Source organism: Lepidochelys kempii, chromosome 1, assembly GCF_965140265.1.
Source record: "Lepidochelys kempii isolate rLepKem1 chromosome 1, rLepKem1.hap2, whole genome shotgun sequence".
In the NCBI taxonomy this organism is placed as follows: Eukaryota; Metazoa; Chordata; order Testudines; family Cheloniidae; genus Lepidochelys; species Lepidochelys kempii.
The window spans coordinates 155,423,003-155,638,374 of NC_133256.1; the positions used below are offsets into that span (position 1 = coordinate 155,423,003).

Here is a 215,372-nt window from a genome sequence, read left to right on the forward strand (position 1 = left end):
AGTGGATTTCATGGCCCACTGAAAACTGGACTCAAACCAACCATTTCATAAAGACCACTAACCAGCCATAAGATTGTAACAGCTTTTGGTCGCTACAAACCAGGGCTGGCTTCTAACCATTTGTGTAGCAGTGAGAAGTAACATCCTTATCAGTTCCCTGAGCCATCAAGAGCCTCTCCATTTTTCAGACACAGCCAGAGACAATATTACATCTATTAATATGATGAAACTTTATTCAGAAATCAAAGAGCAAGACCAGGAGAGTCCCTGTGAATTTGCTTCCTCCTCTCTTTTGTCTGATGCTCCCAGACTTTGTTACTTTGATGGCAAACTGCGAGGTTCACCTATTTTACCTAGCTTTTTAGAAGCTGTGTGTGGAGAGGTGGAATACAGGTTGTGGGAAGGGAAAAAAATTATTCTGATGGAGGAGGCTTTTTTTTTTGAGGGCGGCAAATGTGAGTTCTGCAGAATCCTATCAAAGTCACTCATGTGTAGAACAAAGCAGCTAAGGGCTTTGGAACTTCTGCAGACTATAACTTGTGGCTAGAATTTGTGATTTCACATCATTCCTATATCCTTTTAACGTGATCCCTTTGTCAGTCTTGAACACCAGACTGATATCTGAAATATTCTCCTTTATAGTGACCTTTCAGAGCCAGATTGCAGTCTGTGCTATGAGAATTTAAAGCTGCCCTAAATGGGCAACTGGGAATTCCTACAGCATGGAGAAATCTCAGCAAGCATAGGGCTACCACCACAACCCCCTTCCTTCCCAGCATAGGGGCACATTACCTGAGGAAAGAAGCAAGCATGCACATAGTATGCTATATTCTGGGGATAACCAGCTGGCATGACAACCTTCTACAAGGCTATCACAAACCACAGCAATTCTGAACAGCCGTGAGATTGTTGTAGATTATGTCAGAGGCCAAACAGCCTCCAGGATTGAGGGGAGGGCAGAAAGGTGGCATAAGTCACCTTTACTCCTCCATCCCACAGATGGCCCAAGCTCTGCTACAGTGTATCTGAAGACTGAGCCCACACTCTGTGGCTGGCCTTTCACTTTGCGTGACCTAGTCATGTTTGGCAGCATGCAGCATGAGAAATAGCAGTGCATCACTTTCGAAGCATCAAAGGAAATGCAGCAGATAATCCTACAAGGCTCTCATTTGCTGAGAAGATGAACTATGCAACAGGTAAAATGAATAAGCAGCAGCTGCCAAAGCCCTGTCCAAAGCCTGGAAATCCCCAGAAATTTACCTTCAGATTAGAGTTAATTTCATATGGTTCTGTGACTTTAGAAACAAAAACCAACGAAGTGATTTAAGATTAGGAAGAGCTACATCTTTATGGAGTCTGGCCAGTGTCTTTGTCGACTGAGACACATTTGGGAAAAATCTCATTGAATGAGCTGCAGTGAATGACCTTTCATTCCATTTACAGGTTTGGTATGCTTAAGAGAAGGCTGGGAGTATTGCCAAGTTTCAGTATGGACTGCTGAATCATCAGCACAATCTGTCAGAGAAGCCAGATCTGGAGTTCTATTTGCACGTTCACCTGCGAGTGCCCTGAAAGCCAGATATCAAGGTAAGAGGATTGTGTTGGTTGAGACAGGTATAACCCACACACCTTCTGGGTGTGGTGTTCTGTCCCATCTTGTGGCACCGAGACCACTTAGAGAGAAAGATTAAGGAGTCTACTCTGCAGCCTTAGCTAACAGTCATTTGGCTTTTAGCTCATGCAATAGAGGTTCATTCACTAAGCTCCCGAGATTGCAGGTTCAATACCGCCCACCGAGAATCCAGGTCTATCAGCGTTACACAGGCAAAGGGTGTTTGCCATGAAAACCCATCATTTTTTCAGCTTCTTTTCACTGGAGAGTAGAAGTTTGGCATGTCTCTCCTAACTTTAGTGTCATGGTTTACAGGAGTAGGTCACTATGTAAAAGAGTTTGTCTGTTTGTTTTTTTTAAGTTCAGGCAACAAGCATCAGACAACTCTACTTTCTCTTAAAAGCCAAATAACTCAAGAAAATCCTAAAGGGACTAATTAATAACCCACAAACCCTAAAATGATGCCTGGCAATTCCCTTCTTGGTTCTCTTAGTCCAACTACTAGGGTTTCTGGTTAACCCTTTTGAAAGTGTCTGTGTCTTATAGAGTAGAAGTTTGTTCAGTTTCACCACCACACTGCACTGAAGAATCTCACTGTAAACCAGCAATACTCTCATTGCTCGGTGGTGTGGTAGACTTGGGGAGCCGAGAGGAAGAGTTGGCAAAGATATCAGCCCTCTTAAGGGTGGTGTGTGCCCACCGTTCATTATTCGAGTTCAGTTTGGAGGTTCTATTAGATCCACAGCTGACTGTAGATCAGGACTTTGTAACCAGGGAGGCACAACACAAAGATGGCTCATGATATGGCCGCCCTTCCCAGGTCCTCCCATCCCAGCACCCTACCAGTATCCAACAAGCGCCACCAACCGAACCCACCCAGTACTCCCAAGCCAACTCTCATTTCTCACCCAGGCCCTAATCCCCCTGTCCTCTGCAGCCAAAGCATTTGGGTGCATTGCTGCAAAAAGTCACAGCTAGATTTCGGGTTCTGGGTGAAAAACCACTGTTTTAGATAAGGTATCAAAATGTGACTCAAACTCATATATCACACTAGGAGCACACTATACCAGCTCTCTATGATCTGCTGACCCACCATCCAATGGCTGCTTATTGATTTCTGGGTCAAACATGGCCTGGAACATATCTACCTAAAGAATTATTTTTCTTCCTGTTACTCTGACAGTTCTATTCAGCAAAAGTTCTCAGGTGGAGTTCCCCTGTGTTAATTGAAGGGAAGGTTGCTGATAGGCTGTTCTTATATCTACTTCAGACTAGGAAAATAGATTGTATGTTTTAAAATAAATGATTTTCCTATGGTCAACATGGGCATGAAGAGCCCATGGCTTTGGAATTCCCCCCCTCCCCCCGTAAGAAATAATCTGAATCTATCGATCTCCAGGCCATAATACAAGGCCCATGTGTTTTTTCAGGCATTTGGGAAAGCTGTGGGTTTGCATGTTTAATTGTCAAGCTGGCTGATTCAGTTTTATTGCAGGGTTGGGCTAATTTGATTGGCTTCTAGAATTGCAATTTTTATATGGTGCAATATTTTAATTGCTGTGAAAGTTGCCTGGGGCTGTTGGAAAGTGCTTTTCCATGTTCTAAATCAAAACAAAGTATCTCTTCAGCAGTTTAGGTTGGTAACAAGACCTGACTGGCCTTTATAACTGTTTAGGGAATTACTCTTCACTGAAAACCCCACCACATTTTGGTAGTTTTTCAAACATGGTATTGCAGGGATCCACATGGCTAGCACCTCCTGGTGACCACTTCTTTGGCCACACAATGGCCTAGCCCTGTAGCCAGGTCACATTTAAGTTCAGTCCTCTTCCCGCATAAGGAGAGGCCAACTAACAAACTTGAACAAACAGCAAAACAAATGACCCTCCTGCCCTTCTCAGGCCGTGCTGAAGTTCCCTGCTCCCAGGCACTGCCACATTCTATCTTTGCTCTTTTGGCTGAGCCCTACAGCCCAGGGCTTTTCCCCAGAGGCTCTTCTTAGCAGCTTTCTTCATTAGCTTCCCTCCTTAGGCACTGCCAGCTTCTGCCAAGGATCTCCCTGCTTCGCACAGCTTTCACCTCAGGGTCACCCCCAGGAATCTCACCTGCTCTCTACTGTTCTGTCCAGCCTGACTTCACCAGGCCCTATGTAGGAAGCTAGGGTGGCTTCCCTCCGAACCAGAGGGTAAAGAGCCAGCCTCTCAGCCTGAGTGGGCAGGGCCAGGCCAAGTTCACGCCAATCCCCGGAAGGGGAGGCGTTGGACAGGAAGTACAAAGGGCGGGTCCCTTAGTCCAGGGAGAGCAGACCAGGGAGGGAGACAGACACAGGCTGCTCCCTCCAGACCCTGCTGCTGACCCAGGAGAAACCTGACCTGGAGGAAGGACTGTGGTGACCAGGACTGCCAGCCGCCAAGGGGCCAGGCTGTAACCTGGGCCAGCGTGAACCTGACACAGAGTGGGGAGCTGGAGCTACCAGCAGCTGAATACCCGGACGAGCTGGAGGGACCGGAGAGGCCCGCTTGAGTGACCGGGTAGGAAGTAGCCCGGGGCAGAACTGCACAGCGTAGTGGGTGTATTTGGTCAGCGGGGAGCGGATGGTCCCCCGCTGACCCAGCAGCGGGACCTTCGCCTTCCGCCACTGTCAGGGCCCTGGGCTGGAACGCAGTGGAGTTGGGTGGGCCTCCGTTCCCCTACCCCAGCCAACCTGCCTTGGGTAGCAGAATCCCGAATGCCGCAGACTCGGGTCGGCGCGCCCCCGTGCCCGAGGGGCCGAAAGGTGTGACTAAGGGCCCCCAGTGGGACAGTAGCTCTGCATCGCCCCCTCGGAACCTGTCACACCCTATTTCCTCCCCTGGGGAGTTCTCCTATCTGCTGAGTCATCTTCTCCTGAACGAGCTCTCCTCTCTCTGTAGTGCCCCCTGACACTTTCATAGCTGAGGGTACTAATGTTAATTAAGCCGCCCACTGCAGGATCAGCTGGGGGCTAACTGCTAGCTCACAGGCAAGACTGAGCCTGACTCCCCTTAAAGGGCCAGCAAGCCGGTGATAGTGTCTAATACTCGCCTCACTTGAGACACTAAAAGATCCAAATAGGGTTGGCCAGGCATCCAGTTTTCGACCGGAATGCCTGGTCAAAAAGGGACCCTGGTGGCTCTGGTCAGCACTGCTGAACGGGCTGTTAAAAGTCCGGTTAACAATGCAGCGGGGGCCCAGGCTCTGTGCAGCTCCCCAGAAGCAGCAGCCAGGTCCGGCCCCTAGGCACAGAGGTGATCATGGAAGCTCCACATTCTGCCCCCAGCACCGGCTCTGCAGCTCCATTGGCCGGGAACAGCAGCCAATGGGAGTTATGGGGGTGGTGACTGCGGGCGAGGAGCTGCTTGGCTACCCCTGCACCTAGGAGCTGGGCTAGACATGCCGGCTGCTTCTGGGAGCTGCAGGGAGCCTGCCTTACACCATTGCCTGGGAACTGCCTGAGGTAAGCGCCAACCAGCCGGATCCTGCACCCCAAGTCACCTCCTGCCCTCAACCCCCTGCCTTAGACTGGAACCCCCTCCTGCACCCAAACTCCCTCCCAGAGCCCACACCCCTTCCTGCACTCCAACCCCCCGCTCCAACCCCCCAAGCCCCTCATCCCTGGCCCCACCCCAGAGCCCACACTCCCACCCAGAGCCTGCACTCCCTCCTACACCCCAACCCCCTGCCTCAAGCTCACTCCTGCACTCCAAACCCCTTGGCCCAAGCCTAGAGCACCCTTCTGCACCCCAAACCCCTCATTCCCAGCCGGAGCCCTCACCCCCTCCCTCATCCAACCCAATGCCCCAGCACAGTGAAAATGAGTGAGGGTGGGGGAGAGTGAGTGACAGAGGGAGAGGGGCTGGAGTGAGGTGGAGGCAGGGCCTAAGGAGGGATGGGGCAATGGTAGGGCCTCAGAACGGGCGGGGCAAGGGTCTTCAGTTTTGTGCAATTAGAAAGTTGGCAATCCTACATCCAAGGCTGGCCCTCAAGGGAGTTGTAGAATTTCATCCATCCCACACCCTGCTGAAAATGCAGTCCTTCATTTTACATATGTTTAATGTTATGAACTAATGAACAGATAGAATAGATTGAACCACAGCAATAGTGAGTGGATGGAATAGGAAACTTATTCCCTTCATCCTCCTTTGGATAAATTCCCCTGGACAACAGAAATCATTCACCATTCCCTCTGTGTCCCTGTTCTTTGTACAGGGAAAACCACCCCAGCTAATGGAGTGAAAGGATTCACGGTGACTAGGACACTGCAAAAATGAACAGGTAAACTTTACCGCAGTGCAACTCATCGGGTGGTGCACATGACTGCCACAAGAGCAGAGAATAATGTCAAGACCAGACTATGTCTATGTACACATTGGCTAACTTACTTCAATTAACATACCCCAGATGGGCCTGCATAGGAACACAAGATCCAAAATCACCTCAAACTGTGGGGAAGTTCAGATCCGAAGCCAAAAGTCACGACTGACACCCAACGCTAAAAGATTAATCCAGCTGAGAGTCTAATCTGGGTATCAATTTGAATCTGGATAAAAACATTATAGCATGGGATGATTTATTGGATATAACAAAAATGTAATGTTAGCTATGCTAACTAAGCAACAATCCTGGAGTATCAGAGCCAAGATTATTCCCATATCATAATTCTACTTTTCTCTGTTTTTTTGTACTATATAGAGAATATGTCTTCTGGATACTCTCCTACTCACTGCTGTACTTTTTCCCTGGTGGTAAGTATACTACAATATGCATCCACTAGTTAGTGAAGAGGCTTGCATGTGTTAATCAAACTGCAGATTAGTGTAACAATCTAAAAACCAGAAGATGGAGACTCCTACATTTCATAATATTAAAAATAATTTTCTCACTCTTTATAATCACTCATTCTACATCTGTTTGCTTATTGAAATTGTTCTCCTTCATTGCACATGCCCTGCCATGGTAGTATAGGGTTGGGTTGCTGATGAGTGCTTGGCATTAAGCTGTTTAGAAAGCAGGCATTACACATGCCAGGGGTATAACACCAAAGAGGTTACCCTAGGAAAACTATATATTATGATCACGGTAAAATAATGAGTCCTGGGAGTTTTCTGTTAAAGACCTTAAGTCCCAAGTCTTTGCCCAGTTGGAGTCAGGCCTTCTAGAAGTTTGTTACAGTGCTTTTGAACATAATGGAACAGAAGAGCAGGATAGGACTACAGCATATGGCTAAATCTTTGGCTCCTTTGCTAAAAGCACCATTCTCATTAAATTTAGTGGAATTTATGTATATGATTCTCCATGTGGCAAGAAGAAAATATAATTCCTGCCATCCAAATGGGTACCACTTGAATGGAAGAATGTGTTGTTAAACTTGTCAACCTTTGAAGTTTGACAATGAAGTGAGCTGTAGCTCAGGAAAGCTTATGCTCAAATTTGTTAGTGTCTAAGGTGCCACGAGTCCTCCTTTTTCTTTTTGTCAACCTTTAAGACATTTCCATGGTTAATTAAATCTTTGGCTCACCTTTCTTTTTAAAATGGGGAAGTACACATTCAATCCTTCTGACTGTGCCACTGGGACGGCTCTGCCACACATCCTCTTTGGTATTTAAGATTAACATGTGTTTGTAGGGAATTATGAGGTTTATTCCACCACAGCATCAGTTTTCTGCTTAATCTTTATAAATGCCCAGATAAATAAGGGAAGAACTTCCTCATTGCACTATTTCTAATAGAGGAGTGGATTTCTGCTTAGTTCTTTGCTGCAGGCATATTTGTTTAACAATACAAAGGATTAGTCAGACATATACCATCTCAGAACCTATTGAACCAGAAAGGGATGGTCATTTGCTTCACTGTTCTGGAACCTTCTCCCCAGGTGCCTACAACATGTCTGGCTGTCTCCTACTAGGTTTTTTCCAAAATGTTGATAAAACCCATATTTTGAGCCTAAATTCCCTGACAGTCTCTCTTAAACAAACCTCAATGCTTTTAAAGTCTCATTTCTAAAACTTCATTATTTTTTATAAACTACATTGTAGTATGTTTTCCCCTATATTATGAAGTAGTCAAACAAATTAATAATTTGTCAAAATAAACAAAGTACATTTTGGGACAAGTTCTTTAATTATTTTTGAAATGTTTGTTTGCTTATTCACTAATTTGCAAAATTAGTGAATACAGCATAGGTCTCCTAGTTGTTAAAGAGCTAGCAAGACTCTGTTCAAAGAGGAAATTATTATATGGGAAATATACTTCAATCTCTGCGATCACTCAATAGCAGACCTAAAAGTGGCAGTTCTTCAACAAAAAAACTTCAGACTACAACAGAACTGGAATTAATTTTCAAACTGGACACCATCAGATTAGGCCTGAATAAAGACTGGGAGTGGTTGGGTCATTACAAAACCTAAACCTAATTTCCCCCCTACTGTTACTCACACCTTCTTGTCAACTGTCTGAAATGGGCCACTCTCATTACCACTTCAAAAGTTAATTTTCCTCCCTTGGTATCCTGCTGTCAATTGAATTGTCTTATCAGACTCACCTCACACTTAGTAAGGCAACTCCCATCTTTTCATGTATTTATACCTGCTCCTGTATTTTCAACTCCATGCATCTGATGAAGTGGGTTCTAATCCACGAAAGCGTATGCCCAAATAAATTTGTTAGGCTCTAAGGTGCCACAGGTACTCCTTGTTGTTTTTGCTGATACAGACTAACATGGCTACCACTCTGAAACATGGGAAATATAGTTCATCACAAGCTTGTACAGTGAAACACATTTAAGAATATTCTTCACAGGATTCCAGCTAGTAACAGATTACTACAGTTTACAATGGCAAGAACATTTATGACAAGTTCTATATAAGTGATAAACACAAAATATACCCAGAGATCAACTTTTGCTGTGATTTAGGCACTAGTCTGGGACTTGGGATACCTAGGTCCAACTTACTGCTCCACCACATATTTCCTATCTGACCTTGAGCAAGTGAGTTGGGCCCCGATCCACAATGGTATGTAGGCTCCTAAACTTCCATTGATTTAAATGGAAGTTAGGAGCCTCAATGTCTTTGTGGATCTGGGCCTTAGTCTCTCAATGCCTGACTCTCCATCTAAGAAATGGGTATAACATTTTCCAAACTCACAGGGGTGTTGTGAGGATAAATGCACTAAAGATTGAGGCTCTCAGATACTGTTGGTAATGTGGACCATATAAGTGCCATAGATTAATAGATTTACAGGAGATCCATCAATGCTAGCGGCTATTAATAGCTACTGTTTTCAAGATGTGTATAGGTGTTGGTACATTGATCTCTCCACTACAGTTATTGACAATTTAGAGCCAAATTCTGAGAGGTGCTGACCAATGGGAGTTGCGGGTGCTCAGCACAATTTATCCCTTGACAATATAAATTTATCTTTTTACACTCAGCATTTTTTTTTTATTTTACAGCTGTTCCCCACACAACCTTGTGCCACGCAGTCAGCGGAGACACCGTTATTTTGCCATGTGCCATTAAGACTTCTGAAAAGCTGAACATTTCCAATTATTCTATATACTGGCAGATAAATACATCAGTGGTAGTGCATTTGTTTTACAATGGGAAGGACTTGCTGAAAGATCAGTCCAGAAGATACCTCAACAGAACTAGGCTGTTTTTGGATCAGCTGGAGCGTGGTAACTTTTCTCTAATGCTCTCTGGAGTTGAGCCTGCTGATGAAGAGGTGTATACCTGCATCTCGAGAAACAAAGTGACCAAAACTAAGGACAAGTATAAAGTTAAACTCAACGTCTCATGTAAGACCTTTAGAAGTTGATTTCAAAGGGAGGGAGTTCAGGTGGGAGATCCTCCACTGAGCTTATTGTACCTGGTGGAGACTCACATTGCTGACACTAGACATGATAAATTTAAAAAACGGTAAAGTTCCACTGATTTTCACCTCTCCACTTCCTCATTTAAGTACAACAAGGAGACGGGCAAAGGGGAGGAATGAGAATCTTTGGGAAGCCTCAAGACTCAAATATCAGCAGAGGATCCAAGACCTGCGAAGCCAAATCCCTCTGACATTCCCCTCTTTAAATGAAACACATCTTAGGGAGAGTGCCTCCCAAGTTTTTATGTTTACATATTCTGCTGGGTGCATCCTTTCCCTACACCTACATTAATAGAAGGTGTGGGAGACTCCAGTCCATTATCCCATGCATCAACAGCTTAACCCATACGAGTTTGTTCCAAAACCCAAGGAATTCAAAGGAAAGACTTCTTGTAATTTTAATAGGGTCAGGCCTTTCAGAGCAAAGACACAAAATTAACTACCTTTGCACCTGTGACTTGTCCTTGAATGCTGGGATGCAAAGAGAAAATCTGATGTACAAAGAGCTGAACAGAGTCCAACTTACCCTGTAACTCATGGGATTCAGAGACTAGAATATGCAATAAAGGTCTCTCTCTCTTTTTTTTTTTTTTTCCCTCCTATGTGAAAATAAATTATTCAGTCATTATAACAAATGGCTGGATAATTGTGACTGCTTAATCTGCACAAGGTTTTTAACTATCCAATAGTACATTTTTTTCCCTTTTAAATATAAATGAATAATTTTTTATTTTTTGTTTTTTCCAGCTCCAGATAATCAATCTTTGGAAAGAAATGTTTCCCCTTCGGGTAAGTGAAAATCCTGAACTTGCCTTGAATTAGGCTAGATCATTAGCAGGGCTAGTTTGTTTTATTCTCTAATTGGTATGACTTGTTATAAGCACTGGTAAATAGAAGAAAGTCCTATAGATTTTTGGCTTTTGCTGTCACTGGCAACTCTCCTTACTGGTCCCTGCAAACTACAGAAGAAAGGAGTATGTACACTCACTGTCAGAAAGGACTCCCACTTAAATCCTTGATAGGACTATTTTAGATTGATTTTTTTGCGTGCCAGTATTGATAAAACATTAACCACTATTAAGGGCCAGAGACTGCTCTTTTTAATGTGAGAGAAGAACAAATCTATCAACTTGGCAGCCATAAGTAAGGCTAAGATTTTGTCACGGTTATTTTTAGTAAAAGTCAGGGACAGGTCACAGGCAATAAACAAAAATTCACAGAAGCCTGTGACCTGTCTCTGACTTTTACTAAAAATAACTTACAAAATGGGGAGTGGGGGGGTCCAACACTCACTGTTACTGCAGCTCCAGGGTCCATCCCCCCAGTGGCTGGGAGCTGTGGGGGTCCCCCACCACCTGTGGCGGCTGGGAGCTCAGGGCCAGTGGTTGGGAGCTGCGGGATCCCCCATGCCCATGGTGGCTGGGAGCTGCAGGGGACCCCACCACCTATGGCAGCTGAGAGATCTGGGGCCCCTGCTGGTTGACAGCTCCAGCCCTGCAGCCCGGTGGCTGAAGCAGAAAATGTCACAGTGGTCTCTGGAAGTCACAGAGACATAATCGTAGCATTAGCCATAAGGCTCTTAGGATTAACAAGAGTTTCTTCTGTAAGTTCTCTTGGTATAGATGAATAGTCAAATCAAAAGATCTGAGAAGGCACTTGAATAACACAGTAATAGGTGACCTAGAAATACATAAGGTAGATGGATTTGCATAAACCCTTACAAGGAAGATTCAAAAGGCTCTTGTCCCAGTGCAGTTCTGCAAGTAAAATACAGCTGTTGAATTCTAAGCATATTCACATCATATAATTAACCCCACCGAGGTCACTTGTAGAGACTTCTGGGCTCAGTGAGTTATGCGCAATGAATATGAGCTATGCAGAGAAATTGTTATTACAAGAGGATAACCCTTTGACTCGTGTGTGTCTCTCTCTCCGCTGCCTAAAACCTCAAAGCTAAGGAGGGATCTCAGGCTTTGGAGTTAGGGAGAGGTTGTGGGGTAAATAATATAGTATAATATATTATTTGAATTCAGATGTATTACTATTACCTAAACATTATACCAATCTGATTATTTGCCCCTCATTGGTAAATTCTCTATTTCCAGTCCTGATGATAGCTTAAATTAGCTTTCCAGAGTTTTAATTTGCATTATCAACGCCCTTACACTTTGTGTATGCTGTAAAACATTCTTAATGACTCATTTTACATACTTTAGATCAAAGACACGGTTGATTCCAGAAGAATTAACCCTGAACAAATTAACCCACCCACAACATGACATTTCTCTAGGGTCTGAAAAAGAGGCAGCACTAAACTCTCTCAAACAACCAAAAGGAAAGAAAAGTATTTTGTGAATTTAAGTTATGGAGTTTGCAGTAGATGATTTTTTCTTTTTAGACGTTCTCAGCATTGTACATTACTTGTAAGAAAGAGCTTTAGAATTACAGGAAATCTCCCCCCCCTACTTTTAAAAGTTCCAAATGGTGCAAAATGCAGCAGCCTTCCTCCTTAGCAACTCCAGCCTGACTCATAGGCCTTTCAAAGCACACAGGATTAATTTCAAAACAGTAGTTTTCATCTTTAAGACCATTCATGACAATGGACTAAGTCACCCCACAAAAAGACCTAAGGCAGCCAAGACTTCTCTTGCCAGTTACATTCCAAAGGAATGATCAACTGATCAGGAGTCAACCTTGTGAAAACTAGGGGCAGAGTTTTCATGGCAACAGTGAGGCCTTGTCTACACTACAGACTTTTGTCAACGCAAGTTATGCTGACATACAGCCCTGCTTTAATTAAACTGCTGTTGCATAGCCGCACTATGCTCCTTGTGTCAGCAGAGCACATCCACACCAGCAGCTCTTGCATTGACAGAGAGAGCAGTGCATTGTGGGTAGCTATTCCACTGTTCAACTGGCCACAGGGTGCTTTGGGAAGGGTTTGCAATGCCTCATGGGGCAGGTCCTGCATCATCACATGATGCAGGTATCTCAATCCCATCGTTCAGTGTAGACACTGTGTTCTACATGGACACTTTGTCACTCTAACTTTCCCACAAAAAGCTTTATGACTCGTCTAGGTGGTCTTATTTTGTTGGCAAAACAGGAGAGTTTTGCTGCCAAAAGTAGCAATGCAGTGCATATACCTCCACTGTTTTGTCAACAAAAGCTTCCTTTTGCTGACGAAACTGGGCAGAGTAAGTAGACAAGGCCTAAGATTACAGAAAAGAGGAGAAGAGAGGGAAGAGTTGGCGTTCACCCTCAGTCACCTACATTTGAAGGAGGAATATATATATTACTCAAATTTTCTGGCAACTTTTTAAATTAAAAGTGGTTTTTCAACTGAACAAATTTTGATTAAAAAATTCAAATTTTGTAAAAATTGTGTAGGTTCTCATAAAATACTCACCTTTTGGTTGCAACAAACCTGAAATTTCAACAAAAAAATAGACAAAGGAAAAATATTTGCTTTTGTCATAAATTTTCATGGGGAAACTATTTCCTCAATGGCTCTAACAGTTATATCTCCAGCAACCACCCATGGAAGAGGGAAGAACAGTCAATTTGTTGGACGTTGTCTTCCATTAGTTCTCTTGTTGGAACGCGCTGAGAGAGAGAGAGAGAGAGAGAGCACAAGCTCAGTTAAATGTCTACCTTTTGGTTTAGCTATTAAAGCGCTTCAGCAGCTATTTGCTGTTCTGTAAATAAACAAATACTTTTTTCACTTTTTTTTTCTTTTTTAAAACCTCAGAGATTCTCTTTGTCCTGGGGGTGACTGTACTAGCACATTGGGGCTCAAAGAGAGAACTCTTCTGGGCCAACAGCAGGGAGCTTCAAGCTGGTCCCGGCCCAGAAAACCCTTGTATCTTATTCTACCTCAAGGATTTATTGAGGACCACCAGAGGTTAAACAGTTGTTTACCTGACAGAACACAATTCTCCTTCTGGGGAAAGGATGAGAGAAAGAACAAACTACATGGTGACAGCTGTTAGTCATGTTGCTTAATATACTGCTGGAAAGCACCCACCTACTACAGTGATCAGGGCAGGAGAACGAACCTACACCAAGTACAATAAAATAGAACCTGGTCTTCACAGAGAAGGACTCTGGCCCATATAATGGTTGGGGAAATGTCTCCATAGGCTGAACTGTTTAATAATTATTGCAGTTTAAGGAATGTAAATAAAAGATCCTGGCCTGGGACCCTAGGAGGTCTCTGGTATATCTTCTTTTGTCACTATTGTGGTTTTGCCAAGGGTCTAAACAATATCATCACCACAGCAGTAGAGAGTATCTCATTATTTGTTTGGTCTCCAGTGTCTCTCTTGTGAAGGGAAATATTTCAGATCTGTTACAATCCCCTATGCTATCTCTTTACTGGGGTGAACTCAGAAACCTGCAAGAAATGTTTCAAATAATTCAAAATGCAAAAGATAAGAGTGTAAGTGATTTAAAAAGAAATCCTATAATACATTGATATCAAACATAGCTGTACAACTCAATGGAAATTTGAAGTTCATTCACTGCCACGTTCAACAAAGGTGTTAACATTTGTTTACATTTTAGGGGAGAAGTTACCAGAGGTGAAAGTAAGCCGGTACGCCCCGGTACAGCGTACTGGTAAGAGCCAGTGCACCATACTGGGACCAACTTTCCCAGAGGGCAATTTAAAGTGCTGGGGTAGCGGCGCTGGCAGGGCTGCGGCGGGGATTTAAAGGGCCCCAGAGCTCCAGCCACCGCTACCGCCCCGGGCCTTTAAATCCCCACCAGAGCCCTACTGCTGAAGCCCTGGGGTAGCGGTGGTGGCAGGGCTCTGGTGGGGATTTAAAGGGCCCTGGAGCTCCAGCCACCGCTACCGCCCCGGGCCTTTAAATCCCCACCGGAGCGCTACTGCTGAAGCCCTGGGGTAGTGGCGGCAGGGCTCCAGAGTGGATTTAAAGGGCTGAGGTGGTAGCAGCGGATGGAGCCCGGCCGCTGCTACCCCAGAGCTTGGGAAGCAGGGCTCGGGGCTTCGGCAGCCGCTACCACAGCAGAGCCCCAGACCCTTTAAAGCTCTGCCAGAGCCCCAGGGTAGCGGTGGCAGCCGGGAGCTTCCAGGGCTCCTCAGTGATTTAAAGGACCTGGGGCTCTGCTGCAGTAGCAGCAGCTGGAGTCCTTGGCCCTTTAAATTGCCCCCAAGCCCTGGGGCTCCCAGCCGCTGGTAGCTCGGGGATGATTTAAAGGGCCCCGGGCTCCCAGCCGCCACTATCGCAGCTGGAGCCCTGGCCCTTTAAATCTTGATTTAAAGGGCCCAGGGATTTAAGGCCCTGCCTCTTCTGGTTGAGGCCACGCCCCCTGCTCAGGACTCCAGCGTACCAGTAAGTCCTCTAACTTACTTTCACCCCTGGAAGCTACCCTTCATTTTAAAAAATGACTTGTTCTGTCTAGAATGACTGAAGCCATAACTAGTAGACTGCCAGAAGCTGGATAGGAATAGGAAAGTGTAGTTGACTTCATTTCTGAGGTGATACAGAAAACGGAAGGGAAAAGATAGGAAATACGTGTAATGGGCAACATGGGAAGGTGATTGCTAATTGTTTACAGATGTTTTCTCCTCTTTCAGGTCAAGCTCAGGATTTACCAAATTGTCCTGGGGATGCAAAAGCCCTGGATATTCTAGCACTCTGTTCTCACTTCCTGATGGTGTTGGTGGTTTGGACCTTGTAACTGTGAAATCAGGGCTTTAGTCTGCAAACTTCTCCTGGCAAGTGACTCTTGAAGCACAACACCCATCTATAAGGGTTGCACAACGACTATTCCAGAAGCCACAAACAACAAGGCATCACCACTTGAAAACTGGCCTTATATTAGGCACCTATTACCATAGTTTGGTGCTCAAATAAGCAACCTTATTTTTCAGAGGCACTGGCCCTCTGCAGGTCCAAGTGACTTCAGTCAGAGGTAACGAGCTTGCTTTGTCATCTATCTTCAAGAGCCGAGCTTTAGGCCTCCACATTTGAAAATTCTAGCCATACAATTTTCTTGTGTGTTTTTTGACGACAATTTTGAATCCAACTAAGGTTCACAGTGTTATTAGAACTGTCCTTAATATGATCTTTCACATAAGATTGCATGTGCTTTACAAAAAGGAGAAGTAAAAGAAGGAGAAAGCGTAGCTGTATTATACGTCAGAGAAAAACTGGAAGTTGTGGGGGTGGCTGCCTTTGTGAAAATCAAGGGTGGAAACATTGTGACAGGAAACTGGAGGCTGTGAACTACGATGCCCCTTTTTCACTCTGATGCATCAACTACGTCATCAGTACAAAGAAACGATCCATTCAATCAGCCCAAGGAGAAGTTGTTGGCAAAGGATGTTAAAAAAAGCAAACGATTCCAGAGGAAGAGTGCTGCCGACTACAAATAAACCAAAGACTCTAAAAGGCTCTAGGCTGTGTTTATCACTCTGCATTCCATTATTTGTTTAAAGTGTCCACGGTTTAAGGAACTAAAACTATTATCCATGTCTATGGGGATTGCATTGCCTTACTCCTTAAAATGCAGATATACCTGAAGATGTAGTCTTGCACTTTTTAAAGTTGAAAGTAGCTTCCAACTGATAAGATAAAGAAAGGACAGTATTTCTTTGACAGCCTAGTGCCATTGCAACTGCACTACTGTGTAGCTGTGAACAGGCTAAGGAATCTCTCACCCGGGCTGGAAGGGAGAGTGTGAAAGTGCCAGTCAGGATATGTCTACACAGCAATGTAAGCGTGGGCTCCTGGCTCAAGCCTAAGCCCCCCTTGTGTCCACATACTAATTGTGTTAACCCAGGGCTCGAACCTAGGGTCCCAGAAGCCTGCAGGGCTGGAGGGTCTGAGCAAGTGTTAAGCTGGGACCTAAGGTCAGAGCCCTATTGCTTTCCTGTGTGTACAAGACCCCAGCTTGACTTGGGTCCTGGAAGTCCTCTGGATGTGTCCCAGAGTTCCTTGGGGCAACTTCCTTAGTCATCTCTGTGCCGACGATGTGTGGTGCAGTCTATTTCAAACATATGCCACGCTTCCCTTTGTAAAAGGCAGCCAGTCAGATCAGCGTTAATCCATCATCATCTGAACACTGGTCTTTGAGCACACTATCAGAGAACCTGCAGCATAAGTGCTGACTGTGAGGGTGCTGTGGGGCTCAAGCACCCCCCCACCCTAATATGGGGTGCTCAGCACCTACAGAGATGGATTAATCTTTTGTGGGCCCTGGCGCCTGAACCAAGGCTCTGCCCTGAGGCCACACCACCACTCAGCTTCTCCCTCCGAGGCCCCATGTGGCCTCTTCCACTTGAGGTCCCGCCCATGCTCCACCCCAAGACCCCAGAGAGGGCAGGTGGGAGGTTTGGGAGCAGAACAGGCACTAAACAGCTGCCCTGCAGGGAGGGGGAGTGGTAGAGCTCCCAGCTCAGCATGGCCTGGGGAGGGATGACCCCTAACACTCTGGCCGCTCCCCCTCCCTGTCGGGCAGCCGTTTAGTCCCTGCTCCGCTTTGTGGTTCCCACTGGCTGGGCAGCATGCACTGTCAGGGTGGTGAGTAGGAGCCAGCCCGAAAACCTTCCCGCAGCCTCCTGCGATGGTGGCTTCAGCAACAGCTCTTATGTAGCGCTTGCCCAGAGCAGAAGCAAAGCTGACAGGTGGGAGGTGGCTCCTCGCTGCCAGGATGTTGGGGGTCATCCCTCCCCTGGCCATGCTGAGCCGGGAGCTCTGCTGTTTCCCCACCCTGCAGGGCAGCCCCACGCTCCCAGACCCCTCCTGCCCTTTGAGCTGCATGTGTAGGAGTGCCCAGGCAGCATGCATGGGAGAGGGTGGGAGCTCAAAACTTCCCCACAGCCTCCTGGGCATCTCTTATCCCTGCCACCAAGGATGCAGCAGGAGCAGGGATAAAGTATCCCAGGGGGAGGTGCTGGAGCACACTGCACCGCAAGCCCTGGGGAGGCACATCATTGCTCGGCAGCCAGCAGCAGCCAGGTGGGGGGTGGGAGGGGGTGTTTTTCTTCTGAAACCTACATTTTATGTCAAACTTCAAAACAGACAAAAATAAATAAAAAATGAACCAAACAAAAACACTTTCACTGAATATCCCAATTTAAAAAATTAAGAATGGCAAAGTTTCATTTCAATAGTTTGACAGTCCTGAAGAATGATGTCCTGATTATCCTCAGAATTGGTGCACATGGGCATTTTCCTGCCCATATGATTCAGCCTAGAGGTGGAGAGCCCCAGTCTCAGATCAATGGTAGTTCAGTATAAAGCCTCCTCAAACTGCAGTCATTCTACTGAGACAGCCATCAGAGAAACTAGTTTTGCAGTTTCTGTACTCGTTATGGGCACCTGAGTCCCATCAATAGCACCCTCACAGTAGGAAACAGGATGGGCAGTAGAGTTTTCCACAGTGCAACACATTCATAGGGCGGGAGGGAGGGGCGCTAGACACTCTGGGATAGGATTACTTTGACTCAGACCTGTGCACTGCAGTGTGGATGCCCGAGCCTAGGTTTGAGCACAGGTCAGAAAATCCTTAACCTAGGGTTAAAATGCAGTGTAGATGCTCAAACCCAGGGTTCTCTGACATGGGTCAGATGACTCAAGTCCCACTAACCCTAGGCTTACATTGCTGTGTAGATATACAGTAACTTTTGAGCATCCCTGAAGTAGGGGAAAGTGGCTTATAAGCGGCAGGATGTTTTAAGTATACACAAGTATTTTTTGCTACAGCTGAAGTCACTCCACTCTCCTTCATAAATAAGGCACCCAACTGGTTGTATTTGCTGGGAAGGAAATGGAATAAAATAGGAAGCCTGGAGCTCAATCCTGCATCCACTGAAAGGAATGATACCATTGACTTCAGTGAGTGAAAAATCAGACCCCTGCTGTAGGGAAAAGCAGATGAAACTCCAGGCATTCTGAGTCACTGCTAAGGTTAGGCTGAGCTGGAATTTATACCCCACTGGTTGAAAAGCAGACAGCTATAGCTGATAGATGTATTTAACAACAAAAAGTATTTGTTATGTAAGTGTATGTATTTTGATTGTCTGCCTGTATTCCAGTCTTCTTATGTTGCCTGACATCTAAGATTGTAAACTCTTCAAAACATAGCCTCGCACCTTGTAGGAAAGGCTGGAATACAAATAAACTATTACTCAATCACATGCCATACCAACACTTCTCTGCTGACCCCATCACCTTCCACAGAATTGAAGCTTTTTGAGAAGTTTCTGGCTGTGAACAAAAACTGGAACTAACATAGGACTATCTTCACAAGTCTGGTTAGCTACACAAGCCATAGCTCTGAGAGGTGTGAGCGGCCTCCCTTCATCACAACAGAGTGTTAATTCTAAAATCCCATGACAATTAAAAGGCCATTTTTTAAAAAAAGCAGTCCATATATGCAAAAATACATACATTTCCAAGTGCAAGTAGCATGATTTTACATATACATGAGTTATCTGGGCAAGCAAATGAGCAGACCAAAATAGCTGTTTACCTATAAAAACTAGCATGCAATCACAATAGCTTCACAAGCAAAAGCAGGCACAAACTACAAGGTCATTTTGGATGCTTAAATGAACTCTTTTCTTTATTCAACTTTCCCCAAAATGTCAACACTGTTAATTGCTTATCTAATGGTAATATGACATTAACAGACAGCTGTTTTGTTGGAGAAGTTTGGGAATATATATAGGTAGAAACTGAATAGAGCACCATCCTTCCTCATCTGGCCCCACGGTGAGCTACCTGTACTCTCAGAACAGGTGTAATGACAGAGAACAGACCATTCTGTGCCTCAAGCCTCCCAAACCTTCCGCAAGAACTAGAGAGAGAGAGAGAGAGAGAGAGCTTTTAAAACTCTAAAATGGACTGAAACAATTTATCCATTTAAAAACTCAGTATCTTAATTTTGCTGACCTGAAGTTCACCAGTGGCACGGACCTCCATCTGATACTGGGAGACCATACTCAGATAAATTAACCTGTCAGATTAAGTAAATCTCCAGGCAACCACTGTGAATTTCTATATAAGTAGTTGCATGGAGACAGGAGCGCAGTTTTTATTCTTCCTGCTTATTAATTTTAGTTGCAGTAAGATACAAGTAAACAGAGCAGAAGTTTTATTGAAACAAATTGTTCATTTTTTCAGCTTGTATATTATTAAAGTTTAAAGACCTCCCTTTTGTAACTAACTGATTACATGCTTTCAGAGAGTTCAAGTAGTCTTATCTTGATATGCGAGGAGTGACACTTGCCACCAGCATCAAAGGAATGCCATTATACAGCAATGTGTGGGAATTTCACCAGTTTCAGAGAGCCAGAGCATAGACAGTGTTCCCTCTTTTTCAGTCACCAGTCAAACCAAGTGAGTGGACAACTATTAAAAACAGACAAACAAGATTTTTATAAACAAAATTCAAGAAGCAGAGCAATGTGCAGCGAGCATATTCTCTAAATCTACCCTCATTCCATTTGCTTTTGTTTGGGGGGTGTCCTAAGGCTATCTCCATTTCTTCCTACTTCATACCTTGTCAAATACAAAGGGAAGGGTAAACACCTTTAAAATCCCTCCTGGCCAGAGGAAAAACCCTTTCACCTCTAAAGGGTTAAGAAGCTAGGATAACCTCACTGGCACCTGACCAAAATGACCAATGAGGAGACAAGATACTTTCAAAGCTGGAGGGGGGGAGAAACAAAGGCTATCTCGGTATGTGTGTTGTTTTGCTGGGAACAGAAAAGGAATGGACTCTTAGAACTTAGTAACAGGTTTCAGAGTAACAGCCGTGTTAGTCTGTATTCGCAAAAAGAAAAGGAGGACTTGTGGCACCTTAGAGACTAACCAATTTATTTGAGCATGAGCTTTCGTGAGCTACAGCTCACTTCATCAGATGCATACTGTGGAAACTGCAGCAGACTTTGTATACACACAGAGAATATGAAACAATACCTCCTCCCACCCCACTGTCCTGCTGGTAATATCAGGACAGTGGGGTGGGAGGAGGTATTGTTTCATATTCTCTGTGTGTATACAAAGTCTGCTGCAGTTTCCACGGTATGCATCCGATGAAGTGAGCTGTAGCTCACGAAAGCTCATGCTCAAATAAATTGGTTAGTCTCTAAGGTGCCACAAGTACTCCTTTTCTTTTTAGAATTTAGTAAGTAATCTAGCTAGATATGCCTTAGATTCTGATTTCCTCAAATGGCTGAGAAAATAAGCTGTGCTGAATGGAATGTATATTCCTGTTTTTGTGTCTTTTTGTAACTTAAGGTTTTGCCTAGAGGGATTCTCTATATTTTGAATCTGATTACCCTGTAAGGTATTTACCATCCTGATTTTACAGAGGTGATTGTTTTACTTTTTTCTTCTATTAAAGTTCATCTTTTAAGAACCTGATTGCTTTTTCATTGTTCTTAAGATCCAAGGGTTTGGGTCTGTGTTCACCTATGCAAATTGGTGAGGATTTTTATCAAGCCTTCCCCAGGAAAGGGGGTGTAGGGCTTGGTAGGATTTTGAGGGGAAAGACGTTTCCAAGCGGGTTCTTTCCCTGTTATATATTTGTTAGATGTTTGGTGGTGGCAGTGATAAAGTACAAGGGCAAAAGGTAAAATAGTTTGTACCTTGGGGAAGTTTTAACCTAAGCGGGTAAAAATAAACTTAAGGGGTCTTTCATGCAGGTCCCCACATCTGTACCCTAGAGTTCAGAGTGGGGAAGGAACCTTGACATACCTCTTCCACACACAGAGGTTCTTTTAACAGACCACACCCTTCTAGAAAAAGACGACTAAACGTAACTTCCTTAGTTCTTCAGAGAATTGACATTGACCTATAAAAGACATGACCTTCTCCTCAGATGCTACAAGCCCGGGAAGAGGGAAAGGCGAGGAATCAAATGTAAGACCCCTCTCCAACCTCATTACAAACAAAACCCTACAATGATACTCAGACTGAGGCTCAAGAGCTGCAAGTGGCTCTTGAATGTGTCTCTTGCTGTTCTTTATAGCACATAGTAAAACAATGTGTGATTTAATTATTAATCAAACTAAGTTATTAACCAATCATGATGCTTTCAGTATATTATTAACCAATTGTAGTTGATAAAATAATAATACTTGGTCAGTCAAAAACTAAATATTTCCCATCATATTGTTTAAATATGAATATATAGTACTATAGTAAATGAAACAATGCAGTCGCACTACTCTGGCTCTTTTGGGTAATGTGGATTCCTAATTTGGCTCCTGAACCACTGAAGGTCTGAGTATCACTGCCCTACAACTAGGCTGCAAATGCATTCTTTAAGGAGGAATCGGGCTTCAATTTGTTTTTTCTTTAACTAAGTGGAAAGCAATGTTTACTATTTTACCTTATTGTTTCAGTGCCCCAAACGTCAATATCCAAATAAAAACATTATAAGGGAAAGCAACAGCTAGACTACAAAAAGAAAAGGAGTCCTTGTGGCACCTTAGAGACTAACCAATTTATTTGAGCATCAGCTTTTGTGAGCTACAGCTCACTTCATCGGTTGCATCATGATACATCCGATGAAGTGAGCTGTAGCTCACGAAAGCTCATGCTCAAATAAATTGGTTAGTCTCTAAGGTGGCACAAGTCCTCCTGTTCTTTTTGCGAAGACAGACTAACACGGCTGCTGCTCTGAAGCTAGACTACAGCAGCTTTTCAGTTGAAGGAAACCTCCGTCCCATAAGACTGTTCAGAAGGTGCCCCCTGCTGGCAGCTAACATGTCTGAAGATTGTCTCATTGTTTCTATACTAGCAGGAAAGCAAAGCTTTCGTCCTGACCCATAATTTCATCCTTAGAAATAAGCACAGTTTCCAGCTGTTGGGAGTGAGACAGGGCCAAAGCTTCAAACTGCAGAGAAACTGGTATCACAAGCTCAGGCCACAGTGGATTTTTTTTAACGAGAGAACCCAAGACTACATGTTTACACGGAACACTTTGCAGCTCAGACCTTGCATATACATGCATCACAGTGAATAATGTTGCACCTCCTCCCCACCCACTCTCCCAAAAAGTGTAACGGAAGCATGTGGCAAGAGGATCAGTTAACCATAGTCCCTATCCATCAAACATATTTAGATACGTGAGCTGCTGGAGAAGCCATGCTAATACTGGACTAAACTGTTCATTTCAGTGATATAAATCAGCTCTCAAAATATTTTGTCCGCAGACTGAAAACAACATTGTCTATGGACAAATTATTGTGTGTGTAAATGTGTGCCTGCCGGAAGAGGAGCAGGGAGAAGGGGGAAGACTTGATAAACACACCTCTGAGTTCTGATGATAGTCACGTGCTCAAGTGTACTTACCATGCACCTTTGACCACCTCAGCTGCACGGTGCCCACCTCTGGAAGAAAGGTTTCAGAGTAGCAGCCGTGTTAGTCTGTATTCGCAAAAAGAAAAGGAGGACTTGTGGCACCTTAGAGACTAACCAATTTATTTGAGCATGAGCTTTCGTGAGCTACAGCTCACTTCATCGGATGTGAGCTGTAGCTCACGAAAGCTCATGCTCAAATAAACTGGTTAGTCTCTAAGGTGCCACAAGTACTCCTTTCCTCTCTGGAAGAAAGAATAAGCTTCTAGGCATCTTCAAACAGCCACCATTTTGCAGAGAGAGGGGAAAAAACCAATCCTGCCAGAGAGGCGTTTCCTTCTTCCTATTAATCCCCCACCCACAACACATGGACTTTCCCTCCAAAATTACACTTGGGTAAAAGCCAGGGTAATAGTAAAGTCCTGCAATAGCAGCAGGTTTAAAATCTCATCTCACAAGAACCAGAAAGGGTTTTGTACTGTACTCATCACTGTGCAATCTTGAGTGCCTCACAAGTAAATAAAAGATTCATTCTTTCGTCTTTGGTTCTTTCTCCCTTACCTCTCCTTGGTGCTGAAGGGATGTTTTAAAATGCATTTCTTGCTGAGGGCAAGCATAGTGACAAGTCTTGTCTTTGTGAAGGCAGTGAAGCTAATTTTCCTCCTTATCTCCACACTGAAGGCACTTCCACAACTGTGCGCCAGTCCTGAACAAAGCTCTGTCCCCAGCACTCATGACTCCCTCTCCTTTTGCAGGTGGCTCCCTTATTCATAAGGAGCACAGTTGTCATTAAAAGGTCTTGTTGACTTACAGCTGGGTTCCCAAGTAAGAGTCCCAAGCTCATGAAAACTAAGAAAATTAGGACAGTGACCTTGATCCATTGTTAAATGGGCTCCAGTACAGAAACAAGAACTCCAGGGTGAGGTGTTCTCTTCCACTGCTGCTGCTTACCAGGTACACTGTTGCATTCCACACTAGCTGGAGTTTTAAGGGCTTGTATGTTTATTCCCAGGCATAGGGCATTGCAGCAATCCAACTTGGAGGTCCCAAAGCCATGGATCACCATGACTAGGACTGCAACTGTCCAAAGAGGGCATAGTTGAAAGAAAAGAGTGACTTCCAGAAATCCTATTTGGGTAGCTACATTCAGTGAATTAACCAGGACTGAAGAGCTGTACATTGGCTTGATCTGTGGCCTCGTTCTGCAATGACTGGTGGTGCTATAGGGCTAGCTATTTCTTCAAAATATCTCCCTTTCTCAAAAAGATCACCTCTGTCTAGCCCGGAGAAACGGAAGCTTTATTCCAACAGAAAGGAAAGAGTCCTGAATCTGCACTACAGCTACCTCCAACGGAGCTGCAGGTATGAAAAACCTTAAGGTACAACAGCCTTCTTGTGGTAAGACAAGAAGCTAAAGAGAAACCTCCACCTACATCCCTGGGAGATGTAGTGCCATAGAAGAGGTACACACACAGTCCTGTAGAAGACAGCGCAACAGCTGTCACTGACTGTAGGAGTTCTCACTAATCCTAGGAGTTCACTGCCCCTTCTACAGGCAAAGTATTGGAAGTTTTGCAGTGCTGTTTATAGACTATTCTTTTTTAATTCCTGCACATGTAAGGAAGGCACACATTTAAGAACATGCTTAAAAAGTTCCTTTTATACAGCCCCTTCTTCTAGAGCTTTCCCACTGACTCAACATTTAAAGATAGTTAGAACATTTCATACCCTCAATAAGGTTCAAACCCTGCCTTCTCCCCACTAAGATAACCCCATATCTGTAAAAATAAGTTGATCCATAAATAAATTTACAAGAGAAACATCTGGAAGCAGCCTTTATTTGTAGTCAGCTACATGAACACAATGTCTTCCACTTCTATTCTTGCTCCTTTGATAACTGACGATTTCCTACATTTTCTACACGCACAAACCCAGCATTGTAACAAATCATGAGCAACATGAAGTTTCCTAACCTCCACCCAAGCACACTTAATAATATAATCTGTATGTAGCTCTTGTTTTTAGCTTCCTGAGAATCTCCATAAGAGAGGATACTATTGAAGCTCACAATTTTGACTATTAAGGTGATCAGCGTGAATAGTGCATATGCTTGTGGTGCAATTTCAAAACCTCAGCTCACGCCAGAGATGTACTTGACAAAAATGTTTTGTATTTTTAAAAAAATGCTCTAATAGAGAAAATCTCTCTTCCATAAAAGTACTTTTCTTTTCACATCTGCATTGATTAAACAAGGTTAAGAACATAGTTTTTCAAACTGAACCGTCTTTTTTACAAAGGAAAAGCATCTTCTTAAATCCCCACTGCTCTCCAGTCAAGGGTACAGATAGTATTTATGATACCTCAATGCAATATCACACAATAAACCTTAAATCAGACCGCATCAGAATCTAAATGAAGCTCATTAGTTTAAATTTACAAGAACCACCTTTAACTGAAACACCCACTACGATACATATATTCCCTGGAGCATACCTCATACATGACATTTTTGTTAACTTTATGTACATTGTTTTACTGTAGTATTAAAACCACACACAGAAAATTTCTGTAGCCACATCAAAACCAGTTTAGTTTTCTTAACAGGGACAGCAGGCCTAAAGTCTAAATAAGAATAGCACCAATAAGCAGAACAATGTATATTCATATCATTACATCTCAGAGTAAACAAATTAGCAGAGTATGTGCTGGCAAAAATATTCTCAAAATCCATGTTGTAACCTTTTAGGATCATTGTCATAATAGGACAAAAGAATTGGTACTCTTGAAAAACAACTTCATGTACAGGTCTTAAAATTCCTGTTGATTAAAAAACACAGGGCAAATGTATTTGGAACATGGTTCTTGTCTGTGAAAAGCAGGTGCCCATGGGGCACAAAGTTCTGTTAAGTCAGCATCATTTTTCTGTGAATAGAGTGAAAGACAGACAACTTGGAGCTGAAAGAGAATAGAACGCTATGCTGGCCTATAAAGGGAAAAGTTAATGAGGCAGGAAGAAAAAGAAAAATAAGAAGTGAACAGACAACATTTAGGAAAGAGATGGAAATGCTGAAGGTTGTTGGACTCTATGAATCAGTAAAGGCTCCTTCAAATGCAAATATTCTATGATTAAAAGAGATGCGGGAAAAAGGTAAAAGAAAATAACTAGACAACATTTAATTAATTTATACCTCATTCTTCTTCCATTTGATTGTATTTCGATGAAGTTGCTCTGTTAGTCTGGAAAGGGGAAGGTGGTAACCGCACTGGAGTCAGCCTGTTGCCCATTGCTAGGCAAGTAACTACGTTCATGTGGAAGAGATCTTTAAAACGTACAAGGCACTGTAGCTGATACTTTCCCCTTGTTTCAAGCCCTCTTTTAGCTATGAAAGGCCTATTGTGCAGTTAAATAAGGAGAGATTCTTCAAAATGCTAGGGCATTAACAATAAGGTGTGTCCTGCTGTTGACACACAGATTTATTCATATTTGGAAAAAGCCCAACTTTTAAAACAGAAAAAAAGCCATGAAAGGAATATGGAAAGGAGGGCTATGCAACACAGTATTTTTAATTAATGGTGAGTTAACCACGGGGCATAGAAATGACTGTTTCCACTGGCTACATCAGAGCTGATCCTGACTTTTACCTCACGGACATAGGAAATGACTGTATACGCAGCAAACTATTGCAGCCTTGCTTGAAACACACAGATAAGTGTGTCTCTATTGTTCAGTCCTCTTAAATTTCTCTGTTCCCAGATCCCAGCAATTTCTCAATGCCAAAGTTCAGACTGACACACCCAGAAAACTAAATACAATAGCTGTTTCAATGCAAGGCAGCTAGACTAGCCAGGAATGCATTTTAACATAGCTTTCCTCTCAAAGAACAGCAGTCAGCAGTAACTTCACTCCCCACATCTGAATGGCAGTCAATCCCATAGCAGCTGTATCTACTCCTCGCAATAGCAATTGAACTGGTGCATTTCAACCACACTATGCAGCCTCTGAAACAGAACTGTGAAATCTACAAAGCAATCCAGCCCTATGCTCAGTCCATTGCTCCAAATATTCTGACTCCACAGTATTCATGTCATTTGGTTTTCATGTGTGTCCCTAGTGTTTTTCAAAGGGATGGAGGGTATTTTTGCTGGAATAGTATGCTGGCTGGTCTCAGAACATTCTCACACAACCCGCACCAATTGTCAAAGTCCAAAAAATTATTTAGGTTACAGGATGCATGACCTTTACTCAAAGAGCCAGTCAACAGACCCTTTTGTTAGGATGTGCTTGGAAATCAATGCATTTATGTACCAAACGTTTTTGCAATCTCTGAACAGAGCTGGGAATCAGACTGTCAACTTTATGTCTGTGGTTTATAAAAGTGCTAATGGGGCAAGCAGGGGAAATATGTTTCTATTGATGCATGATATTTCTGGTATTGTACATTTAATTTCCTAAAGCTTACTATTATTATTATTACAGTATCCACTTCATTTGCCTGTTAATTTCAGCACACCCTTTACCATGGCCCCAATACCATCAAAGATGTGATGTAATTCCGTTTCACACATAAATGCTGGGGTAGTAACCATCTTGTTATTCACGTCTACATGAGCTTCGTGGAAGAGAGTTAAGGAAAACACAGCCAACCTAGTATTTGCAGATGCTGTCTGCAGAATGAAACATCACCACCTACATCTTCAATAAATATCTTCCCCAACCCCCAAGTAATGTAAAGGTGGTCACAGTTGTAGCCTCAGAATGGAGATGTTCTACTTATTTTTTCAGAAATACCAGTATTGTATCAATGGGGAAAAGAGTATTAATGATTACATGAGAAGATGGGAAACTCCTTGCTTAGAAGTTAATGCTTCAGGGTAAAGATGTCTTGGTCACAGCTTTAGACTTTTGGAAAAAGAAAGAAATGAATTTCAAACAAAACTGACTAGTTATGGGGTCCTTTTCCATTGATAGATTGTACTTGTAGGCCATTATATATAGCACTTCTGACTTAACCGCTGCACTGGTTGTGCCAGAGGAATTTTCAGGCAACAACTGAGCACCATGTGTAAGGATTCAGCCACACAATTAACTTGATAAATCAATGGGAATAATGCTGCCTAATCCACATGTATCATACTACAGTATAGTCCTACCAGACTATCAACAGTTAAGCATCAACTCTGTGTATTTTTGCAACTGTGCTGACTTATACATTAAGAATAGTCATGTCCCTCAACACTTGATCACGGATTATTAATTGGAAAGGATATAGTTACTTCTTTTACACAGTGTTTTCCTCCCAGTGCTTTAATGGCTATTGCAGTTCCGGCATAAGGCCATTTCCCACCTTCCTCTTCTTCATGTCCCACAGTAACTTCAGCACCAGGAAGTACTTTTGCAGCCAACACTGGTGAAATGCAGCACAGGCTGCAAGAAAAATAAGAAAGGTTACTCCAGTGAGACTACTTCTTAAAAGAATGAATTATAATTATGAAACTTCAAATGCACATATATGTAAAGATCATAAAGTCAAACATGAAAAAGTAATTTCTTTCCAGCTACGTCAGGCTTTTCCTGGCAAGCAAGGTAAACTTTTTCTTAGCTTCTCTTTCTTCCTACCATCATGAAAGAAGATTTTTTTTTTTAAATGAACCACTAATAAATGCAAGGCTGAATACATTTTTTCTAGCTCAAAGACTAACATCCACCCACTTACCTAGCATTTGTTTTATCTCTGCTCTCACAGAAATTATCAACTACACAACAGCACTTTCAATTGCTCCTCTAAATGTACCATACCCAATGCTCCTAGAATGTACATACCCAATGGGTTTCCCAGCTTTGTGGAACTCCTTTAGGACACGTTCAACCTCTCCATTCACTTTGCAATCCTTCCCATCCACAGCAAAGGTGGAACTGCCACGACAAGAAGCTTTCGTTAACACCTCAATATAATGCTATGACTTTATATGTGGACACTCAGAGCAGCTCTCAATGGACATCAATAATGGAAAGTGGATACTAACGCTTCACTGCGTCAAGTAACAAATTATAAACTACAAATCTTAGCTTTAACTAAGTACTAAGTGTTCTAACATTTTGCGGAAACAGTATAGCAATGCTACCAGATTTTCAGATCATTACCAGAACAGAACAAATAATTTCTTATGACGACACAGCAAGGAACATCCTAGAAGAAGCCATTTCATAGAATCATAGAACCACACGATTAGAAGCAGTGGTGAGCTGGAACCGGTTTGCAACGGTTCGCTAGAACCGGTTGTTAAATTTAGAAGTCCTTTTAGAACCGGTTGTCCCTCACGGAACAACTGGTTCTAAAAGGGCTTCTAAATTTAACCGGCCAAAAGTGGCGCCTTAGGTGCCAACTCCACAGGTGCTCCAGCCCTGGAGCACCCAAGGGGAAAATTTGGCGGGTGCAGAGCACCCACCAGCCACTCCCCACCCCCGGCCCCAGCTCACCTCACCTGAACGTGCCTCCTAGGGGTGGGAGAGTCCCTCTGGCTCCTAGGGGTGGGAGAGTGGAGCTGTGGGGGGGAGCAGGGGGAGCGGCCGCTCCCCCCACTGATCACATCAAAAGTGGTGTGTTAGGTGCTGACTCCATGGGTGCTCCGGGGCTGGAGCACCCACTGGGAAAATTGGTGCGTGCAGAGCACCCACCAGCAGCGTCCCGCTCCCGACCCAGGCTCACCTCCGCTCCGCCTCTACCTCCTCCCCTGAACGTGCCGCTCCGCTCTGCTTCTCCGCCCCCCACCCCAGGCTTCCCGCGAATCAGCTGTTCGCGCGGAAAGCCAGGGCAGGCTGAGAAGCAAGCAGCAGCTTCCTGCTCAGGCCCAGGGAGGCAGAGCGGAGGTAAGCTCAAGGGAGGGGGGGAGGAACGGACGGATGAGGAGTGCCGCCCGCGGGAACGTGCGTGCGCGCAGGCGAACCGCTCCCCACCGCCACCCTTGGCCTGAGCAGGAAGCCGCGGCCTGCTTCTCAGCCCTCCCCAGCTTCCTGCCGAACAGCTGATTCGCGGGAAGCCGGGGCGGGGGAGGGGGCGGAGAAGCAGAGCGGGGCGGTGGTTTCAGGGAAGGAGGTAGAGGCGGAGCGGAGGTGAGCCTGGGTCGGGAGCGGGACGCTGCTGGTGGGTGCTCTGCACGCACCAATTTTCCCAGTGGGTGCTCCAGCCCCGGAGCACCCATGGAGTCAGCACCTAACACACCACTTTTGATGTGATCAGTGGGGGGAGCGGCCGCTCCCCCTGCTCCCCCCCACAGCTCCACTCTCCCACCCCTAGGAGCCAGAGGGACCTGCCGGATGCTTCCTGGGAGCTGCCCCAGATAAGCACCGCCGGGACCCACCTCACCCCCCAGCAGGTGCCTCTGGCTCTTAGGGGTGGGGTGGGCACCCACTACGGTGGCCCACGAGACTCTCCTGCCCGGTTCTGGGGGCAGTCAGGGGACAGGGGTCCGGGACAGGGGTCCTGGGGGGGGGTGGACGTCAAGGAACGTGGGGGGGGGGTGGATGGGACAGGAGTCCCGGGGGTTGGACAAGGACCCCCTCGTGGGGTGAGGAGGGAACCCGTTGTTAAGATTTTGGCAGCTCATCACTGGTTAGAAGGGACCACAAGGATCATCTAGTCTAACCCCCTGCCAAGATGCAGGATTTGTTGTGTCTAAACCATCCAAAACAGATGGTTAAAAAAAAATACACTCAAATTTCTCAAAAGAATCAAAGAGAATAAGAAGACTAATTGGTCACAAGACACATGGGGTTTCACTTGGCTAATCCATGAACTTTTTGAAAGGAAATTATTTAGTGATTAGTTTAATACTATCCCAACACTTTCTATATAGACTGAGGCAGAAAGAAGTAAGAGAAAGATACTGAAAATGATCTAAAATTAAAAGTTTTATAAACTTCACTACTTCCCTCTATTATGCCCCCAAAACCACCACCACACCACCACAGAGAAAGGAAAGGTTTTTTTTTAATGTGGCGTGTAAGCACTAGAACTGCTGCCTAGTTTTGGTGGGAAATTTTTCAGTGTGGAATTTTCAGATTACAAAATGGCACACTAACAATAACAAGAATCATGTAGGGAAACCCCCGCACACCCATCCATGTGCAGCACTGAAAATGTTATACTATGGAAATCCCCAAACAATTTGAAAGAAGTCTTCCTTAGCTCCAATGGCTCTCAACCTTTCCCAACTACTGTACCTCTTTCAGGAGTCCGAGTTGTCTTGCGTACCCTCAAATTTCTCCTCACTTAAAAACTACTTTCTTACAAAATCAGACATAAAAATACAGAAATGTCACAGCACACTAGTACTGAAAAATCGCTTACTTTCTCATTTTTACCATATAATTATAACTAGGGCTGTCAAGTGATTAAAAAATTAAGCGGGATCAATCGCACTGTTAAACAATAATCGAGTACCATTTATTTAAAGATTTTTGGATGTTTTCTACATTTTTAAATATATTGATTTCAATTACAACACAGAATACAAAGTGTACAGTGCTCAATTTATATTAGTATTTTTTATTACAAATATTTGCACTGTAAAAAACAAAATAAGTAGTATTTTTCATTTCACCTAATACAAGTACTGTAGTGCAATATCTTTATCATCAAAGTTGAACTTACAAATATAGAACTATGTACAAAAAAATTGTATTCAAAAATAAAAAATTGTAAAATTTTAGAGCCTGCAAAAGTCCACTCAGTCCTACTTCTTGTTCAGCCAATCACTTAGACAAACAAGTTTGTTTACATTTGCAGGAGATAATGCTGCCGGCTTCTTGTTTACAATGTCACCGGAAAGTGAGAACAGGCGTTCGCATGGCACTGTTGTAGCTGGCGTTGCAAGGTATTTACATGCCAGATGCGCTAAAGATTCGTATGTCCTTTCATGCTTCAACCACCATTCCAGAGGACATGCATCCATGCTGATGACGATTTCTGCTCAATAACAATCCAGAGCAGTGGGGACTGATGCATGTTCATTTTCATTATCTGAGTCAGATGCCACCAGCAGCAGGTTGATTTTCTTTTTTGGTGGTTCAGTTCTGTAGTTTCCGCATCGGAGTGTTGCTCTTTTAAGACTTCTGAAAGCATGCTCCACGCCTCGTCATTCTCACATTTTGGAAGGCACTTCAGATTCTTAAACCTTGGGTCGAGTGCTGTAGCTATCTTTAGAAATCTCACATTGGTACCTTCTTTGCATTTTGTCAAATCTGCAGTGAAAGTGTTCTTAAAATGAACAACATGTGCTGGGTCATCATCCGAGACTGCTATAACATGAACTATATGGCAGAATGTGGGTAAAACAGAGCAGGGGACATACAATTCTCCCCCAAAGAGTTCAGTTACAAATTTAGTTAATGCATCATTTTTTTAACGAGCTTCATCAGCATGTCCTCTGGAAAGGTGGCCGAAGCATGAAGGGGTATATGTATGTTTAGCATATCTGTCACGTAAATAGCTTGCAATGACAGGGGGACAGTGTGGCACAGTAAGTAAGGCATTGGACTGAGAATCCAGAAACCTTGGTTCTGTTCTCAACTCTGCTACTGGCCTGCTGGGTGACCTTAGCTAAGGGGCATGGCTACACTTGCAGATGTAGAGCCCTTTGAGTTAAACCAGTCTTCGGAGAGAGCAGTAGGGAAAGCGCTGCAGTCTGTCCACATTGACAGCTTCAAGCGCACTGTTGTGGCGGCACTTGCAGTGGCATTGGGTGTGGTGCATTATGGGCAGCTATCCCAGCATACAAGTGACTGCAACGTGCTTTTCAAATGGGGGAAGTGGAGTGTGACAGGGATTGCGTTGTGGGGGAAGAGAAAGAGGGAGTTTTTGGGAGGCTGAGAGCATGTCAGCATGCTGTCTTGTAAGTTCAGACAGCAGCAGATCCCCCCTCCCGGCCCCTCTCTCTCTCTCTCACACACAGCATTCCATAGTAATGGTTGCCTTGTCTCGGAGCAGATAAGCATGCCGGCTGTCAGAAATGGAGCTTTCAAAGGGCATATCTGCATTCCTACAGTGATTCAAAAACAATGAGAAGAGTGGCCACTTGACTTAAGGGGATTATGGGACATTTCCGGAGGCCAGTCAGAACGCAGTAATGCAACATCTCGTTCACACTGACACCCAGGCGTTGTAGCCAAGGCACAGCAAACGTTATTCCACTCGCCGAGGTGGAGTACCAGGAGCGCTCTACGTACCTTGCCAATGTGGACGGGTAGTAAGCTAGGGGGCCCGGGACTGCTTTAATGCACTCTAACTCACAAATGTAGCCAAGCCCTCAGTCACTTCATTGTGTTGTTTTTGCGGGCTCCAGTGGTGCAAAGGGTTAGCGCACCTTACTTATAGAGCAGTGCTGCATGGAGTGATGCTGAGGTTGTGAGTTCAAGCCTCATCTGGAGCACCAGTTGTTTTTTTCTTGGGAGGGTTGTGAAACACTGGAATGGGTTACCTAGGGAGGTGGTGGAATCTCCTTCCTTAGAGGTTTTTAAGGTCAGGCTTGACAAAGCCCTGGCTGGGATGATTTAGTTGGGGATTGGTCCTACTTTGAGCAGGAGGTTGGACTAGACCTCCGGAGGTCCCTTCCAACCATGAAATTCTGTGATTCTATGACACCTACAAAAGTGCCATGCAAATGCCTATTCTCACTTTCTGGTGACATTGTAAATAAGAAGAGGGCAGCATGATCGCCTGTAAATGTAAACAAATGTGTTTGTCTTAGTGATTGGTTGAACAAGAAGTAGGACTGAGTGGACTTGTAGGCTCTGAAGTTTGACACTGTTTAGTTTTTGAGTGCAGTTATGTAACAAAAGAAAATTTACATTTGTAAATTGTACTTTCACAACAAAGAGATTGCACTACAGTACTTGTATGAGGTGAACTGAAAAATACTATTTCTTTTGTTTATCATTTTTACAGTGCAAATATTTATAATCAAAAATAATATACTCTTGGATTTCAATTACAACACAGAATAAAATATATATGAAAATGTAGCTAAACATCCAAAATATTTAATAAATTTCAATTGGTATTCTATTTAACAGTGTGATTTAAACTGCGATTAATCGCGATTAATTTTTAAAATTATTATAACATAAATCAATTAGGAACATAAATATCGTACTTTCATTTCAGTGCATAGTACATAGAGCAGTACAAATAAGTTATTTTCTGTATGAAATTTTAGTTTGTACCAACTTTACTAGTGTTTTTTATGTAGCCTGTTGTAAAACTAGGCAAATTTCTAGATTAGTTGATGTACCCCCTGGAAGACCTATGCATATCCCTGGTTGAGAACCACTGGGGTAGACTATGTAAATTAACATATTTTACAAAAAGGCCACTAACTGTTTCCTATTATTACTGTCTGAGTTATGCATAAAGGATTTCTGTATCACTTTACTTAACTTGGCACTCACAGGTTTTTAGCAGCTCCGAATCCACCAGGGAATATCACAGCATCATGGTCCTTTGTACTAAGTTTAGCCAGGTCTGTGATTTTACCACGAGCAACCCTTGCTGATTCCACTAAAACGTTTCTTGAAGAACAAGAAATAAAGCAATAAGAGGAACGAAGCCAGTGCATACAAGTGCGGTGAAACTGTGTAAGAAAAGGGTGTTATTTTTGAAGAGTTGAAAATAATGACCCTGAATAACTACAGCTACAGCTGCTTCTGAAACAGAACTGGAATATACAGTACCCATGAGCCAAGACAAAGTCACAAGACAAAGAATCTAAGGTTTTCTCACATACAAAATATTAGTAGGCATGAAGTTAAACACTTTGGGAAAATTGCTACTAGTAAATATTTAGCACAGGGCATAACTCCTGCAGCACGTCCCTGTGGCACAAGCTCAAGAAGCAGGAGCCATCTTGTGCAAATTAAATGTAGCTCTTACCTTGATTCAGCCTCAGTTGGTTGTCCTTTGCTGTGGTCAATAACATGCATCTGAGGAATATCTGGGGCATACATCTGAACTTCAGCTCCCCCACGACTCAGGTGAACCAAAATACTACACAATAGGTAAAAATATGATGAAAGCCTTAGAAGAGAGGGAGTCTTAAGGAGCCAGTTAGAGAAGGTTTTTATCTGGCTCTGACTCCTACCAGAAATATATTATGTTTTGGAAAACAGTACTGACAAAGTAGCATAAAAAATGACCGCAAAGTGTCAGTTTTAGAGAACATATAGGGCAGGGGTCCCCAAACCGTGGGGTGCGCCCCCCCTAAGGGGGCGTGGAGGAACATTTGAGGGAGTGACCGCAGCAGGACCTGGGCCAACGCCCACAGGGAGTGGGAGGGAGCACCACCCCAGCCCAGCTCCACCTCTAGCCACAGCTCCTCGCCCATTCCCAGTTCTGTCCCCAGCTCTGCCTTCAGCCCACATGTTCCTCTGCTGACCCAACTGTGTGTGGGGAGGGGGGGGGGCACACAGACAGACAGATTCCATTACTGGTAAGGGGAGGGCTGCGACAGGAAAAGTTTGGGCACCAGTGGTATAGGGCATTTATTATAGTCTGTAAAGGGGGGAAGTGAGGTGGAAGACTAGATGAGCTTCAGTTGTTACCTTAAACCCCTTTGATTGCCATGTTATTTACTCTTGTTATAGAAATCAGTACAGTCTTCCTTCAGAACTGTAAGAGGAGTCCAAATGTCTCACGAAAGGGCATTAAGATCAATGTCCCATTATCTGATATACAGTGTGATAGGTTAAACTCAATGTGAATATTAACAATCCTGGCACTGGAACTTGGCCCAGAAAGGTGATTATGAAATAAGTGAAGTCTGTGGTCTTGCTTCCTAAGCTGCAAACGCTAGAGCAGCAGCTAGCGTTGCTTGGGAGAGAAGGATTGTTGACCAATAGCTCGTTGCTCTGGCTTAGCATGTGGTGGTGATGGAGTCTGCCCACTTCTCCTCATCTGGAAGCATCCAGTATGAGAACTTAAGGACCATAAAGCTGAGACAAAATGGTGGATTTTCATGGGGTATGGAAAGAATCAACCCTGGGAGAAAACCACACACCATCAAGGCTCTTCCAGGGTAGTACCGACACCCCTGGGAAACTGGAAATTAATTAAATAGAATAAAATGCTCTAATCATGTGAAGAATACTTTTCTGGACTCTGCAATAATGCAAAGCTGCTTACGCTGAGGCCTCATGGATTTCCGTACCATCATACACACCACATCCAGACAAGACCTGCAAAGAGAAAATCAAACACAATATTTCAGACAAAATATGTATTTTTCTGCATCGGTCTTCACTGCAGAAGATGTGGGGGAGATTCCCACACCCATCCATTCTTTTCAGGTGATAAATCTGAGAAAGTTACCCAAACTGAGATGTCAATACGGGAGATTTCGGAACAAACTGATAAATTAAAGTGTCACTGGGTCCAAATGGTATTCAACGAAGAGTTCTGTAGGAACTCAGATATGAAATTGCGGAACTACTAACTGTGGTAAGTAATCTATAGCTTCAATCTGTACAAGATGACTGGAGGGTAGCTAATGTAAGGCCCATTTTTTAAAAAGGCTCCAGAGGTAATCCTCGCAATTAGAGACTGATAAACCTAACTTCAGCACCAGGCAAATTGCTTGAAATGACAGTAAAGAACAAAATTATCAGACACATGGATAAACACAATATGTTGGAGAAGAGTCTTTTGTAAAAAGAAGTCATGCATCACCAATCTGTTAGAATTCTTTGAGGGTATCAACAAGTATATGGACAAAGGTGTCCCAATCAATACGGTGAGTAAACTTTCAGAAAGCCTTTGACAAGGTCATCACCAAAGGCTCTTAAGCGAACTAAGCAGTCGTGGGATAAGAGGAAAGGTCCTATCATGGAGCAGTAACTGGCTAAAAGATAGTTTTCAGAGTAGCAGCAGTGTTAGTCTGTATCCGCAAAAAGAAAAGGAGTACTTGTGGCACCTTAGAGACTAACCAATTTATTTGAGCATAAGCTTTTGTGAGCTACAGCTCACTTCATCAGATGCATTCAGTGGAAAATACAGTGGGGAGATTTATATACACGGAGAACATGAAACAATGGGTGTTACAATACACACTGTAACAAGAGTGATCAGGAAAGGTGAGCTATCACCAGCGGGGGGGGGGGGGGTAGGGCGGAGGACCTTTTGTAGTGATAATCAAGGTGGGCCATTTCCAGCAATTGATAAGAACATCTGAGGAACGGCGGTGGCGGTGGCGGCTCAGGCAGAGACAAACACCTACAAGATCTCTATCAAGCATTCTTACAACTACAATACCCACCTGCTGAAGTGAAGAAACAGACTGACAGAGCCAGAAGAGTACCCAGAAACTACCTACTAGAGGACAGGCCCAACAAAGAAAATAACAGAACGCCACTAGCCATCCCCTTCAGCCCCCAACTAAAACCTCTCCAACACATCATCAAGGATCTACAAGCTATCCTGAAGGACGACCCATCACTCTCACAGATCCTGGGAGACAGACCAGTCCTTGCTTACAGACTGCCCCCTCAACCTGAAGCAAATACTCACCAGCAACCACAAGCCACACAACAAAAACACTAACCAGGAACCTATCCTTGCAACAAAGCCCGTTGCCAACTCTGTCCACGTAGCTATTCGGGGGACACCATCATAGGGCCTAATCACATCAGCCACACTATCAGAGGCTCGTTCACCTGCACATCCACCAATGTGATATATGCCATCACGTGCCAGCAATGCCCCTCTGCCATTTACATTGGTCAAACTGGACAGTCTCTACGTAAAAGAATAAATGGACACAAATCAGACGTCAAGAATTATAACATTCAAAAACCAGTTGGAGAACACTTCAATCTCTTTGGTCACTCGATTACAGACCTAAAAGTGGCAATTCTTCAACAAAAAAACTTCAAAAACAGACTCCAACGAGAGACTGCTGAATTGGAATTAATTTGCAAACTGGATACAATTAACTTAGGCTTGAATAAAGGCTGGGAGTGGATGGGTCATTACACAAAGTAAAACTATTTCCCCATGTTTATTCCCCCCCGGCTGTTCCTCAGACGTTCTTGTCAACTGCTGGAAATGGCCCACTTTGATTATCACTAAAAACGGTTCCCCCCGCCCCACCGGTAATAGCTCACCTTACCTGATCACTCTGGTTACAGTGTGTATGGTAACACCCATTGTTTCATGTTCTCTGTGTATATAAATCTCCCCACTGTATTTTCCACTGAATGCATCCGATGAAGTGAGCTGTAGCTCATGAAAGCTTATGCTCAAATAAATTGGTTAGTCTCTAAGGTGCCACAAGTACTCCTGTTCTTTTGGCTAAAAGATAGAAAACAAAGCGTAGGAATAAATGGTTGGTTTTCACAATGGAGAGAGGGAAGTAGAAGGGACCCCCAGAACCTGTACTGTGACCAGTGCAGTTCAGTATATTCATAAACAATCTAAGAAAAGGGCGAACAGTGTGGTGGCAAAATTTGGAGATGATTCAACATTACCCGAGAATCTTGGGCCAAGATAGTTAAGTTCAAAGCTGACTGTAAAGATTACAAAGAGATCTGACAAAACTGGGTGACCGGGCAACAAAATGGCAGATGAAATTCAGTGTTGAAAAGTGCAAAGTAACACATACTGGGAAAAATAATCACAACTATACGTACAGAACAATGGGGTCTAAATTAGCTGTTACCATTCAAGAAAGAGATGGATAGTTCTCTGAAAATTTTCACTCAATGTGCAGCGGCAGTTAAATAAATGAACAATGTTAGATATCACTACGAAAGGGGTAGATAATAACACAGAAAATATCATATTGCCACTATATAAATCCATGCTATGCTCACATGCTAAATATCGCATGCAATTCTGGTAACATGATCTCAGAAAAGATGTATTAGAATTGGAAAAGGTGCAGAGAAGGGCAACAAAGATGACTAGAGATATGCAACAGCTTTCATATGAGGAGAGATTAATAAGACTGGGACTGTTCAGCTTAGAAAAGAGACAACTAAGAGGGGCTATGAGAGAGGTCTATAAAACCATGACTGGTGTGGAGAAAGTGAACAGGAAAGTATTACTTACTCCTTCACATAACACAAGAACTAGGGACCTGATTAAATTAATAAGAAGCAGGTTTAAAAACAAAACAAGGAAGTTCTTTTTAACACAACACACGGTCAACCTGTGCAACTCATTGCCCAGGATGCTGTGAAGGCTAAAAGTACAACTGAATTAAAAAAAGAATTAGATCTATTCATGGAGGATATGTCCAGCAATGGCTACTAGCCAAGGTGGTCCGGGACGCAACCCCATGCTCTCAAGGTCCCTAAATTGCCAAAGACCAGATGCTGGGACTGGATGACGGGATGGATCACTTAAAATTGCCCAGTTCTGTTCATTCCCTCTGGGGCACCTGGCATTGGCCACTGTCAGAAGACAGGATACTGGGCTGGATGGACCTTTGGTCTGACCCACTATGGCCGCTCTTATATTCTTAAGCATTATGCCCTGTGTTAATACAGCAGTACCCGGAGTGGGTATCCTAACAGGGGAGAGGCAGAACATTTCAGCTCCAGGACTCTGCTTGGTGGGCGGCCAGTCTCCAACTAGCATTACCCTCTCCACGCTCTTAAAAGCCAAGTAATCTGTACTAATGGCACAAAGATTCCCGCTGGATCGCCACCCGCTGCAGAGCGGGATCTAACGAGGCAACTAACCCCGCGCACCCGGCACCCGCCCTAGCCCAGGCCAAGCAGAGGACACCGGGACAGAAGCAGGCAGCGAGAGGGTCACCTTGGGCTTATCAGCCGCCCGGGGGGCGGGGGGCGGTAAGGCGGCTCCCCGCCCAGCCCCCCAGCATGGGCTGCGCTGCCCAGCCCGCCCGGAGCCCAGGGCCACCCCGCCGCAGCTGGCGCTAAGCCCTGCTACGGGGCCCAGCTCGACCCCGGCCCGCCCCGCCTCGCCTCCCTGGCTGCCGGGAGCCCCCCGCCGTCCCGCCCGCGGCCGGGCCGCACCCACCACGGCCACCCGGGCCCCGCGCAGGCGGCGGGCGGAGCCGTGGAGCGAGGCTCGCCCGCTCGGGGCCGCCCGCAGCAGCAGCCGCGCCGCCAGCATGGCCGGGCTCAGGGGAGGCGCGGGCTGGAGTCGCCGCAGGGGCCCGGGCGCCGGGCGGGTGCAGCAGCGAGCCCCAGGGCGCGGCCGGCCGGGCCTTGCAGCCGCACAGCGCCGGCTAGAGGCGGGAGGTCCCCGCCCGCTGCTGCGGAGCCTGCTGCTCCGCCGGGGCCGGGCTTCGCCCTCTGCCTGCTCCGTGCTGGGCGTCTCAGGGCACCCGCAGAGCGCTCTGGGCGGGCGGGCCGGCCACAGGCACTCGTGCCTCGCCCCCATCCTCTCCTCAGCCCGCCCCCGCGGCCCCCTGCTTGGTGTCTCCGCTGGGGCCCGCCGGGAGCCCCACTAGCACCTGCAGGACTGCGAGCTCAGCCCGGGTAGCGTGACCAGGCAGCCAGGGTGAAAAATCCGGACGGGGGCGGGGGGTAATAGGAGCCTATACAAGAAAAAGACCCCCAAATCGGGACTGTCCCTATAAAATCGGGACGTCTAGTCACCCCAATCCCGGGTAGCAAGTGCTAGATGCCCAGCAGTAGTTGCAGGATCAGACCCTCAGATCACTGACCATCCCGACCTGCCTTTGCAAAAAGCACTGTATAAATTTAAATGAATTTTAATAATTATTCACATTGAAACTTGGTGCTAACCATTCAGACCCCTCCTTCAAAAATGCCCACAACCAAGACACATTTTCATGGGATTTACGATTAAGCTCAAATTTGGGGTGCTAGGTCTCATAGTTGCTGTTTTCCTTGAAGCCACAGCTCCTGAAATCATATACCTACAGAACCCCAGCTTTTTGTTGGGTGTTTGTTTTTTTAAAACAGAGGTTTCTTGCCTTCTTGGTTGCAGAGAAAAGCTTGAAAACATTAGCTGACTGTTCCTGCATTGTTCAAAGATTAGAAGACAAAAATCCAAAAATACCTTATTTCTTTTTTAAATCTCACAATTTTTGAATACTCAGGTTTTGGTAAAATTGTTAGTTCACTATTACAGCTAAAATAAACCCAGGCAGCAGAAGCCCAGTAGTAGGGTAAATGTGGCACAGAAGTGATGTGCAGCAAGAAGCAAAGATCAACACACAGACCAGAGATGTTAGGCCAAATATGTTCAACATGCCCCTTATGCAGAGGCTCAGGACCCCCTTCACTGCAGCTTCTCTTGTACAAAATATTCTTTTTTCCCTCTGAAACCAGAAGACCGTCTGTACATTTTGTGGAAAGTCCCTTAAAAATATTCCATGGATATTTTGTTTCTTATGCAGAGAGAAGAAATGCCACAGAGATGCTGCCAAAACCCTTACAACTCTCCCCCCCCCCTCAATTCCTGCTCCTTGAAGTCCAACCTACTGACTTAAAGATAATAATTCTGTACTTATATCTTCCGTAACACCTCTCATCAAAGCACTTTACATAGGAGATCAGAAGAGGGAAACAGGAAGAAAAAACACAAACTTGCACCAGCTTAAAGCTATTTTAGACCCTTAAACATTTTATTTCAGTTTAAGTAGATATGGGTTTAGCTTAAATCTGTTTTTTACAGGATTAAGATAAAATATACATTCAAAATTAAATAAGCACAGCTACAAAGATAGTTGCATGGATCTAACTAAATTGGGTTAAAACTACACCTTTAAACTGGTGCAAGTGTGTGTAGACAAAGTCTGATCCTGCAAAATGTAGGCAAGTGGGTAGCCACATTGACTTCAATAGCACTTGTGCATACAGTTGAGCATACACTAGTCTTCACAGGTTCAAGGCCTAAATCCTTTATAGTTGTCTGCCCACATTCAAAATCACATAAACTGGGCTAAACAGGAGGAAATATTAGGCCTAATGTTGAGCTTACCAGACTCATTCTGTTCAGCTTTCAGTATCACTCTTATTACCATGCTATATGAGCACTTCACAAAAGGTTACTGGACAACTTAAGCAGGACAAATATGTTTATTTTGATAGCTCTGTCTTAGCTCAATTGAGGAATAAAGGAATGGATGACTGCACCACCCCCTACGCAGGGAGTGGTTGGTGCAGAAGCTGGCTTTACACCTGATGAAAGTACTCCAGGCACTTCCACAGAGAAATCTGGTTTCATTGTGTTGCCTGTGCTGTATAGTTGCACAAAAATACTGCACTTATAAATGTAAATGTTTTTGGCATGGGTAATACAAAAGCATAGCTCTCCCTCCACAGATGTAATCCTTTGTATTACCTTTTCCAAACTTTCAAAACTAGCATCCAAGAACTGCCGGCACACAAATTTAGGGGCAAGATCAAGGCTACCTTAATAACAATGTGGCTAATATTATATACAATTGTGGCTTATAATCCTTACACACACACACTTAGATACTATTGAGATAACCGAGGTGGCCTTACAGTGCTAAGATCCATTTCCAGTAGCTGCTGTGCAGACCCATGGTAAACAGTTCCTGTCCTGAAGAGCACACAGTCTAGAGACAAGACACACAAGAAACCGTAAGCAATGGGGCAGCAATTATGGGGTAATGTCAGCCTATGTAACCATATGCTGATACTGCTACCATGTAGAACTTTGTTCTCAATCATGTAAGATTTCATTATTTTAACAGTCCCTATCCACCTATAATCCTTTTAGCTCTCCTAACATTTGCTCTTTCCTCATTTATTTGGTTTCTCCCTTCTATGCAGCCTGTTCTCAACACCAGGGGAGAGGCCCCTAAAACCAGCATTTGATTTGAGAAAATAAGGGTTTTTTTAAAAAAGGAGAAACAATCCAGAGTGCCACGACTGGTATGTGTCCCCGGCTCTTTTGCTCCTTTAATACTTTTTATCTTTTTTGACATCTTGCAACACAGGCAAGACATGGAGACACCAAAATAAACAAATAAAAAGAGGCAATAAAAGCAGCAACAGCAAAAAGATTTTTTGATGCTAAACAATCATGTAGGAAGAATGTAAAACACTACCACCGTGGCCAGTGAAGTGACTAGAAATGACTTATATCCTGGATAATAGTGGAAGGAAGCAGTAATTCGCAAGAATAAGCATGGAAAAACAGTTTTACACTGGTATATTTATTTACTTGGATCACCAGAGTATACAATAATATTTATTTTATACAGTTGAGTCATACAAACTGATTTTTTGTATATCTAAACATTTTTGATGCACATTTTCTCTGTAACAGTTTTCAGTAACTTTTTGCCAAGTGTTGAGAGAAAGAGAGAGGAAAGCAAACCCACCAAAACAGAATTTAATAGAAGATCACTTGTGATTGAAACCAGTCGTAATCTGTGAGATATTCTTCACTAATAGAGATCTTTTAATATATTGCATGGGAGACATGCATGTTTTTTCCATACCCAGAATATCAAAAAAGTAATTCACTGGTGCTCATGTTAACTCACATTTAAAGCAACTGGGAGACCCAAACCTGCAAAATCTGACATCCTAATGAACCCTGGTTGTACTGTTTAAAAAAAACCAACCAAACAAAAAAAACAGCTGTCATGTTAAAAAGAAAAGAGAAACAAACATTCAGATATTTACTGTTCTTCTGATTTGGTTACATAGTGGTATAAGTTGCATTCAACAGGCTGGAAATTTCTGGACATAAATCTTTACTGCAATACCTTGATCATTAACCAATTAAATTCCTTGCAGATGCTGTACTGCACAGAATCTTTGCTCACACTATGGTGAAACATTTATCTCAAATATTTTTCCTTTTTTTGGGTAATATTCAGCTTAAAGTTTGGATAATTTTAAAATTTAGCAAATTATTATTATTTTATTAAATGCAACTGGGATAACATTTTAAAATGAGTTGAGGTCAATATGCAACCCTCCAAATATTTAATGAAAAATGACACACAAAAATGACTAAAAAAAGAGTTTAATCCAGGGGCACAGAAATATTGTGACAGCAAAGGCTTCAGAGAGTGATTTGCAATGCCTAAAATGCCTGTATATTTATACAAATTTTATCAAAAACAAACACACTAACAATATGTTTACTTGTGCTTTTATCTTTTTTGACAGATGAACACAAGTATCTTGTTTGAGTTCGGATACAAATCTAACTGATCACCTTTGTCCTTGCTCCCTCAGTTACGGGAAGAGGGAGGCCACAAGCCATGTTTTAGGGACTCTATGGACTACACTTTAGCTATCCTAAATCGAACCAGATTCTGTACCTTTGCAGATTACTCCAAGCCTATATCACAACATATACAAAATAAGCCACTATGAGGGCCACTTAATCTCAGTGAATTCCACTGGTGCAAGTGATTGCTTCTGTAGGTCCCCAAAAAACAAAAAGGAATAGGAAAATTAAGGGAAAATACGTTGTCCTTATGATTGCGTGGTTGCCTCTTCCATAAGATAATCACTGTTAGAGTCCTCCAACTCCTCTTCACTCACTGATGTTTCTGCAGGACGTTTCATGCCCCGTTGTTGTGAAATGGCCAAAGCATATTTAATATTATAGCGATTCCACTCACAGCTGTAAAAACAAGTCACCAGAATACAAAAACATTAAAAGCTAGGTTCTGCTTCATCTAAGTACATCACACAAATTTTCCCTCTCAGCATTCAATAGCCTTAAGCTTTTGTACAAGATTATGGTTTAAGTTTTAAAAATATTTAAAGGACAGCAATACGTACAGTTTAGAAACATCTTCAAAGTGACGTTGGATGCTCTTCTGAAGGAACTGAATCATGGGCAGCAGCTTCCCTGACCTACAAAGGAGAAAGCAAGCAACTAACTGTGTAGCCTGTATTTATACATGGATTTCTAGAATCCTTTTTCAACATTATTCTTCAAATAAAAAAAACGGTTATATTGTTAGCTCATTTTTACATATCAATGTTCTAAATCTAAAATGTCACTGAATAAAAGCAAGTGACCTTGTAACTTTGTGCTGTGTCCACCAATAAACCTGTGTACAATTTTAGCTCAGTACAACATATGTATGCAATTTATTACTCATGTTGCTTCAGCTGAGTTAGTCAAATGCTTCTCCCTCCCCAGCACCAATGTAGAAATCAGCCCCAGAAACTGTTCCATTCTGAGGTCAAATGACAACTTTTCAGAGTTGATTCTGTTTGCTATAATGAAGAAGAAGTTGACTCAAGGTATAAATTCCAGGAAAGCAAGGCAGGAAGTTGGACTTCACAAACTATCCACTGCTACTTTGTAACAAAACAAAAGAAAGAATCAATCTTCTTTTCCATTTCAGATTCATTAAATGATGGCATGATGTGTGAATAACTACTCATTCTTCACCCCACATCAGCAAGAAAAGGAATACATAATTGCTTCTTCCTCTGGTCTACGGTGACTCCCAAATAGTAGTTGGGAAGAGCTGTCAGATTTTTAATTTGCCCAGTGTCCTCATTCCAATTGCCCAAAAACTCTAAAAGAATGCTGAGCTGAAACACTCGTATCTTGTCTAATTGCCTGAAAGGAACTAGGCAGGAATGCAGAATACAGAAATCATTACACTGCTTTCCAAAAAACTAGGGCTGTCAAGTGATTAAAAAAATTAATCCCCATTAAGCACGAGATTAAAAAAATGTAACTCGATTAGCCATAGTTTTAATTGCACAATAATAATAGAATACCATTTTTAAAAATATTTTTGTAGGTTCTCTATATTTTCAAATATAGGCTAGGGCAGGGGTTCTCAAACTGGGGGTTGGGACCCCTCAGGGGGTCACGAGTTTATTACATGGGGGGGTCACGAGCTGTCAGCCTCCACCCCAAACCTCGCTTTGCCTCCAGCATTTATAATGGTGTTAAATATATTAAAAAGTGTTTAATATATTTAACATTATAAACATTATAACAATGTTTATAATGTTAAATATAAAATTAATATAAACATAAAATTATAACATTATACGGGGGGTCGCACTCAGAGGCTTGCTATGTGAAAGGGGTCACCAGTACAAAAGTTTGAGAACCACTGAGATAGGGGCTAAGGGCTTCAGCCCCACCCACCCCCCATGCCTCCCTCCCCATCCAGAGGTATGCGATTAATGTGTTAATTTTGTTTTCAGTTAATCACAGGTGTTAACTGTGATTGACAGCCTACTAAAAACATAAGCAAAGTCTACAAAGTCAGCATAATTAGGTATGAAGCACTGCCCAATTGGATGTCAATTACATGAAATGTAAATAATTGTTTAAGAACAGTGTTCCCACAAGTCTTCTTACAGCTCTTTATAGCTTTATGCATTTAGCACCTAAAGCTAGAAGTTCAAACAAAGTTCTACCTACAATCTAGGAGAGCCTCCTCTGCAACTTTACTGTAGGATTCATGTTGTGTCTCCCAAATACTCACATTTCAACATACATTGGTCATTGGGAAGTCATAATAATCAAGTAACAGGTTTCAGAGTAACAGCCGTGTTAGTCTGTATTCGCAAAAAGAAAAGGAGTACTTGTGGCACCTTAGAGACTAACCAATTTATTTGAGCATAAGCTTTCGTGAGCTACAGCTCACTTCATTGGATGCATACTGTAGAAAATACAGAAGATGTTTTTATACACACAAACTATGAAAAAATGGGTGTTTATCACTACAACAGGTTTTCTCTCCCCCCGCTCCCCGCTCTCCTGCTGGTAATAGCTTATATAGCTTATCTAAAGTGATCATTCTCCTTACAATGTGTATGTTAATCAAGGTGGGCCATTTCCAGCACAAATCCAGGGTTTAACAAGAACGTCGGGGGGGGGGGGGGGAAGGGGGGGGGAAGGAGGGAGAATAATAAAAAAGGGGAAATAGGTTACTTTTTTATAATGACTCAACCATTCCCAGTCTCTATTCAAGCCTAAGTTAATTGTATCCAATTTGCAAATTAATTCCAATTCAGCAGTCTCTCGTTGGAGTCTGTTTTTGAAGTTGACTATCCTTCAACAAAAAAACTTCGAATAAATTGGTTAGTCTCTAAGGTGCCACAAGTACTCCTTTTCTTTTTGCGAATACAGACTAACACGGCTATTACTCTGAAACCTGTCATTGTAAGGAGAGTGATCACTTTAGATAAGCTATTACCAGCAGGAGAGTAGGGTGGGGGGAGAGAAAACCTTTTGTAGTGATAAACACCCATTTTTTCATGGTTTGTTTGTATAAAAACATCTTCTGCATTTTCCACAGTATGCATCCGATGAAGTGAGCTGTAGCTCACGAGAGCTTATGCTCAAATAAATTGGTTAGTCTCTAAGTTGCCACAAGTACTCCTTTTCTTTTTTTAATAATCAAGTAACTTTAATTGGGCTGTATGTTTCAATACAGAATCTCAAAGATAGTTGCTGGAAGCCTCTTAACTGTCTCTCAAATATTTTAAACTTTAGCCTAAAATGTCAAATTTTCTGTGTTTTGATTTTCAAGTCCACTCACCTTGTTTTTAACTTCTGTCCATGTAGCATCAGCAACCGCTGAGCCCAAGTAAGATAGAATTCCAAGTGACGAGATGTCTCAAAGGCAGAGGCTAGAAACTCCAGCACCTTTTCCACATACAGCTCTGGGAGCGATGAACAGACAACGTCAACTGTTTTTAAAAAACAAAAACAACAAAAAAACCCCATCAAGCTTTCAACTGGAATTATGGGGTGTGAGGAAAGGGAAGGAAAATTGAGGAGACGCCCTTTCAGAGACTATCCCAGTTCTACTATTCTGCATCACTGCACAGGAGGTAATCTGCCATATTGTGATTATCACTCGCCAGTCCTTCAGAAAGTAAGTTACTCCCCTCTGAATCTTCCAACCTCCACACCACTTAAAAGCAAGATCCTCCTATCTACCACTAAAACAGGGTCTGCCATGACATTTATTTCCTATTAAAACTTCAACTACCTTCACTCCACCCTTTCCCTCTCTCTGCACATCCAAGCTCTGGCAAAATCTTGCTGCTTCTCACTTTATAGTAACTGCCATAGCAGATCAGATCAGACCAGTGCTCCATCTCATTGAGTGTTCCTGTTCCCAACATTGGCCAGTATAGGATGCTTCAGAGGAAGGTACTAAAATAACCCTCCCACAAAAGAAGTTTCTTCGTAACCTTTGTCTGTCAGTAGATGACAATGCCCTGAAGCATGAGGATTTATAACTAAGGCTATGCTTCTGTCATGGAGGTTGCGGCTTCCATGATTTTAAGAGATGTCAGAGTTCTTTGGCTTCAGCCCCGGGTGGCAGGCCTTGGGCTTCGTTACTGGTTTACTGTGTGTGCATTTCCATGATTCATTATTTCCTGCATCCTGTCCATGACTTTAATAAAAAGACCCATGCCAAAATTGTAGCCTTATTTATAACCCTTCCAAATAAAAATCCAATCTAATGTAACTCTGAATTTTCTCATCATCCTTATAAATGTCTAATCCCCTTTTTGAATTCCCCACAAGCCCCTGGACTCTCTGATACGTCACTGCAGTGAGTTCCATGGCTTAAGTATAACAATTCTAAAATCCTACCATTCCTCTCAGTCCCTATTGCCAAAACCCTGGTTCACAGCATGGTTCTCCCCCACCTAGATTGGATTCTCTCCAGCCTTCCCGACTCTCCCCTCTATCCAACATAAAACAGATATAATAGCCTTCTTCTTCTACCACCACCACATTCCTCCCTACTACCTCCTTCCCTGAATTCCTTTTCTATCTTATAAAAAGGAAAGGAGTACTTGTGGCACCGTAGAGACTAACCAATTTATTTGAGCATAAGCTTTCGTGAGCTACAGCTCAATTCATCGGATACATCTATCTTATGTATCTTATGCACCTTTCTACCTAAAATTCCAACTCCTTATCCTCAGCCCTAAGGCTTTGCCTCCTGACTACTTTTCTGATCACCACCCACCCCGCCTTGCTCACCCGTGTCGCTTCCTCCCATTCTTGCCTTTCTGCCTTTTTCTATGCTGCTCCTCACACCTGGAACAGTATTACTTTCTGGATGTGCCAAGCATCCACTCTCCTACACCAACGCAAAAAATCTGCATCATTTGACCACTGACTTCTGTACTCTACAGTCTTCTTCCTTCCTTGCCACACCTCATTCTCTACATAAAAATATCAGCACATAAGCTATATTTACTTTATGACATTTTTATTTGACAACGTTCAGTCTCCTGTTCCTATGTTTATGAAGTTACATTTTAAGCTTTTTGGTTCAGGAAAATTATGCCCCCAAATAAGTGATGATTAATTAGCAGTATGTATGCACTGTAATGTATAGTAGTGAAATGTGCCTTTTTTATTATATACAATAAGAAAAATGACTTCTATAGCCATTTCTATTCAAATATCTTAAAGTACTTTGTGATCCAGGAATTAAGGCACAAATGAGCCCTGTGAGGTGAACATTATCCCCATTTTACAGATATAAACCTGAGGAAAAGAGAGGACTTACTTGTGCAAGGTCAAAAAGGAGAGTGGCAGAGAGGAAATAGAAACCAGATTTCTTGACTTTCAGTCTTACCTTCAGCTGCAAGACTCTCTCCCCCTTCCTCTTTTGACACATCAGTACTGAGGTAGAAATGACTAGTATCCCGAATTAACACAGCCTTCCATAAACATGCAGTAGGCTTGCTGTATTGTAAAATGTTTGGTAATAAAAGGAAGTTTAAGGGCTACACTCTGCCCTCAGACTTCAGCTCAAAGGGGGTTACACAACTGGATTTCAAATTAGGTTAATTACACTTTATGGAAGCCCTGCTTACCTTCATTACATGGTACAGTCTCTATGACCTCCTGAATTAATTTCTTCTCATTCAGCCGGAAGGCCATGACAATGGCCATGGTGTACTCCTTCTGACTCAGCACTTTGCGCACACTGCTAGGTGTGATGTCAATGTCCAACTCAAATGGATCAAAGATTAGTCCGGAGTCTAGTGAGTAGATGAGAAGGCCTTCTGTGGTGGTCGCTGCCCAGCTTCGCCCTAAAAGAGAAGTGGCACTTGATATTTAAACACAACGCACTTGTTTTTTTCTGGGGAGCGGTGATGAACATGAAGACTGTTTCCCATGCTTGCTTAAAGTGATTTGGGAAAAGGACGTCTCTCAATACTATAGATGGTTTTACTGATCAAACACCGTCTGTGAAAGGTGCCAGCTTCACAGCACGATGAACTTAAATCTTCTGGTTATCCAGAACACAGGAACAACGAAGGCAACAATAAGCCCAATACACAGCACTGTAATGTGTTCTGGAGGGATCGCTACTACGAACAAGAAATCAGCCCCTCTTCAGAGAATGCCAATAAGGGGGCCAATAAGTGACAATATTAATAACAGTGGTTTCTGCGAGGTGTTTTCTGTGCCTGGAATGAGGCCACCAACTCATTTCACATAAGCCCCTGGAGAGTCACTGAATGACAATGTCTTTATGTCACCCTAAATCTGGGGTGAATTTGAACTAATGACTCAGAAATTAGAGGCTCACATCTACCAGTTCTCACCCACTGCTCAGTCCTTCTGTATGTGTGTGTGTGTGTGTGCGTGTGGAGGGTGTGTGGGGGGGAGAAACGGGACTCAACATTACTGATAAACTACATTTACAGTTAACACCCACCAGTAGGAGAGAAACGGAGGCATGTCACTCTTATCTCTGGTTTAAAGTGCCGAGAACTCATGTCACCTGAAACAAGAAATGAGAAGCAAGTCATCAACACACCAAACTAAATATTCACACTGGATCTGAACCCTCACCCTGGAGTTACTGTTGGTGAATCAGCAGAAACACATCTGACAAAGGAACACTGAACCATTGTGTGACAGATTCAGGATTGGTGGTATGGCGAGCATGATAGATATTGGTAAGGTGATAGATACCAACAGATCACTTAAAAAAAATCCTGAGGTATCAGATTTCCTTTCAGCTCATAGGTTACTTTGCTATTTTCCTTATCATCCTGTTGTTCTGATCTCAAACATGAGCAATACCAATGTGCCATGTTCCTACTTTGGACATGATGTTCATCACACACTCAAATGTAATCAGTCATCTTGTATTACAATAGCCTCCAGAGGCCTCAGATGAGAACGGGGCCCTGTTGTGCTCCACACACGGAGACAGTCCCTGCCCCGAAGAGCTTCCAGGCACAAGACAAAGTGTAAGAGGAGAAACAGATGGAGGAAAATGACTTGCCCGAAGTCATAAAGCAGGTCACTGGCTGAGCCAGGAACTGAACTCCAGTCTGAGTGCCAGCCTTGTGCTCTACTCACTAGGCCACAGTGCGTCTGTTTCCTATAACCTCTATGAGAAAGTATTCAACAACAGGTCACTGATCATTACATCTGCACAATGTTTTCAAACTAGCTTTGTAACAATTTTGGCAGGGTGGTGGATATGTCTAATAGCACCACCCCTTGTCCATCCCACACTGACCCAGGGTTGAAGGGATTGTTTTTATCCCATGGAGCCAAGGGCAAAAAGCAGTGTTACTAACAGTGGGATTAAGAACTGAATTTACCTCTCTTTACACCTGGAAGAGCAATGGCAACACCATCCTCATCCCCAACCCCATCATCAATCAGCGCCATGCTGCCAAATTCAGTCATTTTCCTACGATCCAAGTACTCCTGAAAAATATTCATATTCCATTTGTAAAATTGCTTCTCCTCTCCAACCGAACATGTTTCCTTATATCTGAAGAATACACATATAGCAGAGGTCCCCAAACTGTGGGGTGTTCCCCGCTAGGGAGGGAGCAGAGGAACACTCGGGGGGCACGGCTAGGCCCCGGAGTAGGGGGCAAACATGGGTATGGAGGGGGGCACGATGTAAAAAGTTTGGGGTCTTCTGATGTAGAGAGAGAGTTCTGAACAGGATTAACTGAGTAATTCACAAACATTTAATGGGTTAGCCCAGTCACCTAATGGTTATTGTTTTGTACTTTCATCCAAGAGTCTCCTTTGACTCCTGGAAGAAACTGAAGCTTACAATACTGTGGGGTCCATGCTCAGCCATTGATGAAGGAAGGAGTGCCCCTCAGTTTACCTTACAACAACCTCTACTTGATTTAGGAGTGTTCATAAATGGGTTTCAAAGAAAGTCCAGGTCAGACCTCCTCAGAGAGTGGCCATGACAATTCAAGGTGAGGAGAATGAGAAGTTGAGATCTAAGAGCTCCTAGCAAGATGGGAAGAGTGATGGAAGAGACTGCAATACTGCAGTTACTTTTAAATTAACTGAAAACTTTTGCATTTGGCAATCCTGTCAGATTACATTCATAAGTCGAAGTTTTGTGCCAGGCCCTCCCTCCCATGCTGCATCCATTCTTTGGCACAAATATGTTGTTCACAAATAAAATTATTCAGTACAAGATTGTCAGTAATTTTAAAATCTCTCCCTCTTGAAATGCAATGTAATTGCAAGTTGACTTTACTATCATTATTGTCAAGAAATTTGCACTTTCAAGACCCAAGCACTTTGGCTCCTTTTGAGTTTCTTGTAGTCCAGTAGTTACGCAATTTTACTCGCTCTTTTGGTGGTTTCACCTGTGACTGTCTCCTACTCAGTACCAACAAAATGAACTCTCACTTAAGTAATAAAATATTCCTAATGCAAACCTCATTTATCAGACACTATACCAAAAACAATCACAGTCTTAAAAAAAATAAACAAAAACTGAGATAGTCACTTACTTCCATTGCATCTAAGGAAAGATTACATGAGATTTCAAATTTCTTCATAAGAATCTGTTCCTTCACATGATAAATACAGACAAACTTTGATAATCCTCCTGCCAGAATAGACTGGCCATCAGCTGAATAACACAGAGTAGTGAAAGATCTGAAAAAATATATAATGCATAATTTCACTCCTACTTCTGAGCTTTGAGCAAACATCAATACAATGAATCAAAATTGCTATTGAATAAAAGAAAACCTTTTCTAGTTTAATCTTCCACAGTCATTAATTTAATATGTTTAATGTACAGAATAGTTTTGACATGACTGAGTACTTCTCAAATTCTTTATTGTGAATTATCACAATGTAGATTTCAACAGATTTGTTGGCGTACCTCCCTACCTCACAGGGTGTTGTGAGGATTATTTAATGTTTGTACTACTCCACTTGTAATACAGCCATGTCACGTCAACAGCAAAACAATTCTCGCAGGCTTTTCCATCAAGCACACTTTTCTTTCCTCTCAGACATGCAATTTTGCAATCCCTCTGGGCTTGAACCTCCCTTAGAGGGAAGACAAACCAGCCTCGGCTTAACACCCCATCAGTACCATACACTCCTGCAACCAGGCTTTACAGGATGGATGTGCATTAACATAAGTGAGCAGTAAGCCACATATGAGACAAATATCCACTACAAAAGGTTTACTTTCTTCCCAAAGGTCTTCATACCTGTCTTATCTGCAATTAAAATGATTCAGAAGAGCCAGAAAAAAATTACTATTAAATGATGAGCTCTATTTCGAAGACAGCAACTGACTGGTGTTCACAACTGAAAGTTATATAATTTTCAAAGAGTTATTGCCTCAATTTTTTGGGGTGAGGGGATAAAAGGAAAGATTTCTTAACAAAGGCATTCCATACCAGCTGTGCTCATTGTTTGAGAGATTTTTTTTAAAGTTGATTGTTAATAATGCATTTATAAAAATTTATACTGCTGGATAATAAAACCAGCAGGATATCTCAGATTACATCTTCTGAAATGAATCACCTACATATCAGCTACTCACAAAACTGTAACTGTGTATGCCTTTTACTGTCACTGATAAATGATGCACAGCATGACATGAAAGACTGAATATGGTATAAATGAATCAAGTTTAGGAGAAAGAACAGATGCTCAGGATTTGATGTATGAGTGACTCTGAGCTGTGATGAAGGTACCAAAAAAAAAAAAAAGGTCTAGAATGAATGGACAGCACACTTGAGTCAGAAAATATTCAAGTTATTTAAACAATCTCAGAATCAAGATATTCAGATGTCGGCTAAATTCTGAAACCCTCACAAAAAGGGTTGCATTTCTTGTCATTGCTACATGAACATTTTACATACTTTGACTTAGCAGCTTGTTTGGCTGTTATTTTGTCCAACTCTTTTCTTCCCATCTGAAGGTCATGTCTTCCTTCAATTGATCCTGTCTGCACTGCATTTTCATGATCCCAGAAAGTTATCTGTCCATCCAGGGTAGCAACCGCAAGCTCATTGCCATCAGGGCGGAAAGCAACAACAAGAACTGCAGAGAATTTGGTTGATGAATAAAAATGTACTTCAGTCTTAACACATTTTTTCTGGACTCTACTAAGCAAGATGGAGAATAAGAGGGTACACATTCCCATTTTTATAACAAAACACAATGTTAAGATGACGAAAACCCAGGTAGCTAGCACCAAAGGCTTTTTGAGCTATTGACAGTTTCCAAATACTATGAAACAGCAGCAATGAAAACTACAGGCTGAAACTGGCAAATAAAATGCTTACTCCTGAAGGAATTCTGTACCAAAAAATTCTGTTCACAGTATTTTAAAATGCTGAAAATTGTATTTGTCAATAAATAAGTGTGGAGGCTCCAGCAAGGCAGTGGGGAGCACAGACCACTGGCTGCACAAAGGTGGGAGATCACCTTGCAGGACCCCCCCGCAGACATGCACTCGGCAGTGAGGCTGCACCTGACCCAGCACAAGGGCCAGACCCGCCCCAGAGGTCTGTGTCCGGTGGGGGAGGGGTTGGGCTGCAGGGTGATCTTCCACTTTGTGCAGCCAGTGGTCTGTGCTTCCTACTGCCACACTGGAGTCTCCACATTTATTTATTGACAAATAAAATTTGCAGAATTTTAAAATATTGTGAGCAGAATTTTTAATTTTTTGGTGCAAAATTCCCTCAGGAGTAGCAGGTGAAGCAGCTCACCAGGGTTAGCAGCCCCTGCACCAGGCACACCAGGTGTGGGCAGGCAGGCTCAACCCAGGCTTCAATGCAATGGATCAAAGTATGGAGGGGCTTAGTGTGGGGGAGATCAAGGTGGGGCAATCTGGGTGCGGGGGATCTGGATGCACAGGGCTCATTGGGGGGTTCCGGGTGCAGGGCCAATGGGACTCTGCAGGTAGGTCCAGGTGAAATTAGTTGGGGCTCCGCGTGGGTCCGGGTGCTAGAGGAAAGGGAGTTTCAGTATAGCTGGTTGAGGTTCAGTGGAGTAGGGATCCAGGTGCAGGGGGGATGGGGCTTATAGGGGTGGGGGTTCAAGTGCATGGAGAAGTCTGGGTGCAGGGTGGTGGGGCTCAACTGGGGGTGGTCTGGATGCAGGGGTGGGGCGAGGTTCCAGATGCACGCGGGTTGGGCAGATTGGGGAGCAGCTCCCCATACAGTGACTCCTTCCCCCCACAGCTGAGGAGAGATGGGGGCAGGAAGTGGCGGGGAGGGTGTGCAGAGCCAGAGGTTTCTGGGGGTGTCTGACCCAGCCACTCCGTGCAAGGGAAGTGCACTCCTTATCCACCCCAGCCCAGTAAAGACTAGCAGCTGAGCCCAGCTCAGGGTAGGAGCCATGGGCTGGGTGCCAGGACTCAGCAGGGGGCTCTGGGTGTGGAGGGTGAGGCTCAGCGTGTGTGTGTGTGGGGGGGGGCAGGTCTGAGCATGGGGGCATCTGGATACACAGGGATTGCCGGATGGACTGACTTGGCACCCGGTGGGGTGTCCCCAGCCTCCACCCCGGCAGTTACCTCTCCGCTGGCTGCTTCAGGTGCCCAAAACAACACACCCATGCTGCTAGGGAGGGGTGCATGACCGATCTTGCATCTTCCCTTTGCTTCCCCATCAGAAAGTCATTTTTCTGCGGGGAAGCAAAGAAATCTGCACAGGACATGAATTCTGCGTGCGCACAGTGGCACAGAATTACCCCAGGAATAAATGTTGACCGACTGACCTCATCAACTACAGATATTCTCAATATATTTTTGATGGAACAATACCTAAGTTCATACATAACTGCCTCTATATGACAGATTAAACAGAATGAAATGAAATTTACCATCTGAGTTCAGTGTTAGTGTCTCCTTGGTTCTCCAGCTATCAAACATATCCCAGAGTCTGACCGTTTTATCCCAAGAGGCACTAGCTAAGATACTTTTCATTGGGTTAAAACACAGACTACTGATGGGACCTTCATGGCCTGATAAGACCTAATGGAGTAAGAAAAAAATAATATGGAATAATTAAATGAAACTGAGTTCAACATATAAACATGTGGCAAAAACTGTGATTATGTCTACTAGCTGTGGATACCCTTACTACATATATTTAGGAGTATATTATTTTTTCAATGCAAGGGATGTTATGCACATACATTCCTGTGTACAGAGATGGGAAAGGACTTCCTTTGGATCTTAAAGAACAGGAAATAGAAACTAGGTAACAGAATTCCGTAATACTTGCGATTTTGTTTCCTCTGGTGAAAGACGATCAACTTAGAATTCAGAAATATAATGGATTTTTTTTTAAATGTATAACTAACTAGCCAGAGGAATTGACAAGTAGATCATCTCTCTGGAGATTAAGGCTGGCCTGCTTCTGAAACCATTTCACCATTTGCTGTTTTCCGAATCAAAGTCCCTGTTGCAATTCTGATTGAAAGGTAAGCAATAAAAATATAAAAAATACTCTACGAGCACATCTGTGGTTTCACATTTACATTCATTCCAATTAGGAAAGGAAATTCATTTCACTTTCTTTTTTTAAACCCGCAGCTGCAGAAACAGGTGTCTGAAAAAGAGGCAATACTGGAATACAGGACTTCCATTCACTTCTCTCCCAACAAAATTCATCTGCTATCATTACTGACTTACGCTCAGTAAGCTACTCCGCAGTCAGTCAACTGGTTTTTTTCACCTAGTTTGCTTTCACATTAGTGTGGATGTTTAAGGCGTGGCCATACCTTTGTCCAGTAAGCAAGTGAAAGGCATGGAGGTGGTGACCATGCCCCTTCACAGTCATGTCTTTCCATAAGTAACACACCTCTGAGAAGAATCCAGAATTTTTAAGCCACAGTGGGGAATTTAACCTTAAACTTTTTCATGAAAACCACAAGCTTCTTCCCTTCTATTGCTCCCAGCCTGCTGTGAGCAGAGTATGGTCCAGTTCTGCACTGTAGCAAGAATGTCCTCAGGCTGTATTTTAGTCTTGAGATTCTTCCTACAACTTCTACGTCATACTGAAGTGGACAACACAGGCTGAGTTCTTGTCCAAAGAGGTGATGGTGGGCATGGAGAGGAAAGAGGTTCTCAACTGCTAGTGTTGTGTTCAGTCTAACCATTCTGCAAGGTACCACACTTTAATGTAGTCAGTCTATCAGCCCTCTTTCTGGCTGTATACATCTTCCCTCTTTCCCTTCAATAAGAAGTCATTTATGCACTAGCTGTGCTCACTCAACAGCCAGAAAAGTTCAGTAGGCTTTTCCTAGTTTGCTCTTACAGTCAGCCACTCAAGAATGCTGAAAACTAACCCTTTCCCCACAGACACAAATGTAGCATGGTCCAGAGATACCAAGTTATAGATTGCCGGGGGGGAGAGAGAGAGAAAAGGCTAATGTGGCTTTATACATATAGCTGCATCTCCTCCACAACACATAACCCTCAGACAGGGTTAACTAACCTAAAAGATACTTAACATAACCAGAGTGCTTTCTATGTTAATTGTGAGTGATCTAGAACAATCTCAGTTCCTTACATCTAACAGTCTGCCACTCTGCATTGACCAGACAAATATGTCAAACGAGTCCTGGGAACCAGCTGAAATAATCTCACCGCTGGAGTCCACCGCTAAGCAAGAGAACTGGGCTGGTCGTGGAGAAGTGAAGGTGCGGAAATTGCGGTATCTGTTGTAAACAATATGCAAACATGATTTAAAAATATATATCTTTGTATAGGTCTAAACAATTAAAAAGCATTAAGATCATCATAGAATCACAGAATATCAGGGTTGGAAGGGACCTCAGGAGGTCATCTAGTCCAACCCCCTGCTCAAAGCAGGAGCAGTCCCCAATTTTTGCCCCAGATCCCTAAATGGCCCCCTCAAGGATTGAACTGACAACCTTGGGTTTAGCAGGCCAATACTCAAACCACTGAGCTATCCCTCCTCCCAAAAATTATGTTACAAAAATTAAAGTATTTCACATTTTAATATTTTATATATTTTTAAAAATAGCATTTTAAACCAAGACGTGTAAGAATTTAAATCTGGAATATACTTTGCAAAGTTACTACATACAGAAATTAAAATAGACATCCAAAAAAAGACATTTTTGCTCAACCAGTGGAGTTACGTATGACTTGTTCACTATGAATGAGTTCAAGACTGGCTCAGGGACTCCTGTCCAGCAAAAGCTGGACAATTTGTGAAGATGATATTTTTTAATCTCCAAAAAATATTCATGTTCATCTTTGAAGATGCTTGTTCTTTTTTTTTTTTTAATATACACACACCTATCCTGTGAATGATGGAGTAGCTTGCATGTGTCCCTGTACACATACCTTCTGCTGAATGATTGGCAACAGCTATGCCCATATGTTTTATTAGTTTCCTTTACTGAGTGAACTAGTGGAGATGTTCCTTTAGACACATGTCTTTATCAGTTAACTGATTTTTGAAGCCAGAGATTATGGATTCTCTTACTGAACTGTTAGCCTCTAGGTAACAATTGTGGTGGCCAAATCACTGCACCTAGATCCAGTCTCAGACAGAGTCTCTTATGCACAGAAGGGTGCTTTGAGGCACAAGGATAAAGGAACAACAGCCCACAATTGTGTAGTGTTGGCATAGCCTATGGAAATAATAGTTTTCTTTGTATCCAAAGATGCTTGATGATGCAAAAAATAGACTAATCAAGTTTTAAAAAACCATCAGAAATGATCCATTCCAGATGCAGAATGAGGATCTAAAACAATTCAATACTGCACCTCTCCATCAACCACCAGGCGTGCTGGCTAGCTAATTCAGACTCCCTACCCTACTGCTTCACAATATCTGTTTTCACTTATTAGTCAAAATCTGATAAACTCACTTTAAACCTATAAAACAGCACTAAGATTTGAAGAGTGAGAAGGTTTTATGACTGCTGGGGACTGTGGTTGGCAGTATATTGCATTTAGAGACTAGGAATGAAAACACAAGATCCTGATAATCTTTGGACAAAACTGAGTGACGCACTGAGGCTTAAAGAGGATTTACCTGTGAAGATCAAAGGCTCGCACTGTTCCATCCAGGGAAGCACTCAGAATGACATAACCGGTGGAGGTAAAAGTTACAGCAGAGATGCTGCTGGTATGCTCCATAAAAGTGACAAAGCAAAAGCTGCTACTGGTGTTCCAAACTTTCACCTGCAAAAGAAGTAAGAAAAGCCCTCTAAGAATTCCTGTATCATAAACTCACACCCCAATGAATCATAGAATATCAGGGTTGGAAGGGACCTCAGGAGGTCATCTAGTCCAACCCCCTGCTCAAAGCAGGACCAATCCCCAATTAAATCATCCCAGCCAGGCCTTTGTCAAGCCTGATCTTAAAAACCTCAAAAGGAAGGAGATTCCACCACCTCCCTAGGTAACGCATTCCAGTGTTTCACCACACTCCTAGTGAAAAAGGTTTTCCTAATATCCAACCTACATCCCCCCCACTGCAACTTGACACCATTACTCCTTGTTTTGTCATCTGCTACCACTGAGAACAGTCTAGAGCCATCCTCTTTGGAACCCCCTTTCAGGTAGTTGAAAGCAGCTATCAAATCCCCCCTCATTCTTCTCTTCCGCAGACTAAACAATCCCAGTTCCCTCAGCCTCTCCTCATAAGTCATGTGCTCCAGCCCCCTAATCATTTTTGTTGCCCTCCGCTGGACTCTAATTTTTCCACATCCTTCTTGTAGAATGCTCCAGCATAGCTTCATTATTTCATTCTGAAAGCCCAATTCTGCATGCCTTACTCACTCAGACAGCACTCCCAATTCAGCCAGTGGGAGTTCTGTTTGGGAGGGAACAATGCAGGATCAGGCCTTTTATTTGTAAAATCTCAGTGAAACACATGCAAGGTGAACATCTGATTAAAGCTGGTTGAAAATTTTCCATTGGAATGATTTTCGGACAGAGAATTCACTTTACACAAAAACTAAATTTTCCACAGATTTCAATTTTGCAAGAAAATTTCAATTTTCTGTTGGAAAACTGTTCCCAGCTCCATGGCTTCCCTGTTCCCCAACAGGGTGAGAGTTACCCTGGAGCTGGGGCTCCTAGGCCAGGGAAGCCCAGCTCTGCAGGCAGCGTAAGATACTTTTTGAAAAGATCAAATCGTCGTTTTGACTTTTTCTAAGGAAAATTTCAGAACTTCCATTCTGTGGGAAATTTGATTTTTCATTATGTTTCAGAATTAATTTTCTCATTTTTCAAGTTTTGTAATTTCCCACAGAATATGAATTCCCATTTCCAGTCAGTTCTAAATTTGATTGGCAGCAGTGGGGCTATTTTTCTTTCCCAGCCCCAAATTTCAGAGTGGGAGAAAAATGTCTATATTTCAGATATATAAACTGTTAAGTCTCCAGACCATAATTAGAAAAGACAATGGCCCCTTTCAAAATCCAAAGCCTGGCTCTCTCTCTCTAATCTACAGCTTCAATACAAGTCTCAACTACGAGACACTTTCATTTTTCTTGTAAACAGCAACTATCTGCAGTGGTACATCTGAGAAAATTTTGTTTAGGAATCATATCTTTTTATAAAACTTATTTTGGATTTATTCTGAGACTGGTAAACCCCAACTGTTAGAATGGCATGGTGGATGTTTCACAATTTTGGATAATTGAGGGTCGTCTATACTAATACACCATTAATCTACCATCTCTGCTAGTGTGTTAATGTGGACAGGTATTAGGGACACTACTATCAAGCCCACACTTTGGCCTACTTTTTTCTTTATGCTGCATTGCATCTGCAACTGTTCCAAATCAAATTCTTAACTGCTAGAAACTGTAAGTAATGCAAGCACATCCCAAAGAACATCCCTACAATAACAAACCAGAATGTAGAGGCAGTGGGAAAGTAAATTGCTCCTAGCTTCCAAAACATATTTACAGGCATTGTGGCCAAAAACATTATTTTTAAAATTATGAAAAAGGATTTGTCAGTTACAGTAACAGTGCTCTCTATAGTGTATTCAGACTTGTACCACTTGCTATACTTTTGTGAGCCAAGAGTTTTTAATAACTGACTGACTTACTTTCCCATCATCCCCTCCAGTAACTAAGTATTGCCCATCTGGAGAATATGCCAATGAGACCATACTGTTGAAATGGCCCTGCTGCTTCAGCACGTAAGACTCACTTTGCCATTCCCACACCAGCAGCTGACCCAGACCTGTAAACATAATAGAGGAGAGGATAGATATGTAATTCCGACTCAGTGATGGGGCCCATCATATACAGGCTACATACCATACTTGCATACAACATCCTTCCCATTTATAAAAAAATCATGTGCATACAGATAGCCTGTGTTATGTATGCATCCACCCTAAGAGAATGCACAGTGGTTGATTTCAAGATCAAGGTGACAGACTTTCTGCAAACGTCAGCAGTTGTTACTTTGACTTAGCATTCTTATTGCTTTGCCAAGCCAATACTGCTACTGTCACTGGCAGAAGACAGATGTGTCCTGATGAGCAGCCAAAAAAAGATGGAGGAAAACCATTAAAAAAAAATTACTAGAAAGAGAAAAAATAAAATAAAAATAAAAACACACAAGCTTGAAATTGGTCTTTCCTGTGAAATATTTTTTTTTAATCTTGCCTTTTTTAAGTGAATCAAAACTATATCTCAACATTACTGAAACACAGGAGAGCTAATGTCTACCAAAAGCAGCCAAACTAAGGTTTTTATTGGTCTGGCCAAGAAGTTACTGCATGGAATATCAAATGGCTTTCACTCAATTCCATGGACTCGAGAAGGGTTCTAAGAGAGAGACATCTGTTGAGAGTGGGGAAGGGTTCAGCTTGCATGGCGGTTGGTTATGGACTAGACTTGCAGCTCAGAGTTGGAGGAGGTTAGCTGGTGCATCCATCCAGCCATAACTTATAGAAAAGGAAGACATTTATATCGGTGAAGAGAGATGCACACAGGAAGAAAGGTAACCCAGAATAAAGGTAAAATATAACCTGTGCTCAGGCTGGTGCCACAATATACTCCCTTTAGAAGGAGGATAGTCTTAGCAGTCAGGAACTGGACTAGGAATCAAGACATTTAGGTTCTATTCCAAGATCTGCCACAGATTTCATGACAACCACTTAATCTACGTGTTTCAGTTTTCTCATCTGTGAAATATTATTTCCCTACATCAGAGGGATTTTATAAGCCCAAAATCATTAATCTATGTGACATACTCTGATAGTATGGTGATGGGCCTATAAAACAACAAATAAAACTTTAAAATGTAGGGGTCCTGCCTGACTCACTCACACCTGCAGACCTGCAACATATTGCCTTAGAAAGGCAACCCTTGAACTACAAACCTGAACATCCAAAAGCAATCCAGTCACCAGTGCAGTTGATAGAAATAGTCGCAATCCTCTGGTCTGAAATACTAAGTGAAAAATGCCAAGAAATACGTAAATTGAGGATTAAAGGAACAATGTAATTTGAGAAACTGGGTTTTGATTTCCTCTATTCAAACAAGTCCTTTGATTTTCACATTCCTATGAAATCAGAAATAATGAACACATATCCTCTAATAAATCTAAAGGAAACCAGCAAAAATACACTGCCTAGTCAGCATTGGAATAAGTTGTGCCAGCCCAGGCTTTTGGATCAAGGACATATGGAGACACTTTCACAGTAATGCAAAAGATGTAATGAGAATTTCACATTTAACTCTATGTTAAACTGAAAATGCACCACATATTTTGATCATGAGAGCCAAAGTTCCCATTAGCACAAGAGGACAAATTCTACTGTAGTCACTGGAGTTGGGTCCACTTATACTAGTGGCAAATTTGATCCTAAGAGTCAAGGAAGCAGTAGCTAGATGTGTTCTCTGACCCCACTCAATATACAGGACACAGCCAACTATGTCCCAATACATGCCCATCACTGTGCTAATTGAATGGCATCAGAAAGCCATAGGTATTGTAGTCCCAGTAATACAATTCCACAGACTGAGCTAGCAGGAACACACAGTATTTCTTCCTTCACAATATTTGTGCACATCACTCTCATCTCTCAATTCTTTCCCACTTAATGTCTGCACAACATTCTGAAGAAGTAAAATGATGTACAAGTGTTAAGTATTATTTCAAGATTAGAGTGTAAATGTATTTCAATACAAAATGACCTACAATTGAATCAATACACTCTTCCTAATCCCATCCAATTTTTTTTTTTTTAAAACGAGTGTCGATTTGAAGTGATTTGTACAGAAATTTTTGTGTGGTTTTTAAAATTGTTAAATGTATTTCACCACAGACAAAAACCACTGCCACAGTGCTTAAATGCTGATCAGTTTTACAAATTTCCACCATTTCAATTCAATAAACTTCAATTTATCAAAGGATAGATAGCCTGGAGCTAGCTGTGGAGCTGTAATTTCTTCGGATACTTTTCAGACTTCTTATGGGATAGAAGGAACAAAAAATATAGTCCAGGGTAAAGAGAGTATAAATTTGTATTTTAAAAAAGCAACTATGAACTCGAGCAAGGAGCTACTTTGTGGTACAAGATTAAAATTTGCCATATTCTAGAAAGATCTACTTTGTTGTAAATGGACAATGTGCGTTCATTCTTTACACATCCCCTTTTTAAGTTTAACACGCCATGCTACATAGCAACCATCAAAATATAATAATAATATTCATCTGCTATATCTTTTTTGTCTTAAAAGCACTTTAGAAATGTTATTTATTAATACCCTTGTGGGGTAAGTAATATTCTCATTTTATACAAGCAAAAACTGACCTAGCTGTTCAGTGACTTGGCCAAAACCATAAAGAGGGTGTGTCAAGGCTTGGATTAGAAATCAGAGGAGTTCCTGGTTCAAATCATGCCCCTCTCTAATAAAGCAATGAAGTGGAATTAAATAGTTTTATTTAATCTGTCAGACATTAATGCTCCTATTCAAATCAGTGTGGCTTCATAATTCCAACTCATGACTGAAATGCCAATTACAACACCCAGTGGACTGTTCAAGACTTTCACACCATGACATTCTTCCTTCAGCATTAGACACAATGACCCACTCTATGGCTTGTACAATTAAACTAACCTTAAGGAATGGATGAGGTTGAACTCTGGAAGCTCATGTAGGTGAAAAATTCCAGAAGCAAAACCAGTGACTAGAAGGTGCGTTTTCTTGTGATAAGCTGCAGATGTCAGGTTATTAAAATCTCCTTCTTTGTTGAAAAAGTACCTATATGCCAAAGAAAATAAACCAAAAAAGCAATGTGAAGATGACTGACAGGTGTACTTTTGCAATGACAATTCAAGATAAGGCAAGTATGTTGGAGGTGGTACCACAACAAACAAACTAAAACACAGCAGTTCTCCAAGTTGCTTATGATTTACATTTTGCTTTATTCCTCTAGCTGAACCACTCCTCCCACCATGGACACTAATTTACAGCTGTTACACTAACATAATTTAGCAGACATTGCACACGACTATACACAATGAAAGACACTTAAGGTTAACCTCAGAGGAATTAAACTGTGGATTTTCTTTTGGTCACCTAACACCAACATCTGTGGTTTCTATAAAATAAGTGGTTATTATCCCTGTATTCTTTAAGATGATTCTAAATGAGTAACTAAAGCACTGGAATCATAAATACTGCACTCTTGGTACTGAGGTTTATATTTTGTAGCTGTAGCTCTTACGGTGTTGTATTTGATGGCATTCTCAGGGTCAAATAAATGTATGTGTGAATGTTATCCAACAATTGCATATTCCATTTAAAGTTTCCTTATACTCTAAGACTATGTACTCAATAAATAAAATGTCTCATTTGGAAATGTGGCACTCCTTCAGAAAGGTAACCCAAACTGCTGATGTCATCTTAAAGATACCTATCTTCTATAGAAGTTAACGTCACAGAGCCACAATTCAGTATTTTGATGTCAACCCATCTTTTCTCACAGAAATATAGCTCCACAGTAGCAGAAACTAAGCATCTATCAGTGCCGCTGCAGATGGCGTGCCCTGGACCTCATTACATTTCCTACGTTTTTAACTTTTGATAGTAATCTTTTGTGTCATCAAAAAACAAGAACATTGATTTAATCCTTGGCAGATGGAGGAAAATCTTCTATTTACTCACCAACTGCATAAATCACTATTCACATGCTCAGGGTACGACAGAAATGTGTTTTATTGAAGGCAATTATAATAGGGTTTAATGACTGAAAGCTGGATAGCGTTGTCCACTAGCTTCAAGTAAGACAAGGTATATTAATATAAAGTGAGCAGAGCCCATTGCAATGAATCCCCACTATGCCTGTTATATCTACCTATATATATCCCTGTTATCGTTGAAAGATCACCTACTTTGCAGCACGTGAATATTTCACTTTGTCTCTCCTTTCTTGTTCATTTGTAGTGGCTTTGCCATGAATCTCCTCACCCTTGTGCTGTTCAATAAACTCTTCACCCAGGTCTTTCATTGATTCATTCTTATCTTCAGCTCTGTCCTTGGGAGGCCTGGGCTTCAGACCATCCAGGCCTGTATCACACTGCCACACACACAGAGCCCCGTCCTGGCTAATTGTGTACAGCTGGAGTATAAACACACACACATCTATCATGACCATCATACAGCCCTATGGTTCCATAATCTGCTGAATTAAACAGCATACCAGCCCTCCAAAAACTGGATTAGGGAGTCGCAATACTTACTCGATAATTAAGGTTGTAACCAGCTTCCACTATAAAGCATTATTTTAGGGCCCCTACACATTTGGCTTAGAAAATTCATTTATCATGAAAATTGTAAGATTTACTCTGAAGACAGAGGAAAACGTTTCGACAAAGTCTAAAGACAATTTGGCAAATCATGTTTGAATTACAGGACATTAAATAGCCTAACAGGTATTTTCCACCAGTAATTTCTATGAACACTTCATTAGAATACCAATGCAATAGAAATTCAGTATGGTTATCTACAGATGGAAAAATGCTGGGCCAATTTTAATGTGAATATTCAAATAAGCAGTGGGCTTGCTTACATACATCTAGACTATTCTCTTCAAAGAAGCAGGCTACGATTGCATCTTTATGCCCTCCCAGAGAGTAATAGATCAGGTTAACCCATCGCTCAGCTCCAAACACCCATGTTGACATGTCCTTGCTACCAACTGCAAAACACCTATAAAGAAAATAAAGGGGAAGTTAGATCAGAGCATGGGTTCACAAATTTTTGCACTGTGTGGACCCCATTTTAACAGAGAGGTACAGATATTCAATAGGTGATTCGTACTGGACAGATGTTCACACTACAACTGATAGTCTTAGCAGGGATGCCAAGCATTGAATAGGCAGAGACAGCCAACTACACTCACTCCGTAAGGATCATTCCCCCTCTGAGGAGATGGAGACCCATTTTAAAGGGACAGTTGTACCCTACTGCTGCCCAAAATGTGGCTATATTCTATGGATATGTACTCAGGCAGCTTTTAAAAAAAACCAAAAAAAACCCAAACCATTAATTGTGAATAAATTTAAGAACATACACTGAGAAATTGAGAAATCAAAGGGAGCCTTCAAAGCCAATGAAAGACTTGAGAATTTGGAGACTGGACTACAGTGCACAAACACAAATGAAATTTCTATTGGAGCAAAATTTCAGGATCCAACATATATACTATCCTTAATAATGAACACCAAATTAACAATAAAGTGGGATTTGCAAGAACATCTTGCAATAAAGAGCAATAAAGTGGGATTTGCAAGGGAGCAAGGAGCACAAGTCCCATTGACTTTTGTAACTACTTACTTTGAATCATCAGTCCAGTCAATACATGTTGTTTCATCATAGGGACCATAGTAAGTTTTGTCCAGAACAAAGGCATTAAATTCTCGCTTCTTCCCAGGGGCATGGTACATAAGAGCAACATTGTCCTTTGTAATCACAAATTTCCTATCACACAGAAAATGAAGAGCAAAATTATACAGAAAACCGAAGGAGCAACCAGTCCTTCCATGCCAGAAACAAGAAAAATACAACAAAACAAAATAATATTAGAAAGGGATATTTCTTGTGTGATGAAAGGATAAATATGTACTATTGCTACACTGGTAAAGACAAAGTCCTGTCATGTAAAATACATCACCTGCGTATACAGCACCCCCCACTCCAGTAAATGTGTGTATATGTATAAATAGAGTTTGTGTATTACTTCCAGAAAGAAATTTTTTCATTAAAATCAATTAAGATTGCTCAAGGAAAACAAAGTGTTAAAAGCAAGGAAATGTCCGTAGTTAAGATATCATTTTTCAACATACCTTTACCCTCAGCTTTTGATCACTTAGAGGGGCAGAGTCTGCCCCTATATAAATAAGTCTCATACATCTCCAACATCACTCAAGATCCTACAATGCAAAACCTTGACTTCAACCTCCGCAGCGTCACTATGTGCATCTCTTAGGTACCTGTGCACCAATGAACTTGAATTTTCCCATGGGGAAGTGCATTATGAAGTCAGAGTAAAGTTTCCTTGACTGGCCTAACTGTTTTTAATTAACTACAGCTTTCATTACCTACACTTTAAAGTTGTTGTTTTTTAAGTTCCTGTTTACCTGCCATCTGGGGAAAAGCAGACACAGTGCACTGGCTTCTGAAAATGGAATTGATGTATTACAGATTTACTGATCAAATTGACAAGCAAGGCAGCTCCCTCTGTAAGGAAGGAAGGAAGGAAAAGGATTACTGAAACAGCTCGACACTCTGAAGAAACTAGGTATATAGATTTATTTCTTTTTAAGCCAGACATCTTTTTTTTGGGGGGGGGGGGAGGTGTCGTACACGCTTCTCAATATAACACCATTTTAAAATATTAACATAGTAAAACTGAACAAAATTAAAGAAGCCACATTATGGTTCAACAACAACTTTGAAAATTCTGAGGAAGAAATTTATGTTTTCAGAATTAAGTTTTAGTCAAATGTGGCTAGTTATGGGTAAATATTATCATGTTTAATAAAGTGGACTCTCTTCTGCAAACTGTAGTTCTCTGACACACCTTTAGGAATAAAAAAAACCCCAAATACCTTCATCAACTAATATGGCAAGACTTCCATCTGGAGAGAGCCCCACACATGTGATATTGTGCCGTGTTGCCAATGGTAATGTTTCTGACTTATTACTAGAGGAAAAGAAAACCAATAAAACAACATTAACCACAGCAGCATAACAGTGCTCTAATGACTTCATAATATACTAACGCTTTTCATTTTCAGAGGACTAGGCCTTGATTTCTAGTGCAGGGTCAGCATGGGCTGGGAGTGGTACAGAAACAGGGTGCATAAACCCTGAAATTACTTCACGCTGCTCAACAATAACCCCTGTAGATGAATAAGAAGTGGCACTGAATGGCATGCTGCCAAGTGCTCTGCAGCATGATGGCCACAATGAAGACTTTTAAAGATAGGAAGGTTAAAAGTAGAGATCAGGGACACCAAGACCCCCATTTCCCACAGAGTAAAAAAAAAAGCACAACAGAACTGCACAGGGATACCATACCACATCAAATGCACATTGATACTATTGATTGTCTTTACTCATTGTTTTATAATACTTTCATTTGTACAGCTACTCTTCTCATCGATCCACACATATGAATAGAGCCCTGCAAATGTGTGAATATTCACATCCGTGGATCCAAATTTTACAACAGAGCCCTGCAAATCTGCAGATATTCGCTTTATATCCAGACCATGTTTGCAGATCAGACGCAGATACAAATTTTGTATCCGCATAGGGCTCTACACATGAAATATGCATTCTCTGATATCTCCTGGCAGCCTATTCTATAGGCTTGACTTTTTTTTTTTTTAAACTACTGTAAGAGAGTGGTGGTGTTTGAGAATGCTAATCATTCCAGAAACCTCTGTATCAGGCAGATTGTTCCCCCTCCTCTCACCAAGATACTTTTTATTTGAGAAGACTACTATACACACTTTTATTTTGGAAGCCTGCAGTGCCTGTGCACTAAGCAAAATCTTCTACCTCCTTGTCAGTGATTAACTTGCCACACACTAAGTCTGTTCTATTCAGGTTCTCATACTATCACCTGCTGAGCTCCTTATACAGCCCTCATCTGTGTGCCTCCCAGTCTTTAATGAATTTTATAACACCACACGGAAATAGAGAAAACTATTTTACAGAGGCACAAGTTGATTTCGTGACTTGCTCAAAGATGCAGATCAGTGGTTGAGCCAAGAACTGAACACAGGTCCCCCAAATCTTAGTCCAGAACCCTACCCTGTCCACTAGACTAGGACAGCTTTCCTACCATTTATCCCATGCCCATCGCTATAGTCATATCCAAATATTTCACTATCCAGCATCGCCAGCCCCAGTTCTGTGCCAACCTTTCAGGAGCTAAAATGAAGATATGTGATTTATACATAGTCCAACTGGACTATTGCATCAGTTAGCAGGAGAGGCACTGTGCAAGCCCGGGTCACTTACTTTTTCAGGTCAAAGACGGTGACTCTGTTCCCGATGGGGCTGATGACGCAGTTACCATCTGCGGTGAAATGCAGGTTCCCACGCCGATAAACAGTGCCCAGCAAGTTAGAGAACTTGGGAGAGAAAGGAGAGGGTGCTCTTACTGGGGGCTCAACAGGAAGGCGCATTCCAGGGAAGGGATGCTTAAAGATCAGGGTGGGGTGGTTACAATCCCCAAAGGGGGAGCTCAATGTGCTGGAGGAGCAGGCAGGGGTTCAGAGAGGTAAAGAAGGAACAGTCATTAAGCGCTCAGAGCAAGTGCGTGGGGAGCACTGGGGCAAACCAGGGAAGAATGCATGGGGGGGGGCACAGTGTAGAGCGATCCTTGCAACAAGGGATGGGCTGTTCCCAGGGACTCCAGGTGTGTGTGTGTGTGTGTGTGTGTGTGCGGGGGCGGGGGGTGCTCTGCAGGGAACACGGTAGGAGGTGTGGGGGGGGCAGTATAGGGAGAATTCATGGGGAGATGCCACGGATTCAGGGTGTTTGAGGGGGCAGCTTTGGGGCTCTGCAAGGAGCACAGGGTGGGATGTGTATGGGGGGCAGTGAAGGGGGATCCCAGCGACTCAGGATATGTGTGTGTGTGGGGGGGTGCTTAGGGCTCTGCAGGGGGCACGGGGGGTGCGTAGGAGGGGCAGGGCGAGGGATCCAGGGGGGGTTCCCAGGGCAGGATATGGGGGGAGGACTCTGGGGCACGGTCCCAGGCTGCGGGGGGGGGGTGTGCAGGGGCGGCTCAGGGGCAGGGCCCAGAGAGCACCACCCGGGGGGGGGAGGGGGGCTCCGGCTGTGCCGGTGACACGCGCGCCAGCCCCTTACCCTGTAAGCGAACTTCATCCCCGCGGCGGGGCTCGCGCTGGCGCCAGCGGCTCCGCGTCTCCCTGCAGGCCGAAAGCGCGTGCGGCCCCTCGCGCCGCAGGCTCCCTCACTTCCGGGTCACTCAAGGGAGGCGGCCCACCCCACAAGCGCCCCCTGGCGTCCGGGAGGGGCAAAAAGCCACCGCAGCTCCAGGGAGCAGCCCTACGCATGCGCCTCCGGGCGTGCGCGCAGCAGTGGAGGGTGGGGGCTGGTCGCTGCTCCAGCCAGGGTGGCTCCGCCTCTTAGGAACGGGGAGGCGCTGACCTGGGGGGGTGCGGGCGGGGGGGGAGCTTGCGCGCGCGTGCGAATCTTGCGCTGTAGGGTTCGCGCGGTACTGTGCCCCCGCCCCCCTCTTAGCGGGGGAGAGAGCCGAAAAGCAGGGTAAAGAGGATTCAGCACCCCGGCCAGGCAGCGGGGCACGAGGACGGGCCTGCTCCGGCGCTGAAGCGATCTCAGACCCCTTCGCCCTTGTCTTGGAGAACTCCGGGAGGACGGGGGGGGGTTGCAGAGGGCTGGAGAAGGGGAAGAGTAGAGTAGTTACTTTAAAAGGGTAATAAAGAGGATCTGGGCAATTAAATAGATAAACTGATGATTTGTTGCGGTATTTTTCCGGCTAACACACACAGAGGTTCACAGGGCAATGCGGAGCAGCTGGCACGGATGGATCAACGACAAATCATGCCAACGCATCCTAATGTCTTTTAACATGGCTCCTGGTCTAGTAGATGTGTATGTGCAGTTGTGCTCCCGTCAGTGGCACAGATCGCTACGGTGGGGGACACGTGTCAGCCCCACTCTGTTCCATGGGAGGGGTTTGCTCAGCACGCCCCAAGACCATATCTACACTAGGAAATGTCTTAACCTGTTTTCTTAGTCTAGATATGATCAAAGACAAAACTAAGGCCGTGCTCCCACCAGAGTTCAAATTATGCACCAGAAGAGACAATATACATCAAAGCACCAAGGAAAAGAATAAAAATTTCCCTGACAGTCTACTCCCTATGTTCATGGTAAGGAAACCCAGTGTAGAGAGGATCTTGTTTTCCAAAGCCTATCTGCCCAAATCCATGACAGAGAACACCAGCACCTTAGTGGAAATGAAGTCCACTCCAGCCAACACACTAGCTTTCTCAGTACTCTTGCATCCCAGCTGAGCTTTCCAGAACCTTGTGGCACTAATGGCAAGAGACTGCATTCCCCCCTCACCTCATGGTTTAAAGCAGGGGTTCTCAGACTTTTCTTCTGGTGACCCCTTTCACACAGCATGCCTCTAAGTGCGACCCCCCCCTTATAAAAATATATATTTAAATATATTTAATATATTAATTTTTTTATTATAAAAATTTACTATTTTATATTTAAATATAAAAATATTTAAAGTGTTTTTAATGTAACACCATTATAAATGCTGGAGGCAAAGCAGGGTTTGCGGTGGAGGCTGACAGTACATGGGACCCCCCATGTAATAACCTTGCAACGCCCCTGAGGGGTCCCAACTCCCGGTTTGAGAACTTCTGGTTTAAAGTGATTTGAAGTAAAAGCATGTTCAAAAGTATGGTAGAGACCTTCACCATACTAAAAGCGAGATCTCTTTCTGATGACTGACCATGGTACCCCCAGGCAAAACAGAGATGGACTTGTCTCACCATATGAAAACTCTGCTGGCTCAGGAAATCTACAAGTATTCCTAAAGCAGGATTAAATTAAAGCAATACAGCAATTGCCTGGTCCCTCCTATATACATCACTGTGCTCACCTTTGAGTCTGTACCTTATCCACCCCTCCCACAGAGAACAGGTTACCTGGCCACTGGCCGGTTGGGGAGAGAGGCTGTATCTTTTAAAGTCTTCTCTCCTTCCTTAAGTGATGGTGAAGGTCCCATGGAGCAAATGGCATCAGGCCTGTTCTGTAGTGACTACACATTGCAGTAAAAGGGGCTCTAAATGAGCGCCAAAAGACTAGCATTTCAGTACTAGCAGTGGAGTTACCTGAAACATGAGAAGCAGCAGCCCAGATTCCAGACTTGGGTTTCCACCTTGCAAAAGCAATAACTGATTGGAGTCCCATGTATGGAGAAGCCTATTCTCCAGTGCTTTGTTTCTGTAACAGTTATGCTTCAAATACCTCCCATTTAACTAAGACTTCCTTAAAGGAAAAATATTAATCTACTTCAACCCAATCAGAGGAAGTATACATTCTGAATAGAAATAGTCATAAATGGATTTATAATTACTTTGCTATTTAAAGTGCAAAAGTGTGAGAAATCACAACAGAGAATCTGGATTTCTTTTTAAAACATGTATATTTTTAGAATTATAATGCTTACATTTTCATTAAACAATCTTAATACAATTTGTGTTTAGTCTAACAATATATATACACATTACAGAACAATGTGAAAATGATTTAATAGTAAACCAAGAAAACGGAATTAATCATAATACCCGCAGTGTCAAAGTCACTAACTTGTCACCTTTTCCAGTCAAAGAATCCCAGCAGCCATCCATACTAAATGATACTTTGGGTTTTATCTGGATTAAAATAGTCTAAGTATAAATTCCACAAAGAAAGGGCATTCCTTCACAGAAAGAAGATGGAATAAAGACAAGGCTTTGTACTAGCACATCTAATTATATTTTAGCAACCTTGGTCTAAGTAAAATATTTAGATTAATACATGATGTTTACTCATTCTCCAATTTCTTTTCCATTCCCTTTCAAAGAGGATGGTTTTATTTCTTCACTTACTTTCACATAACCTGAGTTTAAAAACAAAAGAAAAAATGAGGAATAGTTTATCAGGAGATCCTATCCTCATTTCTCTTTTATATGTTTATTTTTATTGACAAATATTTAGTATGGGATATTTTCCTGTGTAGAGTGCCTTGACAATGGGACTTTATACAACTGCAGGTAGAAAGTTACAATCTCACGTTAAAGTGTAACAATTTCCATATTAGCAGGAGGAAACGATGAGAGTTATAATCTTTCCAGTCACACAAAACTGTGACATTCACAAAAATTATACCTCTTTTTTACATTTGATAGTATTTACAATGTTTGACAGATAAGTATATATAGCTTATCTGTATCTTCAGTTACACACATTGTCACTTTGCTTCACAATTATTCTACATCTGCAAATTTTCCTAAGTAGAAAACCAACCTACTTCATCCATCCTATATGCAGAAGTCTTGCCTCTAAGTAGTAATAATTAGACTTAGCCTTTGTGGTAGTTTTTGTGATGAAAGTTGATTGTTTAGATGTCACATTTATACTGAAACATTTTCCTGTTTTAAAACAATGGCACACAAAATACCAACCACTTAAATGCAAATAAAGTTTTTACCTGGGAACTCAATTAGAAACCAAGTAGCTTACATTATCAGAATGCATTTTTGAACTCTAACAGTCACTCTTGCTTCAGTAGAGGTCAGTGCAGGATGGCAATTCAGGTTGATTTTGTAGTGTAGGGGAGATCCCAGTGTATACAGACTGTATAACTTGTTTTCCCTCAGTGAGAAGCAAAAATTAGGACAGCTGACTGTTCACTCAGGTTGTTTTTGTTGATCCCTCCTCCACGTTTTTGATTCTTATATATGCAATAGACTGTAGCTACTCAGAAAACTACAAAAGAAGTTCATGATGCTAAAGAAAGGAAAAATCAGCAGAGCAACTACCACTTTAAGGTTGTAGTTCACGTGGCAAATTGAATGAGTTTTATTAATTTTAAATTCAATTCATTGTAGATCAAATATTTTTGGCAGATTTATGGAAAACCTTTAAGTTAGTTACTTACCTTCTCCTAGCTAAAGAACAAAAAATCCCAATAAACTGATGATTGCATCATCCAAGTCTGAGTGAATTTCAAAGCATAAGAAAAGGAGTCACGAACAAGTAAAAAAACCCTGAACACTGCAAGATAAAAAAAATCAGACTGAAGATAGTTTAAATATTTGGATTTTTCTTTGTTCTGTGTTCCTCTATACTTAAATATTAAGAACCTACGGAAACAACTGCAGAGGATTCCTATTATTCCTTTAAGATTCGCATTGTACAGGTTTTTCACCAAGAGGCCACATATCTGCTGGAATCGTGTATCAGTTTACACTGATTTTTTTTCCCCTCCCAAAGACTTTACCAGTGAATTTCAGTGAAATACATATATACAAAAATACAGAGCTTTTGAGAACTGGAAAAGGTTTAAAACACCACACTTATTTACAAGCTGTGACTTTCACACCAATAAAAACACACATTTATTTTCTCCTTGATTTTTGGTGCAACTTATACACAGACATCAGTTAGTTTAGACTTTTGTTTAAATAATCAACCATATATACAATAAAATTTACAACTGAAAAATAATCAGTTGGTAGGGTATGACTGCAGTTTGCTGGACCAGAAGAGGTTCAATTCTAGGACCTTAATCCTTCCCCGTAATGAGAATGGAAAGAGTAAAGTAATCTTTAAGTGACATTTACTTTCAGAAAACTAGGATTAAGGTGCAAAAATATATATTGCTCCAGAGTCCATAACAGTAAACACTAATTAGGGCCAGGGAGTCAGAAGGAACAGACTTTGGTTTTTAAAAAATGAGCTAGTATTTAATAAAAAAAGTTACCTAGCTGGTCTAATGCTACTTGCTTCTCATTACTTAAATATCTCTGGGGGAAAATGATGATCCCATGAACATTTATTCCAAACTTAACCACTTACATGCCATGCTATTGTTCATATCAAGGGCCACGCCTTTTAAAAGGTCTGACTTAAATGAATGTCTTGGTATGATTCAAAAGGGCTTATATGGGCAAATAATTCATATGTCCCAAGGCACTGAAGAGGTTAAGCAAGTCTTCAGGAAAAATATATATATAATTTTTAAACTCTTCTAGATGCTGTGGGATTCAGAATCACTCACCCTATTCTTTAGAAATCTAGAAAGCTACCCTGGTCCAGGAAACCAGACAGTCGTGTGACTAGAAAGGCACACATTTGAGTCTTTAATAGCCACATTGCAAGGCTTACTGTATGTCAACCTGAAACATTTGTGTGAACAGAAATCTGACTACTTTAAAAGAAAACAGCAGATCTGGAGGATACTCCAGTAACATAAATAACAGACCAACTGCAGCAAGCATCTTGACTTTACCAGCAGGATGCGATTGAAGGGAAAAAACAGAAAATCATTTTACACAAAACATACTAAAGTAGCAATATAAACTAGTTGACAACCTCCACTGTATATTTAAATTGATCAAATTGTTTGATGCTTCCATGGCCAATCAGCGTTGAGTTGCCATAGGTCTGATTTAAATCAGAATGTTACAATGGAGAATAATCAGGTTATGATCTATTAAAGTGCATTCATATCAAGTCTCTAATGGTTTTTGTTTTCCTTGTTTATTTATATTTAGTCATCATGTGATATTGACTTCCAGAACATGGTCATCCTTGGTGGGAATGACAAGGATTTGCATGCTCATGCTGGAGTTGAAGACCTGACCAGGTGAAAAGGATTGTAGACGGGGCATTGGCAGACCTTTATGTTCCCCGCTGGCTGCCGAATGCAAACTGCCTCTACTCTTTATGCTACTGTTGTCAGCCTGATCATCCATATTCTTGTCCACAGAGAGGTTATCATTTTCAATCCAACTGTCTGTTAAAAAAAACACAACCAACCATTCTATGAAATGAATTAATAAAGTAACTTAATTAAAATGTTGTGGTTTGACTGCACTGCAGCACTGGCATTACTACTCATTGGTGAGGACAAAACAAAGACTTGAGCATCCTAGCAACAATCATGACCGCTTGTCACCCTCTCTGGCCATACAGGCTATATAGATTTTATTTTAGGTTTTTCACTATTGCCATCACGGGTGCAGCTTCACTATTGTGAAAAAAATGGTGGAAGTGCTAGATTACAGAAGGCTCCAGAAGGCCCTGGTGTTTTAACTAGAAAGTTCTACACCTCCTCAGAGCTGGTCTATATGCCAGGGACTGCCAGTAACTTGTCTACACTAATGCTTCACCCACTGGGAGAAATTTCAGAAAAAGGCTAATTCAGATAAGAGTGAATGTAAGTGTTTTCCATGTGCCTGTAGTCTGCTTGCAAGCCAACATCCTAGGATTTCAACATTCAAGTACCGTTATAGAATCATAGGACTGGAAGGGACCTCGATAAATCATCTAGTTCAGTCCCCTGCACTCATGGCAGGACAAAGTATTATCTAGACAAATAATACCCTGACAGGTGTTTGTCTAACCTGCTCTTAAAAATCTCCATGGATTGCAATCCAACAACCTCGCTAGGCAATTTATTCCAGTGCACCTGGACAGTCAGGAAGTTTTCCCTAATGTCCAACCTAAACCACCCTTGCTGCAATTTAAGCCCATTGTTTCTTGTCATATCCTCAGAGATTAAGAACAATTTTTCTCCCTCCTCTTTGTAACAACCTTTTATGCACTTGAAAACTTATGTCTTCTCTCAGTCTTCTCTTCTCCACTCCACACTAAACAAACCTAATTTTTCCTCATAGGTTTTGTTTTCTAGACCTTTAATCATATTTGTTGCTTTTCTCTGGACTTTCCAATTTGTCCACATTTTTCCTGAAATGTGGCGCCCAGAACTGGACACAATATTACAGTTGAGACCTAATCAGAAGAGCGGAAGAATTACTTCTCATGTCTTGCTTACAACACTCCTGCTAATATATCCCAGAATGAGGTTTGCTTTTTTTGCAATAGTGTTACACTGTTAACTCATATTTAGCTTATGATCCACTATGATCCATAGTGCCCATTCTGCAGTCCTACATCCTAGGCAGTCATTTACGTACGTACGCGTAACTTATTGTTCCTTCCTAGAGTAGAGTAGTTTGCATTTGTCCTTATTGAATTTCATCCTATTTACTTCAGACTAGGGCTGTCGATTATTCAGTTAACTCATGCAATTAACTCAAAAAAAAATAATTGTGATTTAAAAAATTAATCACATTTCTAGTCATGCTGTTAAACAATAGAATACCAATTGAAATGTATTAAATATTTTAGATGTTTTTCTACATCAATTATATTGATTTCAATTACAACACAGAATACAAAGTGTATGGTGCTCACTTTATATTTTTATTACAAATATTTGCACTGTAAAAATAAAGTAGTATTTTTCAAATCACCTCACACAAGTACTGTAGTGCAATCTGTTGTGAAAGTGCAATTTACAAATGTAGATTTTTTTTGTTACATAACTGCACTCAAAAACAAAACAATGTAAAACTTTAGAGCCTACAAGTGCACTCAGAAAAAAGAAAAGGAGTACTTGTGGCACCTTAGAGACTAACCAATTTATTTGAGCATGAGCTTTCGTGAGCTACAGCTCACTTCATCGGATGCATACCGTGGAAACTGCAGCAGACTTTATATACACACAGATCATGAAACAATACCTCCTCCCACCCCACTGTCCTGCGGGTAATAGCTTATCTAAGTTGATCATCAAGTTGGGCCATTTCCAGCACAAATCCAGGTTTTCTCACCCTCCACCCCCATACACACACAAACTCACTCTCCTGCTGGTAATAGCCCATCCAAAGTGACAACTCTCTACACAATGTGCATGATAATCAAGGTGGGCCATTTCCTGCACAAATCCAGGTTCTCTCACCCCCCTCCAGAAAACACACACTCACTATCCTGCTGGTAATAGCTCATCCAAAGTGACCACTCTCCCTACAAATGTGCATGATAATCAAGGTGGGCCATTTCCAGCACAAATCCAGGTTCTCTCACCCCCCCACCCCCATACACACACAAACTCACTCTCCTGCTGGCAATAGCTCATCCAAACTGACCACTCTCCAAGTTTAAATCCAAGTTTAACCAGAACGTCCGGGGGAGGGGGGGTAGGAAAAAACAAGGGGAAATAGGCTACCTTGCATAATGACTTAGCCACTCCCAGTCTCTATTTAAGCCTAAATTAATAGTATCCAATTTGCAAATGAATTCCAGTTCAGCAGTTTCTCGCTGGAGTCTGGATTTGAAGTTTTTTTGTTTTAAGATAGCGACCTTCATGTCTGTGATTGCGTGACCAGAGAGATTGAAGTGTTCTCCAACTGGTTTATGAATGTTATAGTTCTTGACATCTGATTTGTGTCCATTTATTCTTTTACGTAGAGACTGTCCAGTTTGACCAATGTACATGGCAGAGGGGCATTGCTGGCACGTGATGGCATATATCACATTGGTGGATGTGCAGGTGAACGAGCCTCTGATAGTGTGGCTGATGTTATTAGGCCCTGTGATGGTGTCCCCCGAATAGATGTGGGCACAGTTGGCAACGGGTTTTGTTGCAAGGATAAGTTCCTGGGTTAGTGGTTCTGTTGTGTGGTATGTGGTTGTTGGTGAGTATTTGCTTCAGGTTGCGGGGCTGTCTGTAAGCAAGGACTGGCTTATCTCCCAAGATTTGTGAGAGTGTTGGGTCATCCTTTAGGATAGGTTGTAGATCCTTAATAATGCGTTGGAGGGGTTTTAGTTGGGGGCTGAAGGTGACGACGGCTAGTGGCGGCCTAATAACATCAGCCACACTATCAGAGGCTCGTTCACCTGCACATCCACCAATGTGATATATGCCATCACGTGCCAGCAATGCCCCTCTGCCATTTACATTGGTCAAACTGGACAGTCTCTACGTAAAAGAATAAATGGACACAAATCAGATGTCAAGAACTATAACATTCATAAACCAGTTGGAGAACACTTCAATCTCTCTGGTCACGCAATCACAGACATGAAGGTCGCTATCTTAAAACAAAAAAACTTCAAATCCAGACTCCAGCGAGAAACTGCTGAATTGGAATTCATTTGCAAATTGGATACTATTAATTTAGGCTTAAATAGAGACTGGGAGTGCCTAAGTCATTATGCAAGGTAGCCTATTTCCCCTTGTTTTTTCCTACCCTCCCACCCCCGGACGTTCTGGTTAAACTTGGATTTAAACTTGGAGAGTGGTCAGTTTGGATGAGCTATTGCCAGCAGGAGAGTGAGTTTGTGTGTGTATGGGGGTGAGAGAACCTGGATTTGTGCAGGAAATGGCCCACCTTGATTATCATGCACATTGTGTAGAGAGTTGTCACTTTGGATGGGCTATTACCAGCAGGAGAGTGAGTTTGTGTGTGTGGGGGGGTGGAGGGTGAGAAAACCTGGATTTGTGCTGGAAATGGCCCAACTTGATGATCACTTTAGATAAGCTATTACCCGCAGGACAGTGGGGTGGGAGGAGGTATTGTTTTATGATCTCTGTGTGTATATAAAGTCTGCTGCAGTTTCCACGGTATGCATCCGATGAAGTGAGCTGTAGCTCACGAAAGCTCATGCTCAAATAAATTGGTTAGTCTCGAAGGTGCCACAAGTACTCCTTTTCTTTTTGTGAATACAGACTAACATGGCTGTTACTCTGAAACCTGTCAAGTGCACTCAGTTCTACTTCTTGTTCAGCCGATCGCTAAGAAACAAATTTGTTTACATTTACTGGAGTTAATGCTGCCTGCTTCTTATTTACTATGTCAACTGAAAGCGAACACAGGCGTTTGCATGGAACTTTTGTAGCTAGCATTCCAAGGTACTTTACATGCCAGATATGCTAAACATTTGTATGCCCCTTCATGCTTCGGCCACCATTTCAGAGGACAAACTTCCTGGCTGATGACGCTCATTAAAAAAGTAATGCGTTTATTAAATTTGTGACTGAACTCCTTGGGGGAAAATTTGTCTCCTGCTCTGTGGTTTTACCCACATTCTGCCACATTTCATGTTACAGCAGTCTCGGACAATGACCCAGTATATGTTGTTCGTTTTAAGAATGCTTTCACTGAAGATGTGACAAAATGCAAAGGTGGTACCAATGTGAGATTTCTAAAGATAGCTACAGCACTCGCCCCAAGGTTTAAGAATCTGAAGTGCCCTCCAAAATCTGAGAGGGATGAGGTGTGGAGCATGCTTTCAAAGTCTTAAAAGAGCAGCACTCTGATGCGGAAACTACAGAACCCGAACCACCAAAAAAGAAAATCAACTTTCTGCTGGTGGCATCTGACTCAGATGATGAAAATGAACATGCGTCCGTCCACACTGCTTTGGATTGTTATTGAGCAGAACCCATCATCAGCATGGACACATGTCCTCTGGAATGGTGGTTGAAGCATGAAGGGACATATGAAACTTTAGCACATCTGACACAAATATCTTGCAACGCTGGCTACAATAGTGCCACTTGAACACCTGTTCTCACTTTCAGGTGAGATTGTAAACAAGAAGTGGGCAGCATTATCTCTGATAAATGTACACAAACTTCTTTGAGCGATTGGCTGAGCAAGAAAGAGGACTGAGTGGACTCGTAGGCTCTAAAATTTTATATTGGTTTTATTTTTGAATGCAGCGTTTTTTGTACTTAATTCTATATTTGTAAGTTCAACTTTCACGATAAAGATTGCACTTCAGTACTTGTATTAGGTGAACTGAAAAAATACTATTTCTTTTGTTTTTTACAGTGCACATATTTGTAATAAAAAATCAATATAAAGTGAGCACTGTACACTTTGTATTCTGTGTTGTAATTTAAATCATAATTGAAAAAGTAGAAAACATCCAAAAATCTTTAAATAAATGGTATTCTATTATTGCTTAACAGCGGAAGTATGATTTTTTTTTTTTTTAATAGCTTGACAGCCCAACTTCAGACCATTTCTCCAGTTTGTCCAGATCATTTTGAATTTAATCCCATCCTCCTAGCTTGTTATTGTCTGCAAACTTTATAAGCATACTCTCTATGTTATTATCTAAATCACTGATGAAGATATTGAACAGAACCACACCCAGAACTGATCCTTCCAGGCCCCACTCGATATGCCCTTCCAACTTGACTGTCAATCACTGATAACTACTCTCTGGGAACAGTTTTCCAACCAGTTATGAACCCACCTTATAGTAGTTCCATATAGGTTGTATTTCCCTCATTTCTTTATGAGAAGGTCATGCGAGACAGTAACAAAAGCCTTACTAAAGTCAAGATATACTAGGTCTATTGCTTCCCCCCTTTCCACAAGGCTTGTTACCCTGTCAAAAAAAAGCTATTAGGTTTGACACTTTGTTCTTGACAAATCCATGCTGACTGTTACTTATCACCTTATCTTCTAGGTGTTTGCAAATTGATTGCTTAAAGTTATTTGCTCCATTATTTTCCCAGGGACTGAAGTTAAGCTGACTGGTCTGTAATTCCTGCGTTGTCCTTATTTCCCCTTTTATAGATGGGCACTATATTTGCCATTTTCCAGTCCTCTGGAATCTCTCCTGTCTTCCATGACTTTTCAAAGATCATCGCTAATGGCTCAGGTATCTCCTCAGTCAGCTCCTTGAGTATTCTAGGATGTATTTCATCAGACCCTGGTGACTCGAAGACATCTAACTTATCTAAGTAATTCTTAACTTATTCTTTCCCTATTTTAGACTCAGTGAATGCCAGTAAAATGATCAATGTTAGACATAAGAATGGCCATACTCGGTCAGACCAAAGGTCCATTTAGCACAATACCCTGTCTTCAGACTGTGGCCAATGCCAGGTGCTTCAGAGGGAATGAACAGAACAGGTAATCATCAAGTGATCCATCCTGTCGCCCATTCCCAGCTTCTGGCAAACAGAGGCTAGTAGTGATTGGACGTCCCTAACCTTTTTGGTGAAAACCAAAACAAAAAAAGTCATTTAGCACTTCTGCCATTTCCACATTTTCTGTTATCGTTCCCCCATCCCCCCCACTGAGTAATAGGCCTACCCTGTCTTTGGTCTTCCTCTTGCTTCTAATGTTTTTGTAGAATGTTTTCTTGTTACCCTTTAAGTCTCTAGCTAGTTTGATCTCATTTTGTGCATTGGCCTAATTTTGTCCCTACATACTTGTGTTTTTTATATTCCTCCTTTGTAATTTGACCTAGTTTCTACTTTTTGTAGGACTCTTGAATTTCAGATTAAAAATCTCCTGGTTAATCCAGTGTGGTTTCTTGCCATACTTCCTATCTTTCCTATGCAGTGAGATAGTTTGCTTGTGTCCTTAATAGTGTCTCTGAAAAACTGCCAACTCTCTTGAACGGTTTTTCTCCCTAGACTTGCTTCCCATGGCATCTTACCTACTAACTCCCTGAGTTTGTTAATTTGTAATGATGATGCATTTTAACTCCATGATAGTCAACGCCTAAAATATTGAACAATCTTAAAGGTTACATAAAATTAAAAAAAAAACCACAATATTTTCTGGTTAGTGTTCCTTGTTACAGACTAAAGCTATACTCAGAATTTAAAGTTTGAAGTAATCTCTCACTTTTATTCTCATTAAATCAGTGCCCTGTTTTGAAAATGACAAACAGCTGTCAATGAAAAGTAACAAAAACAATGAATCTGGAACAGAATTACATCAAGAATGGGTTTCATTACTTTGAGCTTTGTTCTGCTTTAAAAACAGGACAGCCAAAGAAATAGAGTGCCATTTCTATAAACCAGGTTTTCTATGTGGTCACATATTCAAGACAGCCTTACCAGCATCAAGTTGCATGGAGTGAGCAGAATGATGAGGGAGGTATTTAAATAGTTTGACATCAGGAAAGGGGAGGTATCCAGCAAAAAGTGGCATCACTTCCATGTGCACTTTGTGAGTTGCTTGAGCTGCTACAGGCATAGATATTACCCCTGAGCTTTTTCCACAGACTGCCCAGTTACTACTGTTGTCAACAACTGAAAAAGAGTAGAGAGAAAATGCTATGAAATGAAAAAATTTCTGAAAAGAAATTAGTTATGCTTCTACATACATTTAAAGTATTTTTGTTTTGTTTTGCAGCAGTGCCCAGGGACCCCATAGCCCTATTGTGCCAATGACCATACTGAGTAAGATAGTCCTATCCCAAACAGCTTGCAATTTAAATAGACACAGGGTAGGGGAAAGGGATCTCTCATAAAAGCAGAGTGATTTTTCACCAGAGTCATATTAGTTCTACGATATCTGCTTTTGTTTCCGGTTCCCTCTTTCCCGCCCACCCCTCCCTAAACAGGGTAGGGATTTTGCTTGGTTTACTTTATTTTTATTTACATTCAATGTATTATAGGTATGGATAAGATTGTGTCGTGGTAAAATTAGGCAAGATTCATGGAACAGTCATGGCAAAAATGAACAAAATCATGGTGTGGTCATAAAAAATGTGTAATATTTAACAAAATATTACTGTGTAACATTTACATGAGACAAGCAACATTGATGCAATAGCTTTCGCTTGTTGACATTGTAAACTATTTCGAGATTCTATATGCATATTGTGAAATCATTTTTCAAACAAAAAAACTACAGAACAAAAATAACATTCTTTTTCAAGACCCTATTTCACACTGTTGCAATTCTGACATAACAAGTTATACATAGACAGATTGCTATTCTTTATGCAGTGTCTGTTGTCCCCAAGCACATTTTTTATAAGATGAGATGGCGTTTTTGGGGTCTATGCTGTTGACTGGTACTGCTAAGCAGAGCTGGAAATCTGGCCATCATGCTTCTCCAGAACTAGAAACGTCCTCATTCTTCAATTCTTGCACTGCTCTGCAGTAAGCCCAATATTCTCTCTAGGCTGGAACGTTGTCATCAAACAATGGCATATTTTCAAATACTGTGGTCTCATGAATGTCAACATGTTTTGTTTGATTTGGCTCCAATACACTGCATGTACTGAAGAAAGTGGCAGCAGATTGGCAAAAGCAGGAGGTTGAGTCAGTGTCCAAGTAGGACCATTTTTTTGAGCTTTCCAAGAGTGCCGTTTTTGCTGTTGGTGGTCAGCAAGTTTCAGAGCAACTCTCTGCCCACATCACAAGATCACACATGTCATTTGAGACTTGATGAGCGCAAACTGTGGGCTTTCATAGCTGTAAGCGTGTTTATGATTCGGGGTGCAAACTCTTTTACAGCCTGGAGTTCTTCAATAACTGCTGTGGATAGGCAAAGATCCACAATCTCTTTAACACTTCAACTACTGCTACAACCATTCTCCTCACTAAAAAAATTAAACAATCTTTAGTGTGTTCCATGTGATAAAGGCTACACTGAACCAGCTGTTCCATCTGTTTATTACTGAGGTCGGTGGGATGGAAGGACTTTTCCCTATTTCCATTAGAAATATACGGAACCAGGCTTTTCTGGCAGGGCAGGTAGTGAAAGTATGTTTTACAGCCACAACTAAATAATTTAGTCTCAAAAGTATCTTCCTCCATAGAGCATCCACAAGGTTAAGCAAACATGCCATACACATAAGGTGTACAGAATTTAAAAACAAAGGTTTCAAACCTCGATCCCAAGCTTTCCCCATGTATGTGGCATTATCAGTCACAAATGCAGAGATGCGATCAAATGGTATTGCAAAGTTTTCATTTTCCCATATTGCATTGCTGACTGTTTTAAAATTGACTGCTTCCAAAACTTCACACTAACAAAAATATATCCAGCTTGTGATTACCTGCATCTGAAGTACTTGCATTTTCACTGCTTGTTGGGATGGGGATGGCAAGAATGTTAAACACATACCTGTCTTCAGCACTGGTAGTTTCATCTGCTCAGTGACAATTCCTTTACAGGTGTGCAACTTTTCCTTTAATTCTTCAGTGTAACAGTCAAACTCTTTGGGTAGCTAAAACTTTCTAAGTTGATCTGCGCTTGGTAGAACACCTACTTTGCTCTCTAAAAAACATCAGTTTTGGATTGTCAAGGGCAGGCAGGGGGATATTTGCAGCAGAGAAGTCTTCTGTTAATTTGAACATTTCATTTCTCTCAAATCTGCTTCTCACTCTTGGTATTAAAGAACAGTAAGTTTTCTGCTTTTTAAAAATTTTTATCTTCAACCACTTTTAATGCCTCATTTGTGCTGATAAGTTGTACTTTCAAGATGCTTATCACAGCTACCCTCTCAAAATCAACAGGTACATCGAATGATGTATAAAACATCTTGCCTCCATTTTCATGGAAAGTTTTAGGGTACTGCTCTGCTCAGCACTTAGTCTTATTTCAAATAAAGTGGCAAAATTAAGAAAACAGCAGCAAACAAAAATGAACAAAGTGCTGTAAACCCCTACTTTTAGGAGATGTGTGACTTTTGTGTTGTCCATGTTACCCAGGGCCCTGGTTAGACTCCCTGGGCCAAGCAGAAATTAAGGAGTGGGCCCGCAGAGAAGGCAGGTGTGGCAGAGTCATCACTAGGCAGGAAGGCCTTGAGACTCATTGACCTACATGTGCTGGATAGAGAGCTGCAGGCCCCCCTGTGGTGGCTGAGAGCTGTGCCCAGGGCCTGCCCACAGCAGCTGAGAGCTCCAGGCCCCACTCCCAGCAGCGGCAGAGAACTGTGTGTGTGGGGGGGGGGCGGCGGCGGCGCACTACCCCAGGGCTGAAGTTGAAGAGGATAGTGTCACAGAGGTCTCTGAAAGTCATGGAATCTGATCTCAGTGACAAAAATCTTATCCTTAATTACAGTTCAGGGAAGGAAGGAAACTAGAAGTGCATGGGAACAGATGGAGTGAGACTGAAGTGAGAAAATTGCATTAGGGGAGCTTTAAATATCTATTCCTGTAGCCAGCCAGCCAGCCAGCCCCCCCCCCCCCCCCCCCCCCCAGACCAGCATTGCTGGAAACACAGGAGGAAGCCGGAACAGGGCACTTAACATATATTCCAGCACAGCCTTTGAAGCTGTGAAAAGCACAGGTGTGCTGCTACAATGTGCCTCTGGGAACAGATACAACGATTAAGCTCACAGCAGGCAGAGGCCCTGTGACAGACATGGCTCTTAGCCCCTACTAAATAGGGTGATGCACACACACCAACATCCTAGGTGGGAAAATATTTACCCTGATAAAAGAAATGTCCAGTAGTCGAAACTTATTGTTTCTCTCCTTTGCAAGTGTAAACTACTCTTGCGAAAGCTGGCGTCACCCAGACAGACCAACCTCAATTTGGCATAAGAAAGGAGAAAGAGAATAAAGGAGTACAGAGGTATAAGTAGGGGACCTACAGCACCATGATTTTTGAGTGCTTTTCACTATTTATCTGCTGGTCAGATAAGTGACAGCCTCCCAAGTCTTCTGCAGCTAAGAGGGTCCCTAAGCCTTGTCCCTTATTCGTCTTTCCGCGGAATTGAGTGACCGATCCTGACTTGGCGCCGCTGGAATCGAGAGATGCAAGGAGGGTAAGAAGCACCCACACCTGATCTCCTATCTTTAGTGTACACATATTTTGAAATAGAGCTCTATACTTTGTTTTCTTTCTTTGGGATTGTGGCTTCAGTTTTGTAACTTGTTTGTGTGTGTAACATCTCTACATTTAAATAAGTAGGCACTAGCAATTTTGTAACCACATGATTAGAATCTAGCTTAATAAATTTTGGTAACCATTTATGCATAAGCCTGACTTGTTTTCTCTGGCTTACTGTAAAGCAGCCGACACAATTAAAGAACCTCAGCGGTTTTGGCTCTAAAGCCTGGCCATTAGGTGAGAGTACTAAGAGCCTAGCGTTGAGTTGTGCCGCCTCCACGGGGCAAACTCTTGGGGCACCTGTCAGTCAATCCTGGCTGCCCGCTGCGAAGGAGCTCTGAGCACTAGCAGTTAAAGTCACGGGTGTGGAGAGGCTCTTAGTGCTGCCATTGGGGCACCTGTCAGTCAGTATTGACTGCCCGCTGCGAAGGAGCTCTGAGCTCTAGCAGTTAAAGTCACGGGTGGTTAGGACCTTGGGGCATCCGTCAGCCTAGCCCGGGCTGCCCGCCGCGAAGGGACAGTGCGTCCTAGCGGTTAAAGTCACGGATGGTATAAACGGGCATAGCTGGCACCTCACCAAACATCCTTGGCCGTCGGCTAACAATTCCCTACGTTGTTGCCTACTCAAGGCTCAAGCAAATATCTGCCCATACTGAAACAATTTTTGAAAAGTAAATTATGCTCTAACCTGTTTTTATGTTAGTTTTTATTTTAAGACAGATAAATGACAAACGTTTTAATATCCAACCTTGTCTACAAGACTGCATTATGATCATTAGAAAGGGTGGCAGATATCAGTATCAAGACAGAAGCAAAACCAATAATGAGAATTGCATTAATTTCTCAAAAATTACAGGAGAAAAAATAGTCATTATTCCTACCTTCATACATAAGTTTCGTCGTGCAGTACCCATCTGATTCCGTTAATGCTTCATCTTTATCCACATCTAAGAGGTCAGAGAGTCGGGTGATTGACACCTCCAAAGAGCAGAGTGAGCCTGTTTTACAATACTCTGCCCCCAACGGTGGAAAAATCTGAGCTCTCACATTATACAATGTCTGGCATGAGGAAAAAATAATGATCTGTAAGTACTGAATCAATTATATAAACATGTTTTTTATATATAAATTCAAACTGACCAGATACTATATAAGTTACAAGCTCATACTTAACTTCCATGCCATACTACAACCCGTATTACAAGACTGAGAGATTGTCTTCACGTATAAACCTACAGCAGCTGCTGTAGCGCTTTAATGAATACGCTACGCCGCCAAAGGGACAGCTTCTGTTGGTGTAGTTAATCCACCTTCTCGGGAAGCAGTAGTTATGTCTGTGGGAGAAGCTCTCCTGTCGACATAGCACTGTCTACACGGGAGGGTGGGGGAGAAGTGGGGATTGAGCAGTATAACTGTCGTTCAGGGGTGTTCTGCTTCAGGATTTTTCACACCCCTGAGCAATGCAGTTATACCGCTATAGGTCCATATTGTAAACCTGCCCTCAATTACAAGTAGTGATCATTTGTTATACTACTAATTTTAGACACAATCTGAAGAAAAAAGGAATTTCACCATTCTTGCTGTCAAGATCTTCTAATAGTCCAAACATATTCAAAGAGGCAAGTATAAGTTAATTACTACAAAACTACTGGTGCCGAACAGTTTAATGGAAATATGCTGTTATGGTCATTACCAATTTTTAGGGAACAAAAATTAACAGAGGAGGGTTGGGCTGATCCAAGAGACCAGTGAAATCTAGTTACATCTGAAAGTGGGTAGGCAAAACACACTCCCCTGAAGCTTTGCTTAAAGCCAGTTTACAGAAGCAGCTAAAGACCTAACGTAACATTCAGACAGAGTCAGCAACGCCTACTTTACTGGTTTAAACCCAAGAAAGGTTCAAATGGGGGACTGTTTGTCAGTTTTGCTCACTGGGCAAGGAGAGGCCAACACAAAGATTGCTGCTAATACTATTTAACTTTGAGTTATATCCAGTCAAGCTTTCTAATTGATGAAGAAGGCAATGAATTTGTATTGTGAAGAGAAAGAGGAAGCACTTAAGATAAAGGCCAAAAGAAACCCAAACTATTCCATCAGAAAAGCTCACAAATGAAGTCACAAGAAAAGGTGAGATTTTTCAAACATCTTTCTTTAAATAGCAAGCCAAAAAGAATTTTTGACCATGGCATTTTGATTGATGCAGGCCTCATCAAGCTAGCAGGAAGAAAGCAGCTCAGTACAGTCTTCTCAGTCGAATACCCTTGGTGACATGAAGCCATTGTGCAGGGCAGGAGGGAAGGAGAAAGTCAAATTCTTCAGAAAAGATGTTGTTAATGATAGCTAAATGATCTCATTTTTCATCTTTGTGGCTCATCATCATCTCTAGTCTTGAGCTGTGAAATGGATGCTGACATCATTTTATGTCTTTTAAAAAGAAGCAACAGAAAAGATGGTTCCTTACCTGTTCTGTAACTGTTGTCCTTTGAGATACGTTGCACACATCCATTCCATTTCAGGTGTGCACACAACCAGTGCACTAAAGCCAGAGATTCCCCCCCCCACCCCCAGCGCTACCCGTTGGGGCAGCACACAACCCACTGCATGCTTGTGCTGACAGCCAATGGTATAAAGGGCAGAGCCACTCTGACCATCCCTTAAGTTCCTTCACACCAGAATCCAGTATGCTGAGACTCCAGTGTAGAGGGGAAGAAGGGTGAGTCGTAGAATGGAAACATGCAACACATCTCAAACAGTTAAGGAACAAGTTAGTAACAATTTTTGTTTCAAGTGATTGCATGTGTCCATTCCTTTTCGGGAGACAGAAATGGTTCAGAATGGAGGAGGGTTTCGGAGTCTATCTGAACAAGGATTGCAACACAACTTTCCCAAACCTATCATGATCTCTTGAGGTTTGGGAGACAGCATAAAGCTCAGTTAAAGTATGTACCAATGACCAAGCTGAATCCCTCCAAGTGTCACCGATGGGCATCTGACACAGGAATGCAGCTAAGCTAATGCTGCTTGTGCTCTTGGAGCTAAAATTCTCTCAGGTGGAACAACCTTGGTAATGTCATAGCAGTATGCAGGATGAGATCCAGAAGATATTCTCCGCACAGAGAAAGGTTGCCCCTTCATTGTATCAGCAAAGGAAATGAACAGCTATGGGGACATTACTGCTTTAGTCCTGCCCAGGTAACTGGCAAACACCCTGTGGCAGTCCAAAGCATGGAGCTTTTTTCTTCATCCTTATGAGACTGAGGCTTCAGAATAAAGGTTAAGTAGATAGGAGATACAAAAAATGAACAAACAGCCCTAGGTTCAAAAGGTGGACCCATTAATGCTGACAAAACTACATTTAGATCTTATGGAGGCATGGGGTTTCATAGGTGGAAAGAGTCTGATTTTTTTTTTTTTTTTTAAGAAATTGGAAAGTTATTGAGTTGAAAAACACAGATTTAATCCTCTATAGGAAGAAGGAATGCCACCAAGAGAACTCTCAGGGAGCTGATGGAAGAGCCATTTTTCCTTTAGGTAAAGTAAGTATTTCAGAATAAGCTGAGGAGAGGACTTTGTAGAAGTAACCATCCTGCTGCTGGGACCACAGAGAAAAACATCTCCACTTCATCACGTAAGCGTATCTGGAGGATGGCTTTCCGCTGTTTAGAGAATATTCTGAACCTCTAGGGAACATGCAGTTTCCTCAAGCATTAGCCACGGAGCATCAACCGGTCATGTGAAGACTGGGAAGCAGCATCTGGCCGTGGTCCTGTAAAATATTCATGTCTTGAGGGAGAGTCATGGGATCCCGACTGTAAAGACTCAGTAGGTTGAGAACCAATGTTGTCAAGGCCAGGCTGAAGCCATCAGGATTAGAGTAGTGTGATCCTGTCTGAGCTTGATCATCACCTTTGGAATCAGAGGAATAGGGAAGACATGTAAACAGCAGCATGTCCTTACACAACAAAAAAGGCAGAGGGCTACAGCTACACAACAAGCTAGGGGTGAGTCCTCTGCTCAGGTACACATAGCAATGCTAGCTGTCATCAAGCTAGTGAGGGGTTAAACAGCGATGTGGCCATGGTAGCACAGGTAGTGGCAATGGAGGCAAGACTTAGCTGCATTTTCACTGCTATTTATAGTCAAGCTAGCTTAAGAGAGCTAGCATGACTGTGTATGCAAGCAGGGGAAATCACACACCTACTTTGTACTGTAGACATAGCTTGAGATAGAGCCTGGACTGTCACCTGCTCTAGAATGTAACAGAACACTTCCTCTTCAGTTACATAGTGAAGAGATCTTTCTCTTACTTTTCCCAAGCTTGAAAAATGGATTTTGCAATGTGTGTTTTGATGGACCATCTGTAATTCCTGTTAACTGTTCTGTTGAGATGATCTGCCACATGGTTCTGAACACCTTGGAAGTGTTAAGCATTGAGTATGACAACATTTCTCATACAAAGATCCCAGATATCTACAGCCTCTTGCAAAGGCAATCTGACTTGGCACCTGTCGCCTGTTCAAGTAGAACCTAGCAGCAGCATTTTCCATGAGCTTGCACAGTGTATCCTTTGATTTGTAGAAGGAAAACAACACACCAGGTGAATTGCTTTCATCTCTCAAACATTTATGTGTCAAGAGAATTCCTGATCTGACCAAAGCCCCTCCGGGTCTGGAGGTCCCCCAAGTGAGGGATAAGGCATCCATGACCAGAGTCCTAGAGGGTGGAGTCAGGGGAAAAGAGACCCCTTTGCATACATTGGCAGGGTCCATCCACCAATCTAGCAATGACAAGAGACATTTGCAGGTATCTGAGTCAATATGTCCAGCAGGGGATGAGATGGATGGTATACAGACTTCAAACACCCCCACATGCTTCCGAGTGGAAGTATAGCATGCTGAGCCAAGTACCTGCCAGCTGCCACATGCCCTAGAAGTCCCATCAATTCCTTACTGTTGTACAAGGATGGACCTTGAGGTCCTTGCACAGGTTAGTATTGCCTGAACTCTGGCTTGGTGACTGGATGACGGAGTAGAGACCTGCTCCTATAAACTCGATCCTCTACACGGACAGCAATACTAACTTGCCCTCTTTGATCAAGAGGCCTAAGCAATTAAAGGAGGACTGGATCTTTTTGATGCTAACCTCTACTTGTTTGCCTGGATCTTTCCTGAACTAGCCAATCATCCAGGTATGGAAACACTTGGCCACCTGCCCGCCTGAGATGTGTCACCACCACTTCCCTATATGTTGTGAAGACTTGAGAGGCTGAAGACAGACTGAAGGGGATGACAGAATTGATAATGAACTTATCACAACAAACCCTTAAAAACCTCTTGTGGCTCTGGTGAATGGCCACATGAAAGTAAGTGTCCTTTAAGGGCTTGTCTACACAAAGGATAGTTTGCAGTAAACTGGGATGTGGGCACTAGCCTGCTGCAGACTAATTATGCAGATTCTGCTGACATGCAAACATTCGTATAAACAACCTAAATTATGGGCAACACACCAATTGTTGGGATCTAGGTACAGGATAATACAGGCTAGTAACCATGCAAAACCTTCATTATGTATTTGTTTAGGTTCCACAAAACTAGATTAGGTCTGTGGCCTCCCTTGGATTTTGGGATAACAAAGCATTGGGAAGAGAATCTCTTGCCCTGATGTTGAGGGTCTTCTTCTATGGCCGCTGGCTGTAAATAATATTTTATTTTTTGAATGACAACAGTCTTGTGCGATTGGTCCCTGAAGAGAGATGAGGGAGGAGGACTGGGAGGACAGAGAAACTGCAGACATCTCTCACTTCTATGGTGCTTAGCAACCAGTTATTGGTTGTAACAAACATCCAAGCACCTAGGAAGTTTGAAAGTCTGCAAAAGGGAGGACAGGAGATATTAAGACACTGACAAGGTGGTACTTTGGCCTTGCCTTTGGAGTCAAATAAGACTATTTAGATGTCACAGGTTGTCTCAATGAAGTTGAAGCAAAAGGAGGTCGTCTCCTTCTTTGGAGCCTATGGTGTGTTCATTTGCTCATTCTGCCTTGTTGGGTAGAAAAAGATGTCTGTGCAGAGTCTGAAACTGCTTCCTCTGGGATACAAGTCACCAGAAACCTAAAAGGGTAGAGCCACAGCATTTTGTACATCTTCCCAGAAGACAAGTTACAGCCCTCAAAAGGAAGATCCTCAGTCATCTACTGGACTTCTGTTAGTATCCCAGATGACTGTAGCTAAGAAAAGTGATGCACTGTGACTGTAAATGCCATCACTCTTGTCACAGAATCTGCATCAGCCAAGGCCACCTGAAGTGAGGTTCTGGCTACCAGATTCAGTAATCCTTGCCTGATCCTGACTAGGCCAAGTGAAAGTAAGTTTGTACATAAAAATTTAGCCATACCACCCCATACTAGTCAGATTTATTAGCCAGAGCAGTGCTTAAATCCCAGGGACTTAGGCATGCCCTGGTTCTGAGGCAAAGCAAAAATTCAAAATAGCAATAAAAAAGGAAAAAAACAAGTACCATTAACTATACAAACTATTTACAAAAAGTTTAGAAAAGTTTTTTGTGAGAAAAGGAAAAGTTGTGAGATGAGAGACACACTCGCTACTGACCACAGGTATCAGAGTAACAGCCGTGTTAGTCTGTATTCGCAAAAAGAAAAGGAGTACTTGTGGCACCTTAGAGACTAAATAGTCTAAGGTGCCACAAGTACTCCTTTTCTTTTGACCACAGGTAGTGAGAAGGAACTGACGGAATGGTAGGAGCAGCTCTGCCCTTTATGCCATCAGCTAGTAGCATGTGGAGGTTGCATGCTCCTACCAGTGTGGGTAAAAATTCTCCAGCTCCAGTGCACTGGGCATGCAAACACCTGAAGTGGAATGGACATGTGCAATCAAATAAATTATAGTTAACAGAGACCTATCCCTGGACTTCCCATCACCCAAACAGATTCTTCCTTCCCCCCGTTAAGTCTAAGGTACACAATATGTAGATAAAAATACTTACAAAATAATTTTCCACTTGGAATTCATAAGTGTACGGCTTCAAGGAAAATGACTGCTCTTCAGAGGTATCTGGAGAGAAGCTAACCGAAAACTGGCACTGCAAAGAGGGGGGAAGTTCTTTTGTCCACTTCAATTCCCATACAAAGAATACTGACTGCTTACTGTATATGTGCTGAAAGAAAATTATTCATCCATAGTATGAACTCATGTCTTAATATCAGGAGCTTTCTATACTGCTAGTCTAATGAACACACAGTCTTGTTATATACACTACTACCAGACCTTTTATTATATTTATACATGCATCAATCCATGAAATAACCATTTTACAGTTCTCACAATCTAAAATCCCCAGACATGTACTGGCCCAGATTGTTACAATGAGAAGGGAAAAGTTTCATTGCCAGAATCAGTATTTCAGGCATGACACTTTTTTTTGGGAAGAGTAAATATAAAAAAGTTTATTTATTTATTAAGTTTGCTGCTCAGGAAAATACACACAAAAAAGAGTCTCTTAAAACCAGGTAAAAAGCAGATTGATGCCTATTACAGACCACTGTTTTGTCATCGTATCTCAATCCTAGTTTGCAGCTCCGAGCTACTCCACTTTTTGGCCATTCTTGACCACAGAATGCCAAAACCACCAAACTATGTGGTAGCTTTTTGCAAGAGGAACAAGAAGGGATTTGGAGACCAACAAGAAGGTTATTCACCCTGTGCAGTAACTGTGGTTCTTCAGGTGCTCCACAGTAGGTGCGGCAGTACCTCATGCACCTGGGATCAGAGATCATTAGCAGTGCCCACTGGACTGCACATGTGCACCTCCCTATCTCACACCATGAGCAGCATGTATATATAGCGCTGTGCTGTCCAACCGCCACCTAGCTCCTTCTCTACCCCAGAATTTATCTTTCAGCTCTGAAGCAGAGGGGAGGAGGGCGGGTAGTAGAGCATCAAAGGGACACTCATCTTGAAGAACTTCAGTTACTGCACACTTCTTCGAGTGATGTCCCTATGGGTGCCTCCACTGTAGGTGACTATAAAGTAGTGCCCCTAGTTGGAAGGCTGGGGCTTTGGAGTGGCAATCGATCTGGATGATACGACAGTGTGTCCTAGTACAGTATCACATGCTGAGTCATACGTAATAGAGGATGCCTATGTGGCTGCTTTGCAAATGTCAGCAATCGGCACACTGAGAAAGGCAATTGAGGGGGAGAGAGAGGGTGGAATGTGCTTGAGTTCCAGGAGGAAGTTGTCAATTGTATAGTTGGTAGGACAGGTGTGTACACTGCAAGATCTAGTTGAAAAGGCATTGCTTAGACATGTCTGCACCTTTCATTCTTTTGGCTGTTCATAGGAATAAATGTTGCAATTATCTGTAAGGTTTAGTTCTGTCCAGGTCAAAGGCTAATGCTCATCTGACATCCAAGGGTGTGTAATGCCGCCTCCTGCTGGTTGCTGTGTTTAACGTCTTGGTGCTGAGGGAGAGGTGCATTCTCTTGAGCAGCCAGCAGACGGAGTAGAGTTCTTGCTTGGTGCCATGGGTTTGCTCAAAGCCGAAGGTGTAGGTGCCAAGAGCTTGGCCGGTGCTAAAATGGACATCACCAATGCAGATGGCTTCATTGAGGTCATGATGCCCGAAGTTGATCTGGTCCGGCAGTTGGCACTGTTATTGATGGTCTCATGTTGCAGTCTCCGGTGCTAAGAGACAGTGCTAATGTCTGAAGGTCTGCCCATTTAGGGTCTTTAGACCTCTGTTTAGCTGTGGTACTGGAGGTACTCTGATGGCCCTGGAGCTATGTCTCATCCCCGAAGATGTTGAGGCTACTGACCTTGCAGGGCATAGAGGTGGCGGTGTTTCAGAGGGTGATGAGGAAGCCCATTCCTTCCCATCAGCATGAGAAAGGGAAGATTTTCTCTTAGGACGTGGAGAATGAGGGTCGGTGGACGACCTAGCGGGGGAAGTGTCCAGGCCAGGGTCTGATGCTGGATGCAATGACCTCGCCATGAGAAGTTGCAGCCAAATGTCCCAGTTTTTTCTGGCCCTGGCAGTCAGGCTGTGGCAATGGATAGACTTCTGTGGGACGTGTCCCTCTCCCAGGCAGTGGCTGCTCTGTGGATGACCGTGGTTACTGGAAAGGTGTCCCACAGGAAACTCATCTCTTAAACCAGGGAGATCCGGGCCTAAGAGTGAGGGAGAAAACTTCCCCGTCGAGAAAAGCAGGGAGCAGGAAAACTAAGTCCTAAGCTACAAACTAACAGGGAGGATAAGAGGAAGGAATTAATTTTTTTAAGGGAGCTGGCAAGGAAGGAAAGAACTACTACACTAAAACTAACAGGTAAGGCACTATTTAATAGCTCAAAGGATAGGCAGGTATCTCTGCAGATTCCATCCCAGACCAAAGGTCTAAGAAAGAACTCAGGGGTGGTTGGAGTGCAAAGTGCTATATATACACGCAGCTCATGGCATGAGATGGGAAGGTCTGTGTGTGCAGTTCAATAGGCACTGCTAACGAAGATCTCCGATCCCAGGTGCAGGGGCTGTTGCCGTACCTAGAGTGGAGCACCCTTAGAGACATCATTCAAAGAAAAAACTAATAATTTGTGACCCGCATTAGGATTTCATCTTGAGTCTGCAGATATGAAAGTCTATTGCAGTGAGTGACCTAGCTCCCAAAATACCCTTTAGTAGAAGGTCACCCTGATCTGTTTTTCAGAGATTGCAAAGACCTGAATATTTGCATTTGGGTGTGTCAGTCTTGTTATATTATCTCTTACGAAAGCCATTCACCGAGATTCTAAGCATTTCAGCAATATAAGTGTCAATTTTTTCAATTTTGTGCCTTGGTACACTCATCTTATTCCGTACATCTAAAAGGTAACGAGCCACCAAGGAGAATCTTACCTGTTGGGATTCTGGCTTCAGAGGTACCAGCTGTAGATCTATGCAGTTACCAAATTTTTTTAGGTTATTGTCTGAAAGCTGGAAACAGAGTTCCGACAAATTCTGAACACAAACCTGTATATATTTCCTGAAAATTAAGCATTGAACATACAATAATATACGTTGTATATTGATATCAGTTTCACTGCAAGCTCATAGAAAACTTTATTAAAAACATTTCATCCTCGCTACAGAGTTTCTCTAATTGTGACACTCAGGCAAGAACAGTAAAAATGACTGGCATATTATTTCTTTTCCTCTCTGCTTAATTGCTAATCTGAGTCTGCAGAAGTAGGTCTATGGTACAGTTATTTTTTATAAGTAGTTTTGCCTTTACTGAGTTCTAACATGGAGACCAAAAGATGGAGAAAATTAGCCTATGACTATATGATTAAAATATACCACCAATAATGTATTTGTTGTTCTGCTGATGGAGTGTGAAAGGGAGAATGGGTGAATCCAAAAATGAGCATTTCATAAGTGGCAAAACTCACCACCCACTTACAAAAAATAAAAACTTATGTTGAAAGTTTACATACAGAACATCAACTTCTACAAACATTTTCTAAGAGGAAAGAGATTATAAATATTTAAAGACTACATTACCGTTTGCCAGCTGACAGTAAGGAATGCTTGGCATTAAAAGGTACACTGAATGTTAATGCAATAATGGTGGAGTAAATTGACCAGGGACAATCAATGGTTACCTGGAGAAAAGAAAGAAATAGAATTCTTATTCATGCATAATGGCTTTATTTTCCAATTCCAAATACTTAAACATTTCCCAGAAACTTTGTCTTGACCAGTCAAACCTAATGCATCCAAAAGGGGGGAAAAATTGATTTATCAAACAACTAAGCTTGTTAAGGTGGGAAGAGGATTTTTCGTGCGCACGCACACACACAGCTTGGTGTCTCCCTGACGTCAACTCCTAAGCTGACTTATCCATGGGATCTGCCTCTTCAGAGCACTTTCTTTAAGGGCTGGCAAATATTAAGGGAGAACAATGCTGCCACCAGGGGCATCTTACTGCAATAACCACATAGATTTTGTCAGTCTCAAAATAAATTACTAATGGAACAAACCTATTAACTTCATAACATAATGTAAGGGATGATTAATCTGCATTCTGAACTTCAGCACAGAGCTTCAAAAAAGTTCCTCCTGAACTGAATGCAGATTTTCCCTTAACGTGTATACACACTAAGTGAAATAACTTTTCATATATGCATATGTTCATAATCTTTATGAACACCAAACGCCCCCCCCCCACCATTAGTTTCCAAATGGAACCAATCCGCAGTTTCTTTTAACAATAGTTAAGCATGTGAGAAGTAAGAGTGCCAGTACATTGTGCAGACCATTTTAGTTATAAACATAGGGCAATAAAATCAGTAACATGGGACAGAGCGCTCAAATTAAGTCCCAGCTGTATAAGGAAGTGTTGTTACTGGTTTAATCAGAACATTCTTTTCTCTTAATACTGAAGCAGTGTACCAGAATGGTGCAGGGATACTCTGCATACATAAATTACATCTTTTTGATGGATCAGAAGAGAGGCTTTGATCATTGGAGTCATTAAAGATCCCAGGCACTTAAAACAGAAGTAGGGGTGTTAACTATGGTCTGTTGGCCGAATTCCAACTTGGGTTGTTGGCACAGAATGTCAAACCTCAGAGAAGGCTAGTATTTGGTGAAGGGAGACTCATCCACCTATAAAGTTCTGTGTATTTTTGTACGTACCTTAAAAATTCTGCACACATACATTTGCATCTATTTCACACAGTCTGACGTGCTTTCATATCCTTTAAGCTAGAAGGTGTTCTGTGCAAGTAGGTTATTCTCACTCATAATTTTGGTCAATTTAAACACTTGTGGTCAAAAAATTAACTTTTTTGGTCATCTTACTTTTTGGTCAACTGTAGCCATGCAGTTGTCCGTTTTCTGCTTCTCTTTGCTTTTCCTGTGCAGTTCTTTATTTACCAGATTTTCACTTTCCACTGAAGCTGTTGGGGTTGATGGCAAATAGATAACTTCTAGGTCAAATTCAATCACATGATATGCAGGAGCCACTGGCAAGGTGATGCTTGTGATCTTTTCAGAAGACTGGATCAGTAACGATGATTCTGAGACTTTTTCTACAATTGTGTAGAATATGAAGTAATTTTAGAAATATTCCTCCCCTCCACAACCTCCATTTTTCATCTCTAGCTATCAAGTCATGAGATCATATCCTGAAAGGCTAGAAATGTCTTCTTTGATCAAGAAGGAGCCCTAAAAGGCTTGGTACCTATAGTGTCTATAACTCACACCTCCCTGTCAGTGAGGACTGCAGCCATACAACTCATTGTAGAACTCCAAGAACTCCACACTGGCTTCCTTAATGAAGTCTCTGGCTACAAATACATTATGAAGCTTAGGCTGGCAGAGCCTCCCTAGTATAGAGTCTTCACTTACAGAACTAGCTTTTCTGTCCATGTAGGAACACCACTTTCCCGAATGATGTTAGCTACATCAACAGAATCATTCTTCCATCAACATGGCTGTGTCTATACCTGGTGTTTGTCAGCAGAGCTATGTTGGTCAGGCATGTGGGTTTTTTCACATCCCTGACCAATGCAGCTTTGCCAACATAACTTTCAAGTGTAGATCAAGTCAAAGACCCAATATCATGAAGAACCTTACCCTTCATTATTTCCATTAATTTCCAGTGTTTCCCTAATTCTTCTTGAAGGGCTACTGGCTACCTTCCTTGGTAGTCCATTCCAATATTTAAGGAAATTCTTGACAGAGCAATTTAATGACTAGTCTGAATCTTATCAATGTTCCTTCAGTCCTCACCTGCTCCATTACCCAATCCTTTTTTACCACTAGTCCCCGTGACTCCTCATATCCTATTACTTCATTCCTTTCATTTTACACAAGCTTCATTACTGATAACACAAGACTATGTATAATGAAGATTTAACCAGCATTCGTGACATATCTTAAAAATTTTCACATAGGATGCCTACATTTATCCTATTTTTAATCTCTCCTTATTCAACTATTGAGTCTTTGCTTCTTGCTTTTACATATAAACTGAAGAATAGGATTGAGATGCACTAGCAGAGCTTTGGGAGAAGCTGGGATATGATTAAATTAAACATTGGCTAGAGAGGCAAATAATTCTTCACTTTCCTGCGCACTAACCATTGCTTTATAAAAAACATATCCTACCTTCTTAATTATTACATAATTTTCATAGAATCATAGACTTTAAGGTCAGAAGGGACCATTATGATTGTCTAGTCTGACCTCCTGCGCAACGCAGGTCACGGAATCTCACCCACCAACTCCTGTAACAAACCCCTAACTTATGTCTGAGCTATTGAAGTCCTCAGCTTGTGGTTTAAAGACTTCAAGGTGAAGAGAATCCTCCAGCAAGTGACTCGTGCCCCACGCTGCAGAGGATGGCAAAAAACCACCAGGGCCTCTACCAATCTGCCCTGAGGGAAAATTCCTTCCCAACCCCAAATATGGCAATCAGCTAAACCCTGACCATGTGGGCAAGACCCACCAGCCAGACACTCAGGAAAGAATTCTCTGCAGTAACTCAGATCCCACCCCATCTAACATCTCATCACAGGTCATTAGGCATATCTACCGCTAATAGTCGAAGATCAATTAATTGCCAAAATTAGGCTATCCCATCATATCATCTCCTCCATAAACTTATCAAGCCTTGTCTTGAAGCCAGATATGTCATTTGCCCCCCCACTGCTTCCCTTGGAAGGCTGTTCCAGAACTTCACTCCTCTGATGGTTAGAAACCTTCGTCTAATTTCTAGTCTAAACTTCCTGATGGCCAGTTTATAGCCATTTGTTCTTGTGTCCACATTGGTACTGAGCTTAAATAATTCTTCTCCCTCTGTGGTATTTATGCTTCTGATATATTTATAGATAGCAATCATATCTCTTCTCAGCCTTCTTTTGGTTAGGCTAAACAAGCCAAGCTCTTTGAGTCTCCTTTCATAAGACAGGTTTTCCATTCCTCGGATCATCCTAGTAGCCCTTCTCTGTACCTGTTCCAGTTTGAATTCATCCTTCTTAAACATGGGACACCAGAACTGCACACAATATTCCAGATGAGGTCTCACCAGTGTCTTGTATAACAGTACAAGCTTAAGTACCTCCTTATCTCTACTGGAATTACCTCGCCTGATGCATCCCAAAACCGCATTAGCTTTTTTGATAGCCATATCACATTGGTGGCTCAGTCATTCTGTGATCAACCAATACTCCGAGGTCCTTCTCCTCCTCTGTTACTGCCAAGTGATGCGTCCCCAGTTTATAACAAAAATTCTTGTTATTAATCCCTAAATGCATGACCTTGCACTTTTCACTATTAAATTTCATCTTATTACTATTACTCCAGTTTACAAGGTCATCCAGAGCTTCCTGTATGATATCCTGGTTCTTCTCTGTATTGGCAATACCTCCCAGCTTTGTGTCATCCACAAACTTTATTAGCACATTCCCACTTTTTGTGCCAAGGTCAATAATAAAAAGCTTAAATGAGATTGGTCCCAAAACCGATCCCTGAGGAACTCCACTCGTAACCTCCTTCTAGTCTGACAGTTCACCTTTCAGTGTGACCCACTGTAGTCTCCCCTTTATCCAGTTCCTTATCCACCTTTCAATTTTCATATTGATCTCCATCTGTGACATTATGAGTATAATACAATATCTCATTGAAAGGTGACAGGGCCAGAAAGAGTTTAACTCACAAACTGACCTGATCCATGGCTGAACTTTAGAGACTGGTTAGGAAGATAAGTAAATGAACAGAGCTTTGAAATGCAAGCCTGCATTGTTAGAGATAGAAGAGTAGATGTTTGTTCAGGTCTTGTGATGTAAGTCTATTGCTATAGCTTTGATTCAAAGATAAAAGGAGTATTAGTATTTAGGAAGATACTTGACTGAAATAGCATTATTGTCTATGTCTCTTTGAAGGTTGTGATAACCTGTGTCTGAACTGTTTAATGGATAAATTATCCTGTGCTAATTGCCATGATGTTTGGAAGAAGGAAAGTCAAGCCTATTGTTTTCTCAGGCCAAAAGGCTGCTGGAAATTTATAAAAACCTTGGGACACAATCCTTCATCTCAGATCTGCTTTGGGTTTCAAGAGGGGGAAACCTTAAGCCATAAGGATTGAGATCCCCAATCACTGACTGGGGTCACCCTGAATATGGACATTGGACTATAACCTATGGACTATTTCTAAAAGGACTTTTGGCAACTACAAGCTCATCTCTGCTATGTATCTGAACCTCAAGAATTGAATTCAAGTCTGTATGTATTTTGATCTTTTAATCAACACTCTTCTTTTTTAATAAATTTTAGTTTAGTTAATAAGAATTGACTATAGCGTGTATTTGGAGTAAGATCTAAGATATTATTTGACCTGGGTCTGGGACTTGGTCCTTTGGGGTCAGGAGAACCTTTTATTTTATATGATTTTCAGAATTCATCATCATATGTTCGACATGTGTGTCTGGATGGAGGCCTGAGGCTGGGTACTTTAAGGGAAATGCATTATTTGGACTTCTGAGTAACCAGTGAGGTACTATAGAAGCTGTTTTATGCTGGCTTGGTAAATGTAAGTATTGGAATATCCACCAGCGTTTGGGGTTTGTTTGCCCCATTCTGTTTGCAGTTCACCCTGATTGAGTAACCTCAGCTGGCTCCTACAGACAGCACCATCTTTTCCAATTTAGCTAATAATTCTCCATGTGGAACCGTATCAAATGCCTTACTGAAATCAAGGTAAATTAGATCTACTGCGTTCCCTTTCTCTAAAAAAGGTTAGCTTCTCAAAGAAGGAGATCAGGTTGGTTTGACACAATCTACCTTTTACTATGGTACAAAGCCTCTGTACAGGTAATGTCCCACAATGGCAACACAAAAGTAGTCTAATTCACTCTAATCCTCAACCATTCCTTCCTCCCTACATGGACCTTGACCCATAAAAAGCAGTATTTCCAGGACTAATCTGGTTGACTGAAAGTTCATACTTTTCTTGAGGCAATCAAATGCAATGAGAACTCAACCACGGATTCATGTGTGCAGGAGGCTTAAGTAGTCAACTGTCTGTTTATACAAAATATGCAAATTCAAAGCTAGACAGGGTGGTACAGAGAACTCTAACTGGACTTCATTACAGGTCCTGTAAGGTGTTCCCAGGATCTCCTTCCTTGCAATAGGTGAAAGTGTTGCTAAGGTTTCCTCTGTTGCGTGGTGCCACTTGCAAATATACTACACTGATTTAAAAGTTGCTTATGAGACAAGTTAATTTCCTAGTGAAGGGCACACAGACAGTAAATTAATCTTTCCCAGAATATATCTATTCTTTGTTATTGAGATAAGACCTATACCTGAAGTCACTAAATCTAACTGGTCACATGTACAGTTTCCAAAACAGTTGTAGAAAAAGGCCAGGACTTACAGAAGTTTTTGTGCTCTGAAATGCTGAGTTACCAGTTCCCAATTCATGGTTACTGACAACAATGGTGTCAAACGTTCTAACATCTTATAGACCACTCTGCTGCTATACAATAAATATTTACATTATGCTTATAGGATTTCTGCATTTTCACAGACTGATGGCAGATAATTGATTTTGGCTATGCTGCTTACCCCTGGTATTGGAATAGATCAATGCTTTGCTCTCTGGATGGTAGAGGAAAGGCATGGCATCAGCATTACTGAGCTGCAGAGTATCTCCACTCTTCATGGTATAATGGCCAGTAGTCACTGTGAACTTCACCCTCTGAGGAATACCAGCCAAAAGGCTGTCTGAAGAAAAAGAAAGCAAACAGTGCCAGTGTATGCCAGCATTCTAGTTATTAAATGGTTACAATTAGCTGCTAATGTTTGCTAGGAGTATACAAATAAACATTCATAGCTCATTTTTCACACAAGTGCATGTTAACATCAACTTGAACATTTTACTTTTTGGTGCTCAATTATGGAGTAGTTTTCTAAGAAATTGTCCAAGAAATAGGGAGAGTTTCAGCCATTCAATTTTGGGAAATTTTCACTGTTGCCCTTCACCTGAAGTCAAAGCATTCTCAATCAATGAGGTGCAGCTGTGGAACAAGCTTCCAGAGGCAGTCGACTAATTCAAAGTCTGACCACCTTTAGGACTCTGAGACAGCTTTCCCATATTAACCAGAATGATACAGAATATGTGAAGATGTATGAAGAAGGGGGAAAATGTGTGTTCTAGAGATACAGCCCAAGCACAGTCTTTTCTACTAAGGAAGGGGGGAACAGTAGAAGACTTCAGGAAGCCTAGAGGACCTCACCAGTAAAATCTAGTTTACCAGGATCATTCTTAAGCATGGTGATGGGTCCCATAGAAAGCTCTTAGATTAGTGATTCTCCTTCCACTGAATTCAAAGGAAAGACTCCTATTCATTTTAAAGGGAGTTAGAGCAGAGCCTCTTTGGTAGGTGAGAGTGCAAAGTAAAGGGATTTTGCTAAATTACCAAAGCCAATACAGTGTCACAAAACTAGTAAGAAATTCACAATGGTGCAGTCAAATCACTATCTATTCTCCCCATCAACGTGTCCAGTGATGCAAGATCAAACCCCACTTGATCCTTCAAAAGGATACAGACACCTATATGCACTCCAACTAAGCCAGATTCTGAAATTCGCAATCAAATACTAGTTGTCATGTCACTTGACAAGTGGGATTGATAGCGTTCAGACTCACTAAAGCCTAAAGACTCATATGTTCTCAATAGAAGCAGTTTTAAAAGGAAGCTGCAAAAGACAGAGCAAAGTAACTCGTTTAGATGAAATGAGAAGTAACAAACATGTCATGTATGAGAAAGTAACATGGACAATCAACACATTCTTAGTGTTACAAGTTTACTTACCAGTCAATGGCTCCACTTTTAGCTGGGGCTCCTGAGAGTACACATCATATTGCACAACTGGGTAAATGTGAGGAAGGACAAAGTGCACTTTACGCACTGACGTGCACAGCTGCCTGAGAGTATATGTCCCAGGTTCTTTGGCCTTTGAAAAATAAAAAATGAAACTGAAGAGTGGATTTTCAATCTAGCAATTATTTTTACATTTCTCAAGAAAACCCTTTGTTTTCTCCACTGAACTTCTGACAAATAAGGGACAAATACATCTCAGCCCATTTCTAACTGGTATGCTTTTATCTGTACAACTAGGTGAATAAAAAGAATTAAGAGGGGAAAAAAATTCATGAAATTGCCCAAGCACTCCGAATTCAATTTTCGTAAGTGTCTGGTAAAAATGTTTATCCCAAAGGACCCCACCTAATAATGGCAGGGGGGGTGAGGAGGGGAAGCAGGAATGTTGTCCATTTGATTCAAGAACAAATGGAAGTGCTGTCAATTCAAATACTCTGTTACCCTAAGTACCTAGCATAGCAACCTACTCTGGTGAGGATTTATATTTCATATATATATATATATATATATATATATATATATATATATATATATATATATATATATAGACATACATACACACACATGTGAACTGAGGGCTACATACATTAAAATATAATAAATATGCTCATCTACGATATTATGGATTTTACCAGGTAGTCACGAACAGCAGAGTGACTTTTTGGCTAGCATTCATAAAACCCCAAACTGTGCAACGAATAACCTTCAAATCAATATAAGCCTATAATGTTTTCACACTTTCTTCCACATTGTGTGGACACCTATTAATGAATATATTTTAATCCCATATTCTCCCACAACACTACTTTAAGGCTAGCTATGATAGGATAGCACCATTGTAAAAAATAATAAAATGGTACACCTGTAGGTGTGCTTCTAGAAGATGCATTAGTTCTATCCCTGGTGAAGGACAATGTGTTAGTCACTGCTGATAAACAAGATTTGAAGTTTGGGAGTGGTTCCCCCTGCTCCCCTTTTTGTCACTTCTTACTGCACAGCATTGAAAGTGCTATAAATCTTTGTTAATGACATAGGCTGCTCTCACAGCAGAATTAGAATTTTTTGGGTGCTTGAAATGAACTTTAGTTTTAATCAAACTAGCACAGTTATAGTCCATTGACCAAACAACTGAAATGATACAGCTGTTTATCCTGTTAAAAGCATGGAGGGCATTTGAACACCCGAACAACATCATGCTAACAGAAGGAAAATGCTGACCTTTAAGACATCTAGTATTTTGAATTTTTCACAAGGTAGAGCAGATTTTTTTAAAAAAAATCCTCCTAATTTTCTTAAGCATAATGTACAGATTTGTGTTGTGTGCGCCATATCACATCACATCTGATGTGGAATTAACCCATAATACACAAACCCTATGCAGCCTGAAGCATTTGGTTTTTGTCTCACAGCGAATACTCAAATTCAAAATTTTTCAGTTGTAAGTTAGTGGTACTGCACCTGCCCCAAAATTATAACCTTAAAGCCTCACCATCTGAGTGTTTTCTCGCCACTTTTTCCAGCTTGTAACTGGACAAAAGCATTAGTGCACATTATGCGCTAATGTCATGGGAGATTTCATGTAATGTAAACCTAGGAGTCATAGGAGAGGGGATCCAAAGAATGTAGAAAACATTTTCTGACCTGCTATAAAACTTTAGAATGAATACATTTAAAGAGGTTCAGTTTGGAGTATGGCTAAGAGAGACTGCTGCAAATTTAGTATGAAGCAAGTGCTATGCTCAGTTTAAAAACCTGCAAACGAAGCAGAGTGCATATACATCCCATATGGAGGGGGGCATTTTCTTTCCCCTTTATTGTTCCCTCAGTGCCGTTGTTAGGCTGGTCTACACTTAAATTTTTGATCGGCACAGGTATGTTGCTTCCCCTGACTAACGTAACTGGGCTGACCTAAGCCCCAGTGTAGACGCAACTCAGCAGACAGAAGACTGTTTCCATCAACCTAGTGACCACAGCTCAGAGAGATGATTCCCTACAACGATGGAAAAAAAGCCTTCCAGTGCCATAGGGAGTACCTACATTATGGCACTACAGTAGTACAGCTATGCTTAGTGTAGACATGGCCTTCATCATACACAAGTGAGAAAGGTTTCTCTAATCCCTTCATTTAAATCCCTTGTCCTGTTATGTTATCGAACAGGAGTAAGGGATCGAATATGAAGCCATCATCCTACAGCAGCGTGCTCAATTTTTTTTTTTTTTTTATAAACATTCCACCTCTAATTAATATATTTTCAAGGAAAATACCACCAAGTGGTATCTAAGTTACTTGATACTGTCAGTTCTAGAAATTTAAATCCTGTTCTTCGGAAAAGAGGATAGGTGCTGGGTGCTACACTCAGCATGAAGGAATCTAACAGCACAATTTTCCCTCTTGCTGTTCTCCTTCACTACAGGAAGAGAATTAGGAAGTTAACTGTCCCTCCTATAATATTGGCCACCAGAAATGTACATAGTATGAGATACAAAGAATAGTTCAAGTAGTAAATTGTATCTTCATTTATATTCCATCTTTCTTCTTCCACAGTTTAGTAGATTGCTTCCTCATCCATGAAGCCAAAAACACTGTGCACACTAATCTCCTCCAGCCTTCTCCCACTCGGGTTCTTCAGACTTGGATCCAATTTTATATGAAACTGCATCTGCAGCCACCTAGCCCTCTGAAATCTCCAAATCGCATTGCACTGCCTTTATTACTAAATATGTCTTGTCACTTACTCACAAGAGGTATTCAAAAACCTAAAAATTAGATCAGTAGGTAGTGTACAGATCACATGGTTGCCAGCTCTCAATTCAAGCACCTGCTGCACCAACTTGCATCTCCAGCAGATAAGTGCTACCTATACAGGCTCACAGTGCCAGCCTGCCCCGGTATGAGCACATCTCTCGTGCTTGCTGTCTCAATGCTGCAGAGACTGAAAAACTAAAGCACAGACTGCCCTTAGCCTGTAGGCTAAATAGAAAAGTTACATGTTGAGATGGTGACAGAATGAGAGAAGGGGATGGAAAAGTGAAAGATTAATTTGAGTCTCAGGAGTAGTGGAGTAACACACAGATCATTATGAGAACATTGGAAAAAACCTCCATGACCAGCACTGTTAAACCTTCAATTTTTAAAATAATCTATAGTTTTGCTTTTGTTCAGTTCTGTATAAGGTTGCAAAGTTAACTACTAAAACCTTAGGAAATGCCAACATTAATTCGAGGCAGTGTATAATTACAAAAATCATACTGTTTTATCCACAGGACCTTCGCCTCACTCAGTATACAGGACGGGCAGCGCTCAGGAAATGAGGCAAAAATTCAATATTTCTTTATACTCAATGCATTGCCCCATGCTTTATTTACTGCACACCATCGAGACACTGCACTGAAGATAGAATTATTCATTTCCTCGTGGTTTATCTACAATGTGCTCATCACTGTAGTATCCAAGTTTAAGAACACCCCTCTCTGGAGGTCTGAAGATTTTTGTTTTATTTATTTTTTTTTAAAACATACAGACAGGGAACTGAAGCACAACATGATTAAGGCAAAAAATTTTTTGCAAGAGGCTGCATTCTGAAATACGCATTTTTCAGAATATTTTAAATGCTATATAGACATACCAAATTATTCCTCACAACACCCTGTCAGGCAGGTCAGTAACTATTATTCCCATTTTACAGGTGAGGACACTGACTTTCTAAGTGATTTGCTTAAGGCCACACAGTAAGTCAGTGGCAGAGCCAGGATTAGAACTCAGGACCTCCTAACCCCATCACTCATTCCTTCAGTCCGTACTACCTTACTACTAGAGGTATGAAGCGTCACAGCTCTCAAGTTATGCCTACATTGCAATTAAAAAATGGTGTCTGGCACATGCTGGCTGACTTGGGCTCAGGCTAAGGGACTGTTTAATTGCAGTGTACATGCAAATAAACAGCCCTGCAAGCCAGAGTCAGCTGGCACTTTTTAATTGCAGTGTAGACACACTCTCAGTGATTTCAGCTGCAACTGAGTTACTTCGCACTTCTGAAAATCAGGCCCCAGAGGTTTCAAGTAGGGCATCCAGAAAATAAAGCACACACAACTAGTGACCATCTTTAAGAATTTTGGTTTAAAGTGACTTGCCCAGCATCATATAAAAAAAATCTGTGGCAGAGACAGGAATACAACCAGTTTTCCTGGCAATATTCAATTGGCTTAACCAGAGCCATCTCTTGTGTAGCGCAAATTGGGGTGAACGCTCTGGGCCCTGCGCTTTGGGGGGCCCTGCGCTTTGGGGGGCCCTGCGCTTTGGGGGGCCCTGCGCTTTGGGGGGCCCTGCGCTTTGGGGGGCCCTGCAGGCCAGTGTGATTGGCTGGCGTGGTCAGTCCCGGAAGAGACGAATTCGTCACTTCTGCCCCGGGCCCTGCACTCCCCTAGGGACGGCCCTGGGCGTACCTGTATATTTCTCTTCTTGCAGCTCTCTCCTTCAATAACTACATACCTTCCATCTTCTGCAATGAAGGAGACGGAGATCCTTTGAGGAAAAGAGTATGTGGTAACATAGCTAAAGAATGTCATACTCACAGGGAAGAATTAAAGTTACACAAGCAACCTTAATTCTGACATTTCTTAAGAGCAAGTGGTTGACTTTGCAATCTTAACCTCTTTTTGTATGCAATGATTACTATAGCTGCTATCACACCACACTCTGGAAGTAAGCGACCACCAACGTGATTATGTATCGCTACAGCTAAATCTGGCAGATACGGACACTGGAAAAAAGATTACCTGTAATAGAACACAATAAGAAAAACACCTCCCCACCTGGAACCTTTTATGCATTACTCTGAGCAAGTCTGACTATGAAACAAGAGAATCTTACCTTTTCTAGAACATGATGGACAATGAACATTGCAGTTTGGGACAGATGTAATACTCATCTGAATTCTAGATGTTAGATGTTAGATAAGGGTTTTATTTTTATGAAAGTGATAACTGGATAAATAAAAAGGACTTAAAATGAGTTTGGTGGGATCACTCTAGTCTCTCATTTCTGCACACCAGAGAACCAACCACACACTTTAGCAGAGTTAGCAGCCTCTCTTCATGATCGGCCAAGGTCTGCAATAACAGGGGTGAGCCAGGAAGAGTTAAGCTGCATTGGCAAAGCTGTGGCAGGGGAGCAACACTGGATAGCACTAGCCATCATTATGCCCTTCTCTAGTTAGTGCTTTTAAATCTTCTCTTTCATGAATGCTATGCTGACTCAATTGTAAAAAACATACCTGAGTTCTGAATGTTATTGTATTGACCCCTGGTTCCAGTATAATGTTGCTACATTTTAACATGTGAGCCCCATCCTCTAGAGTCACCCCTGAGGGCATTTCCAGAGAAGAGCTGCTCTCCTGCCTTCGCAGTAGCATGTGCACATTTTTGCAGATTATTCCCGTTGTGTTCAAAGAGTTATCCGAAGGGCTCCTTTCGTACATTTCATATAACTCCAGTGCTGGCAAGTTGTTTCTTGACAAAGGGAAACCGGCAACCTCATTCGGGAAGCTGATAATACCGTTGGAAGTTTTGTGTTTAGTGAGCCATTCAGCTGTTTTCCGGTAACTATTTTTCTCAATGCTGAAGTGGACATTGATGGCAATCTGATCCACTTCAACTGGGATGGGCATTTGGCTCAGCAAAGTCAGCTCAATAGACAGTGTTCCACCCACATGGATAACAGCATTTGGAGGGTCAAAATGTAGAGTTTTCAACTGTGCAAAGGAATACATAGACAGTATAACCTTTTGACCTGGAAGTACAGACAAGAACAAGGTATTTTATTCCACTCTGCTTTTGGTAATGCAAGGTTAGCCTTTACAGTAATCCATTTTTTAAAAAAGTGTAGACATTTTAAAAACTATGTTCCCCCCCAATACCAAAGAGACAAAACACTATCTTCCTCTTAAACTAAACGGAATAAAAAATTTTAAATTCTTGACGCCTAAAAACAAATGTTTTTTAAAGTTACAACTTTAGTTCTGCCTCAAATACAGTTGTAGTGAGAAAATCTGACAAAGGAACTGTTCGTGTCAATAGCTTTTAAGCCGTATAGTACACCTAAACTGAAGAAAAAAACAACTCCACACCCCTGACGAGTATGAGTCTCAGCTGACTCAGGCTTGCTATATAGGACTAAAAATAGCAGTGTAGACATTCCCACTTGGATTGGAGCCCAGGCTCTGGAACCCAGTGAGGGGAGTGGATCTCAGAGCACTTTTTTTGGACAGTGTAGATGTACCCATAGCAAGATCTATTATTCATTCAACCTCTTCAGAATCACTTACTCATGTAGCAAACATTTCCCAATCTAAGCAGCACAGTATCATAAGACTAATGCTGGGCTATTATTCTTTATGCTCCTGTACACCTGAACAGTTAATTTAACATGACAGAATATTCCAGAGGACATACCACCGTAGCAAACGTAAACTCATGATAGTCATGATCAGAGTGGTGCCTGGAGCCACTCTCTGCACCAGGTCAGGTTCCCCTCACTCTTACATAATTGCTAGATGCCAGAAAACAACCGGTGACAGGCACTTAAAATATATATATATATATATATATATATATATTTCAGCTAGGAAGCAGGCCTAGCATGACACATCAATGGTATTTCCAAGGTGTCTTCACTGTTGTAATCTAAGCAGAATATCAAGAAATATGTACATAAAGATGAGCAAAAAGAAAAGGAGTACTTGTGGCACCTTAGAGACTAACCAATTTATTTGAGCATAAGCTTTTGTGAGCTACAGCTCACTTCATCGGATGCATACTGTGGAAAGTGTAGAAGATCTTTTATACACACAAAGCATGAAAAAATACCTCCTCCCCATAGCTTATCTAAAGTGATCACTCTCCTTACAATGTGAATGATAATCAAGTTGGGCCATCTCCAGCCCAAATCCAAGTTCTCTCACACACACCTCCCCACCCACACACACACAAACCCACTCTCCTGCTGGCCTAATAACATCAGCCACACTATCAGAGGCTCGTTCACCTGCACATCCACCAATGTGATATACGCCATCATGTGCCAGCAATGCCCCTCTGCCATGTACATTGGTCAAACTGGGCAGTCTCTACGTAAAAGAATAAATGGACACAAATCAGATGTCAAGAATTATAACATTCAAAAACCAGTTGGGGAACACTTCAATCTCCCTGGTCACGTGATTACAGACATGAAAGTTGCAATTCTTCAACAAAAATACTTCAAATCCAGACTCCAGCGAGAAACTGTTGAATTGGAATTCATTTGCAAATTGGATACAATTAACTTAGGCTTGAATAGAGACTGGGAGTGGCTAAGTCATTATGCAAGGTAACCTATTTCCCCTTGTTTTTTTCCTAAACACCCCTCCTCCCCCAGATGTTCTTGTTAAACCCTGAATTTGTGCTGGAAATGGCCCACCTTGATTATCATACACATTGTAAGGAGAGTGGTCACTTTAGATAAGCTATGGGGAGGAGGTATTTTTTCATGCTTTGTGTGTATAAAAGATCTTCTACACTTTCCACAGTATGCATCCGATGAAGTGAGCTGTAGCTCACGAAAGCTTATGCTCAAATAAATTGGTTAGTCTCTAAGGTGCCACAAGTACTCCTTTTCTTTTTGCGAATACAGACTAACACGGCTGTTACTCTGAAAGATGAGCAGTATATCTTCAGAAAAAGTTTCCCCGAAGTGTGCTCGGAGTTTAAATCATAGTAAATGCTTCTGAGGACAAAGTACAGGCTGGAGTAGAGAGGAGAAAATCAAATATTTATCAAGGCAGTCAGAAGAAAAGCCATTAGCCAGAGGGGAGCACAAGGCTGACACTAGAGAAGGCAGGACAACAGTCTGCAGAGCATGATTTCAGAGCTACAGGGAGTGGGCTCCAAAGGCAGAAAGGTAAATCAGGGGGTGTAAGATGGTCAGAGATGAACTGTGAGCTGCCCTGGTAGCGGCAACAGGGAAGTAGAAAGGTGAGGAAAAACTAAAGAACCTTTCTGGTATTCAACTGAACATGTTAATTAGTGCATCATCCATTATTGCCAATAATGCATGAACTAAGAAGTGCTTCCAAAAGTCTCTCAGCCCAATACCATTTGTAATACCATTACAAAAAGTGGACAGACCAGAATTTAGATAGTGTTATTATGAGTTATAAAACTAAACAGAAACATACATTATAGTAAAGTATCCACTGCCTGACAGTACAACAAGCCTGTAAAAGCCAGGAAATTCAGAGTTACAGATGCTATCAGGCTCTATCCTCTACTCTCAGAGCTGCACCTAATTCCATAGAAGCAGAAACTGAGGGCTCAAAACTTGGCTCTCTTAAAATGGTTATAAAATCCCATAGAATTGGTAATCATCTTGTTTATTACTATATTTTTGTTTACAAGTAACATCCCCAGTGACTCCAGATCACACCACCTTTGGGCTTGTCTATACTACAGTTACAACATGGTTCCAATTTGTGGTATAGACGAAACCCCTCCCTGATGGACCTGCAACCTTGTTGTGGTGGTGAGGCTTGCGTGGGCTAAAGACCCTCAGAGCTATATTATTCAGAGCTTTTATACTCCTGGTAGTGTCCCCCTTAACAAGCAGGTCTGAGGTGAGGCTCCTGACTAACTGTGGTCCAAACATCAAAAGACCTCAACAGTTGATCGGGTGCATACAGAGGACCTTCTAGTACTCTGCAGCTGTGAAGGTGGATGAGGGCTGCAAGAGGAGAGAGGCCCCTGGCTGTCTTGGATCTCCTTGCCACTGGGTCAGGGTTTTCCTCCTGTAAAGTTTTGTGTGGTTACCGCCTGTGCACCAGTTTCCCCACAGCTTCCCGTGGGGATCAACAAGCGTCTCATGACTCTTTGGCTCAAGCTTAGTAACAATCAATATGCCATGGTCATCAGCGCATACGCCCCAACACTCAATGATGAGGAAGACAATAAGCAGCAGTTTTACAGAACTCCTGATGCAGTCCTCACAACCACACCTAAGGCCAACAAACTCATCCTCTTGGGAGATGTCAATGCTAGAGACAGATGGGATTCCCAACTCTAGAGAGGCACAATAGGCAAAGAAGGGGTGGGAAATGTAAACCCCAATGGTGGTATTCTTCTTAGCAAATGTGTGGCGCATGACCTGCTCATCACGAATACCATCTTTAGGCAGAGTAACAAATTTAAGACCACCTGGAAACATCTTCGGTCCAAACACTGGCACCTCCTTGACTATGTTATAGTCAGAGTCCGAGACTATACCGACATCCATACAACATGAACAAGGAGAAATGCCCACCACTGTTGGACAGACCATCAATTAGTAAGATCAGTCACATACCTGCAACTCGCTCCACCACACCACAAACACCCAAAGACTAAGCGAAAGCGGTACAACGTCAAAGCACTTCAAGGCCAAGACAGCTGTGAGATGTTCCAGCAACATCTGTCTGAGAAACTCTCTAACCTGCCCGACATCACTGACATCCAAGAGCACTGGGATCAACTTAAAAACACCATTCACAATACATGTGCTGAAACCAGAGAACATTCCACTCATCGGCACCAAGACTGGTCTGACAAAAACAATGAGGAAATCCTAGCATTAATTCAACAAAAAAGAAATGCATTTTGTAACTGGCAAAATGATTCCTCTAACAAATGAAAACATGAGACCTATCACCTGCTTAAAGCCACAGTAGGCTATATGACCTCAAAAACAAGTGGTGGAAAGAGAAGGCCTCAGATCCAGGATTTCGTAGACCAGGATGACAGGAGAAGCTTCTTTCAAGCAACAAAAGCTATATATTTGCCAAGCCCCAAAGGCCCAACCCGCTTACATTCTCAGGATTCCTTCACCTTCCTTAAGGACAATGCAGCTATTAAACAACACTGGAAGGAGCACTTTTGAGAGCCTACTAATCCACGGTCTCTGAAGACACAATCGAGTTTATTCCAGAATGCTGAGCAATGGAACACCTTGCAATCGCCCATCTTTTGAGGAAGTCTGGCAGGCCATCACTTAGACAAAAAAAATCACAAGGCACCAGGCCCAGACCGCATCCCAGCTGAGGTTTTTAAAACTGGTGGAACAATGCTCCAGCACAAACTTTGCCAACTCCTCAACAAAATCTTGACCTGCGAAGAAATTCCACCTGACTAAGAATGCCAACATTGTTACAATATTCAAGAAAGGGAAGAAATCTTTGTGCGGGAACTACAGAGGTATTGCTCTCCTCTCCATCACAGGGAAGGTTCTTGCCCAGATCCTACCAAACTGCCTCCTCCCACTTGCCAAGGAACTCCTCCCCAAATCACAGTGTGACTTCAGGTCACCTGGAGGCAAAATAGACACGATCTTCATGGTACGACAGATTCAGGAGAAGTGCAGAGAGCAACACCAGATCGTGCAGAGAGCAACACCAGCAATGTTCACGACATTCATCGATCTAACCAAGGCCTTTGACTATCAATCGTGATGCCCTACGGAAGATGCTATGTAGGTTTGGCCGTCCACAGAAATTCATTTCCGTCATCTGACTGCTCCATGATGGGATGACTGTCACCATTTTGTGCAACAGCTCAGAGACCAAACCATTCACCATTTGCACTGGTGTCAAGCAGGGCTATGTCATTGCTTCAGCACTCTACTCCATTTACCTTACCGTGATTCTGATTCCCATTCACGACTGCTGTCCTGACGGAATCAGGATTGAGAAGTTGGCGATCCATACAATACTCAAATCTTCAATGTCTCCAAACAAAATCTAAGGTCATGAGAATTGGCATCACTGACCTACAGTAGGCAGATGATTGCATCATTCTTTCACACACCAAGGCCAACCTGCAAAGTGCCTTAAATCTTTTTTGCAGATGCCTATCACAGCCTGGGTCTCTCTCAACATTGGAAAAACCAAGGTACTCTACCAACCCTCACCTGCACAAACTACTCTTCGTACTCCACAAATCCGATCAGCGGAGAACCCCTGGAAAATGTGGACCATTTTCTGTGTCTTGGCAGCCACCTCTCCCAAACAGCCAGCATTGACACAAAAATTGAATACAGAATCCGCTTTGCCAGCACAACTTTTGGAAGACTACTCAAACAAGTCTTCAATGATAGGGATTTACAGGTACCAAGGTCTTGATTTACAAGGCAGTTGTCATCCGCACCCTTCTCTATGGGTGAGAGACCTGGATAATCTACAGATGTCGTTATCTCAAGCGGCTGGAGTGGTTCCAGCAGCGCTGCTTCAGGAGGATTCTCAGGATTAGCTGGGAAGACCTACATACTAACATCAGTGTTCTCTCTGCAGCCAACATCAGCAGCATAGAAGTGCAGGTCATGAAACACTAGCTCCGCTGGGCTGGCCACTGTGTATGTATGCCTGACACTTGCCTCTTGAAGTAAGTACTCTTCTCTCAGTTAAGTCAGGGAAGAAATGCTCGCGGAGGGCAGCAGAAGCGTTTCTAATACATACTGAAAGTACGTCTTAAAAAGGGAGGCATCAACCCAACAAACTGTGAGGACTTGGCACGGAACAGAACAAAGTGACGCCACACCATACACCAAGACACAGCTCACTTTGAGGAGAACAGATGTGCTCATGAGACAGAGAAGCGACAAAGGAGGAAAGAAAGGGCATAACAGTCCAGTCAACAACTATGTCTCCTACAAGATTACACCGGTCACTTCTGTGGGAAAAATCTACAGGGCAAGAATTGGGCTCCTCAGCCACTTAAAAACCTCACCAATGAACCCCTTTGACAGACATCATCCTCGTTTCGAGGGATAGCCAAAGATGATAGTTAGGTTCTGTTTATGTTGCAACCAAGCAAAGGCCATTGGGCATTAGCAGACTTAAAGAATACTTAGGTCACATCTACGTGCAACTACCGCTTAAAGCAACCGGAACCATGTTACCACCAGACAGTTTCATATTGGTTTCTGCCCTTCTGGGGACAAACTTGTGCAGGAGCATGCGTGACTACTGAAACAAGCTGAAACTCAGGGGATGAGAAGGTGAACAACAATATGCAGAAAAAGAAAGGGATATATATTAATAGACCACAAAAAGCAGAAAACATCTGAAAAAACAAAGACCTTACCACACTAACAATCTTCATAGCTATACTTCACTACTAGTGGAGCTTCACTAGCTGAAGCAGTGCTGGGAGTTGTAGCGAAGAGACGGGGACAGACAACACTGATAAAAATGCCCATGCCCGGTCTACATTACATCTTATATCACTAATACCAATGCTCCAGTAGCTAATTTTATAGATACAAGATATGCTAGTGTAGATGCAGCCATAAAAAAAACGGACTACTATAGCAGAACTGGAGAAAAAAAATCACTCAAAAAGTACCCCCAAAAACACACACGTCCCTAAAAACTTTTGAGGGGCTTGAGGTGAGAGGTGGAAAAAGTTCCCGATTTGTCAGATAAAAGTGAAATTAAATCAAATAAAATAATTGAATACATGGGGGTTGTGGTCCAGAAGTTACACACAGAGCAGTGAGCTCTGATCAGAAAAACTTACTATCTCCTTTTGAAAAGAAAGATTAAAGATCTGATCAGCTGAAATAAGATGGTCAAATATTTAAATCTAGTCTCACCTTTGCCCTCTGTTTCCTGGTTGGCAAAATTTAAAATTTCTTCGCAGAAGTGTTGTCGCTCATCTTCTGTTAAGTGATCATCACTGGCTAAAAGACTGCTTGTTTGAAGATAGCTGACATACCACGTTAAGGAACTGAGGGGAAAGAACTACAATCCATTTCAGAAACACTTTGGTGGGGAAAAAAATTTGATGAATTTTTGAGTTACTGCTTTTCTACTCTCCAGACACTGGATAAGCTGCTTTAGCATCAACAGACATTCCCATTAGAAAATAAAGCAATGGAAGGGTTCACTATCATTAAAGCCCACTACAGAAGCATCTTTTTATTTTACTGCAGATCTAATAAAGTTATCCACCACACGTAGTCTGTTTTTTATGTAGCAAAATGCAGTGTCTCAAACACATAACTGACTGGAGGAAAATTCACTCTCTTTACTAACCACAGAGGAATGAACTCTATGGCCAAAATATTGATGCATTACATTACACTGTGATAAAAATTAAATTTTAAATAAGCTCTAGCATTTGATTAAATTATAATTTATTGGTGTGTACCATACATTTAATGCACAGAACTCTGCTCTGAGAATCCGCCAAATGTGATAGTAGCACTTACCATAACTAATCATAAGAAAGGAATTTATATTCTCTTGGAGTTCTTGGGGTACAGGGACTTGCTGCAGTACAGTAGTCACTAAGACTACATAATCATTAGCTCAACAGCATTTTTGTAAGAGCACATTTTGAAACATACACAATAAAAATTTCAAGTGCTCAAGTGACTTGGGAGCCTAGGACCCATTATTAGAGGAGACCTCAGCAGTTAGGACCCTAAATCTAACTGAAAATCAGTTGGACTTAGCCTCCACTATGTTAATGTGTAGGCAGAAACTGTATATAGTGTGATGTTTATTGGACCAAAAATAAGTAACATTATACAAACTTTAGGGCTAACATACCCTTTGCTACAAGTGCAAACAGAAAATGTGTACACTAGATTTGTTAGTCTAATATAATGGATCACATTATCTATGCTTTGTCAACTCTGTCTCAAGGACTCCGATGTTGGAATGCAAAACAGGGAAACATAAGAAAAACCTGTATAAAGAGATCAAAGACATTGAATGGATTGTAGAAAAGTCAACAACAGACTAATCTCATTGGCTACTGACTGGACTCTCTCCAGCCTCTCAACAGATTTAGGTCAGAAAATATACATGTCAACAGTACTCCAATCTGAACTTTCCAGATTTCTTTATTTTAGAAGATACTTTTCAATTTGCCCAAGGTGTTTCTGACATTCTGCTAACTGCTTTCTTGTATGTGTGATAAGCAATGCCCAGCCCTCAGCAAGGTAAGTTCTTAGTGCTCCTTGAAGATAGACCTCTGCCTTCTGTGGATCCCTCTTCCTCCTGGAAAATAAAGAACAAATAGTTCGTACCTGATCTAGGTGAAACAGAATGCCATGGACACATATATCCCAAACTTCTAGCAAGTTAACGACACTGAAAAAGCAGCCACTTTTTTGAGATATACTCATTGAATATGCACTTGATAAAGTATTGTAATGGATGATCACGATATTGATTTTGCCAACACCGTATACTGGGGGATTGCTTATGCATTTCACCCAAAGCCAAAAATTATTTTTAGTTAGAAATACTATACAGTAACTACACAAAGCATTCAAACACAAATCTGTCTTGAAAAACAAAGGAACCAAAGTCAAGGTTCTCCCCCTGCCAGCCCACTGGGGTTCATTAGTGTGATGCAGATGTCTCATTTTTATAATTAAAAATACGCTTATTCAACAAGTTCTAAGTATACTAAAACTGGGGGGAGGGAAGAATGGGGGAGATAGGGATCATATAGAACTATTTTGTAATTAAATGGTCTCTCTCGTGTCCTTCAGGCCAAAACCTGAGTGAATTCAGACCTTCCAGCCATAGTATGAGGGTCATGATTAGCTATGATGCATCAACAAGAGAAACACGTTCCAGTATAACGGGGCCAAACACCAAACCAAAATACCGCCCTACTCTGAAACTCCCTGAAATGTAAAACTGGGAAGCATTAATGAAATCTCTTCAGCGGAGCTTAACTGCACATTGGTTTACCTTCCAGTGTGATTTAATGTTGAGCATATTGCAATTAATAATAAAAACTTACATTAACACATATAGTAAGTGTTGGAAATCACATTAGAAAACATGCCTGAAAGCTTTTTAGCCTAGAGTAGGTGCAAGGGATACAGCTATCATCAGCCAGTTAATAAAAACAAAAGCAAGGAGGGCTCAGAGCCAAAAACTCACTCCTAACTGCTTACTCAGCACATCTGAATATTTATCTTTATTATTCCCCCACTCTTCCCTCACCCCCCAAAAAAGGAGGAGGGGGGAGAAATCACCTACTCACTGCTTTCGGGGCCTTTGATATTAAATCCAGCAGCATAAGTTTATTCTAGCCGTCGGATTGCCTGACTATTATTTTGGGTACCGTGGTTTGGCATGACAGATTATTAGTGTATCTTGTTAATTTTCTGTATTATGTATTTTATTGCTGAAAGAAAACCAATTTAGAATACTTGTATTAATAGCACCTGGACTATTAAAAATATTCTGTTAAATGCTTCTTTCAGAATACAGTTAATTTCCCTTACAGACTGTGTCCAAGCTTTTCAACACTATGGTATTTTTAGAAGACATTCTTAAAAAATTCATTTACATATAAAACTCTGCCAAGTCCTTTCCAACGAGTTTAGCCGAGCGGATTCTTCCAATATTTGTGTACATTTCAATGGTGGCATGGGACAGATCCTGTTTAAAGGTAAAGAAACAAGAATTTAACGAGTGCAAAACTTGGAACAGAAAAGAATTCATTCTTAAACCAAAAACCCCAATGAACAGTTCAAAGTGAACATAATTATTTGTTGATTTTTGTATAACATTTTGTTTAGTAGTTGTACACATAAGATGCTTCACAAGGGAAATGCCACACAATTATGCTAGTTTATTTGAGGGACAATCATCTTAAAATAAAAATGTCTTGAAACGACTTAACAATTACTACTACAACTGAAAGAAATTGGAGAAAGATGGGGGGGGTGCGCAGCGCAGATCTTCAACACCTGGTAACACTTTGCGTCTAAGTAGCCATCACTGTTTCCCCTGTATAATCAGTAACCCTCTACGTCGGTATTACACAGAGCAATAGAGGAAAGAAAAACATCTTTTAAAAATAGGACGAGATTTTAATACCACAAAAAATGACAGGGATTAAGGGCAGATGTAGTTGTACAAGATGTACTTGAAACTACTTTCTAACTCATTTTTAAAGTGACTACATTTCTAGGTGACCGTATTCTGTTACCCTCTAGATCTTTGTGCATCCTGTTCACATTTATAAGATCATTAAAAGTTTGTAAAAGAGCCTTGTCATTTGGGGTTCTAATCATACATATTATGCAGCACTACTTGGAAATGTGTGCATGTACTGCTGGAGTGAGAGAGATCACGTAACTGGTCCTATTCTGAAAGAAGTTTAATCTGAATGAAAGAGGAACCTCAATCAACAGGTGCAATTCCCAAACAAAGAACTAAGAGTTATAGTTGTACATGGATATATTTTAAGACATTTATACAGTTAAATAAATTGTTTGAGGCACTCTGCTGGAAGACAAGCAACCCAGAGTTAAGGTTCCACAACCAACCTTGAGCCCCATTCCCTGCACAGCCAAAACCTGCAGGTCAGTCTCCTTAGCCCCCGTCCCTTTCCCCAGCTAAATTTTCAAAATGGCTAAAGACCCCTCTCCCCCCGAAACACATTAACCAGAAAACCACCACATATATCACATGTTGGCAACCCCAACTCCTTCAGGCTTCTCCTCCACTCTGGGCCACAGATACCAACATTTTGTATCATTCTATCCATATACAGGCTAGAAACACAACCCTCCCTTCCAGCTATGTTCAGCAACATTTCACCTCCCACAGAGAGTCTAAAGAGTCTTTCCCATTCAACATTGCACAATTAAGATCTTCCTAGTCAAGTCTCTATATATAGACTAAAACCCCGCCTTTCTCTCAGTAACATCTCAAGATGGTTTTAGCCCACCCTACAGATGGGGTTCTCAAACTTCATTGCACCGTGACCCGTTTCTGACAACAAAATTACTACACAACCTCAGCAGGGGGCGTCCAATGCCCGAGCCCACCCAAGCCCCACTGCCCTGGGCAGGGGAGGAGAGGAGCTGAAGCCCAAGCCTGTAACCCCAGATGGTGGGGCTTGGACCTTGGCCCTGGGACCCAGCAAGTCTAATGTCAGCTCTGACGACTCCATTAAAACATTTTGAGAACTGCTGAGACAGACCAAACATATCCCTACATCGTCAACCATAGATATACTGGCTATAGACACCTCAGTTATATACACACAAAAGATAGGAGCCAACGTGTGTGTAGTAGATTTTACACTTGATATGAAGAGTTTCTAAAATTGTTGTGACTTGTTAATCTCTGTTAATTAGGACACTCTCCAGAATCCGAGAAAGTAGATCGTGGAGTTGTAGCTCAGCATTTTCTGACTTTCAAAATTAAAAAACCCATAACGTTGCTTAAAATATATGTGACTATTTCCAAATTTTTCAACATCTATAATTCTTAGGTTTAGTCAGAAATTTCCTTACTTTTCTAATTTTGATTAGATAGATATCTTGATATTTTTGTGTTGTCAGTAAACAGAAATGTCTTGTTATAAAAATATGAATGTGTTTTAATTTCAAATTATTGATGCAACTGAGGTTGGAAGTATATACACTTTTACAGTGTGCACTAATTCCTTATTTGAATTTCTAATGCATACAAGTTCTGTGTAGCCAGAAGAACAAAGGAATTTCACTAATGTAACTTCCAAGCTCTGCAGGCATTTATTTAGCTTACAATTTCTTAAATTCTGCAAGATCTCAGAGCTTAGTAGAGACCTTTACAAAGCTCTCAGAAGTTCAGTTCAAATTTTTGCATCGTCATTCCACAAATTTACTAGTTTACTAATTTGCATTAGTTCTTACTGAGAAATAATGTAAGACATCAAATTTGAAGTGTTTAGACCAAACCTTTTTTGAGATACTTTAAAAATTGTGCCCTTTTTCAATTTCGTAAAAAAGTCACATTTTAAAAGTGACTTGTTCAATTTCCCTCAACCTCTTCCATACCAAATGTCAATGGCCTAACAGAATGTACAAGTTTCAGGCACAAGGGAGCTTTTCCATAAAAAAAAATTGGGTGATGTGAAGTCAGACTTAATACAAAGTAGCTTACAAATATAACTACAGAATTATTACTGGTTTCAGAGTAGCAACCGTGTTAGTCTGTATCCGCAAAAAGAAAAGGAGGACTTGTGGCACCTTAGAGACTAACAAATGTATTTGAGCACAAGCTTTCATGAGCTACAGCTCACTTCATCTGATGTCATTGGTGTCAGCTCTGCCTAGCCTGCTTGATGGCCCCGTAAGGGCCATCAGCTATACAACTGACCCTTTGAGAGAAGGCAGACACGCCTTGGGACTCAGCAAGGTATGCAGGGACATGCCTATGGACAGAACTCTGAGGTGTTTCCATGCCATGTGATGCACAGCTTGTCTTTGGAACAAGAAAGACCGACCACATGACAAGAGAACATAAAAAGCTGCTGCAGCTCCTCCATCTTGTCTTCAATCCTGCTTCTTACCTCTGGAGGGACTTTGCTACACTGGAGCTTTGAACAAAGGACTGAATGACCCATCCCAACAGTGGATGTACTCCAGAGACTTGATTTGAACCTGCAGTTTATTCTATCACTGCTGCAAGCCTGAACCAAGAACTTTGCCATTACTGTATGTAATTGATTGCATTTAACCAATTCTAGCTCTCATCTATATTTCCTTCCTTTTATGAATAAACCTTTAGATTTCAGATTCTAAAGGATTGGCAACAGCGTGATTTGTGGGTAAGATCTGATTTGTATATTGACCTGGGTCTGGGGCTTGATCCTTTGGGATCGAGAGAACCTTTTTTCTTTTACTGGGGTATTGGTTTTCATAACCATTTATCTCCATAACGAGTGGCACTGGTGGAGATACTGGGAAACTGGAGTGTCCAAGGAAATTGCTTGTGTGACTTGTGGTTAGCCAGTGGGTGAGACCAAAGTCTGCTCTGTTTGGCTCGTTTGGTTTGCCTTAGAAGTGGAAAAACCCCAACCTTGGACTGTAACTGCCCTGCTTTAAGTGAGCTACAGCTCACGGAAGAATTATTACTGTGGCTTCATAATAGAGAAAAGGAGATACCAAGTTACAAAACAAGTTATGATTCTTTAACACACAACTAAGGTCTTTATCATTCAACAAGATATGCTATCTCCAACCCTTACACCTATGCTGAGGGTCATCAGCTTCAATGGGACTAACATTATACGCAGGAAAAAAAATCCCATTGCAGATCACCACTTAAGAAAACTTCCTGAAAAGCTGGATGCAAACATCAAACTGTTTCCTGAACAGATCTAACTTATCGATCGTATAATCTAAGTTCAGAATAATATATAGTTTCTGAAAGTATGGCCAATTTTTTTTTAGAACCTATAAAGTTACAAATCCATTTACATCCCCATAGTAATAGGTAGGCAAGTTAAACCAAAATTTAAAAACCTGGTGCCTAATGTTAGGCTCCCAACTACATACCGTGGCCCTAACTAAATGACAGTGTGCACATTTGAATGTCAGACTGCATAAGTGCCACAATACAGATTTGAGACGTTAACATTAGGTACCCAAGGCTTGAAAATGATGGCCTTAACCATTCCATGAATATACATATGTTCATCATTTTCAATATGTATATTTACTACAGTGTAAACACTTATATGCCATACTTACTAAGTAGTGTTTTTCAAAAGCTTCCACAGATGATAAGGCCTCCTTGAGTTTCTTATAAGGGCTTTGTGTGGTGTTAGCTTCAAAATAAAATGAACGAGATACTGACTTACAAACAGATTTTTGTTTTAACACGCAATAATCAAATGTAGAGAGAACATTATTTTTATATTATGTGCTATATTTAAAGATAGTCCAGAATATTTAGGTAACGTAATCTTATTTTTACAAATTACAAATTAAAATATCTAGTTAACAGGATTTGTTTTACTGACCGCTACATTTGCTGCTCCAGTCAAAATTCAAATGACATTACAGCAGTTAAGAAAACTTCCCTACACTGTTCTAAAAATAGTGTTCTAGATCACATTCACCAAAATCTGTCAGAACATAAAATTATATTTAGATACTCCCCTGTATCTTAGCAAAGTTAAGACTTCTCATACTTACCCATTATAGGATTTATAAAAAAACAGTATGAGAAGCTTCTGTAGTTTATATTAGAGAGACAAAATAGGTGATGTAATGTCTTCTATTAGACCAACTTCTGTTGGTGAAAGAGCTAAGTTTTTGATCTTACATAGAGCTCTTCTTCAGGTCTGTACTTTATATGGTATTTTAGTCTCTCAAATGACTTTAAAGTGTTGCATTCTACTAGAAAAGTCTGAAATACTGGAACTTAAAAAAAGTTGTTTGATTTAACCTCTTTTTGTTTGGCTTTGTATTGGTAGTATTTGTATGTGTAGAGGCTTGTAGGGGCGTTGTGCTGGGAGAGAAGCTGAGCCCTGATTAGGGGGTGGGGCTTCACTGACTAGGGGTCCTATAAAGGTAGCAGCCAGTCAGGCAGCAGCACAGACAGCTGCAGCAGCACAGGAGCTAGCAAACAGAGCTGTAAACAGGGGAGTTTGAAAGGGGAGTTTGTCTTGTGGTGCTTGTGTGGGGTTTGGTTTTGCTGTGGGTGGTGGTGTTTTGGTGTGGTTTGTGTTTCCCAGATTAACAGGATTTAGGTGGGAAGGCTATGACAGATTCAGAGGTGGCAGTGGGAGTGACCCATGTAGCAGATGACACAATGAAGATGACTGGATGTGGAAGCTGTGGTATGTACATGATCCTGGAGGGGGCACCTGGTAAGAGTTTTGTCTGCATGAAATGCCGTCTGATAGAGCTGATGGAGGAAAAGATTAGAGGTTTGGAGATGCAGGTGGAAAGTCTGGTAGAGTTTAGGAAGGGGTTTGAGCAGATTATGGAGCAAAGACATGAGGTATCTGAAGGGAAAAGCTCAGACTTGCAGATGGAAGCAGGACTAGGGAATTCTGAGGGGAGACTGGGTGAGGAAAGTGGTCAGTGGAAGCATGTGACTAAAAGAACTAGGCAGAGGAAAAGACGGGCTAGTGAAGGAGAAATAGAGCTTCAGAATAGGTTTGCAGAGTTGGAAAATGAAGAAGGGGCTCAGCAGGTAGTCACTGAAGGTGACAGGGCAAGGAAGAAGAGAAGAGCGGTTAGTCCTATAGGAAAAGGGGAAGAGTTAATGGAGATTACACCAAATATGAGCCCCAGGAGGATACAGGATGGGTTAAAAAGGATTACAAGGGAGAATGGGAATGGAAAAAACTTGCAGCCAGAGGGAACAGGGGATAGACTGGAGAATAGCACCGTCACTAGGAAAAGGCAGGTCTATGTGATTGGGGACTCTTTATTGAGAAGAATAGATAGGCCTGTAACCAGAGCTGATCCAGAAAATAGGAGGGTGTGCTGTCTTCCAGGTGCTAAGATACGGGATGTAGACCTGAGGTTAAAAAGGATTCTAAAGGGAGCGGGAAAGAATCCCCTAATTATCCTTCATGTGGGAACAAATGATACGGCTAGATTCTCACTGGAAAGTATTAAGGGAGACTATGTTAGGCTGGGGAGGACGCTTAAGGAAATTGAGGCTCAGGTGATCTTTAGTGGGATTCTGCCTGTTCCTAGAGAAGGGCAACAAAGGTGTGACAAGATTATGACTATCAATAGATGGCTTAGGCAGTGGTGCTATAAGGAGGGCTTTGGGATGTATGGCCATTGGGAGGCATTCATGGATAGAGGACAGTTCTCTCGGGATGGACTTCATCTGAGTAGGGAAGGAAATAGACTTCTAGGATGGAGGCTGGCACAACTGATTAAGAGAGCTTTAAACTAGGAATTTGGGGGAGATGGTTGGGAGATGTCCAGGTAATCTCCACGCCAGAATTTAGCATAGAGTGGAAAGAAAATGAAGTAAGAGTGGATACAGCTGTAGGTAGGAGGAAGGGCAGTGTAGATACAAGTCTAATAGGTTATACTGGTAGTAAAATAACCGTGCCTAATAGGGTACAGAATGTGAGTGAGGCCAAACAGCAAAAATTAAGATGTTTGTACACTAATGCAAGGAGCCTAGGTAACAAAATGGAGGAACTAGAGTTACTGGTGCAGGAAGTGAAACCAGATATTATAGGTATAACAGAGACCTGGTGGAATAGTAGTCATGACTGGGCTACAGGTATTGAAGGGTATGTGCTGTTTAGGAAAGACCGAAATAAAGGTAAAGGTGGTGGAGTAGCACTGTATATCAATGATGAGATAGAATGTAAAGAAATAAGAAGCGATGAAATGGATATGACTGAGTCTGTCTGGGCAATAATTAAATTGGGGAAGAAAACTATTAGAGCCTCCCCTGGGATAGTGCTTGGGGTGTGCTATAGACCGCCGGGATCTAATTTGGATATGGATAGAGCCCTTTTTAATGTTTTTAATAAAGTAAATACTAATGGAAACTGTGTGATCATGGGAGACTTTAACTTCCCAGATATAGACTGGAGGATGAGTGCTAGTAATAATAATAGGGCTCAGATTTTCCTAGATGCGATAGCTGATGGATTCCTTCAACAAGTAGTTGCTGAACCGACTAGAGGGGATGCCATTTTAGATTTGGTCTTGGCGAGTAATGAGGATCTCATAGAGGAAATGGTTGTAGGGGATAATCTTGGCTCAAGTGATCATGAGCTAATTCAGTTCAAACTGAATGGAAGGATTAACAAAAATAAATCTGCAACTAGGGTTTTTGATTTCAAAAGGGCTGACTTTCAAAAATTAAGGAAATTAGTTAGGGAAGTGGATTGGACTGAAGAATTTATGGGTTTAAAGGTAGAGGAGGCCTGGGATTATTTTAAATTAAAGCTGCAGAAGCTATCGGAAGCCTGCATCCCAAGAAAGGGGAAAAAATTCATAGGCAGGAGTTGTAGACCAAGCTGGATGAGCAAGCATCTTAGAGAGGTAATTAAGAAAAAGCAGAAAGCATATAGGGAGTGGAAGAAGGGAGGGATCAGTAAGGAAAGCTACCTTATTGAGGTCAGAATATGTAGGGATAAAGTGAGACAGGCTAAAAGTCAAGTAGAGTTGGACCTTGCAAAGGGAATTAAAACCAATAGTAAAAGGTTCTATAGTCATATAAATAGGAAGAAAACAAAGAAAGAAGAAGTGGGACCGCTAAAAACTGAGGATGGAGTGGAGGTCAAGGATAATCTAGGCATGGCCCAATATCTAAACAAATACTTTGCCTCAGTCTTTAATAAGACTAAAGAGGATCTTAGGGATAATGGTAGCATGATAAATGGGAATGAGGATATGGAGGTAGACATCACCATATCTGAGGTAGAAGCGAAACTCAAACAGCTTAATGGGGCTAAATCGGGGGGCCCAGATAATCTTCATCCAAGAATATTAAAAGAATTGGCACAAGAAATTGCAAGCCCATTAGCAAGAATTTTTAATGAATCTGTAAATTCAGGGGTTGTACCATATGATTGGAGAATTGCTAACATAGTTCCTATTTTTAAGAAAGGGAAAAAAAGTGATCCAAGTAATTATAGGCCTGTTAGTTTGACATCTGTAGTATGCAAGGTCTTGGAAAAAATTTTGAAGGAGAAGGTAGTTAAGGACATTGAAGTCAATGGTAAATGGGACAAAATACAACATGGTTTTACAAAAGGTAGATCGTGCCAAACCAACCTGATTTCCTTCTTTGAGAGAGTAACAGATGTTTTAGATAAAGGAAACGCAGTGGATCTAATTTATTTAGATTTTAGTAAGGCGTTTGATACTGTGCCACATGGGGAATTATTAGTTAAATTGGATAAGATGGGCATCAATAGGAAAATTGAAAGGTGGATAGGGAATTGGTTAAAGGGGAGACTACAACGGGTCCTACTGAAAGGTGAACTGTCAAGTTGGAGGGAGGTTACCAGTGGAGTTCCTCAAGGATCAGTTTTGGGACCAATCTTATTTAATCTTTTTATTACTGACCTGGGCACAAAAAGTGGGAGTGTGCTAATAAAGTTTGCAGATGATACAAAGCTGGGAGGTATTGCTAATTTAGAGAAGGACAGGGATACCCTACAGGAGGATCTGGATGACCTTGTAAACTGGAGTAATAGGAATAGGATGAAATTTAATAGTGAGAAGTGTAAGGTCATGCATTTAGGGATTAATAACAAGAATTTTAGTTATAAGCTAGGGACGCATCAACTAGAAGTAACGGAGGAGGAAAAGGACCTTGGAGTATTGGTTGATCATAGGTTGACTATGAGCTGCCAATGTGATATGGCTGTGAAAAAAGCTAATGTCGTCTTGGGATGCATCAGGAGAGGTATTTCCAGTAGGGATAAGGAGGTTTTAGTACCGTTATATAAGGCACTGGTGAGACCTCACCTGGAATACTGTGTGCAGTTCTGGTCTCCCATGTTTAAGAAGGATGAATTCAAACTGGAACAGGTACAGAGAAGGGCTACTAGGATGATCCGAGGAATGGAAAACTTGTCTTATGAAAGGAGACTCAGGGAGCTTGGCTTGTTTAGCCTAACTAAAAGAAGGTTGAGGGGAGATATGATTGCTCTCTATAAATATATCAGAGGGATAAATACCAGAGAGGGAGAGGAATTATTTAAACTCAGTACCAATGTGGACACAAGAACAAATGGATATAAACTGGCCACTAGGAAATTTAGATTAGAAATTAGACGAAGGTTTCTAACCATCAGAGGAGTGAAGTTTTGGAATAGCCTTCCGAGGGAAGTAGTGGGGGCAAAAGATCTATCTTGCTTTAAGATTAAACTCGATAAGTTTATGGAGGAGATGGTATGATGGGATAACATGGTTTTGGTAATTAAATATTCATGGTAAATAGGCCCAATGGCCTGTGATGGGTTTTTAGATGGGGTAAGATCCAAGTTACCCGGGAAAGAATTTTCTGTAGTATCTGGCTGATGAATCTTGCCCATATGCTCAAGGTTTAGCTGATCGCCATATTTGGGGTCGGGAAGGAATTTTCCTCCAGGGCAGATTGGAAGGCCCTGGAGGTTTTTCGCCTTCCTCTGTAGCATGGGGCATGGGTCACTTGCTGGAGGATTCTCTGCTCCTTGAGGTCTTCAAACTACAATTTGAGGACTTCAATAGCACAGATATAGGTGTGAGGTCTTTTTTAGGAGTGGTGGGTGAAGTTCTGTGGCCTGCATTGTGCAGGAGGTCAGACTAGATGATCATAATGGTCCCTTCTGACCTAAATATCTATGAATCTATGTCACTCCAAACACTTGGTGAGGAGAAAAAAAGCTACCAACTGCAGCAAGTCAACAATTATAAGAGGGAAAACTCGCTTTTAATGGAATTGCAGTAGACTGCATATTGTTGGATTCCCTTTCACTCATTATCCCACCTGCAAAAGTAGAATTACATCTCAGCATCTGGCAAACAATACAAATATACTAATTGTACTAGGAGATATTTAACATCTGGAATTTTTTCAATGAATTGTTTAGAGATTCAGCCTGATACAGAAACAGAAAGCCAACTAAATCTATGTGGTTCTGACTAATACAGTACAGTTATGTCACTTTATAGCCCTAGTTACATACAGGGTATACAATATCAGATTAGGATTCGTCTGTTTCATTCTCAAACTGACTTAATTTTAAAGCTTGTTGTAGGAGCAGTAATAGAAGTAATGTATAATTCAGAACCAAGAGTGGTCAGAAATGTCTGCTGTGGCACCTCATAATGTTGATAAAGAGAATATATACTGTGAAAGCCACAATCCACAATAAAGGGTTATAATTACAATTTAAAAAAAAAAAATTGAAAGAAACCACACACTATACCACTCTTAAAGAACATATGCTCCCCCTTTTCCCCCTCTCCCCCAAAGTATCACATGTACATTTATCTACTTACAGAATATAATTTAATTCTCCCCATCTAAAGAGCTAATCTAAGAGGGAAGCCACCACATATTTAAACAGATTGCAAGGTATTACATAAAGTACATATGAGTTTTGGTAGTACCTGTTTCAGGGCGCTCTGCTCCCAAGCCTGCTAACAGATCAACCGTTCTATTAAGATCTTCAGAATTTGGTCCCTTTTCAGACACAAGTCCACACAGGTAACCAAGGGACTTTAGCTATGGAAATAAATACAAGCAATAAATGTGTTCCAAAAAGTTACGAATATCAGTATAAAAAACCTTGCTAACAAATGTCTTCTACATCATGACTCCCAACAGATCAGTACAGGATATTTGGATAAATACTGTTGTCATATTACACCACTTATAAAGCCTTCATTAAAATGGTCTCCTCCTTAAAATGGGACAGACAGGAGAGCCTTCTAAAAGTGGCTGAGCATATTACTTGAAAAGCTGAAAGGAATCTTATCAAAGACTAAATTATATTTATGAGTCAACAACTTTTGGTATTAAAGACATTAAAAATGTAAACACTTAGCACTTTTATTTTTATACAACACCTGAAATATTGATACTTATTAAACCCAGAGGCTTGGGGAGGGGGGATTGGGTTTTTTTTAAATGTATAGAAAACAACTTTGATTGGTCTGGCAGTTACTAACAGTCAGGTGCATTTAAAATACCAGGTTCATAATATTATAATTAGTGTCTTGTGTTTCAGTAAAAAAAATTAAACCACACAACTGTATGAAGTCCAGAGCCTCCAATGTACAGATTGGGTAGATGTACAGGCTGAAAACTCATAACACATCTAATTATTTATATAATGCTGTATGTGAAGTGAAACATTTCTTCCTGAATAGAGATGATCAGCAGGGCTGCCTTTAACCAACACAGTGCTGTTAAAGATGTAGGTGAATAGTTACCAATCATTATGGGACTGAATTGGGGGTAGTTTGCTATATTCTGTGTCAAAGGATGCTGTCTGACTGAAGGTCAACCCTGGTGATTATTTTCTGATGTGAAGAATTAGATTGTCATTTTAGCATAACAGAGGTTACTGATCAACAAGTTATCCAACCTATTTTACAATAGGGTCTCATTACTTGTCTTGCCCCCCTGAAGTAGTAAATTTCACACTGTATGGGACTAATTTTCTTTTAATAGTTCTAAATGGACTTTTCGTAATCCCACCTCATTTTCTGTTTTGCCATTGATTCTGGTCCTCTTCACTCCATACCTCTACCTACACTGCAATCCTTCTACAGACTAACCTCTCCCTGCCCATTGTGTTTCTCAACGTTCTCCCTCCCCATTTATCATATCCACTCCACCTGTACTCCAACAATTATCTCCTCAACCCTATTTCAAAGCCAAGTGCATCCCCCAAAAGTTTTAATATAAACAGTTATACATTGTAACAATGATTTGTAAATAGCTTAATGTACCTATCACCTCCTTGACTATTTTGCTTGTATGTTTTTCAATTTTACCATGACTTTAGTCTTGCCTTTTTAGGATATAAGCTCTTTTGGGCATGAACTGTCTTCCTATGTTTATACAGCATGTACAACAATGGAGCCCTAATCCTGATGGGGGGTTTTAGGAGGTACCACACTATAAACGAAGTAAAAATAGTAATTAATAAAAAGAAAATGTGAGAAAGTTCCCAGCAACTTGGGAAAGTAGCAGATAAGTGGGCTGTTGAAGCTAACATTGTCAACAACGGTGAGGGTCAATTATTTCTACTGTAATTATAGAACATCCATAACTTCTATATTGTAACCAGATTTCTACAAAATCCATAATATGCTGGAATAAATAAGAAGTTTGGGGAAAAATCAAAATATAAATAAAAAGTTTGGAGGGGGAAAGGCTCTCATTCAGCTCAGGGTTTGTCTTCTTGCAACACATTCACAGTAACCTCCTCCTTTCAGCTGACAGATTTCATGGGTTCATTTCAAAGCTAAATCAGCACCACTACAGATCAGCTAGAGCAGTCATTGCTTAGAAACATGAAGCACTTCTCTTTCTCTCTCTACATCAAAGACCTGAGCATGGTGCTTAAGTATTCCCAGCCCTTGCCTCCCAATGAAGAAATAGAAAAAAACGTAAACCTGATTATGCCAAGTAGCACGACACAGTACTACCAGGTTAGTCTACAGATCGGTGTATTAAAGAACTTCTAGATTTACAATAAAACATGTCCCAGTTTGTCACAGAGCCATGGCACATTTCAAGTGATATCTCCATAACTGAAATGTAACAGCTTGATTACCTTTTCAGTGGCGTAGCTCCATAAGCCAACTGTGTGGGAAACATTGGCATCTACTTGTGCTCGGTCACAGCAGCCTTCTATTCTTTGTAGGACCTCTAAACAGCTCAAAAATACCCAACAATCCAAAGCTCCAGGAGGAACAGAGACCTGAAGATGAACAGTAAAGGTAATTGAGAAATGAATAATTGCTTGATCATATTAGGACATAGCTTGAGAGACTGGGGAAGAGGTGCACTGCATGGGAAGTAGCTTCCATTTAAGGAGATTCAGAAGACTGAGGGCTAGTGTACACTACCACAACATTGGCGCCGCTGTAGTGTGTCTGAAGACACGCTATGCCAATGGAAGAGTGCTCTCCTGTCAGCATAATTACTCCACCTCAACTAGAGGTGGAAGCTATGCCGTCAGGAGAGATCTCCTGCCAATATAGCGCTGTGCAGACACTGCTTTAAGCTGATGAAACTTACGTTGCTCCGGGGGGGGGGGGGTGAGAGAGGGAGGATGGGGTTCACACCCTGAGTGACGTAAGTTACATCAGCTTAAATTGTAGTGTAGATGAGGCCTAGGTTTGCTCAATTTGGAAAGGAATAAGAGAAAATCTGAAAAAAGCATATTAAACAACAAATGGTATGAATACATTGGGAACTCCTACTTATTCTGTGTTAGGATACATGACCAATATGACTCAAATTCTAAGGCATCAAATTTAAGGTGGAGAAGAGGAACTGTTTTTTAGTGCAACTAATAATCATCTCATGAAATTTTCACTACCATGGTATCTTAGAAACAATCAGAAGGATTAGTTTTGACTAAGAATAGTATCTGCAGTTACAACAGCAAGGATAAGACTAATAAGAAATGAATCATAAGCTCAAGTCAGGAAGACATTTTCCCATGACGACGTAGTACTGTTCCTGAAAACAGATATATGATGAGTGTACTAATACTTAACTTTGGTCATCTGATATACATTGGGGATGGTCAAAATTTATCCCCCCAGCATATCTGATAAAGCCATGGTACAACATTAAGATATAGTAGTAGATTCTCTCTCTCACACACGCACGCTGTTCTGAAGTGAGCTGCTGGCCCACATATCAAGAAGATAGCCTTCCTGCCCTATTCCCCACACAACTATACATTTGTTACCACATAAGTTAATTATTGGTTATAGATCATGACATTGGTAATGAATTCAGGAAAGAAGCATATGAATGACTATCAGCTTCATAGTAAATTTATATTAGTTTTTCAGATCAGGCCCAGAACATTTTAACAATACAAGACATCATAATACTACCTCCAAAAAACAAACCTTTATGCAGTCTCCATCTGTATGGCTACTCAGCAAAGAAAAACCCATGACTGCCCCATGCCAGCTGACTTGGGCCCACATGGCTCAGGCTGCAGGACTGTTTCACCGCTGTGAAAATGTTTGGACTCTGGTTCAACTCCCTGCTCTGAGACCCTCCCACCACACAGGTCACGATCCTCACAGGTAGATATTTATTTTAAAACATAGTAATATATATGTAATATTGCTATAATATCACCATTGGAAACATTTTTACACCATTATACTGATCGTACACTAGCAGTGCTAATTGTGTCAGCGGTGACTGACAACTGGACAGAAACCTCTACTATTAAACAAGAGATGTGACTTACATAATGAATTGTGTTACACAAACTCACTTCTAGTAGCTTAAGCTCCTGCACACAGTTGTGAAGCAGCTCTAGTGCTCGCTGGGACACCTCCCACGGTCTCTGCAGGAAGATCAGCAGCGTGCACTGGCGAGAAAACAAGTAACTGCGCAAGTCTAAGAGAGTGGCTTCTTGATTCTGAATTAGCTCTCGTTTCTCCATATCTATTGGTTTACGGAGAATCAATCCATTCCAGCTCCGCACTGGTTGACAGAAAAACGTCAACCAGTTTGCTCCATCTAAGTAAACAAATATACAGTTAACGTCCAAACCCATTACTTTAAAGGCTTTTTTTTTTTTTAAACCCCCACAACAACCTTAGTGCCAAACTAACTCAAATACCTATATAAGCAGCCACATCTCCCATTACTTACTCTAGATACTTAAAAGTAGGCAGCCAATTTTCAAAATGCTGACTAAATACCTGACAGCTATAAGCAATAAGACAATTGGTTTACAATGCATTTCTGGATGATTAAAGTAAATCAAGTGAAATTACAGATAGAAAGCTGAGCAACTTTAGCTGCCTGAGCATCCATTAATTACACCTCACCATGATAGGTGTCCCCCTTGTTTTAGTCATATCTGCCTTTATCCCACTAATTCATGATAAGTTATTTGTTAAGTGTTCCATACATCTTTCTATTTTTACATCTACACTCAGTCATATCTGAACATCTTATGCTGTATTATGAAATATAACATCTTACTTATACAAAATAATTGATTTCACATTACTTGACACTTTTCGAAAGGTATGTGTCCCATGTTACTGACAAACTGAAATGAACTCAAGTCTCATGCTGCTTGTAGAAAACAATTTATATTAAATATACAAGGAAAGAATTGTATACATATGCATTAACTGGGCATGGCATAATTCTAGTGTCTAGAATTTCTTACTGAATCTAATTTGAAAACCACCTTTTAGCCAATGTCTAAAGTAGCCTGTAATCATGCATGTTGTTAAAAAAAATAGCGTTAGATTCAACGGGAAGCCTTCAAAATCGCATGCAAGAAGATTTGATTATTAATGACTCAACAACAAGCTTTGGGAAGAAGCAGCAGCACCAGGGCCAAATCAAGACATAGGTACTTTAGACCCATGGCTAGGGCCCCAGTTCTTGGAGTCACATGAGACCAGAATCTCAGCTTTCATTATGTTTCTAGACCTCACTGATGCAAAGAAAAGCTTGAACACATGCCCAGAGTATAACTGTTGCCTGTCTGAACCTGGAGAGAGCATGAAACAATAGCTCCAAGTATCATGAAGTGTCTCATGCATCTTAATTGAAATCTGCTGCCCCCCCAGGAAAGGGTGTCGCAGAACCATATAGGAAGGTTGAGCCTAGGGCCCCTGTTTTACTTTAATTTGGTCCTGAGCAGAACAGGGAGTGGAACCAACTAATCTGCTGCATGCATTCACTTGTTGATTTAAAGCACTTACCACCAGCACCAAAGTTAACAACATATTGAGAGAACAAGGCATCAAGTTCATCATATTGCACCAAGGCATCTTCAAACTGCTGCAGCATTTCAAAGACAAAGGCCAGCTCTTCCTTTTAACACACAGGCAAAGAAAGGTACAAGTTATCAAAACGTGTTGCAGCCAATATTGTGGATTTTAAAAATTAACTATGAAAAGGACTCACTAGCCCAAAAGGACTTCTCCAAACTTGTCTCTGAGGGTTTGAATACCCAGGACAATGTAATGTTACAATTAATTATACTGCTATAACTCCCACATGGACACCCTCATAAGAGGGTCTTTTTCCAGGTTAACCTGTACTGCTTCCAAAGCTAAACAGGAACAAGCTAAACTATAGTAAGCCTGTCCACATGGGAAGTTATAGTGGTATAATTATACTGGTAATTTTTTCTGTACAGACAAGCCCTGACTCACTATAATAAAATATTCAGAACAAGCCTTAACTCTCAGGAACCTCATAAAAAACTCACCTCTTCCAGAAACCACTGCTGATGTACTTATAATTTATACATTCTATTTGTATAATGGAGACACTAGTTGCAGCTCCACAATTAAAGTTCGGTTTTACACTTAAAGCAGGGATTCAAAATCTGTTATGTATGAAAAATTCCACTTATTCTCCCCCAAACAACAGCATTTACTCCATAGAATAAATTTTCTGGGAATTTACAAGTAAATCTGTTAATGAGTTTCAGAGTTAAAATTAGTTAAACAGGTCCTTTAAGAAATTTAGCACTTGGTGTCACCCTTTTTTCCACCCTGAATAGGATTAACCAAATAATGCAAAAGCTTTGAACATCAGCTTATGCCCTGAATGACTACAAATAAGGTCTTTAGTATTTGTGGTTTCAGATTAAACTGAATTTTAAGACATTTATTTTTCTTCTCTTCCCCACTTCTCATCCCCACAGTCATCATAAGCAGAGTTAAGGCTTTACCATGTTGAGAATTTTTTTTTTTTTAAACCTTAACTGATAATTTACTGTGTTCAACACACTTGAGTTTGGGATAATTGCAACAGCATCCCCGTAATGTATTTTGCCCTAAATTACTGATAACTACTCTGACCCTTAACTGCACCTTAATGAGACTTCTCCTGTCCAACCATCTAGTTTTGTGTTACATAATGAGCCGGGGGGAGGGAAAGAGAAGTCTCAAGAGGTGGTGGGACCAATCTTACATAATGCAAAAATTCAAAACTATATGGCATCACACGTGGGAAATACGTTCTAGTCTATGTTTTAAGAGAAATATTCTAATCAAATCAATCCCTAATGTTATCATTTGAATGTGCAGTTTTTTCTGTAAGTGTTTAAATGTTTGTTAGAACAAATCAGATACATTTAAGAGTCATCCAGATCTGGAAATTCAAAACATCTGAAAACAGGATTCTCTCCAGAGAATTACATGATTTCATTTTAAAAAATAACTAAAGTCATTTATACTCTGATAACATTCTAAGCAAAAGAAAGTTTAGTAATATGTACAGCACATTGATATAATATTTTAACTAGAAGGGTTCATTTGCACAGCCATAATATACTTTAATGTTAAAGACACTTTTACACAAAGGCAATGGAACTAATAAAATGCAAATCTGTGCTCACAACTAACCCATAGCCTTTCTGCTGTCCAAGGTCCGAAGACACAGAAGCCTGAACAGATCTTACAGGTGAACACAGCACCACAAAAACATTGCAGGCAAGAATAGTGACAAGTTGCCATAATACTAGCCTCCGTATCTTTTTAAAAGGAGAGTCTGATCGAAAAAAATACAGCCAAGAAGAATACTTTCAACGAAACAAAGGACTAAAAAGTTGTTTAAAAATGTCATCTAAGTCTGTACCTGCACCATGAAATACTCGCAAAAACTCCACCCTGGCTCAGTCCTCTTCTCCCTCAAAGTTCTCATGTCATCTTCAAACTTGCCTAGATTTTTGGTAAAAGACATGAGAAGCAGCGTCCTGAGTTTTGTCAGGAAAGCGTTCCAGGATTCCTGAGAACGGGAAGAGTCTTTCAAGGGGTCAGACAGTACCACACATCTGTAAAGATATCGGTGGAAATTATTTTGTGGGTCTAAAAAGTAACATCCAGACATAAAATAAACTTATAATAGCCCCTACAATTACATACTATAAAAAATGTCAAATGGAAAGAGCAAGGAAACTCAGATTTCCATTCAACATCAATTCAAGACTTCTTATTAAATGGTATGAGCTAAGGACAGAGAGTCAATGGAGGTAACAAATAATAGCCTTAAAATGACAATGTATATTGAATAGCCTTAAGCATACTGTAGATAGAAAGGAAGCATTCATTAGACTGGGAGGGGGAGGAGGAGGAGGGGTTAGGCGGGAGGGTCCTGATACCTGTCAGGAATAGTCTAGTTATTACATAGTCCTGCCTTGGCAGGGGAGTGCAATAGACGACGTATCGAGGTCCCTTCCAGTCCTACACTTCTATGATTTTATGATAGGTTTGGAAAGAGAAATTCAAGTCTGGGTTCCACAACACAGGAGAGTTTACACAATGAGTATATTCTATTTTTTCAAAATCAATAAAAATAGGTTTTAGAAATCCAAAAACACAAAAAAGCTCTCCTTGGAAGATAGCTAGCAGAGCAATAACTAGACTTATTCCTAGAAAGGACTATGTAACAGAATCACATCTATCAGGTCACATCTAGACCATCTCTCATGGGCCAAGGCAGAATTATTCCCACAGTAGATTCTGTAGGGCTTCATTTTATTTCAAATGTTCCGCATGGTAGGACTCCCACAGCTTCACTCATAATTTGTGAAACAGTTATTTGAGAACTCATGATCAGGACAGGCTGATAACCAGCATATTTTTCTTTGTTTAAAATTTCATGCTGTGATTTACTAATATTCAGAAAAGGAATAAACCTTTGTGGAGGCAGGGAAATCCCCTTTCCAATTCAAATAGAGATCCCAGTTACTGAAAGCTACCAGAAACTATTCTGCTGTAGAATTTTTAATCCAAGCCAGACAATTAGAAATTGAACACCCTCAGCTACATTTAATTCAGATTTGCCAAAAAAAAAAAAAAATTTAATAAGCTGATATCATCCAAATACAAACAAGATGCTGACAACATGCAGCATGTTCACATTGTCATCTTAGATTAACATACGAGGAGTGCTAGGATTCACACCTTTAGTTTCAAAGGATCACCTCGTCATTCACTCTTTACACAAGGTGATGACTCTTCCAATTAGTCAAAAAGTAAATTATTCAGAAGCGATCCAGTGCAGTGTTTTGGGGAGGTGTAAAAAAAAAAAAAAAATACAATAAAGGTCTGCATTAAAAATTGATTTGAAACTGATTACTCCATTTCCCCGATCTCTCTTCCCTTCCAAGGCAGGAAACGGTTGTGATAATGCTGTACACACTTTTCACTGTATTTTTCTTGAAGTAACAGCTTCAAAAATTGGATTTAATGTAGTACAACAGAGGAGAAAAGCAGATTAAACACTGGTAGAAAAGAACAGTCTAAGGCCTTGTCTACTCTACACAGTTGTTGACAAAAGTCTGCTTTCGTGAACAAAACAGTGGAGGTGTACACACTGAAATGCTCCTCCCGCCGATGTAACTCCCTTGCTATGCCAACATATTAAAAACACCTTAACGAGCAGCACAGAGCTTTTTGCGATGTAATTAGAGCTACGCAACATCAGTGTAGACACCTCACTTGATTATGTTGCCCTAACTCAGTTCCAGGAGGTGTCCCACATTGCCCATCATGACCACTCTGGTCAGCAGTTTGAACTCTGCTGCCCTGAAGGTACACAGGTATGCGGCCCCTCCCCCCTTCAAAGGCCCAGGAATTTTTGAAATTCCTTTTCCTGTTAGCTTGGCCTACACAGTTCACACAGCATCTTCCCAGCTGACTGTGCCAGCTTTACGCAGCAGACGTGCTCACATGGGGAGCACACCCGGCAGTGTTTGATCGCACAAGTATATGGGGAGAGGAAACTGCAGTCGCAGCTTCGCACCAGCCATAGGAATTTCGATATCTACAGGCTGATTGCTAGTGGCTTGCAGAAGAAGGGGCACAAAAGGGATGCGCAGCAGTGTAGTGCTAAAGTCAAGGAGATGAGGCAGGGGTACCAGAAGGCAAGGGAGGACAACCATAGTTCTGGTGCAGCACTGAAGACATGCCGCTTCTATAAGGAGCTGCACACTATGCTCGGCAGCAACCCCACCTCCATCATCAAGAGCCCCCTGGACACTGTGGGGGACTGGAGACAGCAGCCAGCAGACTCAACCCCAATGAGAAAGTGGTGGACAAGGAGGTGGAGCTAGAGAATGAGGTGGAGCACATGGCAGAGTCATCCAGTGACACAGTGAGTCAGGACTCTTCCACTCCAGAGGGGTCTAGCCAGTCCCAGAACTCCAGCTCTGGCACGCAGGATGCAGGAGAGGGGTGCTCTGGTAAGTGTTCATTTTGATTTGATACTGCACGGTGAGATGAGACTGAGCTCATATATACTTTGTTATACTGTTGAAGAGGGATATGGGGCAGAAATTAACAGAGACTGTCCATCTTTGCAGTGAGGTCATGGCAGAAAAGTTTCTTAATGTACACGGGGATGTCTCTGGAATCCCCCAGAATGATTTCTAGGAAACTTTCCTGTAGGTATTCTGCAATCCTCTGAAGAAGGTTCCTTGGGAGAACTGCCTTGTTTCAACCTCCGCTGTAGGAAACTTCGCAGTGCCCCCTGGCAATTATTTCTGCAGGGACCAGAGTGGCACACAGGCGAGCATCATACAGAGATGGTCTGAAGCCACACGCATGCAGGAGATGCACCCGTGCATTTTGGGTTACCTTTTAGGAGTGAGATATCTGGTTCAATTACCCTAGCTTGTGGAAAAGAGTACCAATATTCAGACCAGGCTCCCTAGTCGCTTAGAGCAACATTGAAACACACTGGCTATAGGTATGACTATTTGCTTCTTGCAATTAACATTTCAGCAGGCACTACAGGGGTAATTCAGGGAAGCAAGTAAACACTGCCTGGCCGAATGCATCACATACAGACATTACTGGGAATCATTATTAAAATGTTCCTTCAAAGCCTCCTTGATTCTAATAGCCTCCCACTGCGCCCCTCTAATTGCTGTGGTCTTTGGCTGTTCAAAATCAGCAGTCAGACAATCAGCCTCAGCAGCCCACCCTTGGGGAAACTTTTCCCCCTTCAATCTGCAAATATTATGGAGAGTTCAGCAGACCACAATGGCCTTTGGAATATTTTCCTCATTAGGGTCTAATCTACCAAAAAGACAGCGCCAGTGACCTTTTAATCAGACAAATGCACATCAACGGTCATTCTGCACCTGCTGAAGCTATTGAAGCGCCCTCTGCTGCTGTCTAGGTTCCTGGTGTAAGGCTTTATGAGCCACAGGAGCAAGGGGTAGGTGGAGTCTCCAAGGATCACTATAGGCATTTACACATTCCCTGGTGGAATGTTCTGGTCTGTAAAGAAAGTCCCAGTGTGCAGCTTTCTACACAGTCTAGTGTTCCAAAAGATGTGTGTATCATGCACCTTCCCTGACCACTCTGCACTGATAACAGTCAAATGGTCGCAGTGATCCACCAGTGCCTGCAAGACAATGGGAGAAGTAGCCCTTTCGGTTGATATACTCTGTCACGATATGGTCTGTGGCCAAAATTGGGATATGAGTTCCATAGATCACCCCTCTGCAATTACGGAATCCCATTGCCTCAAAGTCATCAATTATTTGTCGGGGACATTACTGAGAATCAGAGTCCTTCACAGCAAGAGGCGATTAATGGCCCTGCACACTTGCATCACCGCAGCCACCACAGTGAACTTTCCAACTCCAAACTGGTTTGCAACTGACTGGTAGCAGTCTGGAGTTGCCAGCTTCCACACAGCGATCGCCACTCACTTTTCCACAGTGAGGGCAGCTCTCATTCTGGTGTCTTGGCACCACAGTGTTGGGACACATTCCGCACACAGTTCCAGGAAGGTGGCTTTACGCATACAAAAGTTCTGCAGCCACTGCTCGTCATCTCATACATTCCCCATGATGTGATCCCACCACTCAGTGCTTGTTTCTCAAGCCCAGTACCGACAGTCCACCATGGCAAGCTGGTCCATGAATGCTGCAGCAATTTTGAATGGTTTCCATGGCAGACAGCAGGGCAGGCATCACCAGTTCACTCTGTCACAGCTCATGAAATACTGCAAGACCAGCCACATTGTGTTCATCATGCTCATCACCAGACTGGTCAGCAGTTCAGGAATTATGCTGTCAGACAGATGGCAGGTGCACAGTTACACTAACTGTTGAAAAACAGTGCAAAACGAAGTAGGAAGCCCATGGACTGATGGGACAAAAGGAAATGCATCATGCAACAGTGAGCATGCCCCTATGGTGCACTGTGATCTGTTCCCAGAGTTCCCAGTGGCAGAGGGTGGAGAGTTGCAGTGACATAGCTACCCCTGATGCAACACTGTCAATGAAAAAGCAATGACTGTGGATACGCTCAGCTGACACAAGCAATGTTGTGTGGACATGCTCCACTGATGTTAAAGCAACTAATGATCGTCGACAAAACTTAAGTCATCTTAACTCTCTAGTGTAGACATGGCCTAAGACTTTACTCTTGTACTTTTCCTCTGGTGATGGGTTTACATAAACCTTGAAAAACAAGGATTTGAAGTTCTAAAAATTGATTTTGGTTACTTCATTCATTCTGAATCAGTGTCTACAAAAATACAGCTTCAGTATGTTTAAAGCCTTTTATCTTTTCTGGAAGAGGTGAACATCCAGAATGTAACTGTAGTCCTACAGAATTTTTTTTTTTTTTTTATTCCAAACCACTACTAATTCAGGAAAAGATACAGCAAACTTTTTCCTCCATTGGTTCATATTTTGGGACAGATGGACATACATCTTACCAATGCCATTTGCTTAATGTTAGGCATTAGGGTAGTTACTATTCTTTTAAGTGAGAAATTGGACCTATTAAATGGTTATCCAGAAAACTAGTTTTATAATTAAACAATATTTTTCAAAAAGTCCTTACCTGTCACTTTGCTTGTTACAGAAGTCGTTTCTTATTTTATCTACTATAGATGTTCGGGGAAGGATGTTGGTTTTGTTCTTTTTTTTTGTATCACTCTCAACTACCACAATTAACCAATCCACAGAGCTGTGCACTTTCAGAACATTCTGCCACTTGGTGATGTCATCCTTTACTGTAGCTTTGTATACTTCTGTATCCTGGTATTATAAGTAATGAATTAGCAAATCAAATCGACAATCTGGACAAATTTGAAAGGTTTATTTTGTTAAAACAGGAAAAAATATTTCAAATGATGCCAAACTGAATTAGTGACACAGATTGAGAAGTTAAACAAGGACAATGTCAAGGTAAGGTTTTATTCTTTTGATTGCTTACTTTATTATAACTACTTTAGACTATTGCAAATGAATGATTTTTAAAAATCAAAGTTACCCTGAACAACTCATTGAAATTTGGAACTCGATTAAACTAAGACAATGAAACTAGACTGATTAATTTCATTTTCTGGTTCTAATACACCAACAGTGCTGTGGCATTTGGGTTTTCCAACACTGCTGGAAAGTTTTAAGTTGTCTGTATCTTCAATTACTTTAAATTTAAACAATTGAAGTAACTCATTTTCTGTAACTTTTTTATAGATCAACTATGAACATGTTGCTATGAATATTCACAATGCAAAGTTGTGTTGGTTAGTTGTGATTGGTCAAGTCAGATGGTTAGTGTCTTTTTTTTTACTGTATGAATATTTCTCCTATAATGAGGATAACTCCCCATGAATGAGATATTGCAGATAAACAAGATTAGGGAGTTTTAAATGTTTGGATCACAAACCTTATCTAAAACATGATTCTTGTAGCAGATTAATTTCTCATTTACTGGCTGAGTGAATTATCTCCCATTTTCATAATAGGTCAGTGCAAGTATGCATTGTTTTGCTGCCAAGGATGTGGTCAGATTCTTGTGTAGTTTAGTTTCCACTGTGCCAAGGCTCTGGGAAAGGGTTTTAGAAACCCTGTACTCCTGCTGTGTCAAGCAGTGTCACTATAAAATATAAGTTACAGTTCAAATGCTCAAGTGGGCAAGTTCAAAATTCACTTTTTATGAGCACTTATGCAAGACAGATTTGATTGCCTTCCATGATCATCTGAACAAACGGAAGACATTGTGTACAGGAACAGCAGAAAAGTCAAAAAGTTCATTTTTAAATTATAGTGAATACTTGCAGGATTTTTTGGTGTTATTAATCCACCTCTAGTGTTCAATAAACAATGTCAAAGTGTCACCAAGTCATTGGCTACTATACTAATACAACTGTTCCCAAAATGGACTTCCAGGGAGCCCCACATTAAACTATGCAGTCATGCATATTGCCATGCACTATGACTGTTACCTTTTACTTGCTTAGTTCTTAATGCATAACATATTGACCATGTTTTATTAGTTTTCTTTAGTATCGTAGCTTTTATTAAAAAAAGCTTTAAATTCTTGTGGTTACCTTTATTTTGCTAACTTTTCAAATAACTCTAGATGGTTAGAGCAGGATTTTTCTTTTATTTAGTCCACAGGCAATACTTAAAGCATTTATTATACCAGAGGTGGGCAAACTACAGCCCACGGGACCATCCTGCCTGGCCCCGAGCTCCCAGCCAGGGAGGCTAGCTCCTGGCCCCTCCCTCGCTGTCCCCCCTCCCCTGCAGCCACACCACCGCACGAGCAGCGCTGCTTGCACCCGCCCACCTCCCAGGCTTTCCAACAAGCCTGTCCTGCCGCTCTGAGCAGCATGGTAAGAGGGCAGTTGGATGGGGCAGAGGTTCGGGGAGGGGGGTGGTCAGGAGACAGGGAGCAGGGATTGTTGGATAGATGGAGTTCGGGGGGGGCAGTTAGGGATGGGGTCCCAGGAGGGCGCAGTCAGGGGACAAGAAGGGGGTGTGTGGATGGGTCAGGGGTCCCGGGGGGCTTGTCAGGGGGCAGGGGTGTGGATAGGGGTCAGGGCGGTCAGGGGATAAGGAGCAGGGGACCCCAGGAGGGGGTGGGTTCCCAGGGGGTGGTTAGGGTCAGGGGACCCCAGGAGGGGGTGGTCAGGGCACAAGGAGCAGTGGGAGTTGGATGGGTGGGGAGGGTTCTGAGGGGGGCAGGCAGGGGGTGGGAAGTGGGAGAGGGCAGGGGCCAGGCTGTTTGGGGAGGCATAGCCTTCCCTACCTGGCCCTCCATACCGTTTCGCAACCCCGATGTGGCCCTTGGGCCAAAACGTTTGCCCACCCCTGTATTATACTATCCTTACATTCCAGTTTCCCCACTATCAGGAGGTGTAATTCCCAGATCTCCTGTAACGTCTTATTTATGAAAGACAGATTTTCACATTAGTGATTTCCTAACCTGCTAGATTTAGTATATTGCATACCATTTCACACCTCACCTTCCATCAGAAACCACAACTGATTACCTTGGTGATTTAATGCACTTGAGAAATTCAAGTTCCCCAAAGCTTCATCCTTCTGAAGTGCCATCTAGTAACATCAAACTTGTTTCATATTAGGACAATGCAACTCCCCCAACCATTATTGACCCTGGTAGTAACAAATGTAACAAATAGGAATAAGGGGACAGGGTGTAGAACCAGCACATCCCATTTACCAAACCAGGACAGTACAGAGCTTATTTTACCTTCAGGCCCACTCTCATACCTTATTATGTGCATGGTTCACGCTTAATATTTTCCTAATACTTACACAACATTCCGTCCAATAAATATGAAGGAAGGGAAAAGTCAGGAGAGCCTTGTTTCCTTCTTTGGGTAACAGCTCTTCTTTAAATTGAACAAAATTAGATTCAAGATGAATCATCTTAGGAGCACGTCCGTAAGACCTATACAGAATATTAAAAGAATTACAATTCATAATTGAGAAATAAGCAGCAAAACTAAAAGCAGAACAAATGACAGGGCAAACATTTATTACAAATTTAGCTTTTTTTAAAAAAACCTCACAAAACTTAACTGCTCTCTAGGGTTTGATTTGTGTAGCGTCAACTCAAAAATTCATTTGTTTTCTCATAAAATAAGGCACTGTCTTTGCAATGAAAAGGGCTGGAAACTTCCAGCTTTCATTTTAAAAAGGATTCTCCTTTACATGTTCTTGTGTTCCTCCAAAGTTAGAGGCAGTCTTTGGCTGTGGACGTGACAGGGTCCAAAGCACAATTCTGTTTTTAACTCTTTCCCATATGTCCATCTAAACAGGAACCAGACTTACCTTCAAAGCATGGTTGCCCAAAGTGCAACCTAGAGATACCAGTAAAACTAATCTTTAGTGCAGCAAATCTCTGATTTTAAATTCAGCCTGGGCTAAATGTGGGAACATCCATCTCAAAGGGCCCAACATTCAGAATTCAGGGAAAACTGGCTCTGAAAACCAGAAATCTTTCCTCCTGTTCAGCTTCTAAACCCAACTCACTGCACAGTGCCACATTAGTAGTCACATTTTCCTAAATCCAACAACGTGCATTGAAATAGAGCAATGGCGGGGGGTGGGGAGAAACACTACCTTCTCCATTCCATGGGTTCTTTTGGAAGCTGCTGAGAGAGCATGGGATATACAGAAGTGAATAAATTCTGATCTCCAGCACCTAAAATTAAAGAGACCCATATTTTAAAAAAGTTCCCTTTTAAAACATATACGGACAAGATTTAAGCGTAAACTATACCACACAGTTACATTTTAAGAAACTCATTTTCATACTGGATACATGGATAATACTTCTGTATAGAAAAATGCTTTAAAATAGTATCTTGTTACTGAATCTCTCTACGAAAAAATCATTCATATAGCTGTCCCAAAATTCCATAGAAGGTGTGAGAAAGGAACTCAACTACAGCCAAAGGTCCAATGTCATACATCATCACAAAAACAGAACCACCTCCAAAAACTTCAATCAGCTTATTTACACAAGACAGACTAGGTCGGGGTGGGCAAACTACGGCCCGCAGGATAACCACCCCCATGGCGCTGTGGACCTCGCACTGCTCCAGGAAGCGGCCAGCACCAACATCCCTGCAGCCCCTGGGGGGCGGCGGGGCAGAGAGCTCCGTGCACTGCACTTGCCTGGGAGCACCTCCCCCGAAGCTCCCATTGCCCAGGAATGGGGAATCACGGCCAATGGGAGCTTCGGGGGAGGTACCCACAGGCAAGTGCAGTGCACAGAGCTCTCTGCTCCTGCTCCCCCTCCCCCAGGTACCGCAGGAACATGGTGTTGGCCGCTTCCCGGAGCGGCACGTGGGCCAGGACAGGCAGGTAGGGAGCCCACCCTGGGCCTGGTGCATGCCGCTGCCACCCCAGAGCCGCTCCAGGTAAGTGACACCAGGCTGGAGCCCGAACCCCTGCCACACCCCTCCTGCACCCCAACCCCCTGCCCTGAGCCCCCTGCACCTCACCCCTGAGCTCCTGCAGCACTCTTCCCTGCACCACTGCCCTGAGCCCCCTCCTGCACTCCAACCCCCTTCCCTGAGACCCCTCATACACCTCTCCTCTGCCCCAACCCCTTGCCGTGAGCCCCCCTCCCACACCCCGCACCCAACCCCCTGCCCCACCCCTACATTCGTGGCCCTACAAGCAATTTCCCCACCCAGATGTGGCCCAAGGGCCACAAAGTTTGCCCACCCCTGGGCTAGGTACTAATACCACTGTACTATGAAGCAAGATAAACATAACAAAATGTACAATCCAGCACAGAAAACAGTAACTGATTTTCAGCAATATAACATTATCCAGCTGACATTTACACCCTTGGCAACAAGAGGTAATATGATATTGACCAAACCATTTAGTCTCTTCCCAACCCCCAACTCCAAAAAAAGATCAAGTAGATCAAGAGAAAATCTTAGTTTTAGAATGGTTATGTTTTATTATGTATTATGTAAAATTACAAAAAACAGTGAAGACTACATCCCTCATTTCAATACTCCTTAAGTTTAACTTCTTAAAAAAAATGTCTTTTCATAATGTAAACCTAGAACCTCAAGACCTTTTTACTTTCCCAAGGGATTTTATCATCTAAATTCCTACACATCAATTTTTGCCTGTTTTTAAACTAGAGCATGAGTCAGCCATTGATTTTTTTCATTCCGTACATTGTTCTTCCTATCATTTGAGTACCACCTCTCCATTAAAATGACATCAGTAACTAGTGTTGCAGCTCAGAGTAGATTCAAATTGTATATCTGATATAATAAACCATTTGGAGAATAGTGCGCATCAGATTAAAATTTTAAGTGTCAAATTTTAGACCTATAAAAAACAAACAAGATTACCCAAAACTTAAACACAATGAATTCACACAATCAAAAAAAATCCTGATGTAGTTAAGATTGGGGGTAATGTCATCCCAAGGCATAAGGTAAATTAACAGAGAAATGGACTTGTAAGAAGCGTGAAAGGTTTTTTGCCTCTCAACTTGAACTGTCACCACCGAGCGTACAGAACCACCTCATCCTGTGATTGTGTGAACTGAGAAGAAAACTCCAACACTTGCAGATCCAGCCTTCCCTTAGCTTGCCTTATAACACCTTGGAATGGGAGAACAATTCAGCTTTTAAATTTGGTTCATAATCAAGTTTTGGATTGGTAAAATAGGTCAGTACGCTTATTGCATAATTTAGCATTTAGTAAAAAGGAAGGAATCAATCACCAACACTTAAAGTACCAAAAGGAAAAGTAATTCTAAAGAGGTGATTTGGATTTTTTAGCTTCAAAAAATATGCAACTACAAGTGTGATCTCTCAACCAGCGAACAAAATCATACTAAGGCACTAGATTTTTTTTTTTTTTTTTTAAACAACTGCTGCTTAGCATGAAGATCTCTCAACCAGGATTAACTCATCTTTATAAATGCACTGAGATATATTGGATGGTTAGCTATATTTAGTTTAAATCGTGAAATCTGAAACATTTTAACACCAGAAGTTTGGTTTGAGATCCCAGCTACCTTTAATACAAGAACAGGACACAGTTTATATCCTGCTTCTGAGCTCCCTGTTGGCAGTGTCACAGAACAGTAATTTTCAACCTCTTCATTTGCAGACGCCTAAAAATTTCAAATTGAGCTGTGGACCCCTTTGGAAATCTTAGGCAGTCTAAGTATATTAATAAAATTTGCCAATGACAAAGTTGGGAGGTATTGCCAATACGGAAGAAGACCAGAATATCTTACAAGACGATCTGGGATGACTTTGTAAAATGGAGTAATAGAAATAGGATGAAATTTAATAGTGCAAAATACACGGTCATGCATTTAGGGATTAACAACAAGAATTTCTCCTGGACACTGGGGACTTATCAGTTGTAAGTGACAGAGGAGGAGAAAGACCTGGGTTTATTGGTTGATCACAGGATGACTATGAGCCATCAGTGAGATGTGGTTGAGAAAAAGGCTAATGCAGACCTAGGATACATCAGGTGAGCTATTTCCAGTAGATTAAGGAAGTATTAGTACCATTATACAATGCACTGGTGAGACCTCATCTGGAATACTGCATGCAACTCTGGTCTCCCATATTTAAGAAAGATGAATTCAAACATGAACAAAGTGAAGAAAAGGGCTACTAGGATGATCCAAAGAATGGAAAAACCTACCTTACGAGAAAAGACTTAAATAGCTTGGCTTGTTTAGCCCAAGCTAAAGAAGACTGAGGGGAGATAGGATTTCTCTTTATAAATACATCAGAGGAATAAATACCAGGGAGGAAGGGGAGTTAATTTAAGTTAAGCACCAATGTTGACACAAGAACAAATGAATATAAACTGACCAACAACACATTGAGGCTTGAAACTGGATGAAGGTTGCTAACCATCATAGGAGAGAGATTCTCCAACAGCCTTCCGAGGGGAGCAGTGGGGACAAAAAACCCTAACTGGCTTCAAAACTGAGCTTGATAAGTTTATGAAGGGGATGGTATTGAGACTCCCTACAAGGGCATGCAGCTGATCTGCGATTGCTATCAGCAAACATCTCCTCAGCTGGTGATGGGACACTAGATGGGGAGGGCTCTGAATTACTACTAAGAATTCTTTCCCAGGTGTCTAGCTGGCGGATCTTGCCCACATGCTCAGAGTCTAACTGATCACCACATTTGGGGTCAGGAAGGAATTTTTCCCAGCATCAGATTGGCAGAAACCAGTGGGGGGGGGGGGTCACCTTCCTCTGCAGCATGGGGCACGGGTCACTTGCAGGTTTAAACTAGTGTAAATTGTGAGTTCTCTGGAGCAAAGTCTTTTAACCACAATTTGAGGACTTCAGTAACTCAGCCAGAGGTTAAGGGTCTATTACAGGAGTAGGTGAGTGAGGTTCTCCTGCAACACGCAGGAGGGTCAGACTAGATGATCACGATGGTCCCTTCTAACATTAAAGTCTTCAAGTCTGCAAACCATAGGCTGAAAACCGTTGTCATAGAATGATTTCAAGTTATCAGAAAAATCTTCCACTGTGTGGCCTTGCAAGTGATATGTATTGAAAGAGCAAAGCATATTTTCCCTCCAACAATCTTTGCAACAAATTAAAAAGGTATTGACAGCATTAATACCTTGTATTTGGAGGGAACAGATGTTTAACAATAAGGAAGGTACAGTAATTTCTCATCCCTTCATATTTCTTTTAGGCCATAGCTCCCCATCTAACTGAGTGTGAAATTCAAAACAGATTGTGCAAGTAGGTAAATATATATATATATTTTTAATTAAACAACAAGGATCTCACTTTTTCCTCAGATGGGATTTTCTGGCAAGAGCAGCAAGCTTTTCAGCTGATAGCAACATGTGTGATTTTCGCAGTTGATGACAATGGCCAACATGTCTTTGGTAAAGTTTTAAACAACTCTCCATGCAAGGTGTCTGATAGCCTCCAGCTGCTAAAACAGAGGTCCCCAAACTGTGGGGAATGCCCCCCTAAGGGACATGGAGGAACATTTGGGAGGCATGGCAGGGCCTGGGTAGGATTGCCATCTAATTGCTGGTAACTGGACCACTGAGGCCCTGACCCACCACTTCCCCCAAGGCCCCATCCCGCTCTGCCTCTTCCCTTGAAGCCCCTCCCCTATCACATGCTCCTCTCCTACACATCTGTCCATCGCTCGCTCAATCATCTCCACTCCCTCCCCCATGGTTGGGCTCCCTCTGCTATGGGGCTGGGAGAGCCTGAAAAGGAGCCTGCCTGCAGGTAGGAGGTGGCTCAGGCTGAGCAGGGGCTAGCATGGGTTCATGACTGAGCATCTCCCCATGCCCAGCGGTAACTGGACTTTTGGTGTCCAGTCAGTACATCTGACTGGGCACTGCCAGGACCCCCTTTCGACCCAACTTCCCAGTCGAAAACCAGGCAGCTGGAAACCCTAGGCCTGGGCCAGTCCCCACAGAGGGCTGGGAGGGAGCGCCACCCAGTTCTGCTCCTAGCTCTCCACTAGCCCTGCCCCCAGCCATGGCCCCTGCCCCCTTGCATCTGTCCACATTCCCCAACCCCCTCCCCCCGGGAGCCACAACGGACAGGAGTAAATGGAGGGGGGCATGCAACCCTGAAAAGTTTGAGGACCACTGTGCTAAAGCACCTCATATGCATTCTGGAAGTTTTGAGGTTCTCCTCAAAGGAGGAGGAAAAAAATGGAGAAAAAGAAAAAACTCAAAAGGCTATAGAAGCCAATAAAACAAGATGCTGCTTTAAATCAGCCACAAACCTCATCAGACAGCCATTCCCAGCGCTACTGGGAAGCATGGGAGAGGATGCAAGCACACTGATCAGATCAGGAATGGGGTCAAAAGCACTGAGCCTCACTTCAACTGCTATTTGTGCTGAGGAATTGGCAACAGGCATTCCCCTGTTCCTCTAAAACAGTGCTTCTCAACCAAGAGTACACATACTCCTTAGGTATGCAGGTCTTTCGGGGGTACATCAACTCAGATATTTGTCTAGTTTTACAAACAGCTATGTAAAGAACACTAGTGAAGTCAGTACAAACTAAAATTTCATAGACAATGAATTGTTTATACTGCGCTATATACTGAAATATAAGCACAATATTTATATCCAAATTTATTTTATAATTATATGGTTAAAATGAAAAAATAAACAATTTTTCAATAATAATAGTGTGTTGTGACACTTCTGTATTTTTAGGTCTGATTTTGTAAGCAAGTAGGTTTTAAGTGACATGAAGCTTCGGAAGTAAGCTAGACAAATCAGACTTCTGAAAGGGGTACAGTAGTCTGGAAAGATTGAGCACCACTGCTCTAAACCACTGGCAAAAGACCCTTGGCCTATCAAAACTGCTGGAGCAGGAAGAAAGGTGAACAATTCTGGCTGGAAAGAAAGGCCCACATAAAGCCCCAAAGAACAGCCCCGTCCTCCCCCCCCACTCCCCCCCCCCCCACACACACACACACACACTTCTTCCTTCCAGAGAGACATAAGCATGGTCCCCCAGCATGGCTATTGTACCTTTGGTGTGCCAGTAAGTGGAGCTGGCTTTCAGCTTGGGTGATCATATGAGGAACCTTGCATCAAACCCTACGCAAGAAAAAGGCAGAAAACCTAATGTAGAGACAATGAATATGCACACACAAGAGAAAAATGTGACCAGAACCACAAAACTTTTGATTTCTGGCACTCAACAGCAATATCACAGTAAAGGAAGAGTACTGTATGCATGCACAAGTCAGTGTATTAAGTCCTGGCATGGGAATCTGAACATGAATGACGTTATAACGTAATCATACTGCTTTGTACTCATCTTAGAGCTGTTTATGACCTTGCAGTTAATCTTCCCTCCCTTGCAAAGTTAACATGCTGCAGAATAGCAACATCTGATGTTAAGATATTGCCACTTCTACAACTGTAATTTCAGAATTTAAAGAAAGTTATGGGTTTGTTAACTTCTGTTTATTATTAGGTTTCAGTGTATTTTTTAACAACAGTATTTCCCTTCCCTCTAATATTCAGCTTTCAGTGATTGCATTAGATTATTAGAAATAGAAAATTATTTTCAAAAGTTTTAACGCTAAGGTAATGACTATGCAATACAGACAAGCATGAAAACTTCATGAAATTTTACAGGTATCAGTATCTTCTCAAAAGATTTGCGCCTCAGCAACAAAAATAGAACTGAATGAAGTTTTTGAAGACTTAACATTTTAACAAATCTGAACAAAATGGTAAAGGATAAATTTGCTAGAAATCGCCCTGCTCAAAGTAGTTTACACTAATATATGCAACTTCATCACTTTCCAGTAAACATCTTGCATAATATGTATAACACGTACTGCAAATACAAGATAGTAATACAGAATGAATTAGGGTGGATACAATTGTCATTGGCGCTTTGTGTAACACTGTTCATGAATAATTAGAGTCTCCACAATGGACTATTATCTTCTATTCACCAAAAATGAATTTCCATATCTTACAATAAATGAAAAATTAGTTTTCAGTTCCCCATATGCAGTCTCACACAGCAAAAGCCATAAGTAATTGCCAAATTTAGAATTTAAAATCCATTTCCAGGTTTCATTTTTAAAAAGGTCACTCATTGTGCAAGTTACAGATTGTCTACAATTAGGCGTGCAGCAATTTTTCATTTTTGGAGTATAGTGTGCCCAACCTGCTACACATGATCATGTCTCATTTGAAAGCTTATTTTATGTACATATAGATGAGGTTTGATGTGGAGCTGTCAAGTGGTGCATAAGCCTGTAGCTGAGGTAAACCAGTGGTACCCAAAATGAGAACATGTCACTTTTTGCACAGTTCCAAAAACACTGCAACATGATTATGACTACAGTTTTTACTGTTAAAGTTCATTTCAATATCTTAATGTGGTGCTTATTGGTTAAAGCTACCAATGTATTAAAGACATTGGTTTTGCATGGGTGCATTTTTTTAGCAGGTGGCAAAAACAGCAAACAACATTTTACAGTATACGAACATGAAATGTTTTCACATTGCATATTCTTAATTGTCAAAATATCTCAAGTGATAATAGTTTTCTATATTTTCAACTGAAATTTTCTGACCAGATAAGTTTTATACAGAAAGTTGTACATCAGTAGCAGCAGATTGCATGCCCATAGTTTGTACTGCATAGTGGGTTGATATAAATGTATGTGAATTCCTAATGTAATGCTTCTCCTTTTGTAAGCTATTGTACATACAGCAAAGCATCATGTCTGCCTGCTAGAAGGTTTTAATTTGTAACCGCCTATGCATGCAGTACCAGCCTTTGAAATATCCTAGAAACTAGCTTAATTCAGTGACACTTATGCACAGTATTAGTGTTAAAGATGAAATATACAGCTTCATATTGGGCTTCAATCAAAGTGCTCATTAAACAAAAGGGGCAATTACTAATATATATATAATTTAGCACAAGTCTGTATAGTTGTGAAAAATTGTGATAGTGGTGATGCTAATGCTAACAATATATTTGGGGATTTTACTTCTACAGGGAAGTTACAGTATATGAAGACATGGAGGATACAAGCCCCTTAAATCTTACATCAAAGAGAAAGACTCTCCACAAACTTTGACAAAGCACATTTTTCAATAAAATCAAAAGAATGCAAAAAACTGTCAAGCTACCAGTGCTGGACAGAATGCTGTGATGATGGCAGCAGAAGCCAGAATAAATGAATTGGTGGCTACTGGATGAGTTTTATAGTTTTAGATGAGGGCCACCAATATGCTGTCTTGGGGATTGCTTACAGAAATACACAAGCAAGTCGACTGGCAGAAAAGTCAGAGTCTGTATTGAACACAAGAAAACAGACTCTGAATCTGTTAACAGAGCATCATGTTCACTTGCTTCTGTAGCCACCAGAGCGAGCACATCTTCCAGCAATCAGTCCTGTTGCACGGTTTGCTTGACTTGATTGCTAAAGATGCAGTTTATCCTGCAACATGTCTTTGTTCCTAAGTGAGTAAAATGAATCAAAGCAAAATCTAGCTACATTGCAACAACACAGTCACCTTGTGACACCACATTTTATCAGTTGATTGAAGAGAAAGACACAATGATTTTATGTACAACAAGGCTCCTCTCCCCCATCCAGGCTGTTACAAAGATATAACGCCCTACTTCCCTCAGATGGGGAAACTGCAAGCTATTCCAGTAGAAAGTTACAGACAAAATTAGAAAAACAGTATGGTTCTGCAATTTAATTCTATGCACAGCATGGATAAGACAAGTCTACCATTGTTCTATGCAGTGCAACAGTAGCTGATGCTATCTAAGCTACTAGTAATCTGAAGCAGGAACTTAAGTCATTCAAATATTTTGTGGGTGTTCTTCTGAGCGAGCCTGATGAACAGCTTTCAAATGAACAAGGGGTTTGTATTATGTCTCTTCAGTCGCTTAGTCTGAAACAGCTAAAATGAAAGCCTCAGAATATAATCCAAAACCACGTGATTGTAGTTCAGAGGTCAGCTACTTTTGTGCCCCAACTGGTGCAGGAGTTTGTCCTTTGGTTGATAAAGAGGCATATAATTCAGCCAGCAATGAGTATCATCCTTCAGAAGACATGCAAAGAAAGTGCCTCTCAACTGTAGAGTGTACAGTACTTAGCAGTTCCAAATTATCACACAACCACACATAAATCTTACAGCACAACTACACCATGAATTCTGCATCAATTAAGGTGAGCTGAGGGTTCATCAATAAGGCTGCAAAAATTGAAGCAGAAAGATTCCAAGGAGGCGTGTTCATTCCAAATGGAATTGTGCCACTTCAGGAGGGTGGAAATCTCATTCATGAAGGAGACAATATAGACACTAACATACAGACCATTGCTGGAAAGAATACGGCCCATTTAACGGCTAGAGTGGGTTTCAAGAACAGTTTGCAGGTAGTGCAGCATCACAGGAAATACCAGTCTCCCTGGGTAATTAGAGTCTCATACACTAGGCAGTGTCTGAAAAAAAAAATCGAGAACAGACCCAGAACCGAATTGCCATGAAAAAGTACGTAAGAAAAATCAATTCTGTCTACAATCAGCATACTCTTCCCTGCACAGAACTGTGTACATGTCAAGGCAGTAAAGACTGGTAACCCAAGCACTCTCAGATCATAATGATGAACATGATGATAAAGAGGTTGACTAGAAATGTCACTAGCGCGAATACATTTACATACCTGTAAAAATTTATTAGATTTTGTTTTACACTTTGGATTGTTGTTGTGATGCTCTGAGATCAAAGAAATACAGTCATTAAACTAACCAAAATTAATGCAAATATATTAAAGTGGTGATTTGAATCCATTGATATCATTGTTTATCCCTGTTTCTATGGTAATGGCACCACTTGACAGTTTCACATCATATCTCATCTTAAGTAGACATAAGTAGCTTTCTGATGATGTATGATGCGTGTGTGTATAGAGAGGGTAAATTAAATTGACCAAATCAGTGGCCATTCCTGCTCACCTAAATGTGAAAGTTCTAACCGATTTGTATGACAACTGGCAAGCTAAGTTCCCTGTAAGCTGCACAGCCAAGCAGCAGCCTATTAAGCGCCACGCAGGAGCTCAGGGAACCCAGCCCCCATGGACCTGCCACAGCCAGGTGACAAGCGCCCCAGCCCCAACCCAGCCACAGGACAGGTGCCCCGGGCCCAACCGACGCCGGCCCTGCTGTGGCCGGGGGACAGGCGCAAGCCCGCAGACCTAGTCCTGGAGCTACCACCATGGGGAGAGGCGCCTCTTCCCTCCCCTGCAGCCCAGGTGCTGCTGCGGGAAGAGAGAGAGGGGAGTCTTCTCCCCCCACCATAGCCCAGGGCAGCCTGCACCCCAAACCCCTCATCCGCAGGCCAAGCCAGAGCCTGCACCCCCAGCCGGAGCCCTCCCACCCCTGCACTCCAACCTTCTGCCCCAGCCCTGAGTCCCGTCCCACACTCCGAACCCCTCGGCTCCACCCCCACCACATGAATTTTATTGTATCACATCACCTTCATAATGGTGAACATAATAAAATTAATTCTACACATGTTGGGGAAAAATCAGAGGAGAAACTGCTGGCAAGTATATCATAATTAGACAAATATTTAAGGGGGTTTTGCTGCAGTCTCTGAAATGTAAGAAATTAAGGAAACCCTTAACCACATGAAGATTACTGGCAACATCCCTCTTTCTGAAGATTGTGAAATATTTATTTTTGAACCTGGTGAGGACGACTTCTTAACAAGGGAAAGATTTCAGTTTTCCTGTCATTTCTTAGTGCAATGGTATAGTTCATCCAAGGTTCCATGTGCAACTCAGGCCAAATGTTACTGCATCAACAAGATCATATTTTGAATACTACATTTAATTTCTGGAATACTGAAGTGGAAAGCAGAATGGAAAGTGCTCCAGATTTAAGCAGCCACACCATGCAGTGTAGAAAATAGAAGGAGATGGTGATAAAAAGGTGGAAGTCCCACATTTTTTGGCTAAATTTTGGAGGCCATCTTTTATTCTCAGGAAAGTATCAGATGTTAGTAAGACACTTTTGTATATGACCCTCCTAGGGCAGTACTTCACAGATTTGAAACTGTAGTCAGTTTTATGTACCATTTTCAAGGCCTCTCAAATCTCTCTGTACTTGGCCAAGGTAGAGAGAATTTCAGCTATGCATTTAAGCCAAATTTGGTACCACAGAAGGGAGTGTTACTCCATATACATAACGCCACAAAGCAATAGCTATCTATTTCTGATTGCTGGGAAAGAGATATAAACCTTCTTCAGTCAGGCCACAGGGCTTCCCTGAATTAATTCTTGTTTGACCTAGAGCACAACTTTTAACAAAACATCTAATTGTTCCAATGGTTAATTACCCTCACTGTTAAAAATTTGCTCCTTATTTCTAGTCTGATGGTGATTAACAGTTTAACTCAGATAAATCTCAAAGGAATTTCATGAGAAAGAAAAGGCTAGCCAGAGGACTCCGCCCTGTCAAATTTCAAAGCCCTGCTACAAACAAAGATGTTTGAGCTTCACAAAAAAGTGGTTGCCAGAATATTTTAGAATTGAAAGTGTTAGCCAACCTAAACACAGGGGGTAACAGACAATATCAGTGAACTAAACATGGTCAGAAAAATCTTGCTGAAGAATATAAATGCAGAAATGGAGCCAAAGTATTTATATAAAAACACTGTGAAACATAAAACATACCAGTATTCATTTTCCATAAATTCATCAGCATTTAGTTTAACATTGCAATATATTAGTCTGTCAAAACACTCTAGTCCATTGACTATTATTTCAGGCATATTGTTACATTCAAACTAGTAGATGGAGGTCAGGTGCTTGAGCTGGCCTACAGCATGTATCTCCTTTGGAGTAGAGATGTCAGTTCCTCCTACCGCCATCTTAACTTTAATAAAGAAAAGACAGATATTCTTCGAAAACACAAAGAAGGTTTATTAAGGAAGCGATAAACTGCAATTGTGGTTGCTCCAGAAAGGTAGGTGTGAAGCCTGGTCCCTCACAACCCCTTTAGCAATAACTTCCAACAGAATAAACCCTAAACAAACACATCCCAAAACTATACTGTGTCACAATGGATTACCTTGGTCTGAATTAGGTAGCTGATGGTGATATCTGTCCTTGCAGCTCGGGTTTGTTGGATCCTGGACCTACGACCTACAAAACAAGCCCTTATACAGTACCACTTATTAGTGCCATCTATATAATAAACCTTGACCTCAAAAGTTGGATAATTTTCCCCCTCATTCTCTCTTTCTATAGAAAAGCAGTCTTTAACTCAAAGTTTTTGGTAGACACTCATGGATTCAGCATATTTATTTTTAAACGTTTTAAGAGATAATGTGTAGGGCTTTATATATTTTGTATTAAATTTAGATTTCATTTTAAACAGTTTATTTTTAAAAAGAAAAACATTAAATAAAATCAAAATAATCCAATTTAAATAATTTTTTTTAAATCATCCATTTTTATCCACTCTGGTTTCTCAAGATTGACTGTACAGTTCTATTTCAGACTATGATCTCCAGATGCCTGTACTGTACTGTAGAAATTTTGTTACTCACTCTTCACCACAGTACTCTTCCTGCATTGCGATCCAGGAGCAGTACACCAGACCCTACAACTTATTTAAGCTTACAGTTTGTGAAGTTTACTGTAAGCTTAACATTGAAACAAATTTAATCCCCATTATTGCTGATTTTGTCTTAACTGCAATTTATAGTAGCTGGATAAGGTAAGCCAGAGGACAGACAGCTCCTGATTTGTAAGTCACAGCAGTTCGTACAAAATGAACTATAACTTAATGGTCTAGTAACGGCTTGCCAGCACATAGATGGGAAACAACGGTTCTGATCCAAGGACTATCAAAGGCTAAAAAGGAAAAATCCCTACATTTATTCTTGGAGAGTGAATGGAACACTTCACACTGCACCCCAGAGACCCCCACTAGCAGACACTCCCAAAGACTTCAGCATTTAGACTCTTGAGCCAAAAGGATCAACACTATAACAGAATCCCCCAGGGCATGGGCAGTGTGAAAAGAGTCAGAAGAAAGCCTAGATGACCCTTACTCAAAAAAGTAACAACTTTAACAGACCGATCATAACTTTCACATCTGAGGATGTCTGGATAGGAGATTGCTGCAAACTGATAAAGCACTCTACTATATACTGTACACAGAGACTATTATTTTAAGTGATAAAAGAAGTTATTTGGAAAACAACCTAACATGACCCTTAAACGAACTTGGTACACCAATACTTTTCCAAATAGCAAGATCCCAGGATTTTTTAATTATACGTATGTAGCATTTCACATGACCTACAGTTTATACCAGAGTAAACAGCACCCCATGAGCAAAGAACCAAAAGGTATTGAGTTAGACACAGCCATGTATTTGTACACCGATCCCATTCACGCAGAGTAAAAAAGCAATGCTATAGGGATTAGTGTCAGTTTTGTTGGCTCTATACATATTCCTCCACCTCTTAGGTAATTTTATCTTTGTTAGACTTGTAATTTACAATAGTTCATCCTTTTAATGCTGAAAAGCTGGAATATAATTACGGCCCTACCAAATTCATGGCCATGAAAACTGCATCACCGACTGTGAAATCTGATCTCCCCTGTGAAATCTGGCTAGTGTAGGAGAGAAGCAGGGCTAGGGGTTCTTACTATGTGCCAGTCTCCAGATGCTAGTCCCAGTTGGTATGGGGAGGGACTGGATTTCCTCTTCCCCTGCAGGGGCCACTCCTGGGGCTGGGTCAGACCCACCTCCAGGAATCTCCCCCAGCTGCAGGTAGCTCTAAGACTCCTGGCTGGGAGCCTCACTCTGACAGCAGCACTGCTATCAATAGCAGCTCAGAAGAGGGGCAATACTGCAACCCCCCAACAATGGCCTTGGGATCCCCCCTACTGCCCCCTTTTGGGTCAGGACCCCCATGGATACAAATCTGTGAAATTTCAGATTTAAATATCTGAAATTTACGATTTTTAAAATCCTATGACTGTGAAATTGACCAAAATGGACCATGAATTTGGTAGAGCCCTAAATATAACTAAAGCTACCACACCAAGTTTAAAAAGTCTGGTTCATCTTAACTCAAACGGAGATGCATACCTCTGATTAGTAAAAATGCTTCCACCACTTAAAGAGATGAGGCAAAGATCTTTACAAGGGAATGACAGCACATATATTGTTCCTTAGGGAAGCATGCAGGAATGCATCTAGAATAGAGCAGCAAACAGAGTCATAAACCACCTTCTAGCCACAAATGGTTTATGTCTGGAACCTACAGTAAGTACTTTTATTTTTTCCTTCAGTTACTCATTGTTGACCCATCAATTTCATCAGGAGTTTGGAAGATGCAAGAAGGGCCATACAACAATGTGAAATAATCTGGCATTTCTACAGTGTCTTTCTTCTGAGGGTCTCAAAGCACTTTGCAAAGAGAGGGTCTGGATGTAGCATTCATGATCCATGATCTTCAATGGGTGCTGAATTAGGCCCTAAACCAAGTAACTCTGTAATATAGGAATTATGTCCCTTTTACAGGAAAGGAACCAGGCACAATTTTTCCAAGAGTAGCTGCGGCAGTCTGTACCCTTATGTTTACCCCTCTTATAAGGCGATGAAATTTTGTACAAAGTATGCCTCGTGAGAGATCGTTTGAAAACTCACAATTTGCTGATCATTATTGTTCTGGTAAAATGTGTGTGGCAACATTGTATGCAAAATTATAAGATTCTACTATATAATACTTCTGAGACATGTTCCAAGTCTGCAAGAATAGCCACAAACTAGTTCCTCAGAAACAAAAGGTAAACCAACGCCTCAGCCAGGTGTCAACAATATCAATCAGCTGGTCAAGTGGCTATTATTTGGCAGGAAAAGGTGTGAGAGAAATTTATATCTTGGCAAAAAACAGCTGGAGGTTTCTGTATCCACAGGTGGTGTCAATGTTATACCAATAAAATAAAAACCAGCAGGATCTTATTAAAGGGAAAAAGGTAAAATACCACATTTATTGTGAATACAGAAAGAATCATAGTAAGCAGTTAGTTATAGCTATAACATTCCATTCAATCTCATATTTATTCACACATTCATTCATACAAACACACACACACACACAGGTTCTGCAAGGTTGTTATCATAGTTACCAGCCTTAGAGTTGCTCATGCCAAGCCACTGGCCAGGTGGCCTGGACATGAGGAGGGAGCAGGGCCTTGTCAGATGCTCATCTGATGCTCCTGGAAGTTGGTTTGCAGAATCAGACCCCCAAAGTTCTCACTTTTTAGAGTCTATTTTTAGAGGAATTTCTTCCTATGCCAGTCTATGGGAATTGCTTCATCATGCTATTGCTGAATCAATCAGCAGATAGCACGTTCCTGACGGCTCCGTGCTGCTAGATGTTATCTTGTTCTTTGGTTCTCCCATTCTTGAGGCTGTTGGGTGGATTCCAGTCTGCCCTCCAGGGGGTCCTCTGGTTACTTCCACTTGACGCCTTCTTCAGCCGATGGACACTGGATTCTTAGGCTGGCACCTCCCTGATCATTCAGTTATTATCCACACCAAGCATCCATCCACATACATCCTCTATCTCTATTTTAATCACAATTGTTAATACAACAAAAGGGTGGGGAGTCTCTGGGTGCTGTTTCTGTTGTTAGAGTATTGCTTTGAGTCTCTCTCTCTGTGAATTGCTTTGAGAATAGACTGTCTTAGAATGTACTAACACAAATAGCAGCTTACAAGTTTCACACAGAGGGAGAGAAACAGTACCAAAAACCAAGAGACCTCTTAATTAGTAATACCCTGGAATTTAAACTCTGGGGAATCAAACTAATTTGTGATTTTAATACAGAACTTCTTTAATATGATCCAACATCAACACCACCTGAAAAACAAGGGAACTAACACTGAACTGGAGGTGGTGTCCTGGTCTAAAGGAATCCAGCCAGTATGACTGCTGAAGCATGTGGTGAGAGACCTCTTCTTTGAATTCATTTAGCTTAAGTTAGCTATGAGCTACATTTTACCTTTTTCCTTGTAACCAGTTCTTACTTTTATGCCTCATTACTTGTAATCGCTTAAAATCTTTGTCATTAATAAAGTTGGTTTATCGGATGGGATATAGCCATCTGCACTCACTGTAAGACTACTCAGAGGGCACAAATCAGCTGTGCAGAAGGAAAGGACCTCCAAGCCATACTGTAGCAAAGGATGGGGGAGGGAAGTGAAAGGGTGTGCATAAATAGTAAATAAATAATTTTGGAATCTTCCACAGGATTGAAGCCAGGCTGCCTCCTGGGAAGAGAAAATATTTGTTCTTTTGGAATTGGCTGAGGTAAGCCTTGGATTTCCTTGCAGACATAAAAATTATGAAAATACACTACTACAAGGAGGCATCCTTTGTTGCTGTATTCCTTAAATTTGACAAACGTAGACCAGCCCTAATCTGTAGGGGGGCAGTGGTAGAATTCTTCTTGTTTGGTCCTTATGGCAGGACTGCTAGTCACTGTCCCTGGGTTAGTGGACAAAAACTGTCCTTCCCAGGTTCTTGGAGCACTTACTGTGTATCAACTAGTCTATATCCTACCTCCAAAAATATTGTTTTTAATATCATAAATATAAACACACACAGAGCAATCCTAGTCTTCGAATGATGTCACCTGCTCGCTACAAGCAGCAGTAATGCTAATAAACCCAGGTATCCCGAGTCTCAGTTTAGTGTCCTAATCACTGAACCATCCTCTCTAGAAGCTTCGTATCTAAAATGTGAGTGCATCCTTTGGAGTCATCTTTGTGTAGTTGGGGCATAAGTCTGCCTTTCAGAGGACAAAGGATTGGGACAAGAAATGTTTGCTAAGTCAGCAACCAGCCCACAATTAGTCTGATCTTTGAGGAAAGGAGTCCCATGAACCTTACTGTTTTTCAGATTCAAAGGCAAAATCCACTTACATGTCCACACTTTTTCCTTCAGTTGTATTTTACTTGCTGAGGGAGCTACCCTTTTGTAACCTGAAACAGGATGGGAGGTACAATCACCTGCCAACAAACCATTATTTTGTAGGCTTCCCACACCCTCTGACTGTTAGTGCCAAAAAGGGTTTGGTTTGATTATTTCCGTTCCCAAATTTCACAGTCAAGACCTAACCTCTAATGCATGCAGTGAATTTTAACAGTACTGTATTTAACTGATCAGTACTGCAGATGATTGAAAGCACTTAAATATCCTTTGTCAGGGGTTCAGCTGTCACAAATAGGTGATAGGCAAATTGGTGCTTTAACAAGTGTTTTTTATAGGCATGCTAATTAATGACACTCAGATGTGCGTCTGCTTACAGGTCAGTAAAATTGGAGGCATTCATGCGATGAACACCATAAAAATATTTTTTAGGAAAGGACAGGTGGTGGAAACATATAGAAAGCACTTGTTAATGTGAAACAACCATTATTTTATAGGCTATTCTTCTTTGAAACATATGCAGATTATGCAACTTGCATATTGTGAGACTGTTTAAGATCCCTCTTCCACGGATCATTGTATATCTTTTATTTTTTCCATTTAAGACAGGAGGCAACATTTCTAGTATCCTGCTCTGATAACTAGGCAGTCAGAAAACCTGCCTTTAATCCCCACTCTACTATGAGCTTCTTGTATGCCCCCTTAGCTAAATCAATTATTGTGTGGCTCCATCTCCCCACCTGTAAAAATTGGGTATTTATCTCCTACTTTGAGATCATCATAAGATAGGCATGCTTTATAAAGCATGCCTATTTGAATATATAGGTAGAAAGACACTTATGACAAACTATCAAGATAGCTGTAAATTAACAATTCTATAACAGAGCTATGAAGACACTTTTCAGAACTTCTAAATTGAAATTTGAAAAGTTATTATGTAAATGTTATAAATACCACTTTTTGTGGGTGAACACACTTAGTGTGAATTATTGATTATAAGTGATGCAGTTATCCTAAACTGGTGAATACAAAACACACATAATAAAGCAAAAATCAGTATTTGTAAAGCACAGTGAAGAAGTAAAGTGCAGTCATATTTCCAAGAAAAAACATACTGGAGAGGACAAAGAGATAAAAATTGATGAGAAGGATTAATGTACATATGCTTGGATCACCAGAATCCCTCAGAAAAACTGGAAGCCATTCAGCTTAGAAGTTTGTATTAAAAATATCAATCATTATTAGGATTCCACCAATGTTATACTGTTAGCCCTTTTGACATGGGCAGTTAGCCAATATTCAGATCTTGGGGTTGTTCCCTCCAAAGGGAGAAATGGATGATGTAGTCAGGTATTTCTTTGATGTAATCCTGATTTACAAAGAATGTACATAAAATCCTTTTTCCCTAACAAAGGAGGAATCAAACAGGACACACTTTATTTGCTTACAGTTCCAAGCCTCTTTCCAGCCAATACTCCACTGAAAAGCACTCATTTCTCTCCCCTGCCCCACCCCCCCAAGGTCATGCTACAAGTGGTTCTCTATCTCTGGGACCTCCTTGCCACCTTCTCTATGGACTTCTGTTTTGTTCCTGCCCCTTCTCTCACCAACACCTTCCTCAAACACCACCCAGCCCCCTTGTTTGCATTCTGATCCCGGGGGGGGGGGAGAGGGGGGAATCACTCAGACTGCATAAAGACAGGTTTCAGAGTAACAGCCGTGTTGTGTTAGTCTGTATTCGCAAAAAGAAAAGGAGTACTTGTGGCACCTTAGAGACTAACCAATTTATTTGAGCATCAGCTTTCGTGGGTGACTACCCACTTCATCAGATTCATGTAGTGGAAATTTCCAGAGGCAGGTATAAATATGCAACTAAGAATCAGGCTAGGGATAACGAGGTTAGTTCAATCAGGGAGGATGAGGCCCTAATGGATGTCAACACTGACTTGGGAGATGGGGCAGATCAGGGGAGATATAAAACCCATACTTCAGTTCAGGGCTGGTTACAGAAATAGCAACACCACCTGCTCTTCATCCACTTCCTACCTTTATGTGAGTGAAGTGAATTTCATCCAGTCAGAGAAAACCCTGCTGGGGGGTATGAATAAAGGGAGAAATGTTCTGTTTCACTTGTTTGTACATGAAGTTATTTAAATCTTTTAATGTCTTCTAGTCTAACATGATAAATGGGAGAAGAACTGATAAATGCCGATAGGCTAAACTAGAGCTTCCTACGCTCCACTCCTACTCAAGCCTCACACATGGCCTGTGCTTTGGTTGGTGTCTTTTACTGTTTTAGCTATCAATACGCAGCTTTATTGCTTTTTACATTTCTCCTCACAGAAGGGTGGCTGTTACACCACCAGTTTCAATGCGATTTCACTCAACATGCAACCTAATGTTAGTATTGACTAGAGCCATTTTTAGAAGAGGCACCACTTTACACTAACTTGAAGAGTAGGGTGAAAAAGGAAAGGAATACATAAAGTATGGTGTCCAGAGAGTAGTTATACTTCTGTTTACATTATCACTCTTTCAGCACTCTCATAGAAATGTTTTATATAAGGTTTTTTTACATTTCAAATGTAACAATTGTGCACTTAATGTGGGATTTTATTTTCAAATTCCTGACAAAAATTGTTTCCAGGTGGACTAGAAGACTGCCTAAGGTCACGACAATAAGCAAAACACTTTCGCTGGCTTTAAGCAACTAGTACTATATTTTGATATATTAATCTGGCACACTGACAAGAACCTATATATTTTACATTTGTCATAAGGAGGAGTAATCGAATACATAAGTATAGAATAGCAAAGTGTTGGCTGTACAGTAATAATGGGCTAGAGAGATTTATATCTAAGAATTACCATTAACAAAAAATTTAGACTATTCACTCCCACACATTTCTCTGATTTGGGTTGCACATTGCACTTGTTTCTGTAGATCTTTCTATTCCCTCCCAGCCAGGGAGACACTTCCTTGTTTTCATGGGGTGGGCGCGCGCTGAGATAAGAATTATCTCCTCCCATCCCTCAGTGACCTCTTTAAAACTTCTCTCCCTCAAAGGCTCTGCAATGACAGCATACATTTCTCTGGCAACAACAGGCTGGACTCATCTCCCTCTACATACCACAAATGCTGCTCCTTCAAGGAGACAGTTGCTTAAAAGAACAATGAAAGGCACTCTGCATAGCACTTCTAGACCCTGTTGGGCCAAAAATGGGCACTTACTATATGGGCACTTCAGAAACATTAATGAATTTATCCTCACAACCTGCCTGTGAGAAAGTATTTAGTCCTGTTTTATATAAAGTGAACTGAGATGTAGCATAACTGTCCAAGTGACTTGTCCAAGGTCACAAAAACCTGACTTCAAGGAGCTGGGAGATGAACAAGAACTCTCCAGCCCACGTCCAGTATCTTATCTACAAGACCATTATTCCTCCCAAACTGCAACAGTTCTCTCTCTATTTTTTCCTGTCTCCTCTTTCTCCATTTGTGTGCATCTCTTCCCTTGATCATCCCTCCCCTAGTTTCTCTTAACCCGTCAGCTTTCATCCCCAGAACTGCACCAGTTGCGGTTTTGCTGCTAGCCCTGCATTACAGTGCTTCCTCAACAGCAATGACAGAGAAAGTGCAAATGATGAAACCCTATTTAGGTTTTCCTTTCTTCCACAGAGAAAGTGTTACGTGCAATTCTCTACTCCTTTAGGACCAATACTCGTTATCTAGGGAGAATATAACAAAATAATGGGCTTAAGCTACAGCAGGGAAAATTTAAGACCAGCATAACTACAAGAACAATTACAAAAGAAGCAGCTGCTGGGGAGACTGCAAAAACACAAACATCTGACGTATTCTTTTATTAGGGATAGTTCAGCAAAAATGTAGTCAATCTGCAATGATGTAGGAGATGGACTAGAGAAGACTCACTGACAGATCCCTGCCAAATGGTATCATTCTATGCATTAAAAATGGAGAATATGGATAGTAACAATTTACTAGCAAGTCAGCTAAAGGAAACCAGACTACATCAGAACAATGGTCTATATATATTTGTAAAAACATTCCGTCATGCTAGTACATGAATATCTTGGGAATTACTGTTCAGACAGAGCATCTAAAATCCTTTAGATTGTTTTTTCTTCAAAATGCATGGATGATAGCATAAAGCATTTTAGAACAAATGTGAAATTTCAAACCTCACATTTCAAATCTTTCAAAAAGTAACTTGTTTAAGATACCAAGGAATGCAGTCTTTACTGTTTTAAGGTGTTAGTGAGATCAGTTAATTCAACGGAAAACAAAGACCTGAGTTCAAGACTTGTCAGTTTGCTCCTTCAGTTACCTGACTTTCAAATACTGCCTGTTCACATTAAAAGAACATTGGTTAATTAGCAAATTTGCACCAGAGTAATACTTCTGCAGCAGCACTGGCTCCAAAAACTTGAAACTTACTTGAACCACTTAATATGACTGGTCATCTTCCAGACTCCAGCTGTTGCATGAAGATACTATGGTGGAAAGCTTAAAGCATATTCCTGTTCAGTAATTATCTTCCTATGCTTCCGGAATAAACATGATTGAAAAAGAGAAACTAAAAATCAGGGCTATGCTGGCAATGGAGCAGTAGTGCAACACAGCCATGCACAAACTGTGTTGGATTCCGGCTTAACCCTCTGGTTTGCAACCCAGCAGAAACTGGCAGCGATGAGATAGCTACTCATACCATTATGCAGAGCCCCTCTGGCTATTTCAGGAGAACTATCCAGACCTCCATGGCAATGAGGATTTCTTTACTTTGTATGTCCTAGGTTTCTAATGTGTGTGTGTTTGGTTTTTTTTAAAAGTAATTACCACATTCATGTTGAGATTTTTATTGTTTAAGTTACATGTATTCTAAACCTTAAGGATTTTTTTCCTGCAGATAAGTGAATAAGAACTATATTAGTCTGTCAAGTTTAAAGTTATTTATATTTTGCCAGTCTACATGCGATGCCAAAAATGGTCAACTACATTCTCCTACCTAAATTCCTCTTGCAATTTGAATTTCACAAAGCAGTCCTGAGTTCCTGTCCTAAACTGCTTTGCAGTGATGCTATTGGAAAAGATGTTGCCTTTCAACCCCTCCTTGACAGTAACATTTGTGTTGGGGGTGAACAATTTTATAGATATGAAATAGAAGGTGTTCAGACACCTGGACAATTTGTATAGTATAAGAACCTAAACAGAACAAACTATTTACAGGGTTCTGAATAGCAATCGTTAAACTGACTTGTCTATCAGTTTCACTCTGCTGCTACCACCAAAAGGTGTAGCAGCTTCCATTTCAGAAATCCAAGCTTGAATTCTGAAAAAATATTGACCATTTGAGGACTAGTCACCACTGGCAAGTAAAGAAGATTTTAAGCCAAGTATGTTTCCATGTTAAGTAAAGACTACCTTTCGAGGTACACTTATGAAAGTCACTGATATGACTTCACAAAATGGGTTGTATCAAACTAAATTACTACTTTTTTATACTGTATTTAAATATAATAATCCCATCATAAAGCAGCAAACACAGATAAAGCTGGAATTCTTGATCTTGCCATGAATTATTTTGACAGAGCAGAACTACTCACAGGTATGAGGTTCATTTTGCTTTAGAAAAAAAGTAGCACTTTTTCCAATGCAATTTCCAGGCTTCCTATGATCTTCTATGGCAACTATTTTTTATTTTAAATACAGCTTGTTGAAGAGGATGGTGTTCAAAATGAGTTTCAGCTCAGAAAGAACTGGGTCTCTCCAACATTTTTTTTTTTTTAATCATTTAGAACAGCTGTATAGGTTTCTTAGATTGGCAGAAGTATTTCTAAAAGGAGGGTTATTTCACAATATAAGTGTTTACCAGATGCTGAACAGCGAAGAAGGATCCAATCGTGGTAGTAACAGAAAATATATTTTTAGAGTACAAAAAAACAATTTAGTCAACTTTCACCCTTAATTCATATAAACAGAAACTGGTTGGCATTATTTCTTTGTATCTCAGTTCGTCAACATCAAATTTTTATACATTTAATCAGACAAACAGCCTACTGATAACCGGGGGCAAATATTACTCCTACTCATAGTTACCTGAAGACTGTACATCACAAAACCTTTTTAAATACAAGAGAACATTCACATTATTTTAAAAAAGAACAGCAGTATACAAAGTAAGCAGTATTATTTGTTGAATTACTTCTATCATAATCTCACTACCAATAAAGTACTTTTGTTAAATTATTTTCTGTACTAGCCACATGGACATTTTGTACCATGTAAGATTTAAAGCATTTTCTCTCAGGTGATATCAAGTACAGAAAAGAAGCAGGAAACTGACACGGTATAGAAAACAACTCAGAAGTCTGATGAGGTCACAAACTATTCAAGCTTTACTGTCATGGTTACCATGAAATCGCCAGATCACCTACATTTAGGTACGCAGTCTTTAAGCCCCTTTGTTTTTAGTTTAAACCTATTTTTACCGAAAAATTCTCATGTTTTACAAGAAGTATATCAATTTTTTTCCTATTTCTACCCTACTTTTGTATCATTCAAATATATAAATAGCTTGTATTATCCGAATAAAACAATACATTGCATGAGATATGTATTACAATAATACATTAATCTGTACATATGCAAAGCTGCCTGTTGAAGTAAGACTATGTTAGTCTAGAAGATACACACAATAAAGAGGCTCACACAGGCTCTGAAGTGTGTGCATGCCTGAACATACTGATGAATCTCACATGCAAGCTGTTAGCAGACAACAGTTTAAAGATCTGACACACTAAAATGGGAAGAGAATGAAAATCCGTATCAGAGTATGGTTCAGAACACAAGAAAGCATTCAAACGTTTTTAAAAAACAAAAACAGGAGAAAAGGATAGGTTTCAGAGTAACAGCCGTGTTAGTCTGTATTCGCAAAAAGAAAAGGAGGACTTGTGGCACCTTAGAGACTAATGAAGTTGAGTGTATGCACTCTAAATGGTGTGGCCCAATTATTACATGTAAATATTTATAGATTAATAGTTTTAAATCTACAACAGAAAACTGTATTCAAACAAAAATTTTATTTGGGGATTAGAGATGTATTGTTTTCTTAAACTCAGAGGAGCGTGTTTTGAGTTCTGTTTTAGTTCTGCAGCAAACCACATTGATGAACGGAATTCAAAGCACTAATCTACTGAATACTTTTCCATGCATCTTTCCGTCCACCAAAAAAAAAAAAAACAACCCTGAGATTTATCCACAAAAATTATTAATAGTTTTTTGCACTATTTTCACCTGTTTCTGTTGTTGTGGTAATAAACACTGATAAATTCCCAGTAAAAATTAAATAAAATAAAAAATAAAAAAGGGCCCTAGTAGTCTTATAGCTCATATATCTAGATTCACATATAGTATCTGTAGAAGTACTTCCACAGAGCCTGAAAAGTCCTTTAACAGCAAGTTAGTTAAATTTGACACTGTACTGAATGTGAGCCTGAGCAACAAAACACACATCGGAGAATTGTACAGAAAAATAACCAAGCCTTTCCATGGTTTTGGAGGGCTGGTAATGGCCCTTCCCTCAGGTCAGTGTTGAACCCTTTGGGATGAGACAAACAAAAACAAAAACCACAAAACCCTGATCACTTATGGTCACAAATGTTTTGCAAGCAAGGCTACTCATAGGTTTTTGCGGTAACCTCTGCAAAACAGTTGTAGAACTCCCTGAAGCTCCTGCCATCAGGTATCCTCAACTGTGCACACCTCACCTCCCACAAGCTGGGTCTATCTCTGTTTTTACTTGTTTGAGACTCCATGGTCCCCGGTACCTCTCCCTACCTGGATGGGGAAGCCACGAAGTAGAACCAAAGTGCATCTCCCACCACTTAAAAAAAATTGGGGAGTCTGGATGGCTTGAGAAGAGTCCCAGTTATAAAGTCTTTGCCCACTAAGTCATATGATCATATCCAGCTCAGGAAGGTACCTGAAGTCACCACCATCCACAGTTGTTCAGCAGTCTATGCAGTCTATGTAAAATGAGTTAAGCTGTTTAAGTTCAGTTCCTGCTGAACAGGTGTCCACATCACAAAAAGCACTATAACCATCACACTTGTTGGTTGTTTCTGAAATGTCTTTCAATTCAAAACTGAGGTACCTGGCTGAGATGCATGGTGAATAGATTACTGTTGCAGCTCATGCCACATCTATGTTGTGCATAGATGATTTCAGTCTTCAGGGCTGTCATCCCAACACTTTTCACAAGCACTAAGTTCACTTACAGTTTGTAAAAACACAGATGTATTTTTAATTCCAAAGTGACTGGTGCTAAACGAGAATGGAATTCTAAGTGTGGAACTCTGAAAAGTTTTAAGGGATATGAGTGCAGTTACTCAAATAATTTTTTGTTGTATTCTTTCAATGTAAAGACAACTCAATCAAGTTTCATCAGAATTGACAGATGAACAACAGACCCTGATATGAAGCACAAAATATTTCAGTCTGAAGTCACATTTGGTCAGGGTGAGTAACAGTTAAAAACGGTGAGGCTATGAATGCCCTCCTCCTTAGCCCTATAGTGTTAACATAATACTGTAATAAGGAAAGCATGACAACATTTTTAAAGTTTAATTCATGGGTATTTTTCTTAATGTAAGTTTGGAGTAAAACTGATTTGAAAGATTTCTGGAGTAGGTGGAAATAGAAAGAAGGTTCTACATATCATTATATTTAGCTTACAAGCAGTATCAATGAAGAAACAGGCACAAAGATGTGAAAAACGTCATTCCAGGCTGCATAAGTAAATCCCATTGAGTTTATAGTTAGGAGTCTTTTCCATATACCAAACCAGTCTAGAAAGTCAGACAGATTTTACAGAACTCCGATACAAAAATGTAATATTGCTAAAGTAAGAAGGTGCACTTGCATACCCAATGGGTTTGGGTTTATTTTATAGATACCTCTGATGTTTTTTACAGGGACCACCACTCACAGTTATAACAACTGGATGTGCCTGTAAATCTCTAAATACTTGGACAGATAAAACACTGAAGATTTTTGCTTGATATAATTCCAAATTAACTGCTGCTTTTGGTGTGTACCAAGTCAGTCCATACCAGTATGAAGCTGATCTGATTATGTATTCCAAGACAGCACTACAGTATTAAAACTGTTACACTGTTCTTCACCTAAACTCTAATTTGCTAATTGTGTTTGATCTGATCCCTCCCTATATTTATCCTTCTCCAAGCCTCAGGTTTGCTGCTGCCCGATCACCAACGCCCTCTAAAATTAAACTTCTGTCCTGCCTCCCCTCTGCTTCTTCCAAAAGCAGTTTATCACAGCATAACTATACATTTGTTCAGGTTTTTTTTTTATTAGAAGTGTTAACATGCATTCCAAAAATAATTCTTATAAGAACTGTACAACTGCAAGTAGATACCCCATAAAACTGGACAGATGGATTGAGTAGGACTTGCAGAGAAGCACCAATATTTTAAGTGACAGATGAGACAGAGTAGCATTCTCATGCCTTTCCCTCTTCCCACAATCATACCCGAATGGAATTGACTGTGGCAATTTGAAGGATGAAAACATTTGCTAGGATTGGGCCATACTTGAATTAATTCCTTGTTGCCAGCAATTCATATGCCTACAAATGAATCTCAAACTCTGGTGCCAAGAGTTAAAACACAGCAAGGTTTGAAAACTCTCTCGCATGTTCCACTATGTCAGTCATGAAGCCATGTCCCTATATACTTAAGGGAAAGTTTTTGTTTTTCAATGGGAACTTTTGGCTCCGTAAAAACAGAAATAGTCATAATGGCTCATCCCCAAAATCCATCTAGTCCTACATTCTGTCTTTGACAGTAGCCAGCACCAGACAGTTCAAAAGAAAACATAAGGATTGTGTAATTTTGGGTATCCACCTTTAGACTTTGAGATTTAGATTTTCAAAGGGACCTAATGAAGTTAGGCACCTAACTCCCAGGGAAAATCATAGAATCAGAGAATATCAGGGTTGGAAGGGACCTCAGGAGGTCATCTAGTCCAACCCCCTGCTCAAAGCAGGATTAATCTCCAATTTTTGCCCCAGATCCCTAAATGGCCCCCTCAAGGATTGAGCTCACAACCCTGAGTTTAGCAGGCCAATGCTCAAACCACTGACCTATCCCAGGCAGGCATAACAAAGCCTGCGCCAAACATTAGCTCACATCCTAATCTCCAACACTGATTGGTTTACCCAGGGGTCAGCAACCTTTCGTGGTGTGCGGAGTCTTCATTTATTCACTGGTTTCAGAGTAACAGCCGTGTGTTAGTCTGTATTCGCAAAAAGAAAAGGAGTACTTGTGGCACCTTAGAGACTAACCAATTTATTTGAGCTTAAGCTTTCGTGAGCTACAGCTCACTTCAGCAGATGCGTACTGACTATTATTCACTCTAATTTAAGGTTGCATATGCCAGTAATACATTTTTTAAAAGATCTCTTTCTGTAAGTCTATAATATATGACTAAACTATTGTTGTATGTAAAGTAAATGAGGTTTTTAAAATGTTTAAGAAGTTTCATTTTAAATTAAATTAAAATGGAGTGCCCCCAGACCAGTGGGCAGGACCTGGGCACTGAAAAACAGCTTGGGTGCCACCTTTGGCACATGTGCCATAGGTTGCCTATCCCTTGTTTACAGTATAAAGCATGAACATCTCTTCCGAAAGCTGTTAGAATTAACTCCTGTTTCTGTAGGGAAGGATATCCAGAGCAACATCAAAGCCAAGCTTCTTACAAAATCTAAAATCAATAAACTTGTGGACTACTTTTTTTAAAAATCCACATCAACGTTTATAGTGTTCGAGAAACGTAGGTGCCCCTGCAGGGGCTGCAAACCAAACAGTGCAGTGTTACCAACCTGAAAAATCAACACTGGCTCCCAATCATCATCACGGGCTCTCCAAAAAAAACCCAACAAAACAAAAAAAAAACCTGAAAGAGAACAAGCGTGTAGGGAGCGCCGCCCCGGCTTCCTGGAGCTGCCGCTTTCTCTAGCCAGAGGCGTTAGGAACAGAGAGATTTAAAACAAGAAATCGCCCCTGACGTGCCCTTCCCAGAGCCGCCCCCCGCCCCGCCGGTAGCCGGCAGAACCCCGGGCTCTGAGCGCCCCGGCTCCCCGCTGGCCTCGGGGGTCCGGGCCCGGTCACACCCCCCCCCCGAGGGCGCTTCACCCCGCCCGGGTCACTCACAGGTCACGATGGGCTTGTTCTCCATTGTGTAGATCACCGGGGGCTGCGGCGGCTGCTGCTGCTTCTCCTCCTCCTCGGCGGCCGCCGCCGCGGAGTCCATGGGCGGGCGGGGTCCTCAGCCCCGGCTCCGCGCCATGGAACCAGCGCCGCCGCCTGCCTCTTCCTCCCCCTCCCCCCCCGGCCGCACGCGCTGCCCCCGCGGCCCTGCTCCAGAGCGAGGAGCGGCTCGCGCTCCTGCACTTCCCGTGTGGCTGGCGGAGCATTACCGCTTCCGGGGGGAGGGGCGGGGTTAAAGGGAAGAGGGCGGTGCGCGGCCGACACAAAATACGCTTTAAGCGGGGGGCGGGGCCGGGAGAAGGTTACGCGGAGGGCGGGACAGACGGACGAGTGAGGGCGCGGCAGGAGCCCTCAGGGAGCCGCGCGCGGAGCCGGGGTGGGGCCTCGGATGAGCCCCGCCCCCGGCTCCCCGCGAGCCGCTCTGGAGACGGGCGCTGTCAGCAGCACGTTGCCTGGGGCAGGGTCCGGCAGGTGACGAGCTGAGTTCGCGCCTTGGCTCTCCCGGCCCCGGCCCCGGCCGCTCCTCGCGGGGGCATCCCGGCAGCCCCCCCAGTGCCACCTCCCTGAGGGCTTAGCTACCTGGCACCCTCCCCCGTCGGGTTCCTCTCGCCCCAAGGAGCAACCCTGCCGCCCCTTATCAGTTCTCTTTGGGGCACCCTCCAGCCAGGTTGCTGCACCCCAGAGCTGGGGTGGGAGGGGGGAGGAGGAAGCAACAAGGTTAATAGCAAAGTCTCACGTTCAAAGGTGAGCTAGTGCAGAGGAGCAAAGGGGTGCAAGTTACACAGACAGAAAAAGATGCAACCTCAGGTTTTACACTTAGGAAGTGAAAAATCCCTTTTCTAACCTAATACAGCTATTGCTGAGCTCCCCAGCATAGCCTCTGGCCTAGCACCCGGCTCCAGTGTTGCAGGCACAGCAGAGCGCCTAGATGCTGGCCCTCAGTTTCTGGCTACCTTTCGCTTCAATCCCCTTTTCTTTTAACAGGGATTGCAAATTGCAGGGGAGTTTTCCTTTTTGCCAGCCTATGGTGATTCATGGTAGGGGAAATTCCCTCCTTGTTTGGTTTTGCAAGACTGGCAGTTTTCTTTTTAATATCAAGTTGTTTCCATGTTTTCCCATTAATTTTAATGGGTCACCTCATCTTTTTCTGGGTTGTACGGTGCTAGATGTTTGGAGCTAGGCTCATCTGGGTAGGGAGGCAGACTCTCCCTGCCTGGCTGACCACCTGTGGTGAGACAGCACTGAATGTTGCAGCACAACTACATAAATTCATAACTGTAGTCGGTATACGTATCTCATAAACACCGTCAAGTTCAGCACATTACAAGCTTTTATAAAAGACCTTACTCAACATGTTTTTACATAGTAACATTGTATACAAGCAATTGATTCAATTGCTTTTGGGGGTGGGGGCTTCTGACCCCCTGTTCTCCTGTTGGATGTCTGGACCCTCCAGCCTTGTATAAGTAGGGGCATAGCGAGCAGATCGAGGGATGTGATCGTTCCCCTCTATTCGACATTGGTGAGGCCTCATCTGGAGTACTGTGTCCAGTTTTGGGCCCCACACTACAAGAAGTATGTGGATAAATTGGAGAGAGTCCAGCGAAGGGCAACAAAAATGATTAGGGGTCTAGAACACATGACTTATGAGGAGAGGCTGAGGGAGCTGGGATTGTTTAGCCTGCAGAAGAGAAGAATGAGGGGGGATTTGATAGCTGCTTTCAACTACCTGAAAGGGGGTTCCAAAGAGGATGGCTCTAGACTGTTCTCAATGGTAGCAGATGACAGAACGAGGAGTAATGGTCTCAAGCTGCAGTGGGGGAGGTTCAGGTTGGATATTAGGAAAAACTTTTTCACTAAGAGGGTGGTGAAACACTGTAATTCGTTACCTAGGGAGGTGGTAGAATCTCCTTCCTTAGAGGTTTTTAAGGTCAGGCTTGACAAAGCCCTGGCTGGGATGATTTAACTGGGAATTGGTCCTGCTTCGAGCAGGGGGTTGGACTAGATGACCTTCAGGGGTCCCTTCCAACCCTGATATTCTATGATTCTATGACCCTAATTGTCACAGACCCTAGAGCCACTGGTTACAGTGAGGGGCAGGGAGTGGAGTTTTGGTTTTTGCCTCAGTCCGGGAGGGGCTAGCGGGAGCAAGCTGGAGGGGCTCAGGCCAGTTTCCAGCACAGCACACCACTCAAAGCTGCTGGGCCAGGGCATGGTTGGCCAGTCCCTTCCGCTGAGGTGAGAGGTAACTGGTCCTGGGCATCCCAGAGTTCATGCTGCTCACACAGCAGCATGGACACTGACCCAGCCTGTGCCTGGATTCTTGCAGGCACTGGTGGACCCAGCCCACAATCATGTATCTGACAAAGTTGTAAATAGAGAGACAAGGTAGGTGAGGTCATAACTTTTACTGGACCAACTTTACCTCACTTAACCCTATCTTGTCTCTCTCCTCTCTGGGATCAACACACAGCTACAACAATACTGCAAATAAAACTTGTAAATTGTTCAGCAGCATTCGTTTATGCCCAAGTTTAGGGGCGGATAGCGGCAGTGGGTTACAATGGAGCACAGCTTCACTTGAGGCAGAAACTTAGCAAACAGACCATTAGTTTAATTAGTCCCTTGACTCTTCTATAGGAGTGAGAGTAACCACTAATGTAGAAAGAAAAGGAGTACTTGTGGCACCTTAGAGACTAACAAATTTATTTGAGCATAAGCTTTCGTGAGCTACAGCTCACTTCATCGGATGCATTCAGTAGAGGCAATTCTATGACTTGTGACACTGTGCCTCTGCCCCCTTACACTGGAGACCCCCACCAGGAGCCAGTGATGACTTGTGACATTACTTTTCTCTTGTTCTGCAAAGAACCATGACGTTGTCTCTAGCCAGTGCAAACCAATATAAAAGATTCCCAAACTTTAGGCTGCAAAGAACTGGATAGGCACATAGTGCAGCCTCTCATTTCCAGCAGCTACATTCAAACAGCTAAAAATATACTAAATTCTTTCCTACTATTACTTTTGTATGAAAACAATTGCTGTAGCTGTGTGATTACGTTTAGGAGAAGCCATTGTCTAGGCAGTCACATATGAGAGAAAGGGTGTTCAGGAGAAAATCACTCTATTATGATAGAATCATAGAAATGTAGAATTGGAAGGGACCTTGAGAGACCATCTAGTCCAGTCCCCTGCATTCAGGCAGGACTAAGTATTATCTAGACCATTCCTGACAGGTGTTAATCTAACCTGTTTTTTAAAGCCTCCAATAACAGAGGTTCCACAATCTCCCTAGGTAATTTGTTCCAGTTTTTCCTCATGTCTAAATTAAATTTTCCTTGCTTGAATTTAAGCCCATTACTTCTTGTCCTGTCCTCAGTGGTTAAGGAGCACGTTTTATCACCTTCCTCTTTACAGCAACCTTTTACGTACTTGTAGACCGTTATGTCCCATTCCCGCAACCCTTCATTCAGTCTTCTCTTTGCCAGAGTAAACAAATCCATTTTTTCAATCTTTCCTCATAGGTCATGTTTTCTAGACCTTTTATCATTTTTGTTGCTCTCCTCTGGACTTTCTCCAATTTGTCCACATCTTTCCCACAGTTTGGTGCCCAGAATTGGACACAATTCATAACTTCAGATACAATGATACATGGATTTAAACAGGATAATTAGACTTAACAGATTATAAGATTTCTATTGATACCTTACATGACATACTTTGTACAATATTTATTCCAATTTTGCAACAGTGGTGACTGTATTAATGTAACCAGTTATCATTCTTTTTTATACAGCACCACAAAAAGCTTTACTGAAGTCAAGATATATCACATCTACTGCTGCCCCCTATCCAGAAGGCTTGTTACACTGTCAAAGAAGGATATTAGGTTGGTTTGACATGATTTATTCTTAACAAATCCATGTTGATTATTACTTGTCACCTTATTTTTTTCTAGGTGCTTACAAATTGTTTGTTTGTTATTTGCTCCATGATCTTTCTGGGGCACCAAAATTAAGCTGACTGGTCAATAATTCCCTGGGTTGTCCTTATTCCCCCTTTTAAATATATTTGCCCTTTTCCAGTCCTCTGGGATCTTTCCCATCCTCCACAAGTTCTCAAAGATAACTGCTAATGGCTCAGAGATCTCTTCAGCCACCTCCTTAAGTATTCTAGGATGTATTTCATCAGGCCCTGAAGATTTTACACATCTGACTTGTCTAAGTAATTTTAACTTGTTCTTTTTGATGTTCACTATGTTAGTCATCTGATTACTGTTAACTTTTTTTGGTGAAAACTAGGGTTACCACCTGGCCAGTATTTGACCAGCTGGCTGTTTGTTTGTTTTTGGGGGTTTTTTTATGGATTTGCCAGTCCACCTTCTGTAATAAAAAGTTGTCTCCAATACATTCCAGGACTGTGTTGGATAATCTGCATGCTGCTGTATTGTTTTCCCAACAGATATCTGGGTAGTTGAAGTCCCCCATCCCCACCAAATCCTCATGTGACCACTTATAAAATGTCTGAGAAATCTGACCTACAAAACCCCCTCAGAAATCATCCCAATTACAGCTTTAAATTGAGAACAGACTACTTTTTTTTTTAATTGTCAAATCCTTCACCTATTCAAGACTCACTGCTTATGTGAATAAAGTCATTAAAATGACAGTGACCGGCAGTAAATAAACCTGACAAAAGTGAACTAGTAAGATCTAGTCAGAGTGATATTGTCCAACGCATATTAAAGAATGAAGGTGTGGCAGGGGGTAGTCTTTTGTTTGTTTTTTGATTAGTTTTGTTCTACTAAAAGTTGTTGGTTTGAGAGTGTGACATAGAATATCAGGGTTGGAAGGGACCTCAGGAGGTTATCTAGTCCAACCCCCTGCTCAAACCAGGACTGATCCCCAATTTTTGCCCCAGATCCCTAAATGGCCTCCTCAAGGATTGAACTCACAACCCTGGGTTTAGCAGGCCAATGCTCAAACCACTGAGCTATGAGGGTACAATCTAGGCCAATGAGTAGCTGTCTCACCCCTGCCCTTTACAATGCCTTGCTGCTGTGGCCTCCAACCTGGACAGTTCACAAACAGCCTCCAGCATGTAAGTCACTCCCAACTACATCTGTGTGTGTGCTGCAGCCCGCCAGCCACACCTTGGCTCTTACCAGACTTAAAAATTACCACAGGGTGACCCTAACACACTACCAGTCTCACATTTTCCCCCAGAAACATTTGTCCTGTATTTCCCAGCCCTCTCCCAGATAGTGCCAATATATTCATTTAATTATTCCTTTAAGGGAATAATACGCACACAACTTGTTACCCCAAATGGAGCTACCCAGACACTTCAACTTGAACACATTTGATAAAACAATAAAACAAATTTATTAACTACAAAGAGACAGATTTTATGTGAATACAAGTAATGAGGCATAAAAGTCAGAAATGGTTACAAGAAGAATAAAAATAAAATGCTTACTGGTGCCTAACTTAACAAACTACATTAGATTCAAAGCAAAGTTCTTTCACCATATGCTTTCAGCAGTCTTACTGATATACTCTTTAAGTCAAGACCCCTCCCACAGAGTCCAACAGCTGCTTCCTTTGTCTCTTCAGGTACAGTGAATGCAATGGGCAGGAGAGAGATAGGAGCATCTGGCCTTTCCTTTTATAGTCCTTCTCCTGCTTTGAGAAGCATTTCCAGCTAGAAGCAAGGCAACAGGCAGTCTGTGTGGAAAGAAACTGCATACTGTTTCTTTGCTAAGATGTAGATTTTTTTGGCCCTGCCCCCCACTTTCCAACCAAAGAATGGCCACGTAGCATGTAGTAGTCCATCAGCCTTATTTACACCTGGCTTATACATGTTTTGTTATTGTTTGAATGTACTAAATTCTTTATTTAGGCTGTTTAGGTATGTTTAGAGCAATTACATGGATACCATTTTGCCTTTGGATTTAATAAAGGAATTTTTGGTTCAATTACTATTGTGATAATATCCTGCATACATAATAATACTTCCAAGAGTAGAGAATCATTAAACAAGACAAACACAAACTCAAAGTTAGGCAAAATTATGTTTTGGACTATGTTTTGAAAAGTGAGGTAAGGCATTGCTAGTATCCTTCAGGAGGAAATGGGAAGACAAAAGGGTCAAAGTAATTATGGAAAGGGAAGAGCAGGGTAAAGTGAAAAACAAGATATTCTTAATTCTTTGAATGGTTTCTAATTAATTTACTTTCTTTATTTCTTTCTCATGGTGCCTAAAGAGCTATCTTGTCTTGAAATTATATATTTTTAAGTGGCCATTAATTTTGTATTTCAGACACACTAACACTGATCATTTTATGGTTGGTTGGCCATTGTGGCTCCACAACTGTCTTCAGTTTATCTCTTTGTGGTCAGCAAGATAAAATCATAGTTTCATACACAAACCACCATGCACTGCTATGGTCTTGAGCCCAGTGAGCAAAGCAGCAATCTTTGCTGTTTAACATTTCAGGCTCTGTTATGTCACACACCTGAAAGTTTTCTCTAGTCACATTTGGAAACATCCATGTCAACAGAACAGGGCTGCAACTGCAGTTTAGATGATGAGGTGATTAGAAAAGAATACATGATTGTGGGGTAGTTTATAGCCAGTTTGAAAGTCTCTGAACAAATATTTTCTCCTAAATCTCATCATCATCATTAGCACCCAGAGATAAAAAGTAGTATTGGGGCCCCATGGTTCTTGGTCAGGGGTGGGGAACTTTTTTTCTATCACAGGCCATTGACCCACAGAAAAAATCAATTGTGAGCCACACACAGCCCTGCGGCGGGGGGGGAGGGGACCAAGGTGCTCGGGACTTGCTGCGGGCCAGATGAAATTAAGCAAAGGTCTGGATCCAGCCTGCGGGCTGTAGGTTGCCCACCCCTGTTCTAGGTGCTGACTAGACACAGAAATAGGAGGCATAGTCCTTACTCCAGAGAGTTTACAATCTAGCTGTTGAAGTATGTCACTGAATAATCTGTTTTAGTGTTCTTCTTAACTCAGACCTATGTAATTCTCTTCCCTGTGCTTCTGGGAGAAGCCATGTCCCATAAGAATTCGTTGCAGGGTACTAAATTTTCAAAAATGACTAATAATTTTGAGTGTCCAACTTGTGATGCCTTAAAGAGGGCTAATTTTCAGAAAGTGCTGAACATCGCCTCTCTGAAAAGTCAGGCCCCTTAAGATGCCTTGAAATGGGCACTCCAAAACTGAGACAGCCAAAATCACTATTTACTTTTGAAAATGTAGGTCATGGTCTTCATATCAGCATTAGTTCAGCTACAGCTCATTAACTATATTTCTGCTTGCAGCTGGCACTTTGGCTTTCAGAACTTGTAAACTCACTCTGCTCTGTCAGGCTATATCATTGTCCCCCCCCCCACTGCTTTCCCCTCTTTTTCCTCTTGAAGTAGTAATATCTGGCTGTCTTTGGGAGACAATTGACTCTCTGCATCCCCCTATCTCAGTGGTTCCCAAACTTGTTCCATCACTTGTGCAGGGAAAGCCCCTGGTGGGCCGGGCTGGTTTGTTTACCTTCCGTGTCCGCAGGTTCAGCTGATCGCAGCTCCCACTGGCCACAGTTTGCTGCTCCAGGCCAATGGGAGCTGCTGGAAGCGGCGCGGGCTGAGGGACATACTGGCCGCTGCTTCCAGCAGCTCGAAATTGGCCTGGAGCAGCGAACCATGGCCACTAGGACCGCAATCAGCCGAACCTGTGGACGCGGCAGGTAAACAAACCGGCCCAGCCCACTAGGGGCTTTCCCTGCACAAGCGGCGGAACAAGTTTGGGAACCACTGCAGCCTATCTACTTCATTTGCTAGTTTTATGCAACTGTATTTGTTCTGATTGAAGCTGCACTCACCATATTCCCTACATCAACATACAGTTAATTATATATTAGTATAATTTACACTATATGATGTGATCATTTCAGATTTCATAAAACCAATATTTTATAGTCAATACATTTCTGCGCAGTTTGGGAACTTTTGTTCTTAGAAGAGGAGTTAATCACAGCATATTATAAAGGGGATGGGAAATATGTAAAAAAACAGCTAGCTAATATGGGCCAGGCATATGTATTCTGATTAAAACAAGAGCACATATTAAGGGAGAGGCTACTCTCATTATTCACTTCCATCATATATGCATAAAATATATATTTTTTAAACTAACATGACACATGCTATATCAGCTCAGCAAACCTATTCAATGTATTCCTTCCTCCCTCTATGCCCCTTGCTTTCTATTTCCTTCCTGCCCCCACTTCCTTGTCTGCTGATGGTTTATTTAGGCCAGTGGTTCTCAACCAGGGGTATGTGTACCCTAGGGGTACACAGAGGTCTTCCAGGGGGTTCATCAAGTTATTTGTCTAGTTTTACAACAGACTGCATAAAAAACAATAGCAGAGTCAGTACAAACTAAAATTTCATACAGAAAATGACTTGTTTATATTGCTCTGTATATGATACACTCAAATGTAAGTAGGATATTTATATTCCAATTGAATTATTTTATAATTATATGGTTAAAAATGAGAAAGTAAGCAATTTGTCAGTACTAGTGTGCTGTGACACTTTTGTATTTTTATGTCTGATTTTGTAAGCAAGTAGTTTTTAAGTGAGGTGAAACTTGGGGGTACGCAAGACGAATCAGACTCCTGAAAGGGGTACAGTAGTCTGGAAAGGTTGAGAGCCACTGAGTTAGACCATAATGCGTTCAGGGCAGGGAACTCTCTCATTATGTCTGTAAAGGCCGTTTGGGTGACTAAATAGTACATTCATAGTCCCAGGTTCAAAACATGTAAAGACTGATGAGCCTAGTAACTACTAGAGAAGGCAAGAGCATTTTAATAGGAAATTGGATCCTGTTGTGTCAAGAAGGGAGTATCTCAGGCCCAAGAACAAAAATGTTAACAAAACCCGTGTTCACTATTACAATATTAATCTTCAATATTAAACGATATAATATTAAGTATGGTTCAGGGTTTCATATCAAGTTTTTGCTGGCTTACACCCATTATAATAACTCCCATTAAAAATATTTTTAACCTTTTATTAAAGACACACAAGAAAAGAAGAAAAAAACAGTTAAAGCATTTGGAACGTAAAGTATACATTAGGACTTTCATCTTAACAATATCCCTTATTTTCTCTCTTTGGTTGCATAGAGTGTTACATAGGGAACCCACTATTTGACAACCTTTTAGATCACATTAAAGATGGTATTAACAGTCCTTTTGGGGGGGAGGGAGAGGAAAAGTTAGTTTATATATTGTCTTGAACTATTGCAGCCTGATCCTGCTTCCTTTCAGACAAAACAAATAAAATTCAAACAAAACAGGAGATAAAAAAATAGCAAAGAGAAACTCAATTTTCTGTCTCTGCTGCTGACTTTCACTTGCCACCTCACTGCAGGAGAAACGCAGGCCCAGCACACAGTCTGCTAATCCACTGGCAAGCTTTTACCAGTAGTGGGCTGTTTTTAAGGTGTTGCTTATAGCTGGCCTTTGTGGTCACACACTCTCAGCAGTGTGTGACCGCAAGTCAGATGCTTGTTAGACAGAAGACAAAAAGAGAAATAAGATGCGGAAGAAAAACAACAACTATTAAAACAAGACCCTCTACTGTACACACTTCTTTCCCTGGGGACAGCATGAAAGAACAAACAGATGATGACTCAAAGCACTACTGGAAGGTTCTCAGATACCTGTATATTCTAGTACAGCAAGAACCCACAGTTCACATTCCAAGAGTTGTTCAGAAATTTATTCAAAAGCCAGTGGAGATGTGTTGTGATTTGTTTCCTTTCTCTGGCCTGGTCCAGATGCCTTTCAGGATCATGAAAATGATGAAGGCCCAGTGGTGTCATAGGGATACCCAGGGACCAAGAGAAGGAAGAGATGGAAGCCATGATGGTAGACCTTTCTCCGTCCAGTCCACACATCCCACTGCTTCCATTTAGTGAATATCAGATATACAATGTCCAAGAAGGCATGGCAATCTCATCCCATTAAAGTTAACCAAGCTATAAATATTTCCTCACAGATCTAGTCTTTCAGCTCATTGTTATGCCTGTCTGTGACTTTATCAAGAGCCTGGATAATCCTTTTTAAACAATCCATTTTTACCAGTCTATTTATCTCCAACTTCTACTTGCTTTTACAAACAATTTTATGTAACAAGCTAAGTTGGACAGCTAAGAGTACAGGCCTCTGCACAATAATCCCTTTTTTTAGTACCTGTCACTATTTAAAGACAATCAATAAATGCATGCAAAGTAAAGGTGTTTGTCATCTAATGGTATTTGATATCTTATGTCTGATGTGTTTCCAGGAACTGAGATCCTGTCCGGCTTTAACACAGTTATGTTATTATAAGACAGAATTCAAGAAGGATTGGATTTTGGAATGGAGAATGAGACCATTCAGAGTTACAATAGTCATGTTTTAATAGAAAACCATGTAAGGGGTATGAACTTTCCTGCTTCAGGGTATAAGCTCTAACTGAGGAAAAGTTTTGGAAGAAACTTTCCCAGTGAGTCGTTTATACCATAAATCTCCACTTCAGGGTTTCTTGTGCCTTCTTCTGAATCATCTGGTACTGGCCACTGTAGAGAAAGGATATTGGATTAGATGGACCCCTGGTCAGATACAGTATGGCAATCTTTCTGTTCAGTTGGAGTAGTGTTTGGGATTTAGATATCTAGCTATTTACTTCAATTACACCCCATACAGTATATTTTTAAAATAAATGTATCACAAAGTATACCTTATCCAGGTTTCTGACAAAGTAGATTGATTTTAATCACCAAGCAGGAAACCTTGATTTAAATATTTTATTTTAACCTCATTTGCATTTGTACTTTTTAGTTATTTTCCTTAAGAAAGATTAATTCTCATTTGCTGGTATAACCAATAAAACATGTTGTTTTGCAACTAAATATAGCCTTTACACTAAATTAGATACTTCTTTTTGCAAATGAGGAGGATACACTATATCTATACACATTTAATTAAGTAATTTTGTAGCTTACCATACATGTATTCAGATTCTTAATGTTTACATTTTCTTCATTATGTTAGAAAATGGTTAATGATACATTTCTTATAGATAATATCTTTTGATTCAGGATTCATGTCAAGCTACATTTGGATGGAACCTGGAATTCAGTTGAAATGTACAAAACCAGCATTTTAAAATTGCTTTTTATTAGTTAAATAAAACTACCTTAAATGTGCTGGATATGTAAGAAAAAAGTAAGTTTATCAAAATATATTTTGTATTTAAAACTAACTGATCTATTAAAGAAAGGAAGTATTAACTGTAGTGAATTGATTAATTGTTTCTTGTCACCTCGGGCCAGATTTAAGGGTATTTAGGCACCTAAAGATGCAAATCAGTGCCTGGTGAGGCGCTTTTGAATGTCCAACTAGGCACCTATTTGCATCTGTATGTGCCTAAATACCTTTGAAAATCTAGCTCTGTGTTCAAGTTTTTAGAACTAGTAGATCTCGTCCTCTCCCATGGTTTTTATTCAAAGATTGGAAGAGGAAAACAAGCTTTCCTGCTTTCTCAGCTCCCAATCTGTTTCTCAGCTTTGAACGAACTACTCTAAATTAAGAAAATATTTTCTCTGCCTCTGGTAGCTAAAATCAAATTCTACCTTCATTACTTTTGGTTTTTCTTCACATTAGAAACTGAAAGTAGTTAAATTTGGAAAAATATAAATCCCAGCATTTGCTCCACTGTAAAGACTGAAAATAATATACTTATTGAGTGCAATACATAACACTGTGATGTTTATAGAACTCGAGTTGACCTCAAAAGTTGAAGATGTTTTCGTTATGATTCTGTATGTGATTTAAAAAGCAGCACCCTTTCTCTCATTAATATTTGAGGAGAACTCGTTGATGCAGTATTTTTTTTTCATTTGTTTAAAATGATTTTAATAGATTCTATTAAAGGTAGTGCTTAATATAGGATGTTTTAAGGTCAAATTTAATTTTAAACAGGTTTACTTTTAAAAAGAAATGTATTTAATTTAATCAAAAGAATCTGATTTAAATAAAAACAATTGCATGTTTTTAAATAAAAAACATTTTTATCCATTCTGGTTTCAGATAAAGCAACAGGTTTATATTTCTATATCAACTTGTAAAAATGCTATCATACAAATATATAGGATAGTGTCACCACCTAGTGGCTTTTGGGTTAATCTTTCTCTAATCTGTCTAATGGATAACCCCTGGTTTCAGAGTAGCAGCGGTGTTAGTCTGCATTGGCAAAAAGAAAAGGAGTACTAGTGGCACCTTAGAGACTAACCAATTTATTTGAGCATAAGCTTTCCTGAGCTAAAGCATATGCTCAAATAAATTGGTTAGTCTCTAAGGTGCCACTAGTACTCCTTTTTATGGATAACCCCTGGAACTGATCACACACCTCGTATATATTTTCAGATAATTTCTGTTTATTGTGACACCTTGCATAATCAAATACAATGCATACGCCAATGTTATAGGAAACAAAACAGTTGAATTTCATTGTTACCTGTACTAATTGAGAATCCACAGACCACACGGACGTTAGTTGCTGTTCCCACCTCCCCAGTCCCCTTTACTCAGACTTTCTGTATTTGGGCTTTTATGGTAACGATAATTGTAGATTTGTCTCCTGTAGATATATGCCACTTAATTTTAGCAGTGGTTTTCCACACTATCCTAGTACTAGATGACAAAAGATTATTCTATGTGCTCCATGAAAAGCATTTTAAGAGTTAACACTGTAGCTCTCATCACACTGAAGGCAGCATTAACTTTGTCTCACTTCTGGGTCATTACAAATACAGCACATATGAGTTCCTCCGCTGTAACCACACATGCATGTCTATGTTGCTGTTCCACAAAATGTTGTGAGAACAGGCTGGATTTCACCATCAGAGAGAAGAGAAAATTAGGGGAAAGAAAGCATGAGTAATTGAAACTCTTTTCTGGAGAGAGGAGGGTTTGTTGTTCTGTCTCCAGTGCTTAATCTGTGCCAGGGCTTGCCAGGGCTGAGCCGTGGCACCTTTGGGTTTGGCAGTTCATAGGCCTAGCACCTCTGGGCTTGCCGCGTCAGTTATGAAAGTAAAAAAAAAAAAAATTGCGAGAACTCCGGCACTTCTTTCATTACAAATTAAACACTGCCTGCCCCCAAGCACTGCAGTGGTTCCCAAAACAAGGTATGGTGCCAGGGCTGAACTGAGAGCAGCTATGTGCTCTGAGAAGGGCTGCTAGGGCAGGAAAAGCTGCAGCCCAAAAAGGCACACAGAAAAGCAGGCAGAGTAGTGAAAACCAAACTCCTTTAAGAGGGTTCTCTGCAGAGAAATAGCCTGTAAGTCAAGAACAGCTGAAGTAAGGAGGCTCAGCTCGTATAGAAACTGACAGAGAGGGACAAATGCCAGTTTCAGCACTAAAAAAATCAGACCCTTCAGAGTGGGCCTTGGAAAATCAGTATGCCAAATGATAGCCTATGGGGATACTACAAGTAGATTTATGCACCCTGCTGAAGAACAGATAATTCAAACACTACTTGTCAAGGAGGAAGTTCCCAGAATGATGGGACTAGATGTACTGTCCTACAAATGGCTCAGAACATTTCTATGTGCTGTTCCTGTACCACTCACAGGTTACATGATACAAAAGGCTAAGAGAACAAGTAGAAGTAATAATGGTCATTCTAAGGTGTCCCAGAAGACCACAATACTCAGACCTGATCAAGTCTGCAGTTAAACTACCACTATACTTACCTCCCAGACAGGATCCTCTCAGCTAGGAACCTATTCTGCATCCCTTATCTGAGTCACACAATCATTAGCCTAAAAACCAAAAAAGAAATAATGAAAGGATTCTCAGAGAGTCATCAAAACCCTACTGGAATCAAAACAACCTTCCACTCAACCTCTGAAACAAACCCTCTTACTATTGTACAGACAAGCCCCTCAATCCCAGGAATCTCAGTAATTCTGAAATATCTACAAGACAGAATTGATCTTGACCTCAAACAAGCCATCATAAACACACCTACCTTAGTGGCGAGGAAGAACCAGTATGCAGGATGCACATCAGGCTTAACTGACCAGCCTCAGATGTCCAGATTTCTGAAAACACCCAAGCTAACTCAACTTATTGTTAGATCGTTGTTCCTAAAATGGGGCCTCGTGATTTCAAAGGCCCTTACATAGGATGCATTCAAAGCCTACACAGCTGTCGTCCACTCCTGCTTATCAATGGTAGATTCTTGGTGGCTATCACCTCAGTGGGATGTACATCAGTTGCTCATGTTATCGAGTCTGGAACCATAGGGCATTGTACAAGAATACTGTAACCAACCATGCTATGGGGTGTTGCTGTCCAAGCTGTGCTACACCAGTCAATGTGGGATAGCATGCTCTGTGTGCTGTGAGCTCAGAGGCCGGTTCTGTCCACACTCCAAGCTCTGGACTCTTCAAGTTTCAGCCCTTAGTCTCCATAAACATACACATATTTCCAGGAAGCAGAGAATTCCGTTACTAGGACTGCCAAAAAATAAAAGGGGCAAACCCTCAAGGCACACAGTTGCTTTAACAGTTACAACAAAAGAGCAAAACTGCAATTCATAACCCATCCCCCCGGGAAGTTCACTAGAGAAGTGTAAGAGTCCAGTTGGGTCCCACAACACCATTCTCCTGGCTGCAGGCTACTGCTGCCCCCTTCCGAGCAACAGGTGTCTCTCTTGTTCTCTGGCTGCCTGGCCTTTCCTCCACAGCAGTCCCCAGGCTGCTGCCTGCAGCCTTTTGCTCCTGCACACTACAGCCTCTGGCTCTCATGAGCCTGATCCCTTCTGACCTCAAGTTGTATTTCTGTTTCCTATACACTGGGGATTATAGAGCCCTCTTCTGGTTGGATGTTGAGCTGGGGTGGGAGAGGCGGAGTGGGAGAGGAATGGGGGTGGAGTGGGGTGGGGCCATGGGCAGGGCCACAAGCCGAAGGGGTGGAATGGGGGAGAGGTTCTGGGCTTGGAGCTCCAGCCAGGGCTGAGAGCTCTGCAGCAGTCCCAGCTGAGGCTGAGAGATCAACCCCAGCCAGGGCCCAGCTCTCACCTCCCCCCCAGGGCCCCGACTGAGCTCTCATCCCCCACCTCCCCTGTCCCGGGCCATAGGGGGGACGGGCTGAGAGCCATGAGTGGGGGTGTGGCCTTGGCTGGAAGAGACAGGACCTCAGCTGGAAGAGGTGGGGCAGGCGGCTAGCCTCCCCAAGGGGAAGCTTCATCCACTGCCCATGGCTGGAGGGCTAAACTACCCTACTTAATAGAGAAGAAGCTGAGGCACAGCAAGAGAGAAAATGAAAGCAATGGCTATACCTGACACTAGATCAGGTAAGCCACTACTAAATGGCAATTCCCTTCCAAAGTCTTATGTACCGCACTTTCAACATCACCACTAGCAAAGGTGGCTGAAGTGCGTTATAAAAGAAGCTTGCAATTACCTCAAAATAGCAAAGGCCTAAAAGGATTGCAGCTCATTCAATATCAGCATCCTGCTCAGAGCATTCCCACAGCCACCACAAGAGATGTTTAGAGTTATTGCTATTGTTTATTTGTGGTAGCACATACAAGCCCCAGTCATAGATTAATGTCCCATTGTGCTAGGCCAGTGATTCTCAAACTTTTTTTTTCGCGGACCACTTGAAAATTCCTGCAGGTCTTGGCGAACCACTTAATGATATTTCCAAATGTTGTTTGTACCATTAGCCAATTATTGTAAAGTGCATTGGATAAAAGCGCTATATAAAAAAACTATTTAATAATAATTAAGGTTTTTTTGTTCTACAAATAAAAGCACACAACTCATATTTTAATATCAGTAGTCTTACCTTTCTAATGCAATGGATGTGCCCTCTCTCCCCCGCCAAGGCAGCCCCCGAGCTGGGGCTCGGAAGCAGGGGGTCTCTCCCTCTGTCCCACACCACAGCAGCCCCTGAGCTGGGGCTGGGAAGGAGGGCCCGTTCCTCCCAGGCAGCCACAGCCCTGGAGCTGGGGAAAGTCACCTCTTCCTCTGGCCGCCACAGCCCTGCACATCCCAAATTCCCCCCACCCCCTCTTCTCACCACACTGCTCCTGCCCCCTATTCCCCCAAGGCCATCTCCTCACCTTACACATACATCTGCTCCAGGGTCCAGGCACCTAATTAGTGGAGCCACGCCTGCGCACCTCTGTGCTAGGCACTATGCAAACAGAATAAAGCAGTGGTCCTCAAACTGTGGGGCATGCCCTCTTAAAGGGGTGGCCAGGAATGTTCAGGGGAGTGAAGCAGGGACAGCCTCCATGGGGGGTCGGGAGGGAGTGCTACCCAGCCCTGCTTTTCCTCCAACTTTGCTCTGGCCCCACCCCCAGCTGCAGCAGTGGCTCAGGGCCAAGGCTCTCCTCCCAGCCCTGCCCCCAGCTGCGGCCCCAGCCCCGCCTCCAGCCTTGGCCCCTGACCATGGCCTGGCTGTGGCTCCAGTCCTGAACCCGCTCCCAGACCCACCCCCAGCTGTGGCCCCATCTTCGGCCCCTGGCTCCCAGCCCAGCCCCCTTACCCCAGTTCGCTCCCCACAAGGGAGGCACAGCCCTGCTCCCGGCCCCGGCTCCCAACCGCAGCTTCAGAGTGTGGAGAGTGTGGACAGGGATGTGGGGGGCACAACGTGAAAAGTTTGGGGGCCACTGAAATAAAGGATGGTCCCTGCACCAAAGAGTTCACAATCTAAGTAAAGTGGCTGTCTGGTCACCCTTGTCTGCATTCATCAAATGCTACAAAGGAGACATACAATCCTCTATCCTCTACAGAAGTCTCCTTTAGAAGGGTCTCCAAGCAATGATTATAGATAGCTTTTAAAAAATATTTAATGTTCAGGGTTTAGCATACACAGTAACCAATTAGATCTGAGTTGTCATAGCCCTCCCTCTTCTTTCTATTCTGCGGAAAAGGACCTAGGGGTGACAGTGGACGAGAAGCTGGATATGAGTCAGCAGTGTGCCCTTGTTGCCAAGAAGGCCAATGGCATTTTGGGATGTATAAGTAGGGGCATAGCGAGCAGATCGAGGGATGTGATCGTTCCCCTCTATTCGACATTGGTGAGGCCTCATCTGGAGTACTGTGTCCAGTTTTGGGCCCCACACTACAAGAAGGATGTGGATAAATTGGAGAGAGTCCAGCGAAGGGCAACAAAAATGATTAGGGGTCTAGAGCACATGACTTATGAGGAGAGGCTGAGGGAGCTGGGATTGTTTAGCCTGCAGAAGAGAAGAATGAGGGGGGATTTGATAGCTGCTTTCAACTACCTGAAAGGGGGTTCCAAAGAGGATGGCTCTAGACTGTTCTCAATGGTAGCAGATGACAGAACGAGGAGTAATGGTCTCAAGTTGCAGTGGGGGAGGTTTAGATTGGATATTAGGAAAAACTTTTTCACTAAGAGGGTGGTGAAACACTGGAATGCGTTACCTAGGGAGGTGGTAGAATCTCCTTCCTTAGAGGTTTTTAAGGTCAGGCTTGACAAAGCCCTGGCTGGGATGATTTAACTGGGAATTGGTCCTGCTTCGAGCAGGGGGTTGGACTAGATGACCTTCTGGGGTCCCTTCCAACCCTGATATTCTATGATTCTATTTTTCAATACTCCTCAGTAGATGGGATTAATGAAGTTGCTATAAAGTACAGTGGAAAGTTTCTCAGCTGATGATTTACTTTCTAGGAAATAATGACAGGTTTCAGAGTAGCAGCCGTGTTAGTATGTATTCACAAAAAGAAAAGGAGTACTTGTGGCACCTTAGAGACTAACAAATTTATTTGAGCATAAGCTTTCGTGAGCTATAGGTCACTTGCCACAAGTACTCCTTTTCTTTCTAGGAAATAGCATCTGTGTTCACCCATCCCACCCATTTAGGGAAGAGCTGAACGCTAAAGTATAACTTATAATTGACATTGGGGGTGGAAGAGAAACAATCTGATATAGAGTTATGCATTTCTTTTAATGCTCCATATGGAGTTCATCAAGTTAAAGTTCATTTCAAAATTAGCATGTCATGAATTCAAAATGCAATATGAATCAGCAATTAAGTTCTGTTATCAGTATAGCTTTGGCAGCCCTCATCTGCATAGTCACACAGATGTGGTGGCTAAGTAACAAGCTTAAATTGCTTCCAGTTGCTGCAGAGGAGATACACCCAACGATCAGACAGTGGAGATGAAAATAATCAGGGAAAAAAATTTCCATTCCAGGTTTCTAAATGGGTTTTTTCTCTTCAAAAGCTTGCTAGCAGCAGCATATTCTGCAGTTACATGATAGATATGATCAAAAACAGTATTCTCCCTCTATTGGGAAATGGACGCCAGTTTTTAATTTGTATCCAAGTTTAGTTAAGGAGATACCAACTGCAAAAATGGGCATAGAATGAAAATAAGGCCTGGCACTCTAAGTGTTAGAAACTGAGCAGGGAAAACTTCTTGTGTGCTTGGGCTTGGTTTGTGAAAATAATACAAATGAGTTCACTGTCTTATTTCAAGAACACAGGCAGCTTTTGCTTTTTTAATTCCTGTGGTTTTGAACATTTCCCCCCAAATAGTGTTCCTAGTTGGTAGCAGAAATCACTGTTTCTGGTGCAAAGTAGCCACTTCAATATATATAGCATTATACACAAAATAAGTCTCAGCACATGCCTGCGAAGTATGCAAGAGCTATACAAGGATCACTTCACCCCCAAAATACAGCCATCTCTGGTCATGAAGGAGGTATGTGGCCAGCACCTCTCTAACTACTATTGCTCCCTATTTTCCCCCAGGTTCCCCAGGGTTCACAACTTAAAATAATGCAGATTTAGCACTGTATGTACGTGGGAGATTCCTCATGGGATTAACATGTCGGTGGTGGTGATTATGCTAGAGATAATATCTTACCTGTGGGTACCACGCTTGCACCCCCATCACCACCACCAACAGAGCCTGATCCCAGTAGTGTACCTGGCTTCTATGGAGTAAGTGGATGATGCCACAGGCCTGGCATTAACCGCTCCTCTGTGTTCTCCCAGCTAAATCCACCTGATGTCTCACCCCCCGCCCCCAATACACTTGCAGAAGCAGAGGGAAAAATTGTTGGCCTATATTGGAAACATTTTGATAACACACCTTTCTCACCATATAAGAGGTGTAGGGTATTATTATCTAGACATATATTTTTTGCTCATCAGTGTGATACAGAACATGAGATCATAGAAGGCATTGGTTCTTTCTCCTGACCCAGAATGGATAGTTTTTGTTTTAATCTATTGCTGAGTCAGAAGGATGAGGTGAAGAGTGAGTCTTGCATTGTAATCCGGAGGCAATGGGCTTCTTGTGCATACCAAACTCTTCTGTGAGTAGGTTCCATAGGTGTAGGCCAGCTGCTGAGAAAGTTTGGTCTCCGGCACATGGGTTTCACTCTTGGGACCAGATGCTCAGCTGGTGTAAATGAATGTAGTATCTCTATTAACTAAAACTGCACCTATTTACACAAGTGCAGATCTGACCTTTGAGATTTCAGAAGAATGAGATCACATCCTTCTCTCAACTGCACCAGATAGTATCTTCAGCCCTCCCATACCTTTGAAGAAATGACCAATAACTTAAATGTGATCATATCAATATGCCCCAGCCAGTGCTGAACCAAGCCCATAGAATGTATAAATAAATAAGATGTGTGTTGGAGGTGCGAGGAAAACAAGGGCACAATGCAATAAGAAGGATGAAAACCTCCAAAGAGCTTACCTGCAGACCTTCAGGCAGTGAGGGCTTTATCTCGCACACATTTCTACTTTAGGGTCTAATCCTGCTTGCACTGAGGTTGATTGATAGCTTCCAGTAATAGATTTCCTAGTCCATTGTAAAACTTCTGTTTACTTCCATTGGCCCTTTGCTGTCCCTGGTCCCACAGCTCCTCTCAGATATTTAGGAGGGAGTGAGTACAACTCCCAAAGAGTCAGTGGGAAAGGAAGGTTGCCTCATTTAGACTTTGCTGTTCAGGATGTTAGTGTAACACACAATCATGATTTGATGAGTACCAATCCCGATACTACTATGGACTGATAGTGTCCTACAAGCCCTCCTTGCAGTACATAGCACAACCTGTTCAGAAATGGGCCTGTCCTACCAAAAAAAAGAATAAGTAGCAACATAACAAGCTTTCTTTAACCAAAGAGCACAATGAAATGCTGACACCCTGCCTGGATTTAGACTGTGTTCCCATTTGGGGCCAACATGAGCTGTCTTAAAATTTAGAAGCAATTCCCTACATTGAGCCCTGTTTGTATTCTGACCTGAATATGCCAATATTAAACGTGCCAATTTTGCTTTCGATAAATAAAGTGTTGTTGTAACTGTATTGATCTCAGGATATCAGAGAGACAAGGTGGGTGAGATAATACCTTTTATTGGACCAGCTTCTACTGGTGAGCGTTGCTCCAATAGAAAATATTACCTCATCTACCTTGTCTCTCAAACAAAGTTCTTGGCATTTACAATAGTATCTACAATTCCTTACACTAACTTTAGAGAACACCTGGAACACTGCAAATACTGAGGCAGAACACTAGTACTGGAGTGTGATGGCCAAACTGGAAAAGGACATTTCTAAAGAAAGACACTATATATATTCTGGCTTTGATTAAGGCTTTCCAGACAAGTAAATGTTACTGTTGCTATTACATGTTACATAAGACTACTTAACAGCCTCCTCTTTTGTTGTGATGAATACATTGCTTCTGAAGATGAGGCACAAAAGTATTATCCAAAGTCATTGAGCCAACTATAAACTTCTTAACTTAAAATCCCTGGGGCCAACAAGATTGCCCCATGGGTTAACAAGGATGGAATTTGGCTCCTTTGCTCTATTTTGGGCTCGTACCAAAAAAAAAACCAAAAAAACCCCACATCTTTTTATTTTTACTAAGCCACTATAAAATTAGAATAGCAAACAATTATTTTATCACACAGAGTTAGGGAAATAGCCATTGGTCACAACATATTACATACAATGCAGATCACTTTACCATTCTCTGGGAAGATCATTTACTTTTCTAACAGGTGTGGTTTTTTAAACCCATCTGTACATATGACATTCCGGGGTACAATCCAGACCAGTGAGGGGCTGTGTCCCCCCTGCTCTGAAGCCTGGGGTGCCTCACAATTCCTTGCTGCTGTAGCTCCCACCTGGACTGCTCACAAATAGCCTGCCAGCATGCAGATCACACCCTCAGTGTCTGTGTATGAGCGCAGCTCTGATCCCAGTAGTCTGTTGGCAAACACCAGCCACACTCAGCGCCCACCAGCCTTGGTTATTACTTGCAGGGTGACTCCAATTCGCTGCCAGTCCTGAAATTCCTCCCTCCCCCGCCCAAATGTATGTTCTGTACTGTCCAGCCCCCTCCTCAATATTTAATTCAGGTAGGGCCTTGTTGTTTGGTTGTTAATAATAGGTGGCTTAATCTCATAAAACAATGACATTTTTCCCTCCTTCTTGTGCATATACTAAAAAGAGAGAGAGAGAGATGGAACTCATCCATTGCTGTAGGCAACAGCTTCTCATCTAAAGTATGAAATAGGCCACATTACATATAATCACAGTATGGACTTTGCCACATCTTGTGGCCAAAAAATATGCATACACTGCTTCTGAGCAATTTTAAAATGGGAATTGGGAAGCCCAGCTATTTTTAAAAAATGAATCATTAATGTTAAACCCTCTAGACTCGGGGGGGGGGGTTCCCCCACACTAATTGCTGCGCTGTGCCCCTTTAATTATTCCTCTTCAGGACCCAAAGAGCAGCTGACTGTAAGAGATGGTAATGCATATCCCTCCCCACCCATATATACTTGGTGGGAAGGCATTAGCCCTTTAATGCTAGTGACAAATGCGGAATATGGTGGCTCTTAGGTTTCAAGTATATTATGAAAAAAAGCAGCCTACGCTTTTAAAATATTGGAGATTTGGGAATGTGAATGATGGGGCTTGGAAATTGTGACGGGGGGGGGGGGGAGTTAAAGCAGTGACACTGGAGAGAGGCACAGCAAAGCCAGTGAGAGACAACTTATGCCTCTATAGCATTAATAACATTTTACGTACCACTCATCTCTGCGCAATTGCTAAAGTAGTGCCTTATGGCAGGAAGGCATCCCAGTTATGCATGAGAAGCAGTTATTGTTTGCTCACACAATACGTTAAAAGAGTCTATATTCACTACGTCACACACTCTGTATTTAAAAAGCCACATCTTGTAGCCTCCAGAAGGCCTCAGAAGGAATGGCTCTGTTCTTCAACACACATGGTATCGTGGGCTGCTTCTTCTGTGTGGGTCTCTCCTCCAAACTACAAAGGGATTTGGGGGCAAGAGTTTAGCCAATAGATTTGTAGCTCTGTCTCTCAACTGTCCATCCTTGGCATTTGAAGAGGAAGGAGTACATGTGCTGTGGTCACTACTGAATAGCAGCCACAAAGCAGCTCCATAGCCTTGTGGCAGAGAATTTCAAGCCCCCCGAATCACCACTTGGACTTAACAGGGTTTGGCTCAAATAAAAGTGGTCAAACATCTTCAAATGTCCCTAGCCAATGCAAACTGCCATGTAGTAGGGATCATAGTCTGTTCAGAAAACTGGGTTGGATAATAGGGTATTAGGTGCAGTGTTGTCATTCATTCTGAAATGCACAGTGCAAATGTTCATACGTATATCCAGTGACTCAACAGTCCCACTTCATTTGTGACAATACGAAGTGAGAGCTGGGCTTAAGTATGCCCTATCATGAAGATCTAGTTTTCCTTTTACCTAGCCTCCTCATTTCTTCATATGCCTGACTGTTGCCACAGTTGTCCACAGGCAAAAGCCTGATCTGTATTCCCTTGGGAATTGTATTAATGCTACTGTTTAATAGCTGGAAGTCCTCAGAGTAATGTTATGTTAACCCTATGCCCAGAATCTGAGTGCTCTGCACTGCCTCCTGCAGCTCTGCCAAAGCTTGGTGTCTCAAAACATGAGAGAGAGATACTGGGGCTTTGATGGATGCTTCGACCACTAAATCTGTGGGTAATTGTCTGCCACCCTTTCTAATCTAGGTCATACCTTACTCAGCAAGTAGTCTCACTGAAACGTACAGGAATATTCATGTGTAAGATCCTAGTCAACCTCAGGGTGGCAAAATCTGGCCTTAAATGAATCTGAGAGAGGAAAGATTAGTTACTAGTTTGTTTTTTTAAATTAACAGCGCTGTGAAGATGCACACAGAACAAAACAGAGAATCCATGTGTTCTTACTACTGTAATGTTTCCCCTTTCTCAGCCCATCCTCATTCATTGCATTACATCTGAAGTGAGACTAATCTTTTCAGGGCAGGACCATGTCTGTTCATGCATCAATCATCATCTTATCTGAGCACTCTGAAGCGTGCAGGGTACCTACAAAAATTATAATCATATATATATAATTTTACACTTTGTTCAACAGCCGGTGTGTAATATGATAGAAAAAAGAATTATTATTTGAGGAAAAAAATTACTATTTAGCTTTCCAACATTAAATTAAACTAATGTACACCTCCACCATCCCAATACACCATTTCTTATAACTATGGATTGATACTGCCATTAACCAAATACAACACTCATAAGTGATTGGTTGAAAGTTTGAGTCAGTTTCATTTCAAATTGAGATAAAATGCCCAGTGCCTACATATCTTTAATAGACTTGGATTAAAATGTTGCAGGACAGCTAAGTGTTGAGGTTGAAATGGCACAGCCAATGGGGTTAAACTGAAGAGAAGCAAAAAAGAAATAGCATTACCCTAAAAATCTTTGTAGAATTTGTACTTCATTGCAATCACACTTTTGATTTGGGAGTGTATTTTTTTAATCCTGTCTAATTTGTTTCTTTTACTGATCTCAGTAGTTCCATAGAGCAAGCACAGGATGGATAAATATCAATGATTAAAAAAACACCACCACAAAACTCAAAGTTTTAACATTTAAAATAAATACATTTATTTTTAAAAATAAAACTAAATTTGAAATTATGGCAATGTATGTTAAGGCTTAAATTAATAATTTATTAATATTTTAAAATAAATTAAAAATATTCAATAGTACATGTTTGCTGCTAAAGTTTTAAAGAGAGTCAAAACCACCAAACTGGTGGAGGTCACCAGCTAAGCACCTGGAACCAGAGTTTGCTGAAGTACAGCCTTTTGTAGATGCTGAGAGAATATTTTCTTCAAGTTAGTTTGTTCACCTAGTTCAGCTCATTGATTAGTTCATTCAAAGTTTAGAAACCAACTGGATGCTGAAAAAAATCAGAAAAGTTTGTTTTCCTCTTCCAATCTACGAATAAAAACTAGGAGCAAAAGGATATCTACTAGTTCTAAAATCTCAAAGGACACGGTGACAAGAAGCAATCAATTCTCATTTCAATTCCCTAATTACACATAATATTTCCTTTGTTTAAAAAGTCAGTTAGTTTTAAATCCAAAACATGTTGCGTTAAACTTACTTTTCCCACCCCTGTGTATCCAGGTCATTTAAGGTAGTTTTATTTATAGAGCCCTGCGCGTATACAAAATGTAGATCCATTGATATAAATCGATATCTGCAGGGCTCTATCAGGAGCTGCCTGGCAAAAGCAGCAGCCTGTCGGGCCACTGCTTCCAGGAGCCAGTACCCGAGGCCGGCAGCTCCTCTGGCATGGCTGTACCACCCCCAGCCCCTCCCTCTGCACTAGCGCAAGCAGGGACAGCTGCCCGTGAGGCGGGTGCCCCACCCCGCTTAGCTTTATACATTTTAGTAGTCCCACTGAACTCAATGTGATTATAATGCTTTGAAGAGGGGACTTATTTATTTTGTATTTGTTGAGTGCCTAGCACAATGGAGATTGCTCTGATCTGGTTGAAGCCTCTAGGCACTACTGCAATATAAATATTAAAAAATAATTAATGCATTTACTGGAGAGGGGCTTACATCTCTGCACAGTCTTATGAAGTCACAAGTGATCAGTAAACAAAGGTTCCAGAGCTCCCTGATTGGGATGTAGTAGTTTGATAAATGCAATTGACCTTCTTGTCTGCGTCCTTGTGATGGGATGGTCACCCCACATCAGCTCTGAAGGGGTTGAGGTGGCTCAGAGGGAGCCAATTAACCTTATAGGCTACACATGGGAGAGAGTATGACTTGACTGAAAAATGCCTAATGGCTGATAAAGTCCAGCTGGGGGAGAAGCTGGCTAAAGTATAACAACTCCAAGAAGCCTTCAGCAGAAAGGGGCTGCAGTGTGGAGAGTGGCAGTTATGCTCTGGGCGGGGGGAAAGAGAAGCGGGAGGAGGAAACCTAGTGGGAGAGAGAAGCCCTAGGATCCTGTCCCTGAGGGGGAAGGGTTTAGCCAGAAAGGTGGAGAAGAAAGCCTGAGGGAGACAGAACCGAGGGAAAAAGCAGTGAGGGTAGAGATTGCTGCTGATTACATGGTCCCTGTGCTGGAATTCAGAGTGGTAGGTGGGCTCGGGTTCCCCTACCAATCACTGGGGAATTGTTACAGACTGGTGAAGGTGGCATCCATATGTAAGCAGTGTCAGGATGAGCTCCACCCTGACATCTGGTGGTGAGGTGTGGCAAGTTGTGGAAAAGAACTTCAGGGGCCGATCTCATTTGCATAGGCACACCCACCATGCCTAGAATGAGACCATAGCTGCCCAAATGGTCACTTTGGCTGCTGTGGGATCCCCAGTGTCTCTGTTATTGGGGCAGGAAGAATAAATTGTTATTACCCTGATTATGGGAACTGTGCTTGGAACTGTATGTGGCCTTTTGTTATGATGGAGGGATTCACCATCATCTAAGTAGCACTCGCTAGGCAAGGGTCATGGGTTCCAAAACTGTGTGAATGGAGAGAGGCTGGGGACAAGTATTAATACTTGGTGGCATGGGCCCCTTGGTGAGGGCCTTACATGCTGATTGCACTTCCTCCTCTCTCCACTGTGGAATATCAGAGCTAATTTTGATTTCATCAGAAGTCTAGTTATAGGCTGCTGAGCTCACTTTGGGCTGACAGTGCACCAGCACTGGGGCTCCCCTACTATAAGCTGAATTCACCTAAGAGCTGAAATCACTGAGTGTTGTGTTAAGTAGTGGGGGAGCCTGAAGATATATTGTGGAGCAGTTTGCGGGACGGCTGGTGAAGCAGTTCGACGCGGAGCAGTGTGTGGATGGCAGGAGCTGCTTGTGGGCCGTGGAGCTGAGTGAAGGAGTTCGTGGGGCGGCGAGCGGAGCGGAGCGCAGCTGAGCGAAGGAGTTCGTGGGGCGGCTGGTGGAGTGGAGTGCAGCTGCGCGAAGGAGTTTTATGGGGCGGCTGGCGGAGCGGAGCGCCGCTATGGAGCTATGGGGTGGTCAGCTTCAGATCACGTAAGGTGCCTCTTACCCCCGTCCCATTTCCACCCAGGTTGGGAGGTAAAGCTCCGCCGATAAACTTTCGAACTCTGGGGCTGCCCTGACCAGGGACAGAGACTTTTGGGGCATTGGACTTTTGGGACTTTGGGTGATTTGGGGTTGCTGGACTCAAGAACCAAAGGGAAAGGGGTATGCCCCAATTTGCCTGGGGTGGGGTTGTTTTTGCTCATGGGTTGTGTTATGAATCCTGTTGGTGGTGTTTCCCCAACATAATGCCACATTGTTTCTCTCTGTTATTAAAAGACTTTTGCTACACTCAGACTATGTGCTTGCGAGAGGGGAAGTATTGCCTCTTGGAGGCGCCCAGCGGGGGTGGTATATATTTGTCCCAGGTCACTGGGTGGGGGCTCGAGCCGGTTTGCATTGTGTTATTGGAATGGAACCCCTAGATATTGAACCCAGCCCTTGTTGCTGCCAACTCTGACGGGCAGAAGGGTTACACATACAGTTGGTGTGCTGAGACATCAATATACCAGAAAGGGGGCTGAATCATGAACTGAGAAAGTCCACAGGATCAGCGAATGATGGAGGGGGTGCCAGACCAGATGAGAGCGGTTTCCCTAGACAGTCATAAGGAGGCACCCCAGCGGTGATCGAACCTGGCCATGACAGTCCACATCAGAGTACATTGTCCTGGGATCAAAATAATCCTTTAACCGTGTTACATCACCACTGTAGGTTTCAGAGTAGCAGCCGTGTTAGTCTGTATTCGCAAAAAGAAAAGGAGTACTTGGGGCACCTTAGAGACTAACCAATTTATTTGAGCATAAGCTTTCATGAGCTACAGCTCACTTTATAGGACACACAGTCAGAGGTGTCTATCACCACTGTAGGAGCCAACATAATAAAAAGCAGCATTTCCAGCACATTAAGATAGTTCCATATAATTTGTTTTTGAAGGGGAGAATTGGTGAATGGGTTTAGGTGTCACATTTTTAAGTGAAGGTAGAGCTTGTGCAAGATGCCAGCTAGACACCTCTGACGGTGTGTCTGGTTCTAGGATCCTACATAAAGTTGCAGGGCTATTCTCCTGCCTCACGCTGGCAGGCAGACTGGATGGGTCCCCTTAGTTCCAACTCAGGAGTATAAAAGGTTTAGTCTTTCCAAGCCAAGAGGTTTCTAGGGGCAGAGACAGAGAAACACATGGAGAAACCCTAAAAACAGCTAAGTTCAGATAGAGATTCATGTTTGTTCTTATTTAACAATGAAGGAAAAACCTCAGGAAGGAGGAAGCTTGGATGACATTCAGCATATGTGTACTTTGCTGGGATCAGTAGCACGCACACACACTCTCCCTGGCCCACCAGTATAAACAGCCATACTCTGCAGGAAGCACTTCAAGTGGCTAGACAAATACTTGACACAGCTGCTGATGGCAATATTCCCCACCACCAACAGGCAGACACTTGTCCAGTAGGAACTAGACCAAGACCACCAACTAATTTCACCAGCCGTCAGATGGGAATGACTGTTGGTCTCTACTGATTTGCACTGGACGTGGCAATGAAAAGAAAAGTGATTGGCTACATTTGATAAATAAAAGTAAATAGAATATACTCTGCCACAACATGATCTGAGTGAAAATGTGTATCAGATAGTTAAAGTGTGTGTGTGTGTGTATAAATATACATGTATATAATTGAGCTAGATCTTCAGATGGCATAAATTGAAATAGCTCTATAGTCAATGGAGATACACCAGTTTACAGCAGCTGAAGATCTGGACCACTGAATTTAAGTTTAAAATTAAAAATGTAACGTTAAGGTAGCAGAATGATTTGGTAAGGAACTTATTTTTGGTATTGTGCAGCCTTGAATATAATGTTGCTGAAAGGATTTAAATAACAAAACAAAAAGCAAGAATAGTTGCGGAACTAACGTGGCATTTGCTGCTATCACATTGTTTACTCTGCTTGTACATTATATCCCTTTCCCCTGAACTTTGTCTGTTGTTATCTAGACTGTAACTTCTCCAGGGCAGAGGCTGTCTCTTATTCTATGTTTGTACCGTGACTAGCACAATGGGTCCCTGGTCTCGGTTAGCCTTTAGTATGGGTGGGGCAAAAGTTTGAAATAAAGCATCACTAGTGATTGTTGACATTTTAATTGCATTAATAACAGCCAGCTCAGAAAGTACAGTTTGTGTAATTTCATAAAAAGCTCAGGATTAATTTTTTCTTCACAACGAGAACAAGCATTTACATTTAATTGTACCTTTTTTCTTAAAATCCATATTCTTCCTTTCTTTCTTGGACTGGATTTCCAAGAGGGTTTTCCTTTCCAGATACTGTTAATCCAGAGCATGTGAAGTACAGAGCACAGTTTTAGATAGTTAGCAAGTTGTAAGGCTGTAAGTGGATTTGCAGGGTTTGTTGCCAGTGTTCCAATTCTGTCCATCACAATCATTTTATTTAACATTGTGGTAGAGTCGAAGAGCTAGGCTCCATTGTTCTGCTTTTACAGTAGATTGCTCTCTGTAATTGGTTGCCACACTGTTATTTTAATCATTATAGTCCATTGACTGTAATGACACACACACACACACTGTACAAGCAAATACTTAAACATGTAGGACCTGATTTTCAGAAGGCCTGAATGCTCATAACTGTAACTGAAGTCAGATACTCCACATCTCTAAAAACCAGACCCATATAATCAAGGTTTCCAAGTAGACAAAATAAAACTTTGGACTCAGTTTATCTCCCCAAAAGGAAATAACCCACTCCTGTACTTGACATGAAGGAGACAGGATCTCAGTTAAGTTTATTTACAGTAGATACTGATATTTTATAAAATAAATATATCAGATTAGGCACAGCACAGTTTGCAAGATGCCAGACAAAAACTCTGTCCTAATTTCCATCCAGACTATTAGACTGTTTGTTTGCTGTGCACCCCGCTCATACTAATTAAATACTTATGACCAGGTGTTTGAGCTGCTGGTCAAAACCACATGAAGTCCCCAGTCACTTGCTTTAATCACTCAAAGCTACCTCTGGGTGGCTTTATATTAGTATTCACTATAACAAAGTACTTTCTGCTTCTCAGGGTGTGCTGTGTTACAGTGTGTGGAGCTGAAAATGATTTATGTTTATATACTGCTGGCCTGAGATTCCATGCCAGTAACAAAACAAACAAACAAACAAAAATAGCTCAGAAGACAATGTTCATGACTTTTCCAGGAGACTCTGCCATGTACAACTACAGAATAGAATTTAAAATCACTTGGAGCTAAATCAAGCAGCAAGGAGGCTAGCACAATGGGGTCCTGGTCCAGGACTAGGGCTCCTTGGTGCTATAGTAACACAAAATAAAATTAATAATAAATAAAATAAATAGTAAAAAGGCCTGATGTAAATAAAACTAGCCTGTGTAGCTCCACATCACCAGTATCCAGCTGCACCAAAACCATGAGTGGCAGAAGCTACAAGCACTTCATACCACACCTGCTATACATAATAAAGTAATATGACTAATCATCTGGTCTGCAAAGACGTGTATGTTGCAGGTGTTTCAAGTGAAATTGTCAGGTTTAGTCTGATTGCCCCTGCAATAATTGCTGAGCATTGGGCTGAGAGTTAAGACCCCCAACGCACTAACCTTGCACCTGACACAAATCCCATTCCCTCCAATTTACAGCTTTGGGAAAGTCCCCTAGTCTCATGGCTTCTGCTTCCCCATCTGTAAATAAGGCTCTGATTACCAACCTCACAGCACTGTGAGGATTAATTTGTTAGCATCAGTAAATCTCTTTACAGCTCTTAAACACTTAGCCCTGGTCTACACTAGGACTTTAGGTCGAATTTAGCAGCGTTAAATCGATGTAAACCTGCACCAGTCCACACGATGAAGCCCTTTATTCCGACTTAAAGGGCTCTTAAAATCGATTTCCTTACTCCACCCCTGACAAGTGGATTAGCGCTTAAATCGGCCTTGCCGGGTCGAATTTGGGGTACTGTGGACACAATTCGATGGTATTGGCCTCCGGGAGCTATCATAGAATCATAGAATCTCAGGGTTGGAAGGGACCCCTGAAGGTCATCTAGTCCAACCCCCTGCTCGAAGCAGGACCAATTCCCAGTTAAATCATCCCAGCCAGGGCTTTGTCAAGCCTGACCTTAAAAACCTCTAAGGAAGGAGATTCTACCACCTCCCTAGGGGTGTCTTTACATCAAGGAGTATTTCAGGCAGGACTTCACGGAGGGTTCCAATAAGAAACGGTGCACCTAAGTTATTGTTCTTATTGGAACAAGGAGGTTAGTCTGGCCTCTGATTGATACATGGCTAGATTTACCTCGCTGCACCTTCCCTGTGAGTGACTGCAGTGTGACCTAGAGGAATGAGTCCCCTAGACGGGGGAGGGAGGGAAGCAAATGAGTACAAAACAAATCTGATCTATTTCTTGTTTTGATACACTCCATCTATCTTTTACATCTTTGGCTGGCAGCAGACGGTGCAGAAGGACTGCATGCCATCCACATCTCATGGCTGCCCGGCAGAAGATGATGCAATAGGACTGCTAGCAATCCGTATCGCCTGCCTGCTCACCATAAGATGGTTCAATAGGACTGACTGCAGAACTAAAGAGAATGACCTGGTCAAGTCACTCCAAATTTAGTCCCTTCGCCCATGTCTGCCCAGGCGCTCCCGGCCGACGTGGCCAGGAGCACCTCGGACATGATGATGATGGCTACCAGTCGTATTGTACCATCTGCTGCCACAAGGCAAGGGGTTGCTGCTACTGTGTAGCAATGCAGTACCGCGTCTGCCAGCACCCAGGAGACATACAGTGACGGTTACCTGAGCGGGCTCCATGCTTGCTGTGGTATGGCGTCTGCACAGGTAACTCATGAAAAAAGGTGTGAAATGATTGTCTGTCCTTGCTTTCACGGAGGGAGGGAAGGAACAGGGGCCTGATGATATGTACCCAGAACCACCCGCGACAATATTTTAGCCCCATCAGGCATTGGGATCTCAACCCAGAACTCCACTGGGCAGTGGAGACTGCGGGAACTGTGGGATAGCTACCCACAGTGCAACACTCCGGAAGTCGACTCTAGCCTCGGTACTGTGGAAGCTCTCCGCTGAGTTAATGCACTTAGAGCATTTCTGTGGGGACACACACACTCGAATATATAAAACTGATTTCTAAAAAAACGACTTCTATAAATTCGACCTAATTTCGTAGTGTAGACATACCCTTAGTATAATACCTGAAAAACAGAAGCGAAATAACATGCAATTATCTTTGCACATGAACTACTAGTCATAGTGTCTTAACCTTTATTTTCTGAAGCATTATCATGAGCAGAGAGAGAGAGAGAGAGAGAGAGAAAGAGGGTGCATGTGCAAGTGACTTACATTCATTGCTTCACTCATAGATTAAGGCTGGAGGGGGTCTCCTGGACCATCTTTTCTGTATTAAGATAGACACCAGACCCCTATAGTGCAGTTTTCATCAGTGCTCTGTATTGAAAGGAATTTCCTGTGAATGTTCACAGGAGAGAGAATAGAGCAAGTATGCATTCCACATACTGGCTTAGGGTGGGTAGGAGAAGATGCTAAAAGCCTTGTCTACACTACACAGTTTTATCAACAGAAGTTAGGTTTCATGGACAAAACCGTGGAGGGGTACACCCAACAATGTTCCTCCCGCCGATTTAACTCTCCTGCTATACCAACATAATAAAACCACTTCGGGGGGACTGGAGGCAGAGGCCAGTGGAGTCAACCCTGAAGATGAAGTGGTGGACGAGGAGGTTGAGTTGGAGGAGGATGTGGGATAGGTGACAGTCTGGTGGTATGGTGAGCCAGGACCTCTTTTTGACTCTGGAGGGGTCTAGCCAGTCCCAGCAGTCTGGCGCTGGCGTGCCTGAAGCAGGAGAGGAGAGCTCTGGTAAGTTCTCATTTTTCATAGTGCACGGTTACATGTGGTAAAGGTGTCCTTTATTTTGTTACCATGTGCACATGAGAGAAGGGACTGAAATTAACAACACTAGGTATTGTTTGCATCTGCTTCTGATTCCCCCATTCAGCTACTCAGTGGGGAAAGGTTTTTCAATGCACACTGAGATCTCCTAGGAATCCTCCCTAGAGATCTCTAGGAAACTTTCCTACAGATACTGTGCAATTCTCTGCCGAAGGTTCCTTGGCCAAGCTGCACTTTTTCATCCCCCATTGTAGGAAGCTTTGCTGCACTAATCAGCAATTACTTCTGCAGGAACCAGAGCAGCACACAGGTGAGCAGCAGATGGACCCAGTCTGAAGCCAACATGCATGCAGGAGATGCATCCTTGCCTCTTTGGTTACCCTTAGTCATGTGAATTCAGTTTCAGTGCCCCGTCCCGCCTGTGGAAAACAGTGCCAGTATTCAGAATCATGTCCCCAGGCACTTGTACTGATCCCCTTCTGAAACCACCCAGACCTTTTGTTCCATCTTGCCCCCATGCCCTTGCCCCCTCTTCCTCAGGCCAAACTCACCATGTTTAGTGCTCTGGCTGTGCTGTGTGCTTGCCAAGAGAAAGTAAGAAGGAGGTGTATGTAACTTTTGTGACTCAAGACTGTGAGTGCACTCACAATAATACTGACTCTGTGTATTGTTTCTTTGCTTCTGCAGAGAAGGGCCAGCTCCTACACACTGGTGCAGCAACTTCATCAGATAAGGCGATGAACGAGGAGGCGTAAGGAGGACATGTTTTGCGAATTGCTGCAATCGTCAGATCAGGTTGATAGCGAGCACAGAGTGTGAAGAAAGACAATAAATGGGAAACCAGAAATGGATAGCCAGGAGAGATGGGCTCAGAAGCAGATGATAAGGCTCATGGAGGATGAAACGGAGATGCTGAGGTCCCTGATTGTGCTGCAGGCGGAACACCTGCATGCTCGACTCCCCCTGAAGCCCATACAGAACTGAATTCCTTGCCCTTCCCAAACTCCCCCCACACACTCCTCTCATGTTCCCCTTGCACTCCAGCACAGGGACATTTTCAATAACAGCTGGACTTACACACAGCTGTGAGATCCTCACTTCAGAGGGTGCTGCTCACTGTCATGGTCTTGTATGAAATGTTAATCTGTCTATTGCTGTTTAATAAAAATGTAGTCTTACAAAGACAGTGATTCTTATTTGTGACCAACACAAGGTGGTTGCAACAAAAATTCATACACAGTGGTAACTGCCACATTTGCAGGGTTCAAAAAGAGAACTAGATAAATTCATGGAGGATAGGTCCACCAATGGCTATTAGCTGGGATGGGCAGGGATGGTGTCCCTAGCTTCTGTTTGCCAGAAGCTGGGAATGGGAGGCAGGGGATGGATCACTGGATGATTACCTGTTCTCTTCATTCCCTCTGGGGCACCCACCTGGCATTGGCCACTGTCGGAAGACAGGATACTGGGCGAAATGGACCTTTGGTCTGACCTAGTATGGCCATTTTTATGTTCATATATTCTTAATTACTGCTCAGGCAGGAATAGGGTGACCAGACAGCAAATGTGAAAAATCGGGATGGGGGTCAAGGATAATAGGAGCCTATATAAGAAAAAGACCCAAAAATCGGGACTGTCCCTATAAATTCAGGACATCTGGTCACCCTAGGCAGGAATCATTGCAGGGGTCATTCAAAGTAGCAAGTAAACAATGCTTGGCTCAATTCATTACAGAAAGAACCTTACTGGGGCCCATTGTCAAAATGCTGCTTCAAAGCCTCCCTGATTCAACTAACCCCCTGTTGAGCCCTTCTAATAGCTTTGGTGTCTAGCTGCTCAAAATAAGCCACCAGGCAATCTGCCTCAATGCTCCATCCCTGGGGAAACTTTTCCCCCTTGGCTTCACAAATGTTATGCAGAGCACAGCAGGCTGCTATGACCATGGGAATATTTTCCTCATTGAGGTCTAACCTGCCAAAAAGGCAGAGCCAGCAAGCCTTTAATCTGCCAAATGCACATTCAACGGTCATTCTGCACCTGCTGAGCCTGTTGCTGAAGCTCTCCTTGCTGCCGTCAAGGTTTCTGGTGTATGGCTTCATGAGCCATGGGAGTAAGGGGTAGGTGAGGTCTCCAAGGATCACAATGGGCATTTCACATCCCCTACTGGAATCTTCTGGTCTGGAAAGAAAGTCCCTGAAGGCAGCTTTCTATACGGGCCAGTGTTCTTGAAGATGAGTGCATCATGCACCTTCCCTGACCACCCCATGGTGATGTCAGTGAAATGACCCCGTTGATCCACCAGCACTTTCAAGACCATGGAGAAGTAGTCATTTCTGTTGATATACTCTGTGGCAAGATGTTCTTGGGCCAAAATTGGGATATGTGTGCAATCTATTGTCCTGCTGTGGTTAGGGAATCCTATTGCCACAAAGCCACCCACTATTTCTCACACATTGTCCAGAGTCACAGTCCTTCGTTGCAGGAGGTGATTAATAGCCCTGCAGGCTTGCATCACCACAACCCTCACAGCGGACTTCCCAACTCCAAACTGATTCACAACTGACCGGTAGCAATTTAATTACAGCGGTTTATGAACATCGACATAACTTAAGTCGACTTACAACACTATGTAGTGTAGACATGGCCTTAATAATGAAAGTTCAGTATCTTGGCCAAAAGAGCATCATGGGCAGTCTTTGAGCAGAGTGAGACATTTGTTTTTACACATGTCCTGGTGCCAGATGATTTTAGAAGCGCATTGCAGCAGCTTGTTTGCCCTCCTGGTCAACGTGTGTGAAGTTTATGGAGTGGGTGTAGGAGAAGCAGGGTGACACGGGAAATAAATTGTAACCTCAGATAAGACTTGTTAACCCCCCTAAAACTGTTCTTAGACCAGTGCAAATTCCTTGACTTAGCTATGGGTTTATTTGGAGCCTTCTTTCTATACTACCTGGTGAGGATTATGCGGAACATGGAGAATAGACTATGCTCAGATTTGAGGAGGAAGAGGAAGAGGAGGAGGAGGAGTTGGAGGGATTATATGGGAACAATAATGCTTATCCACCTTTGTAAAGTGCTCTGAGCTCTGTGGCTGAAAAGTGCTATACAAATGCTCTGCATTCTAGGTTTATATTCCCAGTTGTCAAGTACAAAGCCTATAAAATCCCGCTATAGTATTAATCCTTTCACCTGGGCCATCTGCTTAAACAGGGCATGAGAAAAAAATAGAGCAGATCAGAGCTCAAATCTAGTGTACACATTTATGAAATTAGGAGCCAAAGTGTTGCTGACACTCAACTCTGATTAGTTTGTTGAACGTACTCTGTACGTTCATGAGCAGTGCATCCGTGAAAGCTCCAGCACAACTGGCACTGCTGTAACATCATGTGTGAGTACCTTCAAACACACTAAGTATTTTGGGAATGACATTAAGTGAAGTACAGTAAAATCATGGGATCAGACCATTCCATATTTCAACAATGAAAATAATCGGAAACAAGAAGTGCTCCAGAATATCCCATACCTCAGTGGTTAGGGCACTCTCCTGCCACGTGGGAGAGCTGAGTGCAAATCCTTTCTCCACATGAGGGGTGGGAATTAACCCAGGTCTCCCACATCCCAAGTGAATGCCCTGACTACTGGGCTATAAAGAAGACGCTGCCTGTGGCCCTACCCACAGGCCCATCTGAGATTGAACAAAACTTTTTTTTGATCCAAAGTTTTGTGGTTTTTTTTAAACACAATTTTTGGATTTGGTTCCACCCAAACAGTTTTTTAAATTTAAACTGCCAGGGAACTGAAAAAATCAGTTATTCGCCAAGTCTAATTATGAGCTTTTGTGCTCAAAACAAGATGGAAAATACTATTTATGGAAGCAAACAAGTGTGCTGTCACTTTAAATGTGAGGTGGGACTCACATTATTTCATTCACGTCATGTGACCAAGTCCCAAACACATTCCATGGGGACAACATTCCTGGAAGGGATCATTATGGCTCTTTATAAAGCTTTATTTTGTTTTGAAAAGGATTTGGGTGGTTGGGGGGGATTTTTTTTTATTTTGGAAAAAACACATGGTAGTTTGGCAATATAGAAGGCACCCATCAAGGCTAGGACGAGGCCAAGAAACTAATTTTCACCTTTTCCAAGGCTCCTGAAGAGAGGAGCCTTTGAATTTTTCAAACAGATTTGACTTAGCTGTAGGGAGAGGATTTGAGAAGCTGTCTGCTGAAGATGATCATTTTTTTTAAATAAAACACCATATTTTAATAAACTTTCAACTAGAACTTTTGGTTGTTGGTTGCCAACAAAAATATATTTTTGAAGAAAATTAAATTAATTTTAATGGAAAAATTTGACAAAAATGAAAAATTTTCCATAGGAAAAATATTTTCCCAACCAGCTCTCTACTTTTTGCATTTTCCAGGGCTTCTTGTTACATGCAGCTTTGATACCAGATAGAGAGACAGGACTGGATTTTCAAAAGTAACTAATGAGTCTGGGTGGCCAACTTGAGACACTTTGAAAGTGCCTGGTTTTCAGAATGTGCTGAGCATCCACCTTCTTGAAGGTGTCTCACATTGGACATCCAAAATCACTAGTCACTTTTGAAAGTCTTAGCCATAGTTATTAGTGTGGGGAACTCAAGGTAAACTTCTGGTTGAACATAGAAGGATCCATCTCACTTTCACAAGTGCAATACACACAATATTACTCAATAAGGCAGGAACAGCTTTTGAGATTTTTTATTTCCATTCTCACAGCAGCTGCAAAATAGACAGAAGCCGCCAGGCAAAATGCCTTTGGAATCCTTTTCTCTCCAGTGCTCCAGCTTGCAGTAACCTTCTTCTGCTCCCTCCCTAACCCCAAGTGTGCTTTGACTCTGCTACTATTTTACTGTGTGTCTCAAAGAAAGTCCTTTGTTTCTACACAGGAATAAAAAAGATGTTACCAAATGACAGAACATCAGAAACAACATGCTTAGAAAAAGACACCTCTCATCCCCCGTTAATGGATATTTTACTACAATCAAGGTTTGAGGAAATACAGAGCAATGTGTTCCATCACCTGGTCTGTGTCACATTCTTTGAGAGACACCAGACACTGGAATACCCTAACGGGTCTCATGTGACTTGTAGAGAAGATGGCTGCCTGACTCTATGTCTCCACAACCCCCAGGAACTAATCCACATCAGTTAAAGGCTCCCCAGTATCTGAAACATAATTTTGCCAGAAATTTACTAGCTGGATGACGGGGATCCTTTTTTGTTGTATTATTATGGATGCTGCTGAGAAAAACAGAACTGCCAAATGACCAAAGCCTGAGTCTCCAAAGAAAGGCCAGGGCGAGGAAACCGAGCAGTCTCTCACACAGGACTTTGCCGCTATGAAGGACTTTCTAACTACCAAATTTGATCTTTTATCTCAAGATATACAGGAGCTCTCTAAAGCTGTGGGGAAAGTCAAAGCTTGTTTGACCTACTTAGAGAACGAACTATGAAAAGCTGCCACAGAACTGACGGAGGTTAAAAGGGAGAATGTTTCCTAAAGGCAAAGACTAACTCGTCTTGAGGAGAAACAAGAAGAGCTTGAAAATAGATCAAGCAGGAATAATTTGCGGTTACTGGGGGTCCCTGAAGGGCTTGAAGGAAAAATATGATCAGTTTTCTCCAGAACACACTCTCTGAGAGGCACTGGGATTGGATCCCAGTTTGCCTCTCGTAGCAGAGGCAATGTATGTGTGAGGGTGGGCCACGTGGGGTCACCAGCCCCCCTAGATTTCTGTGCATGCCGAGCTGCCCTTCCAGGGCTTGCTCTGCTCAGCCTGCCAGGGAAGGGGGGCTCTGTCTTCCCCTGCTGCGCTCCCCCTGGCATGTTTCTGGCTCACTCGGCCACAGTCCCTGTCAGATGGGCCTGGTGAGGAGTGAAAGGGGCAGGCCGCTGCCACCTCCCCAGCTGGGCTCTCTCACAGGCCGCTGCCGTGCTGCACAGAGGCCGCAACCTGGAGCAGCCACCCTCACCCGGCATGAGAAATGGCTCTGACCCACCCCCTCCGTTCCCTCCCAGGCCCGGCTGCCAGGTACAGGGGCCGAGTGAGCTGGAAATGTGCTGGGAGGGTGGGGAGAGAAGGCACAGGAGAAGGCACAGCAGGAGAAGGACAGAGCCCCCCATTCCCCCCCTCACCCGAAACTCTGGCAGTGAAAATGGAGCGGCCCAGAGCACAATGCAGGGCAGGGGTGTTACTGAGGAAGGTGCCGGGATGAAGTTCCTTCTGCTCAGCCCAAGTGAGGGGCATTGCCTGCACCACTCCCCTGCTGAGGTGTCCATGAGGGCCTGGGAGCTCCAGAGTCCAGAGAGAAAGTGTAGTTGTGAGCCCCTTCTCCCCTGCCCACACTGCACTCGGGTGGCAGGATTGGCTGCCCTGGCCCAGGGAGGTGGGGCTGGAAAATTCATCCCAGAGGCGACATGTTGGAGTGGTCACATGTCCCCCCCCTTTACTTTGTGCCCCCCCAGTATCAGCAAGTACAAGTCATCTCTGTCCCCTGGAGATTGAAAGGACTCATCAAGTGGCAAAGATCAGAAGGAAAGAGAGAACAATAATAACCCTACACCCATCATCTGTAAATTGCTAACATTTAATGACAAAGTTAAGCTGTTGTCTGCTGCTAGGTAAACAGGCAGTCTTAAGTACAAGGGTTTTAAATTTTCTTTATCTCCAGACTTCTATGTAAATTTAAGCAAGAAGAGAGCAGCATTTAATGACATCAAATGAGCTTTCAGGGGGATCAAATATTAAATACAGCCTCAAATATCCTGCAATCTTCATAATGAAGTTGACAGACTGAGAAATACTACAGTATCCATTGGATGCGTGGCAAGCACTTTACAGGAATTGATCTCACACAGGATAACAGCATGATCCTCTAATAAAGGAAAAGACAACGTAGAGTATATGCCCTGAAGAAAAGGAACTGTGACTGGAAACACCAGGCCACTCAGGTACAGATATTTGACATTTTATATGTTTAATAGTATTATAGGGTACAATTAGTATGGAGACAAGCTATTTAGTATAGCCTAATAATCAATACTTTCAGTATATTTATAAGCCAACATAAGTATATTTATATGTTCATAAATATATTACTCATCTCCTTATTTCTACTTATATTTATAATCTATATTTGTCTGTTTATTTTAATATATACATGATGCTAATATATTCATAACTATTTATTTGCATGTTATTTGTGACTACCCATATCACTAGATATAGGCACTTGTATATTTTTACATTTCTACCCATGTTTAAAGTTTATATACTTATAATATGTATATGGTTAATATATTTATGTTTATTTGCATACATTGTCATTTGTCACTTCATGTTTACCTTTTTTCATTAGTCTATTGGTATAAATATTTATACACCATGTACATATTAGCATTCATACTATAAGCTATTACTTGTGTGTTCCTTTCTATGAAGCAATAGGTTTCATTCATTTATATGCCTTGGCACATGTAGGCATTTTGGTAAATATAGGTATAGTTCTGTCAGATTCCTAATTAATTTATATTGGGGTGGGGGGAGAAAGGGTGGGTGCAGACATACACCATCTGTGATCTGATTTTGCCCGTATTAGAAGTCTGGGATGTTAAGGGTAAGATGGATTGTGTATGTTTGTTTGTTTTTTAATGGAGAGGCACTCGGAGGCTGTCAATCTATTGGGGGTCAATTAGTAGCTGAACAATCACTATTAATTTTTGTTCCTGGAATGTATGGGGTCTTAACTCTCCAAAAGAATCACAACTTTGAGGTACTTAAAATCAGATACATGTCATATAGCTTTCCTTCAGGAGACCCATTTAAGGAATGAAGATGCAGACAGAATTAAAAAAAACTATAGGTGGGACATGAATATCACTCCACTTTCAATTCCAGAAGCAGGGGGAGTAGCGATACTAATCCACAAGAGCCTTAACTTTTCGATTTATTCAGTCATAGTCAGATCCATAGGGCAAATACATAATAATTGA

General features: G+C 41.9%; 3 protein-coding genes across 9 annotated transcripts; all 3 read right to left on the minus strand.

The window, feature by feature from the left end:
- Positions 1–24,668: 24,668 nt before the first annotated feature.
- On the minus strand, positions 24,669–40,248 carry GATD3 (glutamine amidotransferase class 1 domain containing 3). 2 transcript variants are annotated; one of them, XM_073359133.1, is made up of 7 exons: positions 39,882–40,248; positions 36,024–36,076; positions 34,776–34,889; positions 34,295–34,414; positions 28,670–28,762; positions 28,117–28,273; positions 24,669–27,462 (listed from the first exon to the last, which is right to left on the minus strand). In XM_073359133.1, exons 1-7 carry the CDS (start codon positions 40,245–40,247, stop codon positions 27,334–27,336), a joined length of 1,032 nt encoding a protein of 343 aa, XP_073215234.1. In that variant the 5' UTR covers position 40,248; the 3' UTR covers positions 24,669–27,333. The 2 variants fall into 2 exon arrangements, with proteins under 2 accessions (XP_073215234.1, XP_073215244.1); XM_073359143.1 differs by lacking the exons at positions 36,024–36,076; positions 39,882–40,248 and adding an exon at positions 35,444–35,979.
- Positions 40,249–43,157: 2,909 nt separating this feature from the next.
- Positions 43,158–70,595, minus strand: PWP2 (PWP2 small subunit processome component). Of its 2 annotated transcripts, none has more exons than XM_073359167.1 (21): positions 70,462–70,595; positions 69,610–69,722; positions 68,187–68,281; positions 67,716–67,815; positions 66,913–67,056; positions 66,150–66,285; positions 65,469–65,695; positions 64,192–64,335; positions 62,447–62,517; positions 61,160–61,296; positions 59,129–59,277; positions 57,629–57,776; positions 55,935–56,085; positions 53,969–54,149; positions 52,592–52,739; positions 51,419–51,527; positions 50,518–50,583; positions 49,667–49,885; positions 47,356–47,506; positions 44,615–44,689; positions 43,158–44,453 (listed from the first exon to the last, which is right to left on the minus strand). In XM_073359167.1, exons 1-21 carry the CDS (start codon positions 70,477–70,479, stop codon positions 44,303–44,305), a joined length of 2,733 nt encoding a protein of 910 aa, XP_073215268.1. In that variant the 5' UTR covers positions 70,480–70,595; the 3' UTR covers positions 43,158–44,302. The 2 variants fall into 2 exon arrangements, with proteins under 2 accessions (XP_073215268.1, XP_073215258.1); XM_073359157.1 differs by having other exon boundaries at positions 65,469–65,718; positions 66,146–66,285.
- A 2,188-nt stretch (positions 70,596–72,783) lies between these two features.
- TRAPPC10 (trafficking protein particle complex subunit 10) lies at positions 72,784–175,056 on the minus strand. 5 transcript variants are annotated; one of them, XM_073359203.1, is made up of 24 exons: positions 174,821–174,906; positions 152,585–152,653; positions 146,653–146,734; positions 145,843–145,978; positions 143,114–143,310; positions 137,883–138,078; positions 135,995–136,106; positions 134,539–134,786; positions 132,844–132,990; positions 130,667–130,781; positions 124,319–124,395; positions 120,136–120,227; positions 118,683–118,823; positions 117,410–117,522; positions 110,031–110,545; positions 104,689–104,830; positions 103,439–103,597; positions 98,669–98,898; positions 97,367–97,467; positions 96,722–96,848; positions 93,818–93,988; positions 87,698–87,875; positions 83,081–83,275; positions 72,784–76,159 (listed from the first exon to the last, which is right to left on the minus strand). In XM_073359203.1, the coding sequence occupies exons 3-24, from the start codon at positions 146,694–146,696 to the stop codon at positions 75,921–75,923; spliced, it is 3,675 nt and encodes a 1,224-aa protein (XP_073215304.1). In that variant the 5' UTR covers positions 146,697–146,734; positions 152,585–152,653; positions 174,821–174,906; the 3' UTR covers positions 72,784–75,920. The 5 variants fall into 5 exon arrangements, 4 of the variants coding, with proteins under 4 accessions (XP_073215304.1, XP_073215296.1, XP_073215314.1 ...); XM_073359195.1 differs by lacking the exon at positions 152,585–152,653 and having other exon boundaries at positions 174,821–175,055; XM_073359213.1 differs by lacking the exons at positions 152,585–152,653; positions 174,821–174,906 and adding an exon at positions 168,027–173,797.
- Between the last annotated feature and the right edge of the window lie 40,316 nt (positions 175,057–215,372).

What these genes read in the sequence shown, in the direction of transcription:
- PWP2 (XM_073359157.1), bottom strand. An exon ending in ACCGTCTTTGACCTGAAAAA is followed by an intron (nt 68,282 to 69,609) that starts GTAAGTGACCCG and finishes CTTTTCCTCTAG; the next exon opens with TAATAAGTCAGAAACATTAC. An exon ending in TGCTTTTCCCCAGATGGCAG is followed by an intron (nt 67,057 to 67,715) that starts GTAAACAGGAAC and finishes TCTGTGTGATAG; the next exon opens with GAAATTTGTGATTACAAAGG.
- GATD3 (XM_073359133.1), bottom strand. Translation starts at nt 40,247, where the DNA reads ATGGGGGCGAGGCACGAGTGCCTGTGGCCGGCCCGCCCGCCCAGAGCG. An exon ending in CCAACTGAGGCTGAATCAAG is followed by an intron (nt 34,415 to 34,775) that starts GTAAGAGCTACA and finishes TTGTTCTTCAAG; the next exon opens with AAACGTTTTAGTGGAATCAG. An exon ending in ACTGTGTAAAAGAAGTAACT is followed by an intron (nt 27,463 to 28,116) that starts ATATCCTTTCCA and finishes ACTCTCTTCCAC; the next exon opens with GAAGCTCATGTAGACGTGAA.
- TRAPPC10 (XM_073359195.1), bottom strand. Translation starts at nt 174,920, where the DNA reads ATGGACTCCGCGGCGGCGGCCGCCGAGGAGGAGGAGAAGCAGCAGCAG. An exon ending in GAACAAGCCCATCGTGACCT is followed by an intron (nt 146,735 to 174,820) that starts GTGAGTGACCCG and finishes CTTTAATTTTAG; the next exon opens with GTGCTGGAGATCAGAATTTA. An exon ending in TGTTAACTTTGGTGCTGGTG is followed by an intron (nt 134,787 to 135,994) that starts GTAAGTGCTTTA and finishes TTGTTTACTTAG; the next exon opens with ATGGAGCAAACTGGTTGACG.